Source organism: Lontra canadensis, unplaced genomic scaffold (genome assembly GCF_010015895.1).
Source record: "Lontra canadensis isolate GAN:19392208 unplaced genomic scaffold, GSC_riverotter_1.0 scaffold48, whole genome shotgun sequence".
NCBI classification, from domain to species: Eukaryota; Metazoa; Chordata; class Mammalia; order Carnivora; family Mustelidae; genus Lontra; species Lontra canadensis.
The window spans coordinates 5,961,105-6,249,462 of NW_022631042.1; the positions used below are offsets into that span (position 1 = coordinate 5,961,105).

At 37.5% G+C, this 288,358-nt stretch overlaps 1 protein-coding gene and 1 long non-coding RNA gene across 4 annotated transcripts; one reads left to right on the top strand and one right to left on the bottom strand.

Annotated features, from left to right (window-relative positions):
- The first annotated feature begins 40,600 nt into the window (after nucleotides 1–40,600).
- LOC116876877 lies at nucleotides 40,601–56,154 on the top strand. Its single transcript, XR_004384475.1, has 3 exons — nucleotides 40,601–40,730; nucleotides 53,413–53,485; nucleotides 55,835–56,154. It is a non-coding gene; the product is annotated as an uncharacterized LOC116876877 (long non-coding RNA).
- Nucleotides 56,155–78,754: 22,600 nt separating this feature from the next.
- On the bottom strand, nucleotides 78,755–160,805 carry GNAI1 (G protein subunit alpha i1). Of its 3 annotated transcripts, XM_032873258.1 has the most exons (9): nucleotides 160,703–160,805; nucleotides 160,027–160,195; nucleotides 108,001–108,043; nucleotides 107,749–107,890; nucleotides 97,767–97,924; nucleotides 94,110–94,238; nucleotides 88,257–88,386; nucleotides 87,002–87,155; nucleotides 78,755–80,842 (listed from the first exon to the last, which is right to left on the bottom strand). In XM_032873258.1, the coding sequence occupies exons 2-9, from the start codon at nucleotides 160,142–160,144 to the stop codon at nucleotides 80,652–80,654; spliced, it is 1,065 nt and encodes a 354-aa protein (XP_032729149.1). In that variant the 5' UTR covers nucleotides 160,145–160,195; nucleotides 160,703–160,805; the 3' UTR covers nucleotides 78,755–80,651. The 3 variants fall into 3 exon arrangements, with proteins under 3 accessions (XP_032729149.1, XP_032729150.1, XP_032729151.1); XM_032873259.1 differs by lacking the exons at nucleotides 160,027–160,195; nucleotides 160,703–160,805 and adding an exon at nucleotides 159,455–159,568; XM_032873260.1 differs by lacking the exons at nucleotides 160,027–160,195; nucleotides 160,703–160,805 and adding an exon at nucleotides 159,212–159,230.
- Nucleotides 160,806–288,358: the final 127,553 nt, after the last annotated feature.

Genomic DNA, 288,358 nt, shown 5'->3' on the forward strand with positions numbered 1-288,358 from the left:
TAGATTATACATTACATATAAGTAATATACTTATATACTTATATATTATATATTTGCATTTTATATATTTATATATTATATAATTTATATATAACATATATGATATAATATTATATACTTATATATTTATATAAAAATATTTTATATATGTATTTATGTAATATATAATATACATTAAATATATATACGACTATATATATGGGTTCCATTTCTGCCACATACTCCCTAATACTTAATCAAACTTTAAAATTTAAAAAAGCTGATAGATGATAGTGATAACTCTTGGTTTTAATATGCATTTCCCCAGTGGTTAAGGACAGTGAGCATATTTTCATGTATTTATTTACTTTCTTTGGTGAAGTATCTTTTCAAATCTTTTGCCTATTTTAATTATTTATCCTACGATTGAGTTTTGAGGGCTCTCTATATATTCTGGATACAAATTATTTATCAAATATATTATTCTTAATAGTGTACATTTAAACAAATATTCACCTGCCTCAAGTGGGAAAAGAAAAAGAATATTTGGGGTATTTTATATTTATTTAGAGTAATACAAAACACAGGAAAAGAGCGATAAAATAAAAACTGTTGATTAGAAATAATATATAAACATGAATATATAAGTATTTATGTTTATACGTACATATGTGTGTGTATAAACAAATCAGAAGAAAAGTCATTGACCGAGTAAGCTCTGTCTACCATCTGAATAACCTATGAGGCAAAAAGTGAACAGATACAGCAGTAAACACTGCCGCACACCCTCGCCTTGATCTGGCCTTTCTCTCCTCTTTTTTCTACCACCCGTCATGGATAGTTGGCTGTAGTTCACATCATTAGCTATTAATGACTTGGTTAAAATTTCCTGTTGCTCAATACACACGTCCTTCTAAAGATCCATTTTAAGCTGCTATTAAAAACCATGCAGGAAAAAGCTTGACTATTTATGGACCAACCTTGAACATATTTTCTGGCAGGCATCAGTGGCCAGAAAGAGTTGCATCCGCCCTGGTTCCACAGCTTCGATGTTTAATCTCACTAACCAGTCTAGACGATAACTCCCCACCACGCCATTGATAAGCGCCCCTGGGTGAAGGCGAATCTAATCATTTAACAGGAAAACAGGAAGAAAGAACTGAGATAGTAGTCTGTTTCCTCTTTAAGCAACAAAACAATATTTAAGAGATATAAATAATATGGTTGCCACGTGGCGATGTATTAATTCAAATCGTTTTACAATCATTTCTTTCTTACAAAATAATAAAGGCAAAAGCTTTTATTAGAAAAGAAATTCAAATTGGCATCATGCTGGACACCACCAAATGAGGTCTGTAAAATTACATGTCTGTGTAAGAGAATTTAAAATTCCATAAATTTATCTGAGTCAAATGTGGACAAAGAGATCTAATTAGTCCAGGGTTCCAGTTATTAAGATAGAGGGATTTCATATGTGAATTCTATGATTTTATGGCTCTGCTATATGTTCCATTTTGTGTCTTTTTTTTTTAAGATTTTATTTATTCATTTGAGAGAGAGAGAGACAGCATGAGCAGGGGAGAGAGGCAGAGGCAGAGGGAGAAGCAGACTCCCGCTGAGCAGGAAGCCTGGTGTGAACTCCATCCCAGGACCCTGGGATCATGACCTGAGCTGGAGGCAGATTAACCATCTGAGCCACCCAGGTGCCCCCTCCTTTTGCATCTTTATGGAAAACAGTGGGCATCCATCAAATAAACAAATAAAAGAGGCATAGAGAATTTCAGAGCGCTGTTCATTCCTTGAGTGTAACTGTTACTACTTTGTTTGGTGTCTATAGTCCTACCAGCCATGCTTTTTTGGTAGTTCTCTCTCTCGTTCTCTCTCTCTTTTTTTTTTTTTTTTGACTTTGTAAACCGACGAAAATTTTATTTGACTTCTGAAGTATCTCTATTTCCTTTTTACTAAAATCTTGATATCAAAACCTTTTACAGTATCACTCAATATTATCTGACCCAGTAGATAAGTAAATCAAATGCACAAATGCATGCTTCCAAAATGTAAAACAGATGCACACTTCTAAAAAAAAATTCATAAAAAACTTGAAATTGCATTATTGGGTGTGCTCAGTGATAGTAATACATCATGACTACAGTATCACGTTCAGTCACTTCCTTAAAAATTTACCCTTCAGAGAAGGATGGTATTTCATTTTAGAGAAGCACATTTAACCTGTCATTTGTTTTTGTTGCTTGAATTAAAAAATTGTGTCTCCATTTTGACATCAGGAGTATCAAATATAAAAGCTGGAAATAGACTTCAGAATTGGTTAATCTAGCTGTTGAATCATGAAAGCTAAAATATGGAGTTCAAATAAGCAATTAAGACCTATGGAAGCTAAAGAATATTGTTCCACATCACAAAATCATATTCCTTTGCCCAGAAAAACTAAAGTGAATATGAATCCATTTTGAAAGATAGTATATTAAACTTTAGGCCCAACCTCTGGCCCTCTGCTTTCTAAGTGAGAGCTTTATATAATAAATAGTTTTGATTAATGAATAATTAAGCCTTTCTGTAATGTGATACAAAAACAACTGATCTCATGGCAAAAGTTAATTTTACAGGAATCGATGTGTTCTTGAAAGAGGTCAGTGTCCTTCCCCTTTTCAATAAAGCACCCTATGTTATGTAGCAATTACTTCTTTGAAGTTAAAAACTGGGAGGCGGAAGTATTTGTGGTATGGATAGCTACACATTTCTAGTGTCCCCCTACAATAAAAGTTTTACAACTGTGTTTTGCTCAGGGAAGAAGAGCAAGTTTGATGTTTATAGTAACACTCTGTAAATAGTCCTCAAATATTTGTTGAAAGAATGACTCATTAAGAAACAAATTCAAGGGACAAGATGAAAATCTAAATTAGCCTTTAAGTTATTTGTACAAGGATCAAACAAGCACATAAACTAGAGATAAGTTTGGATGTACTTTGAAGGTCTGGTCTTGAGTAATATAGAGTGACTTGGAAGAGTGAAGAAATATGATCAATAATGACCTAATAAAACAGAAGAGTGTAGGAACAATTCCATGGCATCTAGGACACTAGGTTCCAAGTTGGGGGAGTTCTCCTCTTGAGTGATCAAGTCTCGGCTTCCAATCTCTTCTTTATAACCCTCATGTCTTGCTGTGTCTGCTCCAGGAAAATGTATTCATATGCTATTTTGTTTTTAAATTTCTACCTTTATTAGTCTCATGACTATACATACATAAAAATAAATATCTTACTATATTATAAGCTATCCAAAGTTCACCCTTAATTTAAGCTTTGGCTATAAGTAAGAACTATTTATTTCTGCTTGTTGGGTAAGAAAAAAACATTCATTTCTGAGTGAAATGAAGGCAATTCACTTGGTCCCCAACCCATTCTTTCATTTCTTGAGAAGCTGTTTTTCCTGTGCTTAGTGAATATGAACTTGGAGCTTCCTGGGCTCCCCCCGGGGAATTACACTGTACACTACTCATCAGTCAGATTTCCAAAGCTACTCAGACTCAGCTCCCTCCCGTTCTTGAATGTTTCAGCTCATGTGGGCGCTCATAATTTCTAGGAAAGTATGAAATTATTTTCCCCCAGATTTTTCTTTCCAGTCTCATGAATCTCCTTCTTGACCTGAGTGTCACGTATATTTGTCATTGTTATTACTAGACTGAAAGAAATGTAAATGTTTATGTACTCTATCTAAAAAATGTTTGTACAGGGACGCCTGGGTGGCTCAGTTGGTTAAGCGTCTGCCTTTGGCTCAGGTCATGATCCCAGGGTCCTGGGATTGAGCCCTCTGTTGGGCTCCCTGCTCAACTCCCTCTACCCTTCCCCCTGCTTGTGCTCTCTCTCTCTCTCTCACTCACTCTCTTCTCAAATAAATAAATAAAATCTTTTAAAAATTTAGAAAATTAAAAATGTTTATACATTATTTTGAACCTAGCTAGAGAGAGTTTACTCCAAAAGTTTCTAAGATTCAAGGGATGGCTTGGCTTAGCTTTTCTTTTTTCTTTTCTTTATCTTTCCTCTCTCCTTCTTTCTTTCTTCCTTTCTCCCTTCCTCCCTCATTTCCTTCCTTCCGTTCTTCCTTCCTTTTCTTTTCTCTTCTTTTGTTTTTTTTCTTTCCTTTCCTTTCCTCCTTCTCTTCTTTCCTTCCTCCCTCTCTTTCTTTCTTTTCCTTTCAATTAGATTGTGCCCCCCTGAATTTCAAACTCTGTAACCTAGGACAGCAGTTCTCCAACTGTACTCTAGGGACACTTGGTCTTTTGAGATATCTACAAGATCAAAATCATGCATAAGTAATAGACCCATTCAGTGATTTTATGTTAAAAAGAAATGTTTATTGATTTTTTTTTTTTAGATTGTACATTGCATCTAACCATTAAGAAACTACACTCGTTGGCTTTTATGTAAAAATAGATATATTCACAGACAAAATTCATATACAATACAACTCAAACATTTAAGAGGTATAGTTCAATGGCTTTTGGTACATTCCCAGATACATGAAACCATGTCCCCAATTTTAGAATATTTTCATGAGCACAAAAAAGAATCTCATACCTTATGGTTGTCATCTCCTTATTGTCCCATCTACCGCAGCCCTAAGCAATCACTAATGTACTTTCTGTGTTAAAGGAATTGCTCGTTGACATTTCATATAAATAGAGCAGACAACATTTGACTTTTTTTTTCCCTTTTATGATTTTTATTTTTATTTTATCATTTGATGTTTTTTAATCTGACTTTTTTCACTTAGTACAATGTTTTCAAGATTCATCCATTTGTGGCATGCAACAGGACTTCATTCTCTTTTATGGCCAAATAATATTCCATTGTATAACTATACCACATTTTGTTTATCCCTTCATACATTGATGGACAGGTGGATTATTTCTACCTTTCAGATACTATGAATAATGCTGCTATAAACATTCATATACAAACTTTTGTATGGACATATGTTTTCATTTCTCATGGGTATGTCACCAGGAGTGGAATTGCTGAACAGAGATCCTGATGTGGGGCTAGATCCCAGGACCCTGAGATCATGAATACTTTATTATACTGATTCTTCAGGAAAATGATATCTCTGTAGAGTCACAAAATCTCCTTTTTACATAGAACTTTTCAATTTTTCAATATTTGGTTACAATAAAACTAAATTTGCTTTTTGGCTACATGATATTTTGTGAACAAGTTCAATAAGATCAAGTAAATACCAATGCTACCATTTTACTATGACCTGTGATTATATAGATTCAGATGTCTTAGATTTGAATTTATGATGGCAAAATTACAACAGGAAATAATGCATATTATACCATAATTAGCCTATGACATGGGTGTTGTATCTCTCTTTGGCATAATAATGAGATTTGATGCATCTTCTCCTTTATAAATTTCTGAGAAGTCATTAGGTAGAGTACAAGTTTGAATTTTGATGGAAATAGTCTTTGGAAAGTCAAAGTCTTCTAAAGGTCTCATCATCATGCTATGTGGAAACTGGGAGTAATAAAGCATTTTGATTGGTTGAAAATTGATATCATGTTTCTAGAAAATGCACTATGATTATAAGCTCTAGGGAAAGGAAGATAAAGGCTGATGCAATAAAGTTCAGAAGGTCTCTCATGATAAAATGGAGGAAATGGGAATGAATAGCAGATCAAAGTAGCAAAAAATAAGTAAAAAGAGAGGAGGAAGGAAGAAATCTCAGACTAAAATAAATAACATGAGGTAATATATTAGGAATAAAATTACCTGTATAAATTTCACAGTAAAATGTGAAAGACATGAATTGTCCCCCTAAAATAATACATAGACTGTCATTTTGGGATATCAAACAAATATACTGAAAGCAAGTGGTATACAGAGATTGAAAATATTGGAGTAGGCCAAAAGACACCCTGTGATTTCAAACAAAAAGAAAGTGCAAGTTGTAATGTTAATGTCAGACAAGGCGAACTATTAAGATAAAAGAAAAATTAAGGATAAATTACAATACATACTAAGAAAAAGATAATTTGAGGTAACTTTTATAACCATATTTACCAAGCAACATGCCAGCTAATGATTAATTATTCAAAATTTTTCTAAGAAGTGGAAGAGCTAAAATCCATAGCAGAGATCACGGGGTACCTGGGTGACTCAGTCAGTTATGCCTCTGACTCTTGGTTTCCACTCAGGTCATGACTTCAGGGCTGTGGATTTGAGCCCCATGTGGGGGCTCTATGCTCAGCATGGAGTCTGCTGGATAGTCTCTCTCTGTCTCTTTCAGTCCCCCTCGGCTCCTTTCTCCATTTCCCCCCCCAACAAATAAATTAATAAAACCTTTAAAAAATAAAAAAAATAAAATAAAATCCACAGAGAAGGGCACAAACTTGCAGTTATAAAATAAATAATTCAGGGGATATAAGGTACAGCATGGTGATTATAGTTAATAATACTGCATTGCATATTTGAAAGTTGCTAAGAGAGTAGATCTTAAAATCCTTATCACAAAAAAAAAAAGTTTTTTGTAACCTTGTATGATGATGGATGTTAACTAGACTTATTGTGGTGATCATTTCAGAATATAGACAAATGTTATATCATTACATTGTACATTTGAAACAGATATAATGTTATATGTTAATTATATCTCAATAAATAATAATGATATTACTAATGATAAGCTGGACAGCTGGATTCAAAGCTAAGTGTAATACAACTTCTAACAAAAATATAACTGCAATTTCATTTAAATTAATTAGACCAATTAATGAATGGAAAGATTCCCAATTTAACTTGATTATAATATCCTGATAAAAATAAAAAGAATACAAGCAAAAAAATCTATTGGCTAATTTCACTATTGACTATAAATGCAAACATTCTAAATTAAATTATAGTAAATTTAGGGTAAAATATTCAGTTCACAGTAATGACAGAAAAACTATGATAATTCATTTTATCTAGGTTGCCACTGATATATCTTGATTTTGGAGATATTAAAATGTGAAAATAACAAGCATGACATCTTAGGGTCAATGAAATATAATATAAAATAGCAAGAAAATAAGGCTTGAAAAGAACACAACTGTTAAATTTAAAAACTATAAAATCTTACTGATGGCCCAGATACAACCTTGGATCTATTACATCAGAGGATACTTTTAAAATGCCCCAACAGATTCCAGCATGTAGTCAAATTGGAGAACTGTTGCCTTTCAAGGTCAAGTGAAGGGTGGGGGCGGTATAATTGGTTTCATTATTGTATATTTTTATACTTAAATGTGTCACATTAAAAAAGCATATTATACTGAATTTGAAAATGGAATTTTCTTTTTAGTTTTAATATTATATGAAAAGAGCCAGACTGGGGATATTAGTAACATTGGATCTATGATTGGACAATTTGACAGAAAAGGGAAAAACAAGAAGGCAAATAAAGAAATGAAGGTTTAGAAAGGAAAACAGGTATCTGTGCCTCAGTTCTCACACATGAGAAGGGCTTCCTTCCTCTATTCCTTTCTTAATCTGCATGTTAATGAAGAATAGGGATTACACCAACTTGTTATTTAGCAAAATTAAAAATAAAAGAATGGGGTTGCCTAGAGTTTAGGCCCTAACTCTCCATTGATTGGGATCAGATATGAATTATAAAATCCCTCTTCAAGAAGATCGGAAAAAAGAAAAATGTGCTATTCTATCCTTTAATAATTTCTAGCTTTTAGACTGTCAGCTAGATGAACAAACAATTCTTAAAAGCAAGCTTGCAATTACACTTAAGCACAGTAGAAAATAGATAGTAGTCTACATGAAATTATTTTGGGGGTACTGCAAGATCTCCCCTAAAACATTTTCTTTATATACTTCATAATGTCTGAAATATATTTCACAAAAAAACACTCTTTACTTCGTAATTAATTTGAGGTAAATATCCTTTGGAGAGATGAAATATTGCATAAAGTTCATGTAAGTTATAATAAAATAATATGAGATCCTTTGGTAATTATAAGGAAGGGGGAGAGATGAAATATTGCATAAAATTCATATAAGTTATAATAAAATAATATGAGATCCTTTGGCAATTATAAGGAAGTGGTTTCTATGATGAAGGATAGACAGCAGAGTATAATAAGACCTGAGGAGGAAATTGGTGGAAAAAAGCCTCATGATTTTGTGCAGGCCCTACAGAAAATTCTCAGGTTCTACAACATGTTGAGTGCTACCATGATGTAAGTTGAGCCTCTTTCTCTTAATTCTCGTATACTTTGAGTATTTGAAAATAATAGTAAAATTGTAAATGTCGGTCATGGATAATAATGTTCACAGGGTCTCACCGTGGACCTTTGCATGTTTTCTGATGTTCGAAAATCACCCATTTTAGCATCTTGTCATGGAACAGACTCAACCATTTTAGTAGGGAGCTGAAAAGCACACAGGATGTGGGCAATGGAAGGCAGTGGGTTCCCTATTGACAGTAATTTTGTGTCTAGATCCTCACTAGAGACAGCAGCAGGTGAGCAGGTTTATCACTGGTTTTCAGGAGGGACACTGCTGTGAAGGAACAGAATCCATGCTCTTCAACCTAGTGACAGTAATATGGAAGGGACGTGGTGGCCTGGGATAGAGGAGGGACGCTTTAAAGCTGTGTTTCTCTACCTTTTTAAAAATGATTAGTATTACCTTTTAGACATTTGATCCCTAACCACTTCCCATGAAATTTTAATACCAGAGAGATACTCTATCTTTGTTGACATACTGTCTGCCTATCTGTGATTTAGCCACAGAAAGGGCAAGTTGGTTTTCCCTCCCCAAGAACCAATTTTTGCCCCATGGAGGAAAAATATTGCTTCCAGTGAAAATGTTTGTTTTAAAGTAATATCCCTGAATGTTATTATTGCACGATGCAGCTTATATCTTCTTTACCCTAATTTGTGAAATTAGAATAGGCCATTAAAATTTGTTTTCATCCTTAAAAGAAAAAAAGACTCAACACCATATTTATGGAACCACTGTGGAGGAATCATTTAAATTAAGCAATTAAGGAGAATGACTCAATTGGAGTTTTTCTGGCGTGAAGTCAATTGCTGGGATGCTTTCACATCCTTTCCACTACTAGAACTTGAAAGAAAATGTCTCATGACTTTAGAAATAATCTACATGTAATTAGTAGGATTTGTATTGCAAATACTCCACATCCTTATCATATATCTTGTTTAGAATAAAGAATTGGAATTTCACCAAATCAGAATAAACCAGAGGCAATCCTACATCGAGGCTGGGATTGCATGGTGTTTGCATGTTTAACCAAATTTATTTAAATTTTCTCCATAGTTATATTTATTCAACCACACAACTGGAAAATAACATCAGGAAAAAGACTTTATACAACTTCTTGAATGCATTGCAAACACACACACGCACACAAGAATATTCCATCCTCTTTTTTTTTTTTAAGATTTTTTATTTGTTTATTTGACAGACAGAGATCACAAGTAGGCAGAGAGGCAGGCAGAGAGAAAGAGGGGGAAGCAGGCTCCCTGCTGAGCAGAGCCCTATGTGGGGCTTCATCCCAGGACCCTGAGATCATGACCTGAACCCTTTGGCAGAGGCTTTAACCCACTGAGCCACCCAGGCGCCCCTGTTCTGTCCTATCTTAATAGATCATTTTATTCTTCTCTGAAATAACAGGTCTTACTTTCAATACTATATAATGGCTTGTGCCCTTTACAAGGTAGAGAAATAAGTTCTTATCCACAGTTTTACTTGGAAAGGGAAAATGTAGGAAGCCTGCCTCTTCTGTCCAGTGCTGTCCATCCTGTTCATTTATAATGTGTCTCTCAGCTGCCGCAAGGTGAATATACACGGCTTTATGCCGTCATAAATGTTTTCTCTCTGGCTTTTCGAAGAGACGAGAAATAAGTTGGGTATGCAGCACCCGTACTAACGAAAAAAAAAAAAAAAAGCTCAAATTCCTTACCTGAAACTTTAAAGGGAAGAAATCTGATGTGGGAATGAATGATGTCATCAATTTTTCAAACTGCCCCCTACTGATAGAATCAAAGCAGGTACTCAACTATGTGTAGTAAGGCTAGGAATTCAGGCAAGTGTGGTTGAAATTCCACCCCCACTACTCACTAGCTGTGTGATGTTGGACATTCTACAACTTTAGTTTTTATGAATTTTGTAATCCAGGAAATTGATAAATTAATTAGTTTTATGTCTCCCTGAAAATAGACTGCAGGACTTAAAATGATGATTCTCAAAATGGACAAATGAATTGCCAGGGGACCATGTTAAATGTGGATTCTAATTTAGCGTATCTGGAATGAGGCCAGAGATTCTGCCAACATGTATGAGATACTATCTGCAAACCACGGTTTGAAAAACAAAGATCTAAGATTTTAAGGTATTCCATGTTACTCAAAGTGAGGAATAAATAAAATTGTTTTGAGCCACTAAAAGGAGATAAGTTGTAGTAAAAATATAATTTTATTATCTCTTTGTTCCACAGAGCATATTTTAAGCTCTTTCCATTTCTATCATTAACTATAAAAATAAAAAATGATGTTTTACCAATGGAGATTATAACAGATAAGTAGAGACAAGTGATATCTAACTGTGACCAGCAGACTTTTTCTTAGCTTTCAGTAACAAGCCTGACAAAAAAACCCAAAAAGCTCTACTTGAAAAAGATTACTCAAATGTCAGTTTTTAGCAACAACAACAAAACCCGGGAAAAACAGGGAGGAGCTCAATATTTAAAATCATGATTAGTTTTAGAGGGCAAGGGAAAAATGGGCAATTATTTGCAATGTGTATGATAGAAAGTTTTCTTAATATATAAAGAGTTCCTAGAAATAAAGAGGTGATTTAAAAATGTTCAACTGATTTGAACTGGTCACCCAGAGAAGAATATGTTTATGTATATATTTCAAAAATACAACCATATTAGTAATCAAAGACTTGCAAATTTAAAGGATAATGCTATTTTTCACCTGTTAAACTGTGGGACTAAATCTTTTCATTCTCATTGTTATTAAAGATACAGTGAAATGGATACTCTTACACAATACATTTTGATAATGTTTTTTGTTGTTTTGTTTTTTTATTGTTGTTGTGTTTTTTAATTAAAATTTTAAATTTGAATTCCAGTACATTTAACATATAGTGTTATATTAGTTTCAGGTGTACAATATAGTGATTCAAAACGTCCATACATCACCCTGTGCTTTCTTAATCCTCTTTACCTATTTCACTCAACACCCCCCTCCCCTCTGGTGGCCATCAGTTTGTGCTCTATAGTTAAGAGTCTGTTTCTTGGTTTGTCTCTTTCCCTCTTTCTCTTTAGTGCACACCCTCCCCCATTTGCTTGTTTATTTTTGTTGTTGTTCATTTGTTTTGTTTCTTAAATTCTACATGAGTGAAATCATATGGTCTTTTTTTCTCTGACTGACTTATTTCACTTGGCATTATACTCTCTAGCTGTAATGTTTTAAAACTATTCAGTGATCTGTATCAAGGACCTTAAAATATTCATACACTGATTCATACACTAAAATATTCATACCTCATGTTTATTGAGGAGCATACAATATTTGCTGTTCAAAAGTAGAGGCTCTCTCTCCTTCGTCCTGCCTAGAGGTAAAGAGACTACTTGCTAGTCTTGGTATTTGAGATATTCTTCTACCTTCATGCTTTATTTGACTTTACTGAAAGCAAAATAACATCCCCAAAGACTAGTCTGCTGAAGACGGTCTTAGGATCAGAAATTACTTGCTTGCCCTGTTTCACATCCTCTCAGTCCAACTTTTTGCTGTGGCCTTTGTTGCAGGAACCAGCTTCATGCAGATGTAACCTGACAATATCTCACTCCCTCTCTACTCAGTATGTCTTTATCTGGCCTGGAGCTTCCCTGTCACCACCATGTGGGACAACTCCATGAATCCACCCATTCCATCTTTCTGTTGCTTGTGTAAGCCTGGGTACATGAAGGAGTTAACCTCCCATGGGATAACCTTAGGTTAATGGCAAATGAAAGAACAAAATTTCCATCAAAGATGCTGATCTACCCACCTCTACTGTAGGAATTCCCAATCTGTGAGCCGCAGAAAAAAATTGCCCAGCCTGATATATGGCAACACCCCTAATGGAGCCCAGCCATTCACTTTATGGCATGTTGATCACTCTGTACAATCCTCATCCTGGTAGGGCAGCAACGATCTCTTGCCAGAATTGAAGTAATCTCTGGATAGGAGTTTGTCTTTCCTGCCTAAAGTGCCTCTATCAGGAATACAACTCAAAAACTTAGAAAGTGCCTAATTTACTTATGTATGATCCTTCACAACATAACCTCAGACCAAGTGACCTGCTCTGAGAGAGAAGGTATGACACAGAGGGCCTGACGTAGGATTCACCAGTCCAGCCATACAATAGGCCAGCTTGGAAGCTGCTAATCTAATAGAATTTTGGAACACCTATTAAAAAAAAAAAAAAACCCAAGCAACAGCTTGGGGCATCCCCTAGATGAGATACATGTACTGTACTAATACACCTGGTATGTAGTGCTGGGACCCCAATACTCAGACTACCTGAGTCCAAGAAACAGGGATGATAAGTAGGACAGGTTCATGGTATCATCTCCTCCAGAAATGATTTTGCAGAATTTCTACTCCCCGACCCTACAAATTTAGGTTCTGCTGGATTAGAAGACATAGTGGCAAATGGGATTGGGGAAGGGAGGCAACAAAGAGAAGGTTCTCTTTGTGAACACAGTAGGATTTCTATTAAGGCTGAAGATTTTCAAGTTATCTGATACCAGTGAAACAGCAGGCCAAGAAAGACATTACCATAGCATCAGACATGATCCTAAATACCTTAAGGAAGGGTTGCTGCCACACAATGTGGGACTACAGGAGTCTGACTAGAATGCAGGAGTTCACTGGAACAGGAGTTCTCTTGGTGTTTTCATGCCTACTGATAAATCTAGTGGGCAACTGTAATAAACCCAAACTGACAACATTAAAGCAAATGGGAGGTCCAAACCCTTGGCCCAAAGCAAGCCGTCTAGACTGAAGTTCTAGCTAGTGGCATGAAAAGTATAAAACCAGTGATAGAGAATGGAGAAAATAAATAACATTTGTACCTTTTCAATTGGTTGTAGCAGTGGAGACAGCACATTGTTCTGTTAACCTTTGCATATTAAGTCACTGTGTATATATAGCAAATTTTTGGAAAATTAACATAAATAATAATGGGTAGTTAGCCAATGTGATCATTGGTTATAGTGAATGATAGTGATTGAGTAATTAAAGAGTTACACATTTTAAAAATTAGGTAATGACAGGTAAGGAATATTTACACAGATTAATGAATAGAGAGATTCTAGAAATATACTTAAAATTATGTCAATTTACTATAAGATGAAGGCATTTCATGTAATTAGGGAAATGACAGATTTTTCAACAGATAATCACATAACTAGAGAGTATCTCTCCCTCTTGCCTTTATTATTTTTAAAATGTTAAACAGATGAAAGTTGTAAATATATCATATGAAATGGTAAAAGCACTAGAAGAAAATATGAAATAAGTTCTATGATACTAGAAAAAAAATTGACTCAACCACACAGAAATGAAACATAACTACAGAACAAAAATATCATAAATAAGATCAGGATAAAAGAAGAAATTGTAAAATAAATCGTAACATGGATGATTGTAGGAAATATTTATATGCCCAACATGGGAGCACCCAAATATATAAAACAATAGCAAACATAAAGGAAATTTATAGTAACAGAATAATTAATAATTGATAATAATAAATTGATAAACAATAAATAATAATTGATAACACAATAATAGTAGGGGATTTTAACAGCCCACTCACATTGATGGACAGATCACCTAAACAGAAAATAAACAAAAAAACAATGTCTTTGAATGACACACTGGATCAGATGGACTTAACAGATATATGCAGAATTTTCCATCTGTTTTAACAGCAGAAGACACATTCTTTTCAAGGGCACAAAGAACATTCTCCAGAAGAAATCACATATTAGGTCACAAAACAGGAGTCAACAAATAAAACAGATTGAAACCACACCATTCACCTTTCTGACCATCGCATTATGAAAGTAGAAGTCAACCACAAGAAAAAATCTGGAAGGACCACAAATACGTGGAGGTTAAACAATATGCTACTATAGAATGAACGGTTCAGCAGGGAAATCAAAGAAGAAATTTAAAAAACATGAAAACAAGTGAAAATGAAAACACAACAGTCCAAAACCTTTGCAAAATTGGTCCTAAGAGGGAAGTATATAGCAATACAAGCCTTTCTCAAGAAAAAAGAAAAATCTCAAATAAACAATGTAACTTTAAAGCTAAGGGGGCTACAGAAAGAACAACAAATGAAGCTTAAAGCCAGCAGAAGGAAGGAAATAATACAGATTAGAGCAGAAATAAGTGATATAGAAACTGAAGCAACAATACAACAGATCAATGAAACCAGGAACCGGTTCTTCCAAAAATTAATAAAATTGACAAACCTCTAGCTAGACTTATCAAAAAGGAAAGAGAAAGGACCCAAATAAATAAAATCACAAATGAGAGAGGAGAAATATAAACCAAAACCACAAAAATACAAAGGATTATATGAGAATATTATGAAAAACTGTATGTTAACAAATTAGGCAACCTAGAAGAAATGGATAAATTCCTAGAAAAATATAAACTAACAAAAGTGAAACAGAAAGAATTAGAAATCTTAAAAAGATGGATAAAAAGCAAAAATGTTGAATCAATAACCAAAAAACTGCCCCCCAAAAAAAGTCTGGGACAGATGGCTTGACTGCAAATTCTACCAAACATTTAAAGAAGAATTAATACCTATTCTTCTCAAACTATTCCAAAAAATAGAAAATAAAGGAAAACTTCCAAATTCATTCTATGAGGACAGAATTACCCTGATACCAAAACCAGATAAAGGCACCACTAAAAAAGAGAACTGCAGGCCAATATCCTGGATACATGGATGCAAAAATTCTCAATAAAATACTAACAAACTGAACCCAACAATGCATTAAAGGAATCATTTAACACAATCAAGTGGGATTTGTTCCTGGGCTGAAAGAGTGGTTCAATATTCACAAATCAATTAATGTAATACAATACATTAATTAAAAAAGGATAAGAATGATATGATCATTTTTTAAAAGATTTTTATTTATTTGACAGAGAGAGACACAGCGAGAGAGGGAACACAGGGAGAGTAAGAGAGGGAGAAGCAGGCTTCCTGTTGAGCAGGGAACCCAGTGCGGGGCTCGATCCCAGGACTCTGAGATCATGACCTGAGCTGAAGGCAGACCCTTAATGACTGAGCCATCCAGGTGCCCCTGATCATTTTAATAGATGCAGAAAAAGCATTTGACAAAGTAAAACACCCATCCATGATGAAAACCCTCAACAAAGTAGGCTTAGAGGGAACATACCTCAACATAATAAAGGCCATCTATGAAAATTCCACAGCAACATCATCCTCAATGAGGAAAGACAGCTTTTCCTCCCTGGTCGGGAATAAGACAGGGATATCCACTCTCACCACTGCTATTTAACATTTGACTGGAAGTCCTAGCCTCAGCAATGAGACAACAAAAAGGAAAAAAAAAAAAAGTGGCAAGGAAGAGCTCAAACTTTCACTATTTGCACGTGGCATGACTCTCTATATCAAAAACCCAAAAGATTCCACCAAAAACTGCCAGAACTGATACCCAAATTCAGTAATGTCACAGGATACAAAATCAACATACAGAAATCTGTTGCATCTCTCTACACCAATAATGAAACAGCAAAAAGAGAAATTAAGGATTCAATCCCATTTATAATTTCACCAAAAACATTAAGATAACTAGGAATAAACCTAGCCAAAGACATGGAAGACCTGTACTCTGAAAACTATAAAACAACAACAACAACAACAACAACAACAAAAATGACACAAAGAAATGGGAAAATATTCCAAGCTCATGGATTGGAAGAACAAATATTGTGAAGAGGTCTATACTACCCAAAGCAACCCACAGATTCAATGTAATCTGTATCAAAATACTAACAGCATTTTTCATAGAGCTAGAACAAACAACCCTAAAATTTGTATGGAACCACAAAAGACCGTGAATAGCCAAATCAGCCTTGAAAAAGAAAAGCAAAACTGGAGGCCTCACAATTCCGGACTTCAAATTACATTAAAACCTGTAGTGATCAAAATAGGATGGTACTGGTGCAAAAATAGGCACATAGAACAATTGACAGAAAAGAAAAAACCCAGAAATGAATTCACAGCTATCTGGTCAACTAATTTTCAACAAAACAAGAAAGAATATGCAATGGGAAAAAGTCTCTTCAAAAAAAAAGTGGGCAAGGCAAATTGGATAAAAACATCCAAAAGAATGAAACTGGACTACTTTCTTAAGTGAAACACAGAACTACATCAAAATGGATTAAAGACCTAAATATGAGGCCAGAGTCCATTAAAGATCCTAGAGAACACAGTAACCTCTTGGACGTCAGCAGTAGCAACTTCCTTCTAGATAGGTCTCCTGAGGCAAGAGAAACAAAAGCAAAAATAAACTTCAGGGACTACCTCAAAATAAAAACTTCTTCATAGAGAAGGAAGCAATCAACAAAACTAAAAGGCAACCTACAGAATGGGAGAAGGTATTTGCAAGTGACATATTGGATAAAAGGTTAGTATCTAAAGGATTTATAAAACTCAACACCTCAAACATGAATAAAATAATTTAAAAATGGGCAGAAAACATGAATAGACATTTTTTTTCCCAAAAAAGGATAGAGAGATAGCCAGCAGACACATGAAAATATGTTCAACAATACTTATCATCAGGGAAGTGCAAATCAAAACTACAATGAGATATTACCTCATACCTGTCAGAATGAGTAAAATCAAAAATAAGAAACAACAGGTGTTGGCAAGGATGTGGAAGAAAAGGAACATTAAGTGCACTGTTGGTAGGAATGCAAACTGGTGTAGCTACTCTGGAAGATAGTGTGGCGGTTTCTCAAAAATTTAAAAATAGAACTACCCTATGACCCAACAATGGCATTACTAGGTATTTACACAAAGAATACAAAAATACTAATTCAAAGGGATACATGCATCCCAATATTTATAGCAGCATTATCTACAATAGCCAAATTTTGGAAACAGCCCAAGTGTTCATTGACTATTGAATGGACAAAGAAGTGGTGTATTATATACATATAATGGAATATTATACAGCCAGCAAAAAGAATGAACTCGCTCCATTTGCAATGAGGTGGATGGACCTAGAGAATATTATGTTAAGTAAATAAGTCAGTCAGAGAAAGAGAAATATTCATATGTGGAATTTAAGGAACAAAACAAACAAGCAAAGGGGAAAAAAGGAGAGGAAGGCAAACTAAGAAACAGACTTTTAGCTTTAGAAAATAAACTGACTCTCACTAGAGGAGGGTGTGTGGGGGGATGGGTAAAATAGGTGATGGGGATCACGGAGTGCATTTGCTGTGATGAACACTGGGTGTTGTATGGAAATGCTAAATCACTATATTGTATATCTGAAACTATATTGCACCATATATTAATTAACTAGAATTTAAATACAAACTTAAAAAGGAGTAATTAACTTTAGAAGAGAATTAATAGAAAAAAATCAATGACCCAATTAAAGTAAGGATTTTAGCTAACCACTCACTAAAGAGGAAAATATAAATATCTTAAATATGAAAAGACTTTTATCCTTATTAATAAATTATAGTGGATCTATACCATGGTAGCTCCATACAATTAATGAAACCAATTACTAAAATATATTGTGGGGTTTTTTTTGGTAGTTTCAAATTTTAATATAAATTCCGATTAGTTAACATACATCTAACATTAGTTTCAGGAATAGAAAGTAGTGATTCATCACCTGCATACAAGACCAGTGCCTATCACAACTTGTGCCCTCCTTAATACCCATCTATTGTTATATTTTTTTAAAAAACAAGTTTAAGAACTATTTGTAATCTGTAGATAAAAATGGATATGTGTGTATAATACCTATGTATGCATATGCATATCTAGAGAGATATATAAGTTATCTACGATCACAATGCCACTAGATGGAGGGTGAAATGGATACTGAAAAGAGATGATTACTTTTCATTATAAACCATTTCATATTTTCTGGATTTTGTACCATATGCATTTATTATTTTTTAAAATAGTTATATAAGTCAATTATTTTCATCATTACTATGACTTTGTATATTTATTCACATTGTTTTTAATACTTCTTATAATTCCATCATTCATACACAATAATCTGCATAATCATTTCTCTATTGATGAAATTTTTTTTCTGATTTTTGATATTGAAGATTTCCTATGCATGGATAAATTATTTTTCTTCTATATGCATGTTCTAGCCAAGCTGGTCTGCTCACTGATATGCTCTGTATATTCCTTTTTCTAATCTTTTCCATTCCCTTGACCGCATATGCCTTCCCCAGCCTCTCCTGAATGATGTTAAGTCCAATCTGGTCTTCTATAGGCTACTTTCCTTCTCAGCCCTGATTTTTTTCTTTCATTTATTTCTTATATATGTATTGCCTCTGTACCTCTTTTGCTTCATCAGTAAAATAGTAATACCTGGGGCACCTGGGTGGCTCAGTGGGTTAAAGCCTCTGCCTTCGGTTCAAGTCGTGATCTCAGGGTTCTGGGATTGAGCCCCGCATCGGGCTCTCTGCTCGGCAGGGAGCCTTTTTCCTCTTCTCTCTCTGCCTGCTTCTCTGCCTACTTGTGATCTCTGTCTGTCAAATAAATAAATAAAATCTTTAAAAAAAATCTATAAAAGTAAGTAAATAAATAAATAAAATAGTAATCCACTATCAAACTCAAAAGAGTATGAGTATTAAATGAAATGAATGTAGGGAAACATGTTATAAGTTATTAAGCACTAAAAAAGTACATACCATTCATCTTTTGCTATGTAATACTTTGTTGTTTTATTATAATTATTTACTTTTATTAATTGTTGTATTAGTGTCAGTGTTATTTTAGTTATCATTTGGTGTACCTCCTATCTGCCTACATAATGCCTTTTTACTACATTATCAGGGCTCTAAAGAAGGACTCACTGTTCATCAATGTATCTTCCACCAGCACATGTATCTGCCATTTTACACACAGGAGATATATATATATATATTTTGGTAATTTTCACCATAATATTTGTGGTAAAATTAATGATAACAAGATTACCCAAAGATGATATATTGCCATCAACTATAAAAATTGAAAAGAAAAAGAATTGCATTGTATCTACTAAATATAGTTCAGTCAATATCTCCATATCTGTTTGTGGTGCCATTAGTTACTTCCTACTGGCTGGTGTTCAACCATGATTAGCAAATTAGTAAATTGTGTTCCTGATGCTACTTTTGTTTTTTGCATAATGATATTAACTTAGCTGACATTGGCTGTCCTGATTAGAATCAATTAGTACATGAGAATATTGTCAAGCACAGCAAAGATTTGCCTTAACTCCTTTGCTTTCTTGTCTCTAAAAAATTAGAAGAACCACTGTGTGAAGAAGACCTAGTAAGAAAATAAAATAAGATAATTCTCTTTAGTACAAGAGTAACCCCAGTCCCAATCTCTTGATCATTAGTGAATGTTCATGTATATAAGACTTCTTAAATAAGACACAAAGAGACAGATAAAATAGTTATATCTATACATTATAATTTATTAAAATATACTTATTAATACAATATGTATAGAATTTACATATATATTCTCGATAATAGGTGTTGAAATTAGTGAAAAATTTTTAGCTAAGAAAAAAAGCATAATTAGAATATTAGATTATTTGAACAGGTATGTTAATTTTGGTACCATAAGAAGCTGATCAGCAATTATATGGTCATAATTAAACTTGTTCTATATGCATTAAGGTAGAGTGTTGACGAATTAGTTGTTAAAAGCATTTTCATACATTGGGTTTCCTCCATTTAACTCTTCTTGTAGGCTCCAATCTAAAAATTTCAGTGAATTACATTCCTGGGCTCACCTTCTCTTTGACTTATGGTTAGATCTGGTTCAAAGAAAGGCACTGGAAAGAAGGAGATAGATATCTTTCATTCTGAAAATCTGTTTGATAATGCCTTTAATTTTTTTTTTAATGGTATTACTTCTGTCAGAGAGTTTTATTTCTATGGCTACATCTCCTGTCAAATTTTGACAATTCCATGGGACTTCTAATTTCAAGATGGTAGGCTGAACATGCATACCAAAATTTCTTGTTTCAACACTTGTATTATAGTTTATCAGTTTAAAACAGATTTTGAAAAAAGTTTATTAAAATATTATTTCATACATTTCTATATTAGGAGAGACAAATATATGTCTTTATATCAGTAAAGCAATGAACAAAGGCTGCTTTGCTTTATATCAGTAAAACAATGAACAAAGGCTACTCAATATATTGCTAATGACACCACCGAGAAAATGTCTATATCAAAAAACCAAGGTGTCAGCAGGTGGTCATAATTAAGAGAAAAGGATCAATGCATGACTAAAAATCATCAATCATTTGAGAAAAGAAAGCAACACATTCATGACTCAAAGAGTTTATACCTAATAACATAGATATAATATAGAAATAAAAAAGGAGTTAGAATAAGTATAGTTACAATTTACAAAGAAATAGGTAAGAGAAAACCACCCATGACACAAAAGTAAATTGTTATTAAAAAAACATACAGTTTCTGGTAAAAGAACTTAGAGATCAAACAATTGCAAATTTGTTTGAAATTAATGGAAAAGAAATTCATTTCAGTTAGGTTAAATAACAAACTGAACTTAGCTAAAGAACAACATAGCTCTTAAATATAAAAGTGTATATTTTCCTTAAGAACAATTGCTTAGTGTGTGCTAATTCAATGCTTATAGAGACTTTATAAAATATAACTATAGGAATAACAAGAGTCAACTCTGGAAAATGTCTAAGAGAAGTTCAGATGCATAAATCCAGAAGTTCAAAATTTTATTTAAATGGAATTCCAGATGAAAGTAATAGGGAAAATAAAGAAAGCCAGTATTTGAGGAAATAATAGGAAAGAATTTCTGAGAATTGTAGACGTATGATTTCACATATTGCAAAAGTCTATGTGATGCTAAGCAAAATTAAAAAAAAATAAACAATTAAGAAACAAATTAAACTTCACGCCTGAGCACATTGTACACATTGTAGGTTCAATATGTTAAGAATAAAGAGAAACTTCTAAAACCATCAGGAAGAAAAACAACAAAATAAAGTATAAAAATCAATTTTCATCTGCTATTTATTTTATCAGATTCATTAAATACAGGGCATCAATACAGCAATATTTTAAAAATACTAAGCAAAGTTCTGCTTCTTCGATTGCACACTAATTTATTTCAGATGAACCTTCTCACCAAGAAAAACTAAAAAACGAAAAAGAAAAGATAAAATTTAAAATGGAATACACACACACACACACATACCCTATTTGAAACTTTGTGGTCAAGAGTTAATCAGCAGGCTTGGGGTGTTCAAAGCTTTCATATTCCAAAGAACTGGCTCACTACTGGTTTTTGAGAGATAACCTCTAAGCCCAATATCCTGTTAGGAGTCTCTTTGGATCCATGAGGCTTTCGAGCAAACCAGATTGTTTATGCTAACAATGTGATACATGGTTAAAACTTGGGCCATACTGTATCAGTTTGACCTCTGGAGTTGTAAGAAACTGAGTAACTCCATTTAGTATTAAAACCTGACCTCCTGGGGTGCCTGGGTGGCTCCGCGGGTTAAAGCCTCTACCTTTGGATCAGGTCGTGGTCCTGGGGTCCTGGGATGGAGCCCCCGTCGGGCTCTCTGCTCTGCAGGGAGCCTGCTTCCCCCCGCCCGCCGGCCTCTCTGCCTACTTGTGATCTCTGTCAAATAAATAGATGAAATCTTTAAAAAAAAAAAAAAAAAAAAAAAAAACTGACCTCCCGTCTTATTCTAGCATTTTTGACATGCCTATATTACTGTTTTCTTTCTTTGTTTCATAACTCTTATCTTGTTCTACTTTTTCTGTTATTATTTACTGTCTGTCTACCCTGGTATAATGCAAATTACATGAAAGCCGGATTTTTGTTTGTTTCGTTCACAGATATGAACAACCAGAAGAATGCCCAGCACTTGGCAAATCCTCAATAATTATATTTTGAGTCAATAAATGCTTACTAAAGCATTCTTCATGATATCAAAATTTGCAATTAGCACCCTTAAATGAAAGAGATAAAATATGGCATGCTTATGAAACAGAATACTAAAAAGCAGTTCAAATGAGCAATACTTACATAATTTGACCTTGAGAGATCTCAAAAACCAAACATTAAGTGAAACAAAAAAAAAGGCAAGTTGAAATGTAACATGTAGTATCAGATGCCTTTTTAGCAAAACCATACATCCTAGACAAACCAAAGTCATGTTTGTTTTATGAGTGTGAACACACACATAGCCTGGTACATACATAATTTCTTTCCAATAATAAACTTTGAGATACCAAACTCGAAACAGCACAAAGAAAGGGCATTGAAGTTAAGGATCAAATGGAAACTTGAGCTGTATCTGTAAAGTTCTGGGTGTTATTTTTAAGAATTAATACATAAATAAGATAATTTCAAGGTGATAAATACTATCAAATAAACAGGATGATATGACGAATTGGACAAAGGTGAGGCAACTCTAGACTGAGTCATCAGAGCTGGTTTTCTGATGTTGTACAATGGCTTGATAAAAAGCCATTTCAAAGGCCTAGGGAAGAATATTTGAGATAGGAGAATCAATGCACATGTATTACAGAACACATAATATAATTTCAAGCGAAAACTTATTAGAAAACAGAAAGACACCTCTGACTTGTGTGTGGAAAATAGATTTGAGTGAGAAGAGACAAAAGTTGAAATGACCTCATGAGTTTCTCCTTTCTACAGCCTAGGAAATGACTGGGGCTACTAAATTCGGAGAGGGAGGGGACAAAGAGAAACGTCTGTCTGTGACAAAGTGAAAGAAGCCTGTGAGTGAATAAAAGCAGACCTGTAATCAGGCACACATTTGTGGCTCCTTCTCCAACCTCCTCTGCCCACATTTACCACTTCCTCCTCCAAATTCCTGAATACATTCTAGATATCTTCTGCTTTTGTACTCTCACAGGCCCTGGCATCTTGTTAAACACACATTAAAAACTCTGTAAAATAAATGTCTACTAAAAACGGAGACAATGAAGTGGAAGATGGAATGTGTGAAAGAGAAAGAAGAAAAGGGGAGAAGAGAAAATAAGTCTCTTCGGGCCAACACATCAGCTGTGCTACTCTCTATATAACTGTGAAGGCTTGTGACTTTTTTTTTCTCTAAGTAATGAAATAGCAATATTTAATGCAGTTAAGAGAAAATTTATGTTCTGACAGAGGCACTCATGTGAGTACTAATGTTTAGATTTGTCAAAGTAAAAGCAATTAGCTTCTTGGTATAGAAACATTAATTATGGATCCCAAGTATCCTTCTAAGCTCTCTTTCCTCTCATATGGAAGTTGTCCAAAATAAAATTGACAGATTATCCTTCCTAAATATTACTATCTTTAGGCTACTTCTCTGTACAAGGACTTAACTTTGTTCCCAAATATTTTCAGCATCAAATCCACTCTTCCTCCTGGATTTTTGATCTACTCTTTAGTCTAAACTTATGTTAACAATAATCTGAACTTACTCACCCAAATTTACTGCTACCCACGACAACATCCACTTTTGTCAGAGAGTCTGAGCTTTGCCCCTTAATCTCTTTGTGGCCTCTGGTTTGAGATAAGGCTGCTTCATCTCCCCAGAATGTCTTGGGATTTTTTTTTTCCTTCCCACCAGTTAAATCTGTTACCATTATAAAAATTTGTCTGCAGGCCCTTGGGGGTAGTGGGTAAATAAAGAGAAGGCAGAGATAGATCTGACTTCCAGAATTTCAAGAATTTAATTGATTCCATGATGACTGCCACTATCAAGAAATGGTACAATGCAGCTTGTGCTACAGCCCAACTATAGTTTAAATGCACTCTTAGAGGGCTTAGAAGATTAATTTTTTTTCCATTGCTATCAAAGGTGAGCCCTCTTCTATTGCCTTTATAGTGTTTTATCCATGATAAGCAGAGTCGGCATTAGTTACTCAAAACAGTTATCCATAGACAGGTTCTATATGCCAAGTGATCTTTAAGACACTGGGAACTTGTTGGTGATCAAGATATACCCAACCGCTGTCCTTTTAGCGCTTATATGTTAATGGTGAAAGAATTAATACATAAATAAGATAATTTCAAGGTGATAAATACTATCAAATGAACAGGATGATATGACAAATTGGACAAAGGTGAGGCAACTCTAGACGGAGTCATCAGAGCTGGTTTTCTGATGTTGCACAATGGCTTGATAAAAAGCCACAGCATTTCAAAGGCCTAGGGAAGAGTATTTGGGATAGGAGAATCAACAACAACAGAAACTTTATGGTTGAAAGGACATTAGTACTTTGGGGGTAATTAGAGAGGATGCAATGTGGTTGCAGCATAGAGAGGAAGGGAAAGAATGGCACAAGTTAATGTAGGAAAGAAGGCAGGGACAAATCATCCAGGACCTTGTGGACCAACATATGGAGTTTGGATTTTATCATAAGTAGAATGGTGGACCACTGAAGGATTTTAGCAGGGAGTTGATAGTTTTCTGTCAAGATTACCCTCTTTCCTCCATGGAGAAGGGGGAAGAAAGAAGACAGCATACCAATTCTACTATTGCTCCTACTGAGGTCTAGGTTCTGGAAAAACATGAGTTTTGGAATAAGGTGGCTTTTAGTGTCTACTAATGATCATTTAAACTTTTCTAGGTAGACCCTTGTTCTCTTGACATCTTAGCACTAAAGATATTGCCTGTGGAGTATTCCATAGCCAACGTCAGAAGAACGAATGACTACAAAACATTTGAAAATTCTATATACAAGCATATAGAGCTTAAAATATATATATTCTAAGATAACAAGAAGTTCCAATTGCTATGGGCTGGACTAGCTTATTACATAAGGAAGGGATAAGGCTGAAACAGTGCTTAATAACAAAGACATTATTAACCAGGACAATTTTGTCTTTAAGTGGAGGACACAGAATAGATTTTCCAATTCTGATTTACTCCTTTTCAACTCAACAGATTCCCTTTGTTCTTGAAGGTTAAAGTTAAGTCTCACCTCCTATATGAAGGCTTTTCTGTATTTACAAACACTATCATAGAGTATATTCTTTTTTATTGAGGTAACATTGATGTCCAACATTATATTAGTCTCAGGTATACAAGGTAATGATTAGACACTTGTGTGCGCTGAAGAATTATCACCACATGAAGTCTAGCCACTGTCTACCACCATAAAATCTACAGAAAAAAAATTTTTTTCTTGTGTGAGTACTCTTAAGATCCACTCTTCCAGCAAGTTTCAAATATGTAGTACAATAGCATTGACTTTAGTCACCATGCTTCACACCATGTCCCCATAACCTCTTCATTTCACAACTGGAAGTGTGTACCTCTTGAAATCCTTTACCCATTTTGCCTACACCATGACCCCTCAGCCTCTGGCCACCACCACTCTATTCTCCATACTCATGAGTTTTGTTTGTTTTAGATTCCAAATATAAGTGAGGCCAAATGGTATTTGTCTTTCTCTGACTTATTTCACTTACCACAATACTCTCAAGTTCCAAAGTTCCAACCGTGCTCCTGCAAATGGCAAGATTTCTTTCTCCTTTTCCTCCTCCTCCTCCTTTTTTTGGCTGAGTAGTATTCTATTGAATATATATATATATATATATATATATATATATACCACATCTTCTTTATTCATCTATCTATAGATGTTTAGATTGCTTTCATATCTCGGCTATTATAAATAATGCTACAATGAACAAAGGGGTGTGTGTATCTTTTTGAATTTATGTTTTTGTTTTCTTCTGATAAATACCCAGAAGTGAAATTGCTGGATCTTATGGTAGTTCTATTTTTAATTCTTTAAGGAATCTTCATACTGTTTTAGGTAGTGGCTGTACCAGTTTCCATTCTCACCAACAGTACAGGAGGATCTCCTTATCTTCATCTTGCAACACTTGTTATTTCTTGTCTTTTTAATGATAGCCATTCTGATGCTTGTAAGGTGATAGCTCATTGAGGTTTTGGGTTGCATCTCCCTGATGATTAGTGACACTGAGCATCTTTTCATCTGTCTGTTAGCCATCTGGATGTCTTCTTTGGAAAAATATCTAGTCTGGTCCTTTGCCTATTTTTCAGATTGTGTGTATGTTTTGCTATTCAGTTATATGAGTTCTTTATGCATTTTAGATATTAAAACCCAGTGGATATATGATTTGCAAATATATTCTCCCAGTTAGTAGGCTGGCTTTTCATTTTGTTGATAGTTTCCTTTGTTGTGCAGAAGCTTTTTAGTTTGATGAACTACTTGTTTATTTTGGCTTTTGTTGCCTTTGTTTTTGGAGTGAGATCCAAAGATATATCACCAGGACCAATGTTGAGAATCTGACTGCCTATGCTTTCTTCTAGGAGTTTTATGGTTTGGGGTCTTAATGTAAAGTTTTAAATCTATTTTGAGTTAATTTTTGTATAAAATATATACAAAACCAGACAAGGACATCATAAGAACTGTATATATAGGCCAATACCCCTGATGAACATAGGTACCAAAATCCTTAACAAATAATAACAAGCTGAATTCGACAATACATTTAGAGGATCATACAGCATGATCAAGTGGGATTTATGTTAGGGATGCAAGGATGGTTCAGCAACCATAAATCAATCAACATGATATGTTTTTGTGTAAAATCGTGGTTCGGTTTCATTTTTACACATGTGGCTCTCTTGCTTCCCAACAACATTTGTTGAAGAGACTGTCATTTTCCCATTGCATATTTTTACTTCCTTTTCCATAAATTAATTGACCATATATGCATGGCTTTACTTCTGGGCACTCTATTCTGTTTCATTAATCTATGTATACATTTATGTGTTAATACCATTAGTGTTTTGATTACTCTAGTTTTGTAATATAGTTTGAAATCAAGAAGCGTGATGTTTCCAGCTTTGTTCTTCTTCTTCAAGATCACTTTGGCCTTTGGGGGCCTTTTGTGGTTCCATACAAATTTCAGGATTGTTTATTCTAGTTCTGTGAAAAATGCCATTGGGGTTTTGATAGGGATGGTACTGAAACTATAGATCACTTTGGGTAATATGGACACTTTAACAATATCAATTCTTCCAATCTGTGAGCATGGAATATCTTCCCAATTTATTCATGTCTTCTTTAATGTCTTTTATCAATACCTTACAGTTTCCAGGGTACAGTTCTTTCACTTTCTTAAATTTGTTTCTAGCTATTTTATTCATTTTGATAAAATTGTAAATGGGACTGTTTTCCTAATTTCTCTTCCTGATAGTTTATTATCAGTTATGCTGATTCTATACCTTACAACTTTACTGAGTTCATTTATGAGGTCTAAGTTTTTTGGTGGAGACTTTAGGGTTTTCTATATGTAAAAAAATGCATCCAGAAATAATGACAGTTTTACTTCTTCCATTCCAATTTGGATGCTTTTTATTTCTTTGCCTGGTCTAGTTGTTCTTTCTAGGACTTCCAAAACTATGTTGAATAAAACTGGTGAGAGTGGGCATCCTTGTCTTGCTTGTACTCTTAAAGGAAAGCTTTCAGCTTTTTACCATTGAGTATGATGTTAGCTGTGCTCTTGCTATATATGGAGTTTATTATGTTGAGGTATGTTCCCTCTCTACCTGCTTTGTTGAGTTTTTTTTTTATTATTATAAATTAGTGTTGAATTCTGTCAAATGCTTTTTCTGAATCTATTGAGATGGTCATATGATTATTATCCTTTATTTTGTTAATGTGGTATATCATGTTGATTGATTTGTGGTTGCCGAACCATCCTTGCATCCCTAACATAAATCCCACTTGATCATGCTGTATGATCCTCTAAATGTATTGTCGAATTCAGCTTGTTAATATTTGTTAAGGATTTTTGTACTTATGTTCATCAGGGGTATTGGCCTATATATATAGTTTTTATGATGTCCTTGTCTGATTTTGTTATCAGGAAAATGCTGGCCTCCTAAATGAGTTTGGAAGTGTTTTTTCCTCTTCAATTTTTTAAAAGAGTTCAAAAAGAATATGTATTAAATCTTTAAATATTTAGAAGTATTTACCAGTGAATCCATCTGGTCCTAGAAAGTTTTTGATTCCTGATTCAATCTCCTTTCTAGAAATCAATGTATGCAGTTTTTCTATTGCTTCATGACTCAGTCTTAAAAAACTGTATATTTCTAGGAATTTATCCATTTCTTCAAAGTTGTTTGGCTTGTGGGCATATAATTGTTTATAGTAGTCTCCTATGATCCTTAATATTACTAGGCTGTAACTTTTTTACTAATCCTTAGTATTAAAGGTTACTAAGTTGTAACTTTTCTTTCATTTCTGATTTTATTTATTTAAACATTCTCTTTTTTCTTCACGAGTTTAGCTAAAGGCTTGTCAATTTTGTTTCTTTTCAAAGAACAAGTTTACTTTCATTGATATGTTCTACTGTCTTTTTAGTCTCTATTTCATTTCTTTTTGCTCTGATCTTTGTTATTTCCTTTATTCTACTAACATGGCAGTTTAGTTCTCTTTCTATTTTTTGTAGGTGTAAAGACAGATTGTTTGAGACTTTTATTTCTTGAGGTAAGCCTGTATCACTATGAATTTCTCTCTTAGAATGCTTTTGCTGCAACTCATAGATTTTGGTAGTTGTATTTCCATTTTCATTTGTCTCAAGCTATTTTTTTCACTTCTCCATTTATTTCTTCTTTAGCCCATTACTTATTTCCAGTAGCATTTTGTTTAATCTCCATGTATGTGTGATTTTTCCAATTTTCTTCTTCTTCTAATTGATTTCTAGTTACATATCATGTGGTGGGGAAAGATTCATGATGATTTTTCAATCTTCTCCAATTTACTGAGACTTATTTTGTGGCCTAACATGTGATCTATCCTGGACAATGTTCCATGTACACTTGAAAAGAATGTGTATTCTGCTGCTTTTGGATGGTATGTCCTTTACATATCTAAGTTCATTAGGTATAATGTGTTGTTTAAGGCCCATATTTCCATATTGATTTTCTGTCTGTATGATCTTTCCACTGATGTAAGTGGAAAATTAAAGTTACCTACTATTATTGTATTATTGTCAGTTTCTCCTCTTATGTCTGTTAATAGCTGTTTTACATATTTACTTAGGTACTCCTGTGTTAACTGCATATTTACAAAAGTTATATTCTTTTGTTGGATTGACCACTTTATCATGATTTAATGCCCTACATTATCTTTTCTTAGTCTTTTGTTTTAAAGTCTATTTTGACTGAAAGAAGTATGACTACTCATTTTCTTTTCATTCCCATTTGCATTGACTATCTTCTTCCTTCCCGTCATTTTCAGTCTTTATAATTCCTTACATTTGAATTGAGTCTCTTACAGGCAGCATATAGATGGGTCTTGTTTTTCTTAATCCTTTCAGCTATGCTATGTCTTTTGATTGGTGCATTTAGTCCATTTATATTTAAAGTAATTATTACTAGGTAAGTACTTATTGCCATTTTGCTAATTGTTTCTGGCTGTTTTGTAGTTCTTCTCTGATCCTTTTTTTTTTTTCTCTTGCTTCTTCCCTTGTGGTTTGATGATTTTCTTCAAGTTTAGGTTTTTAGGTTCCCTTTGTTACTATATTTTGTGTATCTATTAGATGTTTTTCTTTGTTTTCACCATAAACCTCACATACATACAACAGTCTATTTTAAGTGGATAGCAACTTAAGTTTTAACACATTCTAAAACTACATCTTTACTCCCCTCCTCAAACTTTGTTTTTGATGTCACATTTTACATCTTTTTATTTTGTGTATTTCTTAAATTATAATTAGTTATTTTTGCTATTTTTGTCTTTTAACCTTCATACTAGCCTCATATATGATTAACCCACTACTCTTACCATATATTTACCTTTACCAGTATGATTTATATGTTAATATGTTTCTTCGTTACTAATTAATGTCCTTTCTTCTTAGCTTAAAAAGGTCCCTTTAACATTTCTTGTAAAGCCAGTTTAGTGGTGAAGAACTTCAGCTTTGCCTTGTCTGGGAAATTCTTTACCTCTCCTTCCATTTTGAGTGATGACTTTGTCAGGTAGAGTATTCTTGGTTGGAAATTTTTTCATTTCAGCACTTTGATTACATTGTGCTACTCTTTTTCTGGGCTGCAAATTTTCTGCTGAAAAATCTGCTTGCAGTCTTATAGGGGTTCTGTTACATAGCTCATGTTGTTCTTCTCTTGATGCTTTTAAGATATTCTATCTTTAACTTTGATACAATAATCAAAATGTGTCTTGGCGTAGATATCTTTTTGTTTATCTATCTTAGTTGGAATTTTCTGAGATCCTGGATCTGGATATCTGTCTCCTTTCCCAGGTTAGGGAAGTTTTCAATCATTTTTGCTAATAAGCTTTCTCCTCTCCTCTTCTCCCTGATTTCCTATAGCACAAATGTTATTATACTTGATGTTGTCCCATATATCCCTTAAACTATCTTTATTTTTTAAATTATTTTTTGTACTTTTTTGCTGCTCTGTCTAGGTGAGTTCCATTTTCCCACATTCTAGATCACTGATCATTTTTTCTGCTTCATCTAGTCTGCTTTTACACCCTGCTAGTGCATTTTTCATTTCAGTTATTGTATATGAATACAATACTCTGTGACTTCTATTTGGAACTTTCTTATATTTTCTGTCTCTTTCTGTCTCTTCCCACTGTGTTCATTCTTCTCCCAAGTTCAGTGAGTATATTTGCGATTAGTACTTTGAACTCTTTATCAGAAAAATTACTTATCTCCATTTCATTAAAGTTATTTTTGTTTTTTGATATTCTTCTTTTTTTTCTTTTGTTTGGAAAATATTCCTCTGTTTCTTCATTTTTCTTGGCTTTCTGTGTTTGTTTCTATGTATCAGGCAAAATAGTTACCTCTCCCAGCTTTAAAGGAGTGGACTTGCATAGGAGATAAACCTTGTTTTTCAACCTTGTCCTGGCTTTTGTTTTTCTCTTGAAATTTTGTGATTGTCTAAGCAGCCTGATTTATTCTCAATAGGTCCCATTTAATGAGGGTGTGCAAGATTTACCAGAGTTCCAAAGAAGAAATCTCAGTCAGCACCTAGTTTCAGGATGATCAGAAGCCAGAAACTTAGACAGCAACTTTTAAAGTATCTAAGTATATTCAGTCCTGTGGGTCTGCAATAAAACTTTGCAGGCCTCCATACCAGGAGACCTGGAGGATCTCCTGGGCAACAGTGGCAAAAATCAAGGCTTCTATAAGAGGAGACTATAAGCTCCTTTCTGGGAGGTATTGATGAGCTGTGGTCAGGCTGAGTCAGAGGGCAAAGTTGGAGTCCCCTGGCATTCATTTCCTGAGAACACTTCCATAGCCTCCAGATGTATGGCAAACCTGAAGTCTGCCCTGAGGCTGAAGCACCATGACTGGAAAATAGGCCTTTTTCACAGAAAGATCAAGGTGTGCTTCAGTCTGCCCTCTGTATGGTTTCTGGGAGTGGTTTCATGCCAAGAACTGTCTCTCTGATTGTTCTAGAGAGAGACCCAGCAACACATGTCATTCAACTTAGATAGTGTTAAAAAATAACAGCAGCAATAATAGTTTACAGTTTTATGTGTTTGGCACTGTTTTAACCTGTGTGTGTGTGTGTGTGTGTGTGTGTGTGTGTATGTGTGTGTGTGTGTGTAGAGAGAGAGAGAAAAAGAGACACTCACTTAATACTCAAAGACATCCTATAAAATTGATATTATTACCTACACTCTTGGATGAGAAGGCTGAGGCACAGAGAAGTTAAATAATCTGTCAAAGATTCCATAGATATTTCACAGGTATTTTGCATAAATGCTGTAAGAACAAACAATTCTTCAATGAAAGTTCCAATATCCACAAATATTTGGGAACTGACCTTGGTATCTTGATAGTATTGTGACATAAATATACATTTTTGTGCTTGTGAAGCTCAATAAAATAAATTTTATTTAAATAAAAGGAGTTTGTGTCATTCTCATTTCCCCTTCCAAATACTATGACTCTAAGATGTTTGCCTTCCTTTACGTAGATAGCAAAAATAGCCAACTGGAATGCCATGTAATTGCTGGTATTTTAATTGGCTAGGAAAGAGGAGCATAAAATAGTATTATAGTCATAGCCAGCCTAGATTTAAGGTTAGTGACTAAGTTTGTGATTATGAGGCTCTTTTGTAATGCATGCTGCTTCCTCAGAATGCTTTACCAGGCAACAATAGTCCTACATCTTCTCTTATTTAACCTAAAATTCCGACTATTAATATCACTTTAATGTCATATTATTTTCAATAAAATTTGTTCTGATAAAAGACATATAAATCATTCTGCTCATGGTGTTGCATCATGAAGAACTGATCAAGTTTAACCATGAAATTACAATACCGGGGTGCCTGGATGGCTCAGACCGTTAAGTCTCTGACTCCTGATTTTGGCTCAGATCATGATCTCATTGTTCATGAGATCAAGCCTTGCCCCAGGCTCTGCGCTCAACATGGGAGTCTGCTGGAAATTCTCCCTCTCCTTCTGCCCTACCCCCATTCATGCTCTCTCTCTCTTTTTCCTCTCTGAAATAAATAAATAAATCTTTTTTAAAACAGTTACAACACCAATGATTTTGTGCCAAATTAGATACCATTGCTCACTAGATTATGACATACACTTAGCAAAGTTTTAAAAGAGTTCAACATACAAAATTTGATTTGCGAGTTTTATTTGCTTCTTGACATTAGAAGAAGGCTGCTACTATTGGATTAATTCTAAGGAATATTCAGTTTCAGTGAGAGATCTTTTGAGTTCCAAGGTGGATGTAATATATCTAGAATGGGGTAAAAAGGGAGTCCAGTTATGTCTCTCTTTACTGAAAACCCATCTGCAATGATTGCTTTGCATTTTTACAAGTTTCTACTCACAGAAGCATGGAGAATCTGGCCCCAAGATCATGAGATTCAACAAGCCAGGACGAAAGGGTAACAGAAAAAAAGATGAAGTGAGCTGGGCAGTTTCATGAGGGTATACAAGCAAGAGTTATTAGCCTTAGCTGGGCACCAAAACGAAGACCTCTGGCCCTGATTCAGTGTACAGAGGTCAATGTGAGAGCATATGGTTGGATTCTGGAAGGAAAAAAAAAAAGTCACACTCGCATGGAATATGTTAGAAAAGCCAAATAAATGATTGCCACTGTTTTGTAACTATAAATAAGGCATTTATTATATGCTAGATTCTTTGTTAAGGAATCTCATTCTCCTGAGCTATCTTTCAATGTGGAAGAATTTCATTTGGAATAGTTCTCCTCATCTCTTTCTACCCATTAAACAAGAATGACTCATATGACTAGTGAGTTTGTAAAGAGGAAATAATCATGCTTAGCTCAAAATACATGGGGTCTCTGTCTTTTAGATGTGCCTATTTTTGGAGAGATCTGCTCTCTGGTTTCTTCTCAAACATGTGGTAAGTGGTCTGCCCCTATGAAGAAGTGCTAAGGTCGTACGACCCAGTTGATGACTAAAAATGTGAATTTATTTCCTGAGTGAAATTGTACAAAGTCTGTAGTGGCCACACATTGAGGTCACTCAATTGAGGTCACTCCACACATTGAGGTCATTCAATTCAGCCTTCATCAATAATAACATTAGTGTTAATTTTCCATTTGTCCTTTGTGTCTTACTTCTCAGAGGTTGGTTTTATATTTGAGAAATAAAAGGGATGTGACTTATTGGCTTCCTAAAACTCCAATCCATATATCAATTCCTTAAATCTTATAATATTATTAGTATCAGTTTTAATTGCTACTATAACAAATTACCACAAATGCAACACCTTTAAACAACTCGAATTTATTTATTTATTTTTAAAGATTTTATTTATTTGTCAGAGAGAGAAAGCACAAGCAGGGGAAGTGGCAGGCAGAGGGAGAAGCAGGCTCCTCACTGAGCAAGGAGCCAGATGAGGGACTCGATCCCAGGGCCCTGGGATCGTGACCTGAGCTGAAGGCAGACTTAACCATCTGACCCACTCAAGCATCTCTAAACAACACAAATTTACTTTCTCTTAGTTTCTGTAGGTCAGATGCATAGCATGGTGTGGCTGAATTTTGCTCAGTGCCTCAGCAGGCAGAAATCAAAGTATTGGCTGGGACTATTTTGCAAATATAACTGATGACTTACCTTGTGGCCACCGCCATCTTCAAGTCAGCATGTCAAACTCTTCTCGTGCTTTGAATCTCTGACTTGCTCTTCTGCCTTTCTCCTTTGCTTTTAAGGCTTCATACAAGTACATTAGACCAATCTGGGTAATTCAGGATAATCTCCCGATCTTAAACTTAACATATTAGTAAACTTAATTACACCTACAAAGTTTCTTTTGCTGTGTAAAATAACATTCATAGGGAGCAAAAATCATGAGGGCCAAGTGTCTGCTTACCAAAGTTAGATAATAACATTTCCTTTTGTGAAGTGAGGAAGATGAGATTTAGGAAAGATAAAGAAATTGCCATAAGTCACAGATAATAAATGACAAAACTAGAATGAGAAGCCAAGTATGTACGAGTTCAGGTTCAGTACTTCCTGTGACCATGAAATTCCTCCATTTTTACCCATAATTCACCTTAGACAAATGGTGCAATTTATTTCTAATGAAACACAGCTTGGGGCAGGGGGGAGGGGCATTTTCCTTTATACCAGAATAGAGAAAGAAATGCTCATTGTACTTCAAAACCCCTCTTCCCTTCATCTTGGTTTTTCCAGTTATACTCCTGTCTCATGAATGTTCCCTCTTCCTAACAAATGAGAAATGGTTGGAGAGAAAATAATTGAAGATAAATTTTTTTAAAAAGAAGAAGGAGAAGAAGAAGAAAAGAAAGTATAAGAAGAAGAGGTACGACCAGAGAAAGAAACAGAGAGAGAGAAGGGAAAAGAAAGTCACAAAAAAGAAAAAGAACAGGCAGAAATGACACTAAAGTACTCAGAATAGGGACACCTGGGTGGCTTGGTCAGTTAAGCTGCTGCCTTCAGCTCCCATCATGATCCTAGGGTCTGGGGATCAAGTCCCACATCCAGATCCTTGCTCAGCGAGGAGCTTGCTTCTCCCTCTGCCTGCCACTCCCCCTGCATGTGCGCTTTCTCTCCCTCTGACAAATAAATTAATTAATTAAATTTTTAAAAAGTGCTCAGAATTAAATATGCTCTCTGTAATCTAGGAAAATGGTTTATATACTGAGAAATTAAAGGAAATGTTTACCCACTATTCTTTTTACATTCTTAAGAAAAGCCTGCACATTGCTGACTAAGCCCCAAACAAACATATAATCTAGCATTGAACAGCTCAAAAGCGTCTTTAACTGCTTTAGTGTGGAAACAGTTTGAGGCCAGAATTCCAGCATTAGGTCAGTTCTTTCCATTTTGCTTCTCATTCTCTTCCTACCTAATGACTGTCTCCAATGCCAGACCCTCTCCCCCTCTCTCCTACAGGTATTTTGGTTATAGCTTTGTTCTGGCCTTCTTCCTCCCCTTCTAACCCCCTACAACTTACTTTTCTTTCTTTCTTTCTTTCTTTTTTTAAAGAATTTATTTATTTGACAGAGAGTGAGAGAAGGAGAGAGAGCACAAGTGGGGGGAGCAGCAGAGGGAGAGGGGGAAGCAGGCTCCCTGCTGAGCAGGGAGCGCGATGCAGGACTCGATCCCAGGACCCTGAGGTCATGACCGAGCCGAAGGCAGAGGCTTAACCCACTGAGCCACCCAGGTGCCCCTACAATTTACTTTTCTTATTACATCTTTTCTATTTTGTCTCCTGAAACTCCTATTTCACTGGAAATGTACCCTCAATCTTTTTTGTTTTGTTTTGTTCTTAAGCAGAATGTTCTCTTTGCAAGCAGATCTCCCAAAAGGTCAGTTCCTCTGAGCACTCACTATGTGGAAGACACTGTTCTAGGACTGGGGAAACAAAAATATAAAATGACATGGTCATTGTCTACATGAATTTTACAGCCTGGCTATTAGGTAGATAAGCAGATAGGTTAATATGGTGTGGCTATCTCTGACTGCTTGTGATCTGTCAAATAGATAAATAAATATCTTGAAAAAAAAATATGGTGTGGCTAAAGTCAGTAAAAGATGACACCATGATGTTCTTGCCTCCCATTCTTCAGATCATCTACCTTCCAACAAAATCTCTTCAAGTTGCGTGCTTTGCCAATATGTTATATCTGCCTTCAATTCTACCCAGATATATAATCTTAAGTGTCCCCAGTCAACTCATTTCTCTTTCCCCTTCAGGAGATTTTCCAAATTTTTACCTACTTCACGAATATTATCACTCCACTACCATTTACCTCATTCTCTGAGACTCTTAAACTTCCTATTCCCCATGTAAAAATAACTTTAACTTGTACATCTTCTTCTAGTTTCCTCCTGTCATAGTGGAGGAAGTGTATCTTAACTCCCTCTTCCCTCATTCAAGGCTAATTCATCCTCCTGTTCTTTAGATTTTGTAGCTTTATGCTCCTCAGAAACTGTGATTCATCAGCAATAGCTGCTTTCCTCTTTGTACCACATTCAAACACTGACAACTCCCACCCAGCATGATCAAAAAGCTTGCCCTTGGTTCCCTATTATTCCTTAGTAATTAGAGTACTTTTCTATCCTATATTTTACCATACACCTTTTTAAAGAAGTACTATTCACTATTATCATCTCTACCTCAGCTCCCATTTGATCTAAAACCCAAGGCAAGGTAGCTAATGCTTCACTGGAAAGCTGCAACTGATGTAACTTTACCCCTAGACACAAACACATAGAAAAAAAGTAACATTTCTTATTTTCTTTTAATCAGATTAAATACAATTTTAAGTCTCCATCCAGCCAGGATGTTGAGAAACCTAATCTTTGGTTCCAAAGAACCCTCTACTACCCAGGAGTGTCTGAAAACAAAGGCTTTACTCATGTCAACACCTGCTGACTACCAGTCACTGGCCTCACCTCCCACCACTTCCCTGCTTGCCTTTTGCTCCTGTCTTAGCAATGTCTTTTCTAATGTTCTTTACTGCATCCAAACCCTCACCAATCCTGTCTTCTATCCAGAGAGTGCCCTTTTCTTTCTTCTCAGATGCTCTCCTTGGATTTCTCCTGTTTATTCTTCAGAACTGAACACAAATTTTCATGCCTTCCTTCCCTGAACACTCCCTAAATCCTCAGAATGATTTAGATGTCCTCACAGCATCACCATTACCTTCTTTACAAACTTTGTATAATTATTTCTAGACTATACAGATTGTATCTTAGGCTCCCAGGAATTCATAATCCTGGGAAGAACGTAAAGAAAAAAATAGGCGATTATAATACTGTATGTGAACTTTAGCAGAAGTAGTTATAGAACATAGAGAAAATTTTTAAATAGCTAACATTTATTCAGTCTTCTATATCTCACATATTACAAATATTTTACACATGTCATCTTATTTAATTGTCACCACAATATGGTGAAGAAGAATACCTATATTTGTTTTACAGGAGAGGAAGCTGAACATAAAGATATCTGTAGTTTGGCGGAGGATTCACAGGCAGTACAAAGTGAAGCCCTTGGCCTAAGAAAGACTGATGATTCAGTCTCTCAGGACATATTCTGTTAACCAACACACTATATTATATCACTTATGGTTGATAGCATTTCCTCAACAGTGAGTATTAACTAAGACTTCAGAGCTAAGAAATAATTGTCTAGTTACAGACTGTAGTAAATAAAGAGCTTGATGAGTGATGAGAAATGAAGTTTCAAAAGTAAGGATTGGTCAGATAATAAAGAACTGGGAAACTTTATAAGAATCTTGGGAGTCAGACAGGAGCAGACTCACAATTTATTGGTAAGAGTAGGAAAATTTCAAACAGGTTGAATTCTCAGCTCTGAAAGCTCTTCCATACCATGGTGGGCTAAGAGGAAAAGAGGAGATGCTGCTGATAGACTTGAACTCCCAGAGTCCCTTGAAACTGCTAAGCCAGAAGACATGGTTCATTGCCTGTTACTAAAAGATTGTGGCTGTCCCTTTGCTTGAAGATTATGCTGAGGACTCCAATGAGGCAGGTGTCTCGCTATTCAGTGCTTTCCCTCTTTAGCCTTACTCTTATTTCCCCTATAGGCTACCACACAAAGGGCCAAATCCAAGCACAGCTTAGTGATAGACGCTGGCCCTTCTAAGGAAAGAGAACCAGACACGAAGGGAGCTTCAGAATGGGAACAATATGTGCTGGCAAAAGGCCCATCTTCTCCAAAATAAACTTATTGCATCTTACGTCTCTCACAACATATTAAAAAAACACAACATTTGGTAGAACTTCTAGAACTCTGTAACTGTAAATATTGCTGGAATCCATTTATCAGGTGACATGGAAAACTGCCATCTTTGAATGAAGACAAGAACAGAAAAGAGCTTTGCAAGGAAGAACAAGGTCAGGGTATAATGCAAATGATCTTTGACTTGGCCATACAATCCGAGACACTATAGTCCTCATGTTATCTGTAGTGAAAATGGACATCGCGTGGATCTTATAAGGGCAATAGGAGTGAGCATCTGACCCTAGAGCATCAAGTGACTAAGTGGCCAGTTTCTCTCATGAATTCTAATCATGGAATCGTAAGTAGGGGAAGGCCCAGCAGAAACCCATGGTAAGACAGAAGTAGTACATCTGGAATTGAGCCTGAACAGAGCAAGAAAGCACAAATAAAGAGGATGAACGCAAGGATCCCATACCGAGTCATTTGCTGCTATTGTCTGGTACTTCTTGCTCAGATCACTCTTACTGCCTCATCAAAAGTTCTTTATGGCTTCTCTCCAGGAGAAAAAAGGGAGCAGGATTAATGACTGAGTCAGCTGGTATGGCAGGGGCAAGGCAAAAATGTTTCTTTCTGTACTGCAAGTAACAGGGCTGGCCTAAGAAGAAATTGGTGAGAAGAAATTTTTGATAGGCAGACCTCCCGTTAGTGGGCCTGGTCAGCCATTTTGCAGGAAAGAGACATTGTCTGAGAGAAATGTCACACCCTTGAGGTTGAGCGGTTTCTTCCCTTACTTTTTTTTCCCCCTTCTTTTTTTTAGAGAAAAGGCAGGGTGGGACAGCGGGAGAGGGAGAGGGAAAGAGAGACCCTTAAGCAACCTTAAGCAGGCTCTACGCCCAGTGTGGAGCCAGACACTGACATATCTCAGAACCCTGAGGTCATGAGCCAAAATGAAGTGTGATGCATTTCACTGACTGAGCCACCTAGGCACTCCAGTTGCGTGGTTCCCTTAAATGGTGCACCCTAAGTCCTCACTTGCCTTATCTAGTTCCAGTCCTGCACAAGAACAAGGGATTTGCTGGTCCTATCACATTACTACATGACTCAGAATCAATCAGCCTGATGGACATGGATTGGCCTCTTCCAGGCGTAGCTGAGGTGCCAGCTTGGGGAAGATACTCTGGGAGAAAGGCATCACCTTCCTGCCTGTCAGATGGAGCCTAAATCAGGAACTGTTTGTGGAGCTGTGTCCACAGAAGTAGAATTTGGGGCTTGGAAATGAAAGAGTTAAGTGGGAGTGGCTCTGATTGCCGTCATTCACAGTGACCCTCTTGGAAGGAGTAGAGCAGCTGCAGCCTGGGAGCAGCCCAGCAACCGGGGTGTCAATTCATGGTGGTGAGTCAGCCAACCCAGCAAACTGCCTCAGCGGGCAGAGGTGTCAGCCGAGGGAAGGGGCACCTAAGATGGGTGGTGGAGTAGGAGAAGATGAACGCCTGTTGTAGTTTTGAGATCAGGTGGAACCATAGGGGTTGTAGCTCATTCTACTAATACTTCTCACCTAATTTCCCCCAGGAAACCGGAGTAACCAAAATCCAGGTCAAGCTTTTCCCTGATGGGGAGAAATCACTTAAGAAGCCAGTGGTTGTAAACCCCTCACCAAGTAGATGTAGTGGATAATGTAGTGGATACCATCTTGCTCCACCCAGTCCCTTCTGGAAGGCCAAATACTCCATTCTTTGATCAGGAATCACCACCTGCCATGGGCAGTTACCCTGAGTGGCAGGGCACTGTCATGCACAAGGCAGCCCAGGCCAGTGACTGTCTGTGGTGGGATCAAAAGGCCTGCTCCCCATGTTTCAACTGGAAGAATTCTAGCCCCGCCCCCAACAGGATCACCTGAGCACTCAGTAGGACCTACACCGTGGGTCACCTTCTCCATCTGTTTAATTTTACCTTCTTCACCTTCTTCCTGCTGTACCTCCTAAGAGCACATCCTGAAAATCCTTTTGCCCAGAGTTCTCTGGTTGCAGAACCTATTCCAGAGACCCACTGTAAGACACGGTGTGCCGTGTAAGAAAAGTGGAGGGGAAGCAAAGACAGGAACAACGGAGGGTTCTTTCAAGAAGCCAAGAAACATGGTGGTAGCTGGAAGAAGCAGGTTGGGTTTAGAGTTTTTCTTTTGTTTAGTTGGTTGGTAGTTTAAGATAGGAAAGACTTAAGTATGCTTAATTGTTGATGGAAAAGAGAGGAAGAGGTGGAACATACAGAAAAAGGTGAGGAAAAGGGATGGAATTAAGTGCTGGGGTAGAAGAAAGGATGGAATCAGAGGTTTACGTGGAAAGCTAAGCTTTATTTTAGTGTACAGTAGGACTTGTAAATCTCACTCAATGTTTTGCAAATGGTTAGTCACTCATTTCAACACTATTCTTTTCCCACTTACATAAATTGCTGTTTTTATCACAAACTAAATCCTTATATGTTCATGAGTCTGTCTTTACAGTTCTCTGCATAACCTCTTTATTTGCCATCCAATATTAAATTAATAAAATCACTCAAGTTTTATATAATATTTTCATGACTGGTAAGAAAATCTTTCCTCTTCGTTGCCCTCTTCTTTTTAAATTTCAAGATTTATTTCACATATACCATGTGCTTTCCTTTACTTTTGGGGTGGATTTCCAAGATGTTTTATCTTTCTGTTGTTATCCAGAAATTTGCCATTATATATTCAAATATTTGTTGAGATGCGGAGGGCTGTAGATTTTATTGTACTGATCTTGTATTGATCCTTTTACAGAATTTTTATGAGTTTTTGCATTTTTTAAATTTTCTTTTTAAAGGATTTTACTTATTAGAGAGAGACCACAGGAGAATGAGAGCACAAACCAGGGTGGGGGGCAGGGAGGGAGAAGCAGGCTCCCCACTGAGCAGGAAGCCTGATGTGCCGCTCAGTCTCAGGACCCTGGGATCAGGACCTCAGCCGAAGACAGACTTAACTGACGGAGCCACCCAGGCTCCCCACATTTTTTAAATTTTCTTTAGGGTTTTTCAGTTCTTCTCTTTTCAGTAATTTAGAGCATATTTATTCTTGTTAACCTTATTAGCTGGAACCTACTATACTGTCCTCCAGGGTGGAGATTTGAGCATGGGAAGATTTGGGGGAGTGCTTGTGCACAACCACCCATAGGAACAGGGAGAAGAAAACACGTCTGCATGCATGGGGAAAGTGTGTTGTTACACAGTAACAGTCAAGTCCTTAGCCACCCACGGGTTGCTCTAAAGCTCACCGGATCCTTCAGAATTGTGGCAGGGGATCCAGATGATCCGTCACCAGATGCTGGTTGTCCCTAAAGGGGGAATGGCCTTAATTAAGTCAGGGGATTACCATCACATGGTGCCATTCTCCGAGCTGTGTTGGTTCGTGGGTTCCTCAGGAGCTCCCAGGTATGATGTGAAATGGCCCCTGTCCTCAGAGGGCAGGGAGACCGTGAAGGGGCAGGCCATCCAGGTTGGTAGGTGGCAGTTTTCAGAAGCAGAGGGAACTTACATAGGAGGCTTGTCTTGTGGAGGCAGTAAAGCAAATCGATCCTCATGTCTGCTGGCCAGGTCTTTAAAGTTTATATAGAGGCCTTAACTGGAATCAGTCACAGGTCCCACACAGGTGTTCTCAACACCACATCACTGCCCAAGGCTTTGTCCTTGGAGAAGTCTCTGGAAGCAGGAAAGGCAAGCAGAATCCATGTTCCAAAGACAGGGGTGGGGGTGCGCAGCCTGGGATCTCCCACGTCCAGCTCACGGGTCAGCTGGCGGTCACGTCTTCTTGGTGACCTTCCCCCAGCATGCTGTGGACCAGGCAGCACTCCTGGCAGTCTTCCCAATGATGACAAAGTGCTACACTCCTTACATGAAAGACGAGGCCACCTTTGCATGTGTGCGTTCTTCCACTTCTAGGCTCCCATTTCAGGGGCACAGCAGAGAATTTTGGTTTGGCCTATTAGAGAAAATTATGTAGCTTTTAATTCCAGAATTGCAAGTTTTGTGTTCTTTTCTGTAATCAGATTCTATATTATTTTAGTATTAATTCTGTGTTCCAATGGGTTATAGATTCATAACTGGTCTTTTACACAGCGACTTCTGATTAATGAATTTCTATATGTACTGAGGAGTGCATGAGTTATATATTTCTTTTGTATTTGCTTGATGGAGAATGTCTTCCTGATACCTTACATTAATGTCACATTTTTGTGAAATAAATTATTTTCCTTATAACTCAGCATATATTACTTCATTGGTTTCCTGTATGAAATGCTGAGAAGATAATCTAAAACCAGGGAAGTCAAGAAATGTGCAAGTAATCGGCTTTCCTAAATCCAGCATTTTGATATTTAAATGATAAATCTTTTATGTTTATAAAACAAAAGGCTCGGGGTGCCTAGGTGGCTCAGTGGGTTAAAGCCTCTGCCTTCGGCTCAGGTCATGATCTCAGGGTCTTGGGATCGAGCCCCACGTTGGGCTCTCTGCTCAGTGGGGAGCCTGCTTTCTCCCTCTCTCTCTCTGCCTGCCTCTCTGCCTCCTTGTGATCTGTCAAATAAATAAGTAAATAAATAAAATTTAAAATAAATAAATAAATAAAAGGCTCATAATCCTTGAGTGGAACTAAAGCCTATAAACTCTAAGTCCTCCTTTCTCCTTTGCCTGTCTCACCTGGTCTACTAGTTTAATGTCTATCAGACATGCCCACTTATCCGTTTAATGTGTTTATTTTTTCAATTTACTAGATGTGACCCTAAGCATATATATAATGCTGCTTTTGCTTTGTTCATTCAATAATCTATCATAGGGAGCGCCTGCGTGGCTCAGTCATTAAGCGTCTGTCTTCAGCTCAGGTCATGATCCCAGCGTCCAGGGACTGAGCCCATTATGGGCCTCCATGCTCAGAGAGGAGCCTGCTTTTCCCTCTGCCTGCTGCTCCCCCTGCTTGTGTTCCCTCTCTCACTATCTCGTTCATTCCTTCCAAAGTACACTTTTTCCCGTAAAGAGGTCTTAAGGTTTAACATAAGTTAAAGTATGCTTAATTTACTCTGTTTATTATCTTTGTGATTTCTTCTATCTAAGCATTTCTAAATGTGTCCGTGGGACCTAAAATGTCTTTAGATATGGCAGCAACGTGGAGTGTTTCATTTACTGAGAGCAAAGAATATTACTTTTCAACTCTGCAAAATAGAATTACTATAAACACAAGGATTCAAGAGAAAATTGAAGAAAACATAGCGCTTGAAAGTCTGGCTCTGTGCTAATGTGATTATCTGATGATCTCAGGCTCCCTGAATCGGTGACAGTTTCAGCGTCCCTGTTTCGTGTCATTTTATGAAACCAGATCTTTTATGCCAGGAGTATTCTGTTTTGATGCCTGATTTTAAAATGGTGCCTGTACAGAGGCAGATTTGGTGGAAGACAGACAAGCTAACTACACCTTAATGACTGGCTTCTTTCTGTTCACCAAAATCTTATTTCTTTTTTTTTTTTTAATTTCTTTTCAGCATAACAGAATTCATTGTTTATGCACCACACCCAGCCCTCCATGCAATACGTGCCCTCCATAATACCCACCACTCTTATTTCTAATGCAAGGCTTACTGCCTTGGTGGCTGCTTTCTCTATAGGTACCCCTTTAACGTTCATTTATTTCTTTGTCCCTAAAGCTCCTTTCTTATTTTCATTTTTATTATTGCGTCTTAGTGCCTTCACTTGCCTAGGGACTGTGAGATCCCCTTCTGTATACTTAGAACACCTTTCAGTCTTCCTTTCCCTCGCTTAAAGTATGCCTTACTCTGGGCAAAATTCTGTTCTCCCAACACAGATTTGTGGCCTTCCTTGTGATCCCTTTGCCTTTGTTTCCAAAGCCTACTCCCCCTATTAATAGCTCACTTTCACAGAAAAGGATAGTTTCCAAAGTCCAAGTGGGATTCTGCATTTGGGTACGTGCCAACAGAGCAAAGATTTCTTTCATTGATCATATTACTTTCAGGTTTTGTTAAGTAAGCCTCTTGACTGTGTGCATGTTATTAGTCACATTGGACAGTCTGGTCTGATCACCTCAACCTTGAAATTTCTCTCTTTTAGGGTCTTATTTTCTTGTTTTTCCAAGAACCTCAGATCCTCCTAATCCCTTTATATTTGGAGTATAGGCAGGGATAAACGGACTTTTATAGTTTGGAACAAATGACTATGAAAACTTTCCTGCACATCTATGCAAGCTTTTGGGTTAGCAGTTGAGCACAATTTCTTCTCTTAGAGCTTCCGTTAATGGCTTCCCTGTCCTCCCCATTCCCCCCCGCCCCGCCATCCCCGTGGCTGCACCCACTGGTTGTAACAGCTGGAAGCCTGGGAACTTCGTTGTCTAGAAGTTCTTTAGGTTCCACGAACCAGAAACACTTGCTTGAACCTTGGAGGCAAGAAAAGCAGCAGAGGCCACATTACTGCTCCTCCGGCAACCGTGGGCATATGTCCGGGCTTCGTCAGGGATCCTACCAGGGCCTCTGGGCATTTTCTTGTCTCACCTCGCACAGCATGGCCCCGCCCCGGGGGTTTCACAGCATCCTCAGCATCACCTGGGGACTTGCAGCAATGCCAGTTCTTGGACCATGCTCCAGCCCTACGCGTTCAGAAGCTGTGGAGGTAAATGTCTCACCGCGTCCCCCGAGCTGATTTTATATACCTGTTGACTGAGAAAAGAGGCAGAACTGAAAGAAAACAAAAGCACTTATTTAGGGTCTTAGAACTCTAATTTAGGGAGCAAAGCTTGGGGAGCAATGCAAATTATGTCCCACTAAGGGAACAAAAGTCCGTGAGTTTTTCTTAAAAGATTTTGTTTATTTGAGAGAGAAAGAGAGACCACGCGGGCGATGTGTCGGGGAGAGAGAGAAGCAAACTCTCCGCTGAGTAGGGACCCCCGCCCCCCAATGCGGGGTCTTGATCTCAGGACCGTGGAATCACAACCTGAGCCAAAGGCAGATGCTTAACCCCCTGAGACACTCAAAGCACCCTAAAAGTCAGTGGTTTTTAAAAACAAAAAAGGAATGCTTATGTCCCTGGTTTACAGAGCATACGGAGTCCTTGAAGTATTTGCACTTTGGCCCAGGTCAGAAGTTCATTATTTACCCTGTGATGACAGGCTTAAGGTCCACCTCCTTAATAGCCTCCCAGCTGATTTTTTAAAACCCCTTACCATGGACAACTCTATTTTACCTCACCTTTCATAGATCAACGTTGAGAAGTGTTGAAGTAGTGATCCCAGGGTCCTGGGGTGGAGCCCATGTTGGGTTCCTTGCTCAGTGGGGAGCCAGCTTCTCCCTCTCCCCCCTTCCCCCTCTTTCTCTCTCTCTCTCATGAATAAATTTTAAAAAATTTTTAAAAAGTGGGGGTTGATTATAAGAATTACCAGGAGTGATTATGAAAACTACAGATTCCTGGGGACTACCACATACATCCCCATAAGTAAGACTCTTCAAAAGAGGGCCTGTGAATGTGTACGTTTCCAGGTATCCCCAGGTGATTGATGGTCAGGTGCGAGAAGTTGATCATTATTGCTCTGTGGTCTTCCTGGTGTCTTGTATAAACAGCATTCCCTCTTTCCATATAGTTGTAAAGGAAAGGGGAAGCCATTAAGTTTTGATGAAAAAGCTGTCACTTGGTTGGGAAAATGTGCTCATTCAGCATAAAACCCCTTTCTGAAACGTTCCATTCTACAGTTCTCTGCGTTTCTCAATACCAACCGAGACTGACCTGCGTCAGCGCAGTGATCTCACCATCCCTGCTGAAACTGCAGACACCTGGGCTCCATTCAGACCTAGTGAATTGTCTCTCTGGGCCTGGGGTGTGTGTAACAAACCCAGCAGCACACAAATGTTTGAGAGCCACCGAGCAGTTTTTCCATTGTTGACACAGACACCACACCAGAGTGTATCACCAGCCGCGCTCTGTATGCTACAAGGGCACATATGACAGAGGGACGTCTACGGATTCCCGGTGTTAGCTCTGGGCTTCCGTTTCCTCATAGGTTAGTGAGGGTGTGGAAAGAGATCGTCTCTAACTTCTCTAAAGTGGATATGATTAGGTTGTGTCTTATCAACCTATAAACAGCCACTTCAAAGAACCATAAATAATATGATAGGGTTTTCCATAGGTCTCCTGCTTGATAATGTCATTTACTACATTAGCTAGAGGAAAATATTTAAATTTTATTGCCCTTGTTGGCATGGAACAAAGGAGAAAGAAAAGAATGCTCTGAATACTTGTTCATATTTTGATCCATTTCTTACAAATTTGTTTTTCTTTTTTTCCTTAAAATACTTAAAATAATGATCAAATTCTTGGACAGTCTTACAAAATGACTGAATTAGATTATACTTCTAAATGAAAATATTGCTTACTTGAACATCAAAAAATAGGTAATATCCAAAGTATTCAATTTTTTTCTTGTATAGTTTTAATAGTGAATATTTTATTATAAAAATATAACCTATATTGGGGCCCCTGGGTGGCTCTGTCAGTTAAGCATTCAGCTCTTGATTTCAGCTCAGTCATGATCTTAGGGTCAAGGGATTGAGCCTCCTATAGGGCTCTGCTCTCAGCGGGGAGTCTGTGCCCCTGCCCCACATGCTTGGGCACACTCATGCATGTGAACTCACTCTCTCCCGAATACATAAACTTAAAATGTAGATACATAAAATCTATACTAATATTCAATAGTGATTGACTAATATTCTTAGTGATTGACAGGACTAAATATTTAACCATGCGGGCTTTTGATTGTTTTGAGTTAAAACATGTCATTTTAGCCTGTGCATAAGTAATGATGAATGATCTACATGCTTATGATGAAACTAAGCCTGTGTTGAGAACCTGTCTAGCTCCTATCTTCCACTGGTGTTTAGCAAATGTTTCTTTAGTAGTGAGTAGTTACCCCACAAATTACTTCTGACACAAATGATTACTGAAAACATATTTTGCATGATTTGAAAAAAGTGAAAGTCTATCTGTGGGCTTACAGAGGCTTTGGTTTTCTTTGCCTATGATTTTACTGTATGTTAAACTAATTTCCCATTGCCCTGAAATGCAGAAATGGCTCCAGATAAATTGAGAGTTCTTGAGAGCACGGGAGTGACAACTGTGAGATTGCAGAAACCACATTCTTGCTTTTGGAATGGAATTTTGGCATGTGCAGGAACCATCTTATTAAAGGAAGGTTTATCAGGAAAAATTTGGGTGAAGGTAAAATCGAGAAACCATCCAAACTTAATTAAAAGTTCTACTGTTGTTTAGGGATGCTGGTGTGACTCAGTTAAGCATCTGACTCTTGATTTTGGGTCAGGTCATGATCTCAAGGTGGTGGGATTGAGCCCTGAGTAGGGCTTCATGCTCAGAAGGGAGTCTGCTTGAGATTCTCTCTCTTTCTGCCCCTTCACTGCTTACACACATTAACACACACACACACACACACACACACTCTCTCTCTCTCTCTCTCTCAACAAATAAAATCTTTAAAAAATTCTCGTTTGTTTGATGACTTAATCAGAAATGAAAAATAAGCATAGGGGAAGGGGAAAAAAAAGAGAGGGAGGTAAATTATAAGAGACTCTTAGCTATAGAGAACAAACTGAGGGTTGCTAGAGGGAAGGTGGGTGGAGGGATGCACTAAATGGGTGGTGGGTACTAGGGAGGGCACTTGTGATGAGCACTGGGTGTTAAATGTAAGTGAGGAATCACTAAATTCTCCCGAAACCAATATCACACTGTATGTTAACTAACTAGAATTTGAATTAAAATTTGAAGGAAAAAAAAATGGTGTTGCCTTGGTGGCTTTTCTTGTCAGTTGTTAAGATGTTCCCCAAAGCTAATTTAGGAGTCACCTTATTTCTGGAATATTCCAGTCTAAGTAGTGGTAAAGTGCTAAGAGTTAATGACAATGAAAGGGCAAAGCCGTGGCCAACAGTCATGGTCCAATAAAGCCAAGTCTATTCTCCTTCAGGGCTCAGTTCAGGATCCATCTGTTTAGCCAGATTTTTTCCTAATTGAGAAGAAGGCAGTTCCTTAATTTCAAAATTGCATCATTTCATTTTATTTTGATGGCTTTACTTTTATATGTATAGTTCCTGTGACATTTAATATTGGTATATTTTTAGAAATAAAAGTCTATAATGATTTAGCCTTTGAGCAGATTTTATTGTTAAAAATAATAGTGATGCAAGGAATTACATAGTTTATACAAAACATGCCAAACTTATTTTAAAACTTATATTTTTGGGGCACCTGTGTGAATCAGTGGGTTAAGCCTCTGCCTTTGGCTCAGGTCATGATCTCAGGGTCCTGGGATAGAGCCCCACATCAGGCTCTCTGCTCAGCAGGGAGCCTGCTTCCTTCCCCCCTCTCTCTGTCTGCCTCTCTGCCTACTTGAGATCTCTGTCAAATAAATAAATAAAATCTTAAAAAAAAAAACTTGTATTTTTATAAATTACTCTATGGAAATTCTTTGCTGTGTGTAAGACTTTATTCTGAAACAAAAGATTCCACATACATAAATTAATAAAAGAACAAAACAAAACTTAGTTCCTCCAGGGGAAAAAAAAATCCTTTAAAAAAAAAATCTCATTCCCATAATGATTGCCTAAGACTAGTGGTTCTCAAAGTCTGGTCTCTGGACAAGCATAATTTTTGTACTTGTTAGAAATGCAGATTCTCAGGTGCCACCCACACCTACCGAATCAGAAACTCAGAGTAGAGCATATCCGTCTGAGTTTTGACAATCTCCCCCATAAAATTCTGATGCCCATTACAGTTTAAGAACTAGCTTAGACTATAGAATGTAAATTAAGAAAGGTCTGAATTTCTGGGTAGACTCATTGGTTCTCCCTGAATCTCAGTCCTGCCTACTGATCCCACTCGAGACTGTTTTCAAGACCCCAGTCCAGAGCAATCGAATCAGAATCTCAGCTTCAGCATTTTAAAAAGTTCTTTGGTGGTTCTAATGAGCAGCAGGACTGAGAGACGCTGTGATGAGTTACGCGTACTTGTTCCATAAGTCAAGCATAGGCTGTATCTGCAGCAGAGACTAATGTGTGGTTAATCCTGCTGCCCTTTTCTGTTGACCCTACTTCCTAGCTTTTCCTCCTGATCCCATTAGCTGAACCTACAGAGATCTGAAGAGAGCATGGATTGGCTGCCGGAGTAGCTTACATGAGTTGCTCCTATTTGGGGAACTTTTATGTTTGACTTAAAAATTAGCCAGCTGTCCTAGCTTTTTGTCTTAACCCTTTCAGTTTTCCACAGTATAATCAACATTATCTTTCTAAAACAAATCTGATCATGTCTAAACCCTTTCTCACATTGATTTTTATTTTAATTCCAGTATAGTTAACATACAGTGTGACATTAGTTTCAGGTGTACAATATAGTGATTCAACAATTCTGTACATTACTCAGTGCTCAGTGTGATAAGTGTACTCTAATCCTCTTCACCTATTTCCTCCAGACCCCTACCCCTTCCTTCTGGTAACCATCGGTTTGTTCTCTGCAATTAAGAGTCTGTTTCTTGGTTTATCTCTCTCTCTCCCCCGCCCCTCCTCCCTTTCCACCCCTCCCCCCTCCCCCCCTTTTTCCCCTATCTCTCCCCCTCTTCCCCTTTGTCTTATTTCTTAAATTCCACATATAAGTAAAAGAATATGGTATTTGTCTTTCTCTGACTTATTTGGTTGGCATTATACTCTCCTACTCTATCCATGTTCTTGTAAACGGTAAGATTTAATTCTTTTTATGGCTGAATAATATTCCACTGCACATATAAAACACCTCTTTATCCATCCATCAGTGGACACTTGGGCTGTTTCCATAACTTTGCTGCACCAGTCTGCATTCCCACAAATAGAGCAAAAGGGTTCTTCTCCACATCATCACCAACACTTGTGTCTTATGTTTTTGATTTCAGCCTTTCTGACAGTTGTGAGGTGATAGGTCATTGTAGTTTTGATTTGCGTTTCCCTGACGGTGAGTGATATTGAGCATCTTTTCATGTGTATTCTGGCTGTCTGGATGTCTTCTTTGAAGAAATGTCTGGCCACGTCTTCTGCCCTTTTTTAATTGGATTATTTTTTGAGTGTTGAGCTTTATAAATTCTTCCTATGACCCAGCAATTGCACTACTGGGTATTTACCCTAAAGATAAATTCTTTATATATTTTAGATACTAGCCCTTTATCAGGTATATCATCTGAAAATATTTCATCCAATTTTTTACGTTGTCTTTTAGTTTTGTTGATTGTTTACTTCACTGTACAGAAGCTTTTTATTTTGATGTGATCCCAGTACTTTATTTTTGCTTTTATTTCTTTGGTCTCAGGAGACCAATCTAGAAAAATGTTGCTAGCCCTGATGTTAGAGAAACTTCTGACTGTGTTCTCTGTAAGGATGTTTATGGTTTCATATCTCACATATATAGGTCTTTAATCCATTCTGAGTTTATATTTTTGTGTATTATCTAAGAAAGTGGTCCAGTTTCATTCTTTTGCATGTGGATGTCCAGTTTTCCTAACATCATTTGTTGAAGAGACGGTCTTTTTCCCATTGTATATTCTTTTTTCCTTTGTCAAAGCTTAATTGGCCATAAAATTTTGGGTTTATTTTTGGGTTTTCTATTCTGTTCTATTGACCTATGTGTCTATTTTTATGCCAGTGCCATGTTGCTTTGATTACTACAGCTTTGTAATATAACTTGAAGTCTGGAATTGTGATACCTCCAGTTTTGTCTTTCTTTTTAAAGATTGCTTTGGCTATTCTAGGTCCTTTGTAGTCACATACTAATTTTAGAATTGTTCTAAGCCTGTGAAAAATGTTTTCAGTATTTTGGTGGGGATTTCATTAAATGTGTAGACTGCTTTGAGTAGTATAGACATTTTAACAATGTTTCTTCTTCCATTCCATGAGTAGATCATGTCCAAACTCTTAAAAATGGCTTGCTAGGCTGTGCCTAAGTTCTTGCTTCCTCTATCCACCATTCTCTTCCCCAAATTCCTCCTGTGCTGCAGACATACTAAATGTTTAATCTGTTAGTTTGAACCCAGCATGTTTTCTCTTTCCTCCTATCAGCAGATCACATGCTATTCGAGAGAATACTTGGAACAATGCTCTCTGACAGGTGGTCTCCTCACCATCACCCATTCATCCAAGTCTTTGATATGATGTCTTTCAAGAAAACTTAACTAGGGGCTCCTGGGTGGCTCAATGGGTTAAAGCCTCTGCCTTAGGCTCAGGTCATGATCCCAGGGTCCTCGGATCGAGCCCTGTATCAGGCTCTCTGCTAGGCGGGGAGCCTGCTTCCCCCTTTCTCTCTGCTTGCCTCTCTGCCTACTTGTGATCTCTGTCTGACTTGTGATATCTGTGAAATAAATAAATAAAATCTTTAAAAAAAATTAAAAAAAAAAAAAACTTAACTGATCATTGAAGCTTGGGATAACACTCTGAGGTTCCTTAGAATCTGCTTTATAGTACTTTGGTATATAGGTTGCTTACTTATCTCAAATTCCCAGTGGACTGGAAAATTTAAAAAGGTATTTTTCATATATTTATCATTAAATTTTTATTCCTACATCTAGCACAGAGCCTACACAAATCACACAGTGTTTTCAATAAACTTTTATTAAGTAAATGAAAAAATGATTTTAAAGCAACTTAGAGAGAGCCAACATAACCAAATAGCAAATTAAAAATAGACAAGAAATGCACCAAAGAAAAAAGCAAAAAGGTAATATAGAGTCCGAGTGAAAGCTGTGCATTAATTGCAGTGATGGACCTAGGATCCAGATGGATGAGCTCCCAGGTAAATGGCCTTGTTCCTATACCAGCCTGACACTTTAACCCTTTTCTCTCCACCTTCCATGAAAATACTATCTTTTGGCAAAACACTTCAGAGATGCCATTGTCTCTTAAAGGAAGTCCATATCTCTCCATTTGTCAGTATTTCCCATACTTTGTTCCTCAAGCACTAGATCTGTAAAATTTTAATAAATCTGTCCTATAAAACTGTTCCATGGTCAAATAAGTTTGGGAGGTACTAGATTAAATTAAGCTGTTTTCTTTAGTGCAGGCACATTCAGAATGTTTATTATGCTTAAGTACTTTGTAAATCTCAAAAAAAATTTTTTGAGAGACAGCTTGCAGAATTAATTGTTGATATACTGAAACAATTTGAGAAACACTGGCTTAAAAGTATGAGTAAATTTTTCAGTCCAAAAAGTTCAGAGAAAAAAAGAGAGGGAGGTGTTGCAGAGAGATTGCCTCCATCCCTTTAGAAACTAATTGATCAATTATTTTTTGAACTATGTGAACTTTGTGAGCTCAAAGCAAAAATCTATATATAAAAATAGGGACTATATATATATTTTTTCCAAGGCTATTAAAAAGTATGCATTAAGTGTATGCAGCATACAATATGATAAGTATAGGATATTGATCTTTCTATAACTACACACTCTTGTGGAACATACAATTCACTTTGGGCAAAGATGTTCTGCCTTGCAAGGACTATAAATATATAACCGTTCAGGGAAAAAGCTAGCAATATGTCAGCTAAAATGGATAAGGAAAATAAAGATTTAGGAGAGACCTTCATTGGCCCTAAGGGAGAATAGTATGAGACCTTTTTGGAGTCTTGGAACTTGGGGTTAAGTTTACATTGAATACAGTGGAATGAGGCACCATTCATTTCCAAAGTTAGATTTTGGGTGTCAATGAGTAGCTTTAGTAGGTATCTTTACTTTGTGTGCATATTTATACTTAGGAACTTCTTAGGAGAAAAGGTGCAGACACTTTGACTGGGATCTCAAGGAATGAAACCCTAATTGACTGACCAGAGTGGAACCAGGTGAGTGAATCTTGATTATTCTCAGGCCTGAGTTCCTCAGAAAGAAACTCCTCTCAGTAAGGGAGGCTGAGCCAGAGACCAACACTTGAGTGTGCCAAGATCTCATTTATCAGAAGAAAGTTATCTTTTCAGGCACATTGTCCTCTTAATTTTTTAACTTTTCTAAGCAGTCATTCTGCCACTGAGGGAAAATTTAAGAGACCGACAATTTGAGAGGTTCATGTCATAAACATTTCAAGTTTCTTTTATACATGGAGACATGGAAGTGTTCAGTGTAGGATCCCTAACTTGGCTTATCTTAGAGGGGCCTAGTGGACTCTGTGTGTGTGTGTATCCGCACATGCATGCACACGTGTTCACACTTCATCACTATTTCCACTGAGGAAATATTCCTCTTTCTTTCATGGTGATTCTGAGGGGGCCTGTCAATCACACAATCCCACCCTCTCCTAGCCACGGGGTTTGGCCTAGCTCCTCAGGATAACCTATCCAGTCAATGAGTGTGATAATCTAACAGGTAGACATGCACATCTTAGTCCTTCATGAGATTAGCTAGATATTGGGAATGAGAGAGGCTCTCTTTCTTTTAGTTCATGAACTATGGAGATAAGGAGCTGAGGCTGACCATATTCCTCTTTCCTGTCCCATAGAAAAGCTTCCATAACAATGAAGTTGTCATGTATAAGGAAGCAGAGCCCAGAAATAGGGAAACTGAGTCAGACAACTTTGTTGGAGACCCTAGATCTAAATGCTCTCAAAGTCTACCTCATGCTTTCACTTCTCAGGTGCATGAATCAATATTTACTTATTTATTCACTTACTTAAGCTAGCTTGAATTTCCTTTTGGTTTCTTTTAGAGAGAGGCTTTTACTAATAGACCTTTTCACAAGGAGGAGGCAGGAAGTGGCAGAAGTTTTTATCAGGACATTGGGGAGCATGGCACTGGGGATTTAGGAAGAGGTGTCTGATGTTCATGTGAGCCACAGACTTGAACTCCTAGGGCTTCCAACAAAGTTGGCTGTGATGGGTTATGTCCTGTTGTACCAGGGAAGAACTGCCATTGGTCACTGGCACTGTCACATGGGCCATGCTCAACTAAGGGCAGAAAGGGGTTTAAAAATGGAGTTTGACCTCTAGGACACTTACTTGAGGTATCGCTCCCTTGGAATCTGAAGGGTGAGTCCAAGGACAAATATTTCATAATTTACCAAAAGCAAATGTTGGAAATTTCTAGAAAGACAGAAGTCCATACGAATATTGTAATTTCCGTAAACAAAATTGGTTTAAGTTACAGTTTTAAGTAGAACCTCAGACGATTTATATAGAGAAAGAAGTGAGGAGAGGTTATTCTAAAGAGAAGGAAAACAATAAAATCTTGACATTCATTCGACTGTGAGAACCACAGACTGATAAGACAAGATGACAATTTTGGAGGGGGTCATGAGAAATAAGGCTGGTTCACTATAAGAAGGCTGGATTATGGTGCAGCTTCTCAGAAGTTTAAATCAGACTTAGTATAAAATAGGGGAGAAGGGTTTTTATATCACCAAATGGTATGAATTTAGCCTCACCTGTTTCATTTGTTTGCAATATAAATATAATCACACTTATTTTCTAGTTAGTTGTTTGAGTTTTCAAGTTTCCTTCTATAGCATAAGTTCCTCTCTTTCCCTTTTTGACATGTCCTGCCATACCCCCACCCCAACCCCACAACGAATTGTTGAGGAGCCAAAGGGCTTACTCAATACAAAGGAAATCAGTTCTGCTTCCACGTCTCACACAGGGAGAGAGATCTGTAAGGTCAGACTGGCCCATGTCCACCACTGGTTTGGTCACGGGCATCTCCCACTGTCAGATGCTTCTTGTCACTTCCTTCATAAGTGCCCTTGCAGGTCCACATACCTGCCCAGGATGGAGTGGTGACCAGTTTTCAGCTTCAGTGATCTAGATCATTGAAATATTTATTTTCACAGACACTTTCCAAAAACTGGTCCCCATATACCACAGTCGCTGGGTCTGAATTCCCACTGTCTCACAAGAAAGCTGGAGTACAGGGATGTCCTTTGAGGGTAAACTCAAAATTCCACACACTCTGCCTCCCAGCAGCTGATCACAGAGTACACTTTTCTGCCCTGCTGCAAATTGGTTACAGGTTGAATGATGCCAAGTGCTCTTGGTGATGTGAATAAACGGCAAGTTTTATAAAATGCTGGTAGGCGTACAAATTGCTACACCCACCTCAAAAAACAATTTCACATTTAGCAGAGTTCAAGATGTGACTGTGCTTATCCTAGATAATTCTGCTTGGAGATGTGACTATGCTTGTACTCCCTAATTCTCCTTCCTAAGGATCAGCTCTAGACAAGCATGCTCATGGCAGTATTGATGAAAGACGGGGAAATGACCAAACTGTTTAGCAAAGAAGAGTACGTAAATTGATACTGTCCTACAGTGGATTAAAAATCAGTGAAAATGAACAAGAGCTACACATGTCAACATTCATAAACCTCAAACAAGTTTGAGCAACAACACAAAAGCAAGTCCTAAAAGAATATGTGCAATCTGATGCCATATATCACATACCATTTCAAAAATATGAAAAACTGAGCAATATATAAAGATGAGGTACATGTGTGCTAATTCAATAAAGTAACGCAAAGATTAGTAAATACCAACTTCAGGATCCAGGTTAGCTCTGGAGAGGATGGAGAGCGCCATGGTCAGAGTTAGCTATATGGGGGGTTCCAAAGATAATAACTTTATATAACCCAGGCGACGCAAGTATCTGTTTTATTCTTCTTTAAACCATAGTCTATGCTCAATGTTTGGTGCATACCTATCTACATACAAACATTCATAATTTTAAAAAAACAAAAAACTCAAAGGATCATTTAAGTGGGCTCTGTAGCTCCAGAAGTACAAGACCAGTCAGAAAATCTTCTTGGCTCCCTCTTGACTCCCTGTCTTGCAAAACTCTTATGGCAGTGAAGGATCATCTGCATAAGAACCCCAGGGGCTTTCTGGGAGTGGAAAAGACCAAAATACCAATTCCTCCCTAGCTGTTCTCTGCAAACAACCACAAATACTTGTGATCAGATCATGAGACTCTGGGAGAGTCTCCTCACACAAAAGTCTTCCTATGGACGATGACCACTCACATCTCCCAGCACTTCAACCTCCAGGTCTCTCTCCTCCAGGGGACCATGGCTCTAGCGTGTAGCCTCCCGAGTAGCCATGTACTCTGCATTTGCTCAACATTTGTTCCCTTCCTGCTCTTCTCTCTTTCTTCACCTCCTTCCTCATTCCTTTTTTAAATTAAAACCTTCACTCTCTATTTGCCAAATTCTTAAAGCACATAGTAATAGAGAAGAAATGGGGTGAGAAAAGGACAAAAGAATAATAAATTATTCCCCCAAAACTGGTCTAAATATACTCATTGTGTCCTTGTAGGTGTTTGAGAGCAACAGAGCCTTCCTTATTAGATAAGTATAGCAAATGTAAAGTTGTGTCTTACATCAGGACTTATCAGTGTCTTTAAAACTCTAAGGGGAGGATCTGGTATGCTATTCATTTCCAAATTTGACCAAAAACATCCCTTCTTTTCTACCTGTCTTTCTTGAATAATAATATGTCCTGTGGAGAAATTATGGGAAATACTGAGTTGGAATTATGACCAATACTGTTCTCAAAGTAAAAGGAAAAGAAGTTAAATATTTTCTACATGAAATATTAGTAATAAAATATTTTAATTGAATTCTCCTACTTTCTACAGTGTATTCTTTGTTGCTAGGTGGATAGCAAATTCTCTATGGTAAATATTGCAGTTTAGTGAATATTTTCTCAACATAATCACCTTTAAAAAAAACTTACATCAAGCTTTCTCCCCCAGTACTGAATGAGTGTCTATTCTATATTAGGTACTATCTTAGTGCTGGAAACACATTTGTGAAAAACAGACCTAACTACTGTCCTCATGGAGCTTATATGTAAGAAAAATAAATGGTTAGAAAGTAATCCCATCTCTTAAACACACTTAACAGTAAAATAAGGAATACAATTTGAAGGCAAATTTAATGTGATTTTTTTAGTCCCCAATATATTTTTTAAATTATTATGACTCTACTCAAGTAACTATTAAAAGTAAAAATTATTGCATAGAGAAGAAAAAAATCATCCCGTCATAAAAAATTGACTTAGAACTTTTTATTTACTTGGTCCCTGCTCAAATATTTCCCTTCTGTTAATAGGAGCACATTGCATCATAGGACAATAACACCTTCATCCATCCAGGCTTTTAATTATTGTCTTTGCCTTTTATTACCTAAAGTTCTAGCAAATGTACTCAAATCCACTGTGAAGGCAAATTACTGATGCCACTGAGAATATGAGAATTAACACAACTGATGAAAATAATGATGGAAAAATACTATAATCAAATCTGATATAGAAAAGATCTGGCAGAATAAGAAATGTTAAAAAAGAAAAATAATTATAAGAATGATAAAATGAATTATTCAGGGGTGAAATATTAAGAGAGATGCTTGAGAAAAGGGTAAGCCCTCTAGTATCCTTCAGAATACCTCTTTGAGATCATCCTGTAAAAGCCAACTATGAAGGTAGTCAGACTCTTTTTTTTCTATTTTTAACTTTTTTAAATTTTTAATTTTTTTTCAGTGTTCCAAGATTCATTGTTTATGCTCCACACCCAGTTCTCCACGCAATCCATGCCCTCCTTAATACCCACCACCAGTCTCACCCAACCCCCCAGCCGCCCCCCCTCCAAAACCCTCAGTGTGTTTCTCAGAGTCCACAGTCCCTCATGGTTTGTCTCCCCCTCCAATTTCTCCCAACTCCCTTCTGTCTTCTTTACTTATTTGGAAAAGTACTATGCCAAAAGTATATATTGTTTTACCCTTTGTTCAACAAATTAGAGCACAGTTGAAAAGCAATCTAAATTTTGTTAAATATAAGCTATGTTTTCTTTTTTTTTTTTTTTTTCAGAATCTTAAATTTCATCTGTCAGGAACACATCCAGTCAACTTAATCATTATTTATTACTCATTTTTCTTCCTGTTTTAAAAGGATTCACTTCAAAAGCCTTTTCCACTATTATTCTCATATGATGATTTCCTACACTGGTATTCTTCTAGTTTAAACATAAGTCTAAAAGTCACACTGAAGTTTAGAGCTCTATTTTCTCAGTAAATGAGTTCCTAATTCTAGTTTTGGAAATTGTGGTTAGATGACTTAGCCATGTGCCTGAGGTTGCTAAAATACTGAACCTTTCATTTTTAATAGGATGATATTTGGCTCCAAGTACTATGCTCTTGCCACCAAAGCAATGAAAACAATAAGTCTCTGCGGTAGGCAGAATAATGGCTCCCCAAAGATGTCTATGGTCTAATCCCTGGAATCAGTGGATACGTTACACAGTGTACAGAACTTTGCAGATGAGATCATGTCAAAGATCTTCACATAGGAGAGAGTATCCTAGTTTACCCAGGTGGGCCCGATGTAGTCATAAGGGTCCTTAGGGTGGCAGGAGGGTCAAAATATTTAGATAGAGGCCAAGATCAGAGAGGAGAGGTTGGGCTGCAGGGAGCAGGGGCCTGTGAGGCAAGAAACACAGGTACTTTCCAAAAGCTTGAAAGGTAAGCAAATAGATTGTCCCCTAAAGCCTCCAAGTGACATGCAGTCCCACGGACCGATGTTAGACTTCTGACTCCAAAACTGTAGAGCAGTTTGTATTGCTTAAACCCACTAAAATTTGGTGGTAATTTTCTGCAGCAAAAGGAAACCAGTACAGTCTTGTTTAGAAATTTTTTTTTTTTTCCTGTTTTCTGTTCTGCTGAAAATGCAAGGAAAACTTAGCTTTCCCCTATCCAGGTCCCTTTTAGGAGACACTTGGCAAGAAACAGAGAAATGGCTTTCATTTTCTAACTGTACTTTTTTTTTTTTTTTTAAGATTTTATTTATTTGACAGAGAACACAAGTAGGCAGAGAGGCAAGCAGAGAGAGAGAGAGAGAGAGAGGGAAGCAGGCTCCCTGCTGAGCAGAGAGCCCCATGGGGGGCTCGATCCCAGAAACCCTGGCATCACGACGGGAGCTGAAGGCAGAGGCCCTAACCCACTGAGCCACTCAGGCGCCCCTTTCTAACTGTTCGTAATGGATCAGTTCAAAAGTCTTTCCTCCATGAGGCCTTAAGTCCATCCCCTGGCCTCTCATGCCAGGATGCTTTTATTTCAAGTGACCATAGGTCCATTCTGAAGGTGCAATGGGTGAAATTAATGACTATGCTGGGAAAAGAGGGATAAACTAGAACTGTCCTGGGACAGGTGGTCACCCAGCTTATATTCCCACCACAGTTCTCACGGCAGTTTGCTTTTGAATTAGTTAAGCACTTGTCTATCCCACCACTACTGCACCCCCGCCCCCCAGTCCTTTTGTCAGAGATAAGGGAAGTTTTCCTCTTTCTCTGTTCTCCGTGATGTATTTATCAGCATCATAACCCTCGGTATCCTGATCATTATAATAGCTACAACTCCCAGCATACTCACTACGTGTTAGACACACTGTGTACATCACATGTGGTAAGTCAGCCCTGGCAACAGCTAGGCAGGATGGCACTGATGTTATCCTCAGTTTATAGAACTATTATCGAGGCAGGGAGAAGCTAGGTAATATGCTCAAGGTCACACAGTGGGAAATGGCAGAACCAGGAGGCAGCTGTAGACGGCTGGCTTCTTTATCACTCTTGACTCCCCAAGTAGGACTTTTCACCAACACAGTATATGTAGTCATTTGAAAAGTGAAGGACACAGAATTTGGCACAATTACACCCCTAATTCTAATTGTTAATAGAGAAAAGGGTTTCGGCAACAAAGAATTTCAATGTAATAATTTGTGTTCTATCTAAACCTCTATGGCATGGGGCTGCTGGGTGGCTCAGTCGGTTTAGTGTCTGCCTTCAGCTCAGGTCATGATCCTGGAGTCCCAGGATCAAGCCCCACGTAAGGCTCCCTGCTCAGCAGGGAGTCTGCTTCTCCCTCTGTCCCTCACCCTGCTCATGCATTCTCTCTCTCTCTCAGTCTCTCTCTCAAATAAATAAATAAAATCTTAAAAAAAAAAAACCTCTATGGCAAATTAAAATAGCTATCCACACAGATATTGCCCCTGATGTTTTAAGAAGTCAATTGAAATTATTAGAATTAACTTGGGGAAATAGGAGTCACTAGAAGGAACATAGGAATTTTTTATTTTCCAGTTAAGATACATAAGTGACATACAGCACTGTAAAAGCATATAGCATAATGATTCATAATGATTCAATTTACCTATATTGTGAAATGATTAACAACTTAAAATAAGTTTAGTTAATATCCATCATTTCATATTTACCATATTTTTTAAATTAAAACTTTTTTTCTTTGCCATGACAATTCCTAGGATCTGCTCTTTTAACAGCTATCAAATATACAGTAGTGTTGACTATAGTCATTATGTTGCACATTAAATTCCCTGCAATTATGTATCTTATTTTTTCTTTAAAGATTTTATTTATTTATTTGACAGATCACAAGGAGGCAGACAGAGAGGGGAGATCATGAACTGAGATCATGACCTGAGCTAAAGGCAAAAGCTTAATCCACTGAGCCACCCAGGCACCCCTGTAATTATGTATCCTTATAATTAATTGGAAGTTTCTACCTCTTGACCATGTACATCTAATTCCCCTTCCCTTCCCTGCTCATCTCTAGTAACAAGTTTGATCTCTTTTTCAAATGTTTTTCTTTTTTAAGATTCTACATGTAAGCAAAATCACATGGTATTTGCCTTTCTCTTTTTTTTTCCCCCTCTAACTTATTTCACTAATCATAACCTCAAGGTTATGTCACAAATGGCAGGATTTCTTTCTTTTTTATGGTTGAATAATACACCATTGCGGGGGGGCGGGGGTGTGTGTGCGTGCACACATGTGTATGTGCACTTGCCAACCGCATTGTCTTTATCCATCCACCCATCAGTGGATGCTTAGATTGATTCCATGTCTTGAGTATTGTAAATAATACTGCTATGAACATGGGGCTCCAGACATTTCTTTCACATAGTGTTTTCATTTTCTTCAGATATATTTCCAGAAGTAGACTTTCTGGACCATATGGTAGTTCAATACTTAATTGTTGAGAAAACTCCATATTGTTTTTCATAGTGTTTGTTAAATTTGCAGTCCCACCAGCAGTGCACCAACGTTACCTTTTTGTCACATCTTTGCCAGCATTTTTCTTCTTGAAGATAGCCATTCTAACTTCTGTAAGAAGATATCTTGTCATGGTTTTAATTTGTTTTTCCCTCATAATTAGTAATGTTGAGCACCTTGTCATGTACCTGTTGATCATTTACATATCTTTGAAAAAATGTCTATTCAGGTCCTTTGCCCATTTATTAATTGGATTATTGGGGGAGGTTAATGAGTTGTATGAATTCTTGATATATTTTGGGTCTCATCTGTCAGTTACATGGTTTGCAAATATGTTTTCTCATTAGGTAGGCTGTATTTTCATTTTGTTGATGGATATTTTTGCTTTGCAAAAACTTTTTAGTTTGTTATAGTCCCACTCGTTAATTTTTTTTTTTTTATTTTGTTGCTTGTGCCATATTAAAATCTTTGCCAACTGATGTCAAGGAGCTTACTGTATGTTTTCTTCTGAAAGTTTTATGGTTCTAGATCTCATATTCAAGTCTTCAATCCATTTTGAGTTAATTTTTGTGAGTCATATAAGATAGTCGAGTTATTCTTTTACATATGAATATCTAGTTTATTGACAAGACTATATTTTTTATGGAGTATTCTTGGCTCTCTTGTCCTATATTAGTAGTCTTTATATGCATGTGTTTATTTCCAGGCTCCATTCTGTTCCTCAGATATAAGTGTCTGTTTTTATGCAAGTACATGACATTTTGATTACTGTAGTTTTATATTATAACTTGAAATCAGGAAGTGTGACACCTCCTGTTTTGTTCTTTGTCAGGATTGTTTTGGCTCTTTGGGGTCTTTGGAGTTCCAGAAAAAAATTTAGGGTTATTTTTTTCCACTTCTGTAAAAAATGTCACTGTAATCTTGAGGGGGATTGCATTAAATCATAGATGGATTTGGGTAACATGGACATTTTAACAGAATTAATACTGTTTGATCTATGAACACAGGATTCCTTTCCATTTATTTGTGTCTTCTTTGATTTCTTTCATCAATGTCCTATAGTTTTCATGTAGCAAACTTTTATGTTTGTGGTTAAATTTATTCCTAAGTATTTTATAGCTCTTGATGCTAGTATAAATGGGATTATTTTCTTCACTTATTTTTCAAATAGTGTGTTAGTATATAAAAATGCTACTACTTTTTGTATGTTAAATTTGTATCCTGCAACTTGGAATTTGTGGATTAAATCTAACAGTTTTTTGGTGCAGTCTTTTAGGATTTTTTATATATAAAATCATGTCATCTACAAATACAGTTTTACTTCTTCTTTTCCAGTTCCTTTCCTTGCCTAGTTTCTCTGGATAGGATTTCCAGTACTATGTTGGATGGGAATGGAGAGTGGGGATTCTTGTCTTATTCCTAATCTTAGAGAAAATATTCTAGCCTTTCACCATTAAGTATAACATTAGCTGTGGGCTTATAAATATAGCTTTTATTATGTTGAAACACATTTATTTTATACCTAATTTGTTAAAAGTTTTTATCATGAATTGATGTTAAATTTTATCAGATGCCTTTTCTGCATCTGAAATAATCATATGATTCTTTTCTTTTATTCTATTAATGATGCATCCCATTGATTGATGTGTCTATGTTGAACAATCCTTGTATCCCAGGGATAAATCCTATTAGATCATGATGAATAATTCTTTAAATGTGCTACTGAATTGGGTCTGCTAGTATTTTATTGATAATTTTTGCATCTGTATTCCTTGGGGATAGTGGACTGTAGTTTGTTTTTTCTTCCTAGTGATGTCATTTTCTGGCTTTAGTATCAGGATCCCTCACTCTAAGTCTGTGTGTCTTTCAGGCTAAAGTGGTCTCTCATAGGCAGCATATAACTGGATCTTGTTTTTTATCCATTCAAACATTCTGTGTCTTTTGACTAGAGAATTTAATCCATTTATATTTAAAGTAAATGTTGATGGTTAAGGACTTCCTATTGCCATTTTATTAATAGTTTTCTGATGGATTCCCTGGGGAATTCTACCAAACTTTCAAAGAAGAAATAACACCTATTCTCCGAATCTGTTTCAAAAAATTGAAGAAGGAAAACTTCCAGACTCTTTCTATGAAGCCAGCATTACCCTGATCCCCAAGCCAGGCAAATACCCTACCAAAAAGGAGAATTTCACACCAATATCACTGATTAATATGGATGCTAAGATTCTCAACAAGATCCTAGCAAACAGGGTCCAACATCACATTAAAAAGATTATCCACCATGACCAGGTGGGATTCATTCCTGGGCTACAAGGATGGTTCAACATTCGCAAATCAATCAATGTGATAGAACAAATTAATAAGAGAAGAGAGAAGAACCACATGGTCCTCTCAATTGATGCAGAAAAACCATTTGACAAAATCCAGCATCCATTCTTGATTAAAAAGCTTCAAAGTATAGGGATGGAGGGAACATTCCTGAACTTCATAAAATCTATGAAAGACCCACAGCAAATATCATCCTCAATGGAAAAAGCTTGCAGCCTTCCCGTTGAGATCAGGAACACGACAAGGATGCCCACTCTCACCACTCTTGTTCAACATAGTATTAGAAGTCCTAGGAACAGCAATCAGACAACAAAGAGAAATAAAAGGTATCCAAATGGCAATGAAGAAGTCAAACTCTCTCTCTTCACAGATGACATGATTCTTTATATGGAAAACCCAAAAGACTCCACTCCCAAACTACTAGAACTCATACAAGAATTCAGCAACGTGGCAGGATACAAAGTCAATGTACAGAAATCAGTGGCTTTCTTATACACTAACAATGAGAATACAGAAAGGGAAATTAGAGAATCGACTCCATTTACTATAGCACCAAGAACCATTAGATACCTGGGAATAAACCTAACCAAAGAGGTAAAGGATCTGTACTCGAGGAACTACAGAACACTCATGAAAGAAATTGAAGGAGACACAAAAAGATGGAAGACCATTCCATGCTCTTGGATTGGAAGAATAAACATTGTTAAAATGTCTATACAGCCTAGAGCAATCTATACTTTTAATCCCATTCCGATCAAAATTCCACCGGTATTTTTCAAAGAGCTGGAGCAAATAATCCAAAAATTTGTATGGAATCAGAAGAGACCCCGAATTGCTAAGGAAATGTTGAAGAACAAAAATAAAACTGGGGGCATCATGTTACCTGATTTCAAGTTTTACTACAAAGCTGTGATCACCAAGACAGCATGGTACTGTCATAAAAACAGACACATAGACCAGTGGAACAGAGTAGAGAGCCCAGATATGGACCCTCAACTCTATGGTCAAATAATCTTCGACAAAGCAGGAAAAAATATACAGTGGAAAAAGTTTCTTCAATAAATGGTGCTGGGAAAACTGGACAGCTATATGTAGAAGAATGAAACTCGACCATTCTCTTACACCGTACACAAAGATAAACTCAAAATGGATAAAAGACCTCAACGTGAGACAGGAATCCATCAGAATCCTAGAGGAGTTTTCTGGCTTTTCTAGATCTGTCGTAGATTTGTTGTTTCTTATTTCTTGTTCTGCTGGCTTTTTTGTGTGTTTTCATGTCTCTTGGGTATCAGTATGTTTTAATTAATTTTTCATGTTCTTTTGTGTAATTGTTACAGGTTTTTGCCTTGTGGTTATCATGAGGTTTATATAACATATCTTATAATACTTTCGGGGCACCTGGGTGACTCAGTCGTTAAGCATCTGCCTTTGGCTCAGGTCATGATCCCAGAGTCCTGAGATCGAGCCTCGCATCAGGCTCCCTGCTCAGTGGGAAGCCTGCTTTTCCCACTCCCCGTGCTTCTGTTCCCTCTCTCGGTGTCTTTCTCTATCAAATAAATAAGTAAAATCTTTAAAAAAAATTATAATACTTTATTTTAAACTGATAATTTAGATAGCATTCCTAAACTTTATATTTTAAAATTTCTTCCCCCTTACCTTTTAAGTTATTGACATTACTGTATTCATGTTTTTATGTTGTGAATCCAGTAACAGATTATTGTAGTTATTACTATTCTTACATTTGTTTTCCAACTTTGAAACTGGAGTTATAATAGTGAATTATGCACCACCATTACCGTAATGTACAATGTAATATGACTATATACTTAATACCAGTGAATTTATGCTACCTTCTTATATTTTTATGATGTTAATCAGTATCCTTTTATTTCTACTCAAAGAATTCCCTTTAGCACTTCTATAAGGCAGATTTACTGGTAATGAACTCCCTCAGCTTTTGTTTGTTCAGGAAAGTTTATCTTTCCTTCATTTCTGAAGAACATCTTTGCCAGCTATAGAGTTCTTAGTTGACAGGAGGGTTTTTTTCCCCCTTTAAATTTTTAAAAATATCATCTCATTCTCTCCTGACCTAATAGTTTCTGTTGAGAAATCCATCAATACTCTTATGGAGATTCCCTTATATGTGACTTGTCTCTTTCTTGCAGCTTTCAAAATCTTTTCTTTGTCTTTTGACAATTCAGTTATACTGTGTCTTGGTGTAGCCCTATTAAGATTCAACCTACTGGGGGTTCTTTGGGCCTCCTGAATCTGGATGTCCATTTCTCTTCCCAGGTTCAAGTAGTTTTCAGCCATTATTGCTTTAAATATACTTTTTGTCTCTTTCTTATGCTTTTTCCTTCCAGAATTCCCATAATGCAGATATTGTTTCTTTTGGATTGTGTCCTATAAGTCCTGTAAGCTTTCTTTACTCTGTTTCATTCTGTTTTCTTTTTGACCATCTAACTGGAAAATTTCAAATGTTCTGTCTTTGAGGTCACCAATTCTTTCTTCTTCATGGTCAAGTCTCCTTTTGAAGTTCTCTTCAGTCCTTCAGTTAAGTCATTACTTTTTAGCTCCAGGATTTCTGTTTGGCTCCTTTCTTTTTCTTTGATGGTTTCTATTTTGTTTTGAACTTCTCATTTTGTTCATCCATTGTTTTCCTAATTTCATTTCGTTGTCTTTGTGTTTTTATACTTCACTAAACTTCTTTAAGATCATTTTGAATTCCTTGTCTGATTGTTCATAGATTTCCATTACTTTAGGGTTAGTTATTGAAGCTTTATTACTTGCTTTGGCATTTTCATGTTTATGTGCTTTTCCATGATCCTTGATTCCTTATGTTTGTATCAGTTCATTTGAGTAAGCCATCTCCTCATCCAGACTTTACAGATTCACTATGGCAGAGACCATTCTTCACCAGTCAGCTCAGTTTAAGCTTCTGGATGTGTCCACTTATAAAGCCCTTGGGGAGGTGGAGCTTGTTATCAGTGTCTATTTATAAGTGAGGACATTGACTGTGCTCTGACGTGGGGGAGGCAGGGTTACTGCTGGCTGAGAAGAGTTGGATAAAACTCCTGGCTTTGTTCCCTGCCCAAGCAAGGCTGTAGGACAGTCTCCACAATGGCCTGGGTTCTCTAGGTCGGGCTTAGTAGATGGTCAGGATTGGGAATTATACTGAATAATAGATGGGGATACAAATTATCTTCCCTGCCCTGGTGGGGCAGCAGAACAGGCCCCCAAGGGCCTGCATGGCTCTTTGTTTGGGAAACTGAATCAGGCAAGACTATGTGCTGAATTCCCTGGTATTGAGGCCACTGGTTTTGCTTGCAATTGGGGGAAAGTCCTGGTCTGTGCTTTCTGTCCAAGTACACATGTAAGCATGGATGTTGGGTGGACTTTGCAGCTTCTGTGTGCAATATTGACATTCAGTGGTTGAGTGGGCTGAAAGCTATATTTGGCTATGAGTGGGGCTACAAATTACTTTTCCTGACTGGGCAGAGTAGGAAAACTGGTTCCAAGGCCAGAAAGGCTCTTTGTGGTCTTGACTCAAGTTGACCTGTGCCCCAAGTTCTCTGGATGACCAGGGACACTGGATTTGCTCTGTAGGCAATCAGGTCTGCCTGCTGGACTCTGCTCAAGTATTGTTGGGCTATATAACGTTTGGGATGTTTTTGGCCAAACTTTCTGGTAAACCAGTTCCAGGAGCTACACTTAGCTGTGGGTTGGGCTATGACTCAGCTCTAGGGCCAGCAAGACCTTTATTTGAAGACCCAAATCAGGCAGACATGCATCTTGTTAGATTTCCTGGTCAGACTGCATGACTTTCTTGGCTCTGCAGATTAGCAGAGCTGCTGGCTGGGACTACAGCTCAGGCCTGGTATATATGAACTTAGTCTCTCAAGATCCAAACGTTGGTTATTGCATTCTGAGAAAGGTTATTATACATATGTGCATATGTATGCTTTTCAATTGCCCTTGACAATAACTAAACAAAAGGCATTTTTTGCCCAAAGTTCAAGAAAAATGACACTTCTTCAGAAAATAAGGAATAGGCCTATTAGATAAACTCTTTTGCCAAATTTGAGAAAATCATGTTGATCTAGAACCCTGGGCTGGGACTGCAAGCCAAGTGTGTGAAGTCCTTTGCTGCTTAGTAAACAGAGTAACTGTGATTTTGATTATGCACACACTTATGCAAAAACAAAAATGGACAAACAGTAGCAACCACAAAAAATAGGCCTAAAAGATGAAGTTAGTCTGAGAGATTAGATCTCAGGATTGATACTGCTGTTTCTTTGTGGAAAAGTACTTCTTCCAATGTGAACCACAGTGTATTTAAGTAAAAGTAAGTTCACTCTACTGATTTAGTGACATAAAGCGTAGAAACACATGGAATTACCAGAATGAAGTTAAAACTTGTATTCGTGTGTGCATGATGATTTGATTAAAAAATTTATTCTTTTAAATGTTATATTGTTTGATATAAAAATAGGGAGATAAATTTACTTGACTCTTAACGCCTTTATTGGATATATAAAGATTTAATCAAACTACAATTAAGTTAATATAAAAATAGCGTTTTTTTTCTTCCTAATTGTTAGAGCAACTTAAATAAGGTTTAATCATTTGGGCTCTTCCAAAACTTAAAAAATATACCTAGACATAGTTCTAAAATGCCTAGTGTCTTGATGATTTCAGCTAATGACAAATGAACTTATTCACATATTCTGATACAGTTAACTTTTATTTGGTGCATATTGTGCCACATAGAAAATTGTGGTATTTCTCAGGGGGTGACTTATACATGTATATTCTAAAGAGGAGTGTAGCTAAAATATGCACATATGTATAATAACCTTTCTCAGATTGATGCTATTGAACTAATGAGCTCAAATCCTGAGAGAAGTTTGAGAATCTAAAGTTTCAATTGTATAGATAAACAGATGTGATTTTATTAAAACTTTGAGAACAGATGCTATCTTATTGCTGACTTTTGTCTTTATCAAAGAATAAAATATGCATCAAAGGCACTGGAATATTTGATATGCTATTATGATTTAAGTCCTGCAGAATATGAAATTCCTGTCCTCCTCTGCAGCTCCAGGGCAGCATCTCTTTCTGAAAAAAGTTCAGAAGCTTTTTTAATGCATGACTGTGCTCAGCCCAGTTCTGTAGGAGGTGTGGAGGAAGAAAGGAATTTGGCTAAGGGAACTGAAACATATTAAAAAACAAAACACAATAACAACATTAAAAAAAAACAACAACAGCAACAAATCTTGTGATTTGGCTAAAGAACAGTAAAGAGATGGGTTTGTAAACCAGGGCTTAGTAATTTTCCAGTACCCTGATGGGTCTACTTCTACTCCATGTATTGGAACTAAAAATAACAACAGAGCTAATTTAAAAATTCAGTTTTAGAGTATGGATTTTTAAAGTGTGTATTGCTCTCTTTTATTACAGCTGACATATTTGAAGTGAGAATGAGCTAGTCCCCCCTCCGCCCACAGTAAAAGGCCATACTACATCAAACCCATACCATTTCAGAACTGGAATAGTCTTCACATCTAAGCTTTTTATCTATGGTATATGCTTCTCTAAAAAGTTGGGAACTTTCCCATGGAATGCAAATCAAATTGTGGAAGAAAAAAAGTGTTTTACTTTTCAAGTAGAAATATAATTCTAGATGCTTGAATATTTTATATATTCCAGTACCCTCATGAACAATGTAAGAAGAGGTAGAATTCTAAAGATACATTTCATTTAACCCATTGTATCCAAAATGTTAGTTTAACATGTGCATTCTTTTTTGTATAAGCTGTGTGTGTGTTGCTCCTGCTGCCCATCTCAGTTTGGACCAGCTATATTTCACGTGCTCTGTAATCACATATGGGTCATAGCTGCTGCGTTAGCACAGATTCAGTGTTGGGAAAACAACGGATTAACGTGCTAGGCTTCTTTTCCTGCCTTTCCACACTAGACTTTTCATTGCCATTGGTGTGATAGTGTGCACCATGCACACTTAGTAACATCTGCTTAGGCAACAGCATTGGAGATATGTTGCTCTATACCTGTGGCACTCAGGGAAAACATCTTTATGCCACTGCATTTTGAAAACAAGGTCAACAAATGATCTGAGGCCCTGAATTTTAGCTTTTTCTGCCACCTTACAAGTGGTCAACATTCTACCAGATACTTAATCTTTCTTCATTTGTCTCCTTATCTGAAAAAATGGAACTTTAATCAGTAACTTTGCAGGACTCTTCTAAGGACTAAATGAAAGCATCAGTAATGCCCTGTAAATGCCTGTTACTTCAGGCGCTGAGTAGATATTGTATGTATGCATTTTTAATATATACTTAACATGTTAGAGGAGACGTTATCTGTAGTATATTTGAAACTATGTACAGGTTTATGGTCTTGAATGAATCTTATTACACTACTAAAATTTTTCAAGGGACTCCGTTTGGAACTCTATTGTTTTAAATCTACACCTAGAAGTCTTAGGTGCAGAAGATTAAAGGTGGTGGTCTTAGAAGAAAGGATCCGTTATAGCGGCTCCAAGTTTTCCCATCTAGCTTCAGTCATTAATTATTAGACTTTAGATAAGTTTCCTTTTGAAGAACAGATGCACAGTTAAAATTAATTGGTACTCTACTGTAATAGAGAATTTTAGAATGGAATAAAATGTATGCCCAAGCCTGAACAAATATTTTATTCATTAGAATAAACTAATTAATTAATTAATTTAAACTGTCTTGCTTGAGAAATGGTCACTTCTATTGACAGGTACTTATCTTTTTTATTAAAAACAAACAAACAAAAAACCTATGCTATTCTCTAGTAGAGTGCTAAAAAGTGAGTCCAGCACAAATTAGATGAATGAATTTGCTGCCAGGATGGTTCGCATTCCACAGGCTACAGAATACGGATTCACATTTTCTTTCTCCATTCATCCATGAAGAAGCTTAGGTTTCTTCCATCAACACTTGTTATTTTTTGTCTTTTTGATAATAGCCATCATGGTTTTGATTTGCATTTCCCTGATGATTAATGATGTTGAGCACCTTTTCTCAGACCTGTTGGCCATCTATATGTCATCTTCAGGAAAATATCTATTCAGAACCTCTGCCCACTTGTTTAATTGGACTGCATTTTTGCTATTGAGCTGTAGGAGTTCTTTATTTATTTGCAAATATTTTCTCCCATTATGTAGATTGTCTTTTCGTCTTGTTGATGGTTTCCTTTGCTGTGCAGAGTTTTTTAGTTTGATGTAGCCTTACCTATCGACCTCTGCTTTTGTTGCCTTTAGTCTTGGTGTCAGATCTAAAAAGTCATTAAGGCCAAAGTCAAGTTACTTACTGCCTATGTTTTCTTCTAGGGGTTGTATGGTTTCAGTCGTATGTTCAGGTCTTTAATTCATTTTCAGTTACTTTTTGTGTATAGTATAAAATGGTGGTTCAGTTTTATCCTTTTTGCATGTAGCTATCCAGTTTTCCCAGCATCATCTATTACAGAGACTGTCCTTTCTCCATCATATATTCTTGCTTCCTTTATTGTATGTTAATTGACCATACATGTATGGGTTTATTTCTGGGCTCCCTGTTCTATTCCTCAGATCTGTTTGTCTATTTTCATGTCAATACCACACTGTTTTGATTACTGTAGCTTTGTAATGTAGTTGGAAACTAGGCAGCATGATGCCTCCAGCTTTGTTGTTCTTTCTTAAGATTGCTTTGGCTATTTGGAGTCTTTTGTGGTTTTATGCAAATTTTAGGATTGTTCATTCTATTTCTGTGAAAAATGCTTTTGGTATTTTGATAGGGATTGCACTGAATCTGTAGATGACTTTGGATAATCTTTCTATTTATTTGAGTCTTCTTCAATTTGTTTGATCAGTGTCACAGTGTTCAGTGGGCCTCTTTGCTTAAATTTATTCCTAGGTATTTTATCCTTTTTGATGCAATTGTAAATGGGATTGTTTTCTTAATTTCATTCTCATAGTTTGTTATTAATGTATAGAAATGCAGACTTTTGTATGATGATTTTGTATCCTGCAATTTTACCAAGTTTATTAGTTCAATCAGACGGCAGTTTTTAAAGTGTGAAAATATATACAGTTCTGTGGGACTACAAGTCCAAAGTCTTATTGGCCACCACAGCCAGGTGTCCTAAAGGTGTCCTCTGGGTGGCAGTGGCAAAAGTTAGGGCACCAAATGACTGGATAAGCTCCTTTCCAGGAAATACTGATGACCTGGAGTGAGGCAGAAAGAGAATACAAAGATGGCCAGTCCACTGCCCTGTCTCCCTAGAGAGCAGCTCAGTAGAGCCCTAGAAGTGTGCTATATTAGGAGCCTGTCTCTTAGGCTAAAGCTCCAGGAAAAGTAAAGAGGCACTTCCAGAAAGACTATGTTTCAGTCTGTTGGTGGCATGCCCTGAGAGTGGTAACTAGCTGAGAACGCTTTCTCCATTTTTTTTTTAACTCCCATGAAACCCATGAAAGCAAGCTCTGTTGGGCTACCAGAGACAAGGAATCAAGGGGTAACCCCAGGTGACAGTCACAGAAACTGGGACACCAGACACATGTATAAGCTCCCTTCTAGAAGACTCTGTCACTCAAGAGCACAGCAGAGGGATTGCACAGAGACGGTGCCAGCCCTTCAGGGTCACTGGAGAGGGTTACGGCTGGCCCTCAGATGTGTGTTCTATTAGCCGGACTCTCAGGCTGTGGGTATGACGAACTGGGGGGCTCTTTCACAGAGGTACTGGGGGCCTCAGTCTATGGCCTTGTGCAGTGCCCTAGGGGCAGTAGCCAGTTAAGAACACTTCCTCTGTGAAGCATGAGCATAAGCCCCCTGGCCACCAGAGCAAGGTGTTCTGGAGCTGTTCCCTGGGCAGCAGCCATAAAAGTCAGGGCACCAGATGAGGGTATAAACTCCTTTGCCGGAGACAACAGCAAGCTGGAGGGAGGGAGAGGGAGGGCACAAAGATGGCGCCTGCTGGCCTCCATCTCCAGAGAGCAATTCAGTAAGATGTATGTTGACTTAGATGCTTACCCTTAGGCTGACGCTTTAAGATAAACAAACAAGCCTCTTTCAGAAAAGTCTGGGCACTTTTCAGTCAGCTGTCTGTGCACTGGGTACTGAGGTGGATGAGTCTGTGCACTTGAGAGCCCTTTAAGAAGTGTGTTCTCCATTCACTATAGTCTGGTGGGTTTCATGGATGCAAGCCCCTGTGGCTTTCAGAGCTGGATGTTTTGGGGGCTCATCACTCAGATGCAGGTGTTAGAAGTTGTGGTGCTCAATGTCAGGTTAGTTTTTCCACAAAGAAGTATGGGGTTTTGAGATTTTTCCTTGTTGTGGGTAGACCTGCTAGGAATGGGTTTTATGGTGAGACTGTGACTTCATCTCTCCTACCCACTTGAGTATGGGGTATTTTCCCCTCATTCATTCAGTGTTTAGGAGTTGCACAGCTAGTTTTTGGGGTTTTACTGTTTTGTTCTATATTTTTGTGTTTTATTTTGAGGAAATTGTTCCATATGTAGCTATAAATTCAGTGTGTCTGTGAAAGATGAGCTCAAGGTCTTCCTATGTTGCCATCATGACCTGGAACCCAGTACTATTTAGTGTAATAAAAATTAAGGATAGAGTTGTCTGGAAATAGTTTTAATTTCACACCTATTTTTATTTCAAAAGTAAGGAAAGGATTGAAACTGTACTGAGGAGTTGCACAGAAAATAATTAAAATTCGAGAGTGCCTAACAAAATTCTAGGTAATATCTAATCTTCCAAATGGCTTACTTTAAGACTAGCTTTACAGTGAAATTGTACAAACATCTCTTGAGTTAGTAAAAATGAACTCCAAAATTGCAGATCTAATTTTAAAACGAAAATCCTGGTAAGATAGAGAATACGAATATAGCATATACAGGAATAAAATTAATTTTAAGAATCTGTTCAAAGACACTGCTGTTGGAAGAGCTTTGGCCTTGATTCTTAGGTTATCGACAGTCCTGGTCTGTCTTATTCTGATTTCTTTTAGGTGAGGTGCTAAGCAATTCAGAGGGAAACAGCACTTCTTTTTATTAAAAGTGGCATTACCACCTGCTAAAATGGTCATCAAATCAGTCTTGATCTTCTGTACATGCCTTGCTCAACACTACTGTCTCCATTTTCATCAATGAAACCATGCATTCTTAATTTAAAGAACTGTCTCTTGGCAATGGCAGTGTTTGCACTCACTGTTGGTATGGAGCTCAGGAAGACAGCCAGTAAATCAGGGAAGCTGGAACGATCTGTCCTTCAAAATAGTCCTGAGAAGATTTATTATATGGAACACCCATGTCCCAGGGCCGGCCTCTTCAGCCCTGCTGTGTGCTGCCAGCAGCTTCCTGCCTGTGCACATTTGGGTGTTTCTGTACTTGATGAAATGTGTTTCATAACTTTTAATGTAACTAAAAAATCCAAGTAAATAATAGAAATCACAACAGACACCAAAGCAAGCGGTATTGGTTAAAGGAAAAATGCCTGGGAAACAGGCCAATGGCGTTGTGAAATCTAAAACTCGTGATATAGAAGGGCATTTTAACTATTAAGATAGGATTTGGGAAAGCAACTAACAAGAAAAAAAAAACTTCCCAAACTTCCCTAAATCAACTTTAAAATAACCTAAATCTCTCGTATTTTTGGTTACATGAAAACAAGACGTGGATCCTGAAGTTGAATTAAAAAAAAGATACATTTTCAGTCCTCCTATCAATATCCATGTGAGACACTCAGAGGTTTTAACTATGAAGAAGAATCACAGTGGTTATATTGTTTCTGAGGCGTTTCATCCAAGGCTCATAGCAACAACCACTGGTCAACACTGGTTATGCTTTTAAAGGTGCCGCCAAATTAAATATTCTTTATAATCAAATAACAGGGACATTGATTGTCCCATGCCAGGTTCACTTCTAAGAGCTTCATATGCATTGTGAACTTATTATTAAATACTGACAACCATTAAGATTAGTGGTCTGATTAGTTAATCTCTATTTTTTTCAGGTGATAAAAAGGGAATAGATAAAAGATTAAATAAATTGCCCAAGGTTACCCAAGGAATAAGAAATAGAGCCAGGATTTGAAGCCAGACTGGATGCCAGAGCCTAGGCCCCCATCACCCCTCTCTACTGGCCTCTAAGAAAGCACACTGAGCAGTGAAAATAGTAACAGCTATAACATTGATGATGTTATTAATTAAATTCATTTACACAAGGCATCACGGTTGGTTCAGAAGACCATACATGAAGTAAAACATCTAAAACTGTTCATACTCTTAAGTAGCTTCAAATCTAATGGATGTTAAGATAACATAAGTAGGTTGGGTATAAGATATAACAGGTATCATATTTAAGTTTTTGTTGAGATATATTTGACATATAGTATTAGTTTCAGGTATACAATATAATTTGATATTTGTGTATATATTGTGAAATGATCACCCAATAAGTTTAGTTGACATCTATCACCTCACAGAGTTACAAAATTTTTTCTTGTGATGAGAAATTTAAAGATTTACTCTCTCAGACTTTCAAATATGCAATACCATATTAATTATCATTGTCATGCTGTACATTCTCTCTCCATGACGTATTTTGTAGCTGGAAGTTTGTACCTGTTAACTTTTTGCTCATTTTGCCCACCACCCTGTTCTGGCAACCACCAATCTCTTCTCTGTATCAGTGAGCTTCTTTGTTTCTCCCTTCCTTCCTTCCTTCCTCCCTCCCTCCCTCCCTTTTCTTCCTTCCTTTCTTCCTTCTTCCCTTTCTTCCTTTCATTTCCTCCCTTCCCCTCCCCTCTTCTCTCCTTCTTTCCTTTCTTTTAGGTTTACTTATTCATTTGAGAGGCGGGGTGAGGGGGGCAGAGAAAGGGAGAGAGAGCACAAGCAGGGGGAGGGGCGGAGGGAGAGAATCTCAAGCCGACTCCCTGCTGAGGGTGAAGCCCGCTGCAGGGCTGGATCCTACAACCCACGAGATCATGACCTGAGCTGAAACGAAGAATTGGATGCTTAACTGATTGAGCCAGTGAGGGGCCCCAGTTTCTTTTTTACCTTTTTTTTTTTTTTTAACTCAACATATAAATGAGATCATATAGTATTTGGTCTTTTACTCTGACTTATTTTACTTAGCATAGTGTTCTCAGGGTCCATCCATGTTGTTGCAAATGGCTAGATTTCATTCTTTTTATGGCTGAAAAATATTCATTATGTGTATGTATGTGGATATAGATACACACACACACATATATATATACACACACATTTTCTTAATGCACTCATCTGTTGCTAGACATTTAGATTGTTTCCGTATCTTTACTACTGTAAATAATGCTGCAATGAACATGGGGAGATATATATATATCTTTTTAATTACTGTCTTTGTTTTCTTCAGAAGTGAAATTGCTGGATGATGTTATAGCTCTATTTTTTAATTTTTTGGAGGAACTTCTATACTGTTCTCAATAGTGGCTGCACAAATTTACATTCTCTACCAGGAATGCACAAGTCTTCTCTTTTTTCCCCACATTCCCACCAACTCTTATTATTTCTTGTCTTTTTGATAATGGCCATTCTAACAGGTATGATGCAATAGCTTATTGTGATTTTTTAATTTGCATTTTTTTCTGATCATTGTTGATGCTGAGCACATTCATGAACTTGTTGGCCAACTGTAAGTTTTCTTTAGAAAAATGTCTATTTAGATCCTCTGCCCTTTTCAAAGATTGTTTGATTTTTACTATTGAGTTATAGGAGTTCTATCTTTTCAATATTAACCCCTTACCAGATAGGATTTGTGAATGTATTCTCCCATTCCCTAGGTTGCCTTTTCATTTTGTTTCCTTTGTGGCATAGTATCTTTTCAGTTTGTAGTCCTACTTGTGTATTTTTGCTTTTGTTGACTTTTAATTTTGGCCTCAGATCCCAAATGCATTGCCAAGACCAATGTTAGGGGGTAACCATATTTCTTTAGGAGTTTTCAGGTCTCATGTCTTATATCCAAGTCTTCAATCCATTCAATTTGTGTGTGTGTTTTAAGATAGTGGTCATTTCATTTCATTCTTTCACATATGGCTGTCCAGTTTTCCCAACACCATTTATTGAGGAATGTCCTTTCCTCATTGTATGTTATTAGCCCCTCTCTTGTAAACTAATTGACCATAAATGCATGGGTTTCTGAGTTCTCTAGTCTATTCCTCAGATCTGTGTCTATTTTTATGTCAATACCATACTATTTTGATTACTCTAACTTTGTAATATAGTTCGGGATCAGGCAGCATGATGCCTCCAGGTTTGCCCTATCTTGTGTATTTTTAATTTAAAAAAGTGTTGTGGTTCAGATAAACTCAGAAGGTCAAGAGTGGGGGCACACTATTTATACATTTTCTGGAAATAAGGTCACATTCTTAGGAGTTCTATAACAGACATGAAGTCAGAAACCACAGATTTGAAACTTTGATCTTGCTCAACCTCTCTGAGCCTTTTAACCTTATTTTTAAGCCTAATTAACCTCTCTGAGACTTTTCTGGTCTTATGGTTACTTTGCTATTCGGGTAAGAACATACACATTTTATTCAGGATTTTTTCAGTAAGTGATTGAATTCGGATGAGTAAGATCAAGCATATAAGTAGTCTTTTAGAAGGGTACTGAAATGAAGGGAATTTTAGAAACCAGAACAGCTTTTAGAAACTTAGGGATGAGAACCGGGACTACAACTGGTTCATTTGGGGTCACATGCCTAGTGACAGTAGACTAGGACTGGTCAGGCTTGAGTCTATGCCACGGAGGACTGGCAGCTCTACTAGAACCATGGAGTTCTCAAAAAGGCAGATTAAAGAAGATGCCAGATGAGTCTAAAAAAAGATACCACAAACAAAAGTCCTAATAAATAAAAATAACATTAGCAGATATGAGTGAACACTTCCCATGTTCTGAACATTGTTTTAAGCATATATCACACTGTATGTAGACAGATGCTTGAGGGAAGAAAACCCAGGCTATGCACAAAGTACTATTAAGATGTAGTGTAAGAGAAGAGTGGAAATGTAATGAACTGGGCTCAGATGATGGAAGAGCCCTGAATAGGAAGCTAAGTTAAATTTGATTTTACTGACAGGTCAGAGCCAATGCAGGTCAATGCACAGACGATAACACAGCTGCAGTTCTATATTGGGATAACTGGCCTGGGTTAGAGAAGGGAGAAATGGGAGGCAGGAAATTTAATAAGCCATTTCCTGTGGAAGTTAAGCAAAAACCTGCATTCAGTAGGAATGTAAAGAATGTAAAGAGTATAAAGAAAAAAATAAAATCCAGTGAGGCATTAGATAAGTAGACTTGTGAGCAAGATGGTGGCTTATTAGAGATGGAGACGAGGGCTAAAAAGTGGCTAAAAAGTTCCCCACTAAGGGACTGAATAAATGATGGTACTGAGTGGGCTACACCAGGAGGTGAGAACTAGTTTAATGGTAGAATGATGATGAAGATTGTTTGGTGCATATGGACTTGGAGCAGGCAGTACATTCTCAGAAGGGGATATCAAGCAGGCAGTCCTGCTTTCCTCTCATGAGGAAAACTTAGGGCCCGAAAATTTACTCAAGCTTCTGGAGTAGATGAAATTGCAAAAAGATAGCAAAGATACTGGAGAAATGGACTTCCTAGAGAGATACTTAAATCCTCATGCAAAACATGTGTTTAGCCAACAGGTTTGTAAAATTTTAAAAATTTAAATTTATTAGGATTTATTAGTAACACAATTACAGAGAATAAAGTTCAGGAATTCACCAATGATGGTCACCAAGATGTGCTTCTTTGTGGCTTTTTAAACAGTATTTCTCATGATTCAAATTTATTCTTAGTACAGGTGAATCTCATACATAGCTTCACGATATGGATGTTACAGGTCTTTCATCAGTAAAATTAATGAGAACATATCTTTTGTGAAAGGCACATAAAGAATCTAAACTAACACATTTAAGAAAAGTGTGATAACTTCAAATTTCTTTACAAAGAAGAAAAACGAATCCCCAAAATAGAATAGGTGAAAATGTAGTCTGTGGCTACCCCCCCCCATACATACACATACACGTCAAGAAATATACTCCAACAAAATGACAGCACATAACTCAACTTAGAAAGTATTTATCCACAGAGCTTACTGAAGGACTTCTTCAAGATGAGGACACAAAACAGAAGGAGCGTAGGGAATGCTGTTCATGTTGTTGAAATGAGGTCACAGAGACACATTGTGAAGAATCAAAAGAAAAGGCTATCAAAATTCAATATCGAGCTGACATGTAAGACTTATTTCAGGATACATACAGTCACTGACTTTATTAAATACTACTACTCATTTTCTAAGTGTAATTGCCCATTTCAGTCTCAGAAATAATAGCATAATTTAAAAAGATTAACTCAAGCAAGTGGAGGAACTCTGAATAGTCTAAGGGAAAAAAGTAATTTTAGTACAGTGTGATAATTAAATTTGAAACTAGTTATACATATGAATTTAAAGCTTGCATTATATCAGCAGCAGAATAATCAAAGGTCTTTCTTGTTATCTTCCAAGTAAGGAACTATCATGTGTTCTAGGTACAAGGGATTTCCCAAAGGAAATACACAAATGAATGTCTCAAAATTCATTATGCTGACATATTTTTTACCCACAAAATGCTCTCGATAATCCACCTAAACTTAGTTATAAATAAAAATGTAGTTATTTAAAGTGTATAAAAATTAATCGGGCATCACCTTTAAGGAAATGCATGAATACCATCCAAATATTAAAATTCAAAGTGAAAACAAACCAACTGAATAAAAATTAAGTGTTTACAGTAAGTCTAAGAGTATATCCTCAAAAATCTGAAATTTTTAGTTTTTCAAACCAAATTCAATGTAGAATCAGATCAGCATGCACTCTTAAAAGAAAAATTAAAATGCATACAATGTTTATATAACTGATCCAAAGGCAGGTATAGTCATCCTCTGAAGAACATTTCAGTAAAACACATTGAATTTAAAGAACAAATCATGTTATTAAAATAGTCTGTGCAATGTTTGTACAAATAACTTTAGAATTATAAGTATACATATAATCAAGATAAGGACTGCAATGTTTCCTATTTTTAATTACTGTACTTAAAAATTTACAGGACAGGAACATAAATAAAGCTGTTTAAAACTGGCAAACAAAGTAATAGTTTGTCATTCAGTACAAAGTACCTAATATTTCTGATGTTACCAAAGCCATCACGCTAGAATCTTAAGTTGCCACCCTTAAAGCCTAAAAGTAGTGTGGAAAACTAAAGTTATAAATACATGTATACATACATTTGCATATTTACACTTACGCAGAAATCATCAATACACTAGAGCCGAGCGTTAACACTGCCCTTAGTTTTATACTGCAGGACCACTTCTCACATTTAAGAAAGGTCCTTCTGCTCCTTTCAGTTAAAAAAAGACACAACAGAACAACTTTGGTCAGGTCCCAGATGCATTTGCCGTATACTACATTCCCGTGTTGCTGCAAGACTCTAGTTTAGAGAGATCCCCATATAAGCACTCATTTGGTTTGAAAATGCATTTTTCCCCATTAACTGCAAAACTTAGAAGAGACCACAATCTTTTAGATTATTTTTTATGATGACATCTGTTACAGCATCAAAAACAAACTGCACATTCTTAGTATCTGTGGCACATGTGAAGTGGGTGTATATCTCCTTTGTGTCCTTTCTTTTATTGAGGTCTTCAAACTGACACTGAATATATGCGGCTGCCTCTTCATATGTGTTTGAGCCTGAGATGGGAAAAGGCAAGAAAAACACAAGGCAAAAAGTTAAAATGAGTGCACGGTTAAGCAAAATGGACCTGCAAATACTGAAGTCTGTTTCACACATACAAAATATGTGGATTCTGTCCCTGTATTTTTCCTTTTGGGATGAGAGAAATGATTTCTTCTAAATGAAAAATACCCAATGTTAATTACTTTGTCATGACTGTCAGTCAGCCTTTCAAAGAAACCCTATAATCAAAAGCATGGTATTCCATGCTCCCCAGGGTCTTTGTCCCTGCCAGATTCAAGCCTCAGATCTCCCTTTCTTCTCCCTTATAAGCTCCATCCCAATACCGAGCCAACTCTCCCTGACGGTGGCACGCCATTTGCTTTCTAACTAGTGGTTGATCAAGGAATGTTGGCTGAATGCTGATGAGTACTTTTTATTCCCTTTTCTCTATACATATCAATTAGCTTTTCCCATTTTTCTTTATTCAAAAATTGTACATGGGTCTACAAGGAGGCTTATGGCCATGAGCTTAAAGACTTCTGAGTACAAGCACTGAGGAAGTAGTCCATATCTAAAGACAATCACACGCATACTCCACGAGGCAGCCATAGGGTCTCAGTGTGCCCTTGACAGAGCCACAGCCAAAGTTCATCAGAAGACCTGTAAAAGACTATTCATGGCAGAACCAACTTCAAGGTTAGGAAACAACCCCCAGGTTCATTAGCAGTAGACTGGCAAATAAGTCAGTCTATTGTGAAGCTGCACAATGAGCTTCCAGACAGTTATGAGAATTGATAAAGTACTATTGCTATGCACAGCATGAAGGAGGTCCAGAAACACATTATGGAACAAGCCAGACACAGAGAGTATATAACTGTACAATTCAACTCATGTTTGGAAAAAGATGGAAAACAATAAAAATTGATAAAAAATGATGAAAGTCATAATTACGTGTGTTTGTGTGTGTGTGTGTGTGTGTGTGTGTATGGAGGGTGGGGGTTGTGATTGCTTAAGACTGGGAGGAGCATGACGGGGTTTCTGGGGACCTGGTAATATTCAGTATCTTGATCTAAATGGTGAATATATCTGCATTTTCATTTTTTAAAATTCAGTGAGCTTCACATTTATGCTAAGTGTGCACGTGTGTATGTATTTTATATATATACATATACCTCAAAAATGTTCCTTCTGAAAAAAAAAAATTAACTCTCTTTTGCAGTAATAACAAAATTACTTGCTTGGCTTCAAGGTCCTGTTACCCAGCCTGCTTGGTAAAGCTATTCTGAGATCCTCTCTCCCACATCTGTGGCTCACGACATGCCAGGCAGGACCCTATACACCAACTCCCACCTGTGATACTAAGTGCTTTCCCTCCACTTTCCATATCTTGGCTTTTGTAAAGAATGCTGCAACAGATGTGGAGGTGCAAATATTTTCATTCTTTTTGGAAATATTCCCAGGAGTGGAATTGCCAGATCGTATTCCAATTTTTATTTTTTGTGGGACTCTCTATACTATTTACCATAGTGGCTGTACCAATTTACATTCTCACCAACAGTGCAAGAGGGTTTCCTTTTCTCTACATCCTCACCACACTTGTTTCTTTGATAATACCTGTTCTAACAGGTGAAGTGATAGCTCGCTGTGGTTTTGATTTGCATTTCCCTGATGATTAGTGATTTTAAGCCCCTCTTCATGGACCTGCTGGCCATCTGTATGTCTTCTTTGGAAAAATGTCTATTCAAAGCCTCTAGCCATATTTTAGTGTTTTACTATTGAGCTGGAGTTCTTGATAGGTTTTCACTATCCTTATCAGATACATGATTTGCAAATATCTTCTCCCATTCCATAGGTTGCCTTTTCATTTTGTTGATGGTTTCCTTTGCTGTGTAAAAGCTCTACAGTTTGATGTGGTCCTACTTGTATATTTTTTGCTTTTGTTGTCTTTAATTTTGATGTTAGATCCAAAACATCATCACCAAGACCAATGTCACAGAGCCACTGCTTATTTTCTTTCAGGAGTTTTATGGTTTGGAGTCTTAATTTTAAGTCTTTGATCCATTTTAAGTTCATTTTTGTGTATGGTATAATACAGTGGTCCAGTTTTCCCAGCACGATTTTTTTAAGAAACTGCCTTTTCCTCATTGTATGCTCTTGGCTCCTATGTTGTAAAATTTTTTTTTTTATCAAATGTGTGTGGGTTTTCTTCTAGAGTCTCTATTCTGTTCCTCAGACATATGTGTCTATTTTTATGCCAATGCCATATTGTGTTGATTACTACAGCTTTATAATATAGTTGAAAATCAGGGAACATGCTGACTGTGGCTCTGTTCTTTCTCAAGATTGCTTTGGCTATTTGGGTTCTTTTGTGAATTCTATGATTTTATGATTGTTTATACTATTTCTGTGGGAAAACAAAATGCCATTGGACTTTTGATAGGGATTGCATTGTATCCACAGATCACTCTGGGTCGTATGGGTATTTTAACAGTATTTTTCCATGAACATGGAATATCTTTCCATTTATTTAGGTCTTCTTCTACTTCTCTTACCAATGTCTTGTAGTTTTCAGTGTAGAGATATTTATTTATTCCTAGGTATTAATTTATTTATTCCTCAAATTTATTCCTAGGTATTAATGCGCTTGTAAATAGTATTTTAATTTCTTTCTGATACTTCATTACTACTGTATGGAAATGCAAAATATTTCTGTGTATATACCGTGTATCCTGCAATTTGACTGAATTCATTGATTAGTTTAATAGGTGTTTGGTAAAGTCTTTAGAGTTTTATATACATCTGTCATGTGTAAATAGTGATGGTATTCCTTCTTCCTTTCCGGTATGGATGCCTTTTATTTCTTGTCAAACTGCTCTGGGTAGCACTTCTAATACGATGTTGAATAAAAGCGGCAAGACAGGGATTCCTTGTTTTGTTCGTGATCTTAGTGGATTGCAGTTTTTCACTGTTGAAGTATGATGTTAACTGCGGGTTTATAATGTATAGCCTTTATATGCTGAGGTACTTTCCCTCTGCACCCACTTTGCTGAGCTTTTATCGTAAGTGAATGTTGAATTTTGTGAAAGGGTTTTTCTGCATTTGAGGTAAGACTTTTTAATTTTAAGGTGGTATATCATGTTGATTTGCAAATGTTAAACTACTCTTGTGTCCCTGGAATAAACCCCACTACATCATAGTGTATGATCCTTTGAACAGATTGCTGAATTCTGTTTGCTAATATTTCATTGAGGATTTCTGCATTCATGTTCATTAGGGATATTGGCCTATAATTTTCTTATGTCATCCTTGTCTGGTTTTGGTATTGGGGTTATGCTGTCCTCATAAAATGAGTCTGGAAGTGTTCCCTCCTCTTCCATTTTTTTGCAAGAGTTTTAGAAGGACTAGTATGTATTCTTCTGTAAATGGTGGTAGGATATACCAGTAAAGCCACTTGGTAATGGACTTACTTATTGGGAGGTTATGATTATGAAGTAACTGGTCTGAACAGATTTTCTATTTCTTCATGACTCAGTCCTGGTAGGTTGTATGTTTCTAGGAATTTTTATACTTTTTTCTAGATTGTCAAAATAAGTTTACATTTTAATGTAACTCAGGTTGCTAGCAGACCACCATATACTTTACAAATCAAAATTTAGTTTATTAAATCACAATAAGGTTGATATTTTGAATTCCTAAAGCAATAAACTGTGTCTTATGGATAGAAGTTAATGCAACCTGTCAATTAAAAATATGCTTTGGGAAAACAGCTTGCACTGAGTGCACAGCTCAACTTGCTGTATATATTATGGGTAGCTAGACTGCTCTGTGCCAAGAGCTACAAGATATATGAATAAACTCATGAGCACATTTCTCATCTGATTTTAATTAAGATTGGCAAGGATGTGGTGGGAGGGTGACAGAACTTTTCTCCATGCGCTAGAACCATCATGTATAAAGGCAGGGATAGGTGATAACCTGGGTCATGAATGGAGACGTGAAGCACTGAAAGGGAGATAGAAGAGATCTGAGAAAACAAATCCCATGAGTTCAGTTTGAGTTTCAGGGGCTAAAAAAGCATGTACATGTTCAACAAGCAGCTAGAAATGGAAGCCTGAGGCTCTAGAGAGAAATGAGAAATGACCTTGGAATTTAACATGTTGAGAATAGACAAGACTATGAAAGGAGAGTGCGCTCAAAGATCACAGGTTGCAGATGGAATGTGGTGAAATGCCAACATATGGGTATTTAAGCAGAAGAGGGGGAAAGCGGAGCAGGCAGTGGTAGAGAGAAACCAACCACGTAGTTTAGTAGGCCATGCAGTCTTCTTCCGTGGAAAGACAATAGTCGTGGGAATTAAACAGTGCAGCAAGCAGCAGCGGACTCAAAACTCAGGATTATCATGTAAAGTTCTCATTGCAGGCCCTAACCCTGGGCACGTGAGGAAATTATGTGACAACATGAGAAATATTCTTGGCGACTCTGAAATCCCTATTGGTATGTGGTATTTATGGATTCATGTGGGCACTCTGGTAGTATTAGCAAAGAATAGCTACTTGATAATACAAAATGACAAAAATAAACTGGAAGATGAAAGTATAGGAAAACTGAGGCACCCTGGTTCTGGCTAACCTCAAATTTGGACACGGAACTATAATTTTATTCCTAAGAAGCACTACAATGTTTCTGAACAAGGTGACCAGATACTACGACTTTCAAAAAGAAAAACGTTTAAAAGCAACTATGTGAAATAATTATGAAGTATAACCCTGGAGTACACATCAAAAAACCCTGTAATAATGAATAGCGTGATTTTATTTGTCAAAGAACTTTCCCCTTGGGTTCTAGTGCAGATTTAATTGTGGGGGTCTGGTTGTTAAGGGTCTGGGTGCAGGAGTGCCACAGATGTGGGTCTGGATGGTCACTGAGCTCTAGGGTTTTCACCTGCAGGAGAGGGATTTGAGGGCACTGCCATCGCAGAGCTGTTTTATCAGCGCCTGTGACAGGGCAGTAAATATTCATTGTACAATATACTCCCTATAAGATTGAAATTGTGTTTATAATGAAACAAGTTCTTGAGACCCTGCTCAGCAGGGAATCTGCTTCTCCCGCTGCTCCTCTCTTGGCTTGTACACATTCTCTATCTCCCCCCCTCTGTCTCCAGCAAAAGTAAGTAAGTAAATAAATAAATATATAAAATCTTAAAAAAAAAAGAAAAGTCTTAAAAGTAAGGATGGAGTGAGGGTGAATAACTTGTATTAATTAGCTAAATGATCCAAACCCTATAAACCAGTGGTAGTCAAACTCTTTTTATTTGAGGCACAGAGTTCTCATTAAAATAAAATCTTATTCAGAAACCCAAAATGTAAACCAGATTAACAACAAAGTCACTCGACTTTAATAAAAGAGATGCTGTGTGCATGTCTGGGTGGCAGAGAGAAATGTCTCCATTTCTGGGACCCACTTTTCAAATGCAGCCCAAGAGGTTCCAAGAAACACAACTAAAACCAAGTTTTAACTCAACTTCTGATTTCACAAATGGAGTACTGAGGCCCAGGTAAATTAATGGCCTTGTTCAAGATCAAAGAGCTAATCATGGGAGGCCAGGACTGTCCCTCAGGTTTCTTTTTCGAAGTGCGAACCATTTCCTGCAGCAGGGAAGTGACAGGACCATTAACAGTCTCATTACCAGTGCTAGGATTTCTTGTGAACCTTTGCCTGACTCCCCTGAAAAGTTAAGTAAATTTCACGGATTCCTTCTTCAGGTATCCCCTACAATTACCGCTTGTGTTCCTTTGTAGTAACATGCTGCACTGCTTTAGGGGTATATCCGTGTTTGAGATTAGGCTGTGTGCACAGACCTGTCTTATGGTGTGTCACACATACCTGACAAGAGATCTGGTCACTGGATAAAAAATAAATCAGTATTTTAAGTTTATGAAGACTTGGAGTAATCACAGAAAATGATCTTAACAGCTTTTCCATACAACTATGCTATTTTCAATCATCTTAGCTACACCTCAAGAAACTATCTGTCCTTGAGCATAGTTTAATAATCTCCCTTAAGGGTAAGAGTTATTAAGGCAAAGACTCAAATCTATAACTGAAATTTTGCATTAGGGGGACTTTGCCTAGAGATCCATGATTTGACAAGTTATCCACAGAGAGCAGCATACCTGCGTATTCTGGATAGCAAATAGTGAGAGGGCTCTTTTTGATTTTTTCTTCGAAGAGATCCTTCTTGTTTAGAAAAAGTATAATAGATGTATCTGTAAACCATTTGTTGTTACATATGCTGTCGAACAACTTCATGCTTTCATGCATTCGATTCTGTAACAGAGAAGAATACTATCTGTCATGAGGGCAAGGATTTTGAGAAGCACTACTTTTTAAAAAGCACTAAAATAAAACAGCTTAGTCAGCTGAAACCCCGCGTACCACAAAAATACATTCCTGCCATTTAGGGACAAGGACACTTGATTACAGGTGAGGTGAATGTTTTTTGCTCTCAGCCAGTGCTCATGGAGTGTCCACCATGGGTCACTGGGCCTGGGGACCCCTGGCTTCAGGACCCTGCAGTGTACAGCTGTGGAGTGCTAACATCTGAGGAGAGACCTCGCTGCTACAGGGGGAATCAAAGTTTCCATTAAAAGACAAGGAGAGGTTTTGTAAAGATTAATAAATTAAACTGAGCAAATGGAGACAAAATTAGCCCAATACTCTAAAGATAATGGTGTATTAGGGAAGAAAACCTCCAATCCTGTTTCCGGCTCTTCTAGTGTCTGTGGTTTCTAAAAGGGCATGGATACATTTTATAGTGCCAAACTGAGAGAAATGGATGCATGATGGGATCGTGTACCTACTGCCCTGTAATTGTATGTGCCTGATTTTAAAAACACAGAAGTGACATTGTGAGCTCTTTCCCCCACCCCCCAGTATGTACTAACATTAATTTAAAATGACAGAATTTTAAATTTCTATTTAAAAATATTTCCTCTAGATTAACGGTATGTTGGAACACATCTGAAAATTACACATCAATAGCAAAGTATAACCTGGATCAAAGATAACAGAGCTGACAGAAGTTTAAGAAAAATGAGCCTTGGACTATTATGGGAACTAACTTTACTTTCAGATACTATGTAGAGAACCACATACAGGAAATGCACAGTTAAGCATATAGGGTTGAAGTGAGATTAACTATCAGTCTTTTCATCTTTCTTCAGGTCTGTGCTTCTTGAGTGAGTGTACTTCCCTTTTATTACAGAAACAGAAGAGCTAGAGAGAGAGAGAAAAAAAAAAAAAGCCTGAACTTTCAAATAATTCATGCACTAACAAGAATTACTCAAGAATTTTTCTCAGAAAAAATTCTTGGCAACATCTCCAGCCCTTCAGATTTCACACTTAATCTTCAACAGTAGCTCTACTTGCCATTTCTTCATCTTCAGCTAGAACCAGGTCATAGTCACTCAGCGCCACACAGAAGATGATGGCGGTCACTCCTTCAAAGCAATGGATCCATTTCTTCCGCTCAGATCTCTGTCCTCCCACATCAAACATTCTGGAAGAGAAGCAATGCATTGGACATCACATTAAATGTCCAAAAGCTCTGGGGGGGGGGGTTCTATAACATCATCAAAAAAGCTCCAAATTGCAGAGAGATGTGGGATGGAAAGAAAGGAGAACATTACAGGAGGAAAATGATGTCAGAAACTGGTTTTCAAAAAGGGAAAAAAGTCTGGTTTTTAAAAACTGTTGATTAAAAACAAAGCCCAAAATACCCTCAAAAAACAACACATTCATTAACATATGAGAACACTTAGATCGGAACATTAAAGCAGAAACAGCAGAAACGAATGAGTGGACTGCACTATGAGTAAACATTGAGAAGTCACAGGAAGCAGCCGGCAATGCGGAGATAATAGGGTATATTCAATTTGACAAAGTCACAGAACATTAGAGCCAGAGGACACAGTCCCCTCTTCCCACTACAAAATGCTTCCTTTCTCTCAGAGGCAACAAGTAGGACTCTGACATGGAGAAGAAACCTTGTTCCATAAGAAAAAGCTGAGCAAGCAGGTGGTATTTACAGGGGGAAAAAGGTTGCCTAAATTAACAAGTAAAACCATGGTATAGAAACAAAAATAAGAGATGGAATGGATCAATGGGTTAAGACTACTGAACAGTCTTAAAATTTAGAGTTAAAAAAAAAAAAAAGTTATACAATATACCATAGTAGACCATTGTAGCTTAGTACAGGGTAGTAACACAAACTGCATAAATTCAATGATCTTTTCATCTTTTCCTTGTAAGAGTATATTAAGTTAAGCAAAAGTTGAAATTCACATATTGTTATGCAACCTAGAAATAACCACTTATATAATGGAAACACGATGCAAACTGGTACATTCTAAAAGGGTCCATTTATCTCGATGGTGCACTAATTAAAACAGTCCCTGTTTAATTCTCAGGCAAAAAGAATTTCCCTGCAGAGTAGTACTGGCCTATAAACCAAATCTGAGTGCATCAACTAATATTGTCAAGTGTCCTTCATTCCACTGGGTTAGCTAGTGAATTGTTCATTAAGTGTGCTCTATCACAAAATGATTCTACCACACAATGAATTAATATGGGTAGGACACAAAAAAGAGAGCTGGTAATAAAGATCAAATAAGAACAAAATAAAAGAACTTAAAATGATTACCCATTTGTTAAGCTGCCTAGAACACGAGTTGAAAAGAAGCTTACCGAAAAGACTATTTAATAACTCCTCTGATCAAATGGCACATATATCCTGATTACTCAATATAAAATAACAACCAAACCAAACCCATCCTATCCCATCCCACAATTTCCTTCTGTGGTGGTGAGTTTTATGTGTCAATTTGGCCATGAAGCTAGTCAAACACTAAGGTAAGTGCTGCTGTGAGGGCATTTTATCGCCGTAGTTAACATATCTAATTGGTGGTCTTTCAGTAAAGAAGACCTATCCCGGCTGATGAGGGCAGACTTCATCCAAACAGCTGGAAGGCCTTAAGAAGAAAAACAGGTCTCGCAGAAGGAAAAGAAATTCCACCTCAAGACTGCAGCATCAGTTCCTGTCCAAGCCTGCACCTGCCAGCCCCCATGGTCCTAGAAGTCAATTCCTTGGAAGGGACAAGCCTGATGGATACAAATTTTAGCATCCACCGTGGGGTGCTGCTGTCACAAATACCTAAAAAGGTGAAGTGACTGTAGAATTGAGTAAGAGGTAGAGGCTAGAAGAATCTTGACTTCCTCAACAGAAAAATCCCAGATTGCTCTGAAAAGATGGTCGGTTAGAAACACAGACACAGAAGGTAATAATTTTGGAGATATTCTTATCTTAGGGGATATATTTATCATCATGAACATGATGTTGGGAGATATTTGAATATTAAAGATGTTTTTGATGAGTTCTCAAAAGGAACTCAAAAGGAGAAAAGGTAATCACTTGCAAAGTCACAAAATCTTCGCTAGACTGTGCTTTAGTGCTGGGTGTTAGGGGATGAACTAGAATATTAGTTGAGGAAATTTCTAAGCAAAGTGTGCAGGGTATGGTTTTGCTTCTCTCCTTGTTGCTACAGTAAAATGTAAGAGGAATGAGAGAGAAACTGAGGAAGGAGCCATTAAGCCAAGAGGAACCAGAGAAGGCCATGTGACACAAGAACACCAAGGATTTCTGACCACAACCAGAAGCAGGAAGAAGCAAGAGAGGATTCTTCCCTAGAGCCTTCAGAGGAGGACAGTCCTGCTGACATGTTGTTTTCAAAGTTCTAGGATCCAGAACTATGAAAAAATAAATTTGTTGTTTTATGCCATCTACCTTGTGGAAATTTGTTAAAGCAAGGTGGAGGGGGGATATGTTCATTTCCTAGGGCTGCTGTATTTTTCACTATAGCAATTACCTCCTGATAATTATATTTATTTCATCTCCCCCCGCCCCCTGCTTCCCAACAATGTAGAGACAAAGACTTTGTCGTACTTCGTCAATATTTGTTGAATGAATGAATGAACGCTATCTACAGAATATTTTAAAATACCTTCAAGCAATAACAGACGAGCTTTAGGAAGATCTAGGTCTTCCAGCTATGCTGTGGAAATGTTACAGGTAAGAGAGCTTTAATTTGATGAAATCAAGTAATTTAACTACACACAAAAAATGTCTAATTTAGAAACAAAGAAACTTTCATCTAAACCAGTACTTCTCAAACGCTAGTATAAAACAGAATCACCTGAGGGATAAAGCTGATGCTGCTGATCTGGGAACCATACTTTTGAATCACTGGTCTAATTCCTTAGCCAAGGAGCAAAAATGACTAAAATCTGATGTTACCAATGATTGTGCCTAAGGCATTATTTCTTTTTCACAGATACATCAGAATTATCTTTAAATTATGAACTATTTTTTTAATTAACCAAAAATAGAAGAAAATTATAATACATTCTGCTTTACATGAAGAGATCAGACTTTTTTCTAGCATCAAATAGTGGAATGAATTTGAGTTTTCTTAGGTTTTTTTTTTAGGGGGAGAGGGAAAAGGTGCAGGGGATACTGAAGATTCTGAAATGTTCTTTCTTCAGACTGTGACCTAACAATTCTAGGACCCAGACTGACTGGTACAAAGCTAGCTGACCATACAGGCCCATCAGCCTTATAACATACTCCAAAACCCATTTCACATTTATAGTACTATAAAAAAGGAAGACACATTTGTCTTTTAATTTTATAATAGAAGGGATACTCCAATTTTGTATTTGGCAAAATTCTTAGAGTAAAACTGTTGATTTCTTAAAGCAAAATAATCCATGTAGACACTTTCTACAAATGCCTAGTCACAAAAGTGATAATACAGATTCTTAAATTATAATGCTTGATTGCCTCATTTTGAATTTAATTCCAATCATACCAAAACTTAGTGAAACTGAAATTTTACATCAGCTGTTAAAACAATGAATTACAATACTAAGACACACTCAAGAGTTCCCAGTAGACTTATTCTAAGTATATTTCTGCCCTCATTCTTCTGAGGCTCATTTAACGTACAAAAAGCAAAGTTAGAACCATATGTTAGCAATGATAGTAATTTAACAGAATTCAAATCCAAAATAAGATAAAGTTTGTCTCAAGTTCCTGACAAACCTATGTTCAAGGCAGCAAGTGAAAACAGTACCTAAACACGTCCTTTGAAATTCTACCTCACCCAAGGAGACTAGAGATGAATGGACTTCTGGGGAGTGGCATGCTGAGAGCCGGCTTTACTGAATCCCAGCCCTTCTATAATGACGAAATGACAACTCTGAGAAACTGAGGCTGGAAGTGAAGTGTATGGTCTGGCAGGTGAAAGTTTAAGGTGAATCGAACCAAGACTGAAAGTGAATTTTGTACAGACTGCCTAAAGTGCTGAATGACTAATTGCACATTTCCCCACCGACAGAGCTCTTCATTTCCCATTGAGGCAATAACCTCATTTGTGTTTACACCTATGACAACGGGCAAGATGGCAATGCTCTGTGCCAAGAACCTTAACCAAATGGCCACTTTACCTACGAGGGTAAACTGACTCAAGAATTTGCACTTGTTAACCCCTAACTCCATGCATTTTCTCCTCAGACTACATTTGTTAGAGCGCAGTCATTACTTGAACATAACAATCAACATTTGCTTTTTTAAAATAAGGCATTTAAAATAAAGCAAAAAGGAAAAATATATGTACATATCAATCAAAGTAAAAAAAAAAAAAAAAAAAACCAAGAAAACTCTGAAGCCTCATTTTGACAGTGAGTTTCCTTAAAATTATTTTGTAACTTTAAGATAAATATGACAATAGTTTCCAGATGTATGCCATCTAAATACCAGACTATTTAAATATTAATGTTTTACTATTCCCAGCTTTGGTCATTTAATACCCTAGAAACAGTAAACAGATTAAAAGACAGTAAATGATTTTGGTAAGAGCTATTGCTAGCAGCCAAAAAATGTCCAGTGACAGCTTAAAAACTGGTGAAAACAGGTAAGAATTTAAAGCAGATGAAAAACTTGACCATGTATTAAGTACAAAATTACATGGTCAGATAAAGTAGTTATAATCTATAATTCTGTTTTTTTAAAAAGTAGTGCAATGTTTAGGGGTTTTTTGGAGGGAAGCTGCCATGGAAAATTAAAATTCAATTTCAGCTTTCTGGAAAATTCAATTACATGAACCACTGAATGTGGGATAAATTAGTGACAAATGAAAGTAACAAATGTACCTAAGATACTTATGGAAGGGGGGCGCCTGGGGGGCTCAGTCTTGATTTCAGATCAGGTTATTATTTCAGGGTTGTGAGATCAAGCCCTACTAATAATATTTTCTCTCTCCCTCTCCCACCCCATCATTCGCACCCATGCTCACGTGTGTGTGCTTGCTCTCTCTAAAGAAGTAAATACTCACGGAAGGAATTTTAAGTACAGTTGCATATATATAATTGTACTTCCACATCTTGTAACAGTGAGCTTCTTTATGAGTATTTTTAATCTTCGACTAGAAATCTTTTAATGCTTTCAGAAGTTCTGCTTTATTATAACTGTTTCAAAGCATTAAACTAAAGCAAATTCCAACAGATTTTTTTATACTTTAAAAAAAGAGGAACATAGGTCTGTAAATTAGTGTTTCACTGAACTTCCCTGAGTCTAGTTCATTATGAAATGAGTGTATTGGACAAAACGAGCTCCAAGATCCCTTGCATTTCAAAAAGTTACAATTCAGTGCTTCTCTGCTCAAACCTCAGTAATTTAATATTTGGTACACACTCCAAATTAAATGACATTTTTCATCATGAAAAAGTGCAAACGTTTGCATGAATAAAAATTTTCATGAAAAATTTTAAGGTACCCTTGATTTTTAGTATTTCCATAAATAAGCAGATAATCAATAAAATTCTTTTTTTAACCTAAGAATATATAGCAATACTTTCTCCAAATATACAATATCAGAACAATTATTTTCCATTTAGAAATAAAAGCCCAAAACTATTTTTATTTAAATTACTCTGAAAAATATAGACAAGAGATCTGCATGGCCATTTTTTCTTACATATATAAGTATTACTCCTAAGAATGTTTCTTGTCCCCTTTCACTCAAAATATTTTGTCCAATCACCTAAGAAGAGTGTTTTGTAATTTCTAGCTCCGTTTTTAAAAACTTTTAATTCTACCACATTTCTTTACTAAACAAAGTGTTTGATACCTACATTTGTTAAATGATATGCTTTGAAGCTACTCACTTAAAATGAAGATCTTTGAAAGTAAAATGGGTTTCAACAATTCCTGTCGTTTTCACTCTGGTTCTGAGAACATCCTGCTGAGTTGGGATATAATTTGGTTGTGCTATTCTGTCCAAGTCATTCAAATAGCTGAGGAAATAAACAAAACAATATGCTAATAGTTAATACAGCCATTAAAGATCATCTACACCAAGGAGTAAAACATTTTGATTCATGCAGGATTCTAAATTATTGGACATTTTTACGTTTCTGTGTAATGATATAATACAACCAATTTAAGTTTATATGTTATGCAATTCCCATTGAAATGAAAATTTTTATACTTCTCCAGCCATAAAGCTCTTTTAACATTTTCTAGGTATTGTGTACTTTGCTTTCCCAGGACATGAATTAGTAATTGCCCTTGTTGGAAACAGAATAATAACTTCTTAAAAACCAGATACAACCAACTGCACACTAGGAGTTTGTTTCTCTTTATCACACTTTAAGGTAGCACTGTGTTTATTTTCCAGACATCTGTCTTGCTGAGGATTTAGAAAGTTTTAAGTTTTTGAGAAAGTAATGAGTAAACCTCTAGCCAAAGGCTACATTCAATACTGTTCCTTTTTAACCAGCTTTAAGTAACACACAGGAAAACACTGCACATGCTCTTTTACTCTGCATCTTCCTGGCTCCCTGAATCAATATTCACATTTTACTTCCCACTGATCTTAGTTACCCACCCATTCAATACTCTCTGCCAACAGTGCCAAATATGTTGGGCTACTAAAATGTCGTGGTGTCATTTTATATGGTAAACAATGTTATTAACAAAGTCCAGGTATGGAGAGATTAATATGAACCTGAGTGGTTAAAGAAGCACTCATAGACGGTGAGGGTTGTAAAAAGAAATCTGAACGATGGGATGGGAAAAACAATGCCATCCCACATCAGGGGAAGTAGTCAAATAGTATGGAGGCAGGAACAGTCACCTTGTTTTGCAGAAAGTAAGGCCCCTAGGAGGCTGTGCATAAACTCAAAGGAGAGGTCTGGAATTGATCCTAAGGTCAGCTGAGTGTGGAGGGCATCCCTACTGGGTTTTTTGATACCAGAGTGGAGTGGTCAAAGACAAGTTAGAAATATATCTATGTCTATCACAGTGAGGCACCAATGACTACAACTTTAATTGCTATTATCCTCTGAAACTCGTCCTTAGCCATTTAGAACAGGTCTTGCAAACAAAAGGAGCTTAATAAATATTTCATTCATAGAGATGGAGCTGAAAAGCTATCCAAACACTGAATTAGGAATCAAAGGTATTTTAGAAAGTTAAGTCTAAGTATGTGATACTGATACTAGGATTCGTAGGAGATAGCTTGAGTTATACATATTGTATTTATTGAACTGAGAAATAATACTATCTTATTGTTGCACTGGTGATAATCCCCCAGTACTTTAGTGGGTGTTTTTAATAACACATATATAATGTTATACATTATCGTAAGAAAATCTAATTTAATAAACAACTAAACAGGTCATGGCAAGATTTTACTAATTGTCCCTCTGAAGCAGTGTGTTACTCTTCTTTAAAATGTGCTTTGATTACTCAGATGCATTTCTTTGCTTAAAACTGCTACAGTTCTAATGGTCTCTCAAAACAATGCACGTTATATTTCAACAAGATAAATAAGAAAGACAGTCATCGTGAAAAACTCCCAATTGTTTTAAATGATCATAAATTTAAAGCAAATAGGTGGCTAGAGAGTCCTAAATTGCAACTTGGCAGCATCCCCCCATCTCTAGTCAAAACACTCAGAAATCAAAATGCACTGTGACCACTATGGAAAAGAATATTTCCATGACTTCCTTCATTCTCGAAAAATGGCTCCATTATTGCTGTCTTAAGGTCAGAACTACTACTGATGAAATACTGGGGAGCCCAAATGACTTATTTATCTCCGTGTACACCCACACATGTGAGCACAGGAAACAAGTCTTGGTCATTAGCCTGCAGTGGTCCAGGAAGTCCCACCACATGGGGAAACTGACATCAGTCGATTATTCCTGAGAAGCACCCCTTATTTACTGAAAAAGCTCCCCTTGCTGGGCTCAGCTCAAGCAATCTTCTCAACAGCGATTCCCATTTAGATCTTTCTGCAGGTGCTGGTGGTGCCAAAGCCAATAATGTGGTCTAAGGGTTGTGTTCTTGCTGTAAATAATTTTCTTCTAATTTCTCTTCTAGCCTCTGTACAGTGTATTCATTCATTCATCATTAAACAAGGGCACAGCGAATGACAACTACGTGCCAGGCAAAAGAGAAAGAACAGAGGGTGAGAACAGACCTGACTGAATTTAGTGTCGTGTCAGAGAAAGAAAACAATCCTTTCAATACAAATACAAATCACGTTACCTCAAAATGTACAAATGCGAGTGCTCTAAAAGAAATATTTTGTATTATTAGTATATAAGACAGGAAGACAAAGACATAGTCTGTGAGTCATGGGACATACAGCCTAGGAAACGATGATACCAGTTGGAGAGGGGAGCTACGTGCTGGGTAACACGTTACATCCACATGTATAAAATACCCATGAAATAATGTATGTGGTTTACACGTTGTAAAGCACTAAACGTACAGATTAGGAAACAGCAAAATAAAAATTGGTATGGGTTACACACGTATTACTCAGTCCTTCGCACGGAATCACTCACGGAACACGTACCGAGCACTCTGCTGTGTACCCAGTGAACTGCAGCCGCGTGATCACCAGCGAGAACCGCCCCCATCTGTCTGTCGTTCACTGTGCTCAAGTGCGTGCATTTACCAGACCGCATTGCTAACCACCATCTTGCATCTTACCCTCAACGTTCCTGAACGCCAATGGCTCGGTCAAGGAAAGGAGTAACATGCAAAATAAAATGAGTGCACAGCACACGTTTTAAAACTAGTTAATGCTACTCCTATCCGACATTTTTGAGTATGTATGCCACATTATGGGAACAAATACATGATTTTTTTTTTTTTTTGTTTAACTGTAGCTAGCACCAAGCAGAAAGCTCCCTGACCAGGTTTTATCACAACTTGATTTATGAGCTTTCTGTAGCCACCACCTAGAAAATCAGGGCAGATATTTCTTACAAAATGCTATACTTAGCTATCTGTAAACAAGGTCTGATACAACAGGGCACATACAACTGACAACTTTCAAGCTTAGAGTACTTTACTCCGTGAGAAACCATCTTGGGGTCACCACACACGCCTTCAAAAGGCGTACATCTCATGCAAGGTGCCTGTCACCGGACAAACAACTCTTCTCAGGCACTATTAGCATAATGAAAAGACTAGCCCTTCCCTTGGGCTAGTCCCAGGCAAACTAGAGATACACCCAAATTCACAGTGAACTTTGCGAAGTTCCAATTTCTTGGAAACACTCCGCAAATAGTCCATTCTGCATGTTTCAATGAGAGTTACATAAGCATGAGTCTCTTGGACACGAAGTAGCAGCAATGCTATCTACAAACACAAAAAACATAAAAGTCTTCAAATACCATCATCCTGAATATCCTGAGTTTTACAAGAACGTGTCAGCCAGTTCTGCAGTAACACTGACTGGGAGGTATATTTGACTTGCAAGTAATTACTCGTGATAGTTTAGTTCTGAAGTTATGATTACTTACTATGCTGCAGAATCATTAAGCTGGTACTCTCGGGATCTGTTGAAACAGGCTTGTACACCACTATCTTTCCACAATCTCTTTATGACTCCAGCAAGTTCCGCAGTCATGAAACCTTCTTCGGCAGCTCCAGCAAGCACAAAGAGTTGGCGGGCATCGTCCTGAACATTCAAAGACCATTTTTTTTTTTTTTAAAGTAGAAAGGGCAGACGGTATAGATGAAAAGTACAAAGGAAGGCATTACAGATTTACAAAAAGACACAATGCTGAAATTTCCTTCGTTTCTCATTGGGGTCATGACTTTTGTTTCTCTGAAGCACCACTTAAAAAACATTGGCTTAACTAAAAGTGCATAATCTTAAATCATGTGTCTATGTTTTGTAATATTAGTAATAGCTGTCAAGGCACTAGGAAACTGGAAGAGTGACCTACACCTACAGTTCATGAGGGGACACGTTAGCCAACTATCCACTGTCACTCAGTTTGTTGTGCACTGACAGTGATCAGTTTTGGACACAGAAGAATAGTGTATGCCTTACCCCTCCCACCCAAAATGTTTCTAAGAGGCACACTAATACCATTAGAGATTATTTTAAAATAGAATCTCATTAAATGTTGGCTTTCCAATAGTTTCTATAGAAGCAAAAGAAACTCAGAGGGGAAAAACCAACGTGGAGTAAGAAAGAGTTTCACAGAATGATCTGAAATTTTCTAGAGACCCTGAAGTGTGTGTACATTAAAATCAGTGGGCCAGGAGGTTTGTTAATGCAGGCAAAGGAAACAAAATAAACACAGCTATGAAGCAGAAATGCTCACGATGCATGTTGAAGACAGCATGCAAAATATTTTAAATGAAGGACTGCTGCATATCAAGTTAATTAAATTTTCCTTAAGTTTTGAGACTACAAATACTTAAATCATTCTGATCCATAAGTAATCAAGCACATTAGGTTAGGGCTGTCCAAAGGAAATATAACATGAGACACTGGTGCAATTCTAAATTTTCTACTAACCATTTTTTTTAAGAAGGTAAAATGTAACAAGATACTTCAACCTATACATAAATGTTTCAAAATGTAATCAAGATAAAATTGAGATAATTCATATTTTTATTCATATTTCATCTTCAAAATCTGGCATTTCTTTTATACAGATAGCACATTCCAATTCTGCTTAAGTACATTTTCTATTTATTTATTTATTTATTTAGAGATACATTTTCAATACTCTATAAAACTACATTGCTGGATCACACAACTTCAGTTTTCAGGTAAAAACACAGTTAATCCAAAAATAGGGGAGATGTGAAGCTGCTAACTTCACAGAGGTTCCCTGTACCCTAAGACTTAGAGCTTTATGTTAATTGGGTGGACAATCCCTAATTTTTCTCAAGGGGCGTTTTCCCAAAGTACTATGGTAAATGTTTATGAAGTGATGACACACATAATGACAAAGTACACAGTAGAGAAATTTTTGGTGACACAGGAGAGCAAAGAGTACTAGCTGATAGTATGAATTCATTCTGCTGCCAATTTGTGAAACTTTTTTTTTCCAGATAGAACCCATAGTGAAAAATAATTAAGTAACTCAGCATGGGAACGTATTATTCAAGCATATGTTTCCCTTTTTAGTAAATCACAAGAGAAATGCATGCAAGCAAGTAATACATGTACAACAGCCTTAATAAAAAAAACCAACATAATATAGTTTCAAGTCACTTTTAGCACCACTTACCTAACCACAGTAAACAATTATTCACTTTTTCAAATAACTACCTTATATGAGAAATTTCTAAATTTGGTTATTAACTAAATAACCTCAAATATAATTTTCTCTATCCATTTCAGAAAAGTACTTTTCACTTAGTAATTTTAATCAGCTTGCCTTATGATATAATTATTCAATTTCAATACAATTTCTCGATAGAAAACACTAATGCCCTCTAGTATGGGCCATAAGATCACATTCTCTTCAATCCTTCTAGGAAGAAGCCTGAAGAAAAGACCTGAGAAACGTTGGAAGTATATTTATATACTATCTCTGTTGCATTCAAAAATTTATCTTCTTCACAAAATGTGAAATAGTCTCTCTTCCTTGAAAAACTACTTAGAATATTCACTTCCATGTCATTAGGAGGACATTATCAGATGTCTGTGGATGAGCTTTACGGTAATATATTTAAGCAGCAAGTTACCCTAGTAATTATTCTAGCTAAATTTGTGTTTGGTATAAAAAGACCCCGGGGCACAGAGAAGTTGGGCAACTTCTTTAAAAAGTGTCATAGGTGGGGCACCTGGGTGGCTCAGTGGGTTAAAGCCTCTGTCTTCGGCTCAGGTCATGATCGCAGGGTCCTGGGATCAAGCCCCACATGGGGCTCTCTGCTCAGCGGGGAGCCTGCTCCCTCCTCTCTCTCTGCCTGCCTCTCTGCCTACTTGTGATCTCTGTCTGTCAAATAAATAAATAAATAAAATCTTAAAAAAAAATTTAAGTTTCACAGGTAATTGGTCACCCAATCACACCTACCAGCAAGCAACTAGTAAGCAGCCACAGCCCAAGGCAAGATAACTGTTAACATTGTACAATGTAGCAATGATCCCACCTGGCCATGGAATTAGGTCTTTTCAAAATTTATGTAAAATAATGTTACTTAAGAACATTTAGAAAGCAAAAGATGAGGGTACCAAAACAGCCTGATAGAGGATAGAAAAAAGATTCTGATTACTAAAGAAAAGACAAGCTTAATCAGAAGGGATACAGGTTAATAAAGCAATATAGGTAGATGGGTAGTCTTTTGTGTTGTTGAAAGAAATGTTGTTTGCCAGGCAATTTCTGAGTAGCAAGGAAAAATCCCTGGGTGTGCCACGTTAATATGTTTTCAAGCTACTAAGAATGAAAAGAAAATCAGATGGTGGAGAGAATGTACGCTCCAGGTCACATAACTGTGTGCTCTGGGAACTCAGAAAGGAGTTATGAAATGCCTGTGTGTCAGGAGACACGTCATAGGGTCTCTTTTCCCACTGATGGTCAGGGAACACTTGGCATGCTGTATTCAGTGACAGCACATTTTATTCGAAGCTGACACCCACTTTATGAGAATTAGGAAGAGTCCTTCTGGGCTGGAGAAGGGAAGACGGAGGGACTGTGACAGCTGTCTTCTGACATATTAAGTAAGGATCATTAAAGATAAGAGACTTCATTAGTACGCATAAAGCTTCTATGAATTCTTAAGGCATCAAAGGATATCAGATTTCAATTTTTTAAGAGCACTTTTTAACAAAGCCATCCAAAGAAAACGGGGGATGGGGTGAGGGGGAGTGAGAGACTGAAATTTTTAAGCAAAGACTAGATAATTATTTATGGTAATACAGCAGAGAGAATTTATGAATGAGATTAGGAGTTTAAACAGAAGACATCAGAAAGCCCTTTTATAATACAGACTAAATAATACGATAAAGGAGTCTTAAAAATAGTGACAATTCTAAATTTCTGGCCACAAGGATGATATATTGATGTCCTAATTAATACATGTATAGGAATCTTTTGTTCCAGTGACTTAGCTCTATTTTTTAATTAATAACATTAGTTAACAATACTGAATACCACATATGAGAACTACTCATATATTTAATCTACCACATGTCTATAGGATATAATCACCCCCCAAATTTAACACAATTATACCACTTTTATCAAAGTTAGTATACCTTTAAGGAAAATCTGAGAATAGTGGAGTCCCCATACCACCCCCATGGCTCATGGTGCCAATACCAGACATTTCAAGAACTGTACTGGGGCCACCTGGGTGGCTCAATCGGTTAAGTGGCCAAAGCTTGGTTTCAGCTTAGGTCATGATCTCAGGGTGGTAAGATCAAGACCCCCATGGGTCTCCACACTCAGCAGGGAGTCTACTTGAGATTCTCTCTCTCCCTCTCCTTCTGCCCCTCCCCCGACTCTCAATGGCACACACTCTCGCTCTCCCTCTCAAATAAAGATCTTAAAAAAAAAAAGAAAAGCTTTAAGAAATACACAAATGTAAAACATCCCCCCCCCCGCTTGAAACACAACTGTAATCAAAGTTAAAATGACTGAAGCAAGGAAATAGGAAGTCATTTTTCTTTTTTCCCATAGCACTACTTAACAGGGTGGGGGGAGCCTAAAAATAAAATAATCTCAGTTAATTTTAACTAAATTGCAGAGAGCAAAATTTTACTAAATTGTAGTGAGCATGAGCTTCTTTATATCAAGAAAGGAGATTACAATAAATGTTAGACAAACAGAACTTTTATACATATATTTATGAAACTTATAAATATGTCTACTTTTTATTTTCAAGTTAATAAAATAAAAAATGTTTTAGTGTTTCTTGGATGGACAATAGAACCTGCTGTCAAAAGAGATATAAAAACATGTGCTACCTAATATATGAATTGAGGGAAACAGAAAAATACAGTGCTGGAGAGGCACATATTGTATTTCCAATAAAGGTTAATTCTACTTTGCCCCATACATAAATCAATATTCCTTAGAATGAAAAATACTATAATCCTGTAACAACCTCTTAGTTCTCAAACATAAGCCAGAATAAAAAACCAACTCAAAAATTTATCTGGAAAAATAACAAGTAGAAATAAACTAGGATAAGTATATAGGACACTCTGGTATTAAAGCAGATCAATAGGGAGGAAAAATAACCCCAAATCTGAACTTATTATATGATATAGGTGGCAAGGTAAATTAGTAGGAAAGGATATGATTATAAAAAAAACAAAACAAAAACAAACAAAAAAACTCTACTAATTAAATAGCCATCTGAAGACAAAAAAAGAAATAATGTAGCTCTCAACCCTATTCATAAAACAACATTTTGGAGTGATTAAAGGATAAATACAAGAATAATGTTAAAACTGACTCCCTAAAAACATTTAAAATGAATATTTAGTAAATCTTTGAGATTTTCTAGATTTAAACACAAGAACAAATTAAACAGAACAAGATTTAAAAACCAAACACCATTAAGATTAAAGGCAGTAAACAAAACGTGAGAGAAAATTTCTATTAGTGGACAAAGGATTAACACATTATGTACACACAAACAACACATAAACATGTAACACATAAACAACACATACACAGATCATCAAAACTCGAAGACTCCAAGAATTAAATTGAGTAAGGCATAAAATAGGTCACTGACACAAAGATAGAAAAATACAATTAATAAAGAGACAGAAAACTGTGCAATTTACTAAAAATTGAAAATGCAAATTAAATTGAGATAGGATTTACTAATAAATTAGCCAGTATTTTTTGACAATAAGAATTCTAAATGTTGGTTACTCAGGGGGCTAAGAAAAGGCACTCTAGTAAATGGGACAGGACAGTAAATTTTTACAACTTTTCTCAAAGGCAATCTGGCAATGCAGGCAGAGAGACAGAAACTAACTAATGAAATAAACCACAAAATTAGAGAAACAGAAAAGCGGCCATTATGTGGGAGCATGCTGAAGCCTGGGGGAAAAGGGTGCTCAAAATTTCAGTCAATTCAAGCAAGGTTTTCTGCTCCTTATATCTTAAATATTAAGATATTTTATTTCAAGTAAGTACTTGAATTATTTCAAGTAAGTACTTCTTAAACTATATGTGACAAAGGACCAGTCCTGTGTTTTATTTCCGAACTATTTCAGAACTATTAGCATTAGAAAAATAAAATTTATGCCACATAAAATATAAACCCATTTTCTTAAACTATCAAAGTTAGCATATAAATTACTCTGCCAATTACTATGAACCGAAGTGCTTACCCTTAACTTCAGAATTCATCTCGTGTGCATGCTTGTGGACACGGATCCATGAACCACACTTAGAGTAGCGCTGTTTTAAATGGTGCAGCACCCAAGAAATGCTAACAGGCCCCTCCCTGATGCCTCCCTAACTTCACATTATTAGAAACAATAATTTATCATCCACAGACACTCATTCTGAGAGTTTTGAAAGGATAATCAGCATGAAATCTGATCACTCTATGCCATCCTAGAAAACAATTTTGTTTCCTCTGATTTTAAGTAACTAACGTGTAATCTGCTTTGCAAATCTGAAAACTTCCAAATATGAAGTATTCCACAGCAAATTAGTCACCATCTCTGAAAATTTTACATCTTTTTAGTTAATTCTCATCAAATTAACCTACACACTAAAGTGTAATCCGAATCAAGATACCAACAGACTTTTTTGTTTTGTTTTGTTATATCAGGGAAGTGGGGCATTAAGTTGATACTCGAGTTCACCTGGAAGAGAAATGCATAATCGCCTTCACACTTTGGTAAAAGAACAATGGGATAAGTGCTCTTACCTGCCAAATACCAATTAACCATGTGAGACAATAGGAACTAAAATAAACTGATTCTGACAAGAATGACAGTTGCATAATAATTACAAATGGCAACAACAGTAGCAACAAACATTTAAAGAACATCTATTATGACAAAGGCATGTGGTAAATGCTTGATGTTTATTATGTCCTTATTTCTCACAACCCTCCCAGGTGAATGTTGTTATTTCTATATTGTTATTTTTTTAAAGATTTTTAATTTATTATTAGAGAGCGAGAGAGATTACAAGCAGGGGGAGGGGGTAGAAGAAGAAGCACACACCCTGCTAAGCAGGGAGCCCGATGCGGGACTCAATCCCAGGAACCCCGGCATCATGACCTGAGCCAAAGGCAGATGCTTAACCAACTGAGACACCTAGGTGCCCATTTCCATATTATTATATGAAAGAAACTTATAAAGGCAAAGTAATCAATAAGTGACCAATCTGGAAAAAAAAATACATCAATAGGGGAAAAATGGGAGTTCAGAAACATATCCAATTTGATGCTAAAGCAGCATTTTCAACTCACTGAGGAATGGAATATTTAATAAATGGCTGTAAGGCAAGGGATGATCAGATTATAAAATATACTTAGGTCCCACCTACCAAGAGACACAAATAACATTTCCAGATGGGTGAAGTGATAAATCTAAAGAATAAAACAATAAACATTCTAGAAAAGTAAGAGTAGTTTAGCAAATAACTATAACTTGAACAAAATCTATGCTACAGAGAAGCCAGAATTGATTGCAAAAAAAATTAAGTTTTAAAACAGCGTAACTACTATTTCAAAAAACTAAAAATAATTTATTAAATATACAATTTTAAAATATAAATTAAATACATAAATATATTAAAGAGAATGAATGTAAAAAGAACAAGTAATTTAACAGAATTGAGTGAAAAATACTAAGAGGAATTCACAGAAGAAACAGAGAAAGACAAAGATTTCCCATCTCACCAACAATCAGGAAAATAAAAACTAAAAAAGAAAAAAAGGAAGACAATATTTTTCAGGCACGAGATATTAAAAATTAGAGTGCAGATAATATCTAAGTTGGCGAGACTCTGGTAAACACTGATGCACAGTTGTCAGAAAAAATTATTCATGTCGCTTTCTTTCTGAAAGGACATCTGTGGTTCCCATCAAAATTAAATACACGGTTATCCTCCAGTTCAGGGATAACAGTTCCAAGAATTGGTACTTTAGAAACAGAAATATATTCAGCCTTTCACTATACTGTTTCTTATTTATGGGATGCTTTTTCTTTGTTTTTGTCTGGGAAAGTCTTACACGTTTCAATATCCAGCTTCATGTCCCTTCCTCAAGTCTAGGCCATGTTTAGTGCATCTCTGTTATTTCTTAGCACAATTCCAAAAGCCTCCAAGTATTTTAAGGCTTAATCAGATGCAAGGTAACACAAGCAGACATGGGGCAGGGCGCCTGGGTGGCTCAGTTTGTTAAGCAACTGCCTTCAGCTCAGGTCATGATCCCAGAGTCCCGGGATCAAGTCCTGCCTCAGGCTCCCAGCTCCACATCGAGTCTTCTCCCTCCGAAATTCTCCCCTCTCATGCTCTCTCTCACTCTCTCTCTCTCTCTCAAATAAATAAATAAAATCTTTAAAAAATGAAAATGAAAATGAAAAAAAGAAGACATGGGGCAGGCCATCAAGAGCAATGTGAGAGCACGAAGACATCGGTGTGAAGGAGTTAGTAACAACGGCTAAAGCAAACAGAAGGAAGAGTCTGAAGGTAAGAGGCAAACAGTTACTAGGCTACAGCCAGAGAGTCTAAGAGGGACTCAAACTGCCACTAAGTGAAACAAAGAGAACAGAAGTCCCACATGTAGATTTCAAAGCATCAGAAAACCAGCAACAAATAAATATTTTTTTTGACGTCTGTGGCGACAGAGCAGTTATTCCCAGTCAATTCGGTCCTTCAGTCCTTGAGAGAAAAACAGGAAATAAAGAGACTCCACAAAATACTGCTTGCACTGGCCCTACAATTGCCTCAGAAAATGGGAGGCTACAAAACCGAACTAATAATCACATATAACATCTAAATGTAGAATGCCATCTATGTGTTGGGATGGACGATTTAAATCACCATAACTGGAACTGGCGTGAAGTACAATCTATATCCATTTCTTCTTCAAGGTGGTAGTCCACTGTAAGATTAAGAGCTCAAAAAGCATTTGCTGAATGAATCAATGATAAATGAATCAATCAAAGATAAAAAAAGAAAAGATTCTATGAATAGTAGATTAGGCAGAAATGTCTGAATATGATCAAATCTTCTTCCAGAAAAGATTATAAGGTAATGAATTATTATTCAAAATAATCTTGAAATCTGCCTGAACATTTTAATTCATTATACTAAGTTTTTAAATTTTTGTTTAAAAGATAAAGCTTAGTAAATTAATATGGATCAATAACTGACAAAGAAATGTTAGAGTAACTTATATAAAAAAAAGGGTTATTTTAAATTTCCCCAATATATCTTTTCTCATAATGCTTTTATTTTTTTCCTATTAAGAACAAATTGAGTCTCAAAGTTAAAAAAAAATTTTTTTTCTACCAGACACTATGAAGACAAAAAGGAAAAGTTACAGTCTCAATACAGAAACTCCTCATACTACTAGCAGGGAGACAGCAAGCACGCACACACATGCACACATACACATATATACTGAATACATAAAATACAAGGGACTATAAAAAACAGTAGTAGTAATAGTAATAACACACCTACTCTGTACCCCCAAAAAATCAAAATTTAAGCTAGAATTTCAGTTAAAGGTTTGTGGAAGGGTTAAGTTTTATCAGTTATTAAAAATAAATCAGTGAAGAAAAAAACCACACACAAATAGTAAAACTTTAAATAAACAGATTAAGCAAACAACTGGGTGGGGTGAAATGAAGAAAAAAGTGTCGGAAGGCCTAGACGAGGGAAGCTGCGATCAAATGCAAAATGAGTTACTGGAGCAAATGAGGAAGTGCCAGCCCAGTGCCCCGTTCCCACTAACCATACGGCAATCTTTCTGTCATGTCGGGTTCCAGTGTTTTTACTGATCAAATAAAGGGGTGGGACTAGCTTTTCTCCTAAGGTCCCCATCCCTTTAGCTCCAAAATCCTGATCCACATTTTCTAACAGCCAATATTTTCCTATTCAAAAGACAGGCAAGATTTTATACTGTTTTCATTATAGGAGATTAGACTGCTTTTTAAGCTGGGCATAAATACAAATAATTAGATCATTTCAGCATTTCAGATTATGAAAACAAATTCTGAAGAGTCAGCATTAAACTCAGCAGTAACTACCAGGAATCACTATGGAGATACAGGAGTACCCAGTATCACACGTTACATAGAAAATACTGTCCAAATCATCTGATGGATAAGGAAACAATTCTAGGTATAAAGAGATTACACAATGCTATATATCCTTGGGTTATCACTTCTAAAGCTTCTGACTCACTTCACTCACTAGTATCCTTTTGACTCCTTTTATAAAATGGTCTTGACACAGTAAATAAATCTGTGTTACGTAGTTTGGTATTATCATGTAAGTTATTCTTGCTACTCATCAGGCCTGTTATAATGAATTTAAAACTCACCGCCCGAGCTGAGTCACCGAAGTCGATCTTCAACCTCCCCATGGCCCTGATGATGGCAATGATCGACTGGATGGTGTTGCTGTAGACCACTGCTTTGTACTGCTTACATTCCTCCTCCGAATAACCAGCTTCGTGGATAATTCTAATGGGACAAAAGGAAAAAAAAAAAAAAGGCAAAACAACACTTACTTCGTTTGATGGAAGGGTACAGTTAAACATAAAAAACAAATTTAATGTTTTCAATCTACTTACTTCATTTGCTTCACAATTGTACTTTTCCCAGATTCACCAGCACCTAAAAAAAAGTAAAATAACTTCATCACTTACACATATCCAACCCCCTCAACACAGCACATTAATGAGTGTGTACACGCACATGCACACACACACACACATCTTCTCTGTCTTACAGCTAAATTTTATTGTATATCAAAACACTCTTTTTTTAAAAGGATTTATTTATTCTTTTGAGAGAGAAAGGGAAAGGGAGAGAGAGAGAGAAAGAGAGTGAGTGTGTGTGTCTGTGTGTAGGGAGGGGCAGAAGGACAATCCCCGCTGAGTGAAGAGCCTAATACGGGGCTCGATCCCACAACCCATGAGATCATGATCTGAGCCAAAACCAAGAGCCAGATGCCCAACCGACTAAGCCACCCAGGAGTCCCTATATCAAAACAATCTTTAACATATAACATATAGAAAAACTGTCAAAAAGGGTCCCATCAGTTTATTACTTCACAATACTTCAACTTAACTGAAAAAAAAAAATGCTTTTATTGTTGCGTGCATTCTCTAAACCATTAAAAAATTCAATCTTCTATAACTTAAAGTACTATAAATTAGTTTTATTCAAAATTTTGCTCTGTCTTGAAAGATGTTCTGTTTGGTCAGTTATCCTAATTTTAACCTTTGCTTCTTCCTAAGAATGAAGTGGAGGGCAGTGGTGCCAAGAAGCCATATAACGAATAATTGAAAAATATTATGCTGCAACAGCTGTGTCTCATGCAATATATGTCCAGCCAGCATCATTAAACCTCTAACAAACAGCCAACATAACTGGCTAGCATGGGGGATGCAACGGGATGTAGGACAGAAATGTCTCCCCCACATTCTTCTAGCCTCCCTATCACGCAAGTCATAAACCATTTTCAAAACACTCCTTCCCTTTCTACATATGCAAGGTCTCTTCACAGTCTGGGTCCCTAGAATTATGCCATCATAACATCAAAATATTACCAATCAAATGGCCCTTTGTAAAGGGAGAGCCCTCCTATCCTTCACATTTAACAGTAACTGGTCTTCACGTATCACATTATATCAATTACTTGTCAGGCTCCTTCTGAGAGCCAGATGCAGAGAACATCTGAGCACAGGACACAAAACAAAGAAAATATGACAAGTCCATCACTTGCCTTTGTGTTGTCTTTGGCCAGGGCTACTTATCACAGAGGTATTTATCACGGTTTCAGAGACACAGCCAGGATATGTATTATCGGGCCCCATATCCCCATTTTCCCGGGGCCCTTCCTTCAGTGCTGTGTGATCCAGCAGGACCAAATACCTTATAGTTCCAAGAACACCTACTGTGATCACACCACAAACCTTCAAACATTCTGTTTCCCCTGCCAAAATTTAATTTGCTCTGCTGCTTCTTGCCACCCTGCTTATCCTCCATCAACCATGAACTTACCCCTTCATCAACCACCTTTTCCTGACCCACTCCCCCAGGATCCCTGCCACCCCTCACTCTGCACATGTTTCTTGAATTCTGCAATATTTCTTGAATTCTTGAATTCTCAGCAGCTAACTTGTGCTAGACACAAAATCAACCAGAAATGTATCTAAATTTATTTAAGCTACTTGTGCCTGTTACAATCAGAGAGCAAACTTCTGGGCTTTGTTCCCTTCACCCCATCCCCTCTAGCTACACACACACACACACACACACACACACACACACAATCCCAAATCATCAGAGGTATGTGAGAACAGATCATAGTTAAATGGCCTATTTGAAAATCTGGGGCGGGTAAAGCTGCTTAAATTTTACTTGTGATTTGATATTCAAGAAATTTTCCCAAGATACCAACACATTAAGTAGAAAAGCAGGAGCTGAATAAACAATGAGGGCATTCTGCATTTACAGACAGCCTTTGAATGTTTCAGGGCAACTGCCAATAAAAACAATTCCAAGATAAACAACGCATTATTTATTAATCAACAACAGTGTACTTGGCTCTGTGAAAAGCACCACTGTAGCCATTGTGGCTCACACATTTATTTCTCTCATGCAAGAGAGATCCACCCAACTAACATGCCCTAGGTAGTCTGCAGCAGGGGCTATCTTGAGGAAGGCCCTCTTGGTTTCTACGGAAATGCAAACTGAGTCAACAGAAATCATGCTGTGATGATGAGACCTTCTAGATCCCTGTAACCATACACAGAAGTGGGGATTCCACTGGTATAGTGAGCCCTGATGAAAAGCCACCCAAGGATCTTCCTTTCAGTGAAACAGGTCAACAACTGAAAGGCCCAGAAAGGCTCACATGATATAAGCCAGTTAGGTCCGAGAGCCAAATGGGGTAAAATCAGAAATAGTGAAAAAAAGAAAAAAAAAAAAAACAAAAACAAAAACAGAAAAACAACTACCAGTTTATGTATATACAGATAAGAATTTTAATAAGAAAAAAAAATTTCCTGACTTTATCTTTAGGTTCTAGTACACTTCACATCTCTTAAAATAATTGATAGCAGGGACACTTAGCTTCCTTTGCAATGACCATCTTAAGTCAATGGCTTGTGATGCAAAATATCCTCAAATCTCTTTAACATTAAAGATTGAGAATGGGAGTATTATTAATTGGATTTTTACCTAATTTATTTGCTAGTCACAAGGTGCTCTTTGAGGAACAGATATCCTAGAGGCAGAAATGCTGAAGAGTTTCAAAGCTTAGCAATTTCATGTAATTAGTTTTCAATTCTCACTTCCATGCAGAGACTCCTAATAGGAAAATCAGAAATGCTACATGATCAAGGTTCCAATATACTAAATACTGGTATTCTTTCCACATAGCATACAGGAAAGAGTTAAAGGTCATTCTCAAAAATCTCAGTATAATCATGTTTGAGACACTGACAGGAAGCAATATTATTTGGAAAAAAAAAAAGAAGAAGAAATCTCAGACCTAGTGGACAGTCAGGGGAAAGGAAAAAAGTGAATTTTACTAGTAATACTCAATTATACAGCTAGTGTTTTCCCTTTAAATCCAGAAGTGGCATTAAAAAGGGTTGGAAGCACCCTTCTCTCAAGGAGAAACAAGGAATATAGAACATGTACGAAAAGAGCAAAGTGTGTGGCCACTGTGGTCACAACACCAGGCTGGTCAAGGTGACTAAATCATCTACAAAGTAACTGTCAACAAGCTGGTCACCATCAAATGAGAGAGACTTCAGAGTACTAGGAAGGGAGATTTTACTCCCAAAGGGCAAGAATGTGTACAATATAGTCATGGTAGACTAGTAAGCTAATGTGCTATATAAAGTCACTATAAAGTCAAAGGTGGGATCACCAAAAAGGCCCCTTGGCCTCTCTCTTTTTAAAAATTTATTTATTTCAGAGAGAGAGAGAGAGCAAGCATAAGCAGGAGGGGCAGAGAATGAGGGAGACTCTCCAGCAGACTCTGTGCTCAGCGTGCAGCCCAACACAGGGCTTGATTTCATGACCATGAGATTATGACCTCAACTGAAACCAAGAGTGGGACACCCAACTGACTGCACCATCCAGGCACCACCCCTTCAGATCTCTCTCTCCTTCAGATCTCTAAGGAGGAAGTGGCTAATAGAAAACTGCTTCTCTGAGGGCAAAGAGTAAGCTCAGCAGGAGTATGAAGCAGAGTTCAGCCTCTGATGGTAACGCACAGATGGTGGAAAGTCAGAGAGCATCACCATGGTAACACCAAGAGGAAAATCCTGGCGGTTGAAGGTCAACAAAGAGATTCGGGAAAGGGAAACACATCAAGTAAGGACAAGTAGGGGAAAGGAACCAAAACACAAACAGTATCTAAGTAAAGGAAACTTCATTAGATAGATTTTAATTCTAGACTAGAATTATATAATTTGCCATTTAAAAAATAATAATCAAATAGTGTCTGCCCCTGATTTTGTTAAGGAGCAGTATAGGAAATCTAAACTTTTAACTGAAAACAGTTTAAAAACAAAGTACCTCTGACCTCAGAAAACAAATACCCCGCCCCCACAAGAAGGTTCTTCATCCAATTCTCCTGGCTTCAAGATTTAAGCTGTCCAATATCAGAGGCTATTCAGCTATTAAGATGGCAATTTCATTATCTTATTCTGAATTCCTGGGCTACCAACTCTACTTTTAAGGAATCCTAAATGTTACGTGGAATTTAACAACTTCAAATTTTTACAGTGAATAAAGCTACAGTATAATTTAATTCAAACTGGAATAAAACCAAATTACATGTAAAGTCACTTTTGTTTATCACACTGCAGCCACACAATCAACAAGATTAAGGTCCTTATATTTACGACAGAAGCAATAAAGAAGGTGTGAGGGCAAATATAAATTAAAAATTTGAGGCTTAATTAAACCTTTTGAAAGTAAGGGGAAAGATAACCCTCCCCTCCTTGTCCCTAGAACATTTACTTGAGAAAAATTGTAATTGTAAATACTTTTCCTCTCTTTCAAATGTGTGTGTGCACATATTTTAGAAAACAAATAGGCTTTTTTTTTTTTTTTTTTTTTTTTGGTCAGCTTTATAACCCAAAACATCCTTCTCAAGAGATTAGGAGCCATTTCTTTGAAATGTGAACATCAAAGAAGAGAGCACCCCTATCTCCCAGTTTCTGTAGAAGGGTAGGGGTCTAACTTGGATGGGTGCCTTGCTCCAAGATGCAAAACTACCTCCTGTCATAAAGATAAGAGATATGTTTCTCCTCCAGATAAGGCCAATTAGCTAACACCAATGATCTACCCAATGAACTGTGTGCATAAGGTGTCAAGCCTCTTAAGCACTAGTTAGGTCTAACTCGAAAATAGGTATGTAGTACACGTTGTATCCATTTGGCTGTATAAGGGGAGGAGATTCCTTTCTGTCTTTGCAAGATCTTAGTGCACTGCCTCTAATATACACCACACTCTGGTTCAATGCTTATTCAAAAACAAGTGTTTTTTTGTTTTTTGTTTTTTTCCTCTGATATGTTTACAAGGAGGATTTCTAGGTTGGGAGAAGATTTTGTTTCCAATTTTATTCCTCGACAGGGGTCATAGCCTAAAAATCCTTTTTATTTACCTATAAAAAGCCTCTGAACTTATTTAAGTAAATATATACATATTTATGGGACATATCTGGTATTCTAGGATATAACGATAACTGGATAATGACTATAAACACCAAAATTTAGACTCTCCAAATGGCCAACTTTCTCATTGTTAATTCTCAATAAAACTAATTCCTAAGGCTTTCATGCTTGAAATAGGTTCCATACTATGACACTGAGCACGAATGGCTCAATCATAGGACCCTGGGCTGGGATCATGACCTGAGCCGAAGGTAGGTCTGAGCCACCCAGGAACCTCAAGAAGGGTCACATTTTTTTCTTGATTAGTGATCAGAGTAACTGTAGTCAGTTAATTGTTGACTACCTATAAAAAACATAAACTAACTGTATCTTCCTCCTCCCTTCAAATGTGAGATAAGTAATGTTGTCTTACATTTCTGCAAACAGCTTATTAAAAGGAAGCTGGCTTCTCTATTCTAATATATACTTCTGCATTTAATATGGTGCAATTACTTATTACTTTGGTTGAAGTATATAAAGAAAATCTGTTTTCACATAATTGTGTAGTTAGAAAAGGAAAGAGCAATTTCATAGCATGTATAGATGACTGTGGATAGTCGTCTTCGATTCTTTATCAAAATTTGAAAAGGGTAGCTTAAAGACTGGTTAATAATGCATTTCTATGAACTGTTCATACTTCTGAGAGTTTAAAGTTCATACGTCTCCCTTGTACTTGGATGGGTATTTTACCCATGTCTGACTTGGAAATTAGTTCGCTGAGCTCTGCAGAACTCAATATTGATGTATTTTCAATACAAAATGGTAATGACATAGTAAGAAGAATATATATTACCTACAGTATATGTATTTATTTAATTACCTTTTTAATATTACCTGTAATTTCATCAGAAAAGAGTCTAGGTCTTGGGAAGATATCAGGCTCTCAGTGCCAGGGATACATTTTTTTAATTTCAAAAAAATTTTTTTGCTCAAAATCTCTAATTTTATTATTGGCAACTAACACTGTTAGCTGTTTTCTTTGAAGTGACAAACTAACTCTGCCAAATCCCAAAGTAGGACTAACCATAATTCCTTTCAAGTCTAAGTGGTATTCCAAGAAAAGAGCAACTAGTTCAAATCACAACTCAAGCAACCACACAACTGTTTTTCCTCAAGCAACATGCTTTGGAACATGGCAAAGTCCTTTGGGCACACCTCCTGTTTGGTTACACCGTGTATTACACGTACATTACCTAATGGTCATGATTTCATAAAAATACTGATTTTTACAACTTCAGCATTTTTTATCACAAGTGCATAGTAGTGAAGACTACAAAGACTCCTGGTACAATTTAGGTCCACTGACTTGACTTGGTAGTTTAACCGATTAGTATTTTGGCACTATCATAACAAAGGACAACACAATTACAAAGGCAAGCAACATCTTAGTATTATTATGGAAATGGTCTCAGAGACCCCAGGGTCCATGGATCACTCCTAGAATCGCTGATTTAATGTCTCTCACAGGTACTGAACTATAAGCTATGAAGAAAGAAAGCCCTGTTTTGCTTTTAAGATTTTATTTATTTATTTTGAGACAGTGAGCCTGAGCAGTGAGGGGACAGCGGAGGGAGGGGAAGATGTGGAGGGAGCGGCAGAGGAAGGGGCAGAGGGAGAGGGAGAAACTGACTCCCGCTGAGCAGGGAGCCCCTCCCAACCCAGGCTCCCCAGACAAAGTCAGATGCTTAACCAACTGAGCCATCCAGGCACCCCCAGTGATTTTTTTTTACCACAATATCCCCAAAGCTTTCTCCTATACTTAGCACATGGCAGGAATACAATAAACACATTTTCTGGCAGGCAGGAAGGAAATACACCATGAAGAAAGTATGAAAAAACGTAACAATATGTCCATGAACTACGGAAAGGGAGAATTCTGGACTGGAAAGAAAAAAGAAAAAGTGTGGTGGGAGCTTGTGATTGCCCATTAAAACAGGTTCTCTTCTATTGTAATAGGAGTACTGGCTGAGAACATGACAGCTAAAGACTGTATTTTCCATCCTTACTTGCTGCTAGGTGTAACATCACCACATCTCCCATCAGAGCATATGATGTGTATAAAAGGAAAATGCAGCCTTGGCATCTCTCTCCTGATCCTTTGTATGAGCCAGAAATTAGATATGCCTGTGGTCTTGTTCTAACTATATGGATTAAGACAATGCCCAGGGGCATAAGACAATGCTAGGGTAACAAGAAGGAAGAAACCTGGGTCCCTGAATGCCTATACAAGGAGAGCACCTCAACACTACCTAACCTCAGATTTGTCACCTGGAAGGAATAAGCATCCATCGTCATTAGGCCATGGTCAGATTAGGTTTCTTTGGTACAGAGCTTGACTTTATACTGACATAAATTTTTTAAAATTTGTTTAGGTTTAAATATATAAGCAAATATATAAACATATATATATAAACCAAACAAAGAAGTCCCCAAACCTACAAACATTTTTTTTTTTAATCACCATAAATGAAGTGGAAAGGCAAAGTACAGAATAGGGAAAAATATCAGTGATTAAAGAGTATCAAAACATAGATTTAATGCATAATGAATTAAAATTGACAAAAAAAGAATTTATAGAGGAAAACCAAACATACCTTTTTAAGCTATATGTAAATATATATTCATGCAAAAAATATATTTATTAGCACTACGCTCTAACCAACTGAGCTAACCGGCCAGCTAGTGTAAAAAGAACATTTAAAGAGGTATAGCATTAAATATTTGTATCTTAAGCAATTTTATACTTCAAATATTTCTGTAATTTCCGAATTTTTATGTTGTATATAACACTGACTTAAAATTGTGCAATTTATTTAGAAAAACTTGGTCATATCTCTCTCATGATCAACTCTGAATAAAATTATCTTTTTGAATCTCATTTGCTTCAAACCCACATTCCCTTATCATCATTCATGCATATAAATCTCACAATCTGATCACAGCAAATTATTTTTACTAACAAAACTTTCATGACCATCCCTATCTTCCCCTACTTTATCCTAACTAGAGCCCCTTACCAACATGGAGACTAAAAATGACCACACCATGTTTAGGGAGGGGAGTATCTGAGGCTGAGCCTTCCCGACCAAGGTACTTCCAATTTTCAGGGAGTGTGGGAACTAAGACGACAGACACTGGGTCTACCACATGGCCCATATGGCAGGCGGGATAACCACAACCCTAGAGAGACTTAGGTGACAGATTATCAGGCCACACTTTGAGGCAGCTCAAGCAGGAAGGCTCTCTGCAAGCCATGATCAATAGCACAAGACACTTCAACTGTGATGCCAGGACCACCTAGGTAAGAGCCACTGTGTTCAAGACCAGAAGAGGCAGAGCATAGCACATCTAAGACTCTGGCCCTGCTACAATGAGTTGGAGTAAGTCACTCTGCCCTTCTTCCCACTCACACACTGACCCCCCATACCAATTAGGGATAACAGCCAGGAGTGGAGGATGGCAAACGATAAAACATTTTCAACTGAAAACTACATAAATGGGTTGTTTACTCAACCATAAAAAAGAAAGAAATTTTGCCATTTGCAACATAGATGGACCTAGAGGATGTTATGCTAAGTGAAATAAGTCAGAGAGTGAAACGCTAATACAATATGATTTCACTTATATGAGAAATCAGAAAAACAAAAATAAAAACAAATAAAAACCAACCAACCAACCAACCAAACAAACAAAAACCAAATAGACTCACGAATACAGAGAACAAACTGGTGGTTGCAGGGTAGGGGGGAAGGCATGGGTGAAATAGGTAAAGGGCATTAAGAAATACAAACTTCCAGTTATAAAATGAGTAAGTCATGGAAATGAACAATACAGCATAAGGAATATAGTCAACAATACTGTAACAACACTGTATGATGACCACACTTATTGTGGTGACAGTCCAGTAATGTATAGAATTGTCAAATCTAGGTTGTACATCTGAAACTAAAGTAACATTATATGTTAATAATAATTCAATTAAAAAATAAATGGGCTGTTTAAAAAATCCGACTGGACTAAGGCTTAAGCAATGTTGAACATTTTGTAATTTTCTCTACTAATCAGTAGGTAGGAGTTCAGCAGGAGGTGAGTTGATTTTAGGCTAAATTAAAACAAAAATGGTGTACATTAACTCCTGTAACCCTCACTATTAGTATGTAAGTAATGGTTTCTAATCTAATATTTAGAAGGAGACATGGATATTTTACTTTCTCTGGTATCCACCCCAAATTTTACCTACTATCCACAGCCTGCTCTGAAGAATTATCAAAGGGACTTGGATGACCATGTGTTACACACCTGATGTGAACTAAGGTCATTCTCTCACCACTTTAAACACTTCCCTCAAGTAATCGGATACATATACTACCATTCTATTTTTCTATTTTCACCAACTCAGATTAAACCATTTCTATGTGACACCATGCTTTTGGTGGAATGGAATAGAACAGAAAAACCTAGAAATAAACCCATAATTATATGGTCAATTAACTTTTCACAAAGGACAAAGGACCACATAATGGGAAAAAGACATTCCCTTCATCAAATGGTATTGAGAAACTGGACAGGTAAATGCCAAAGAATGAAACTAGACAACTTCTTTCACCAAACACAAAAATAAACTCAATATGGTTTGAAGACCTAAGTGTGAGATCTGAAAACATAAAAATCCTTGAAGAGAGCACAAGCAGTATTCTCTGACCACAGACTGTAGCAAACATTTTTCTACATAGGTCTCCCGAGGCAAGGGAAATAAAAGCAAAAATAACCTACTGGGACTACATTAAAATAAGAAGTTTCTGCACAGTGAAGAAAACCATCAACACAACTAAAAAGCAACCTACTGAATGGGAGATGATATCTGCAAATGACATATCCAATAGAGGGTTAGTATCCAAAAAATACAAAGAATTGATACAACTCAATATCCAAAAAACACGTAATCCAATTTAAAAAGGGCAGAAGATGTGGACAGACATTTCTCCCAAGGAGACCTACAGATGGCCAACAGACACATGAAAAGATGCTCAACATCACTCATCATCAGGGAAATGCAAATCAACACTACAATGAGATATCATCTCACACCTGTCAGAATGGATAAAATCAAAAACACAAGAAACAACAAGTGCTGGTGAGGATGTGAAGAACAAAGAAGCTTCGTGCCTTACTGGTGGGAATGTAAACCCGTGCAACCACTGTGGAAGAGTGTGCAGCACACCCCCCCAAAAAAGTTTTAAAAATAAAACTACCTTATGATCCATTAATCACACTACTAGGTATTTACACTCCCCCCCCCAAAAAAAAACCTAATTCAAAGCCTCTGTGCTTCTTGCAGCATTATTTACAATAGTTAAACTATGGACACAGCCTAAGCGTCCATCAACAGATGAATGCAGAAGAGGTGGTATGTTGGAATTGAATGGAATATTACTCAGCTATAGAAAAGAATAAAATCTTGCTATTTGCAACATCATGGATAGACCTAGAGAGTATAATGCTAAGCAAAATAAGTCAGAGAAAGACAAATAATTTGACGTCACTTATCTCTGGGACTGAACTGAAACAGCCACATAAACACACACACACACACACACACACCCTCCAAGAAATAAATCTTAAACCACAGAGAACAAACTGATGATTACAATATGGAGGTGGGTGCTTGGGGTTTAGAGTTTTCCAAAATATTTTGGTTCAGGCAAAGGGAGTGATCTAAATAAGAGAAAGAATGGCACCTCTCTTTCACATAGCAGTCCAAGCGTAAGCAGTTCAGAGGTCACAGTCAGCGTGATAATGTTAGGAGTCCAAGTGCCTTTTCGCCTTACTACTCTGCCATCTTCACAACTTCACAGGCTTCCAACTCAGTGTAGTTGTCTGTCTGTGATCCCACCTGTACACAAACCTTGCAGGCAGTGGGAGGGAGAACAAGCAAGGGAAGTAGAGGAAATACTCTTTCCTTTTAAGTGTGTTAACTCAAAAAATGTAACCATCATTTCCACTCACATCCCCAGGAGCAGAACCTAGCCTCCTGGCCTCACTTGGTTCCTTGCTGTGTGGCTATATTCTAGAAAATAAATACTGAGGGACAGTGGATACTGGGGATAACTAGAAGTCTGGGCTGTATGCTTTAAGTCTATTCTTTTCTTCCCTTTGTGATCTGTTTATCTTTTAAGAAATTTTTTAAAATTAAATATTATGCCAATCAACATACGCAAAATAAAACATTTCAGGGTTTTTGTTGTTGTTGTTGTTTTGCTTTTCTTCTAAAAACTGAATTGGATGCCTTGGAAAGACCCAATAAAGCAAGCTCTAATCAAGGCTACTGAATCAAGTAAGCCATGAGTTACTGTTAAATGGAAGGGAAAATATTTTTAAATCTAGTAGGATTCGTCATTCAGATTCCTTTGCAGGTATCTTTAAATTCTGACTTAAAAGAAATAGAAACCGGAAATAAGAGGTCTATTTTGTATGTGTAAAAAGACAATTCTGAACTGTAATGAGTGAGGCATACTAAAAAAAAAGGCCATAATCTTTCAGTTTTTCACTACTAAGTATGATGTTAACTGTGGATTTTTCATTCAATCCTACATCAAAAGATTGCTAAATAAAAGTACACTACTTATTTTTAAAAGAAAATATTCAAGGTATGTTTGCATTTTTTTAGGATTTTCCCTTAGGTAGTTTTTAGGGTTTTTTTTTTTAAAGATTTTATTTGCCCGAGAGCGCACGAGAGAGTACACGTGAAAGAGAGTATGCCGATGTGGGGTAGAGGGAGAGGAGGGAGAAGCAGATTCCCCTATAAGGAGGGAGCTTACTTGAGGGGGAAGGAGGGGCAGTGCTGGATCCCGGGGTCAGATGCTTAACTGACTGAGCCACCCAGGCATCCCAAGGCAGTCAGTTTTTGACAATACAAGTCCCGTCAGTACAGAGGACACTTCCTCCTGCATATCAACATATTCAAAACTTAATTACCCAATCTCCCAATTTTTATACTCTTTCCAAAACTGCTTTTCTCAAATATTTAAATTTGTATCAACTCTTCAATGCAAATTTCTTGGCACAGCATCCCAAAGATCCTTGGATTTGAACCCAAGGCCTTGTAGTCTCACCTCTTTCCCATGCCTGCAACTATTTTCCAGCTGTGTCAATGTTCAAAAGAGTCTATCTAATCCATACAACCAGAATTCTAGCAACTTGGTGTCAACAACTATGTTAGGCAATCAAGTCAAAGTTAAGACAAGGGTTCTGATTCTAGGAAGGTGTAAAGGAAATGAACAATCACGGTGTTTTTTCTTTCATACGTGAAGTACCCCTTATATGGCAGGCTCAGTGCTGGACATAGAGGACAGAGTGAGTGGAAATAAGAGTTGTGGTCCCTGGTCTCATGAGCGGGGAGAAACAGGCTGCAGGAAACACTACAGACTGTGTGGTAAGGAACGGCTACTCAGAGGAAATGATTAATACATGCAGTTGACTTAAAATATCAATACCTGCTACAAATGTAGCTTAACAAAGTAATGTATCCAGTAATTCCCTGGAAGAACTAAATTAATAAAAAGAAAATGACAGTAAAAAGTTACAGAAAAGTTAATACAAATAAAACATGTACAAGCACGTGTGATTCCAAAATATAAGAACTATACCCTACATTTTTCCACTGCTCCACTAATATCTGAAATACTTTTTTAAACCACTGTTCTAGAAAGGATTTCGATAAATGGGAGTATGTCTAGAGAGGTATACAGGTCTATGAACTGCTTCATCCAGACAAAGGCTGAAGAAGTTAACAGAAGAAAAACATCAGGGAAAACAGACTGTCTGATAAATAGCTGAAGAGCTCTCATGTGGAAACAGAAGTTACTGTGCGACACTCAAGAAGGCTGAATTAAGATCAATAACTGAAATTACACAGAAGCAAATTTGCCCAGTAAAAGTAATGATCTATTAATAATCTGATGCCAGATCTATTAAACAACATCATCTGTCAATGGGATTGTTATTCTCCCCAGTTCTCTACTGTAGAAGGTATATATATATATATATATATATATATATATATATATAATATATAACATATTATATAGTTTTGTTCGATGTCACTTTACATCACATACAAATTAAAAAGAAATGGGGCAACTCCACATTTCCCATAGTTAACAATACTGTATTGTCCACTTAATTATTTTGTTAAGAGAACTGATCTCATGTTAGGTATTCCTATCACAATAAAAAGACAACAGGGGGAGGGAGAGAGGAAATGGACCACAACAGAACTCTGGATTACACTGCTGGAAATGATTAAAATTATTTGTACCATCCTGACGCATGCAGTTGTGTTAACATGTAGATTTCATATAAACAACAATAATAAATTGTTTTTATTCTGGCTCTCTGGCTGTACCCAGTTTCTGTACAGGGTCAAAGTTCCATGGAGATCAATAAAAGACAAGGCCTCACTGCTTTTTCTCATCAGCTGTCTCCACTGAATGAGGACGAGTCTAACAATGATAAATGACCGAGCAGCTTTAACTAAATCCCTGCACTCCTTCATGCACACGGACACACAGAGATCTCAAGTTTATAAAAAAGAAAATAGGCAAAAGTCCCTGAATAAATATCAAAAAAAATAATGTTTTACAAGGAAATAGGGAATTAGTTTTTATTCAAAAATGAGGATAAATAAAGCACCAAATCACCGGCTAGAACATGATAAAATAGCTTCACAAGCATTGGCACACTAATCAGAAGGTCTAAAAAAGCAAAAAAGGCTTCACACCATGAGATACTCAGAAATTTAATCTGTTGAAGTATAAGAGAAAGAATATTTGAACCTAACTTGAGAATACTTTAGGTTCTAGTTGAACAAGTTGCTCTAGCACTATAGAACCATAATCAGTAAACTTCTTAAATGTCTAGATTTTCTTTTTTCAAGCTGTTTTTACTAAAGCCATATTACACTTGGTATATGAGGCACTCATATCAAAGACATATCTGATAAAGGACTAGTAGCCAAAATCTATAAAGAACTTATCAAACTCAGCACCCCCAAAAATAATGCTTTGAAGAAATGGACAGAAGACACAAACAGACATTTCTCCAAAGAAGACATCCAGATGGCCAAAAGACACATGAAAAGTTGCTCAACATCACACTCATCAGGGAAATACAAATCAAAACCACAGTGAGATACCACCTCACACCTTACACTGTTGGTGGGAATGCAAACTGGTGGACTCTGGAAAACTGTATGAAGGTTCCTCAGAAAGTTAAAAATAGAACCACCCGGTGACCCAGCAATTACACCGGTAGGTAATTATCCAAAATGTATAAAAATACTGGGGCGCCTGGGTGTCTCAGTGGGTTAAGTAAGCCACTGCCTTCGGCTTAGGTCATGATCTCAGGGTCCTGGGATCAATCCCCGCATCGGGCTCTCTGCTCAGCGGGGAGCCTGCTTCTCCCCCTCTCTGCCTACTTGTGATCTCTGTCAAATGAATAAATAAAATCTTAAAAAAATTAAAAAAAAAAGTATAAAAATACTGATGTGAAGGGGCACATGCACCACAATGTTTAAAGCAGCATTACCAACAACAGCCAAAGAATGGAAAGAACCCAAATGCCCACTGGCTAATGAATGGATATAGAATATGTGGTGGGCATGTGTATATACATACACAATGGACTAGTAGTCAGTCATCAAACAGAATGGAATCTTGCCATTTGCAATGGTGTAGATGAAACTAGAGTATATTATGCCAAGTGAAATAAGTCAGAGAAAGAAATACCATGCGATTTCACTCATGTGGAATTTAAGAAACAAAACAGATGAACAAAGAGGATGGGAAGGAAAAATAATAAGATAAACACAGAGGGGGAAACCTTAAGAGACTCTTGATTACAGAGAACAAACTGAAGGTTGCTGGAGGGGAGGTGGGCAGGAAGATGGGTTACACTGGTGACAGACATTAAAGAGGGAACTTGTTGTAATGAGCACTGGGTGTTCTCTGTAAGTGATGAATCACTAAATTCTATTCCTGAAACTAATACTACACTATATGATAGCTAACTTGAATTTAAATAAAATCTTGGAAGAAAAAAAAAAGATGCAATGTGTATCTCTGAATTAATGAGATATGATGTGTTCCCTTGTTTCATCCTCACCAATGGATCTAAATACTAGGTCAGGGCTTCTACTAGGGATTTATTATACTTTAAGTTTGAAGAGTTAATAAACATGAAAAGATACTCAGCATCAATAGTCATCTGGGAAATGCATATCCAAACTACAATAAGATGCTACTTCTCACCCACCAAAGTAGCTAAATCAGAGAGAGTAACAAGTATTGGGGAGGGCATAGAGAAACTGGAACCCTCATACACTAGTGGCGGGGATGTACAGTGGGGCAGCCACTTCGGAAAATACTCTGACAGTTCTTCAAAATGTTAGAGAGTTATCATTTGATCCAACATTTCCACTCCTAAATACATACTCAAGAGAAATGAAACATAAGCCCAGGTAAAAATCTGTACTTGAATGTTCATGGTAGCATTATTCCTTAATAGCCTAAAGACAGAAACAACCTAAATATCCATCAACTGATGAGCAGATAAACAGAATGTGGCACATCCATATATGCAAACAATAGATATTACTCCGCCATAAAAAGACGTACTGATAGATGCTACAACATGAATGAACCGTATAAACACTATTCTGAGTCAAAGGGGTCAAACGCAGGCCACATATTATATGATTCCATTTATATGAAATGTTTGGAAATGTCAAACTTAGAGACAAAAGGAGATTAATGGTTGCTTAGGATTGAGGTGGGGTTTAGGGGAAATGGAGGTTACTAATAGAGGATATGGGATTTCTTCTGGGTAACAAGGTTCTAAAATTGGTGATGGTAATGCCTATACTACGCTGTGAATATACTAAAAATCACTGACTCATACAACACTTTAAATGAGCAAACCATGTGGTTCATATCTCAGTGAAGATGTTTTTAAAAGTTAAAGAAGTTTGGTGAAAATAATAATAGATAATTTAAGAATATTTTAAAAACCTGATTACAGATATTCTATTTACTTCCTTCCCAGGAAATCATCCCAAAACTTTCAATAACACTTTGTTCCTTGCTCAGTAAAACCAAATCTTTTCTAAATGGAACATTCATACCACCCCCCCACCACCACTTCCATTGTGTAGCATTTCTGACAGCACAATTTTCTGAAAGATTCGTGATTTTATCTAAAGTAGAAATCCAAAGATTTTATATCTAAGCATACAGGTGGTGTCTGGTATGAGAAAATGATGTATTTCTACTACTTCAGTATGATTCTAGTACTAGCAAAATATTCCCTCAGGAGGAAATTTTAGCCTGTAGGTCTTTAGACTGCTCATTTCAAACACAGTCATTCTAAAGCTTTATTAAAGAGAGGAAGGAGCCTCTTTTGTGAAACAAGTGGCTAGAAAAAGTCACCCTAAGTGCCAAGTGTAGGACACTGAATCTTCCTAAAATCATCATCTCTCAATTCATAATTCTTGTTCCCTATTTCTTCCTTGTTCCCTATTTTAAATCCAAAAGATATATATAATATACTTTAACAAATTCTGACAATAATGAAAATAAAAATAAAAGGGGAAAGCAGCACAGAAAAAGGGTGATGAAAAAAATTATTATTTAAAATAGATGAGATGATGGGGTACCTGGGTGGCTCAGTCAGTTAAGCATCTGCCTTCAGCTCAGGTCAAGATCCCAGGGTCCTGGGATCAAGTCCCACCCGGGCTACCTGCTCAGTGGGGAGCCTGCTTCTTCCTCTCTCTCTCTTTGCCCCGCCTTTGCATGTGTCAAATAAATAAAATCTTTTTTTTAAAAAATAAAACAGATAAGATGAAACCAATAAACAGAATAAAGAAATAAAAAACAAAGCACAGGAAGAAATTACAAGCTCTGTAAACATAAAAAAAGAGTCTATCATTCAAAAAAAGGGATAAAATATTTTTAATCAAACCAGTAGGGTAACTTTTAAGACATGGTGTGGAAGTCTGAATATGCTTATATACTATTACTGAGAATTGTTACAGCCTTTCAGAAGGCAACAGACAATATATTTTTTAAAACCTTTAAATACTTTTAAATTTTCTAAATCCAAACACTATGATCCTTTCTAGATATCTGTCCTTAATACATGTATGCATTTTAACAATACAAAAAGAATATAGTTAACCTAAATGTCCAGGAAGAAGGGGTTTATTAAACAAGTTACGATAGAACCATATGAATATATCTTTTTTTTCTCTTTTTTAAAGATTTTATTTATTTATTTGACAGAGAGAGATCACAAGTGGGCAGAGAGGGAAGGGGAATCAAACTCCGCATCTAGCAGAGAGCCCGATGCGGGGCTCAATCCCAGGACCCTAAGATCATGTCCTGAGCCGAAGGCAGAGGCTTAACCCACTGAGCCACCCAGGCACCCCTGGATATATTTTTATATAAGCATTAAAAATGTGACAATTCTACATGAATCAACATAGAAAAAAGTATAGGATACCTAATGTGAAAAAAATGCAGGCTACAAAAGTGTGTGAACAGCTCAAATATATATATGAATATGTACATATCTAATCAATCAGTATCTGAAAGGATATACAGTAAATTGTTATCCTTTGAAGCTAAGATTATGTTTTTTATTTTCTGACTTCTTTTTGCAAATTAATTTTATAATAATCACATATCTTGTAATAAAAATAATCTTACAATGGAAAACGTTATTGAAATGAGGTCTGTGAGTATCTGGTGGCAGTAACAAAAGGTAAGAGATAAAAAATAGAATAGTTGAAGAGAATGTTGAAAAAGAGACAAAGCTAAAATAATTTAATAAACACACAAAAATGTGTACATCTTTAAGAATAAAAATGACCTCGTAACAAATTAGAAAAATAAGCAGAATATTTTAAAAATTAAGTAGAAAAAAGTAACATGTGAAAAGGAGATTAAAACATTGAAATGGTAACATCACTAAGACTATAACAATTCTGAAAGTTGAAAGTTAAAAACCTAGTAAGTTAGATATCCACATGCAAAAAAACAAAGTTGGACCATAATTTTATACCATATGCTAAGGCCACCTCAAAACATTTCAAAAGCCTAAATGCAAGGGATAAAACTATAAAACTCTTAGAAGAAAACATGGGAAAATCTTCACAACTTTGTATTTGGCAATGGTTTCTTTGATTTGACATCAAAATGACAAGCAATGAAAGAAAAGAACAGTTAAATAGGATTTCACAAAAATTAAAAACTTGTGCATCAAAAATACTAAAAGGAAAATGAAAAGACAGCCCACAAAATGGAGAAAATGTTTTCAAGTTATATACCTAACAAGGGATTAAATATGCAGAATACTTATATATTATATATATATTATACAACTATATAATATATATAATATATTTTAATATGTAGAATATTTATGTATTTTACATATATATATATATATATATATCCTACAACTCAATAAAAAAGACAAAGAATCCAACTAAAAAAATGGACAAAGAACCTGATCAGACATTTATCCAAAGAAGATTCACTTCTTATAAGTGTAATAACTTATAACTTATAACTGGCCAATAAGTTCGGCATCCTAATTATTAGGAAAGGCAAATCAAAACCACACTAAGATATATCTCACACTCATAAGGATGGCTACTGTTGTAAAAATGGAAAAGAGCAAATGTAGAGAAGGACTTGGAGAAAGCAGAACCCTTGTGCTCTGTTGGTGGGAATGTGAAACAGAACAGCCACTATGGAAGACAATCTGGCAGTTTAAAATAAGAAAAACAGAATTTTTTATTCTAAAAAATAAAATTACTATGTGATGTGATCTAGCAAATTCCACTTCTGGGTACATAACCACAAGAACTAAAAACAGTCTTAAAGAGATACCTATACCTGTACCACCCACATTCACAGCAGCATTAATCACCACACCCAAGAGGTGGAAAGAATTAAAATGTCCATCAATAAACAAATGGATAAACAAAATATGGTAAATACATGCAATGCAATATTAGCCCTAAAAGGGAAGGAAATTCTGATACATGCAATATGGGTGAACTCCAAAGACATGCTAAGTGAAGTGAACCAGACACAAAAGGACAATTACTGAATGATTCTTGGATACAAAACAGTCAAATTCATACAGACAGAAGGTAGAATGGTAGTTGCCAAGGGCTGGGGGGAGGGGGAAATGGGGGGAGTTATTGTTTAATAGGTAATAGACCTTCAGTTTGGGCTGATGTAAAAGTTCCAAAGATGCACAGTGATGGTGCTTGAACAGCAGTGTGACTGTTCTTTTTTAAGGGGGAGAGGGGAAGGGACTGAGAGAGGGAAAGAGAGAATCTTAAACAGGCTCCATGCCGATCCTGACAGCAGGCTAGATCCATCTCACCACCCTGAGGATCATGACCTGAGCCAAAATCAAGTCAGGAGGCTTAGCCAACTGAGCCACCCAGGCACCCCAACCGTGTGACTATTCTTAGTGGCACTGAACTATTGCTTAAAAATGATTAGAATGGTGAATTTTATGTTATCTACATTTTTATTATAATAGAAAAAAATTTCAAGTGTATCTAGGGTTCTGCGTGTGAGCCTTTTACGCATGGGGGCTTGTTTCTAATAAATTTCACAGTAATCTTAAAATCTAGTAAATTAGTGAAAAGGGGTTAAGTAGATAATTAGAGATTTCTAGAGCACTGTCCCTATGCATAGACTTATGTTAAGCTTTTTGACCTAAGGTAGCTCCTAGGGCTCTAAGTTGCTACATGGTGTCCCACTGGAGTCAGCACAGGGCGGTGATTCTCAAAAAGGACAGTACCTCCCCACAGGCAGCGTAATGGAAATTTATGAGAGCATTTTTGGTTTTAAGAGTGGCTGGGTGCAATATACAGAACAATCCTATCAATGAAACATTGCCCTCTATGCAGCACAATTTTCAAATGACCCTCTGGACATCTCTGTCAGTAAAACAAACAAACAAAAACACAGGGTTATAATCTGAGTCTAGAACTCACTTTGCATATAAACAAAGATGATAAAGATAAATTTCTGCATGCCTTAAATATACACCAAATTTTTCCACGAATGCAACTACTTATCCTCATCACTTAGAAATTTCACTAGAGTTGAGCATCATTTCTGACAATGATATTCTCAGAGGCAGACCTAATGCAGTTTGAGTGTACAGCAAACTACGCATGATTCTACATGTGGAAAAAGTATTTGAGTTTTATAATGACTTATAGTTGTAGCTGAGCATCCACACTGAAAAACATATTATAGATTACTTTTTTAACTTCTCTAATACATTAGTTACATGTTATATTCAGGATATTACAGGTGACAAACTATTTGCTACAAAATGGATGTATATTGCAGATACTGTAATGTCTGTTTTCCACAGAATGTGAAGCAATGAAAGGAATACCTTTTTTCTCTTCTATCTATCCATTATGCAGGGCTCAGAATCAGGATGAGATCTAGAATGCCAAGAGGGCGTTCTTATATTCACTCTAAGGCGGGACAAAGATTAAATCCAAGATTTGCTCCAACTCCAGTAAGAGGTCTCTGAAACTATCAACAGTTCTCAAGTGATTTGGGGTTATGAAACACTACCATTCATTAATCCACTCATTCCCACTGGTTATCATTATTTTTATTAACATATAATGTATTATTTGTTTCAGAGGTACAGGTCTGTGATTCATCAGTCTTACACAATTCACAGCACTGACCATAGAACATACCAATTCCACCTACCTCATCAGTTCTCACACCCAACATAATGCTCCAGGTGACATACACCAATGGTGACAAACTTGTCATAAAATCTCTACAGAACACATCAACTTATAAACCTGAAGACTAAAAAGAGTGTCATGAAGACCCACTTGGGGGAACTATAGCAAATCACTAAAGAACCACAGGTATACATTTTTATAGAGCATTATGTGTACAAGATCCATATCCATCACTAACCAATGACATTAGGAATAATGGGGGAAATGAAACTGAATATAAATATGTATTTTTTTTTAAGATTTTGTTTGTCAGCGAGAGATTGAGAAAGAGTGCACAAGCAGGGAGAAGAGCAAGAAGAAGAGGGAGAAGCAGGCTCCCCACTAAGCAAGAAGCCTGATGTGGAACTTGACTCCAGGATCTAGGGATCATGACCTGAGCCAAAGGCGGACGCTTAAAAAACTGAACCACCCAGGTGGTCCCTGTATTATTTTTATAAATATGCATCATTATCAGAACTCCCATAGTTTGAAAGCACTAAAATTAAATTATAATAAGTACAGTTAAAGAATATTAGAATGAAAACTCAATGGGTAATCATAATGTCAGTCTAGAATACTAAATTAAATCAATATGCAAATATTCACAATGGTATTATCTGTGAGACTCTACACTGCCAACAGATTGAAAGTCAAGCAAATGCAAAATGCATTTCTACTGCTAATCCTATGATTATTGATGTTTACAAGAACTTATCAATATACTCTGCACACACACACACACAAATCTGAACAGCACTTTTTTAGAAACAATTTGGAATTTCTGTTGTTCCCAAGAGCAGGTAAAGTTGGGTATTATCCAACTTCACTTTCTGAAAGACTACATTTCTGTGGTCACTCTCGTTATCACAATTACTGGTTTCTACCTATGTTTCCTATTTAAGTATGAGAGCTCCCCCATAGGAAAGACTAATTTTCTTCCTCTTAAGTGCTCAGTGTCTTGTATAATGCTTAGTAAATGGTGGTAAGCAAACCATATCTTTTTTTGATAATGCATAAAAATGGCTACCTTTATAGTTCTTACTGTGACAAGCACTAATGCTAAGCATTTTGCATTCATTTTTATCATCAGTCTTACTAAGCACTGTGACATTCCTATGTTCTATCATAAATGGTAAAACTGAGGCTTAATAAAAATTAAATTGCCCAAGATTACCCTACTTGTAAACAGAGATCAGGAGCCAAAGATTTCATATTAATACACCTTCTCTGTCTTTAATTCTCAATGAAGTAAAATGTAATGAAAGTCAAATGAGGCAACACTGTCCTAATGGTGCAGTAACTGTTACAAGAATATTTTACATAGTTACTTCAATATTTTGATTACATCTATGGCTTATTTCACTTCTAAGTAAAAAGAAAAAAAAAAATTTAAGGATAATATTCCCAAATAGCATCTGTTCTTTTGGAATAGATAATATGACATGCTTAAAGAATAATCTAGTTTTCTGAAAGTACTATAGTATTTCTTACTCCAGTTATAGAATAATTTAGCTAAAAGAACAAACTAGTAATGACATATTCGAAGAAGAAAATAAAAATAAATGAATGGCATATCCAATTTCACAACAGACACAAAAAATACTCTTGTCAAATCTCTGAAGATAAATTGAAAAATAAAGTTGGTCACTAAACACAAGTACCTAGTGCCATTTAAATTAGTGAAATATTACGTGAGGTCTTTCTACTTTATATAAACATAGAGAGTTTTATTTTTATACTGAGAAGAGCACACTAAACTGCACAGTCACTTTTCCATTAGCAGATACATGATGGAATGTTAACAGCACTTTAAATGACAGAGAAAGAATAAAAGTGACTCTAATGCAACAGATCTCTAGATGTGAAGTGAGATTGTGAAAAGACAAAATCACTGAGCAAGAAAGAACTTGCAAAGGTCATTGAGTATCTTTGTTAGCCTCTGGGAGCACACACAATAAGACTACACCATTCCTGAGAAATGAAAAAAATCTCTCATTTCTGGACACTATGGAGAAAAAAATCCACTTCCTCCAAAAAGTCACTCCAGAGATCAACAATGTTTAGAATCATAAAATTCCTAAGAATACTCAATATAAATCCCTGAACAGTCCAGCCTAAATCCATTTCCTTTTGTTTGGTCTTTGTGAAATGTGCACAACAGTTGACCATTACAACACAGCCTTACTTATAAAGCCTTCAGCCTTCTCTTTTGGGGGGACAAATAGGTCAGCTTTATCTTCTTCTCATAAGCTTTATTTTCTAACTGTTTATAAATCCTTTTCTCTGATGCCCCTCCATTACTCTTAAAAGGCAGAATGAAGAAGCAAGTGGTACTCTAATGCTCTGAAATGTCAATCAGCTATTAAACCATCCTTCTTCCTCCTCCAATTCCTGGTACTTTTGTAAAATCCTCAAATGAAAGCTAGGAAATCATGGAGAATGTCAGAGAAGGGATCGGCAAGGAGGGGTGGGAAAACGAGGCGAGTCTGGAATCAGTTTCTGACAGTTGTGAAAACAACTCATTAAAAGGTAAATTGTGGGCGCGTAGAAAAGTCACCGGCATGAGGATGTGGCCTAGGTTCACTAAAAAAAGCCAGCCCTGTTTTGATAAGATTATTAGAGAAAAAGGCCTGAGTACACCTGAGACTAACTTAATTTCAGCAAAGCTTTAACAATATGCCCCATAATATATGTGTGCTCAATACAAGAATACAGGGCTGGACTTCTGTTCATTTAGGCTAGTGTGTATCTAGCATCTATTTAAAGAATACTGATTAATTAATTACTATCAGTGTGTTAATAACATGCTACAAAATCCATTACCTTAATCATGAGGTAGGCAATAAAAACCTCTATCTGTAAATATCTTAAAATTCAGAACTAATAATTTCACATATGTTAAAATGGACATGAGAAATAGAAGTTAGATGGAAAATGTCCCATTTCTCGAATGTGTTACTGGTTTGAGCTAAGGAATTACATTATTAATTTCAGAAGAACAGAATGAACCTGCCAATGGTGAAGAGTTTACGAAGCACAGCAGACTGATGAAGAATCTACCAGAAACAGACCACACTGTGAAGACATCCGGAGATGACACAAGGTCTGAATATGCGCCATTGTTCCAATATACCTTGTTTTACGAACGGCATGGGCCCACGCGCAGAAGGCCTACCAGGACACTAAGGTATCTGGGGGGTAGGGGCGTGGTAAGGTGATAAAGCTAATTACAGAGCTAAAATTACTTATCTTAGATAAAAAAATGAAGAATTCTAGGGTAGGGACCATTTTGTACTTGAAACATCTCAAACCCGTTCAGAGGCTCTGTAAAAGGGAACGGACACAAACACTGCCAGAGGGAAACACATACAAGGGCTACAGAGACAAGGGCACCTAGATGTGTCCCTCTCAAGTCAGCTCTGAGCCTTCCTCAAACCTGTAGTCAGCACTTGGCCACATTCCCTAATATAAGTCCAGCTTCACAAATTATTTTTTAAAGTTTAAGACAGACTTTGTGGGAAGACAAGGAATAAGACTGGTATCACACCATGCATCCCAGAAACCTAACAGTATCACCCACCCCTCCCCAACACACACATCCATTCGTCCTTCCCCTGCCTCTCTTCACTGGAAGTCACTCCAGCTCCCTTCCACTCTGTTCTCACCTGGTGTCTCCACAACCACCCACCACACTGTCACACCAAACCCTAGTATGTGGCGGAATAATGACCACTTACTTCTCTCCACCAACCTGAGGAGCCATTCAAGGTATTCATTCAACCCAAGAAGAGTTTCCAGGTGGACAGATTTCCCTAAACTACGGAACTACTGAGATGACGGTTCCAGCAGCGAAACCTCTTTTGAAAACATGAAAATGAAGGGAATTCTAATGCTTCTGCTTGTGCAACAAAGCCAACTCGGGAAGATGTAGCACAGTTCTCTTCCTGCGGTTGGTATTAACCCTGGCATGCGGGTGTGTACGCACTGTTTGAGAAGAATATGTTTCCTGATTTATCTCAGCAGGAGAAGAATATCTGTTTCTTGATCTACAAAATGAGGACACTTATACACACTTCCTCACAAGTCGCTGTAGGATTTAATAAAGAACCTTACAGCTCCAGGCCAACCACCTGGCACATTAGCACACACTCAGTGACTATTAATGAAACACACTGGTATTTCTACAGATCACTTCAGAGGCTGCCTGGCAAATGGCAAGCACCATACAAGTACCTGTTAATAAAGCAAGTGAGCACCTTTACAGTGACTTCCAATCATGCCATACACTTCCATGGTCTACTAGAAATGTAGCAGGGATAACTTCAGCTTTCTGGAAAAGAGGATGGATGAAGTAAGGGACAACAAAAATCTCTCTGGACTAAACTGCCCATCATCCTATGATTCGGTGTATTTCAGATTATGCAGCTCACACGTTATAAACAAACACGGCCCGCCCGCCTTAACAAACAGTAACATTATAGATTAACTTGTATTTTTAAATTAAATTTATTAAGAACCCAGAGATGTTATATTACAGAGCCATATAATGCATTTCTAAAAACACATGACATTTAAAGAAATTCTTTCTTGTTGACACAAACATAATTAAGGAGTGGAAAATTTCACCAGCACGCCAGTGATAAATAGTTGACATTCTTACACTCTCATTCTCTAAATCAATGTCGTCTAACAGATTTCTCTTTAATCACCAAAGCCATATTCTCAATTAACTTCTCAAATGCTTCTCAAAACAACATGCTGCTGCTGATTTAAGATCTAATTTCCTTCTCAGCTTCAAATAATCTCCAAGGACATTTATATGTGCCTTCATAATGTAGCCAGCCAGTTTCTCCAATGCTCCTAATACCTGCAACATTAAAACAATACCTAACAGGGTTGAGAGGATCAAATGAGGTAATAATGTAACAGCACTTTATAAACTGCGAAATACTATATACGAATTAGTTTCTCGAAAACCGTAACCTTCTAACACTGATAAGATGAAGAATGCCAAGAAGTGTTCTGTGCATACCAGGCTACATAGTGTCATAAAGTGTGCACCTTCTTTTTGAGAATTCACAAGGCACATCCCCATATTAAAGATTCAAAAGTGTCCTCAAGTAGAAATCTATTAACTTGAACTTGGTACTCCTTAGATGTGGGAAGCCAATTTACCTGATGTATGGGAATTCTGCGTTCTGGAGAAAAGTGGAAGATACGACATGAACTACTATGTTAGCTATCAAAGTATTTTTTTTTTTCGAAAAATAATATTACCACATGGAAAGAATATTAAAAATAAAAATGTACTTCCTGCCTTTCTTAGGAAATACTCAAATTGTTTTACCAAAATATCCTCTTTAACAGATTTTTACATTGCTCTCAAGAATATAATGTACTATAACAATTCAAGGTAATATTCTTCTTCTTAAAAGTGTTAACGGGTAAAATCACTCCAGATAACACATTGGCAAGTAACTTGAAGACTCTGATCTTCAAATGAATGTCACAGTATTCATTTTAAAATAAAAATCTCTGAAGGTCACAACCAAAAGGGGCTGGAAACTGTCTGATCAATTTCCAAACTCTGACTTCTACTGAGATTCTCCTGGACACTTAATTACTCCATGATGGGAATCCCAGAATATATCCTTATATGAAAACCACCTTCCTAAAATAAAATACAAAATTGAGCACAGATCTTAGAGAATAACAGATTTTTTAAAACAAATTAAAGTTCTTAAAATATCACCTGGTTCATTCCTGCCATTTTTCTTAATAACTAAATTGAGGTTTGGAGAACTACAGAGAAACTGGGCTCCATGAACTCCTGTGTTTTAATCTATACTCCGCTATCACACGTTCACATCATGTGCAAACAGTTCTAATGCTATCCCACATATTTTCAAAGAACACGGTCTGCAGTGAGCTAACCTAAAAGAGAGGCTACATATACTATATGCAAACATCACTTGTGGAGTAATGGTGAAATCATTTAAATAAGAAACTGTCATCTTCCCGAGAGGCTTGCCAGGAACCAAAACGCAACAGAGCTGTCTCCAAGCAGAGATCTCTGAGGCAAAGAAAGGGGAGGGCGGTCTTACTGATGGTTAATGAGTGATCCAACCAACTCAGGGAGGTCAACATTAACTAGCAGGTAATGAGCATCTCCTGTGTGCCCAGCACTTGACACATGTCTAATCCTCATTACAATCCCTATGAGACAGATGTTTTCTGCCAATTTCACAGATGAGGAGGTTGAGTTCCCCAGAAATTCAGAAATGTGCCATGATCACCCCACCAGTTAAAGAGCTGAAGTAGAGATTCAAACTGAATTCTGCCTGTTTGAAGACTGGAATATTTTAGTATAGAAAACTGAAAAACGGAGAGAATCTACCTGGATATAACCACAAATAAAGATTCTTGGCCATCCAAACAGAAAACAAAGATATTTCAAAATACCAAGAGACTGCTGAAAATGAAAATAATAAATAGAAATGTCTCAAGTGTCTGTGATGAACCACCCACTGAGCGTATTACCTGAACTTGAGCTGTGGCCATCTAGGATTCAGGTTTTTCTCTACACTACAAGACACTACTTCAAAAGAAACAGAGGAGTAAGGAGGAATCAAGTCACACACTCTTGGCTCAAAAACAAGGGAGACCAGACCCAGAGCTATGGTTCTTAGTGTCACTTGGCCAAGCCTATCTGGATTTGTGCCAGAATAGGGCACAAGAGCACTGTAATAAACAAGCAAGTAAAACCTAAAAAGAACTGTTTCATAAATGTGTCTGTGGGACTGTGAGAGCGCAAAGCACCAGCAGTGGTGGCCCAGAACAGTGCTCTCAACTTGACCCACAGAAGACTTGGTGAGGCCACAAGACAGAAACAGCACACTCAAGCCTGGGCATCAGCAGTCCCAGCATGTGTGGGGTGGGTGATGAGCAGTGTTAGGAGGTAGGCCACCTCTGACCTCAACAGCTTGAGAAGACCTCTCCACCATGAGTCTGCCAAAAGCAGAAGAAAGGGACAGAACCCATATGAAAGCCAAGAGCAAAGGTTCAAGAAGTCTCCCTGACAAATCTCAAGATGGATTAGGAAGAATGTGAAAGGGATGGATTTCTGAGGCTGGCAAGATCAGCTTGGTGCACACTGAGAAAGTAGGCTTCACCACCGGCAATGCGACTTATATTCATTTAAGGGTCACTCTCTGAAAAAGAAAAATTTAATTAAAAGTCTAGAAAAAACTGTTAAGTATCAGCAGACTGATGAAGCATATAAACCCCTCATTAACAGTTTTGGAATCAGAAAGAAATTATTTCAAAAGTTCTCCTTTAGAATAAGTGTTTTTTGTTTTTGATTTTTCGGTGATTTCAGTAGGTGCATAAAATTAACTCAAGAAGTGTAACAGTCTAGGTTCACCTGACTACAACTTGAGAGTTCCTCTTCGGGAATTTTATATGTTTTCAACTTTCAACTGAAATAAACAGCTCTTTCGGTTTTGAGTAAGGGGAAAGTGCCACAGTGTGTGGTTATTCAAATGTTTGATAACTTAAAAGAAATTTCAACTTGGTTAATTCTCATGAAGTTCTCCAGAGTTATCTTTATTTGCTTTGCCATTTATAATTTCATTTAGGAATTTGAGATGGACATACTTGGCTGTGGGAATATGAAAACTAGGTATATTTGAGTTCTTAAAACCACTGTGGATTTAAAAGACTTCTAGAAAGCCAAATTAGATACTATGCTCAGGTTATCCATTCTCATTCCCCCCTAAAATAACATAGTTGAGTTTCCACAAAAGTATTAAGAACCAGTTATTGGATAAACATATAATCCCTGAGGAGTGATATTAATTAGCAAAAAAGGGGGGGGCAGTTAATATCACTGAATGAAGGCTCACTGATTATGTACTATAAGAAGGAACCTTAGAATTTTAATGCTTCTCAGGGCCTCAAAGGTAATTTAGATAAAGAGTTTTCAATCTTCATTGAAATACAAACTTTTTGCTTCTGATGTGGACTTTCACTGAAGTCCAATTTCCTATTTTCCCCCTAGTTGGATCCATTCAAACCACAATGGTCTCCTCACTAATCCTAAATATACCTGGCATACTTCCACAGTAGGGTCTTTGCACTTGCTGCTTCTAATCCTCAGAAATTCTGTCCCAGCTATCGGTGTAATTTACTCCATCATCTCTTTTAAGGTATCTGCTCAAATGTTACCTTCTCACTGAAGCATTCCTTGAACAACTATTTAAAATTTCAATTCCCAGTCCCAATACTTATCTGCAATTCCTGCTTCATTTTTCTCCAGAGAACCTAACACCATACAGCATAATATATATTTAAGTTGTGTATCTTTTTGTCAGTCTCTTTTTTTCCACCATTTCTCAGCTTATTTTTATGCATTCTGTTTTTTTTTTAATTCAATTTATTTAAACTTAAAAAAAAAGAAGGGAAAAGGAAACAGTTCACCCATTTCTCTGTCCTCCTCATGATGACCCAAAACCATAGCCAGACACTGAATGGACTAAGCTACCCAGGCACCCCATTTTGAATTAATTTTTGTGCATAGTTTAAGATAGTGGTCCAGTTTCATTCTTTTGCATATAGGTATCCAATATTCCCAACATCATTTATCAAAGAGACTGGCCTTTCTCCACTGTATATTTTCAGCTCCCTTATCATAATCAATCATGTATGTGTGGGTTTATATCTGAGCTCTCTATTTTGTTCCATCAATTTATGTGTCTGTTTTTATACCAATACTATACTGTTTTGATGACTATTGCTTTGTAACATAGTTGGAAGTCAGAGAGCCTGATATGCCTAGCTTTTTCTTTTTCAACACTGCTTCGCTATTTGGGGTCTTTTGTGTTTCCATACATATTTTAGAATCATTTTTTCTAGTTTTGTGAAAAATGCCAGTGGAATTTTGATAGGGATGGCACTGAATCTGCAGACTGCTTTGGGTAGCATGGACATTTTAACAATCTTGATTCTGAAAATCCATGAGGAAGGAGTATCTATCTGTATTCTATCTGTGTCTTCAATTTGTTTCATTAATGTCTGATAGTTTTCAATATACAAACCTTTCACTTCCTTGGTTAAAGTTATTCCTAGCTATTTTATTCTTTCTGATGCAACTGTAAATGGCACTGTTTTATTAATTTACCTTTCTGATAGTTCATTATTAGTGTACAGAAATGCAACAGATTCTTTAAGTTGATTTTTTTGTCCTGTAACTTTACTGAATTTGCTTATTAGTTATAACAGTTACATACTGGAGTCTCTAGAATTTTCTATGTATAATATCACGTCATCTGTAAATAGTGAGTTTTACTTCTTCCTTTCCAATTCAATGCCTTTGATTTCTTTTTCTTGCCTAACTACTCTGGCTAAGACCTCCAATACTATGTTGAATAAAACTGGGAAGAGTGGGCATCCTTGTCCTATTTCTGAATTTAGAAAAAAGCTTTCAGCTTTTCACCACAGCGTGTGATGTTAGCTCCTTATATGGCCTTTATTATGTTGAGGCAGAATAAGTGCACTTATAATGTATACTTGGGGATTTATTTCACCTTACAAGGGATACCTTAAATCCCTCACTCACCACTAGACCTAAGGTACAAGAACCTTGTCTTTTCTTGTTTTCTTTCAGTTGTTACAACAGGATACATGGCATACAATAAGCACACAATATGTGCTTACAGACTACAACATATGTATTTAAGACAGGGGAAAAGTGTTTGGGAGAATTATGCAAATGCACATGGCATCCTCAACAACTAAGTCCTGCTCCAACAGTTCTTTGTTAAGAGATGACTAAGGACAAGCTCCAATAGACTTGCCTGCTCGTACGTACATCAGCTTTCTCACAGTCTACTCAGTGACTGAATTTTTTTTTCTTAAACATCTAACTACATAACTCTGTTATCATTCTTTCTGGGATGCCATTGCTACTTAAAATTTCAAAACCTCAATTATAATCACTGATCTTTAATAATAAAGATACCAGCCTACTCACTGACTTTGACACCTTAATGACTAAGAGTGCAAAGTCTTAAAAACTAGACTACATAAATTATATTTAAGGAAAGTATGCACATAGGAGTTTTGTTTAACCCTGATGAAATCATGTGATTTCAAAATAAAAACAAATACTCCTAAAAACCAAATTCTGAAATCTCTAAAACCTTTATTATAGACTTGGTGCACACACACACCCCTCAGAAATTCATATTTATACTTTATACATGTCTTACAGAAATATAGATTTGGAAATTATTTAAATTGGCAGTACCATCTAAGAAAGTTTTGTTTCCTTTTCTATGTAAGAAGAAAACAATTCAGTCATGATGAAAATATCCAAAAAGCAAAATAAGTTATGTGTTTGATTAAGAGCAAACTCTGAATGGTTTGTTCTTATTTGTGGAAGGAGACTCAAAGCATCAAATTTTCTTTTTACCAAGGAAAGTTCAATAATTCAAAAGTTTCATAATCCTACTTACTAAGTCAGTAATTTGAAAAAATCTCTGTACTTTGGTTAGAAATACAACATTTATCCATATAAAAATGAATTTTCAAAAGCAGGCTAAATGGAATAAAAAATAACTGACCTATTTATTTTTTTATAATAGGTAATAGGTATTCTTGCTGCAGTAATATTTCTCACTGAAGATGAAACTACATCTTATAAAAATAACCTACTTTTAAAAATACTGTATTTGTAGCTTTATAAGTTGTAAAACCATGTCTTTCACAATTAGACCCCACAAATAATTCTGGAACACAGCCCAGAGAGCTATTACTGAGGTCAAAGCTCTAGTTAGAATAATTGAAATTCTTCTAAGCTCTTGCAACTGAAAGAAAATACCAATTTCAAAAGATATTTTATAGTTTTCTCCCAAATGTAAAACATACTCATCATTTGCTTTATTATAAAGATAACAACCCTAAACAATCATGTAACAGTTGAACTGTGTTACTTGTCAACCATAAACCTAAATAAAGTTACTCCAGTAAAGAATATAAATTATGGTAGAAGTTTATTTATCTAAGAAGTACCCAAATAAAAAATGAAAGCCCCAGATAATTTCAGTCTGGAAATTAACAAACACAATCGAGTTCACAAAATCAGGTTTTATCACCCCATCCCTGCCACTCTATCCAGGGCAAACACCTAAGTCTTTGGAAAAGATTAAAGTTTTATTTCTAAAGTCTCTGTGCAAAGAGTTCAGGCCTACCTTACCATAACTGCCCTAAACACAAAATTTGCCATATTTTCATAGGGGCTTAAAAAAGCACACACTTAACAAAACATTTACAATCCAGAACTCAAATAAACAAAAACATTATAATCATAAAAATAACAAAATAAAGGTGTGCCTCTTTATTGCTCTCTTTAAAAAAAGATCAGTTTAGTGAGTACATAAACCTGATTTCCATAAAGCTTACGTAAACTGGCTGCATAAAATACTTCTAGGAATTACAGTACAGGAAACAGAACAGAAGTCACAAAAGATTAACAAAACTAGACAATTTCCTAAATAAAAGGAAAAAAAGTATTATTTTCAGCTCACAAATTTTTTTTTCCTCTCCTTCTTGCCCAAGGCACAAAAGACAGATCTGTTTTTCATTGTTTCTAAAGTAAAGTAGCCAGGGCACTGTTTAAGGATGGTAAGGCTATTTAATATGATCCCTCAAAATAAGACAACCAGAAGCCCTCCTTTGTATATTTATAATATTTTACCATTTTGGAACAAGCACAGTCTATCCCAGGCACCTGTGAGTTGTTTATTAATCATCTCACTCTTTTTCTTCAATTTTATCAGAGCGAAAATACCTCCAACATATTCCTGGTTCACTTGTAGAAAGGGACATACTCTTAACTTCAATTTGATAATCAGACCTATTGGTGTTCAAATATACTTCCAAAGTTATTAGAAAGATACTGTATAGGCATTAACTACAGCTTCCCATTTTTTAAGATAAACCTATTATAATAGAAACCTTAAAACAGGAATGTAAAACTGAGTATTATGTATCTATCAAAGAAAAAAAAGGATGCTAAATTAAAATGAATACTTGGATTCTTTCTGAAGAGTACATCAGACATGACAAGCCTGATTAATTTAATCGGCCCTCTTAGAATCTCTGTCATCATCAAGCTGTGGCCAGCTTGTGAATGATAGGGATATTTTTACATTGTGGCATAGTCTGAAAAAGTTAACATTTTAGTTACTTTGCTTAATAGGGAAGTCACTGACATAGAAAAAAGTATCTCTAAAATATAATAACCCAAATTTATTCTTTGGTAAGTACAGTTTTTAAGTATAATTAACTCTTTCTTCAAAGATTCAGGATATTTAACTGTACCTGTATTTTAATATATATATATATGTGTGTGTATATACATATATATATATATATTTCATTTTTCATTTGAAGTATTTCAGCCCTAAATAAAGAAGATGTAAGAGACGAGACTGATTCTATACTAATTCCAGACTATATCCTGAGGATGGTTTCTCACTATTTTAATGTACAGGTAGAAGTTATTCTCCACTTTAAAAAATCCAGTTAAAACACCTGATCACATATTATCAGTTAATACTGGTATTTTTAGTTATAGTTATTAATTCTCTCAACATAAGATATAACTAATTTATTCAACCAACATTTATTGAATGTCCACTCTTTACCAGGCTCTTTCCCCCAATGGAGGGGAAATATGCTTTAATTTCACAAACGCAAAAGCCCACTTAATATAACAAGAGGACAGAAACTTACTTTAGTTCAAAGTGTAAGGAAGTATATACCAAGAGGGTTAAGAACTTAGGATATGATGAGGGGAGAGACAAGACCTAGCCTGGCCACTTACTAATTGTATAACCTTGTACATATTACATGTCTATCTAAGCCTCAATTTCTATTTCATCCTTTGCAACATGAAATTAATATTACCTACCCCACTTCTAAAAAATTGAAGAAACAGGGTCCAAGAAAAAGAAATGAGAGGCAAGGAAAGAAGAATTAAGAACATAAATATAAAAGTAGAGACATCAACTCAATATAAACATATCAACATAAGATTCTTGTATGTGCACTTTAATAGCTGAAGGGCTGAATAGTTAACAGCTAGAACTTGAAATTCAAGTGCCTCTCCTTGTAAGTTCCAAGCCCACCCCCAGCATTTGTTCCTCCCATAACTGTTTCCTTTTGCTTTACTTTGCCACTGAACTCCCTGAGGGCAGATCCATGTTTGATGCATGTTTGGATCCACACACCTGACACAGCCCACAGCTGACAGTAGCTACTTAAAGATTTATTGAATATCTGCGTTAAGGTCCAGAGATATTATCTTTATGTATAAAATCAGACTACATGGTAGGAACACCACTGAGCTTTATAATTCATGATACTCACAGATGATTCCTCAATGAGGCATTTATTCCAATGAAGGTAGGCACATCACAGGAATGAGGGTTTTACAATAGCTCAGTTACAGAAAGTGGAGGAGAGAGTTGAGACATCTTGTGTTATTTGGTAGTACGGGAACGCCAAATGCAAAAGCAGTCTCTATCGGATTCATACCACAATCAGCACAGAACAAGTAATGTTCGTAAGAACTGTATAGTTTGTAGACTTGCAATTTTTTTTGGCTTTATGACTGCTTAGAAGTTAGAAACATGATTTTTACACCTAATTATGTGCTGCATAATTGTATAAGTGGTATCACAATATACATAAATCAGTATTAGGAACCTCTAAGAATTGTTCCCTCCTTATTAAAGATATATTATTCAATTTTGACAAATACTGTCCAAAACTCAGCTCCAAAACACACATGGACAGGACTAGAAATTGGTGAGGATGGAAAGGTATTCCTAGAAAGAACAGCATGAGCAAGGGTATCAAAAATAAGAAAGCACGGGACGTCCTCAGAGATTGCCAAGGGATAGTCACTGGAAATCTGGAAGGCAGAGTGGAAGCCAAACCACAGAAGCACTAATAAACAGGGTGAAATTCTGTAAATAACTGGAGCTACTAGAGACTTCTGAGAAATTACTGATAAGATCAAAGCTGTCATTTACGAAGATTAATTTAGAATGGAGGGCGGAAAGTGTGTAGGCAAGAAGACCAGGTAGGAGGGTATTACAGCAGACTCATTTATGTGAAAATGGGAGGAGGATGAGGATGGACAAGGGAATGGAAATGAGAGTAAACAAGGCTCGGGAAACAACCAGATGTGGGAGCACATAAAACAAAGATGCCAAAATTGCAATGAATTAGCATCTAACAAAACTTCTGTTTACTTATGAAATAGTTCAGTCATACCAAAGTATCCAGAAAATAAGAGAACAAACATCTGTGCATTCAGCATCCTGCTTAAGATGAAGACATTACAGCACTCTAGACACCTCTCCCTCACCTACTTCCCTTTCTCCCTTCCTTAAAATAACCAACACTATGATTTTGATGTTTAGCCTCGCCAGGCACTTCCTTATACTTCTGCTATATATGTTCAAACTATAAACATATGACATAGTTTTTTTTTTTTTTTAAGATTTTATTTATTTATTTGACAGAGAGAGAGATCACAAGTAGGCAGAGAGGCAGGCAGAGAGAGTGGGAAGCAGGCTCCCTGCTGAGCAGAGAGCCCAATGTGGGGCTCAATCCCAGGACCCTGAGATCATGACCTGAGCCGAAGGCAGAGGCTTAACCCACTGAGCCACCAGGTGCCCAAACATATGATATAGTTTTGAAGATTTTTTTAACTTTATACGAATGTGTCATAGAACATATCATTTTGCAAACTGCCTATCTGACTTAACATTGCCACTAAGATTTATCACACACTTACTTTCTCTGTATAATATTTCATTTGCATAATCGTACAGGTTATTTCATTTTTCAAGATATACTCTATTCATTGTTTCGCATTTATTCACACCTGATGATGAATAATTTAGGTATTTCAAATTTTGCTATTACAAGCAATATTGCAAGGAAAATTTTTCTCACTAAAACCACAATACTTTCTCTGGAGTCTGTACCTGAGAGTAGGATTACTACATTACTACAGTGGGGTAAAGATCTGTATCTTTACCCAACGTGCTTCTAGCAACTAATGTTCCCACCCAAAAGGATATTAAAGTTGTCCAGGTTAGCATTTGGTGTTGCCTGATTCTAAGAGGCATGAAATGGTATCTCATCTTAATTTGCATTTCCATCATAATAGGTGGTACACAGTATGCTTTTTGCCCCACTTTGTTCATGGTACATATGTCATCAATGTTAACATCAATGAATTAATCAATTTTGTCTTCTACAATTTGTACTTTTCCCTTGTTTTTTAAGAAAGTCTTCTCTACTGCTGATGAGAAACCTCTCGGGCTGTATAATCTGAAGGCATATATAATTAAATTAATACCAAAAAACCATTTGTCAAAATCACTCAAGGCATAGTTACTGAGCCAACAACTTAAGCAACTCTACATCTTCTTACTGAACTTGAAGTAAAACAAGCAATGTATGTCTAAAAGCAACAAAATCCAGAACCACACAACAGGGGAAATTATATGCAACAGATAAGCAAAGCATTAAAGGGCAGGTTCTGATGAACCTCAAAATGGACCAGACTCACTTCTTTAGAACAGTCCTTCCACCACCCCTTCGCAAATTAAAGTAGATTGCAGATTACAGTAACAATGTGAAGCCATTTTTACTCATCAGTTTAGTACAGATAATTACAAGAACCCTCAATGCTAATGAAGGTGATGTTCCACCTGCAGGGGTGGAAACCAGAATGTGTGGGGAAAGCAGTCTAGCTGTACACATCATCTGCCTTAAGACAGTTCAAGACTTTTAACCCAATAATTTAAGGAAATAGTCAGGAATACACGTAATGATATATGCATAAAATACAGTCATCATGGCAGAATATCTGATTATAAAACTGAAAGGCCTCAATTTTCAACATTAGTGTGATTCAATAAATTATGCAGATCTATAAGTGGATTACTGTGTAGGCACTAAACTTACATACTTACATACTTACTTAGACATACTGGAAATACTTAATGAGAGGTTGATATATGAGCCACAAAAGTACACAGTTAAATACATAGACAATATCATGTAAACTATTCAAAATGCATAGAGGAAAGAAACTTCTCAAAGGTTTATTTTCCCAAATGTTCAAGAATACATGTAATACTCAATAATTAGACGATCAGTCTTTGAAGATAATCAGATACTAGAACAAAAGGGATCAATATCTATATTTTCTTTCTATAAAACAGTAATGCTGTATATAACTAAAGATATTCAAGATACATTGAGATATTAGTAACCTCTCATGTAAAGCTTAAAACTAAACAACACAAAGCATGTAAGACAATGAACATACATGTCATTGCTGATGGAACAGTGTGATTAAAAAAGCCTCTTCTTTGTTCTTTAAGAAGTAATAAATAAACTATTTCTTTGATACTAGATGTATAAAAGTTTTGGAAGCAGCACCAAACTTTTTTGTTTAACAAAGCCTTTCTTTCCTTTCTTTCCTTGGCCAAGGACCAGGCACCATGGCACTGCCCTGCTCTCCCACCACAGCTGCCTGAACTGAAGAGGATTGTGTATTTGACCAAAAGGTGGCCCAATCTCCACCTGCCAGAGGCTGAAGACACTACAGCAGGGGACAAAAGGTGAGGTGGGCAGATCAGAGTTGTCTGACTTTGGAAAACTAAGAGTTTGACGCAGTGAGTAGTATAAACTGAGTATAAAACTTATGGAGTGAGGAAATCAGAAGGCCGGAAGGAAACCACCATGGCAAGGCCATCAGTTCCAAAGCCAAAGGCACAGTCTTGTTCCCCGTGCACCAGCTTTCAAGTTTCAGTGTTGGGTTTCCTCTGAGGTGTCTGCCTCATAATAGACTCTGTGCTGAAGCTAGCTTGAAGAGTATTTCCCCTAAGACAGAAAAAGCCTTACCTATAAACAGGGGCACTCTTCACACACTTACCACGTCAAATGCTTACCATGTCTACAGCCCAGATGCCATTTTTATAAGAGAATAACATATAAATATTAAAGATAAAATTAGAAAAACAGATAGTCAGGAAGAAAAAATTAGAAAAACAGAGTGAATATTTTATGCCCAAGAAATTTGCAGAATGTATCTTTTATGAGGTCTCTGTACTGAAGTTATCACACCACTGTTGTATTAAAAAATACAAAACTATCTTGGATCTACACCATACAATCCATTATTAGAAGAAACATATTCAGAAACACAGAATCACTAGATAGTAACAGAAATGCTCCAGCTGAACGCTCCCTTTTAAGGCATACACGTATCTAGTTTCAGAATCTTAATAACAAACTAAACCTTGAAAATGCAGCAAAGGTTAAATGACATCTCCATACTCTTACTCAAAATGTCCTATTTAAATGCACTGAATATCTTGGTTGCAAACTTATTCATATAATATTTAATGACTAAAACTACATAAATCTAAATAACTAATCTTAACTTTCAGAAACCCAGACAAACCATTATGCTAAATGATTTCTAGAATACCACACAATTCTGAAAATATTTAAGTTGAGATCTCAACTTAGTTCCCCATGTCTATGGGTTCATTCTACAAAAACTTTACAAAAGCATTTTCTACTTCTATTCAGAAAAAAATGAGTTGTTTATCTGAAAGACTCATTCTGATGTTTGAATTTTCTAACATTTCTGGTTTTGTTTTTTTTTTAAATAACACTTGCTCACTGATGAACAAAAACATACACATGCCCAAATATATTTCAAAATCTACACAAGTCTATGAATTATAAAGTTCTGCTGACTGGCTCTCCAAATATAGCTATACTAAGAGTCTGTTAAGAGTTTTCTATTCTTCAGAACTACTCTTCTTATATTGGTTACATTTTTTTTTTTTAATTTATTTGACAGAAAGAGATCACAAGTAGGCAGAGAGGCAGGCAGAGAGAGATAGGAGGAAGCAGGCTCCCTGCCAAGCAGAGAGCCCGATATGGGGCTCAATCCCAGGATCCCGGGATCAGGACCTGAGCCGAAGGCAGAGGCTTTAACCCACTGAGCCACCCAGGCGCCCCTATATTGGTTACATTTTATATCAAACTTTAAGGCATCTCAAATATAACTGCTAAAACTCCCATGGGCTATGTTGTTGGTTAAACTTTTCAAGAAATTAGTCTTAAAATTCTAAGCATGGCCATGTGCATGGTATAAATTACTTCGGAGTTCCTTATTTATTCCTTGATCTGGAAGTTTTTGAATAGCGTTTGGCAAAAAGCAATAAAATTCAACCTGATGTATAAAATGCAATCATTCAAAACAAAGTTAAAATGATCTACTCCACCAAAGACACAGTAAGACAAAAGAGAGAAAAAAACCCAGAACCCATTTTCTTAAGCTTTAAACTTTCTAGTAAACAAGCCAAAATACCCATATTGCTTTTATTCTACGTTTCCAGTATTTTAAATACTTAAAATACTTGAAGAATGTTTCCTCTCTTTTAATTAATATCAGCTTCCAGAGACGGTTCCATCTCCAGATACCTAGATAATGCAGGCCACAGAGCTGGCGCCTATAAATATTTACTGAATGAACTTACACGTTTTATAAGAACCAGGTGTCATAACTAACTTAAGAGTTAAGCCTAACCAGCAAATGAAAAGAAGTGATAGGTTATTTATGCTATATTTAATCATAAAATGTTTCATATTTTGTAGTACTTGTCAGTAAATATTAATGGAAAGGACAGTTTTCTAAGATCAGAATTGCCTTTTAAAGAAGGCAATGGAAATCGTGTTGTATGTGAGGTGAGATTAGGAGAGATGAGGTTACATAAAAATAGTATGATCAATTATTTCAAGACCAATGACTATAAACTTTCTTAGAGTTTGCAACCATCCTTTATTTACTTCTGAGAAAGGAATGTCATCATGAATATTACTAGATGAAAATGTTCATAAAAACATATTTATAAGGTCACATTCAACCTGAATTGAATAATCATATCATCAAAAGAAGAAATCCATTTTAAAAATACTTGCTAAATATACTGAAGACTCATTATGGCTAATTATAGTGTTCGATCACTCTCCAGGAAGTGCATGCTTCCATGCAAGATCATATCAAATAGTTTTTCTCAAAATATTCTACTAAAAAACCATTTCAGGTTAACACTAAGAGGTTAACTATGTAAGTGTGACAGGTGTTACATACGCATGTGTACATACGTGTGTGTATAAATGATAGCTCTTTGTGCAAAGCACTGTTTTAAATACCTTAAAGATGAGGTTATGGGAGATTTCATGAATATGGCCAAAATGGCATAAGTCTTGAAAAATGCTTATCCAATGAATAAATGGAAAAGATCCAGGAAGATCACCAGCTCTAGAACTCTGCTTCCCAAAGTATGGACTGGCCTGGGGCTCAGTGGCAAAGGCAGCCCCTGAGAGCCCATGAGAAATGCAGAATCTCAGGTTCCATCCCAGACCTAGAATGAAAATCTACATTTTAAAAGATTCCAACTTATTTCAATGCATATTAAAGTTTAAATTTAAGAAGAGCTGCCTTAGGAAAATAAGGTTAGCATACTTGGACCAGCAAGAGCGTACAATAATGACAAGTGTGAAAAGGCCTAACTTCAGAGCAGGAATGGAAAGAACAACAGAGGATGTAATGCTAGAAGTATTTTGAGAATTACTGATTTTTTTTTTCTCCTTTGCATTTACATGCATAATGAGAGAAGAGGCAGACGGGGTGCCTTAGTGTCATCAGATGAAAATGGATGGGTACAAGTGCTTTACTTTCCAAGCATTGCATGGCAGAGACCATTAGCCTGGTAACCAGAGGGTCATCCATGGCCTAGTGGCAAATGCAGGAGGCAGCTAGGGATGAGAGAGGCCAGGAGTCACCTCTATCTTGATATCCCTTTTTGAGCCACAGTTTCAGAGGTGACCAGTAATGTCAGAGAAGGTGACGAGATTGCTCAAGGCAGAAGAGCCTATGTGAGATCCAGGGAGAAGAAAGACCCTGAGGCATCTCTCCGGGGCATATCAGCACCACTGCAAAATGCATAGGACATATAATTTTCAACATGCTTGATGTGACCAGAGAAGACAGAGCACTCAAGGTAGCGACCAAAGAGCCTGGCTACCAGTCCTGGCTCTGCAGCAAAGGGCTACCCAGGAAAAACAGCGTTCAGAAGGTCCACTGCACCCATGAGACACAAAGGAGGAGCAAGACTGTAAGAGAAACTGTCCTGGCCGTGAACAAAATGAGCCATAATAGACCAATAAGCAGTGGACGCTGGCAGGCAAGGAAAAAAAAAAACTGGCTGCCAGGAACTGGGACACCATGGGAGTTAATCTAAGTCCAGAACAGTACTGGGAGAGCCAACCAGGTTCACGCACATGCACACATACGCACACGTACTCCTCATCCTAAGCAGAGACCACATGAGCAAAGGGTGGTCGGTGCCAAAAAAAAAAAAAAAAAAAAAAAAAAAAACTGCACAGGAATGGAGAGAAACCCTGAGTTCAGTGTTGCTGGCTGATAAAATGCGAGACAGGAAAATAAGCAAAATATTTACAAAACACAGTCAAATTTACAAATTTACAAAACAAAGTCAATGGAGCTTTTGACTAAATGGGTGTGAAAGCAAATAAGAAATCAAGGGATCAGTGGTGCCACCAACTAAAATAGAGCCAACAGCAAGGAGGAGGAGGAGGAGGAGGAGGAAGTGGTTTGGGTAAGTGGGTGAGAGATGGGGCCTTCCATTTTAGAATATTGTGATAACAAGGTAAGTAAAGTAAATCTGCCCTCTACCTTCACCCCGCGAGACTAAGAAAAAACTAGAGCCAACCTGGGGTGCACAAGATGCACACAATGTGCTGGTTACTATGCACTCACAATAAAAAATTACTAGAGCACACGATCTACCTACCGTGAAATACAGTCAACACCCTACAAATATGTGAACTGTTAAGAACTACATAATAAATCTTTCACAAAGAGACTATGAAGTATGGTATGATGAAAGTGACTTTTTTAAAAAGCTACAAAATGTAAGAATGGAAAAAACTATTTCCAAAAGATTAGAGTTCCTAGAAATATAAATATTACTAATAAAATTAAAAACAGTATGTTAAAAGGCAGATTAGTTTATTGCTAAATAGATAAGGTAAACTAAAAGATATATATGTAACATAAAAAGGAGATTAAAAAAAAAAAACTGCAGAAAAGTTAAGAGATAGGAAGTCAGAACGAGAAGCCTGACCTAATTATAGAAGGGACTAACCATAAGATAGTTGTTTTTTTTTTTTTTTTTAAGATTTTATTTATTTATTTGACAGAGATCACAAGTAGGAAGAGAGGCAGGCAGAGAGAGAGGAGGAAGCCGACTTCCCACTGAGCAGAGAGCCCGATGCGGGGCTGGATCCCAAGACCCTGGGATCATGACCTGAGCCGAAGGCAGAGGCTTTAACCCACTGAGCCACCCAAACACCCCAAATAGTTTCTCTTTAAAAAAATTTATTCATACAGATTACAAGAGTGCCTGTTTTATTTCTCAATATTCCTATATAATTGAAAAATAAGTTTTTTATATAAAAAGCAATTTAAAGAGTGAATGGAAAGTGAAAAAGTAAAAATGAAATGCAACCTCATTATTTTGAAAAGTTTAGATGGAAAATGAGAGACTAAAAATGATTTAAGGAGAGTATGGACATCTTGCTTGGATTTTATTATTTTTAATGCTGGGCATGACTTGAGAATGTTTATGGACCAGGATGCAGGAGTCTTTAGAGAAATATGAAGATGGCAGAGAGAACCAGGATAGATGGAAGGTTCTGGGAGGCTGAGTGGGAGCCAGTGCACCAGCTCATCAGTTCCAGACTGGCCAGACTTGCAACTGGTTACAGTCACAGCATAACACTTGCCTATAATTCTTGATCTTGTTGCTGATTACACTGACTGCTCAGTTTGTAAAAACTCAGTAGGTCAATTTTAAATTGCACTGAAATAAATTTAACTCTGGAAATTAGATTAACTTCAGAACTACCAATAAGGAGGTTTTCTTCTAAGTCCTATTATATTACATTGATCTTAGGTGCCATTTACTTACAGGTCCAATGCTTCTTAAATATCATGGAAGTCTGTGAAATAAAAGACATGTGCCCAAATAAACAAAAAAATTACAATATAGATAAGTAAATTACTAGAAAAAAATTCAGACTGTGCCTTAGAAAGGCAAAATAAAAGCAGAAGGAATTCCAGGTAATTCAAGACTAAGTCTTAAGAGACTCCTCTGAAATATTATTAAAAGAGACAAATACTATCACAGAGTAAATGTTCCACTGTTTCTATATCAATGTTACTACCACTTTCTCAGGAGATGCTACTTCTTTCTTAAAAGTATATTCATGGTAATTTTGGAATTTTATTAGGAATCTGTTTGAGTCATCAGTACAGAAAGTTTCAAAAAGGTTTTAAATTCGTGGCAACTAATCATAAATTCACCAGAGAAATGGCACATTCATTTGAGTCAACTCAAATAATGTTTCAAAGCTTACATTAACAGCCTTGTTTTATTTTCAAGAAAGATAAAAAGGAAAGTTTACAGGAAATAAATACATTTACTCTAAAAACAGGTAATAAAAGAGAGAAAAAATTACTTTTAAATCATCTGTAAAGTTTTCCAATTACTTAAAATCTACTCTCTCTAGAATTCCTAACAGCACAGATATTTACCTGGTCTTTTCCCAATGGGGATACTGTTAGCCGAACGCCAAGTCCCACAAGGAAGCCATGGGTGGATCAGAAACTAGTAATTAAGATTGGCTTTATACTTCTCTATATCTTTGCTATGTACATACCCTTGGCTAAGAAGAGCCAACAAAAAGATTTAATATCTATGACCATAAATGGATCGAACCGGAAGGAGACAGAGAGGGAGGGCTGACTCCAAAGAATCTCTGAAGTGTTTATCTTAACAGCTTATATTTACTAAGAACTGCTGCGTCATGTGTTACTCTAAGTACCCTGGATGTATTAGCTTACTTTGTCCCTCAGCCCTGTGAGGTAGGTACATTTACTATCCGGAATTTATGGAAAAGAAAATTAAAGCTTCAAGAATTAGGATAACTTGACCAAGATCTCAAGGGAAACATTTTACTGCCAGGTCAACGGCCCTTCCCTGTGTAGAGAGTCTCTGCACAGAGCAAAAAAAACCTCGGAGGGCTAAAATTCCTTCTATGTGGATACTGTAAGAAAACTACGTCAGAGATAGCAAAGTCTCTTCTAGATTGCAGGTTTCTATATAATAGAGCTTACAGCCAGGCAGGATCAAAAAATAAGCCCAAAAATGCATGGAAATGGACAGATTTATAACCACAGTTATTCTGAGAGGTAATTTCTGAGAGGTACGTGACCTCCACCCTCATCTGCGATCAATAATGAAGACACCCAGTGTTAAAGCTCACCTCCCCTAGTATCTATTATTATACCATTTCTTCCCTATTTACCATTATGAGGAACTACTTTTATGTATATATTTCCCTAAGTAAATTGTAAATTCTCTTAAGGATTTGGTAAGCCTAAGGCATAACTCAAAACCAAAAATATACAATGCACTTTGCAAATACCCCAATGACAATTCTTGCCACATAAGGATAGAAAAGACATAAAGAAAAGACTGTGGTGAGTTTCTGAGCACTCTAACTTTGGCTCCAGAAAGCCAAAGTTACAATCTCATTGTCCTGCTGTGAAAGATATGATTGTGAGAATACATCTGAGGTCACGCTGTATGACTGCAGGCCTTTTAAGAAAGCGTTCAAATAACAGGTGAAATAGCAATGCAATGCAACAATCCTATTAAAAACAAAGTGTCCACAAAGATAAAGAAAAAGAAAAAAAAAAAAGAAAAAATGTCCAGGATACGCAAATATAAAAATCACATTTCACTCTACACCTAATTTCCCAAGAGTCATAGTATGTTTCTGATCATGCAACAAGAATTAGGTATCCTAAATTAATTTTAGTTTTTAGAAGAGTGTAATAATGTAGTAGGTTTTAGTTACAATAACCAGCAAGATATGAAAGAAATAAATGAGAATACACTGGGCCAAAACTCATTAAAATTACGCAAGGCACAAGAAAAATGTATCAACTTTTTAAAAGATTATTAGTCAAAATTAATGTTCAATAATTTAACTAGTCAATCATTTAATCAGCATTTATGGAAGGACTACTCTGTGTCATTCGATGATAAACAAGTCGGACAGGATTCACGCTCTGAGGAAGCCACGAGGCGCAACAGACAATAAAAAAGTAAATGCACAAGATGATTTCAAAATGGTGTAATTAGGAAGGGAGAGGAAGGAAGACAAATTTAGACTGGATGGTCAGGAAAAACTTCACTGAAGCAGAGGCAAACAAAAATAAAAGTCTTATTCTTTAACACTATGCCTGGACTGAACTATCACAGGTTCAATAGGAAGCACCAGAAAACTGGTTATTTTGCTGTTACCATGATAGTCACGCAAATTGCAAAGGACTGAAGAAAATGAAGTCATAATCATTCTGCATGCTCTTAAGTTATACGTGAGGTATCAGTGATGCTGCCACAAAAAAAAAAAAATACTGAACATTCGGAAATGGGTTTGGAATCAGGAAAAAGGCAGAGGCTGAATTTTGAGGAACAAGGTTGTAAAAGCCTGGATTGCCCCCAACACACTATTAGAAATACAGGTGTTAACAACTATATTAAGCATCTGAACATATATTAGAGAAAACATATGAGATCTCAGGAAATATTTTCATTGCCATGAACATGCTGCTGACAGACATATGGACTTTAACTGTGCTGCTGGCGAGGACTTGGACGGGAAGGAAGAATGTGTTGTTATAAACTAGCAGAAAGAGGTTCCTTGCTACCTAGTGGCAGAAAGCTTAAGTGAATTATGTCCTGTGGTTATGTGAAAACAGAACATATAAGCTATGTGCTTGGGTATTTAGATGAGAAGATTTCCAAGCAAACTGTTGGAAGGTGCAAGCTGTTTTCTTTCTTGCTGGTTATTATAAAACAGTCAAAGAAAAAAGATGAGAGAGTCCAAAAACCTATCAGGTCACAAGAATTCTATAGGCAAGAAACTGGCTGATAAAATTACTCAAGCTGCAAACACGGCTACCTTTCATTAAAAAGGAAGGGTGGGGTCTAGAACCCTGAAAGTAGAGAGGATCAGAAGATTACTCCCAGGTCTTGAAACCTAATGTAGTTTAGACAGTGCAAGGGACCGGATGACTCTTTTTTGGTTCCACTTTCTTTCTGAACAGGAAGATCTGTAACTGATACCCTGTGCTTGTCCCACCATCATATTACAGGAGCAGATGACAGGTTCTCAAGTTTCACAGGTTCACAGGCAGAGAGGAATTTTGTCACAAGATGGATTATACCCAGAATCTCACCAAAAATGAGTTAGATTATGAGATCTGGATGAGATTTTGGACACTGTGCTGACGCCGTAATGGGTTGAGACTGTGGGAGATGTTGGGATTCGGTAAGTGCATTTTACATAAATCTTTGGCAGCCAGAGGGCAGACTGTGGGAGGCAGAGTAATAGCCCATGAGATGCCCAAAGATGCCCATGTCCCAATCCCAGGAACTTGAGAACATGTCAGCCTACATGGGAACAGAAACTATGTGGAAGGGATTAAGACAAGTCTCCTGAAGGGAGGGACTTATCCTGCATCATCCAGGTGGACCCAATGAAATCACAGGGTTCCCTGGAAGTGAAAGGACTAACACAAGAACAAGGCTACCTGAGAAAGACTCCACCAGTCACTGCTGGTTCTGAAGATGGAGAAAGGTTCCCAAGTACCAATGAGAGCAGGGAGCCTCTAGATAGAGGCTGGAAAAGGCCAAGAAAAAGATACTCCTCTGGGAACTCTAGAAGAAAATTAGCCCTGCTGACATCCTGATTCTAGCCTGGTGAACCCATTTAAACGTTGTTTAAAAGCCACTACACTTATGGAATGAACATTCACCTTAAAATGATGTTTGCCTTATTTCTGCTAAGATTTTTAATTAGTATTTAACAAATTATGACAGAAGGCAGTCTAAGCACTACAAGATTAGGTGCTGCTGACCTTAGTTCATACAGCTCAAATGCCATCTGGGATCCGAGCTTCACCAATGTCACACTGTGGGAAGTCACACATTGGGTAACTGCATATGCCAGAACATGTGACCAAGAAATATGTGACCTAGAAGTGCAACAAATACATTCAGGTCCTCCCATGGGAATTTGTGGTAGCTTGAACTTTCCAAAGCTGAGGCATGCAAAACAAGGAACAGTAAGATTGTGGCTGGATGCTCACTTTTTGTTTAAAAAATTATAGCAATCATTCCCCAGTTTAAATAACATCTCCCACTAAATCCTAGAAAACGGGCATTACATTTCCAAGCATCTTCTAAGTCCTATAATATTGGCATTAGATTTCCCATCACTGATAAATTTAACAAGACTCATGCTCTTTATTTATGGTTAAAAGAGGCCAAAAATAAAGATCACAAAATAAGATCTGTACAAAAGAAAAAAAAATTAAGGAATAACATAACAACTGCAACAAAGCAGACTTTCCTCCATTGAATATCCACTGTCATTTTTCTTTATTTTTTTTCTAATTTCTCAAATAATATAAGGACTGTGAAAAATTCTCATAAAAATCAAAAAGAATTCTTAAACAAATCTGCTTTTAGATACCATGTGTTTATTTTGGTCATCACATGCTGTTAATATTCCTTTTTGGTTTACTTTGTTTGGCTGGATAATTATTCCCATCAATACTGAAAATGCCCAAGTATATGGTTTATATTCTAGATGAAGTCCTAATTCTATATAAGGTATTAACATAATTAGGAACTAATTAAGCACATGACAAAGTAAATGGTTGTTCGGGATGCATATAAGTACAACTGACAATGATTCTGCCCCTGAAGTGCTCACACTAGTCCGAGAAACAGGCAGGGCACGTAGCTAAACCAAACTAGAAACCAGAGCACAATATGCTTCACCATATGCCAACTGTTCCTGTCTGGAGGAGGAGGGTGCCCTGAGGAGAAGAGCATAAGGATGGAGGGAAGCGAGGTCTAGAAGAAAGTTTTTTTATGCAGGCAATGGAGAAGTCAACAAAGGTTTCTGAGCAAGGAATTAGCACGATACCGAGAGTAGGCAAGAGGCAAAAGACCAGATGCTGGAAAGCCTTCTGCAATTAGGCTGCCAGTGGCATCGGAGAACTTGAACTACAAATTTTAAGGAGAAACAGAAGATACAGAAAAATCAGCCCTTTCAAAACACACTTTAATACCAACTGTAGTGACTATCAAAGTAATCCTTAACCTCAAGGTAGGTGAGTGAGAGAGAAACACAGAACCCATGTTGAAATACAGGTCCATTTACTCAAGGAAATGGGACTCCCCACATCTAAGATCTTGAGCCAATGCTAAGGAAATGGCTAAAGCAACGCAAAATCCAACGTCCTGCAATGCCAGAATTTCCCAACGAAGGAAGTCACGGGGCAAGTATAAAGGAACAAAAAGATTAATGATGTAGCTTCTCAAAGAGCTGGTTGCTGGTAGCAATGGAAAAATATTCACCAAGCAGAAGAGATCTTATCCCTCACCTCATTTTCACTCAACCTATAATATTTAAAACCAACTACAGAAAGAGAAAGGGTGTGAATTTTTGTCTGTGAGGATGAGTGGAGTGGAAAGGATAATGAGATGGAGTAAAGGAGATTCAAAACTCAGCTTTAGAGTGACATGTTATGAAGAATGCATGAAAGTTCTACTTTTGTATAATCTAACCTCTACATCTTTGAAAATTATAATTAAGAAGTGTCCATATGCATAATATAGTCTCACTGTAAAAACAGTCAAAACCTAATGATACAGCCCTTAAAAAAGGATAAACTGTAACATCCTCAAAGATATGACAATAAAAAATGTTTTCCCCTCAGGCAATTAGCCATCCAGAATGGAAAGAAAACTTTCATTATAAAAATAAGTTTTTCTGCTTAGGATGATTATTCTCATACCAATGCCTGAAAACTAAACCTGAAGACTTGAACCACTCTAACGCTGACCTAATTTCCCTTAGGACAATGATTAGACTAAGTCCTCACTTTTTTAAGTCCTAATTCACTGTTCCTAATATGGATAGTGAAATAGCTCTGATTTTTAAAAAAAATTTAAATTATAATAGACACCCAGTACCTTTTTTCCCCCTAATAATGGGTATCTCATACCTAAAACTCTCAACCCAGATGTTTAAAATATAATACATATGCACCCTCAAGAAAAAATGCAATACGATGAACTATTTATTATATTATCTTAAATATACTTCGGGAGATTTCTGGCATTTTTAAATGGAAAAAGTTCATTTGATGAAAAAAATAATAAAATAATTGAAGAGGAAGACCTGATATAAATGGAAGTGACAGTGGTTATTGATTACCCAGAAAACCATTTTGTTTTTCTAGTTGATTCAGCTGTCGTGTTTTATATGGAATGATTTCATTGAGCTACTTACACATATGCCTTTTAACATCCATAAAAGAACCAAAGGTCAAAACTTCACTGCTAAAGACAAATTAGGGGGGAAAAGTGTTTTGAAACATTCCAAGAATAACATTTATGAAATAAGCCAGCATTTCGTTTATAGGATCTAGAACGCTGGGACCCTGGGCAAAAGGGGAGTAGGAGTAAGACAGATAAAGAAGAAGAAGAGAAAGAACTGGGCCCACAACAGGGGTACAAAGGGATTTCTACAGAGAAAGAAGATGCAAGGGGAAAAAAGCTAGAAAAGACAACTGAAGGAATTCGGTTACCTAAAAAATATTAAAAATCATTTTGAAATCTTTCTAACATTAGTGGTATAGAAAAACAAAATCTCATAATTTCTTCTGAAAAGCATGACTCTGCTACACCTTCCTATAACTCTCACTGTAGCTGGTTGTAGAGGGGCAACTTTTACTTCTACATTTATACAGTCACTATACCGGTTAATCTAGGTTCTCATCAGAGATTAATTTTTACCCCCAGGGGACTTGGGGACTATCTGGAGACATTTTCAAGGATCAAAGGTTAAGAGGGCTGCTCTTGGCATCTAACAGGTAGAGGCCAAAGAACATCCTACAATGCTGAACATCCCACAACGTACAAGACAGCATGCACAACAAAGGATTACGGTGCCTAAAATGCCAATAGCGCTAAGGCTGAGAAACACTGACCTCTTCTGAATATAAGCAAAAACCAACTCCTTTGACCTTTATCCTAGGCCATCTCTCTCCAATAGACATCTAATTAAAGCATAAAACACACCAGAGGACTCAATTTTTCAACTGCTTTAAACATGGTGGACGGCTGGCTCAAACTAGAGTCACACTAAAATACACGGAAAGAATGCATCAGAGCAGGAGTGCAGAAACTGCAGGAAGAGAACTTTGCAATCTTCCTTTTATTTCATTTTTGTCTCAAGCCCATCCACATCAGAAGAGAAACATCTACATGTTTCCATATCAAGGTGTGTCTCTTCTATGTTCAAGACACTAAAAACACATTGACCCAGGCAAAAATATGTTATTTCTTATTAACATAAAAACTTAGGTAAACAGTATTAATTGAGAAAGATTTATGTTGGGGGAAAGGGTGACGAAAGTCACTCGGGTCTTTAAAATGCAAAGTTATTTCACAGTTTGCTAGCAAAATGACTCAGATCATTATTAGTTTTAGTCATGCCAACTTTGCTGCTTCTAAGCCTACTAGCAATGGAGGAAAAAACCCACCATTTTTCCTGCAGTCATTAAACCAATGAAACAGAAGCTTACTGAAAACAGGCTTGTGCAAGATTCCTTTTATTTTAACTGTTCTAAAACAAAAGCAATCGCTGAAGTGCAAATAAAGATTGTGAAATCTTTCACCTACCTAAATAACTATAGAGTGTGCATGTTGGGGGGGGGTGGCAAGCAAACAAAAGAAAACCCCAACTCACAGATCTACAAATCTTAAGCTGTGATTATTTTCCTAATGTATTCTTCAGTCAAAACCCTGGCTTACTCTTTTTTTTCGGGGGGTCTCTCAAGAAGCTGGAAAAGACCTCCCCATAGCGTTCCACCAAGAGAACAATACTAAGGACAAATAAAAGCCTGGCGTGTACCTGGCAAATCTCATTCATCAGAAACCGTGGCAGCTGGGAGAGAATTCCGTTTTCCGCGTGACCCTTTCGCACCTTTCGCATAGGTTTCTCTGCTCGGAGTATCTGCCTTGCCTACTACCGGAGCAAACGTTACCCAACTTTGATGGTTTCCATGTCTCCGCAGTAATAAAAACCAAGCATCCCGCATAGATAGCCTACTTCCTTGAGCAAGGTAAATAGAGTCGGTGATCCCTTTACACTTACTGAGTCGTCATAGGAAGTTAACAGGAAGGACACATCTCGATCCCACGGAACCTCACAAAAGGTGCACTGATTTCACAAAACGAGGCACTCTAGACAGGGGAAACCCACAACCACGATACGACACCTCGTACGAAGGGCTTTCAAGGGGGGAGGGGTGGTGTGCTGTTTTCTTTTTTTCCCCTCGCCGCGAAAGCCCCCTTCATCTTCCGAAGGCTGAGCTAACTTCAGAGAAACCGGGCTTACTCGCGACCCGCTCCTCGGTTCCTCGCCCGGTCCACACCAACGCCTGTCCGTGATGGAGGCTCCCGCCCCCCCGCGGGCGAGTTCTCACCGGCCAGGGAGAAGGCAGGCAGGGGACCAGGGACGGGAGCGCCCGCCGCGGCTCCGCACCGCACCGGCCCCGCTCTCGCCCGGAAACCATCTCCCCGCGCTACGAGACGCGCTCTCGGCCGCTCTGACACGTCCGCTCTGCGTTTCCAAACGCGAGGGGCCCGTAGCGGCCACCGCGGGGCGCCGCGCCCAGCAAGCCGCCCGACCCCAGGGCCCCCCGGGACGCGCCTGGCCGCCCTTACCGAGCAGGAGCAGCTTGACCTCGCGCGCCGCCTTCTCGCCATCCTCACGGAGGTTCCGGTCGATCATCTTACTCCGCTCCACCGCCGCCTTATCCTCGGCGCTCAGCGTACAGCCCATTGTGCCAGGAGCGAGAGCTCGCCGCCGCTCCCTCCACGTCCGACGAGCTGCCTTCAAACACAGGTGAATTCTTTCTTTCAGGGCGCGGGCGTTCCAATCCTTCCCGACGCCGGCCACGAAACACCCCCACCCACTTCCTAAACGGAGCAAGGAAAGCGCTGTCTGCAAAGGCGCGAGCTGCACCGCGCGGCTCTTCCCCGCGGCCGGGTTCCGCTCCTGCGTCCCTCAGCGCCCCCGAAGTCCCAGGTTTTCAGGCTCTGGATACGGTGGCTGCCGCCCTCCCGCCGGTGGCCGCGCCGCAGCCTCAGGAAACCCGGTGGAGCTCGGCGTCCGCGCGCCGCCGCGGCCCCGCCCCTGCCCGCCCCGCCCGCCACTCGGCGACCACTCCCCGCGCGCGCTCCCGCGCACGTGCCCTCAGACAGCGCCCCCTCGGACGGGCGCGCGCGCCCGCGCTGCCACAGACCCCCGCGCTGCGCAGTCCCCCCAAGGCTCGGCAACCCGGCGCCCGCTCTTTGGAGGCGTCCCCGGAACGCCGAACTGCCCGGCTCGCTCCCCTACCTCGCTTCCTCCGTGGGAGTGGGTTAATTTCTCCCCGCTTACTCACACCGAGGGATCTGTGCGGACCTGCCCCTTCGGGGTGCGGGTGGGAGAGCTGCCAAAGTTGGAAGCTGAAAAAAGCCAGTCCTGGGCGTTTGAGCATGCCCAGCTCCGGCAGCCGCGCAAGGGTTTTCGAAATGTAAACCCCTGTCGGCTGGCCTTCAGGGTTGTGGGAAATAAAGGGAGCTGGGAAGAGAATGGAGCCATGGCGAAAGCAGAGATGGGGACGGTGGGGAACAGAAAAGGGGAGGGGGCTAGGAGGTTAACTTCCTTCCTTCAGGTTTTTCTGTTATTTTCCCTCCTTCTATCCATTCTCACGTTTCTTTTCACAAGCAGAGAACATTTTGATAGATTTTCTCATAACTTGAGAAAATATGAGACAAATATTCAGAGTATATTTTATAACGACAAGAGCAATAAAACACACCTACACAGATAAATGTGCTCCGCACCAAAACCTACCTCCTACGGAGCATCCTGTAAGCTTCCACACCAAATTTTGAACCAATTTTTATCACCATGTTAGTAAAGCATAAGCCACTAGGCATGGTATTCCCTTTCACAGGCCTTAGTCTCCTTGCCCATAAAATGAGTTGGAGATGATCCATAGTATGGCTCCAACCTTCTATTGCCAACTGGTCTGGGGGGAATAAGCCTGCAGGATCCTCAGAGGCATTTCACCCAGAATGGAATGAATGAGCGCAGGTTTAAGCTCTCGTCTCTTCTGTCAGTTACACTATACTTTTCCCTGACATTGCAGGAAATGCTGATTGATTAGAAGACGGGGCCAGGAGCAAAAAGAAAAACATCATCTTTAATGTATTTAAAAAATTAGGAAATTGCTCTTTGGTTTCCACCTAGAAGTCTTACTTTCTACAAAGTGTTTATATAAAAAAAAAAAAAAAAAACTGATACTCTGGGCAGAATTGGGTCACTGAACCCGGGCTGGGGAGCTAGCAGAGGCTGCAGTTTTCTCTTTATTGGATATGCCCTTTCCTGTCCTCCCACAATAGTCAAACCCGCTGGGCTCAAGAGATGCAATTTCAATAACTGCCCCAACTTTTCCTATGACCTTTTGTAACATAACGACAAAAAGGTACAAGCTTTAAATTGTACTTAATCACTTGCTACCCTATTTCTTGGTGCTTTAAATGTTGACACTCATCAGAAACTCCGAAGTTAAACTTGATGGAGTGAACTTTCATCATATTGTTTATGTATTAGCCATTTTGGATTATTGGCTACGAGGCCTTTCCTATAAGCTTTGGGCCATACTCAGTGTAGGGCCAACAACGGCAGGAAAAGAGGAAGCAGCCATGACTTAATACTGGAGGAAGTGACCATAAAATTCATATATTGGAGGAGGTGCAACAAAATTATTCACATTGCATCTCTCATTTGACAAACTTGTCAAGTAGGTAAGGAGTTAAAATATAGTACATAAGTGAATAAGAACTGAAAATTAGCTTTATATGAAGCTAACCTTCTTAGAGGATGTAGAGTAATGGAGTAATCAGTAAGGTTGGGGGGGAGGCAGGTCCAAGAGAAAGTTACAAAAAAACTTAAAAAAAAAACTTTGGAAGGAAGCCATAACTGGGATTAGTGAAGGATTTCCAGAGGCATATATTGGTCAGCTGGGGCTGCCATAACAAAATAGGACAGATGGGTGACTTAAACCACAGGAATTTATTTCTCACAGTTGTGGAGGCTGTGAAGTCCAGAATCAAAGTGCCGGCCAATTTGGGTCTCCCGTGAGGACTCTCTTCCTGGCTTACAGGTGGTCTCCTCCTTGCTGTGCCCTGGCATGTAGAGCTCTAGTCTCTTTCTCTTCTTATAAGGACTAATTTCCCATCATAGAGCCCCAGACTTACAACCTCATCTAAACCTAGTTACCTCCCAAGACTTACGTCCAAATACCATCATATTGGAGTTAGGGCTTCAACATATGAATTTGGGGGAGAGGGGGAAGGGAAGACAGTCTGTAACACAGTATATTTTGTTTGAGAGGAATAACCAGCTAAAAAGGTTAATACATAAAATACATGTTGGGGAAAGCAAGTGTTTTATCATTGGAATGTAGTCTGGCTGTGAAGAATGATAGGAAGTGTGGGGCAAAGTTGGAAGAAAGCTTTAAATATTAAGGTGAAGTGTTAGACTTTATGCAATGGGTGCTAAGTGTTCCTTACATTCTCCTGAGTTGGGTAATAAGTGTTTAAAAAAAAAATTGTCTTTTACCCCACAAAACAAATGAGTTACAGTAAATGGATTGTGTCAGTGATCCAGATATGAGGTGGTGAGAGTCATTCAAATTAATAACTTACATAATTATGATGTTGCAAAGTGTGATTCAACAATCTTGTCAAGGAGGTGGAGTAGATATTATTAACTCATCTATTTTATAGAATGAAACTGAAATACAGAGGTTAAGGCAATCTACAGCAGAGTACTGTTTTCCCTTCTGGACATCATATTTTTAAACAACTATATTGAGATATAATTCACACACCATATAATTTATCCATTGAAAGTGTACAATTCAATGGCTTTTAGCATATTCACAGAGTTGTACAACCATGATGGCCATCAATTATAGATTATATTCATCACCCCAAAAAGAAAACCTCTTAAACCATAGCCTTATCCCCAATTTTTTAATTCCTGACCCCAAGTCCTAAGCAACCACTAATATATTTTCTGTCTCTGTAGATTTGTTCCTTCTGGACATTTTATATAAAAGAAACCATATAGTATGTGACCCTTGGGTCTGGCTTCTTTTCACTTCACATACAGTTTTCAAGTTTCATCCATGTTGTAGCATGGATCCGGACTTCATTTCTTTTTAGTGCTGAGTACTAATAAGCATCATATGTTGAGAGAGTTAATTATACACCCAAGACTAATATAAAACTGTATGCCAACTATACTAGAATTTAATTTTTTAAAAAGCTAGGGACATGTTAAGACCAATTGAGACACATTCAGCTGTGGGCATCGAGGTATTAAAGTATCTCGAAACTGTGTCATAACTCAACACTGTCTGACTTTAAGGTGGTACATTAAAGGTATTGAAAGAAAGCTACATCCAATAAATTTTACTTGGATGTGAGGGAAAATGGTGTACAATTCCCCTAAAAGGAATAGGTGACCTTGGAAGCTTCCTCATTCTTGACTAAGATGTAAACATCTAGACTGGATGATTGCTTTTAGGGAAAAATCTAGAAATAGATAAACTTTAAAGATACCTTCCAACCTTGAGATTCCATATCATTCAGGAGTCAGATGGGATTAGTGTCAGAACTGAGAGTTAAAATTCAGAAACTCCTTCTGGCCTCCAGCCTTGTCCCTACTTATCTTGCCATATGACAAAACCCTCAAAAGTGGGAAAGGGGAGTGCATCTAACAGGTGTTGGCTTGGTGTGTTGACAGATTAGGCACAGGGATAAGGAGAAACCAGAGAGGAAGACAGAGTCAGGACAACCTGACATACACGGACACACAAAGGGAGGGAGAAAGAAATCAGACGGGCAATGTGTACCTTTGGTTCACAAAGGTGAGAACAGACGTGGCGTGTGGATACTTTTCCATTGCCTACAGTGAGGTTTTTGCTTTCTAAGTGAGAAGGGAAGAGTTTGGTTTGGGGAGAGACTAAAAAAAAAATTAGAAAAAGAGAATATAAATATAAATATATATATAAATATATATTTTGTATATATAAATATATAAAATCTTTAAAAAAAAAAGACAACAACAACAAACAAAACAATTCATGGGCCAATACGCTCAGGCTTAATTGTGGCAGGCGAGAATTCTACCACTGAACCACCAATGCAGCTCAGGCTTAACTGTGGAAAAAAACAGTGTACTGTAGGCAGGCTTTAAGCCAATACACATATTTTATGCCCTTCTTTTTGCAGGACATTTAGGACTTGATCTTCAGCATCTGACTAATAAACTCTCCAATTTGCCTGCTGCTATAATTGGGTACATGGAAAATCTGGAGAGTTTCATGTCTTAAAGTACACATGGCATGTGTACCCCTCTTTAGCTAGAGATAGAAAAGCCCGAATCAAAACCATTTCTATTAGAGTAGTGGGATTCTAGGTGAAGGTTGAAAAAAAACCCATTGAATTATTACTGAGAGACTTTACTGGTCAAGTCGCACTCATTGGGTGTGCAAGTTACATGTGGGCAGAGATAATGTAAAAGGCATCATCTCTGCAGGGAACATACCAAGTCTCAGGCACCTGCACACTGAGGGACTATAACTTCTAGAAGCAGAGTGTGGGTATGGGCATTCACCTTCTCCCAATGGACATTGTGCCAGTGGCAATCCCCAGTTTCCTTCAAGGAGCTTCACAGACGGAGGCCATGACAGAAGGGACTGGAAAAAAAAAAGAGAAAAAACGTGAAGGATAGTTAAAAAAAAAAAGTGACTTCAACCAACAGACTGGTCTGAGAGCACATGTGAAGATGAGGCCACCTTGGTGGACTCTTGGAAATATTTGGGAAACGTTTTTAGGAGGCTTAAGTTCCTGCTAAAGCAGCAAAGGTTTGAAGTCACTGTTGATGAGGCCAGGAGAAACTGAACAACGTAACAGGACATAGTGAAGGAGGGAAAGGTTTAGGGGAAAAGCATAATAAATGATTTCCAAAACATCACAAAATATCCCCCCCGACAAGTGTAAAGAAAAAGAGCTGGCGATAGTATACGATAGAAGAAACTCTAGGCAGATAATCAGATAAACTTAGAGCAGTTCAAAGCTCTGTTTCCAACTGCGTATTTGTCTTTGAAAGTCCCTTCGCCTCTCTAAACTACAGCATCCCAATCTGTCAAAGTGAGTTTATGGAATTAGATCACCTGCAAGGTCCCAATAACTCTGAGTTACTATGAGTGTATCATTTCAACAGGAAGTGGTTGACAAAGATACAAAAGCACTTTGATGTACTGTTGTGAATGGAATCCATGCTATGTAAAATTCCACGTTAAGTAAGTGCTGTGATTGCAGAGCGTAATGTGGAAACGTTTAAGAATTTTAATCATGAAGAGTGGTAGACACATGGGATGGTAGATGGAGAGGTAGGTTTGAGATTTATTGTTTCATTTTAGCCATGAGTCTTCTCAGGCATTATGCAATAGGAGTAGGAAAGGCAGTGCTTATGGTACAAGGGAAGGAACACAGCTGCCCCACTTTTGGACCTCAGGCTCTGATTTTTTCCCCTCACTCCCGGTGATATCTTCTAGCCACCAATATTCAATGCCATCAAGTCCTTCCATCCACTGAGCATAGTCCTTTCCCCTGTCCCTCATGACCTGTCATGCACTAATTTCTCTCATTACGCAACTTATGTCCCATCTTCTGCTAGGATCGTCATACTCTTGCCACGTACCTTCAAAACACCACCATCATTGTATTCAGTGGGGAAAACCTCCAATTTGGTTAATCAAGTCTTTGCCTGAACGTGTCTGTACCTGCACAGCTGAGCTTGACTGAAAGAAACACAGTAGTCAGCAACGCCATCCTTCCATTTGCTCAGGCCAAAAATCAAACGTCAGCATTGCTTTCTCCCACTCCCCCAAACCCTATATATCCAGTGTGTCAGGAAATCTTCTTAACTCTGCTTTCAAATAAATCCAGAACGTGGCTCAGTATCAACATCCACTGATACAGTCTGGTTCAAATTGTCTATGGAATATTGCAATACCCTGTTGCGACTCCCTCTGCTTCTCCCACTGTCTCCTTCTATCATCTAGCTAGAAACTGGAGCCATCCTTTAAAACTGTAAATCAGATATCTTCACTCCTCTACTCAGAATCATCCATTCACTTTTCGTCTTAGAGAAAAATCCCATCTCAAGCCCTTATGATGACACACAAGGACTCACGTAATTTATCAAGTTCACCTCCTTCACCCCTAGTATTTCCTGCCACATTCCTTCCTGTTCTCTGTGGTTCAGCCTCACCACCTGTAGGCTCTTCCTTAAACTTGCCAAGCCCACTCCATCATGGGGCCTTCGCACTTTTGTTCTCCGTGACTGGTGTACTCTCCTGCCAGATATCTGCTTGGCTCCCTCCCTTATTTCATTCAAATCTCTGCAAATGTCACCTAATCAGGGGAATATACTCCCTAACTACCCACCTGTCCCTCTTCATTCCCTTACTATGCACTACCACTTCTTTGTAACTCTTAGCACATCGCACACATATTTTTGTGATCGTTTATTGCCTGTCTCTCTCACTTAAACATGAATTTGGAAAAGCAGAGATTTTGTCTCTTTTGTTTACTGTTTTATCTCCAACAGCTAGAATAGTAAATACCCATTGTAAATGGATAAACGGAGAAGCTAGATTTAGAGCATAAATCTAGTCTTCTAAACCAGTCATTAATTCATTCAGCAAAATTAACTGAAGGGCCATCATTAGCCAGGCAATGTTCTTAGCACTTGGAATCAGTGAGTAAGATTTATGACCTCAGGGTGTGAATGGGGGCAGAGGCTGGAGAGACATGTTAAATAAATAGGTAAGCTGATCAATTAAACCGGATACATTCAAAAGTAATTCTAAGTGCTATGAAGATAATGCAACAAAGTGTTTAGCAAGAGAGCTCACCAGTTCAGGTCTTGTGAGAAGGAGACACTAAGACAGAATGAGATGTGCAAGTGGTTCATTAGGGGAAGACAGGAGAACAGGAAGAGCGACTACAAATGGGATGCATTTCTGACACCTGCTGGGGAGAAGGAAAGAAGAAGGACTGGGTAGGTACAGCCTCAGACTAGGGTACAACACTGAGAAAATCTTGACCAGGCCAATGGGGTCCCTTCCCCCACCTCCTAGTAAATATTGCTCATTGGAAGAGTCCTGCCTTGGGCAGAAACAGCCCAGGACTTGTGCCCTCACCTTGCTCAGTCACAGACTCTGACCACTGTCCGAAGGGTAAAGTCTCAGACCTACACTGAACACTGCAATGGATCTAAAGATGGAGAAGTTGGAGTCAGTCAGTCAGCTACACTCCCCTAAAGAGTTACCTGAGGATCCACTTCCATGGTCAAAACAGGAAGTTACTCTGAGAGAAGGATTCGGTACTTGTTAGCCACCTGTTTAGAAAGAACCTTACAAGGAGGTGACACTTTTGAGCTAAGAAGTAGAAGATAAGGAAGAACCAGATTTAAGGAAGAGGATTCTGATCTCCCGCACTGACAATGTGCAAATGCAAAGTCCCTGGGGTAGAACTAAGGTTGGCCCACTCAAGGAACTCAAAGGGTGGTTTGAAGTATAAAAGTGAAGATGAAGGGGTAGGAGACAAGACAGATGAGGGCTGCAAGGTAGGCCAGGGAGCATTGGGCAGACCATTCAAAGATGGGCAGAATTTATGTTAACTTTATTCTAAATTAGAATTTATAAGCCTCAAATTTTTCATCAAAACTGAACACATAAGCAGAAGGGCTGGGATGATTAAATAACATAATGTATAACCTAATTCCTGGCACCTGTCTGCTCAGAATTACAGTACTTTAATTTTTGCTTTGTCAGATCCAAGAGTTTAAGCATTTCACTCTTTAGCAGACTGGGAAAGAGAAGAGATTAAGGTAGAGAAGACGATTGAGAGCTTTGAGAGCCAAGACAAGGGATTTGCATAAGTTCCAAAGAGGAAAGATTAGGTCATAGTCAAATCTGTGATATGGTATCCATTTGTATCTTGATGGCCAATCCTCAATTTTTAGAATATATTTTTGTGATTCCTACCTGCTTTGTCTTTTCGTGGGTCTCAGGCTTCCCACTTCTCTTTTTGAGAATAAGCCCAGGAATGGGCACTTTAACTTTGTCTTTCTCCCACATTTGTTCGACTTTACCAAAATTCCTAAAATGCTGTTCTGATAAAGAATCAAGTGAACATTGGGCCAAGCTTGAAGCAAAGGCTAGCATCTCAAGGAAAAAGCTACCTAGCTTTATTAAAGGTTATGTGTTTATTTACTACATTGGATTTAAAAAGATCTCCATTGACACCTCCCCCTCAGTTTATGCTCCCTGCTGGCTCAGTTGTTTTTTCTTTCACTCTAGCTCTCTGCTTCAGCTATGAAACTGGCACGTGTGTCTCTTGTTCTGCTCAGCCGGAAATGCAACAGAAGGATTGATCAGGACTGGGAGTCGAAGCCAGGCCAAAGAGATTCAGGGAAGCACTGAATGCCTTTTTGTCCTAATTACAGTTATTGGCAATATTATTCCAAATAAAGGCAGTAAGGAGTTTTGCAAGCATTTGTTCAATATCGCCACCTTATTAGGTTATATACGGGTTAGGGACTAAATGGGACAAAATAAGCTTCATATTAAGTTATTAAGAAAGGAGCTCTTTGTATGAGTTCAGGGTCTCTGAATGGGGAAAAAATCACACAAGGGACTTTAAGACATGAAACTCTCCAGATTTTCCATGTACCCAATTATAGCAGCAGGCACATTGGAGAGTTTATTAGTCAGATGCTGAAGATCAAGTCCTAAATGTCCTGCGAAAAGAAGGGCATAAAATATGTGTATTGGCTTAAAGCCTGCCTACGGTACATGTTTTTTTCACAAGTAAGCCTGAGCATATTGGCCCATGAATTGTTTTGTTTGTTGTTGTCTTTTTTTTTTTAAAGATTTTATATATTTATATAAATAAATATTTATATATTTATTTGACAGATCACAAGTAGGCAGAGAGGCAGGCAGAGAGAGAGAGGAGGAAACAGACTCCCCGCTGAGCAGAGAGCCCGATTCGGGGCTCCATCCCAGTGTCCTGGGATCATGACCTGAGCCAAAGACAGAGGTTTTAACAGGTGCCCTGTTGTTGTTGTCTTTAAGTAGGCTCTACTCCTAGCATGCAGCCCACTGTGGGGCTCGAACTCACTACCCTCAGATCAATACCTGAGCTGAGATCGAGAGTCAGATGCTTAACCCACTGAGCCACGCAGGTGCCCCCAACGCACCAACCCCCTCAGATTTTTAATATGTGATCACTGGGAGGTGCTGCTGGCCCTCGAGCTTCGGCCCCGGTTCAACCTCCTCCTTTTACAAAGCTCTACTTGGGATATAGGGGCTGCAAAGCTACGACACTGTGGGGCTTTGATTCAAAGTGCTCCTACTCCTTTTCGAAACAGCTCTTTGGGAACTCCTAGATGAGTAAGGTTTCTATTGCCAGGGCACTTTCAAGCATTTCTAGGTCCTAGAAAGTAAAATTTCAAATAATTTCAAAGCTTTACCCTAATCTCTAGCAATTCTCAAAGCAGAGCTAACAACCGACCTACACTGTGTTGAGCCATTAACAATTGATTTTCCACGAGAAAAAGATTATTTGGACACAGAGTCAGACTATTGAGAAAGGTAAAGTAGGGCACCGGCTTCTTTTCAGAAGTTTGGCTTCCATAAAATTGTTGAGACTTCTAACAGAAAGTGACTCACTGAAGAGCATTTTGGATAGCACAGGAAAACACTGAAAAGAAAATGTAACAGAAGTACTGTGAGTGCAGTGTGGTCAGTGTTCATGTTGATAATTTTATTTGTCCTGACTTCATGGAACTATGATATAATCCATGTGTAGGATTCACATGGATTTAACATATTCACAAGGATTGTGCATCGTTACCCCTAATTTCAGGACATTTTCATCACTCCAAGAAAGAAACCCTGTCCCCTTTAGCAGTCATTCCCAATTCCCTACTCACCCCAGCCCTTGGCATCACTCATCTGTGTTCCATCTCTATGGATTTGCCTGTTCTAGACATTTCTAGAACATGAATTTCCATTCATGTAATTCATGTAAATGGAATCATACAATGTGTATTTTGTATCTTAGCATAATGTTTTCAAGTCTCATCCATGCGGTACAGTACTTCATTTCCTTTTATTGCTCAATATTATCCCATTGTATAAATACACCGCATGGTTTAGTTTACCATTCATCAGCTGGTGCATATTTGGGTTAGTTCCACTTTGAGGCTATTGCAAAATGGGCTGATATGTACATGTATGCGCATGTATTTGTTTAAATACCTGGTTTTTCTTTGTCTTGGGCATATACCTAGGAGTAGGACTGCTAGGTCCTATGGTAACTCCATAGTGAAGTTTTTGAGAAACTGCCAAGCTGTTTTCCAAAATGGTTGCACCCTCGTATTCCTAGCAGCAGCAGATGAGGGCTGATGTGTTTAGTATGAGATCTTTAACTGTTTGGTTCTGCTGCTGAAACCAGACCAGACTTTGTGTGACGCTGCAATTTCAAAGAACACACACACACGCACACAATCAAGAACATTGAGAATTGCATGGTCCTTTGTTACTATTTGGTCATTTTCTTTCTCAGTTGTTTTTTTTTTTTTAAGAATTTATTTATTTATTTATTTATTTATTTATTAATTATTGAGAGAGAGAGAGAGAGAGAGCACGCACCCAAGCAGTCAGAGTGGTAGGCAGAAGCGGAGAGAGAAGCAGGTTCCCTGCCGAGCAAGGAGCCCAAAGTGGGACCCCATCCCAGGACTCTGGGACCATGACCTAAACCGAAGGCAGCAGCCCAACCGACTGATCCACCCAGGCATCCCTTCTTTCTCAGTTTTAAGATTCATTTTGGTCAAGCTATTTTTACTCGTAATAAAGAATTATCACAGGGCACCTGGGTGGCTAAGTGGGTTAAGCCTCTGCCTTCAGCTCAGGTCATGGTCTCAGGGTCCTGGGATCGAGCCCTACATCGGGCTCTTTGCTCAGTGAGGAGCCTGCTTTCCCACTCTGTCTGCCTCCCTCTCTGCCTCCTTGTGATCTCTCTCTGTGTGTCAAATAAATAAATAAAATGTTGTTTGTTTGTTTTTTTTTTAAGAATTATCACATATCACAGTGCTGGTCACAGAGTAGGAATTCAACAAACACCTATTAGATGAGTGGAGAAGAGGTAATCTTAGTGGTTTCATTAAAAAGCATGAAAAGCATTTCATTAAAAAGAATGTCTTCTTTTCTGGCCCATAAAGTGTGTTACCACTGTTCTGTTGTCATAACATCTGGAGGAAGGAAAGTAAATCCAGTGCAGTAACAGGAGCCCAGGAGTGAGGAGACACCTAGGCTTTAGCTCTGTTTGGAAACTAATTTGCTATAAGCCATTAAGTAAATGATTATCTTCAGTTTTCTCATCTGTCATATGGTAATGATAATCTGTTTTCATCACTTGACAAGTTGTTGGGCGGATCATAGGAAATAATACATTTATAACCCTGAGTCAGCTGCTGCCTCCCTGCCCTTGAGTGCCTCTGATTCTGCTTTTCTACATTTCCTCTGTTTCTTACTGATTTGGTCCAGACGTGCTTAATTTAATTACACACACACACACACGCGCGCGCGCGCACACACCCCTCATTCAAGTGATGTCCACAGAGCAGACATATAACCCAAATTACTCAGAAACAACTAAAAATCACATATGGGTTATTTCTCTTCTTAAAAGACTTTGGTGGGGGGTAGGTAGATAGGAATGCTCGGGGTATCCTACAACCAGCGAGATTCTTTCTTCCATGGAGCTTTGTTACCCAGCAGCTTGCTTCTACCACCCCCCCCATGTCCTCCCCTCTTAGGAGAAAAAATCTAATACCTTTCATTTTGCCAAGCAGAGGTCCCTTCTGTACTCTTTTGTCTTTGGGACTCAGATGGCACCCACAAACTCAGTATCTCAGATTCTCTTTCAATAGCTTGCCAAGGTGTTTTTCCTCTTAATAAAAACAGTTCTATCCCTCAGAGAAATTCTGTTTCTATCTGTTAATACAATAGTTCCTCCTCACCCCCCCTACCCCCCCACCGCCCCACCCCCGCCATTTCATTCACATGAAAAAAAGGGCTTTGGAAAGTTTAGGATAGCAATGGATACTTTAGGGATTTTATGTCTGACAATCCCTTTTCCTGGTAGGGAAGAGGTGTTTCTCTTTCCAATCTATTGGAAAATAAAATAGAGAGCAGTTCTCACCAGCCATTTTAACTTGTCCTTATTGTTCATCACAATACGGGACTATGGGTGGGCATATAATCCGAACATAACGATTCCCTGTGAACCTGTAGTTGGAAATGAGAGATCAAACGTCTTCAGGCGACTGGATCTATAAAACAGAGTTCTGGCTTTACGGGTAGCCACATTTTCATTCAAGGAGAAGAAGAAATCTATTTGTAGGTATTTTTCAAGAAATGCTTCAGGGAAACAGAACAAACAGAAGAGAGAAGGAGAGGTGACCGGTTCTAGTTCTTGGTGACTTTGATGTGCTCCTGGTTTCAGATATCAGGAGATGGTTTTGTATCCCTATAATCTAACCCTCTGTCTACCTTTTGTTCCCCCTTAAGCAAGTTGGACTTGATCTCTATAGTTTGCAATCATAAGATTCCTAATAAATATTTACCAAATGAGAATTTGATATTACTATTAACATTTTTCTAAGCTTCCAGGAATAATATCTCTTTTGGTTTGTAAATGTATTTATATGTTTTACCTCATTTGATTCTCATGACAACCTGTGATGTAGGCAGCATAATATCTATTGTCCCATTTTATAAATGAGGAAATTGACTTTCAGAGAAATCAACTGACATACCCTTGGTGAAATAATAACTAGCAGAGCCAAAAAGAGAGAACAGAGCTTCTGGCTACTTCTGTGACCCTCCAGGAATGATGTAAAGAGGAGTGGCTTTTGACTGAATTTCCAGTATACTGACATTAAAGGTTTAACTGTTGGAAACTTTTAACAATTCTTAAATCCCACTTATTACACATTACATTGCAGGAAATTGTAGTAAAATTCCAGTGTAGGACATAGGCTGCAACCCCCCCTTTTTAAAAGATTTTATTTATTTATTTGACAGAGAGAGACACAAGAGAGGGAACACAAGCACGGGGAAGGGAAGAGGGAGAAGCAGGCTTCCTGCTGAGCAGGCAGCCTGACTTCAGGATCATGACCAGAGCCTAAGGCAGACCCCAAAGGACTGAGCCACCCAGGCGCCCCAGGAGGCAAAACCCTTATTAATGAAACAAATGATTGAAAAAGACTCTACTGTACTGCTCTTATCCAAGGAAGTCACATGATTTTATTTACGGAGTAGGTAGCATAATGGGTTCAAATTTGAAAAGACTTTTTTCTAGCAATGTTAAATACAGTATTTATATTTTATTTGTATGTAATATCATAAAATAGTTCCTCTTACGCATCTATAATTTTCTCTGTATTAAACTTGAATCTTTTGCTGTCTAAGAACCAAGCAATGGCCTTGGAACACTGGGAATATATAATTCACACAATACAGAAACGCTAAGCACAGAGCATACTAAGAGTATAGTATACTTAGTATACACAGAGTATAGTAATTAGCATTACTAAGTATTATTTAGTATACTAAGAATACTTGGAAAATCAAGAAGGAACTACTCTGTTTATTTCTCTTAAGGTAGAGTGCATCCTAAGTTCTCTGGAGATAACATAGTTACAGACTGTTGATACCTGAAGCAGATCTCATAGGATGGAACACAGAGACCTGAACTGGGCCAAGAACAATTCCATTCCACATCCCTCCACGAAACCCTGGAACTGGCCTACATAGGTGGGGAAACATCACACTAGAGATAACACACACTTCTCGGGAGGGCAGGACCGGGGGACTAGTCCATGTAGGCTCTGTGTCTTCTGAGACTACTGAGGACATCTCAGAGACAGGCAAAACGGACAGGTTAAGGCCAGAGCTTTTTGTGCCTTATATCCATGACCTTGTGTTCTGTTTTTTAAAGAGCAGTATTTATCTAAAATTATTTTAAAGTGTTCTCAGAGTGGTGAACTCGTCATATAACATATTTTCCCAATTAGAACTATCTTACATAGATTTTTTTTAAATTAGCTGTTAACAGAAATCTTTATAATATATGCTATTTACATTATATCATGTCAATGAATATTTACATTACGTCTTAAACGAAAGGTATGAAACAGGTCAGATCTCATTTATTATCCTTAGGAACTTCTGTCTATTACAACAATATGTGCAGGAGTTGGGTAAGGTCACTTGGACCAAATATCTTTGGACAACCCTCCTGTCTCTGATTTCAGCCTCTGTTGGTGCTCCCTCTGCCACTGAAAACTCTTCTTGCCACGACTTGTGCTCCTCCTGGAATGCACTGTGACCAGTTCTGCATCCCATTCTTGCCCCTTCTTACCCAATAATCCACTATTGCTTTGGCTTTCCATTATTCTCATTGCCTTAATAATTTTCTAAAAATTTCTCCTGGTCTTATCCAATTCTTTTGATACTAATCGTAAGAGGTACTTGGCTTTTGTAAGCATCCCTCACAAATAAAAATATCCCTTAATGTGTTTCTCCTACTTGTATATAAAAGTGAAAATTTAGAAACCATCTACATGGTCAGTAAAAAAGTATGTATCTAGTATTCCATACAGTGAAATACTAAACAATCATTCAAAAAGGCTAAATATAGATCTGTATTTATTGACTGCAAACGATGTTTGTACAATAACACTAAGGAAATAATTTATAAAAGAACATTTTATAAAAAACAGATGTGAATATATATATGTAAAAGTCTTTGTATATACAGAAGTGTTATTAAATAGAAATATAATGCAAGTCACACATGCAATTTAAATTTTCTTGTAGCTACCATAAAAAAACTAAAAATAAGTAGATTACATTTTAAAATGTATTTTATATAATCTATTATATCCAGAATACACATGGAATCCATAAAAAAGTTATTACTGATTTCTTTGGCACTATTTTTTATATTGTCTTTAAAATCCAGTGCATATGGGCACCTGGATGACTCAGTCAGTGAAGCATCTGCCTTCAGCTCAGGTTATGATTTCAGGGTCCTGGGATCAAGTCCCATGTCAAGTTCCCTGCTCAGCGAGGAGGCTGCTTCTCCCTTTCCTCTATTGCTTCCCCTATTTGTGCCCTCTTTCTGTCAAGTAAATAAATAAATAAATAAATAAAATCTTTTTAAAAACTCCAGTGCATAGTTTACATTCACAGAACATCTCAAGTCAGACATTATATTTTCATTAAAGCAAAATGTACTCATACCAAACAATAAAGTGGTTTTTGGAAGAAACATTTTATACTGCTTTAGTTTTAATTTTGATTTTATTAAAAATAAATAGGCAAATTAGCAAACTAAAAATTCAGTTCCTCATGTGCAATAGCCAAGTTTTAAGTGCTCAATAACCGTATCTACATCTCTATGGGAAAAGCCTGGAAAATGTCCAACAAAATATTAATTGAGGTTTTAATCAGTTGATGGATTAGCAGGTTAATCTTATTTTTCTTATATATGTTTTATAAGATTTCTGCAATTATATATACATTTCTTTGGAACTTTAAAAAAAAGGAGGGAAGAAGGATCCTTCTAAACTTAATACGTTTGTTTTATTTTTATTCTTTCGACTGTGCCGTTATTCCAGGTCATCTTGGATTATTTTTATTTTCTGGCTTTTTCATACAATTGAGGGTGTTGGGGCACTTAGTTTGGGTTAGAGTGTGATGCTATCCAATTTCACATTCCTTGGCCTTTTTCATATAACAAATATGCTTTATAAATAATCTACTCATTTAGACATGTGTTTATTCAATAATGACCTCTCAGGCGCTATATAGGGCAGACGCTGGCCTGGGCCTAAGAAAATATAACAGTGGTCCAGAGAAATAATGTAATAATGTCCCTGTTCTCTGGGAGCTTCCATTTAAATGGACATTCACATGGATAGACAGTGAACGGGACACCAAATAGAATGTTTTTGGGTGGGGGTCAGTTGTGATCAGCAAAATAAAGAGAGAAGATAAAGAGTAGTAGACAGAGGCCACTTTAAATGGTATGGGGAAGGGAAGGAATCTTCAAAAGTGAGAACTTGAAGCTGAAGTACGATGGATGAGAATGAGGCTGGTGAGGACGGGAGCGGGGAGGAACTCAGGTCAAGCAGGGATCAGGAACATGGCTACCGGAAGAGCAGGAATGGAGGCGAGGTGGCTAAAGCCTGGAACAGAGCCCAAAGGTGATTCCAGGGACCTGTTTGCAGAAGTGAATAGGAGCTGGATGACGGAAAGGCAAACTAGGGAACAATGAGAAGAAATTAAATGGAGAGGCGATGCAATCTCATTTTATTTCTTAAAAGAACATTCTTGCCACAATTTGGAGACTGGAAGAACTGTTAACAAGGGAGAGTAATTAGAAAGCTTTTGCATTATTTTAGGAAATACAGGAAGATAACTTAGAACAGGGCAGGTGCACTTCAGAATTAGAATGGACATCTATTAGATAAATTTAAGACATATTTTAGAGTTAGATTAACAAGACCTGGTAAGCAACTGCATGTCAGGAATGATGGTGTGGAACAGAGAGGAATCAAGCATCGTTTTTAGATTTTGTTATTATTGTTGCTTCAGTAAATGGCAGAGCCCTTGCATGAGATGGGGAAGCAGGGAGAGGAATGGGTCAGCAGGGATAATGATTCAATTACCTTTTGAATATTTCAACTCAGACCTCTAAGGGAAGATAGCAGGCAGGTGATTGAACACATGTGTCTAGAATGCATGATCTAGAATTCCCCCCGGTCTGACCTGACAAATACATTTAGTATGTGGAAGCACAGAAATGCCATCTAGAGCTACGACAAAGAAAAAATAATCTAGGAAAGATATGGATAATAAAGAAGAGGAGGCAAACCAAATCTTGGGTCAGAAGTAGAAGAAAGGATGTAAATCAGAGTCTGACTTTGAGGTAATAGGGAGGCTGGAGGAAAAGCCCAAAGCTGTTAGGTCACAGAATTCAGGGGGAAGGGTTTCCAGAAGAGCATTGCCCACATGTTGAATGCTGTCAAGAGGCCGAGTAGGATAAACGCAGAGAAATTACTATTGGAATTGGCAACTCTGAGGTAATTGGTGACCTTGAAAAGAAGAGTCAGTGGAAAGGGCAGATAAGTGAAATGTGTGTAGTTTGATGGATGGACTGGAGAAATAGAGAGTTGGAGAGGATAGGCAACTAAATAGAGAATGTCTGCTAGGAGGACAAGGAAAATAGGACAGTAACTGGAGGAAATGAGGGGTTAGGGAAGAGATTTAAAAATGGAAAGAGTAGGGCGCCTGGGTGGCTCAGTGGTTTAAGACTTTGCCTTCAGCTCAGGTCATGATCCCAGGGTGCTGGGATGGAGCCCCAAATTGGACTCTCTGCTCAGCGGGGAGCCTGCTCCATCCCCCTCCCCCGCCTGCCTCTCTGCACATGTGATCTCTGTCTGTCAAATAAATAAATAAATAATCTAAAAAAAAAAAAGTTGCAATGGCAAACATCATTTAAAAAAAAAAATGGAAAGAGTAGAGAACATCTGTGTGCGGATGGAATTATTCCAATAGAGAGGAAAAATGGATGATGGGAAGATGAAACGACTAAGAAGGTAGGAAACAGGAGGCATGTCTGAAGCATGTCTGAGGCATGGAAGTCCTCGAAAAGGCAAGAGGGGATAGAATCCAGTACATACAAGAATCGACTTGAGAGTGCCTGGGTGGCTCAGTTGGTTAAGAGTCTGCCTTTGGCTCAGGTCAGGCTCCCAGGGTCCTGGGATTGAGTCCTATATCGGGTTCCCTGCTTAGAGGGGGGAGTCTGCTTCTCCCTCTGCCCCTTCCCACACTCATGTGCTCTCTCTCTCAAAAGTCAATAAAATCTTTAAAAAAAGAAATAATTTTCTAATAACTGTTAGAATCTAATTGATTCTGTTTCCACTTAGGTCATTTATTTTCTGATCCATCTTTAGTACTCTGGGAAGAACTTGATTATCTATACATACTGATATCTGGCCAGACTAAATGTCTAAATATCTGTGATAAAGAGTAATATTTAAACAGAATTCCTCAGATACAATAAATCTTAGGACTAAAATTTACTGTCCTAGGAACACCTGGGTTGCTCAGTTGGTTAAGCAGCTGCCTTCGGCTCAGGTCATGATCCCAGCGTCCTGGAATCGAGTCCCACATCGGGCTCCTTGCTCAGCGGGAGCCTGCTTTTCCATCTGCCTCTGCCTGCCACTCTGTCTGCCTGTGCTCACTCTGACAAATAAATAAATAAAATCTTTAAAAAAAAAATTTACTGTCCTATAAATTCAGGCATTATATTATTAAAAGGTCTACATCTTATTTTCCACAAGGCTTTTCCAAAATATGTACATGTGCACACCCATGATAATTTTTCAAACTATCCAAATAAATGAATAAAATAAAATATAAAGTAATTTAAAATCTTAAAGGAGAGAAATCACAAAAAATGTGGATTTTAGAAAATCTGACATTACATGAAAAACCTAATGTGTGCTAAAGCAATATCTACTGTCTTACTAAATAGATCAGATAAATAAAATTAACCAGATTAAAATTTAGGTCTTTAAAAAAAAGTTTAAAATGCCAGACTGATCTTCCTTTACAGGTTGTATCTGTGCATTTTCATCTGGGATATTATATGGGCTGTGATTTCAGTATACGCGTGTGTGTATGTTTTCATAAGGAACTAAATAAATCAACAGAGAATGCAAATATATTAATTTTTAACTTCCTTAGTGCATAGAATTCCAATAGATTTATTACTTAGTTGAATTATGCATTATGTTTACTGGGGTAAATGGAATTATACAATTATCTCACTGGACTCTTAATTGATTTGCCTAGGTCTCACAGAAAATTAGTATAGAGGAGAGTATTTTTTTTAAATTAACTTGTAACTTATCTGTCATACAAACATTATTACAGAAAACGTTATCTCTTTCCTAGTCTTGTTTTAAAACACCTAAAATAAGTACGTTCAGAGGTTTCAAATGAACAAAACTCTGTACATTTGATAGGAGAAATACCTTTGATACGGTCAGTTAGGGAAGAAGCTGTCCTTTAGTTTATATCAAAACCATGACCATCTCTGGGGTTTCAGACCACCATCAAGAACCTCAATGTCTCTTGATACTCCCATTTGAAAACTAATCTCCTGCCAAACTATATACCTTTCTTCTTTTTTTTTAAAGGCCAACAACATCTAGTAACTGATGAGTTCCATTTATCAACTAGTTCTACTAGCCAACTAGTTCTACTAATCAAAAATATAAAAACTGGAGATGTTTACTTAACTTTCTACTGACTTTTCTTCTTAAATATAATCAAGCACTATCTCTATTTCTGGCAATTACCATTTATCTACAGAGTTCAAATGACAGTGATGTCATTCCTATTATCACTGAAATATAGGTTTAACCATTTATCTTAAATCTCAGTCTGGGATAATTTTGAGAATGAAAGAGGATATCAAAATAATTACATAACTTTTTAAAATGTTTATCTCTCTACCCCCAAAATTATTTTATTATTATAATGCTGAAACTATATAATGATTTCTAGAAATAAAAATAGCATCTATCCATATTCATTAAAGAAATTTAACATTTACTTATATTGATTATGTGAATATTACAAAAATAGAATAATTATTCCTGGCACATACATTCTTCAATCAGTTTGATTAAAGATGCCATTGATGTTTTTCTTTTCTTCTTCTTTTTTTTTTTAAGATTTATTTATTTTAGAGAGAGAGTGATAGAGAGAGAGCACCAGCAGGGGGAAGGGCAGAGGGAGAAGCAGACTCCCTGCTGAGCAGGGAGCCCAGGACCCTGGGATCGACCCGAGCTGAAGGCAGACGCTTAACTGACTGAGCCACCCAGGGGCCCCATTGATGTTTTTCTTAGGAATGTATTTTTTTTTAGCATTTAAAAAAGAATATCTTAATTATTTTCAGTTTTCATGTAATTACCCTTAATGTTCTTCAGCGTTGTATTTTATGGTTACTAAATTTGAAATTGTTGACAATTTTGATTACTATTTCTCTGTAGATCATCCTCTTTTTAATTAATCTCTTTATAGATGCTAAGATTCCTGGAATTACTTAAGCAATTTTTGCTAAATGGAAGATACTGTCAATTCTTTCTTTTATTTTTGCAATTCAAATGTGCAGCTATTTAACCTAAATATTTGGACAGGTTTTATCTTTTTGTCTCCATTCAGAAAGCCTCTCTTTGATGTATATTTTATAAGAAAAAACTTGTCAGAAATAACTTACCAGACAGGTTATCTCTTTATTATTTTTTTGTTATTTCACTTTATTTAAAATTATAGCACTTTCACTCAACTTTGGTAGAAATTATACATTTATCCATGCAGACCTTTATCAAATGATTCATCCCACAAATTGACATCTTCCAAAGTGCAGGTATAGAATTCAAACCATAAATCTTGTATCCTGTTTGAGCTCTCATCATTAATTTATTCAGTCTTTTGCTTGTTTTTGTACAAATACATTGTAAGCCTTCCTGATTTTATTTTATTTTTTAAAGATTTTATTTATTTATTTGACAGACAGAGATCACAAGTAGGCAGAGGGGCAGGCAGAGAGAGAGGAGGAAGCAGGCTCCCTGCTGAGCAGAGAGTCCAATTCCGGTTAGATCCCAGGACCCTGGGATCATGACCTGAGCCAAAGGCAGAGGCTTTAACCCACTGAGCGACCCAGGTGCCCCTAGCCTTCCTGATTTTAACACTACTCTCAATAATTTTATTTTTCTAAAACCTTGAAAAGGTATCTTTTTTATCGTTCCATTTGCATTCAATATTTTCAACTTTAATTTTCAACAAAATACAAGCAAAATTTAGAGGATTTTGTTGTTGTTGTTGTTGTTGTTGTTTACTTGTTTGTAAAGAATTTCAATTCCACTGCAGGACTTTTAGGTTGTTGTACAAATTTTGTCTTCCCAAGTCACAAATATTTCTTAAAATCCTACGGAGAAGTGGCATGTGAAAACATGTACTTCAAGGTGAAGGCATGTTTACATCTATTTCACATCAGCTTTATCCCCCAGTTTGTACTTAACTCTGTGAACAAACATTAAAAGGTGTAAGTTTTGACCTCTGTATCCTCTACTTTGGCTATAGAGCATTGCATTTTTAGGGGTTCACTTAATTATGTGTGATCACAGCCAATAACAGATCTCGTTTCGAGCTCATTGCTTCTAAACAGGTTTGCAGATTGAATGACTGGCCCAAATCTTTGCATCCTTTTTTGTATGCACAGCCTTGTCATTCTGAGCAGAATCGTCTTCCCCTGGACTGACTTAGGCCAGTGGCATGTGCTTGTTCTGAGCCTCAGCTTGGCTTTAGGATGCTTACAGTTTTTCTGCTTGTGGTCCAGAGACTTTTCCATTAGCATGAGAAAAACAGGTCCTTGTCTAGCCCACTGGGCCCATGAGAAAGAGGAGAGACACGTGGAATAGAGTGTCCACTGCATGGAACCCAGATTAGCTGACCCTGAGCTGCCACGGTCTGAAGCAAAGCAGACCTATACATATAAATCTAGTCACTACCCAGGTCCCCACTCCTTTCATCCCAGCCTAAGCCACCATCGCTTCACTCTGGATCACTGCACTCATCTCTCAGCTGGTCTTCCTGCTGTCTGCAAATCACACATCCCTACAGATCAATCCTTCGTTTTCCGCCACTACATTTTGGGATAATTTACTAGGCAGCATTAACGTACCAATGGCCAACTGATACAATAGGTTTCTTAAATTAGCCAGAACATTGGTTTTTTTCACAGTGCTGACTCCACCCAAGTTTGTATTTACATAATCACTGTAAAAATAACTATCTGTATCCTCTATGTTGAACTTTTTACCTGAATTTACAACTTTTATGTAATTTGCAAATGTCAGATGTTTCCCTTTCTCTGAAATTTTCACTTTGACTCCATAAATAGAAGGGTAAAAATTCTGAAGCATTTTTGGAATTAACCTACATGAATTCTTAGCATTGCTATTGCTTTACTTTTCATATGTTCCCAAGAAAAATTGGGATTGAAAGGTAAATTAAATCAGAAGAACACTCAGTTGATCTAAATGAAAACTCATGCTTCTTGATATAAAATGTATGAGGTATGGGTACTAGTTTGTTATCTTTAGAAACACTCTTCCTAAAATAAGTATTAACTTTTGAAGCATATGTTGATATTTCTTTGAGGACTTGTGTTTTCTGGCTCTGTAGTGACTACAAGCTTTACTGTGGTGAAGGGTTTCCACTGATAAGTTTTGTGTGTGTGTTTGTGTGTGTGTGTGTGTGTGTGTGTGTGTGTGTATGTGTGAGAAGTAGAGATTTAGTACTAGTTTTCCTTAAACATATTTTTCATATTTTGAGCTCATTGCTGCGAAGAGTCTACTGCAAAATTAATAAAAGCTTTACCAACAATAAAATAAACATTTGTAATTCACAGTATTCAATAAATGATGAAACCACTGTAGCAAGAGATTTTAAAATACTCTCTTTAAAAACATAGGCAGTGATCTCCTGGTCATTGTCCTTAGTGACATATTTATGGATATGTCTCCTCAGGCAAGAGAAACAAAAGCAAAACTAACTCCTGGTACTGCTCCAAGATAAAAGGCTTTTGCACAGCAAAGGAAACCATCAACAAAATGAAATGGCAACCTAGTGAATGGAAGAAGATATTTGCAAATGGTATCTCTTGTAAGGGATTAATGAGTATATAAAGAAGTCATACAGCACAACAACAGTGAAAAGACAAAAAAAAAAAAAAATCTGATTTAAAAATGGGCAGAGGACATGAAGAGACATTTTTCCAAAGCAGACATTCAGGTGGCCAACAGAACAAAAAAAGATGCTCAACATCACTAATCATCAGGGAAATGCAAATCTAAACCATAATGAGAAATCCCCTTATACCTGTTGGAATGGCTAGAATCAAAAAGGCAAAAAATAAAAGTGTTGGTGAGGATGTGGAAAAAAGGGAACCCTCATGCACTGTTGGTGGGAATGCAAATTGGTGCGATCACCGTGGAAGAGTCTGGAGGTTTCTCAAAAATTTTTAAAAATTAAAAAAAATTTTAAAAAATATCCAATAATTCCACTACTGGGTATTTACCCGAAGAAAATAAAAACACTAACTTGAAAAGATACATGAACTTCTGTGTTTATTTGAGCATTATTTATAATAGCCAAGACATGGCAACAACCCAAGTGTCCACTGATATAAGAATGGATAAAGAAGATATGGTACATATATACAATAGAATATTACTCAGCCATTAAACGGAATGAGATCTTGCCATTTGCAACAACATGGATGGACCTAGAGGGTGTTCTGCTAAATGAAATAAGTCATACAGAGAAAGACAAATACCATATGATTTCACTTACATGTGGAATTTAAACAAAACAAAACAAACACAAATAACAACAAAAACCCAGACTCTCAAACACAGAGAACTGGTGGTTGCTGGGAGTGGAGGGGTTGAGGGGGAAACAGGCGTGGATGACATAGGTGAAGGTAATTAAGAGATCTAAACTTATAGTTATAAAATAAGTAAGTCATGGAGATGAAAGGTACAGCATAGAGAGTATAGTCAATAATATCATAATCACATTGCAGGATGACTGATGGAGATTACCCATCATGGCGAGCATTGGAAAATGTGTAAAATTGTCGAATTCATGGGTTGTAATTATGAAACTAATATACATTGCCTGTTAATTATACTTCAATTTAAAAATGAAAAAAAAATAAGCACTGTCTTTATACTATAGAAGTATTATGTATATCTACCCTTAAATTTTCCACATTTCCTGTTGACCCTGCAGACTGTTGACTGGTAGCTCCTGGGTCCTCCAAGCATCTGGCAGAAGCTGTAGCTTCTCCCACCACCATCTGAAACTGCCAAGAGTGAACTATCCCTGGCCACTCAGGTCCAACTGTCCTTGGTGTTATCAGAGAGCATCCCCCTGCAGTCTTTGAAAGGGAGGTGTTAGTTACATTGAATTTGAAAAGGCACAGGAAAAGGTAGGCAGTTATTAAAGGTTGTTTTAAAGGTATAACCACATTCTTTACAGTGCAAATACAAAGAGGAGATCTAACAAATTCTTCCTGATGATTAGTGATTAATATAAATATTAATACTAATATATTCAATAGAAACAAAAATCCTGGACAAATGCTAAGTAGGTGTAAATGTGGCCTGTTTCAGCTAACGTGGGACACACAGACACACAAGCCCTAGGCTCTTTTTTTTTTTTTTTTTCCAGTAGTAGGCTCTTAATTGAATTGGCCTCCCTCAGCCTATTCTTCCTTCCATTCTAAGACTTTCTCCAAAAGAAAGGAAAAACAAAAACAAAACAAAAAGAATCAAAAGGGTAAATTGTAATAAAATGCCCCTTGTACTGATCAGATGAAGATTTGCCTTGAACCCAGAAAAACCATGTATCTATTCTGTGGGTTTAGTATATTCTTATGGTAAAAAGCTATGTATCAGTTTTTCAGGCTTGCTGGCACTAGCCATTATAATCATCCATCTAATGTCTTTGGCTCACAATAACTATCTGATTATAATAATGCTTCCCACACATATTTGCCCCAGGAAAAGAATGTGCTGATCAGCAAACATGAGTATCCTTTCTTCTCGATAATGTAAGTCTTACTCTGAAATAACAAATTGCCTTCCTGGTTTTATAAACAGTCTAACAAAAACACTTTGAATGTATCTTCTTTTTGGATATTGCCCTATATCTTTTTCTGTTACAGTCTATTCTAGGAAGACTAACTAGTTTTTGTCTCTGATTCAACCTTGATTCATTCATTCAACAAACCTTTGTAACACATGAAGGAAGAAGGCTTCTAGCTCTACATTTAGTGAACTGTCAAAATAGGCCCAAGTTCTGTGTACTTTCCATTGTCTTACAACTTTTTTAGATTTGGAATTCTTTTCAAGTCATGCAATGAGAGTGAACAGACTATTCAATTACTTGAATACTTAAGAAATTTTACATTTAGTTCTATGACAAATTGAATGTTATTGAAATCATAATTTCATTTTATTTGTTTACTTATTTATTTACTTTTAAAGATTTTATTTATTTTGACACAGCCAGACACAGTGAGAGAGGGAACACAAGGAGTGGGAGTGGGAGAGGGAGAAGCAGGCTTCCTGCCCAGCAGAGAGCCAGATGCAGGGCTCAGTTGGGCCCTGGGATCATGACCTGAGCCTAAGGCAGCCACTTAAGGACTGAGCCCCTCAGGGGCCCCTGAAATTATTATTTTAAATGATGAAGAAATGAACCAGAAAAATTGATCACTAATAATCACTTGATATATTTTTCTATTTTCTTTTAAATTTTCCAACCTAGAGTACTGTGTACATAAAATTTCATTTCTACCCAATTCTGAACCATGGCTCTTTGTTTAAACTGACTCATTCAATCACTCAATTGTAATACACTGATGCTGAAGAAAATCCAAGATATAAAAAGTAAAGTTGAATATGATTTGAGCTATATTTCCTTGTAATTTACTTTCTTTCCACACCACCTGGGACGTTTAAACCTTCTAGTGCACTAGGTTTTTAATCCCTTCAGCATTTCTGCTCAAACTCAGTATGCATGTAAATCACCTGAGTATCTTGTTAAACTAAAATTATGATTTAGCAAGTCTGGGATGGAGTCTGAGATTGTTCAAGCTTCCAGGAGATATGGATACTGCTGATCTAATGGCCACATTTGAGTAGCAAGATCCCGAAGACAGACCAAGCTATTAATAACTTGGCAAGTGTTATAATGAGAATTCTTACAAATAAGAATATGTGCAAGTTGTGATAAATAATCTTTGTAATAGAAAACGATTTGTCTTTAGGGCCTGAAGCAGTGGGCCCAACATTGCCCTGAGATGCAAAATCATTGAAATGAGCCTGCTGTCCTACACACTGAGCATTAACCCAAATTACAACAAACCAGTAAGTTAGTCATTCTAAGTTAATATCAGGTATTTAGGTAAGGGCAATTGTGTTAATTACCATAAGTGATAAATGTATAGTTTATCTGAGTTTCTTAGCTGCAAACACAAAACTCAGTTTGCATACCTTGCTTGTGGAAATTATTTTAAATGCAGAAAACAGTCAAGAATTTGAGAGCAACAGCATTATTCATGTCCTACGTGTTTATTCTTGTCCCATTACAAAGTGTTTAACATATTTCTATGAAGGTTTTTATTTTTCCCTGCAGTATAACTATTACATACTGAAAAGAAAATTTCTATTGCGTAACATAATTTTAAAAAATTATCTGTATCTGGGGCTCCTGGGTGATTCAGTGGGTTAAAGCCTCTGCCTTCGGCTCAGGTCATGGTCCCAGGGTCCTGGGATCGAGCCCTGCATCGGGCTCTCTGCTCCGCAGGGAGCCTGCTTCCTCCCCTCTCTCTCTCTGCCTGCCTCTCTGCCTACTTGTGATCTCTCTCTCTCTGTCAAATAAATAAATAAAATCTTAAAAAAAAAAATTATCTGTATCTGGGGCGCCTGGGTGGCTCACTCAGGTAAGCATCTGCCTTCGGCTCAGGTCATGATACAGGTCCTGGGATCCAGTCCCACATTGGGTTCCCTGCTCAGCAGGGAGCCTGCTTCTCTCTCTCTCTCTCTCCCTCTGCCTCTCTCTGCTTGTACTCTTTTGTGTGCTCATTCTCTCTCTCAACTGAATAAATAAAATCTTTTTTAAAAAATCTATGTCCTCTTTTTAAAAGAAAATAACAAATCTAGTATAAAAGTACAAAATATAAAATATCATGAATGTAATGTTTTATCATCGATTGTTGATTGAAGTGTTCAGGTTTTTTCAGACCACGTACTTCTTCTTGTACCTCTCAGTGCACCTTGAAATGCCTGATATCGCCCTGTTGTACTGAGAAAGGGGGCATTTTAAAAACTCAGTTAATCTATTTTTATGGTAATCAGAACCCTCAATTTCAATCTGATTTTTTTAGTCAAAGCGGTCTCATTTACATGAGTACAATAAACGTTTTGAAGTGTGGCTAGGATCATTTCCATAATTCTATATTTCTTATCTTGCTTTAGTCTTCTTGAACCTGACATTTTGCTCTAATTTGCAAAACTGAACTCCATTCAGAAATAAAAATCCTTGGTAAGAAAAGCGAAAATCAAGAAGAAAAGCACCATATTTAATGCAGCTTTTCTCCTTCATCATTAACCCAATGGGCAGGAAGAAAAGCTCACAAAATAGTTCACCATAAGGGCAGGATTGATTAATTTGCTAGAAATAGACATCATTTTCATCCAAGTGTAGATTGGCTCCCACCAAGTACTGTGTGATTTCACTTGGAAGTGGAACCAGCTACAAGTAGCTACATGCCTGAGCTGAATGCAGAAATTGTACCTGTGCCATCACTCTCCCATTTTGTCTAGGACGCTCTAACCAACATAAAAAGAAAAAGGTTGCAAATACTAACTGCAATACTAAAATACTCTAAAAAATGTTTCTTTAAAAAAAATTTAAAAATAAATGTTTCTTTGCATCTGTGTGCTTCACAACAACCTCTACACACTTTTTCCAAACAAGAGTCCTATTCTGTGTGTGTCTTGGCATTCTAGCAAGCATTTATGTCATGTTCAATTATGAATGTGTTCATTTAATTGAGAGGATTGAATAAATCATATGCTCAGTTGATGAAAGCACTTCCTTTTTTAAAGAAACAGATTGACATAAAATACTTCAGTAAGTCATTTATCTATATTTCACTGACTTTGAAATTTGTGTCAGGAACTTCTATGTATCTATGGGAGCTACATCCTTATTTATGTGTTTTCCCCACGATAAGGCAGTCTTACCAGATGAAGTCAAATACTATTTCCACACAGCTTTTTCTTATACCCCAAAAAGCACACACTTAGGCAAGTAAACTAACAAGTGTGCCTCCTTGAGCCACATCCTGTGCACGACTTAGAGCAAGCACTTTCTAGTCTGTAAATCGAAGCTGGGTCCTCAGAGCCCACAGAGATAAAACGGCAGAACCTACCAGTCTCACGGCATCTGAAACCACAGTCTGTACCAGTCACTGGCCATTTTGTAAATGAATTGAAAATAAAAGATTGATGGGTTGTGTAAAACCCATCATTTCTGTTAATGGTCTTCTAAGCAGCTGTGTGTGTAGGACACTGGATGTCACTCAGTGTCTCTCTCCGCCGCCCCCCCCCCGCCGCACCCCTCCTTAGTCCTTTTCTCCTATTTTGACTTTGAAGTAAAATAATAAGTGTGCTTATTAAATTTAGTTTCTTTCTTTTTTTTATATATTTATTTGACAGATAGAGATCACAAGTAGGCAGAGAGGCAGGCAGAGAGAGGGGGGAGGAAGCAGGCTCCCCCCTAGCAGAGAGCCCGATGCAGGGCTTGATCCCAGGACCCCGGGACCATAACCTGAGCCGAAGGCAGAGGCTTTAACCCACTGAGCCACATAGGCGCCCCTAGTTTCTTTCTATAAAGACTCAGCACATAATTTTGCTTTCTAACTTCAACTTAATTCCCTGAAAACATCCACGTATGCCTATCAGTGTTCTTTCTAGTTTCCTGGGCCCGAGTTTATGTCCAAAATGAATGCTAATATATATTATTGTCTGGATACTACGGTCCCATCCTGCTCAGGAAAGTATCTTCACTGTTCCTCTCTCTCTCTCTTTCTGCTGCCTTTCCCGTGCCTCCCTCTCTCCCTCCCTCCCTTCTCTGTCTCATCTCTGTCTGTCCCTCTGTCCTGTATTTTCAATTTCTTCAGTTCTACCTGCTCTTTCTTTTCAACTCTTTCCTTTCAGAACATAACAGTCTCTTGTTCTAAAACTAATATCCTATAACTGACTTCGCTTTCCTTCCTTTCAAAACCAAACTTCTTGATAAAGTGAAGCACTCCCCAGTCCATTTCCTCACCTCTAATTCAGTCAAGGGCCTATTGAAATTTGGCCTCTGTTCACAGAAATCCTCAAGGCACCAAAGATGGCAGCAACTCCCTCTCACTAAACAGTTTCCAGGCAGGATTTTACTCAGAGTTTGTGGCATTTAATCAAGTTGACTCTTCCCTTCCTATATGCATTCCTTCCTTGGCTTATCTTACTTGTTTCTCCATTTCCTTCCTTCTCTCACTGATTTTGAACCAGAAATATTTAAGTAAAACTATGTGCAATGTTGAACAAATTCTCACATGTAAAAGGAAAACAAATACCAATCTGACTGTACAGAAAAAAGGCTTCAAATTGCCCAGACCCTAAAATTATGTATGAAAAGCAGTCATTATCTATACTTTAAATTAGCTAAATACATAAAACTATAATTTTGTCTTCATTTGTCAACATAGGAAAAACTACTTTGTTCTGCGCCCATATCATTGGGTGCTTGAATTGACCTGATCCCAAGAAACCACCCAGCAGGAAGGCACAACATTAACTCTCTCCAAATCGTATGACTATAGAGAACCAGAGTCAACAGTCTCCACTGTGTGAGTTTTCTGTTTCTTAAGAAGAAAGATTAAAAGGTACTCATCTGAAACCGGTTTTGAAAAGGAACTTAATCTTTCCATTTCTGCTAAATTCTATGTTCATTTTCATGGGCAAAGATGTGTTCATTTTTTGGGCTGCTGTAACAAAGTGCCCCAAACTGGGCAACTTAAAACAATAGAAATTTATTCTCTCACAATACTGTAAGCCAGAAGTTTAATGTCAAGGATTTAGCAGGGCTGTGTTCCTTCTGAAGACTCTAGGGAAGAATCCTTCCTTTTCTTATCTAGTTCCTGGAGGTTGCCAGCAATCCTTGGGGGGTCCCTGGCTTGTACACCTGTCACTGTCATCTCTGTCTCTGTCTTCACGTCCCTTCTCCCTTGTGTGTCTCTGTGTCCGAATGTCCCTTTTCAAAGGACACCAGAGATACTGGATTTAGGGCCCATCTTAATTCAGTATGACCTCACCTTAAGTTGATTATATCTGCAAAGACTCTATCTCCAAATAAGGCCACTTTCACAGGTTGTGAAAGGTGACATATTCTGGGGGAATATTTTCTGCCCAGTATAAACGGAAAACCCAAAATTTATATTTTGGAAAATAAAAAGGGAAAAGGAATTTATTAGTGCTTTTAAATGATCACATATTGGGGCGCCTGGGTGGCTCAGTGGGTTAAGCCGCTGCCTTCCGCTCAGGTCATGATCTCAGGGTCCTGGGATTGAGTCCCGCATCGGGCTCTCTGCGTAGCAGGGAACCTGCTTCCCTCTCTGTCTCTCTGCCTGCTTCTCTGCCTACTTGTGATCTCTCTCTGTCGAATAAATAAATAAAATCTTTAAAAAAAAAATAGATGATCACATATTATGTTACTTTTCTTCCTCTGCAAACCTTACTAAAACAATAGTAAAGGAATAAAGCAATCAAAAAGAGATGCCATAAAAACACCCCCCAAATCCACAGGAAGCAGAGATAATACAGGCTCTGTTCTTTTTAAATGTGATAATAATATTCTCCAATAGATAAATGATGAGGATAAAGAAAAGAAAAGATAAAAGAAAAGGAAAAATCAGAGAACAAAACTATGCTAGAAATAACATTATAAAGGTGTTGAAAGATAAATCCCAGGACCCAAAGTAAAAACCAAACAAAACAACAAAGAATTAAAGAGTTAGAAATACAGAAAAGAAAATTAGTATAAAAGTCCATGGGGGTTTATAATCCACTTAATAAGAATTATAGTCAGGGAAAACAGAAGAGAATGAAATATCAAGAAAACAATTTTTTTTAGACATGAGGGACGTAGATCCCCAAACTGAAAGTGTCCACGACAAGTAGCCAATAGAAAATATGAAAGAAGACCCCATGAAACACATGAAATGTGAAATTTCAAAATAACAGCTATAAAGTAGAAAACAAAGTTTCCAGAGGAAAAATCACAAAGATCCCCTACAAGAGATAGCCAATCAGAATTGGATTAACCTTCTCAGAACAAGAGATAACCAATTAGAATTGGATTAGCCTTCTCAGAACAAGAGATAGCCAATCAGAATTGGATTAGCCTTCTCAGAACAATAGTGAAAGACAGAAGGCTTTGGAGAAGCATCTTAAAAATTCTTAACGTAAATGACATTTGGTGAACAACTCCACACTCCATCAAGCGAATGATCAAGAATGAGAGTGAGACAGAGACATTGTTAGGAATCCCAGGACTCAAACATAGGTATGTACCTTCCGAGCACTCGCTTAAGGGAAACTCTGGGAAGATATGCTGGAACAAACGGGGCAAATTAGGAAAGAGACAGGTGTAGGATAGAGCAAGCAGCGAATCAAAACAAAAAATGGCCGAATTTTTGAGGATGACCATGAAGGAGAGTGCGAGGACAATAGGATGCCCAGGGAGCCTCAGGGCAACAAGTCCACACTGGAGGAGGAGAAGGACACTTACAGCGAGCTGTTCTTGATATATTACTGGTTTAAAGGAAGAGTCCAAGTGGCATAAATTATTATGGAATAGAGGAACATTCAGATGAATTGCAAATGGAAACAAAACTACTTTCCACAGTGGGCGGGAAATCAATGAAATCACTACACTGGGAGACAGAATTTACGTCTCACTCAGTTACCTACAACTTACAAAGAGTTGAAAAAGAAAAGTAAAAGGGCTAGAATATGATAACCCAAGGGGTATATTATAGAAGATGCATGGTTTTCCATGGAAACACAGGAAAAGATTTTTCTGCATGTTAAATGATGAATACGTTAACTTTGTGAAGTAGGTGTTCTATGTAGAGGAAGAAGCTCAAGGTTACAAACTGGTTATGTAGTTTATATTTCCATAGTCAGCAAAGGCATAATTAGGACTGTAAATTGTACATGCCTACGTATGTGTGTGTATGTGTGCTTTCATGATTCCCCCTTGATAGTCCCAGTCATGATTTTCTTTTTTTAAATTTCAAAAGATGATGATAAGTTCCTATGGGTTATGTTTTTCAAAGTTGGATTGATAACTTATTGCCTAGGACCCACTCAAAGTAAAATAATTTTGCTTTTCAGGGTTTTTACCTATGGTGGATACTGCCGTAATTTTTTCTAGTTGCTACTCAAAAGGGGAGGCAATTTCAGGACAGCCAGGGAAGGAGCTTGAACATCTGTCAGTCCGTCAAGGCCAGGAGAGGACACAAAGATCTCACCTCCTTCCCCAAAGAATTGCAGACCTCTTTGTATGTGTGTGGGTTTCCTCATGTATAATTACCGTGTTTTCCCTTTCTTCCCCCATCTGTGTAAATTCAAATCTCTTCCACTGTGGTTTTTCCTCACTAGTCTGATGCTGACATCCTACGTCTGGCCTGAATCTGGCTGTACTTTGCTTTGGGTACAGACTTGCTGTAACTAGTTTATACAAAGGAGACAAGGGCCAGAGGGACAGTGCTGGTCCCCCTCACCCTTGCCCAATTTAGTTCTGGTGGAGGTATTTATAATTATCAGGCAATCTTTACAATAGCCAGTAGGGTCCAGTGGCATCCCTGCCAACCTATACCTTTCCCTCGGAAGCCACAGAAGCTCCTCCATGTTACAGTGTGTTGGAGGGGCTGTTGGGACAACCAGGTATTTGTAGGAAGACATACTCAAACTATGACAACCATCAAGAAAAAAAAAGAAAGGGGGAGAGAGTATGTTTATTTATTTATTTATTTTTAATGTTATGTATTTATTTGAGAGAGAGAGTGTACAAGCAGGGTGAGCCATAGGCAGAGGGAGAGGGAGAAGCAGACTCCTGCTGAGCAGGGAGCCCAGTGTGGGCCTCGATCCCAGCACCCTGGGATCATGACCTGAGCCAAAGGCAGACGCTTAACTGACTGAACCATGCAGGTACCCCGAGAGTATGTTTTTAAAAGGATGTTAAAGATCCTTTGAAAGAAAAGGAAGCAAGGAGTGCCTGGGTGGCTCAGTCAGTTAATCATCTGACTGTTGATTTTGGCTCAAGTCATGATCTCAGGGTGTTGAGATCGAGCCCCTGGCAGGCTCTGCACTCAGGACAGAAGTTGGGTTGAGATTCCCTCTCTCCCTCTTCCCCTCCCACCACTTGTGTGTGTCTGCTCTTTGTAAAAGAATAAAATCTAAAGAAAGAAAGGAAAGAAAGCAAAGGAAAGGGAAGGAAGGAAGGAAGAGAGAAGCAAAGGTATATATGGTCAATCTTGTCCTCCAGTTTTCCTATTTAGTCCTTCCAGAGAGTTACTTTGTACCTATTACATGCTAACTTCATAACTGTATGAGGTGACTCAGAGGTTATCAGCATCTTGGGAAATTAGTTCCTATAAATCATCAGAATAAATAAAGTAGAAGCTTTAATGGGCGCTTTCTAAGAATTTGCCAATATTACACTGTTTGTCTGTAATATATAGTCATGGTAAAGAGAGTTGGGTAATTTCAGGATATAAAGTCCTCAAACTCCTACATTTAACCATTTACTTCTGTTCATCAAGGAAACTTCCTGGGTAGCAGGAAAATACAATAACGGAATCGACACACTGCTTCTTTTTATAGACTCAAGAAATCAATATCCTTACACTGTGACAATATTAACCTCAAATATTTAAAAATTATATTAGTTGACTAATAATGAGATGGTAGCTTTAAATAGACAACATCTTTTTCAGAAAATCTTCTAGTCACCTGCGGAGATACTCAATAGGTATCTTCGATTAGGGTGTTAGTAGGTGCTGTAGGCAGCTTCAAACGTGACCGCCGTGAGCTACACCTGCTGATATTTTGCACCATTGTGCCATCTCCTCCCCCCGAGGGTGGGCTGGGGTTTATGACACACTTTTAATGATAAAAATATGGAAGAAATAACGGTACGGCACTACTGAGACGGGGTTTTACAAAGACGTGACTTTTTTCTTGTCTCCTCACTCTCTCTCATGGTGCTCCTTCTCGGGAATCAAGCTACCAGATTGTGAGCGAAACTATGGAGAGGTCTATTGGGTGAGAAAACAAAGTCTGGTCAACAGCCAGAGAGAAACTGCCACAAACAACATGTAAATGAACTTGGACCTGGACTCTACGGCCCTGGTTGATTCCTGAGAGCCCTGTAGCCCTGTTAACAAGCTTAGCTATGACTCCTAAGATAGAACCTAAGCCAGAGTCACCTAGCTGAGCCACTTCTGGACTCGCGACCCAGAAACAGACATAATCACCAATTTTTGTTATTTTTTTAACTGCCAAATTTTGGGATTACATGTCACGCAGTAACAGATAACTGAGTACCTTGTGCTATGACACTATTACCTTGACTGTTTAAAAAATGCATCAGATGGCCGCTTATTAGACATCAAAGATAGTATCTTATTAGTCAACGTTAGCTGCTATAATTACCTATTAGGTCTGGAAAATCCTTAATCTATTTAAAGGAATACCTGATAAATATCTTGGACTTTAGATCTATTCAGAAAGCATAACAACTTATCTATTTACAACTTTGCATCAAACTTCCATAAGTATTAAAATACTATGGCATATGCCAGAGCAAAAGGGCATCAACTCTACCTGATACTAAGAAATTGTATAAAGACTTTATTTAGGCTCATATTTGGGGAACAAATAGATTCAGGCCTTAAAATGCCATATTTATAAGCAAAGGGTCTTCTTAATTTGAGTATCAATGTTGATATCTTTGAAGAGAATTTCACCCTCTTTATTTCTGAGGTGGGCCCATTTATGTTCAATTTTGAGTCACTTCCAATTGAAGAATTAAGGAGAGTTGCTTTAAAGATTTTTTTTTAAATCACATGTCATCCCATTTCTAACTTTCTGTAAGTCATCATGTAGGCAAAGAAAGTATTTGGGGAAGAAAAAAAAAGTATTTTGGAACTAAGTGATATGCCATAGCTTAAGAATGCTTATCTTATTACATATATTCAAATCACTTAGGTTTCTAGTTCATAAATACTTTATTGATCAGTGATGGTTCAGCTGTAACAGCCAAGGATTTATATTGATAATGGTAAATATTTTGATTTATCATTTCTTTCAAATATTATATTACTTTACTTTAGAGTAAGTTTAATGAATGCCAGGCAAAGAAACATACTCGTTTAGAACTATAAATGCCAACAGCCCAATTCAGTATGTGACTTAAAAAAATAAAGGAATTTAGAGATATATTCTATTCTTTGAGTTTTTCACATAAAACAGTGGCATCTAGTGGTCTATAAAGATCCTCCTCCTGTTTCTAACTTGTCTTTGCTATTAGTTTGAATCAGGTGTTATTTGCCTATTGTTGGTTCAGTTGTTAGTGACATTTACTAGGATCTCTTGCTGTAGAGATTCAGACTTTTATAATATTAAATTGAACTTTTTTAGTAGTTGTGCCTGTAACCTAATGTCCACAGTGCTGTTCTTTCTAAAAAAAAGTTACTCTACTAGAGATCTTTATATGTAGGTGGTGCTAATATTCATTAACTGCTACAAAAATAAATTACTTTTAAGACATCAAATGAAAGAGTACCTTAAAACAAAGGGCTATAAAAAGAGATTCACCTTTGGAGGCAATAAAATTCACCTTTTTATCTCAAAAGCAGAAATGAGTAATGCAAGCTCTTTGATCACCACTTGGCATTAATGGTATGGATATGCTTTCACGCACTGCCTAGTAGTAGACACCTGACCACATCATATTAATGTTTTAAACTTTCTTAAATCGTGCTCACTAGAAGATAGATATTGACACTATCCATAATTATGATGCCCGAGAATGGCATGCACCAATTTGGTTTACAAAAGGTAAACAAAATATTGTCTTTTCTATGTAAGTGCATTAATTAGTAAAAATAGAATATACTTTTCTTTCAAACTGATACTTGTTTATGTATTTATCTGCATGACCAATAGAAGATACCATGAGACTGCTTAAAAGTTTTAAATGCAAGGATTTCATTTTGGTTTGATAACATTCTGTTCCCTCATACAAACGCTACATGTAAAACTCAGATATCATTATCACTGTCCTGCCTCAACTCTAAAAACAATTTTAAATAATTCTAACTGAAAAGGAACTCAGAAGTGTGTTGGATGGCAATTATTAGCTTAAACAAAGTCATATTCACATCTACCTCCACATTTACTCTATGAAACAAGAACTCTGTAATATTCTTCTTGGTCTGGAGGCTGCCTACATGGTGTAAATTCAATATGCTCTATACCCATCATTTGCATATGCATTTATGCATAAGATGCATATTACATGCAAAAATATTTACATTGAAAAAACTAGGGGATGCAAAAATTGATCTTTTATTTAGAAAGTTCTTGACATTATGTTAGAACTATTTGAAACTTGCAGGCCTAATGGTGATTTTTAATTGAAATAATTATTACAATCTCTTTTAAAAATATCAAAATTTTCCTATCAGTATAATTCACTTATTTTATTCTTTTTTAAAGATTTTTTTCTTTTTTTCCAGAGAGAGAGAGTGAGTGTGAGCAGGTCAGGAGAGGTAGAGGGAGAAGGAGAGGGGAGAATCCCAAGCAGGCTCCATGCTCAGTGCAGAGCCCATCTAGGGGCTTGATCTCAGGACCCTGAGATCATGATCTGAGCAGAAATCAAGAGTCAGACACCTAAATGAGTGAGCCACCCAGACACTCCTGTTATCAGTATAATTTATTTATTTATTTATTTTTAAGATTTTATTTATTTATTTGACAGAGATCACAAGTAGGCAGAGAGGCAGACAGAGAGAGAGGGAAGGAAGCAGGCTGAGCAGAAAGTCTGATGAGGGGCTCAATCCCAGGACCCCAGGATCATGACCCAGGACATGATCTGAGCTGAAGGCAGAGGCTTTAACCCACTGAGCTACCCAGGCACCCCGTCAGTATAATTTAAACAGGTATTTTATACAGTTGACCCTTGAACATGGATTTGGACTGTGTGGGTCCATGTATATATGGATGTTTTACAGTACTGTAAATGTATTTTCTCCTCTTTATGACTTTCTTAACATCTCCTATTCTCTAGTTTACTTTAAGAGTATAGTATGTAATCCATGTAATACATTTATTCTTATTTATTTTATTGGTAAGGTTTTCTGTTTTGTTTTTTTTTAAGATTTTATTTATTTATTTGACAAAAAGAGAGAGATCACAAGTAGGCAGAGAGGCAGGCAGAGAGAGAGGGGGAAGCAGGCTCCCTGCTGAGCAGAGAGCCCAATACAGGGCTCGATCCCAGAACCCCAAGACCATGACCTGAGCCGAAGGCAAGGCTTAACCCACTGACCACTCAGGTGCCTTGGTAAGGTTTTCTGGTTAATAGCAGGCTATTAGCAGTTAAGCATTTGAGGAGTCAAGAGTTACACATGGGGGTGCCTGGGTGGCTCAGTCACTAAGCATCTGCCTTTGGCTCAGGTGAAGATCCCAGGGTCCTGGGATTGAGCCCCTCATCAGGCTCCTGCATGATGGGAAGCCTGTTTCTCTCTCTCCCACTCCCCCTGCTTGTGTTCCCTCCCTCGCTGTGTCTCTCTCTGTCAAATAAATAAATAAATAAAATCTTTAAAAAATAAAAAAGGAGAGAAAATTAAAGAAAAAAAGAGTTTACATGGATTTTCCATTACACGGTGGGAAAGATGCCCCCACCCCATGCTGTTCAAGGGGTAACTGTATTTGTCTTCATACTTTCCTTATAGAGAATAACTCAATTACTTATATGAAAAATAACTTGTAGATCTTTTAACATTAACGTATCCCTAGAATTTAGAATTATTCATTTAGGTAACTAACACCAGACTGTAACCAAAGTTTGATTTTAAATTACTCAGGTTGGCTGATTCATTCTTGAGTTATCTTTTAAGCAAGTAATTTATCAGTAGTAGCCAAAAATGACACTTATTGCCAAAACAAGTTTTCTAACAGTGATATTTTATTTGTAAATCTGTGTAGATCTCACAACTAATTCACATAAAAATATTTTTCTCTTTAGTTGATACTAAAATCAGGAGAAACAGAAATGAAAAAAAAAATCTTGCTGCAGGAATTCAAACTAAACCATATGAGGTAAAATATTACTTTATGATTAAATATTAAATAGTCGTAAAATTCATCTTAGTCATCAACAGTCTAAACATCAAACAGATTGAAGGGTATAATTAGAAAAAATATAGTATCAGGTAGTGTCTAATTTGAGAAAAATAATTTAGGAAATGACTCAAACTATGAGCTGTAAATATTCATAAAATACTGAGCTGATGGTCTGAATGTCTATTTTCATACCATTCCACAATTATAAGCCAATTATTAATTTTATATCCATTTTTAAATTAACAATTAAGAAATAATACTGAACTATAATTCTTTTTTTTTCTTCTAATTAATAAAGTACCTAAAATTAAAATATTGAAGCATGGGTGGTAGTCCTTGCTGAGTGGATACTTTAATTCCATTGGTATTTAGGAGACATTAACCTTCAAATCAGCCAGTGGAGGTATGTGGGGTTTATCAATCACTTCTCACATGTCTCCTCTGAGTTTCCTGACCTTGACAAGCTTTCAGACCCACCATAGCCATCAGGACAAAATGTGGGCTCTGGCTCCCTGACAGGCTGTCATAGGGACTAGGTAATAAAAAATGGAGGTGCAGTGTAAATTCTTCTCATGGGTCCAACTTTGACTAATGATTGGTAGAGATACAAATAAGATAGCAGATCATTTCCTCTCTGTTATTCCTGTGGGTGGACTGTTCCATTACATAGGCTTTCCAAACATGCCCTTTCAAGCCTCGTCCCAGAGTGGCAGCTAGCATAGCAACCCATCACCTTTTATTTTCTTCCCAACTCTCTCTGTTCACTTCCTCTTTCTCTCCCTGTTGGTGCCCTGGGATTGTACTCTCAATTAACTAACATGTTAACATACAGGTATTATCTCAGAATCTTTCCCCCCCCGCAAAGAACCTAAATCAAGATAGGGATTGATTTCAAGTTATATAAGAAAATAATATTACTACTGTAATCCATAAAAATAATATCCTTAATAGTGAAATGGAATCTTTAGCTTGGATATATAACTTTAAATTGCAAACTCCACTTTCTTCAAATATACCTCTACAGAGTTGGCATTTATTGAGCTAGTTTTGAAATTTAAATTTGAGGTGACTATCAGACACCCAAGGACAGACATGGAGAAGGCTATTGGTTAAGAGTCTGGATTTCAGAAGACAGGTCCAGGATGGAAATACAAATGTAGGAATCAGCTTATAGATGGTATATCATATGGTGAGATTGAAAGAGATTTTCTAAGGACTAAGATTGATAAAGGGAGAAGATCCCAAAAGGACAAAGCTCTAGAATACTCTCACATTTAAGTCAGGAAATGAAGAGGAAACAGTAGAGAGAGTGAGATATTGTCCAGAGAGGTTAGAGAATAACCCAAAGAGTGTAATGTTTTGGATGCCGAGAGAAAAAAGAATGTTTAAAAGGGAAGAAAGCCAGCTAATGGGCTTGGTAATATTGACAGTCAAATAAGGGAAAAAAAGGACTGAGAATATAGACTAAATATTACAATGTGAAGTATGACAGTGAACAGGAGATTTTGCAAATGAAGGGAATGAAAAGTTGATAAGAATAGTTTCAAGAGAATATACAACCACATAGACAGCTTATTCAAAGATTTTTGGTATAGGGGCCCCTGGGTGACTCAGTGGGTTAAGCCTCTGCCTTCGGCTCAGGTCATGATCTCAGGGTCCTGGGATCGAGCCCTGCATCTGGCTCTCTGCTCAGCGGGGAGCCTGCTTCCCCTTCTCTCTCTGCCTGCCTCTCTGCCTGCTTGTGATCTCTCTCTGTCAAATAAATAAAATCTTAAAAAAAAAAAAAAAAGGAAAAAGACTTTTGGTATAGAGGGAAAGAAAGAAACAGGATGTCAGCAGAAGGCCATGCTGTTACAAGAAGGTTTTTTCAAAAATAATTTTGAAAAAATAGTATTGTTGTATACTAAAAGGAATGACCCAAAAGAGAAATTAAAATGGATGATTCAAGGGAGAAAGAGCAGTGTATCTGAGGATGTGAGAGGAGGTGGCATCAAGAGGACAATTGAAACCTGCCCCACAATAACGTGATGAACATTTCACCCACACTAATGGGAACGAATACAGAGATTCAGATAGGTTCACACTTTACAGTCATAAGCCAATGCTCAATCTTTCCTGGTTGCTTTTATTTTCTTAATGAAATAAAGTCTAAGAGAGTGAGGATAAAAAAAGAATCGTAAAAAGCTTGAGAATAGAGCAGAAAGGCAGAAATAATCTCTAGGTGAGTAAGAAAATGAATGGTTTATGGATTTACAGTATGGTTATTAGCAGCATGAAGGATGATTTGGGTTATGATTATGAACTTAAAGTGAAAGAAGGAAGTATGACTATGTTTTTCTCTAGTTGTGCTCAGCTATGGATGGAATTACACATAAAGAATAGACAGATCATTGGTTTTAGGTAGGGTTATGGATTAATCATAAGAATAAAACAAATAAGAAATGTATAGAGGATTGAGGATATAAACAAAAAAGTAATTATAATGAACGAACATAAGATTTAAGTTAAGCACAGAGAAAAGACATAGGGAAGGTGGGAGAGAGAGGGTGATGCTGGTGAGAGCAAATAATTTGGGGGTTTAGGGAATGATTAGTAAGGATTTGGGGTAGTATTGAGAGAAGGACTATATAAAAACTATATAGGAGTTGTAATTATTGGTATTGACAAGGTCATAGTAGTGAGTGGCTGAGGACAATGCAAAGGATCATTGGTAAGAGGTCCAGGAACCCAAAGGTCAGGGAGTTAAAAGGATCATCTACATGGATATTAAAATCAACAAAAAAAATGTAACAGGAGTACTGCTGGAGAGCATGGCAATGATCAAAAGAGCCCGTGATCCTTATTGAAAGAATAAGGAGGGATGACCTGACCTCGAGAATTAGAGACAGATGACCGTAGCGAGGACAGATAATGGGTGACACAAACTGATGACACAAACTTGAAACCTGGGGACTTTGAGGGAAGAGAAAAGGAGAATGGATTGAAAGTGGCAAAGAGGAGCAGGGAGGATGCCTATCACTTCTCGAGGCCCAATTTGAGAAGAGAGTGGAAATGAAACTGGCCATCATTTAAGAAGATGGTATATAAGGAAAGTGTTCAGGGAAAACACAACAACAAAAAAGCCAAAACAGGTTTCCATTCAAGCCAGATGGTACAACAAGGGGTTATAGAAGAGACAGGGGCTATAGAAGAATTTGTTAATAACCTACCATGAATTTCAGTGGTCACAGTGAGAAGAGATGGGAAGAGTGGACTATGAGGTCAGAAAAGGCACCAGGCAGCATTATAGCCTAAATAATGTACGCATCTTGGATTTCTTCTGGTGTTTGGCATCAACTGGTCTAAGATTAGAGTCTAGTCTTAATATTTCGAAGGCAGAGGGTGGTGGCCAGGGATGAGCAGAAGTGGGAGGTCTTATAAGGAATAGGACACCCTCTGGGCTCCCACTTTTCTCCCGTCACAAAAAAAACCCCCACAGATTTCTGCAGGTTAGAGTCTTGCTGCTAGTGGAATTGATTTCTGTAGAAGGAAGCCTCTTGCCTGGCAGGGAAGCAGTCCTACTATGAGCACAGGGCATCCAGCATCCTTTGACTGCAAATACAGGGGAATGGTCTTCCTTCAAGCACCTAGGCACCTTCTTGACTTCCGAAGGGGGCCCAGTGAAAGAAAGAACACAGTACGCACAAGAAAACTAGGAACTTGTTTGTATCATGAGTTTAACAAGCTTTTCCTCTTCTATTCCTTCATTATTATTTTCATCTGTGAAAGTCTAGAAAGTTGAGTGGCAGCTCTCTTTTTTCCTCATCCCTGGTGACCTTTATTATGAGTGTAGGAATGTACACCACCATGAAATTACGATTTAATAAAAATTCAGAGTACCTTTTGGAATTTATTATACCAGGATTATAATTTCAATTAGTTTTGACTGAACTTTTAATAAATATGTCTGTTGGAGTCAATTTTCACTCTTGAAATAGATATTAAGTACCCATCATATACTAGTCATGCAGCCACAAACTGGGATACACTGAAGGAACTCACAGTCTAATAAGATTATAATACTTGAAAAGATAATTTCATTTCCCTGATGATATGATAGAGCTACATACAAGAGTCTGTTGGGGGTGGAGAGGTAAGATAGGTAACTCAATTTGAGATGCTTTATTTGAAACTCTATAGCAAGTGTTCTCACACTGTTTTCTGTCCTGGCTCATTTGACAGATGCAATGTGTTCTTCTTCTATGACAGTAGCTTTCTATTAGAATACTTTTCAGTTAAGTGTATGGAATGTGTCATTCTATAGGCAATGGATCAGAATGGCCAAGTGGAGACTACCTAAGGGGGCTTAAATAGTTGGAAAAGCCTTCACCTCCAGATGAGTATCCCATTCAAGAGACATTTTTCTCCCACCCTACGAGAATCTGCTTTGTAGGATAAGTAGTCTTAGTTAGAATTGGGAAAGTGCAGTTTAGGGATATGGTTTGTACAAAAAATAAGAGAAGCTGGGGGAGGGCACAGGTTGGGAGGAGGCTGTGGCAAGACATGAGATGTGAGATACAGACAACAAAACATGCATTAAATGGCATGGTTAAGAAGGTTTGGATTAATTTTTCTGAAAATGGCATGATATAAATAGGCACAAATTCTCAAAAGCTCATTCTGGTCAAAGAGTACAAAGGCTCATTCTGGTCATAGAGTAAGGATGAATTAGAGAATGTTTAGACTAGAAATTGAAAGACTAGTTGAAGATATTGCCCATCCAAACAAGCAACAATAACAGACTAATGTAAGGCAGTGCTAACAGAAATTGAGAAAAAAAGAATGGATTTGAAAACATAAAGGAAGGAAGTTGAGGGAGTGATGGCTTGGACATGTGCTCACCGAAGAGAGGCACGGCAACTTACTATTTTTTTGAAGTTCTACTCTGTATTTCATGTTAAGTACTCTTATTTGTGCTATCATTTACACAAATCTGAGAATTTAGTACTGTACCATTTTGACAGAAGAGAAAACTGAAGGTCGAAGAATATATTTTACATGCCAAAGATGATCAATTATGTTGCATGAGAACTAGAATCAAGCCGGGTCGCTTTGGTTTCAAATTACACTCTTCTCTCCATCATATGATAATTCCTCCAAAATTACAACATAACAATAAGACTATCAGATTTCTAAGTTGGCCAGTTTAGGTAAATGGTGGAACCATCAATAAAAGCATGCAGGGCGCCTGGGTGGCTCAGTGGGTTAAAGCCTCTGCCTTTGGCTCAGGTCATGATCCCAGGGTCCTGAAATCCGGCCCCACATGGGGGCTCTCTGCTCATCAGGGAGCCTGCTTCCCTTCCTCTCTCTCTCAGCCTGCCTCTCTGCCTACTTGTGATCTCTGTCTGTCAAATAAATAAATAAAATCTTAAAAAAATAATAAAATAAAATTTTATTTATAATAAATATTATTTATTATAAATAAATAAATAAAATATTATTTATTTATAATTTATTTATAATTTATTATTTATAATTTATAATTTATTTATAATTTATATATAATTAATTTATAATTTATTTATTTATTTATAAATAAATAAATAAATAAAATATTATTTATTGGGCACCTGGGTGGCTCAGTCGGTTAATTGTCCAACTCTTGATTTCAGTTCAGGTCATGATCTCAGAGTAGTGAGATCCAGCCCTGTGTTGGACTCTGCTCAGTGGGGAGTCTGCTTGAAATTCTCTCTCTCTCTCCCTCTCCCTCTCTTCTCCCCCTTTCCCAGCATGCTTTTTCTCTCTCTAAATGAAAAATCAATAAATCTTAAAAAAATGTTTAAAATAATAAAAAATAACAATAATAAACAATAATAAAATGTGTGGCTCAGTCCTTAGGCGTCTGCCTTCGGCTCATGTCATGAGCCAGTGGTCCTGGGATCAAGTCCTGTATCAGGATCCCTGCTCAGCGGGAAGCCTGCCTCTCCCTCTCCCACTCCCCCTGCTTGTGTTCCCTCTCTCACTGTCTATCTCTCTCTGTCAAATAAATAAATAAAATCTTAAAAAATAAAATAAAATAAAATAATAACAACCTGACATTGAGATGAAAGTTAGAATAACTTTCCCAGAGGGCATTTGGGTAATATGTATTGTAATGTAAATTTCCAAATGTAAATTTACTTTGATTCAGATATTTCATTTTTAGAAATTTGTCTTAAATATAAACATATGCCCATAAACATGAACAAATATTTAGCTGTGCGATTTTAGATCTTGTATGCTATATTAATAAATATATTTTATTTATATTTATATAATATTAATAAATATTAGAATATCACCATTTCAACAATGCTGATGAATTAATGGATCTAGGCATTGATCATCAATGGCTGTTACATCAGAAAAAGACAAACAGCACAATGTTAGATGCCCTCTGAGGGCAACACCATACCACCTATGAAATATTATTATTATTTTTAAATATTTTATCTATTTATTTGACAGAGAGAGAGATCACAAGTAGACATAAAGGCAGGCGGGGGTGGGGGGTAAGTAGGCTCCCCGCTGAACAGAGAGCCAGATGTGGGGGGCTCGGTCCCAGGACCCTGGGATCATGACCTGAGCTGAAGGCAGAGGCTTAACCCACTGAGCCACCCAGGTGCCCCCACTTATGAAATATTATCGCCAAAATATGAAACCTGAATTCTGGATCTAATTACCTATTTCTAGGAAATACAGTTGATAGACATATATATCCAATGATACCAGTGATGATGCAATAAAATAATCCAGGACAGGACAAATAGTATAGATCCAGTGACCTATTTTTTCTTGTTCTTTTTCTTTTTTCCAACAAATAAATTGCAAGGAAATAAAGAGAGGGATGAAGAGGAATCTACTGATAAGAGAGACTTACTGGCCACCTGCAGTGCCTAGATCTTATCTGAATGTTGATTTAAATGATTTGGAGAGGGGAAGGGAAAGAGGGAGGGAAAAGATATCAAGGATTTTTGAACACTGCTTGAATATTTGATATTGGATAATAGGAAGAATAATTTGATTTTTTTGAGGTGCGATAACAGTGTTATGGTTATGTAAAAAAAAAAAAAAAAAGGTAGAGTGGGGAATGGGTGAGGCTATCGATGAAATATGATTGACCAGAAGTTGACAATTGTTGAAGCTGAGTCATGGGTACATGGTGGTTCATTAAACCAATCTTGCTGAAAACAACTACCACAAACCTATTTAATAATGTAGTTTTGATTAAAAAATTAATGGCATACCCATGAGATTAAATAATATGCAAATATTAAAATGTCCATTATATTATATAGTCTGTAGAATGCTTAATAATATTCAGGCACTAAAATGTTCCTACAATATTAATAAATGTAAAAAAGTCACAAAGCAACATGCAGAGAATTATCCTATTCCCGTGCACAGAATGGAAATAAAAAGACCCCCCAAATACATAGTAATTATTTCTGAAAAAGAATTCTTGATTGTGAAGGGAAAGACATTGGAAGGGAACTTTAGGGACATTCTATATTTTTAGCTAAGAGATCTTTATATATTATTTTATTTATAGGTAATTTGATCAAGGACTTACTGTTTATCAGATGTTACACTGGCACTTTACAACATTATGAAGGCTCTGTGAGATAACTGTATTTATTTTTAAGAAAAGCCAAGTATAGAAATTTTGAGACACTTGTCTAAATTAACTAGCTAGAAAGAGAGCCAGGATTCAAACCTGCAGTTTGACTCAAGAACCTTCACGCTTAGCCACTGCCTCTTGCGGAAAAACGGGGAGAAGCAGGGATAGAAAGTCCTAGAGGGAGAAAACAGATGGATGGAGGGAAAGCTCTGAGTACACACAGAGAGAAGACCCCATCCAGAGCAGGTGGGGGGCGGGGGGAATCAAACAGTAGCAAATGTCTGTCAAGTAGGGGTTTCTAACTAACTAGAAAACTCTCCTCCCCCCACAAAAGGTCTAACACAGTTTTTTCAAAAGTTGAAGATTTTTCAGTTTTATTTTACAAACCATCTTTTTCCTTTTGTAAGAAATTTGTTTCTGTATACTAAATACAGAGGAAAATTACAGATTCCCTATTCCGTTCAATTGGTTCATCTGCTCGTGTATAATAGCACATTCTACTAGTTACTGTGCCTTTATTTTCCATTTTGATATTCATCCACAAAATCAATGTTGAGCCTCTACTGTGTGCTTGGCTTAATGTTTAAATGTTCATGGTGAAAAAGACCTGTAGACATTCATATCCCCAGCTTTCATAAAGTTAATCAAGCCTAGGGATTCACAAAATTTTTCCATAAATAGTAAATATTTCAAGGCTTTGCAATTAATTCTCTATTACAACTAATTCAACTCTGCCATTTTAGCTGAAATAGGACAGACAATATATGAATGAAGAATGTGGCTGTTTTTTGACACAAACTTATTTACAAAAACAGGCAGGAGACTGGATTTAGCCTGAGAGACTTTTCTAGGTTGGCAGTGGAATTCTCTGTATCTCAAATTGTTCATGGTGAAAAAAGAATTGTGGAAGTGGCAATGGAAATTTAAGAGACTCTCTGTTTTGTTGTTATGTGGCTCTAGTCCCCTGTTATTTGGGATTGAGATACAGTAACATACGTCTTTGTTTGCCTCAGACATTGCAAGTTAATGCCCATTATCCTGGTATAATAAACAGAGCTCCTCTTCTCACTCTGCAATTTTCCAGTTAGGATAGCAAAACTGTATAGTTATCCTAAGTTTAGGAGCTAGAACAATGATCTTCTTCAATAGGAAAAGGAATCAGATATCAGTTAAGGCAAAACTATGACAGGAAGATATAAAGGATGTTAAGTTCTTTACTGAAAAAGCTTCTCCAGAGAGCATATTAGGAAAGGACTGGGAAGGAGATCAGTTGAAATTCTTATCCAATGGTGTCTTAGTTCAGGATGCTGGAGCAAAACACTATAGACTGGGTGGCTTATAAGTAACAGAAATGCATGGCTCACAGTTCTGGAGGTTGGAAGTCCAAGGTCAGGGTGCCAGCATGGTTAGGTTTTGATGGGAACTCCCTTCCAGGATGTGGACTGCTGGCTTCTCACTGTTTCCTTAGGTGATGGGAAGACTGAGAGCTATCTTGGGGCACTCACCCCATTCCTGAAGTCTGCACCTTCATGACCTAATTACCTCCCAAAGGCCCCGCCTCCAAATACCATCCCCCTAGGGGTTAGATTTCAATGTATGGATTTGGGGGGAAGACACAAATTTTCAGTCCATAACAAATGGTGTCTATGAAAAAGGAAGGAAATAGTTGGGGGTATGGAATGTAAAGAAACAAGAACAGTAAAGGAATAGAGCCTGGGAGAAGCATAAAGATGCACTGTTTTTTGGTTTTTTGTTGTTTTGTTTTGTTTGGATCATTAGTACAAACAGAACATTATTGATAACCTGTATCTGCCTAAAAAAAAAAAAAAAAAAAAGTTTAGCCTATAACACTTGCCTCCTCCTTACTCTGAAACAAGGCAAGTGGTCTTCTGGCAAAAGTCCATAGGGGAAGGGAAGGAACAGTCGAATGAGTCTATTCCAGGAATATTTACCTTCCTATTTGCCAAATGTAGTTCATTTTCAAAAAAACAACTAGAATTGAGATAAATATTCAAATTTAGAATGTTTATCCATACCAGATATTTTAAAGCTACACCCTTAAAAATGTTTCCTGTTGATTTTTAAGATCAGTATTTTCTCACAACCTATTGCCTGGGCTCTCTGCCTACAACCTCAGAGCTGCCCTCAGTAAGGTTTTCCTCTATTCCCTCCAGCAGATTTGGCCCTTCTATCTCCGCACTCCCCTAGAGCACTGCTCTGTCCCACCTACACTTGGAAATCACACTTGGAAATCGATTGGCTGTGAAAAGCCTGATGCTTTAGTTGCAAGGTGAGCCCCCTTCCCAGCCAGAGGGAGGACCCTCTCGCACGCTCCTGTGGTTCTCTGTTTTTGTGAAAAGGACAAATACAGGATTTTTAAAACTGCAATTGGACAAGTCCTATCTTTTTTCACTCCGCCTTCTCCTACTTGGCACATCCCTAGTGTCCGCGGTTTGGGGGAAGCTGCAGCCACTCCTGGGATCTGGCTAAGGGGAGAGGTTGAGGATCCGGCTAGGCTGAAAGGCTTCAAAGTCACTTCTGAGATGCAGTTGCATTACTGTTGTTATTGTTAGCCTAGTGATTCCACGTGGAAATGGCTTGCTGCTGTCTCCCGTGTGGGCTCCCCAGCCTTAGGAAACACGGCAAAACGCCGATCAGAAGCTAGCTGTTATGTAGGTGTTTTTAGGTCAAGTGTTATGTACGTGGAAGAGAAAGAAGGATGGGTACATAGTCTGCCTCAGGGGCAGAAAGCCCCGTCTGTGGACACTGTCCTCCACCAGCCTGCATGCAGTGACTGAGGTACAAGGATGGGAGCGCCTGATCCAGGATCATTTTTTTTTTTAAAGATTTTATTTTATTATTTATTTGACAGACAGAGATCACAAGTAGGCAGAGAGGCAGGCAGAGAGAGAGAGAGGAGGAAGCAGGCTCCCTGCAGAGCAGAGAGCCCGATGTGAGGTTCGATCCCAGGACCCTGGAATCATGACCTGAGCCGAAGGCAGAGGCTTTAACCCACTGACCCACCCAGGCACCCCTGATCCAGGATCTTTAAAGGCCACTGACCAGCTGGGCAGAGTAACTGCCGGCCTGTCCCACCTATTCCTTGGCCCAATTTTGCTTCATCTCTTTGTCTTTCACTTCTTAATCTCTACTAAATACCATATGCCCCTATCTCTGCCTCAGCATCTGCTTCTGCATAATCCAACTGCGGCAGTCATCTTGGGAAAATCTGTGGAAGGATAACTTCCAGAAAATGGTAAAAGGACTCTGATGCAGATATAAAAGTGAACATATGTTGAAGAACTTCTTTTACTCATGATATGAGGCAGAGGCTACAAGTGATTCAAAGGAAAAGTCAAAACAGTATGAATTAATACGGAATAAAAGGATGTCAAGATGAATTGCAAATGGAGACAAAACTAGCTTTTCCAGAGGGCGGAGGAAATGAATTAAATCACTTTTGGAAAAGACAGAATGTGCAATTATCAGCTACCTACAATTTATTAAGAAAAATAAAATAAAATTGCCAGTTAGCTCAGTGACAGTGAACAGGATTGGAATCTGATAACCTAGAAGAGTATAGTATAGAAGATGCATTTTCCTCTTGAAACACATTTTTTTTCCATACATCTCTTATTTGCAAAAGTGCATTCTATCCTACCTCCCTTATATTTTCAAAAGAAATAACAGGTAAAGGTTAGTCTGCAAATTCTGTTGGGATTTCAGCACACACGTAGATTAAAAGTATTTTATAAAATTCCAAACAGTATTGGATTAAGTAATACGAAAAACTCAACAAAACCCTAAATAGCTATAAATAACTATAACTATCATTAAAAATTAAACATATTTGCTCAATACTTGCTTTTTGATTCCAACACAAGCTTTGTAAAAGAATCATAAACCCAAGCAGACTCACTTGAACAAAAGAAAAATATTATCAAATTTAGTGTGTTATAAATATACTGTATTACATAGTGACTAAGATAGAAAATATGCATTACAGATACATAATCTATAATAATATTGTCAATATGTTGCTGACCTAGAAAGGTTTAGAAATGTATAAAATTATGTCCAACTAGACATGTCTTTGGGGCCCAATTCATTTGTTCCTTGCAATTGTGTTACAAATTCACAAATGAGATCAATTTCTGGTGATTCTCTCATTTTCAAGTTCAATTTTAAATGTACAAGTTCTGCCTTAATTAAAAAATAAAGTCTTCAGAAGTTTTGCACTTTTTTTTTTTTTTTTTTTTTAAATTTGACAAAGAGATTGAGAGAACACAAACAGGGGGAACAGAGGGAGAGGGAGAAGCAGGCTCCTCATGGAGCAGGGATCCCAATGCAGGGCTTGATCCCAGGACCCTGGGATCATGACCTGAGCTGAAGGCAGATGCTTAACGACTGAGCCACCCAGGCGCCCCAGTTTGTGGACTTTAAAATTGAATTTTATTAGGTGGGAAACTGTTCACAGTGGATATTTTATTAATTTTTGTAATGGTAATGCTTAAATTTTCCAATTCAAATGTTTGAAGTGTGACAATAGATTTTAAATGATTGATGTGAGTAACTTTAAGTGTGTTTAATATTTTAAGGGTGCTATTTATTCCTCACAATCCAGTGGTGTGTATGGGTGGTTATTTGTACAATTCTTTCACATCAAATGGAAGAATAGAGTTCTTTGTATTCAAGAAGATATTTGGAAGCCTGTTCTAAAGATATAAAATTGCTCTAGGAAAACACCAGGAGAAAACAGGCTGTATTGTTCCTCCTCAAAGAGCACAAAAGGCAATCAAACAAGGGAACTAGAATATGGTAATTACTGAGAATGTTGATGGTACCCTTAAGATTAAGCCACTGAAGATAAATGCTTTTCTGGGGATGAAGTTCCTGAAAAATCTATTAAGTGGGGGTGGGGAAAGGATGGCAAATTTCTGCCTCTACCTTGCACAAAACAGTCCATTTGTGTAATCTACCAAATCATATTTCTTGATTTTGCTTATAGACAGGGACGGTGAAATTGACTACGAAGGAGATAACAAACAGATATAAGGAACAACAACAACAAAGAAACAGGTAAAATGAAGATAATAAAGTGCTATTTCCCGAAAAGCTTTGGCAGGTCAGGATTTGAAGAGGTAAAAACAGATGCATTGCCTTTTGTTTGCAAGGCAGCCTCTGACAATGAAGATAAATTAAAGACTCAGGAAGCTAATGCCCTTGGTGTTAATTCCCTTACAGTTCTCTTTCTTGCAGAAACTCCTTGGAGATCAGATGGCTAAGACCTAATCTTTATTTCATGTTTCTGTAACTTTAAAATGAATTTCTCTCTGCTGCTTCTCAGATACTGACAATAAATCCATAATGCAAATACTGAGAACGTTTGATTTTGAAAGAAACCAAAGAAACCAAGCCAAAACCTTTATTCTAGATTAATATATATTTTTGAATCAGCATCGTAATGGCTAAACAATCATATTAGAATCCACACTTGCAGTTTTAGAGTGGGGGAGAGAACCTGGGGGCACGTGGAGTACCCTCTCAGATGATGCATCTTGGTTGACTATTATTGATGAAAATATCAAGGCAGCTTTTCACTGGGTTATAAAATATTGTGATTATTTTAAATTACCCTCATTCTTTTTAGTTTTCCAACACTCCTACTTTTGACAAAACCAAGCCCTATGGTGTGAATGCCTATGTCCTTCTCAAAATTCCTATGTCGAGGGATACCTGGGTGGCTCAGTTGGTTAAGCCGCTGCCTTCGAGGCTCGGGTCATGATCCCAGGGTTCTGGGATCGAGTCCCACACGGGGCTCCTTGCTCAGCAGGGAGCCTGCTTCTCTCTCTGCCTCTGCCTGCTTGTGTACTCCCTCTCTCTCTCTCTCTGACAAATAAATAAGTAAAGAAAAAAATCTTAAAAAAAAAAAAAATTCCTATGTCGAAATCCTGACTCCCAAGGTGATGGCATGAGTTGGTACCTTTGGGAGGTGATTGGATTATGAGGGTAGAGCCTCATGAATGGAATTAGTACCCTTATAAATAGAGGCCTGGCACAACTGGGTGGCTCAGTTTTTAAGCATCTGCCTTTGGCTGGGGTCATAATCCCAGGGTCCTGGGATGGTGCCCCACACCGGGCTCCCTGCTCCCCGGGAAGCCTACTTCTCCCTCTCCCATTCCCCCTGCTTGTGTTTCCTTCCTCACTATCTCGCTCTCTGCCAAATAAATAAATAAAATCTTTAAAAAAAAAAATAGAGGCCTCAGGGAGTTTGCTGATCCCTTCCACCACATGAAGATACGGAGAAGTTAACAGTCTACAACTGAGAAGAGGGCCCTCACTAGACCTTGGGCTCGCTGGTACCCTGATCTTAGACCTCCAACTTCCAGAAACGTGAGAAATAAAAATCAGTTGTTTATAGCTACCCAGTGTCTGGTATTTTTGTTACAGCAGTACAAACGGACTAAGACACCAAAATATTTCCAGTGTGTTTTAAAATATAGAAACAGCTATGACATAATCCTACTTTCTGAAAAAGCAGACTAATAAATTTTAACAATTATTTCATGCTTATAGGAAACCCTCTTGAGAAGTCCCATTAAAAATGACATCTCCAGGGATGCCTGGGTGGCTCAGTTGGTTGGGCCGCTGCCTTCACCTCAGGTCATGATCCCAGTGTTCTGGGATCAAGTCCCACATCAGGCTCCTTGCTCAGCAGGGAGCCTGCTTCTCCCTCTGCCTCTGCCTGCCTCTCTGTCTGCCTGTGCTCGCTCGTGCTCTTTCTCTCTCTCTCTAACAAATAAATAAATAAAATCTTAAAAAAAAAAAAATGACATCTCCAGGGGGCTCAGCGGGTTAAGTGTCCAACTCTTGATTTCAGCTCAGGTCTCAGGGTTGTAAGATTGAGTCCTGCCTCGGGCTCCGGGCTGGGTTTGGAGCCTACCCAAGATTCTCTTTCTCGCCCTCTACCCTTTCCCCCCAACCCTTCCCTCTCTAAAAAACAAAAACAAAACAAAGGGAAAAAAAAATATTATCTTAAATCTCCTAGTTCATACTACCTACTAGTTGGGATTATTAACATAGCCCATGACTTGAAAGTACGTATATGAGGGATAAGAATTTTTTTAGGCTGACACATATACATATTTATCATAAACACTGGGAATTGTACTATTTCATGTAATATTATCATAAAACAACTTTATTCTTTGGATTCCTACCACCACTTTATATTTATTCATTGGAACCATGTCCTCCCTCACATGAGGTTGCAGACTTGTACTGAACTATGACTTAACTTCTGTTTGGTTTTGGTTATTGAAATCCCTATGGGCATTTTTCCATTTCAATTCCAAAATAAAGCACACTTGATTTTAAATTGTGATTTCTTCTTTTCCTCTCGCTGATTTCTTATCCTATTACTGCCACCTTTCATGTAAATAATACTGCTGCTCTCATTCAAGATTTTTTTTTTTTTTTTTTTTTTTTTTTTTTTTAGCATCTCTTCTGTCCTGGTCCCTGCAGTAGTTAAACCAGACACAAATGGAAACTTCTTTCAAGGAACTTACAGTCTGATCAGGGGAGAAAGATAATAAAGATTTAAACAGACAAGTATAAATGAATAAATGATTGCCATGCAATACAAAAATGGAAGAAATGCATGAAAAGCTTTGATTGACCTCTCGGTAGGGGTAGCCAAAATCCAACGGTGATCTCAGCAAATATTCCCATCTCAGCTTCCTGAAAGATACCATGTCACTTATTCCCCATGCTGCAATTAAACCTGAGCTCTGACATTTTCACTGAGTTTTACAGGAGTCTTGGAACAGCCTGAGTGCATCACCTAGAATAAACACCCTCCTGCATTAAGTAGTGAGTCTTAGAACCCATGGGACAAATGCTATGCTCGAGTCACTACCCACAGAAAGAGGGTTGGTTTCACCAGCATGAAAAGCTACAGGCATTTCTCAATTTTACAACATCGGCCCAGTGGATCAGAGTGCAATGCAGCCCTGGGATGGTGGACGGTAGGTTCCTCCTCTTCCTTCCCGGTAACACATCCTCATCATTGTGAACTGATCAAGGCACACACAACGATGGATATCACACATCCGAAACCCATATTACTCAGCTTTTAATAACACCGTTCTTCTAACATAGCCTACTTACTCTTAAGGAGCCCTTCTCTAAATCCAGTGCAATTCTTTATTGTAATATGTGCTCTGTTATAAGTAGAAAAGAGCCCGCCTGTGCATTTATATGAACAATCTAGACCAATCTATCTTTTGAGGAAGCCCTTGGGCGGAAACAGAAAGGTATCCCAGGAACAAATCACAATCTTCACATATAGGTCACCCTAAACCCAAATTTAAATAGAAAATATTTTCTAAACATTTAGGGATACATTTAATTTATACTTATATGTGAATTCAAACCATGTGGTCTGAAATCCGCTCACTGATAATCAGAACTTATGATTAACAACGCATAGGGAATCGCTTTTTCATATGGGCTGTCTATGGGCTATCATCAAAGGATTGTTTTTAAGAACAAAATAAATTACCTAAAGATATTTCAGTATTCACCATAAAGAGCAAGAACTGCTTATGAATTTCTCCAAACACAATTTTTCCAATCCAGATCTATCTAATTTAATCCACCTGATTAAACATATTTGACTCTATACACAACTGAGCCACTTAAGGCCTGAATTCTTTTGTTTTTATCTTTCTGTTCTAGCATCTAGTCAGTGCCTAGCTGCAATATTTTATAAAATAAAAGCCTGAGTGTAGAAATGAAGGAATTACCTGTACATTAAAGTTCAACCACTCAATAGCCTCATGGCAACAGTGAATCACTTAGCCAATCAAAGGCTCAATTTCATCACCAATACATACTCCCTATGATACTACCATTTTGACAAATTTTCATTATAAGGGAGAGCTAGTGTTATTTGTGTTGTTGTTTTAAACAAATGAAATGAATCTGATTAGGGTTAGATTTATAAGTAGTGCTCTCCAGTCAGGCAGTGGAGAATCAGGCTGGGGAAAGTGTCAAGGAATCAGGAAAATCATTTGCTCATATTAAAAGAAACTGTAGTCAGGATACCCCACAGGCATGATGGCAGGTCCTTGACTGTGACTCCATCAATTCAGGAGGAAACATTGTGGCCAAGGATATTCACACACATGCTCCTTGTTTCGGAGTCTTACCTATTTTTTATTATTGTACGGCAGTAGGTTCACCTTTTGTGTTAATAGACCAAAGACATGTTACAGAGTCTTTTGAAGATGGCCTTCCAGAAAGACTTTCACTTGTATTCAAGCCTCAGATACCAGATCAGTCACAATCTTTCTAAATTTCAGAGTGTTTTTTCAGGCCAATTTTAGTGGACATAGGACATTTCCCAGATGGTACTATATTAGTGAGAGATGATGTGTTTAAAAACACATGTTGACAACAAGAACATTTCTTTATGTCAAACATATCGGAGCTTCTTCCTCCTACTTCGTTCTAGTTTTCTCTTAGAAATGTCCTGTAAATGTCTAGGATAAAAAGGGATGACTGGGTGATGGTTAACACCAGTGTTAATGTATTCAATGCCAGTGAATTGTATGTTCAAAATGGTTGAGCTGGTAAGTTTTAGGTTATGTATATTTTACAATTTAAAGAAACAGATTGTAGAAGTATTAGATTCCTGTGTAAACATGATTGGGCAAAATAATGAAGCCCAATTTATTTTTATTGCTTAAATACTGGATTAGTTCATTAGTTCAACAGAGAGGTAGAGAAATTAAAGAAACTCTCAGCCAGGTTTGACCTGTCAAGATTAAGCAGTTGGGGATTTGTCTGTTTTTAGAGCTAATCTGGGTCCTTGGATTGCTGCATACCTGTGGCTAAGATGAGTGTATTTTAGATGAAGGATTCCTTTGAAGATCTATGAAATTTTTGGTTATTCTATTCCAAAACAACCAAAAAATATTTAAGTGCCAATATATTTGTTCATCAACAGCTATAGGGACCAGCCTGAGCTGACATTTTTGAATGCAAAGAAAAATTTTTACTTTAGTGGAAACTATGGGTTTCTAATATTCTAGAGGACACCTCTCTGGGTGATCTTTTTTTTTTCTTTTCTTTTTTCTGTTTTGTTTTTTTTTCCATTTTATTTTATTTTATTTCTTTTCAGTGTTCCAAAATTCATTGTTTAAGCACCACACTCAGTGTTCCACACAATATGTGCCCTCCATAATACCCACCACCAGGCTCACCCAACCCCCCACCCCCTTCCTTCCAAAACCTTCAGTTTGTTTCTCAGAGTCCACAGTCTCTCAGGGTTTGTCCCCTCTTCGATTTCCCCCCAAATCACTTCTCCTCTCCATCTCCCAGTGTCCTCTGTGTTACTCCTCTCTGGGTTATCTTATTCTGATGTTATGGAAACTATTTTGCAACTGTGTATAGATAACTCATAACAATGCAAAATAATTCTTGTCTACAGACATACAAATTCTTTCCCGTCTGGGTAAAGGTTCAGCTGATTCTTTCTTCCCCATTTTGTGGAAAAACCAGTTTGCATCCATCTGCACATTTATTTCAATATTCCTTATCTACAAATGTGTCTAAGCTTTGGATTCTTGTCAGACTGAGTTATAACACCTGCCAGGTTTTTTCATTGATTACAAGCTAAATAACATCCTTTAACACCTGTTCATTTTTATATCTGTATGAGAATCATGATTTTATCTTTTTTGAAAATTGGCTGTTAACAAGAACAAATGAAGAAATTTGTTTTCCTTTAAGACATAAGGGAGAGAAAACAAGGAAGTTTTTAAGTCTGTCATTTGTTCAGCCCTGTTGTATCAATTACGAAAAGATTCACATCAGAAAGTTAATTCTGTAATAAGGATTATTTTACTGATGGAAGTTTATCTATAATGACTAGTTTTCTCAAATTTATGTTGCTTCTTGAGCCCCTTTTTACTTAAAAATTTATACCATAGCTCATCTGTTACTAAAATTCCAAAAGATTATGTAAAATGAAGCATAGGTAGCATTTTATTTTTTTCAATGGAAAATTCCACAGCAAATAAGCTACCTGAAAAAAAAAAGTGTGGTGCAGATTTCAACAGCAGCTGGTTAACTAAAATTCAAACTATTTTCAATAAAGTATAATTAGTATGTTTTAATTCTAAATGAAATATGATGCTCCTTTTCTCATCTAAACATTTATGGTTGGTACCAGTGTTTGAGGGCCCATGTGTGTAGAGGAGAGCAGAGCACATGGGGAGACATTTTTTAAATCACTGAATTTCAAAAAGCATCCATTAGTTTCAACAATGTCTTTAATAAATACTTTTGGGATGGAATAAATATTTCCTCCCGGGTGCAAAAAAAAAAAAAGAAGTCAAAGTACTATTGAATATGTCAGGGAGAAAAAGTCTGCAATATGTGTTTTTGTAGAATAACTCAGAAATCAATTTACCTGAGTATCTTGGAAAATACTGAAAGGTTGGCAAAGACTTCTAAGTATGTCTAATAACAGTGTGCTTTTAATCAAGATAGCTGGAGACAATGGTCAGGGTAGTAAATATTGAAGGTAATCTATAGTGAGCTTGATCGTGAGCTGTACCATAAGGAGAGCTCTCACCAGCCTCCTTCATTCTCCCAAATTCTCCAAGATAGGTGTAATAGGGTTCTCTAGGGAGACACAACCAAAAGGATTTAGATATAAATACACATATAGACATAAATACACACACACACACAGACACACACACACATTATATGCATTTCTCTATCAGAAGATTTCTTACAAGGAATTGATTTATGGAATTACAGAGGCTCTCCAATCCTAAAACATGCAAACTGAATCCCGGGATTGCCGAAGGCTGGCAGTCTGGAGACCCTGAAGGAGTCAGTATTTCAGTTAGAGTCTGAAGCAGGAAAGAACTCAAGTACCAGGTTAGGCAAAGCAAGTTCCTTTCTACTCAAATAGGTTCTGCCATTTTATTCTATTCAGGGTCTCAACCTACTAGAGGAGAGCACCCACAAAAAGGTTGGCAACCTCTTTCACTCAGGCAACCGCTTCAAATGTTAATCTCATCCAGAAACATGCTCCTAGAGGCACTCAGGGTAATATTTAACCACATGTCTGGGCCTCCTTTGGCCCAGTCAGGCTGACACAGAAAATTAACCATCACAGGAGGTTGGCAAGGCTCAGGGCCCAAGAGAGTTTGTGTTATTGAAATTGCCTAAAAGCATAAAGTTGAACAAAAATCAAAATGGCTGTACCTGTACTTCAGCGAATCTCGATTTTAAACTAAGTAAGCTTTTTCCTTCTCTTCCACAAACCTTCCCTACCTTCCCCCCTGCCTCTTCTTAGCCTTTTGTTTAGAGAACCCATATTCACCCTGAAAACCACCTGACAAAGGGGGCCGGGGCACTTTTGTGATTCCTGTGGAAAACCGCTAGATCCCCCTAACCCTTCAGCCCTTCCCTCTAGGCGGTCTTGAAGCCCTTAGCCTGCCCGTCTCCTTTGCCCAGAAACCAACATGGCTGTTGGTCCTCCTTATCCCCAAACTGTTCTTGCGTTACGCATTTTGGCTCCTGAGCCCAGAGGTCGGTTTTCGACAACATGAGCACATCTATTTGTTCCCAAATTCTGTCTCTCTAGATAAAAGTCTAGAATATTCCCTTGCACACACAGTTTTCCCAAAGTTATCTTCTGGATATTCTAACATGTTTTGATGGTCAGGGCTTGGAGGGTAATTAGAATCAGTTATTTGCACATTTACAATCGATTTTTGAGTATAGAAAGTCACGTTTGCTTTCCTGTTAACTCCAGAGTCTCTGGGATCACTTATTGCAAAGATTCCAGAAAAGGCTGACAAATAAAGTAGCCCTTTAGCTGAAAAATGATGTGAAGAGAGTAGGAAACACACATTTCCTCATATAAGTGGAGAACTGGGACAAGGGAACATAGGATAGGTTGATAAAAACAAGGACAAAAGAAGGAGAATCAATATTTATATTACATCTCAATACTATAGATAGTCTATGAACTTTTCATAAACTGACTCATTTAATTTTCATAATAACTCTGTCTGGTAGGTTTTGTCATTCCCGGTTCATAGATAAAATAGCTTATAAGAAGCACAGTTGGAATTGCTCCCCTGGTCTGTTGGATTTCAAAAACACTATGTTCTTCCTGTTTCTTCATTGTATCTACAGATTCTTATCTCTTCTCTCTCATTCCTCTTTGTAAAAACATCAAATATGGAAATCACAGAAAAGCTGAATATTAATGTATTTCTTACCTTTTCTATGTTTCATAATCATGCAAACTATCCTTTAATTTGGAATGTTTAACATATGAATGTGTCTCATCTTGAGAACATGTATGTATGTATATATACTCGAAGGACGGTTGGTAAACTTGGTTGTGAATAGAAGCTGGCCACCAGTAGATTGACTGGTGAAATTAAGATTCTTGACTTCAAAACTGAGGAACAGAACTTGTATCCATGGTGACTCCCCAAATGTGCCAACACCTGGCAAAGCTCACTCGGAAACATCTTGTCAGCTTCTTTCAGAAATGCACATAAAAAGGAGAAACAGGATAATAAGAAATCCATTGAAAAGCAAGTCGTAATAGAAATTAAGAAAATACATTTAAACACCTCTTTGTTTCCCATGTGCAAGTCACTGAGGAAGCAGAGATGAACAAAATATGATCCTTGCCCTCAAAGAGCTGAGGAGAGAGAAGGACATATAGAAATCACAACACACATCAACAGTCACAGGGGTTGTAAATAAAAACACAAAGTGTAAAAGGTTTGTTGATGGGAAGAACTTGGCTTGGGGCTCAAATGAACGTAACATTCCTGAGGGGGGCATTTGTTGGGCAGGGCGGTGAGAAGTAATGAGATCAAGGCCCTGAGGTGGAGGAGAGTAGGTCAGGAATGTCCCACAAAGTGGTGGAAAGCAAGCCACCACTCCACCCATGGACCCGCATGTTGAAGAGTTTTAAAGTAGGCATCAATGTTTTAAAGTAGGCATCAAAATCAATTTAAAGTAGGCATCTATAGGCATCAATGACCTTGACATTGCTAATCTCAATGGATGTACTTCAATTATTAATCTGATGTCAGCAGAAATTAGGACTGCTAATCACTTCCTGCACCTAGAAAGGCTTCCTTCCTTTAGCTTCTTTGACTCCTTAGTAAATGAAAAGTCTTTTTTTTTTCCCTATAGCTACTCTCAAATTCCTATGTCCATCATGTCTCCTCTGAGCTCCAGTGTCACCACTAAGAGCTTCTCACAACAAATAAAAGCCATTATAGCTGAAACTGAAAGCAAAGTCACGTTGTTTTCCCTCCTCTCCCATTGTAAGCCTGGGATTACTCTGGTGTTCTTTTTCAAAGCAAATAACATGATCGCATCCAGCTAGTTGCTAAAATCAGAAATTCAGGAGTCATCCCTAATACCTCTCTCTCCCTAACACTACCAGGTCCAGTGCATCAAGATTCATGTTAATATTCCCTTCAATTATCCCTCATCCACATCTCTCTCTCTATCCCTCTCTCTCTCACTATTCTTTAGCCACACTGGCTTATCCTGGTGTCCAGAACATACAATCCATCTTCCTGCCTTGAGGATTTGGCATGTGTGTATATACCATTTGGTAATTTCTATCTCCTCGTCCCACCATAATAACCACCCTTGTTTTGGGACCACAGTTCAACTACAATATTTTTATTTTTCAAGATTGTACTTATTTATTTGACAGAGAGAGACGCAGTGAGAGAGGGAACACAAGCAGGGGGAGTGGGAGAGGGAAAAGCGGGCTTCCCCCTGAGCAGGGAGCCAGATGCGGGCTCAGTCCCAGGACCCTGGGATCATGACCTGAGCGAAAGGCAAATGCTTAACTACCGAGCCACGCAGGTGCCCCTCAACTACAAATTTCTTGATGACAACATATATAATCCTCCTTGTTAGATCTTTTTCTTTTGTTATATCTTACCACAAACTCTGGTGGTTTGTAACCCTTATCACAATTGTACACAATTGTAAAGATCGATTTCATGATTATTTATTAACTGAGTTCATTAATCCCCATTGGACTGTAAGTTGCCTGAGAGTGGGGAACTATCTATCTTGTGTTAATACATAATAGAATTTAAATACATATTTGATGAATAAATGGCTGAATAAGCCAACAACTGAACTAGAGGCAGGGAGGGTAGAAAGTAGGCAGTAATCTAGGTTTGTACTAACGTAGCAACAGTTGGGTTGGAACAGATGGTAAAGTTCTAGGAAATGGCACAAAAAATACAATTAATAAAAAGGATTATTTTTTGGATGTAGGGACTTAGGGAAAGGGAAAATCAAGGAAAACTCCTAAATTTCAAGGTTGTTTTAATTTATTCACTGACTCTTCAGCGTAAGAAGTGCTGAGGGCTAATGATAGACCAGGGCATACCAACAGAAAGAAGATGGGGACAGTGGCAGAGGAGAACCAAAAAAGGAAAAAAGTATGAGGGAAGAGACAGTCTGTATGATGAATAATATAAATACCTTGTTCCTTATCAAAATTCTAATTTATAGAATATAGACTTGTGGGTTTCCATTTTATTCAAAGGATTATAATACATTAATATCATTTATTTTGAGGCTCCAATTATCCCAGATGTGAGCAGTGGGAGTCATTTCATTTGGCTTCTGCGCCCTTTTGACAGTTCCCTGTTACTCTTTGAACATTTCCTTTCTTTCTGGCACAGCAATGTGTTCCAGCTTCATCTTATACTCTTTTTCTCCAGCCTTGTTGAAATCAGCCTTCTTTCTTTTTGTTTTTCTTCCTTTTTTATGTTTTTATTTTTACAAACTCTCCTGGTTCCTTTCAGTTGAGAATGATATTAGAAATCAAGATCTGGGTGCTAGGTGTACACACATACACACACACACACAGTATGTATTTGTACATATATATACATATACATTTATATCTATAACTATCTACCTACCTACCTGCCTATCTAAAACCATGAGTTAACACTGACATCTCCAAATTCAAACACCATAGGATTCCTTCTAGTCTTCTTTTTCATATCAGTACCTCTCTCCATTAACAGTGACAGACTGACTCTCATTATTCTTAGTTATTAATTTTATCAATCTCTCTGTATGAAGTCCTGGCCTGTCTTAATCTCCTGCCACTTCCACCACTGTCCCGGCACAAACATTTCCTTTTCCCTGCTGGGGTTATGACACTCTTCACCAGGCCAGTGCCTGCCTGGGAGACCTCCCAACCTCTCCTGGGCTCTGGCACGCTGAGCAGGCCACCACCCTACGCAAAAGCCCTCCTCACTCTGCCATGGTTCCCAAAGTCAGTGTCAGGGCACCTCCTAGCACAGATGCCTCCTCGCTCCACAATGGTTCTGATTTTCCACACTGCCCACTGCCCCACTGGGGCTCAAACACCCGCCTCAACTACCACATCCTACAGAGCTCAGACTCCTCTAGCATCTTTGGAGAAGAGTAGGGGAAAGACAGACTACATAATCTTTGTAAATCTACTTTTTACAATATATAATTGACATTTCCTGTATTATTAAATGCTCCTCTCCTTTGTGACTTTTATGGTATTTCATGTTATTAATGTTATCTTTTATAGGCTGTTCTTTTCCTTCCTTGGGAATTATTGACAATATTTGAGAAGGTAAATGTGATTTTATAGAGATTATGTAATCTATGCACATTACATCTGGGGTTTTCATTCCTTTAGGAAGATAAATGTACTTTGAGTAAAAATATTTTGGTGTGAGTCCTCGCTTTGCTGTGTGATCTTCAATTTCAGTATCTCAGTTTCTCCCCTTAAAATGAAGGTGTTCAATTCATTTCTGCATCAGGAACATGGTGCTAGTTGCCTCCTTTGTCTGGATCACACTGATCTTGGATGTGAAATTTATACTCTGGTCAGTCAGATCTCAGTTCTCTGAAGAACTGGCATTTGAATCAGGATTTTCCTTTACATCCTTTCTGTAGTGCATGAAAGTCTCAAATCAGCTGGGAACTTTGGTTTAGTGAGTTGGTAGTGATGAAGATTGCAAATGACATTTTATTTTAAAAAATAGCAATTCTGTAAGGAAAATGCTCTATTAGTTTAATAAACAATACAGATTAAACGTTATATGAGGACAAACAGTCGTAAGTGGTAATGATGGTTGAGATGGTGGCAAGTACCAAAAACACCTTGGGGAAATTTTTTTACCTTTTTGTCCACCTAGAAACAACTAATGCATATAGGCCTCCCACAAACCCTCCCCATAGAGATTTAGGGCCTAACCTCTCAAGTTTTCCATAAACCTCAAGTATGTTGGGTTGTAGAAATGCTGAAAACACAGTTCTTCTCTGAATCTCTGCATTTCTCTACCTCTTACCACCTGCTTATTTATATCCTCACTATTTTCCTATTTAGAGTTTTTTTTCCTCATCACCTCAACTCAGCATACCCAAGGGGACCCCAAATCTACCTCATGGCATCATCTCCGCTTTCTTTCCCACCAATAACGGCTTCATTTACTCTCATATGTTTTCAATTCAAATTTCTGTGCGGGAGAGTATGAGTGCCCCAGCTATCTGTGAGAAAATGCCACAGGACCCTGTCACACTTATCCGTGGCCTGGGAGAAGTGTCACCTTCTTTATATCAATAGAGGCTGCAGAGGGCATGGTGCTATTTAGAAAGGACAATGGTCAAGACAGGCACAAATGGATTTGTCTGCTCTGATTCCAGCAATGATTTTAGCAACAACAATAAAACCAGAAACAGAACCGCAAAGTGGAAGCACATTAATATGACAGAGAGGAGATTCATATTGTCCAATCATTTTTTTAAGTATATGGAGTCAGTTATTGGTATTGTGATGAATTTGATTCTTCATTTATGAAATATGTAAGAATTATCAAGTATAGAAAGCTGCTTGCGATCTGTAAGCCTTATTCCTTTCATGGATGAGATTATGTGATTTGAATTTCAGAATTTTGTTTTTCAAGTTTTTATTAAAATAATTCCTGGGCTAGACTTGGTTTACAATACTAATACAGATCTACTAAATTTTCCCTGAGAAAGTATCTCTCACCCATCTGCAAATAGTAATTTCTATATAAGGTTAATAAATATTATTCACCTTACTATGTTGAATATTATAAGTTATAGAAAATAGAATCCTGACATTCATATTTATGAAAGAAATAGAAGTAAAGAATATTTTGTAATTCTAACAAGTGCAGTACCGAAATATTTTTCCAAACCAGAGAGAGACAGATTGAGAGAGACAGAGAAAGGAATGGGATGGGGGCAAGAATGAATGGGGTAGGGGCGCCTAGGTGGCTCAGTGGGTTAAAGCCTCTGCCTTTGGTTCAGGTCCTGATCCCAGACTCCTGGGATAGAGCCCCACACTGGGCTCTCTGCTCTGCGGGGAGCCTGCTTCCTCCTCTCTCTCTGCCTGCCTCTCTGCCTACTTGTAATTTCCGTCTGTCAAATAAATAAATAAAATCTTAAAAAAAAAAAAAGAAGAAGAAATGGGGTAGAAGGAAGGAGAGGTTAAATACTAGAGCAAAACCACGCAAGGCTAAAGGATCTTAGAGCCCAACCAAAAGCCAGTGACCACACTGGCGATTTGGTATCTTCCATAATCTGAACCCGAATTGCATTAGGGTATGTTCAAAGCAGGACACGCACATGAATTTTGGGTAACTTCCAGTAGTCTTCTGGAAGAAAGCCTTTGTTACTTACTAGATACTGTGTTTCAGAGTCAGGCACCTGTCTCCACATCTTTAGCTGCCTAATCTAGAGGTAATTCTGTAATACTGATATACTCCCGGAGATATCTTCTAAGACATTGAGATCTATAGGAAAATACGGTAAATATACCATTAGGATATAAGTACCCCAACTGTCCATCCTGTGCAATGTGAATGGATCTCCTGATTTTTTACTAGATTTACATTGAAAGATTTTAGTTTTATGTACCAGATTGATGAAATATGCCTCATTTTATGCTTAGGAAAACTCAAGTCACATTTAAAACCCTTAAGAAATATTGTTGAACTGCATGTTGAAAAACAGCTGTTTTCCACTTAAGCTTAGTTAGCATTTTATTCTCGCTCTCGCTCCCCACCTCTCCTTGCAAACGCGAATGTCAGGATTCTGCCTATCTTCTATAACATGATATTTAACATGGCAAAGTGAATAATATTTATTCATTTTACACAAGGGGAAGAGGCCACATCAGAAAAATCCCAGGCTTGGTCTGGGAGTAAAATGAACCATGGCTGTCCCCGGCGGGGAGGGAGCTGGTGGCGCAGAGAAGGGCAGAGGACAGACTTTCACACCAAGGAGCCCAGGAGCCTGGAAAAGGAATCTCCATAATATTTGGTTTTGAAAGTGAGAGGCATCTAATCTCTGGGGTTCTTAAACCAGCAGGAATGAAAGGCTGGAGTTTAACAAATCAGCTGGCTGGGCTCTAGGAGAGCCTGAATGGCTTTAGCAAGCAGAGCCTCCACTCTTAAAGAGAAAGCGTGATAAACAGCCCGCAGAAATACAGCCTAGAGCTAGCAGTTTGAAAAGCAGCCAACGGCAGATGGGAGGGAGAGTGATTTGCTTATCTCAGAGTGTGGCCTGGAGAGACAGGGATCAAAGGGACAGGTTTTCCAGGAACCAGGGAGCTGGCAGATGTCACTTCCCTGCCCTGCCCCCTACCATTAACAACAGCCACCTGCAGGAACCAGTGCAAAGCTCATACTCCTTACTGACTTGTTTGCATCACCCCTGCCTGCCCCCAACCAGCACTTTGGCAGATCTACCTTTTCCAGTCACACTTCCTTCAGTACCGGAGCTGTAGCCCCTCCCCCAGGAGACCAGCAAAACCCGTGCTAACAGCCCATCTCTTGACCTGCACATTTTGCTAGATTCAGTTCTGGCCGCAGGAGCAGGTGTGGTTTTGCAAGCAGACTACTGCACACCTTGCTGCCAAAACAGTCAAAGAGGGCCTCTGCAGACAACTGGACTGAAGGAAAAAGAGGCCAAGATTTAATAGCGGAGCCCAGGCAACAAGTGTAGAAGACACTCCCTGAAGTGGCCAGCCCCAGGGAACAGGAGACACTGCACTGCAGGGCGCTACAGGACCTCTTCTTCATAAGGCTATTACAGTTAAGAGCAAGAGAAGTGGCTGACCTTCTTAACACATAGAAACAGACACAGGAAGTCAGAGAAAATGAGGAGACAGAGCAACATCTTTCAAATGAAAGAATAGCATCAAACCACAGCAAAAGACCAAAGCAAAATGTATGTAAGAAATATGCCTCCTAGAGAATTTAAAGTAATGATCAAAAGACACTCACTAGACTAGAGAAAAGAGTGGAGTACATCAGTGAGACTCCTAGCACGGGGATAAAAAAGAAGCAGTCAGAGATCAAGAACCGCATAAATGAAACTAAAACTACACTCGGTGGAATAAATAGCAGGCAAGATGAAGCAGAGTTGTGAACTAACAACCTGGAAGATAGTAATGGTAAGTAACCAAGCTGAGCAAAGGACAAGATGAAAATTCTTCAAATTGAGAATAGTCTTAGGGAACTCACTGACTCGAACAAGTGTAATAGCTTCTGCAGTATAAGGATCTCACAAGAAGAGAGAGATGGGGCAGGAAATTTATTTGAAGAAATAATAGCTGAAGACTTCCCCAATCTGGGGAAGAAAACAGATATCCAGATCCAGGAGGCACAGATATCCCCCAAAAACTCAACCCAAGGAGGTCCACACAAAGATACACAGTAATTAAAATGGCAAAAAGTAGCAATAAAGAAAAAATTTTAAAAACAGCAAGAGAAAGGAAGACAGCTAGATAAAAAGGAAAACCCATAAGGTTATTAGCGGGTTTTTCAGCTGAAACTTTGCAGGCCAGAAGAGTAGCATGACATATTCAAAGTGCTAAAAGGGAAAAATCTGTAGCCAGAATGTTCTATCCAGCAAGGCTATCATTCAGAATAGAAGGAGAGATAAAGAGTTTCTCAAACAAAAACTAAAGGAGGTCATGACCACTAAACCAGTCCCACAAGAAATATTAAAGGGATTAAAGGGGACTCCCTGAGTGGAAAGGAAGACTGTAAGTGAGAATATGAAAAGTAAAAACAAAAATGAAAAACCAAACAAATTAAAAAAAACCCACACACCCACAAAAGCAATAAAAATAAATACATCCGTAAAAATCATTCAAGAGACTCATAAAATAAAAGGATGTGAAATATGACACCATATACCTACAACATGGAGAGAAGGGGAGTAAAGAATGGGCTTAAACTTAAGTGACCATCAACCCAATATAGACTGCTATGTGCAGATGTTAAATACAAAGCTAATGGTAACCACAAATCAAAAACCAGTAATAGATATTCAAAGAGTAAAGACAAAGGAATCCAACTATATCACTAAAGAAAAGCCATCAAACCATGAAAGAAACCAAGAGAAGGATCAGAGAAAATCTACAGAAATAATCACAAAACAAGTAACAAAATGGCAATAAATACATATCTATCAAATTACTTTGAACGTAAATGGACTAAATGCTCTCATCAAAAGAAAAAGGATGACAGAATGGATTAAAAAAAAACAAAAAACAAAAACAAGACTGACCTATACGCTGCCTATAAGACACTCTTTTCAGACCCTCATTTCATACCAGCAGAGTGAAAGTGAGAGGTTGGAGAAACATCTCTCATGCAAATGGATGTCAAAAGAAAGCCAGGGAAGCAGTACTTATATCAGACAAATTGACTTTAAATAAAAGTCTGTAACAAGAGATAATGGAGAACACTATATAATAATAAAGGGGACAATCCAACCAGAGGATATAACAATTGTAAATATTTATGCACCTAAAATGGGAGCACCCAAATATGTAAAAGAGTTAATAACAAATATAAAAGAACTAGTCGATAATAATACAGTCATAGTAAGGGAGTTTAACATCCCATTTATATAGATAGACAGATCATCCAAACAGGAAATCAACAAGGAAATGGTGGTTTTGAATGACACATTGGACAGATGGATTTAACAGACATACTCAGAAAATCCCATCCTAAAACAGCAAAATATATATTTTTTTCAAGTGCACATGGAACATTCTCCAGAGCAGATCACATACTGGGCCACCAAACAAGTCTCAACAAATTCAAAAAAATCAAAGTCATACATGACATTTGTCTTTTCTGACCACAATACTATGAAACTAGAAATCAACCACAAGAAAAAAATCTGGAAAAGAGCACAGGTACAGGAAGGTTAAAAACGTGCTATTAGACAATGAACTGGTTAACCAAGAAATCAAAGAACAAATTAAAAATTTAATGAAAATGAAAGCACAATGATCCAAAATCTTTGGGATGCAGCAAAAGGAGCTCTAAGAGAAAAGCTTACAACAATACAGGCCTACCTCAAGAAGCAAGAAAAATCTCAAACAACCTAACTTACACCTAAAGGAATTAGAAAAAGAACAATAAACAAAACCCAAACCCATTACAAGAAAGGAAATGATAAATATTAGAGTAGAAATAAATGACACAGAAACTGAAACAGCAGAACAGAGGAACAAAATTGATAAACCTCTAGGAAGACTCATTAAAAAAAAAAAAAGACTGAGGACCTAAATAAACAAAATTATTAATGAAAGAGGGGAAGTAACAACCAACATCACAGAAATACAAACAATTATAACAGAATATTATGAAAACCTACATGCTAACAAATTATGCAACATGGAAGAAATGGATAAATTCCTAGAAGCATATAATCTACCAAAACTAAAGCAGGAAGAAATAGAGAATTCAAACAATCTAATTACCAGCAATGAAATTAAATCAGTAATCAAAAGCTCCCCAAAAAGTGAAAGTCCAGGACTAGATGGCTTCACAGGTGAATTCTACTAGACATTTAAAGATTTTGTAATTTATTTATTTGACAGAGATCACAAGTAGGCAGAGAGGCAGGCAGAGAGAGAGAGAGAGAGAGAGAGAGGGAAGCAGGCTCCCCACTGAGCAGAGAGCCCGATGCAGGGCTCGATCACAGGACCTTGGGATCATGACCTGAGCTGAAGGCAGAGGGTTTAACCCACTGAGCCACCCAGGCACCCCTCTACTACACATTTAAAGAAGAATTAATACCCATTCTTCTCAAATTATTCCAAAATATACAAGAGGAAGGAAAACTTCCATGTTCATTCTATGAGGGCAATATTATCCTCACACCAAAAACAGATACAGATACCACAAAGAAAGAGAAATACAGGCCAATATCTCTCATGAATATAGATGTAAAAACCCTCAACAAAATACTAGCAAACTAAATCCGAAATATGATAAAAAATCATACACCATGATCAAGTGGGATTTACTCTTGGGATGCAAGGGTGGTTCAATATTTGCGAACAATCAACATGATACATCACATCAGTTTGAGAAAGGATAAAAACCATATGATCATTTCAATAGATGTAGAAAAAGCATTTGATAAAATACAACATCGATTCATCATAAAAATTCTCAACAAAGTAGGTTTAGAGGGAACAGACCTCAATAAAATCCTTGTATGAAAAATTCACAGCCAACATCATACTGAGAGCTCCTCCCCTAAGGTTAGGAACATGACAAGGACATCCATTCTCACGTCTTTTATTCAGCACAGTCCTGGAAGTCCTAGCCACAGAAATTAGACAATAAAAAGAAATAAATAGCATCCAAATCGATAAGGAAAAAATAAAAGTCTCACAGATGACATGATATTATATGTAGAAAACACTAAAGACTGCCAGAACTCATAAATTGATTTGGTAAAGTCACAGGATATGAAATCAATATACAGAAATCTGTTGCATTCCTCTACACTAATAATGAAGAAGCAGAACGTAAACTTAAGAAATCAATCCCATTTACGACTGCACTAAAAACAATAAAATATCTAGGAATAAACTTAACCAAAGAGGTGAAAGACCTATACACTGAAAACCGTGAAACACTGAGGAAAGAAACTGAAGATGATATAAAGAAATGGAAAGGCAGTCCATGCTCATGGGTTGGAAAAACAAAAACTGTTGAAGTACCTTATTACTCAGAGCAATCTACAGATTCAATGTAATCTCTATCACCTGACCGAGAGCATTTTTTCATAGAACTAGTACAAATAATCCTAAAATTTGCCTGGAACCACAAAAGACCCCAAATAGCCAAAGCAATCTCAAAAACAAAACTGGAGCTATCATAATTCCAGACTTCAAGCTATATTACAGACTAGTAGTAATTAAAACATTGTGGTACTGGCATAAAAATAGACACATAGATCAACAGAACAGAATAGAAAACATAGAAATAAGGCCACAACTATATAGTCAATCTTCTGTCAAAAGAAGAATGAATATACAATGGGAAAAAGTCTCATGAGCAAAATATTGAGAAAACTGGACTGCTACATGCAAAAGAATGAACTGGACCACTTTCTTATACCATAAATAAAAATAAATTCAAAATGGGATTGAAGATCTAAGTGTGAGATCTGAAAACATAAAAATCCTTGAAGAGAGCACAGGCAGTATTCTCTGACCATAGACCATGGCAACATTTCCCTGAGGCAAGCGAAATAAAAACAAAAATAACCTACTGGGACTACATCAAAATAAAAAGTTTCTGCACAGTGAAGAAAACCATCAACAAAACTAAAAGGCAACCGGCTGAATGGGAGACGATATTTGCAAATGACACACCTGATAACGGGTTAGTATCCAAAATATGTAAAGGACTGGTACAAGTCAATATCAAAAAACAAATAATCCAATTTAAAAAGGGCAGAAGACATGGACAGACATTTCTCCAAAGAAGACATTCAGGCGGCCAACAGACACAGGAAAAGATGCTCAACATCACTCATCATCAGGGAAATGCAAATCAAAACTACAATGAGCTATCACCTCACACCTGTCAGAATGGTTAAAATCAAAAACATAAGAAATAGCAAGTGTTGGTGAGGATGTGGAAGAAAAGAAACCCTCTTGCACTGTTGGTAGGAATACAAACTGGTGCAGCCACTGTGGAAAACTGTATGGCAGTTCCTCAAAAAATTAAAAATAGAACTACCCTACAATCCAGGAATTGCACTACTGGGTATTTATCCCCAAACTAAACTAATTGAAAGGGATACATGCACCTGTATGTTTATTGCAGCATTATTTACAATGGCTGAGATATGGAAGCAGCCCACGTGTCCATGGATAGATGAGTATATAAGAAGAAGTAGCATATATATATATATATATATATAAAATATTATGTATAATATATATAATTATAATATATATATAATGGAATATTACTCAGCCACAAAAAGAGTGAAATCTTGTCATTTACAACATGGTTGGAGCTACAGAGTAGAATGCTAAGCGAATTAAGTCAGTCAGAAATTTAATACCATACGAATCAGTCTTACGTGGAATTTGAGAAACAAAACACATGAGCAAGGAAAAGTGAAACTGAGAGAGGCCAACCAAGAAACAGACTCTTATATAGACTGATATATGACCTCTGATGGTCACCAGAGGGGAGGAGGGTGGAGGAACAGGTTGGGAATTAAGGTACACACTGTCATGATGGAAAAAAAAAATAAATAAAAAGAGGGTTAATAGGCTCTGAATGAGGACCAAAGGAAGTGTTTGCCAAGAAAATTGTATGACCTTTGAGGACATTAAAACTCTCAACATCTTGAAAAAATAGAATAAAAAATGTAGAGCTAGCAGCAACAACAAAAACAACAATAAAGAATAAAGACACGAAAATAATAGGAGAAATGACCCGGACCCACAGGATGAGACAGGCAAAAAATGGGAACTACAGAAATAAAGGGCAGAGGGGACAAAGGCAGCTTCCACCCAAGACACAAAGGAAGAAGACTTCAGAGTTGCAGAAAGATTTGAGTTATTATATTTATCCGATTAGAAGAACCCAAACAGTAAGTTAACGAAAGGCCAACACTTGATATACTTGGGGAAGTTTTAGAATCTCAAAGGTGAATTTACAATCCCACAACATGCACATGGGGTGACAATGGTTATCCACAATGACACAACAAAAGTAGACATAGCCCTACAGCAATAAATACTAGAAATGAATGGAACAAAACCCTCGTGGTTTGGAGAGGATGTTATTTTGATAGAAGATATGTGTAGCTACACAGATAATCCTCTGCTCTTTATGTTTGTTTACTTTTGACTTTTGACCCATTAATGTCTGCTGTTATGTTCTTGTATTTTCAAGAATCCTTAAGTATATATGTGTGTGTCCAATACCTAGTGTTTTCATTAGCAACAATAGTGAGCTCATTTCCTTAAAACAAAATTCAGCTCTCTAAATGTAGCTTTTGGAGTTTTGGTGAGCGAACGCCTGATGCTGCTACTAGATGGCGCTCTCACTTGATGTTGGCGTTCTGCATTCTCATGGCAGAGAAAGTGTCACCATGTTTGGGAGGATAAGCCAATGTTATCAAGAGTTTTCTGTTGTTCCATTTCTATTTCCTCGTCCCAAGCAAAATAACCCCAGAGGAACTGTACCATATTCAGGAACGTGGCCACTTAGAATGGGCTTGTGGTGCTTTAGTGGGGTAAATTACACCCTCCGCGAAACATAATGCACACATATGCAGGCAAGGTAATTAATGGTGTGTGTGTGAGTGTGAGTGAGTGAGTGAGAATGAGAGAGACAGAGAGACAGAGAGACAAACATTTTACCAATTATCTAACTGAAGTGTCTATAACATGTTGAATTTGGAATGTGCATTGCAACTGTATATGTAATACTCTTAAATTATAACTCTGCACCAGTGATCTTGGCAGTTGAACACTTTGCCATTGTTGAGAAAAGGATTACAAGCTTGTGATTTATACTATTTTGAATGGATTAATTTTCTAAGCTCAGAATACCTTGATTGTAACCTTTGTAAGACCCTAAGCAGAGGACCCAGCTAAGTCATACTTGTACTCCTGATCTATAGAAACTGGGTAATAGTACGTGTGTGGTGTTTTAAATTATGAAGTTTGTGGGGCGCCTGGGTGGCTCAGTGAGTTAAGCCTCTGCCTTTGGCTCAGGTCATGATCTCAGAGTCCTGAGATTGAGTCCTACATTGGGCTCTTTGCTCAGCGGGGACCCTGCTTCCCCCCACCTTTCCGCCTGACTCTCTACCTACTTGTGATCTCTGACTCTCTGCCTACTTGTGATCTCTGTCAAATAAATAAATAAAATCTTAAAAAAAAACTATGAAGTTTGTGTTCATTTATTACTAAGCAAAAAGAATATAGTGGGCAGTTTACATTTGTTCCTGTCATACTGGAAATGCCCTTCTAGTTTCCCTATTAAGAAGAATGATGGATTAAGACCAATCTATCAAATAGAATGTATGACAAAGAAGACAAATTAAACATTTCAAAAACTGAAATGAAAAACAAAAAAGGAAAAAGGAAAAATAAAGGAAGTAAAAGAAAAAAACAAAAGGAAAAGTAAAGCTCCAGTCTATAGTGTTAAATAAAGACAGAGCTGTAGAAAAGAGCTGGACCCTTTTACCGTATTTTATCGCTTCTGTGTTGTTTTGGACACATCTCAGCTGTCTTTGAGAGCCTTTACTCATGTGGAGTCCATGGATATCTATCTTATAATTTCATTGAAACTATAGTCTGTGGATTTATTTTTCTTTTTTTGGCATGTGTTCAGGTAAAGGAGAAATATGTTGACTTATTACAGATATATGCTAACAAGACATTCTGCCATCTTTTAGATAACTCCCTTTTGTTTACCTTGAAAGGTCATGAAATGTTTTCTCCTTTAGAATTAAGCTTTAGCTATTTTTTTCTCTGAAGTTTTAAAGCTCGGAATCTACTCCATATAAAATATAATTTTCTAAAAGAATAAAAGTGCTTAAAAATGGGTTAAGGATTAATATTTTTAAAAATTTTGAGTAGTGTATGGATGGAGATTAATTACACATTTTTGCTACTTATATAAAACCTAATTAAAAATCAAAGAAATTGAAAGGTGTAGGATTATGCTCTTACATGAGGCAGTGCATTTTCTCCAAGTGAAAATGGTTAATAGGAGCTACGTTAATTAATGATCAGGACTATATTTTTTAATGTTCAAGAGAATATTTTAAAATCAGTTACAACATTAAAAGAGGCTTATTCTATATGACATCTGAAGTCCCTTTCAGCTTGAGAATTTTGTTATATAAAAAACATTTTTGGGGTGCCTGAGTGGCTCAGTGGGTTAAAGCCTCTGCCTTCGGCTCGGGTCGTGGTCTCAGGGTCCTGGGATCAAGCCCCGCGTCGGGCTCTCTACTAGGCGGGGAACCTGCTTCCCTTCCTCTCTCTCTGCCTGACTCTCTGCCTCCTTGTGGTCTCTGTCTGTCAAATAAATAAATAAAAATCTTTAAAAAATTTTTTAAAATTTATATTTACCTGATTTCAGAATAGATGGTTCAAGACAATGTTTTTAAACATCTTGTGCTGTTTTCAAGTTTACTGTGAAGATTGTTTTTCTTCAGAATATGAGCTACAGAGAGTGTCATCTAATGAGGGCAAATATATAAAATGTTACAGAATCAGAATACTGTGAACATCTTTATTTCAATTACACTAACAGTGAACTGATTTCAGGCCTTGGTTGATATTTGACATCACAAATGCGACTTTGCCACCTAGTGGTTGATTCTGATATTTCCTTAAAAAAATTTTTTTTTTAAATACCGCAAGATACTTACTATAATCATATTTAGGATGAAATGATTCAGAGAATCACTCAGTTTATATTTTTTGCATTGTACCTTGGCAAGCACATAATACCTAAAATATTTTTATTGAACATCAAACTGGGGCAATATAAAATGCTTAGTTTAAATGTTTCTTTGAAAAATTATCTCTTGCTGCTGTCCTTATTTGAAGGATTAAAATAAACAAAACTATTAAATTATTTTAAAAATAAATTTTAGAGAGTAGTAACATCCTATCTCCCATGGAGATACAAAAATAAATATGTTAGTTTTATTTAACCTAATGATGAAATCGATTATGCCTACCCACTGGTACAAAGAAAAAGTAGAAAAAAGACACATTTATCGTTAAATTATTGTGCAAATGGAGGTAAAACTAGCTCCTTCTGGAGTGGAAGAAGTCATTAGACTCTTTTCCAGACAGGATGTGCATGTCTCTAGACATGGTTATCAGCTGTCTACACTTTACAGAGCTGCAGAATATTTTCCAGAGAATCAGATCAGATGTGACCTATAAACATGTGTGTTCTCCACAGAAAAACCAAATTCTCCTTATACATTATATAAGTTCTGTCTGTTTTATAGATCTCCCCATGTAACAGACTATGGCATCTGCATTGTTTCAAATAGAGTTTCATCATTTGACACTAGAATCAGCAACTGAGCACGTATGTCAAGTCATGAACAGTTTCTATTTCTATTCCTTGGTGGACATGAAGTCTATAACCACTTGTATTGCCCCCTTAGGTGCCTCTGCTGCAGGCTGTGGGAATCACTGGGCTAATATTAGCCAAAGTTGAGAACCATGGACCCTAGGGCAGGAATTTGCAACCTTGCGATGCATTAGAATCACCTGGAGAAATTTTAACAAATGCTCATGCCTGGGGCCCACTTCCACTTAAAATCTCTGGATACAGAATCTAGACATTGATGCTAAAAACAAACAAAATCTTCCAGTTGACTTTACTGTGTATCTGGATTTGAGAAACATCCCTCTGATGGCCACAGAAGGATTTAGCTGTGGCCCCCTACAGACTCTGCCCCATGAATCTGTCTTGGATGTGGAGAAGGATACAGTGTAAACAAAGGATGATAAGTCACTGTCATGAGCAAAATCACCATTACTGTGCCATGTGGCTTGATGTTTTAGATAGTCAGTTCCTCAGAATCCATATTCCTTAAGGAACTTCTGTTTATCGTTTGCTTTCTCCTGCACCATGCCCGTAGCTAAGAAAACACTTGGGTCACACTGCCCCAAAACACACCTGGTCCTCTTCAGGAATATTTCCAGCTTGGATTCATAAATTGGCTCTTGTGTTTTTTTACATAAATCTCGTAAACTTGGTTAATATGAATGTGCTTAGAGGTGGAGTCCGAAAGGCTTTAATTCTGGGCAGTGGCGGCGGGGTGGGGGTGGGGGGGTTGACATCCCTACATGACCCTGTACATGTATATATTGTTTTTTTTTTTTACCCTAACCTTGTTGTGGTTTATGATGATTAAGAAACAAAATGTTTCCAAAGCACACAGATGGTCTTTGTGTTTTAACTAGTGACATAAATGCCAATTACTACTATTTTGGCCATTCCCTTTCTGCAAAGATTACCTTACATTGGAGGGCTTCTCCCAATTCAAATGTTTCCATACATCTCACTCTTAAAATCCTGGTTTAAGCTCTGTAGGTGGTTTTAATGTTTAGCCAGAGGGCGAAGTCCTGCTCTAGACCAGCACTTCTCCGCCTGCATCAGAAATAGTGTGTGGGGGCGCCTGAGTGGCTCAGTGGGTTAAAGCCTCTGCCTTCAGCTCAGGTCATGATCCCAGGGTCCTGGGATCAAGCCACACATCAGGCTCTCTGCTCAGTGGGGAGCCCGCTTCCCTTCCTCTCTCTCCACCTGCCTCTCTGCCTACTTGGGATCTCTGTCTGTCAAATAAATAAATAAAATCTTAAAAAAAAAAAAAAAAAAAGAAAAACTTGGGTTTTTATAAAAAAAAAAAAGAAAGAAACAGTGTGTGTGTGTTCAGGGGGTGGGGAGGTGTGGTCATTAAAATTCAGGAATTCACAAATGCAGGAATTTGTATTTTTAACTAGTTCCCAGGTAGTAATGGTAAGGCTGGTCCAGGAACACTCTGAGAACTATGATCCAAACAGTATTGGGATCAGCTTTTGAAAATGGTGTTTCACAATTAAAGTTTCACTTTTAATCTATTTAAAACAAGGCTAAATTACATTTCGAGTAGTTAGGGTGAAGTAAGCTATAACTTAGGGCCTGTGTCTTTTCGTTGTAGACTTTCTAACTGCCTGCTTCTGCTTCTTCTTCTTCTTCTTCTTCTTCTTCTTCATAGAGATTTTATTTATTTATTGACAGACAGAGGTCACAAGTAGGCAGAGAGGCAGGCAGAGAGAGGGGAAAGCAGGCTCCCTGCTGAGCAGAAAGCCCTGATGCAGGGCTCAATCCCAGGACCCTGAGATCATGACCTGAGCTGAAGGCAGAGGCTTTAACCCACTGAGCCACACAAGCACCCCTCTAACTATCTGCTTCTAAGCGTCATATCGCCCAACTGTCTTCCTTGAACTAAGGCCCACTGCTGTCCAGCTGAGACCCATAGAGACCACTGACCTTACTACTGGGCCTGCTCCAGTGTTTGACAAGGACCCTCTAATGTCAAGGAGGCTGAAATCACCACCCTGGTTGTGTCAACGCCTCCATCTTTAGAATATGTGACACAAAGCTTGATCTTCTATTGTGCCTTAGATCAATGGCTGTGTCATCTTTACCTCCCTCTTTGTAGCTCATGATCGATCACATTTGCCCAAGCTCTCCCTGCCAAAGAATCCCCCCAACCCGCGCCCCTGCTCTCTTCCCCCTGCTCCTCCCTGGGGGAGGAGAATTTGAGATTTTTTCTTTCATCTCCTCATTTGGCTGTCTTATGACTTAAACTTCTTTGCTGCAAGCCTGCCGTCAGTGTTTAGCCTTGCTGGGTGTCAGGCACATAAGCCCTTGGTCCATTATGCTTTGCCTACATTTCCCTTTTTAAAATTTTAGACAGAGAGTGAACCAGGTAGAGAAGGGAGCAAGCGAGTGAGTGAGGGAGGAGGAGGAGGGGAGAGGGAAAGGTAGAGAATCTCAAGCAGACTCCCCACCAAGCACAAGCTCAAATTGGGGCTCGATCTCACCAAATCATGACCTGAGCAGAAATAAAAAATCTGACCATCAACCAACTGAGCCATCCAGTTGCCCCCACCCAAGTTTTCCCTTACCAAGTTTCTTCAAACTTATGAGGCTGACTAAATCCACTTCTAACAATTTGTGGTAAAATACCATAATTTACAAGATTTTTGTGATTCCTTACAAAGAAAAAAAATGCATAGGTTGTATGTACTCGTGTGTATGTATTCTTTACACAAAGGGATTATATTCATTATTAATTTTCAGTGTCATTTTTCTAGCAGTAAAAGTTACTTACGTAGCTTGACAACACAAGACAGAGTACAACTTTCAAGATTGTTTTGTGCCATAGGAAACATCAACCTGGGATTACAAATTTGCAGCAGATGAGTTACAGCAGATAAATTTTAGTTCAAATTATTGCAGCCACAGTTTTTAGGAGACTTGATAAAAATAAATCATGTAAACCCTTGTTACACTACACAGATTATGGCCAAATTACACTATTGATATTTAAAATTGTTTTTCTGGTGTTAGAGTTATACTATTTTGTAGATGGCTCTTGAAAAGTTAATAGCTATTTATTAAAGAAAATATAGCTTAGTCCTGACTTGATTAACAAGCTGTTTGCCTTGAGCTAGTCATACAACCTCTCTAGGCTTTATTTTATTTGAAAAATGATCTAGGTGTTTCTTTCCATATATATATATATATATATACATATATATATATATATATATGGATTATTTCCATATATATACTGTATATATATTATATAAATATATACAGAATACACATATATTCTTAAAGTCTAGTACATACAAATATCAAAGAATATTTGTTTAAAATTATAAAATATAAAGAATGTTAGGAACACCTGGATTCTACCATCCAGTTTATGAAAAATTTTTTACTATATTCTTTAAAATTTCCATGTGTCCCTATGTGACCCCATCCTTTTCTTTTTCTGCTCAGAGAAAGCATTACCATGGACTTGGGGATTATCATTCCCTTGATTGTCTTCATAGTTTTTTCACATATGATCTATGTTATTTTAGATGCTTTGAACATTATACAGATGTTTATATCATATGTTTTCTCTTTGGTGATGGGCAATTTCTTTACTGTAACAGTATATATACAGTTTACTGATTAACCTTGAGTACCCTGTTAGACTTCCTACCACCAACAGTGTTCAGTTTCACTTCTTAGGTAAGTGAAACTAGAGCTCAATTCACTTTTATTAGCTAATATTCTCAAGGTGAAAATGATCTGCTGTTTATCTGTCTCTGATTTCCTACTTAGATTTTGGTCTTGATTATCCCTTATTTTCTTGTTAGTTCCTCATTACATTTAAAAATGTGGTCTCAGTATTTTATTCGTAGTTTTAGTAGTGCAGTAGTTTGGGCCAAAGCTTATATTAGGTACTTGCGACAAAATAAAATTAGTCATGGTTCCTGACTTCTAGAATATTTGTTCTGGACTATAAGAAGATAGTCACATAAATAAACAATGAAAATATTTACTTACTGAAAAAAATATGTATTTGCCTTCCATCTTCAGACACTAACTAGACTCAAAGCAAGCAAAAAGTAAGAATGATTAGAACATAAATTGATAGAGAATATAAAAAGAGAGGGAAAAAAATCAATAAAATCAAAAGTTGATCCTTTGAAAAAATATAACAAAACCGATGTTTAGCTAGACAGGTCAAGGGAAAAAAAGAAGACTCCAATTACTAGAAACAGGAATAATAGAGGAGGTTGACTACTTTCAAAAGTGGTCTGACAGTTCCTTAAAATGGTTAACCTTAAGATTTGTATGAGCTAGCCCTTCTACTCCTATACATTATGCTCAAGAGAAATGAAAATAAATATGCAAATACTTGTACATGAACCTTTAGATCAGCACTATTCATAAGAGCCCCCAAGTGACAACAAGCTAAATGTCCATCAATTGATTAATGGGAAAAAAATATGGTATATCCGTACAATGAAATATTCGATAATTAAAAAAACGAAGTCCTGATAAGTGCAACATGGATGAACCTTGAAAGCATTCTGCTAAGTGAAAGAAGTCTGCCACAAAACCATGTATGTTAAAACTCCATTTGTATTGGGGCACCTGGGTGGCTCAGTGGGTTAAAGCCTCTGCCTTTGGCTCAGGTCATGATCCCAGGGTCCTGGGATGGAACCCTGCATTGGGCTCTCTGCTCCACAGGGAGCCTGCTTCCCCCTCCCTCTGCCTGCCTCTCTGCCTACTTGTGATCTCTGTCAAATAAATAAATAAAATCTTAAAAAAAAAAAAACAAAACTCCATTTGTATTGAAATGCTCAGAACCTGAAAGTAGATTAGTGATTATCTTGGACTGGGTTGGGAAGTTGTGAGAAATGATGGGGTGAGTGTAAAAGGATAAAAGGTTTCTTTTTGATGTTATCAAAATATTTTAAAATTTATTGTAGGAATGGTTGAAGAACACTGTAGATACAGTAAACACCATTGAATAGTATACTTTAAAAAGGTGAATTGTATGGCATGTGAAATATATATCAATAAAGTTGCAAATGAATGGAAATCACCAAAGCTCAGTTTCAAGGGAGATATTTGTAATTATTTAGCACCCAATCACAGCAGACAAATCAACTCGATCCTAGCTATCAGATTAAATGACAAATTTTAAAGAGACATATGGGGATGCTATGTGAATCATAGATGCTTTAGGGAATAATATTGGAACTTATTTCAAAACTCCACTTTGTAGTTATTAGTCGTAGTAATTCAGATAAACTTACTTAATATCTTTGAAACCTACTTTCCTAATTTGTAAAATAAAAAATGACTTTTTGGGTAAACATTGAATAAATCAAATCATAGAAAGACCTCAGCCTGTTGGAAGGTAGCTTAACACTAATTATTAATTTCCTTGCCTTGTTTATAAAATAAAAAAAATATAAAATGATTCTAGACTCAGTTATAGTGAATATAGAGGTGGGAAAAGACATCTTGGGTGTATTTTCTAGCATACTTATACAAAAATACAGCTTGCTGGGAATTCACATTTCTTAAGTCATACTTGATCACATAGAAAATATGAACAAAGCACTTGCAAACACAAAGGGAAGACGTATCTAAATATTTACTTTCTCCTCATTGGCCATCCTTCTGTCTATGTTTTTCCTTTTGAACCTTGCTCTCAAACAGAATCAGAGAACATTAAGGGCGGTCAGCTGTTTTCCTTCCTAGCAACCACCTTCACTGGCTCTTATTTGCTATTTGAACCTATTATCTATCCTGCTGCTGCGATGTGCCTCTTTCCCTGGGAGCACTTGGGGTACTTTGCCCGGCATGTTAGGCAGCAGCGAAGCAGAGAAAACAAGGTCGCCTTAACAGCTGACTTAATGGTGTGTTAAGTGTTCATTTTGGCTGAACTGAACACAGGCTTGGATGTGGGTGTCTAGTTTTATTGAAATGCTGTCAACCAACTTGCACAGAGTACTAAATTTTGAAGAAATCTGTGCTTTGAGTGGAGTATGAGGAAAACAGCTCCTAGGGTGGTATAAGGTGATCACAGTCAATAAGGCTAGAATGTTTATTTCCTCTGCCTCCAAATATTTTTTTTTAAATGTAAGCATGTGTCAGATATTTTGCCTTGAAATTATTTTCTTCCCCTGAATTAAGAGATTTACCAAAAAAATAAGATTGCTAGAAATACTGGATATCTTATTTCACTTTACTTTGCTTTCCCACAGGAAAAAAACATCTAGTAATTGTAAATATTTACTTTCAGTTATTTTACAGCACTTACTAAAAGAATAAAGCTATATTAATTTAGTATTCATGAAATGCTTTTAAATACATGAAGTTCAAAACAAAATTTAAAATATAAGAACTGGTAAGAGGCGCATGGGTGGCTCAGTGGGTTAAGCCTCTGCCTTCAGTTCAGGTCATGATCTCAGGGTCCTGGGATCAGAGCCCCACATTAGGCTCTCTGGTTGGCAGGGAGCTTGCTTCTCCCTCTCTCTCTGAGGAGGGACAGGAAGAAATCACAAGTAGGCCTCTCTGCCTACAGGAAGAAATCACAAGTAGGCAGAGAGGCCTACTTGTGATTTCTCTCTCTGTCAAATAAATAAATAAAATCTTTTAAAAAAATAAAATATAAGAGTCTTAGTATGTGAAGTACATTTCAAACAGGTCCATTGTTTAATGAGAATAATATTTGTTGAAAGATGAGTAAGTCATAATTTTATTAGCTAAGCATCCCTATCTTTGAAAATACACGGATATATTAGTGAAATGATAACTTTAGGGCTTATTTATAATAATTGAGCAATGAGGAAAAAGCAAACATGAAAAATATGAGCTTGCTGAAGATTATTAACAATAACCCTGGTGTAGTTACATACTATGATTGATAGAAGATGATATAAGATAAAAAACAAATTTGCCACATTTTTGCTCATATCCTTACAACAAACTTCAATAATTAGAAGTCAGTGCTGTCCTATACAATTATAAAGTGAGAATTGTAAATTTAAAAAAAACATGATTTGTGGCTCAGTTGGTTACATGTCTGCCTTTGGCTCAGGTCATGATCCTGGGGTCCTGGGATCGAACCCCCACATGGGGCTTCTTGCTCAGTGGAGAGCCTGCTTCTCCCTCTCCCTGCCACTTCCCCTGCTTGTGTTCTCTGTCAAAAAAAAATTTAAAGAATCTTTTTTTTTTTTAAAGAGGTCTGTCACTATTAAAAAAAAAAAAAAAATCTCATGACAGGAATAACAGGCTACTGCCAAGGGGAATTTCTGAAGCTAAAGCTACAAGACTGATGGACATGGGCCAAGCACCACAAAGCTGTTAGAGAACAAGCCACCCAACTGGAAGACTCTTTTGCTAGGACAAGTTAATCACAGAATGGCTTAGATTGACACAAGGTCATTCATCAACATCAAGAAAATGTCCATGCACCAATTTTACACTGTAAAACACCATAAAATCTCCTACCATGTAACACATCCCTCTAGGTATTAATTTAACTTTGAGAGAGCCAAAGCTTAGCTAAAGTAATGGGATCCTCATGTTTCAAAGAACTGAGTGGTCCACCTTCTGACACACTATTTTATGTCTAATAACTGTGGCGACAGAAGCTCTAAATGACTGCAAAACTGGCCAAATCCTACAAAGACAATCTGGAATTATAAGGGCCATTATGAGGAATGATCCAATTAGACCAGATCATTCATTTAAAAAGCACACTTGAAAGCAGGGGTTCCCAAGTCAACAAACAGAATGGGATACTTACTTTAATTGGCATGCAGAAGCCTCCAACAGGCTTCAAAATTCCAGAATAGCTTCATTGAAAAACTCATCACAGAAGGCTAATAAAAAATTAAAGACACGAGAAGCACCTAAAACAAAAGACTATAAAATTGATGGGACTCTGACTACTCCTCTTTATCCTCTTTTATTTGAGTACTTAGAGTCTACTCTCCTCTAGTTTCATTGCCTTTCCACTCTGCAGAGCCCACAAGACCTTAAACCAAAGACTACCAACTCAGTGGACTTACAACTGCAATACCTCCAAGGCCAGAAGAAGCAAAAATAACAGGGCCTCCCTCATAACATCAGCCTAGGGGTCCTTTATCAAAACCCCAGCCAGAAATTGGTTTCTCATTTGTAACCCATAGTGGAAAAAAGATTGTACTGGAAAGTTTTGTCAAATCCTTTCACACACTCCCACTCAAAATGCTGCCATATCTATATTCAAAAGAGGGTCTCCATATGGGCCCCCTCCTGTGTTGGTGGGACTCTGCGAAGTCCCCAGTCATCTTCTACCACTTATTTCCATACAAAGACAAGGGGAAACTAAAATTAAAATTAACAGAAAACTTTGGCAAATTCTGGTAGATACCAGGCTATACTCTCTATTTTAAATCCTACCTGCTCAGGAACCTGCAGATTGTATCCTGGGAAAACTGGCTTCTGCCAGCAAAGGGTGAGAATTCTTCCTAGAGTCAGCTCTCCTGGATCTCATCAGTCCCTGGTCAAGAAAGGAAGTGATCATCTGTATATTGGGACCCACAGCACAAATATAAACCCACGTCGGCCTGCACTTACTGAAAACACCTGTCAAGGAAATGTAATGTACACCACTCACAATCCTCCAACTCAGCTTTAACTAGCTTACCTTACTCTACAAAATAGGACCATCTAGCCTTATAAAGAAATTCCCCACCTCCTACCCTGTTTCTGCGTTACCTCTTCTGACAGTCTATAAAACTCTGCCCTTGCCCAAAATCCCTCAGGAAGAAGTGCTTTGCTGACTGTGAGGGGTAGAGCTCTCCACTCCACAGACTGTTTCTCCTTGAATAAAGGACATTAAACTCATTACTAAATCGTTTTAGTTTTTTTCATTGGACACAAAGTAACATTTCATGTTGTTCTTTCCCAATCTACCCTCTTATAAATTTGGTTTTGGGCGTGCCCATTGGGTATTGATCCTGCCTCTCTCAGGGATAGTTATTACCTTCTTGTATCATTTGTGTCCTGAAAACTTGGTTTGGCTTCCTGAATGCCTGGGACACACAGTCCGCTGGTTCTTGCTTATGCGGGCAGCCCAACTGTTAGGGGCCAGACAACAATGTGGATGCACTTCATTTGTAGCCAGGATCCCACCAACTATTTCCAGCTCTTAGGACATTATCTTTCTTTCTTTGGGCTATCCTTGGGAATGGTCTGGATCCTGGGTTGATCCTAACTTTTGAACCCTCTTTGGGGATGCCACTGGAGTTCATGGGGTCATTCAATACTGCCAGAAATATTTACTACTTGTATCAGCTAAAACCTGAGAAAATATTTGAAAGGATTTAAAAAATCAGTATGGTTGAAGTATCCTTGACATACGATGCTGTATGAAAGGATTTTTAAAAATAGTTATATGGTTGGAAGTTGGCTAGGTTAGAAACTGACATTCAGAGTCTGATAGGAAGTTTTTCAGCCTTCTTCCCTAAGCTAAATGAAACTATATACCCATAGGGTAGGAAAAACATTCCAAAAAAATAAATAGCTCAAACCATAGAATATAAGAATCTTCTGATTTTTATCTTGGATGAAGATCTTCCTGATATACATAAGCAAAGTGAAGATACTATAGTTGGGTGAATGGGCTGATGTCTTGAAATTACTCAGATTACAGTACAATTCTTTGATAAATTGAAAATTGCCATCCTTTTCTTTAGGGGACCAGAAGTGTGGCCTCAGCAACAACTCAAAGTCTACTTATTTCCTCAAGCCCCAATTCCCCTCTATTCATTTTAGAAGGTTTGGAGGTATTGTACAAACTCTGGCCTTAGGAAGCAAAGGTTCTACTTGGAGGAACTTGCATTCTTTCTTGTGCCTCTGTGTTGTAAATGTTCTGCCTCCCTTCTCTAGGGCATGAGGGCCATCTCTTTGAAATACAAACTTCTGGGAGGTAATTCTTATCAGAAGGAAAAAAGACAAAGACTATTTGGAAACTAGGCAAACCAAAAAAATCTTAAAAGTCTTATGTAAGATTGTAAAATGTCCAGCCATCTGAGCAGATAACCTTAAATTATTCCACCTGCCAGAAACACAATTTGGATCCAACTCTTCTTTTATAAACTAATGAGTTTTGCATTATTGTTCCTATCTCATGGCTAAAATTTTTAAAATCAAAGCTGTAAGATCTCTTTGTTTATCTACTTATGTACAATATGAATGTGTAATTTTTTCTACCCAGTGGTATTTGTAAAGAGTGCTGTTCTGGTTCACATGATCTAGAAAATCTTCAATAAATAAAAGATGGTTAAAAGTGGTTGATTTAACTAATTTATTTGACAGAGGGAGACACAGTGAGAAAGCCAGTACAAGCAGGGGGAGTGGGAGGGAGAAGTAGGCTTCCCACAGAGCAGGGATCAGGATGTGGGGCTCAATCCCAGGACCCTGGGACCATGAGCTGAGCCGAAGGCAGTCACTCAAATGACTGAGTCACCCAGGTACCCCAAATAGAATGTCTTTTGAGTTATCAGCATCAAACAAAATACTTTTATCCTACTTACGTTTACAAAAATAAAATAAGCTCTTATTGTCTCTGTTACACAATTTGTCACCCAAAAAGATAATTAGCTGTTTAATGCCTCATGAAATTTTCATGAATAACCTAAACATAATTCTTCAAAAGAAGCAAGTTAAATAGATGTGAATTTGTAACTAAACTTTTCAACAATAATTATGTTTTATTTCTAAAACAATTTCTAAAACCTTTTTAGTAACTTGAAATCTTAAAGCTATACTGGATATTCACTGAACATCTAGATCATTTCCAAGTAAGATAAAATACCAAAACATTAATTACTGAACATTTATCCACTTTTGGTTTCCTTTTACAAAAGAACTAAAGGTATTTTGGGTCTATTAGTAAACATATTTTGTGCTACATCGAAAAATTTACTGCAAGAATGTTATGCCCGAGTTTTCACGTCCGAGAGACCACCAAGGAGCCAACACCAACGTAAACACACGAGGGTTTATTCAGCAAGCTTAAGCTTGGGCCCAAGTATACACAACACAGCAGAGTAGGGACTTGGACCCCGAACCAGATTACAGTCAGAGTTTTTAAAGGCAGAGTAGGGGTGGACTCGGCAGTAGATAATTGGGCCACGACTGCTGGCTCAGCAGTAGGTGAGGACAAAGGCGATGTTCAGAAGGGCTATCAGGGTAAAGAAGACTGTCAGGATATTGCAGTCCTGGTTATTATCAAGTCAAGGCCGTTTTACCCTCTAATGAGGCACTAACATGACGACAATTGGGAGTTTCCTGGTGGAATGTCCCATTTCTCCTATCAAGCGTTCTTGTTAGTGAGATCTAGGTTTAACTTTGTTTCCATTTTCTTCTGCCTCAGCCTCCTTCAGTTTTATGGTGGGAGGGCGATGTTAGAGCTAGACTCAAGGTGGGTACAGCCTTGTTTTCCTTGGCCTCCACAGGAAAGAACATACTTGTAGAAATTATGAAGTGTGGGGGCACTTGGGTGGCTCAGTGGTTTAAGCCTCTGCCTTTGGCTCAGGTCATGGTCCCTGGGTCCTGGGATCAGGCTCCCTGTTCAGCTCTCCCCCACCCCCATCTACCTCTCTGCCTGCTTGTGATCTCTGTCTGTCAAATAAATAAATAAGATCTTTTAAAAAAATGAACAAAAAACACACCCAAAACCAAAAAACAAAACAAAATGAACTATTAAAAAAAAAAAGAAATTATGAAGTGTGTTTAACAGTTTGCCAGTCCATAATTGCTTACTTCTTAGTTTCCACTGGAAATTAAGGATTCTATGAGTTAAGAATTCTAATATGTGTATTTACAGCTACTAGAAATAATAAAGGTGTAAGAAAACAATTGCATATGAAAAATAGCCAAGGAAAGTCGATTGTGTTTTTTGGATAAGGAGAGGTATAGCAGACATGACTTTTGTTGTTGTTGTTTTGTTTTTGCTTCTAATAAGGGAAAAAAGAAAAGATGTTTTGATTGCTCCAGAGTGAGAAAGAAGGAAGAAACACAAAACAAAATATGAATAGATATAAAAAGCTGTAGGTTTGTGGAAAAGGAATTGTGGAAAATGAATTGTATGTGTGGTTAAGCTGGCTAAGATTGGAATGGATTTAAGTTTTTTTTTTTAAATGAGCTTTATTTAATATGGGGTGCCTGGGTGGCTTGTCCATCAAACATCTGCCTTCAGCTCAGGTCATGATCCCAGGTGCTGGAATCGAGCCCCACATCAGGCTCCCTGCCTCAGAGAGCCTGCTTCTCCCTCTCCCTCTGCCAGCTGCTCCCCCCTCCTCCCTTGTGCTCTGTCAAATAAATAAAATCTTGAAAAAAAAATGAACTTTACTATCAAAAATATACTCTTCTTTGTTAACAGGGCAAAGACTACCGGACTGCTCTTACTAATAAATTGTGAACAAAGTTTTTCCTTTATCTTTCAAGTAATTTGCCTAGACAGCAAAGATTTTGTGTCTTGCCAAAATAATTTCCTGTGCTTCATGCTTATCTTTATTAGGTCTTTAATAACTTATGAAGGCCCAGCCTTCTCATTATTAAAAGAGTTAACTTTGTCACATTACACAAACTTCTGTATTTGCCTTTAAAATCTCCCATAGACATTTTGGTTAAATAGATAACGAAGTATTATTTCATAATTATTCGTGATCCCATTTAGCCAGATGAGCAAACCTTTTGATGTTTTGATCACTTCACCAAATTAAATTCCAAATGGATTCCTTTTGTCCTCGAAATCACTTATGTTGCCCAGAGGATCCCTGGAAAGTCTCAAAGGATTTGTGTCTTGCCTTATAAAAGAGAGATGTTACACTAATTATATTTGATATGTTAAATTACATAGGATGCATTGTGAGAGAATAAGTGATGTTCACACCTTCTTAGGTTATATTTGTCTTTGTTATGAATATAAGTGTTCCAGAAATTGTTTAACCTTTCTAAAAACCTGATTGTCTTGGTGTGTTATCAGTCATAACTCCAGTTACTGTCCTAAGATGTTTTGTCACAAGTAACCAAACTTTCTTATCATTTACATTATAACTCTCATCAGATCTTTAACAATGGTCATTTTAAAGTCTTTTGTCATTTATGGTCATTGTTTCACTCTGAGGCTTTTTGCAAAAGAGAGAGTCTGGGAAAGGACCTAGGAGGAACCCTTGACCACTGACACTGCTGTGGGATTACAAGGTGTTAAAGAAACTCGGATGCATATTTCACAGCTGAAGAAGGGTCCACTTGACATCTGATCCTGTGTAAATGCTGGAGACCTCAAAATCAGAAGGACAGGGAAGAGAAGGGGTTGACATCAAGGGAGACTGTTTCTTCCCATGATGTCAGATCAAGAGGATCAAGAATGTTTCTTTCTATTCCTTCTTCTTTTGCTGACCATCCTTTCTCCATTTTTATACTGTACTTTTCATCTCCGGGACATATTTATTTTGCAGGTGGAAGTTTATACTTCTTAATCCCCTTGATTTCACCCATCAACCTACCCACCACCCTTCTTTCTGGCAACGTTTGTTTCCTGTATTTAAGAGTCTGTCTTGTGTTTGTTTTTTAGATTCCACATATAAGTGACATCACATAGTACTTCTCTTTCTCTGACTTACATCACTGAGTATTATACCTCTAGATCCATGCAGTTGCTGCAAATGGGACAGTCTTGTTCTTTTATATGGCTGAGTCATACTCTATTGTATATATTTACCAGATTTTCTTTACCTATTCGTCTTTCAAGGGGCACTTGCATTACATCTATATTTTGGCTATTGTAAATAATCCTACAATAAACACAGGGTGCAAATATCTTTTTGAAATAGTATTTTCCTTGGTTAAATACCCAGTAGTGGAATAACTGGATCATAGGGCGATTCTGTTTTTAATTTTTTGAGCATCGTCCATACTATTTTCCGCAGTGGCTGCACTAACTCGCATTTCCACCAACAGTACATGAGGGCTGCTTTATCTCCACATCCTCACCAATGCGGGTTATTTCTTGTCTTTTCAATTCTAGCCACTCTGACATATTTAAGGTAATATCTCACTGCGGTTTTGATTTGCATTTCCCTGGTGATTAGTGATGTTGAGCATCTTTTCATGTGTCTATTGGCCATCTGGATGTCTTCTTTGGGAAAATGGCTATTAAGATCCTCTGCTCATTTTTAAGTCAGATTGGGTTTTTTTGGAGCGGAGTTGTTTAAGTTCTTTATATGTTTTGGATATTAACCTCTTAGCACATATAACATTTACAAATGTTTCCCATTCACTGGGTGGATGGTTTCCTCTGCTTTGCAAAAGATCTCTATGTTGGCAGAGTCTCAATAGCTTACTTTTGCTTTTGCCCTTGCCTTAGAAGACATATCTAGGAAAATATTGTTACAGCTGATGTCAGAGAAATTATTGCCTATGTTTTCTTCCAGGAGTTTTATGGTTTCAGGTCTCATATTTGGGTCTTCAATCCGTTTTGAATTCACTTTTGTGTATGGTGTAAGAAAGTGGTTCAGTGTTCCCAGCACCATTTGTTGAAGAGACTTTCTCTCATTGCATAGTCTTGATTCCTTTGTCATAAACTGACTCTGTAAGTGTGGACTTATTTCTGGGCTTTCTATCCTGTTCTATTGATATATGTTTATTTTTGTGCCAATACCATTCTGTTTTGATTACTATAGCTTTGTACTATATTTTGAAATCTGAGATTGTGATAGTGAAACTTTTTTCTTCTCTCTCAAGATTGCTTTGGCTATTTGGGATCTTTTATGGTTCCATACAAATTTTAATATTATTTGGTTTAGTTCTGTGAAAAAAATGCTATTAGTATATTGATAGGGACTCATTAAATCTGTAAATTGCTCTTGGGTAATATGAATATTTTTACAGTATTCTTCCAACCCTTGAGCATGGGGTATCTTGCCATTTGTTTGTGTCATCTTCAGTTTCTTTCCTAAATGTCTTATGGTTTTTCAGAGTACAAGTATTTCACCTCCTTGATTAAGTTATTCCAAGGTGATTCCTCTTAAATCTTTCACCGTGAAGAGCTTTACGACTCTCTCTCTCTTTTTAAAAAAATCTTATCTATTTATTTGACAGAGAGAGAGATAGTGAGGGTAGGAACACAAGCAGGGGGAGCGGGAGAGGAAGAAGCAGACTTCTTGATGAGCAGGGAGCCTGATGTGGGGCTTGATCCCAGGACCCTGGGATCGTGACCTGAGCCGAAGGCAGACACTTAACAGCTAAGCCACCCAGGTGCCCCTTTAGGACTCTTTTATACATCTTTTTCTTTGCCCTGGCTTGAAAAGATAAGCCATTGTACACATATCTCAGACCATTGCAAAAGAGGGTAATCCAACCTACGACTGACTTGGATTTGTTATGATGCTGGTGGGTCCCATAGTTCTTTCTACTCATCATAAACTTCTTCTTGATTTCCAATATTTCAGTTTCTCTGGAACAAGTTTGCTGAAGGAACACTTCTGGGGAAGTGGAGACACAGTTACACAAAATACATAGAGGGGAATTGTCTTAAATACCTCCCACACCTTCAGGATAATTTCTTATTGATTCTAGCTGATTTGGGTAACGGGGACCCTGGCTCAAGAGTGCTCTCCAAACCATGGGCATTGTTTTGTTAACAATTATTATTGTTTCCCTGATACACGGAGTTCTCTCAAAAGTTTTAAATCCATGTGGCAGTCATTGACCAGCTGACAGATGTCTCCCCCGACTAGAACAATAAAAGAGAACAGCAGAATGTAAGTGGCTCCAAGAATAGGAACCTGACATAATTTTTTTGAATAGTATACTGAGACCCAAGAAGTAATGGTAACAGAGTCACACTAAGGTTGATTTTTTTTTAAATCAAATTTCTTGAATAGTCAAGAGGATAATCCCAAGAGAGAACTGTTGTAGTAACTTTCTAGTCCCATGATGGATCACTCCTGACAGAGGTGCCACATTTGGTCAGCCAACCAAAGCTCAGATGACTTTATTATTCCTATAAACACTTTGCTTGATCAGAAAGATGGTAAATTCAGCAGCCAATCTCCAAATACTAAGTCAACTCTGTACTTTCTCTCCCAAACAAGGTTGACTGTGTGGCTCCAGTCAATCAAACGTTTTGTTTGTCTCTTCCTTGTTCTTTATTCTTTATCCTAGAAACGTTTCTTGCCTCCCACCCCATTTTGCAGTTCTTAGAAAGGAGAATGTCCACTCCATGAAGTGTTAAAGTTTTCTGTCTCACATAAATTGTCTTCTTCAATCATTTTTTAACAAAGGTAACTTATTAATTTATACGAGACTAAAACTAAAATACATGTAACAAGTCATTATAAACCTGTTTCAGAACCCCTCATTTTGTGCAGCAGCATTGCTTAGGGCCATTCTCCGCATTTGTGGGATGTTCACAAAGGATGTGGCTGAGTCAATGAATATTTAATTGAAGTAACTACATTGTAGCATTTCACATTAGCACACAATCTGTCAAAATTGGCACTTGCTGGTCAAACAAATATTTTCCACAAGATTTTACCAAACAATTTAAGTTAGCCTTTACCCCAGAATTCATTGGTTTTGGAGTAGTTCTTCTGATATCATTATTCTTGATGAAGTAGCTGATTACACATGACTTGGGATGTAGTCAGTCTCTTCAGAGCAATTCAATTATTAATAGCATCATGAAGCTTTTTACCACACAAGCATGATTTCTATCCAAATGAAAATTAAAAGAGAATCCTTTGTGGTACAATGCAATTGCCTTATTGTCAAAGAATGTCGAGGAATGATGTCTTCATGATTTGCAAGCATGAAAATATACAAACCCCAGATCATAACTTTTATTTAATCCCTTGACTGAATTTAAGCAAAAGTCCATGAGGCATGCAGCATGACACATTTTAACATTTATGTACAAAAATTATAAATATGCACTCATATTTAATAGAATAATATGTGAATTATGTACCATTTAAAATGTTTATAAGCATTATAGGATTATCTCCTGGGATGTCAAATCCTAGAACTTAACTGTCAGGGAATTATGGTTAAATGATTATAGGAGGGAAGCTAGAAGTTTTCTTGTATCCCAGGAAACAAGCTGAATTCCATGAATCTGTGCACATTACGCGTACATGTGCATGTGCATCGCCATTGTTTGTAACCATGTTTGGATGGCAAAAATCAAATAGAACAGTCCTGCTGCCCCTTAACAACAAAATGTGGGTGTCTGCCTGGTCCCCTCTTTGTGGGACACCACTATCAAATCTCAAGATTTGGAGACATTGTTTTCTCACCGATAATTTTCTTGAGAGTAATTTTTCCAGTACTATTGACACAACAGAGCCACTAAAAGTGGCTAGCCCAAATAACCAATACATTTTTTTTTCTTTTTCTTTTGACCTGACTTCTGTTGCCAAGTCAGGAAAATGTCAACTTTCCTTCTTTTCCTTCATCGTGCATAATTTGGGTTTTAAGAAATCTGAATCATCCTGAATAAGGTAAATTCACAAGGTAACAATAACAACCTGAAAAGAATTCACTGGACCTCATGTGTCCGATAGATTGCTTGGCTTAAAATGTAACCTACTTTGTGCTGCCACTAAAAAAAGCTCTGGATAAAAAAAATGAATTAAATTTCTTGAAATTGTCCTAAATCAAGGATAATTTATTACTATTCAGAAGTAGTATTTTATTATTTTGTTACAGTATCTAGTGAATTATTATTTAAATGTGGCCCTAGTGTTTACCTGAAATTTTCTTTGTTCAGTATTCCCTTTCCTAACATTTTAGTCAAGATCAAAATATGTGTCTTCAATAAAGCGTACTGCCTTCACAATGGAAAGGCTCTTACCTTGTGGTCTATTAGCAAGTAAAGCACAATTTTTAGCATCGGTTTTTCTAGGAGATTAACAATAAGTGAACCTTAATGATTTTCAAAATTATAACGGAAATCCTGTTATTTGTACCTAATAATTTAAAAATTACTCAATGTGGCCACTAGATAGCAGTATAAGTCTTTCGACTCAATATGAAACATAACGAATAATTTTTAAATTATATGTTTCATAATAGCTTTCACTAAATCTAGCCAAAAGGAAAAATCTGAGGCAAAAAGCCAATGTTATGGTAGAAAGTGTTTCTGAGTTGCGTTCTACCTTGGGTCGGTATTTTCCTTAGTGAAATTAAACAATTACCTAGTAAATTTTAACTATGGTTAATAACTTTGATTTATTTCATTTCACTTACTTATTAAATGCAAAAGTAGGGGAGCCTGGGTGGCTCAGTGGGTTAAAGCCTCTGCCTTCGACTCAGGTCATGATCTCAGGGTCCTGGGATCGAGCCCTGCATCGGGCTCTCCCCTCAGCAGGGAGCCTGCTTCCCCCTCTCTGACTGCCTCTCTGCCTACTTGTGATCTCTCTCTGTCAAATAAATAAATAAAATCTTTAAATGCAAAAGTAGGATGTATTTATTTCTTAGTGAGATACTCAACAATGATGTCAGAAACTAAGTTGAGATTCTTTAATATACGCTGTAATTTCAATGTCGTCATTAAACCACACCAATGAAAATACATTGCTCATTAAAAAAATGTCTGAATATGCTTGTTGTAAGTAAATCTTAAACCTGTGCATACATGAAAATAAAATACAGAGGTTTAGACTTTTGCTCCAATACAGATGAAACTCACTTAGTCCAAATTCCATAAAAATGATAAAAAACAAAAGTGACCAGCATCCACTTCATTGTTGAAAATGTAAGAGGATCTCATAAGTGTGATAGAAGCATTGAGCGTTTCAGAGATAAACTAGATGGAGCTCAGTGGAAATGTTCTTTAAAAAGCAAGCATAGACGTTCACGTGCTCTGAGAAACACCAGAGGCACCAGGGAAGCGAATAGATCATTTTCCCCCAACAATCATGGAGAAAGCTTAGTTTGGCAGCATTAATGGCAAGTATGACAAATAAGGGAATTTAGAGACCATGGAACCATGTTGGTACACAGCTTTGTGCACTCAGAGCAGCTGGCCATCGTGTTTACTTACAGATTAATGTTGGCCAAATTCTCTCTACCTTAAATAAATGAAGTACCTTACAAGATCTACTTTGGGTATCAGGGCTTGAAAGAGACCCTGGTTATATTTAAAGTATTTCTTTTTTTTCCTCTCTTTTTTAAAAGATTTTATTTATTTATTTATTTGAAAGAGAGAGAGTGAGTGAGTGAGAGAGCATGGGTTAGCAGAGAGAGAGAGAGGGAGAAACAGACCCCCCCCCCCCCCCCCCCCCCCACTGAGCAGGGAGCTTGTTGCAGAGCTCCATCTCAGGACCCTGGGATCATGATCTGAGCTGAAGGCAGACATTTAACCCACTGAGCCACTCTGGCACCCTGTTTAAAGTACTTCAAGTCCACCACAAGTATTTATGAAATCAAGTTATTTCTGTAACAGGAAGGAAAAGCCCCAGAGTTTGACACAGAGAACTTATTTTGTAGCTAGAAGAATGGTGTTCCATGTCAAGGAATGCTGTAGTTTATACTTTTGTGAGTGACAATGCTAAAGGGATTTAGGTTTCCTTAAAAGGCCAATATGATTAAGCAAAGGGAGTAAGTCCTTTATAAAATATTCTTCATTATGAGTGCTGTGTTTCAAAATGGCTTTATTTCTCGAACTGCATGATCAAATTTTTCCTTTAAAAAAATTTTTTTAAGGGGCACCTGGGTGGTTCAGTTGGTTAAGCAACTGCCTTGGATTCAGGCCATGATCCTGGAGTCTTGGGATTGAGTCCCACATTGACCTCCCAGCTCAGCAGGGAGGTGCTTCTCCCCCTGACTCTCCCTCATCTTGTGTTCTCTCTCCTGTTCTCTCTTAAATAAATAAAATCTTTAACAATAAAATAACTAGAAATTTTTAAAAAAATGTAAGACCTTGAGGTAAGAGTTTAACTGTTCATCCTTATCATGTTTAACATATGAAATAACTTTAGCTTCATTGTTTTGTGAAAAATTTAAATGCTCCAGGAGAGTACCAAAATTTTCCTATTAGCTAACATTTTTAAAGCTTACTATGTATCAAGAACTATCCTGAAAAGTTCTTCAGATCCACTTAAAAAATTAATTATTTAAAAAACCCAATGATACTGGTCATATACTATCATCTGAAGAGGCTCAGTAAAATGCTAGTTAATTCTTAGTGAGTTATAGTCCACAGATGTGAGCTTCCCAGTCCATGCTCATGCTATTTGTAGTAGACAGGATAATAACCCCCCACTATGTCCCAGTCCCCAGAACCTGTGAATATGTTACAGTACATGGCAAAGAGGAATTAAGGTTGCAGATGGAATCAAGGTTGTTAACAAGCTGACTTTGAAATAGGGAGATTATCCTGGATTATCCATTTGAGACTAATGCCATCACAAAGGTTCTTAACAGGAGAAGAGAGAGGCAGAGAAGGCAGCATGAAAAGGACTGGGTCTAGTAGGTCTAGGGTTTAGAAGACAGAACAAGGGACCACAAACCATAGAGTGTGGGTGGCCTCTAGAAACTACAAAAGGCCTTGAAACTCATTCCTTCCTAGGTCCTCTAGCAGGAGAACAGTCCTGCCCCATATCTTGCTTTTGTCAGGGAGAGACATTTTGGATTTCTTATCTACAGCTCTGCAAAGGAATAAAGTTGTGTTCTTTTAGGCTATTAAGTTTGTCACGGCAGCAATTAAAAAGTAAAACAACAGAAACCTAATATACTTTTATATTCTAATTTTTCTCTCTCATCACAGAGCAAGTTATCAAGTCTGTTAACATCCCGGAGATGCCTTCCACCATATTTGGTCTGAGAAGTTCTCCTGTTAAGCCTTTACCTCCCTAAAGTCCTGAGGCTTCCAACTGAGTCAGGGCTTCCTGAAGTAACTCAGTGAATAACAAATGTCTATAAGAAATATAAGAAACAAACTGAGGGTTTTGGAGGGGAGGGGGATGGGAGGATGGGTGAGCTTGGTGGTGGGTATTATGAAGGGCACGTATTGCATGGAGCACTGGGTGTGGTGCATAAACAATGAATTCTGGAACACTGAAAAGAAATTAAAAAAAAACCTATTTCTGGCAAAAAAAAAAAAAAGAAAGAAATATAAGAATCCTGTTCTCTAGGCATTTCTCATTGGTAAGAGCTCTTGCCCTTCCATTTATCAAGCTCAAAGCTGACCTTATGAATATATTAGCATCCATCATTCTAAAAGTCTGCCCACAATATTGTGATCACGAAGTACAGAGCACCTCGTCTGGGCTGCTGGACTATCTTCAGTCAACAGCCAAGAACAGCCCCTTGGCACCATGACACTCAGGACCATCAAAATTATCTGTACGCACATTACTAAGCCCAACTGTTGCCTATTTTTATGTGAGCATGAGATTTGGTTAAATATTGTTATTATTCCTTTTTAGAAAATTAGTTGCAAAACAAGTGATAATATGGAAGAAACATTAGACAGGGAACCAAGGGACACAAATCTGGTTCTGATTCAGTCATAAGTGGTCTGTCACCCCTGGTGGTTATTTAATCTTTTTAAGTTACAGTCTCAAGGGAAAGATAGCATGACTGGAGGAGGGCAGTCGTCCTTAAACTTCTAGCCACAAAGCTCTTTCTTCAGAAAACACAGGCAGATGAAACAGAGAAAAGTTAGCATGCTCTGGCTCTGGAAGGAAGGAATGGCTTGCCCTGAAGCCCTCTCCCTCTGCATTCCCTTCCCTCATGTCTGTTGTCTGTGTGTGGGGGGTGGGAGTTTGTCCTGGGGATGTGGGGAACACCACTTGAGAAATCACGGCATTATCAACTCTCTCCAAAATCTTCCATGGTATGGTGTTCATGATGTGCACATGGTAAAACGGAAGGATACGTAAGTTACATTCTTTATTGTATTGCCATCTAAGAGTAAGAATTGTGTTCTTTAAATATCGATTACATGAAACAACGTAGTACAAACATTTAGAAGGTTTTTCCTTCCAAACCAGGTAGAATATCCTCTAGAAAAAACTGAATTTCAAATACACCATCAGAACAAAAATCTAAATAGGAAATACAGAAATGTGAGAGGAGACTTATAAAGTCAAGCACACATAACAGGTGATTAACTTTAAAAACAAAATTATGTTCCTTTTGGTACCTTTCTGTTACTGCCGATAGCAAATACTCTTACTACTTTACCTTAACTCTCTGGTCTACCTACCTTAGTTTTTCCTGCTCCATGTGGCTAGGACTTCTTACTATAGATTCTGACCCCATATTTGAGAAAATGTAAACTCACAAACTTGTGGAAAGTTATCTTTCCCTTTAAATGGTCCAGAGATGAACAAAGAGAAATGTTTCCTCACTTATTTGTACTATACACATCATTTCTTGTTGTATTTCCTCTTACCGCAATAACAAGAACACAAGAGTAAGAGAAATCTTGGATAACTCTAAAGAAGAATGCTTTAGAAGAGCTTATAGCCACAAACTACGTAGTTTTAAAAACATTATTTTGAATAAATGAATATATCTATAGCTATATATTTTAGCTTATTATAATCCCAATGTGTATAAATTTATTATGGAATTCTAGACTTAAATGCATACACACACATGGCTTAGTTCTTTTGATATTTAGAGGTAATATATAATATTATCTAAAATTTGTATGTGACTATTTGAACAGCTCTATAAGAATTTTAACAATTATGCTCTTAGGGCCTGTTTGCTGTTAAGAACTCCAGCCTTCCATATGTGGGGTTAAACTATGACTTTATGAGTATGTTAGCTTTAAAGTCTCAACAGCATCCATAGAATATGTGCATAAGTTTGGAGTGTAATATTCACTTCCCTATAAGTTCTGCTGTGAGTAACTTTTACTCATGTTGGACAATAAACATGAAGAGGTTAAATAGCTACTTAAATATTTTGAGAACTAACTGGATTTTCAAGAGAATACTTTCCAGAAAAAATGGGGAGAACATGGAAGAATATATCAAGACCAAGAGGAACGTAATAAAAGGACATGTCGACACCAGCCCAAATCTTTCCAATTTTAAAATAAAAATTCTTCAATCTGTGATAATGCCCAATCTATGATGATAACACAATTTGAGTGGGGCTAAAATGTTTTAAAGGTCGTATTTCCTTTTCTCAGCCAAAAATACCGTGAGCAAGACCTCAAACCTTCAGAAATTGTCTAAACCACAATAAGGACCTTCATTTTCATATTCTTCATCTTTATCACCATCATCTTCTTCCTCTTCTTCCAAGTGTGTGGGGAGAGGGAGAGAGGAGGGGGACAATCTTAACCACGTTCCATGCCTAGCATGGACCCCAAGGCAGGGCTCGATCTCATGACTCTGAGATCACAGACTGAACCAAAACCAAGTGTTGGATGCTTAACCAACTGAACCATCCAGGTGCCCTCACAATAAGGACCTTTGTGATACCTTGGGCAAACACAAAAACAGATGGGTCACCTTTTAAGGCATTTAATATGTATTTGAGTATTAAATAACTTCTGTAAAAAAGCTATATATTGTGCACTCTTTATTCTGAATTGTTTGCACCATAGTAGAGATTTTAAAACAACTATCATTAAAATAACTTAGTAAGTAACTGTATATATATTTGCCTATGTATAAAGCGCTACATAAACAATGGGAGTGAGACAAACTTAGCATCCTGGAAGAACTAGCAACTTAATACCTAGTGGTTTAGTTTCATGGAGAGCATCTAGAGAGACTGCTGGAGATTAATTATGTTAGGATTCCTATATATTTCCCATTAGAATAAAAGAATCACGATTTCAGAAAAGAAAATTATACTTTATGTGATCATTTTGTTGAAACTCAATGGGAAAGAAAAATGAAATATCTTGGTCTGCTTTGTATGAGCCCCTTGCCAGTAAGAGCAATTTTAACTATTTTTTCTTGTGTACAACACATTGTCAAAATCATCCTGCTGTGAGAACAATGAAAAGATATAAATGGGGAGAGATTTTGCCATTGGTACTGTGCTTCCTGTTCATATATCTGCATTTTAAATGCCTGGCGGTGTCTTTGAGTAAAAATATAACTAAAGAAAGATACACAGGTCAGAAAAATGACCTACTTTCTTCATCTCTTTGTTTAACAGTGTATGGCAAGGCTTAAGAAAGTGAGTCTCAGTAGTTCTAAAAACTTGAAAATTGTAGCAACAGGCAAAGAAGATGCACTATAAGCTTAGTCATCCCTAGAAAACAAGCAAACAAACAAACAGCTATTTACATAAGATGCTGGGGAAGATGTTGAATGATGAAAATTTGTAAATAACTTTCTCAGAAAATAATTTAATTATATCTCCTTAAATGGAGAATGCTATTCGTAGAAAAACTAATTACTAAGTTTTTTTTTTTTTAGTTATACTATGTAGATCCAAATTTTATTCGTTTAACAAAATTTCTTAAAAGACAAATATAGGACCCTGAGTCCATAGTAACTGGTCACATGATCTTTGCCCACCAGAATTTCTTGACATAGTTCCCACATACCCAGTTGCAGTCCATAAGTGCTGAGATACATGTATTAATGGAATCCTGTAAACACTAGGAAACCCTCACAATGTTAATATTTGAGTTCAGGTTTGAAGGACCTGCCCTGGCAATTTTCCAAGCATTTATTTGAGGAGAACAGAACGTGCAGAGTGTTGAGTGACAGAGTCAGTGCAGCAGTGATGCCCAGCACAGGGCTATGCAGGGTTATGTGAGAAGAGGCTGGAGAGGTAGGAGTAGGAAGGATTATTGAGTTTTGCATTAGTTAAAGTAACACCAGCGGTAGCAATATATGCATATAGTATAGATACGCACATACCTGTAGATACACACATATACACCTTTACTCATTCACTTGTAGGCCAAAACGTTACTCCTGGTTTTGGTGGGGAGTGGCTCTGGTGGGCTTGAGCCTTTGGGTTCGCTCCCTCACTTCTAACACAGAGCTTCTCGGGGAGCCCTGGGCATCAACACACACCTGGAAGGCTGACCTAGAAGTGTCTTGCTTCTGTCTTGCTTCTGCCCACATTTTCTTGGCCAGAACTCAGTGACCTCGCCATGTCTTACTGAAAGCGAGGTTTGGCAATGTAGTCCAGCTGTCTTCCCAGGATGAGTGGAAAACGATAAACAGCTGGGTTGCCTTTGCCGCAGGCCTGACGTGCTGTGCTAGTGGAGCCTGGTGGTTTTCTCATGTCCGGAGTCTCACAGTCGGGGGAGCTCCCAACAAGGATCACTTGCACGGAGTGTGAAGGAGCTACTAGACCAGGATGAGACGCGTGATGGGGAAGCTCGTTCATGGAAAATGGTGATGAGAATAGAAAGACAGTGGCAGCATCAGAGGAAAATAGAAGTGAAATACAGAAGATATTCCTGAACCACAGCCAGCTGGATTTAGTGACTGACTACACACTGAACTGAGGTACAGAGAAGGGGAGAAAATGAGCATTTTACAGAGGGACTGTATTGATGGTAATGCTGTTAAATAAAGTCAAGAGCATGTCAGGTGAGACAGTGTCATACGAAAAAGGGGAGCACATTTTTAGAAATGGTACATTCTTAGCATTTGCAGGACATCTGAGTGGAAGCGTCCAATGGGAGAATGAAGCTACAGATTTGAATCTTGGAGAAATACATGAGGTGTGCTTCTTGCGGGGAATGGCAGTCAACCAAGACTCCAAAGCTGGGAGACCAGAAGCAAACACCCAAGGAGAGGCCTTGGAGTAAAAGAAGAGAATAGTTCTCCTACCCTTGAAAAATTAAAAATGGGAATTTCCTTGTTGGCAATAATAACATTATCTTTCTCATTCAGTTGCTATAGGGATTAAATCAGTCACGTGATGCATTTAAAAGACTAGACTCCTGTCTGACAAATGGGGAGAATGTAGTCAATGGGAGGTTTAACATGAATTCTAAGAGTGATAATCACCAGTTGACTCTGAGTGTCTGCCACCATTGAGGGGGGAGGGCTCTATTTCCCTTCACATCTACCTTTGCTTTTATGGATTCTGCTCCATCCTACAAGCAATGCTTTCCCCTATGTGCTACATAAATGTTCTGCTAGAATTTTTCTGAAGCTAAAGGAAACTGCCCCATGCACTGATTGCAAATTCTACACAATTATTCTTCATGGTGCTGTACCTACTGTCTGGGATTATAATGGCCTTTCAGAATTCTAATAATATTCTTTATCAAGTGATTGCTTTGTCCACAGTTGCCACATTAAGAAACACAATTAAAATTAAAGTCAAAATCAAAGCCAAAAATCTAGGGCAAGTGTAGAAATACTTTTTTATGGTGGGAGGAACAATATGTCTAAAAGAGCTTTCATGTTTATGTATAATGTACCGTTACCTTAAATTTGATACCTGTGGGTGTTCAGTTAATACAGAAACAACAAACATTTTATCTCCTTCCTTGAATTTTGCTATTAGAATGACAACTACTAATGCATTTCTTGTTCTATTAGGTTCTTCTCAGTTAAAAAAAAAATAGAACTGTTTTATCATAAGTGATAAGACACAAAAAGGAACTAATTCTTATGTGCTACTCAAATTCAAGTTATTATTTTATCACTTAAATGAATCACAGCTAGATTCATTTAAGACAGTGCCGGTGATTTTGCCAGTCTATTCAGAAGTCTCTGCTGGGTGTAAGGGATATGCCCTCAGGAACTTGACAGCCGGAAAGTTGAAGGGCTTCTCACTCTAACGTTATGTAAGGAGGCTGATCTGAAAGTCAGGAAAGTAACTTGGAAGCACAGTGTTACCTGTGAGCATAACAAGTGAAGAAGAAAGTTCAAGAATGACCAGCTCATTCAGAAGAGAGAGTAGGCAGAGTGCCAGTCAGATAGGCTCATTTCTTCATGAGACCAGGGACCCTGAATGAGATGGCCTCTCTCTCCATGACAGATACCACAAATTGTGGGAATCGCTACCTCTGGTATAGCTTGGTGACATTAAATATACAAATCACACTAATAATGTTTCTTGTTCTGATTAGATGATCATCAAGCCATCTTCCGATTTTAATTTGGCATCTTATGGTCTTTCTGATGCGGAAGGGAACCTTCTGGTCAGAAGATACCTATCTTCATCTTCCATCCCTGTGGCAGATATATTTTTCAATATGACTTAATAATTTAGGTAATTTAGTTATAGTTGGTTTCATGTGAGTGAGTTTGTATGACTCTCTTACAGTCATCTGTGATGACAAAAATCAAATTTCTCAGGCTGCAAATAGAAGACCAAACCAGAGATCAAGGACTATCTGGATCCTAGTAGTCTCTTGGAAGAAAGTCAACAAGGAGATATTCCCCTTTAAACACCCTATAGCCAATATCATTTAAATATGGAGGTTGAAAAATGGACTAACTTCGGTATAGAAATACTGACAATTTGCAAGCTCGGTTTTTATTTTGGTGTGATAATAGCTAACGCTTATGGAGTCCGAGGAAAATTAAACTGTTCAGCTTAAACAATGCATAGAAGTTGCAGGCTTTATGGGCCTGAACACTTTTAAAAGCTCGAGGATTTATCACTTTACCAGCCGGAACACTGTACCCAATCCTCAGTTCTCAACTGATTACCATCTCCTTCACACTAAAAAAATAATTGAAACTATAACATTTAAAACCTTATTTTAACTAGAGTGAAAATACATACATTTTAACTTCTCTTAACTACTGTCATGTCTAGCACCCATTTAAAAAATGGTCGCACAGTCTGGTAAAGACTCAGAATATTTCATAGAGTTGTTTTGATTACTCATCACTTTGTACCCTAACAAAATGCACTATATATAATTAGAAAAGATTACTTCAAGTCCACTAATTTTAGTTTTGGAAATTTATTACTGAAGTATAGTTGAGATGAATTTTCAATGAAAAGGTGACAGGAGTAAAATGAAGTTATTCTGACCAGGTGCAAAGATGGAAAAATAATCATTAAAGGTCTGGTCTCTTAGTCTGTCAGTGCTAATTATTTTCAGGAATATTGCATGTACCTCTAGGTCAATGCTACTCCAGAGTCCACTTTATGCAGCAAACACCACCCAAATATTCTAACAGGCACACACCATTATATTTTTAATTTGTAGTTTTCAGCAATTACCAGAATGGGAAAGCTAAGCCTTTGTGGTATTTTTTTTTTAAGATTTTTATTTATTTATTTGACAGAGAGAGATCACAAGTAGGCAGAGAGGCAGGCAGAGAGAGAGGAAGGGCGGGGCGGGGGGAAGCAGGCTCCCTGCTGAGCAGAGAGCCCGATGCGGGACTCGATTCCAGGACCCTGAGATCATGACCTGAGCCGAAGGCAGCGGCTTAACCCACTGAGCCACCCAGGTGCCCTTTGTGGTATTTTTTGCAGGTGGTGAGTATTAATGTTTAGTGCTTATTTTATATATATATAAAATATGTATATATGTATATATGCATATATACATGCATATAATATAATGCTTATATTATCTTTGAATGGCAGAATCACTGCATTTTTACTCTCTTATTTTAAGATCAGATATAACAAAGTTCTCTTATGTGAAGATTAAAAAACTTATTAGTGATTCACATAGGTGTTCTTCAACATATTTATTGCAAAAATGCCAGTTTCACCATCATTGCCTATTTGATTTTGAAGGATATTAACATGCAACTTCCAAGGGGGAAAAATGGATATCCATTTCATTTTTAAGATTTTTTAAATTATTATTTATTTATTTGACAGACCACAAGTATGCAGACAGGCAGGCAGAGAGAGAAAGAGAGGAGGAAGCAGACTCCCTGCTGAGCAGAGAGCCCGATGCGGGGCTCGATTCCAGTCCCTTGGATCATGACCCAAGCCAAAGGCAGAGGCTTTAACCCACTGAGCCACCCAGGTGCCCCTGGATATCCATTTCAAAAGTGGATTCAAGATAATAATGAAAACAGAGGAAACCACTGTTATTTATCTCACATTTTTCCTTGTAACAAGTAGAAATATGCCTACTGTTAAGGTTTGGTTAGTAGCTTGTTTTCTAGTAGGCATGTGCATATATATGTGTGTGTGTGTGTGTGTGTGTGTGTGTGTGTGTTTATATATGTGTGTGTACATATACACATATTTGGTATCACCTCTGAAGCAATCCACTCTTCAATGAAAAATTATGAAATTATCAGCTTTTCACTTACTGACCTTTATTCTGGTTTCAAAAATAATATATTAAGTTTCCTTTAGATAGAAACAATTTTTACCAAAAAATTAAAAACCAAGTTGCTATACTTAATATTCTTTTATTTTCAGGAATACAACTTGCATACACAAAAGCACAGTAACACTTGTAAGCGGTTTTTATATTCCCATTGCATCATTCAACTGAAACATAATACAGTGTTGTGTGTGGACCACAGATCCTTAGTACAATACCTGTGAGTAATTTTGTTTCTTCTTAAAGGATTTGGGTTCCAAATGAGCCACTGCTTGATTCCAACGATCAGCAAGCACCCATGGTGACATGTTACACTGTTCTGAATATGGGTGAACACAGTCATTTTTGTTTCCAAATAGGTGTATACAAATAATAGCAATAGCTACGCTTCATTTTTTATTCTGCAGCCACATAGGGCATTAACAGTTTTGTAGGTATGTTTGTCATTTTAGTGTAAAAGCTTTGTGAAAGAGATTTTATCCACCCCCATGGTACAGACAGAAACCAGGGTGTCTGGAGTTTAAATGGTTTTGTCCAACATCATAGTGGGAAGAAGTGAGTAAAACTCATCCTCATTTCTGTTGGATTCCAAAGCATGTGCTCTTCACCGCAACTGTATCTTACTACAGATGTTACCAACGTAACACACACTAGATACTGGTTATGTCTATGCATAAACACAGGTAGGGCCCATTGACAAAAATGTATGTATGTTTTCAAGTCATTCCCATTATTTTATAAGACTTCACCTATCAGTGATAGATGTATTTCAAATCTCAAAATTTCATCCCATTATGGCCAATATTTTCCAAGAGTTCAGAGAATTATTCTAAGATGATACATGTGATATGGGACAAAAACTTAGGTATCTGAGGCCTGAAACACAACTCAAACCTCCCAAGATAATGCAATCTCTTTTCTTATAAGCAACCATTCACGATGTAGTAAAATTATGAAAAAAAAAATGCTCACAATTTTTAAGGGTATTTCTAGAGAATGTAGACAGAGCATATTTTTAGAGGGCTATCTATTCTTAAAACATTCAAACTTTCTCTTGACCAGTCTATGTTACTCTTTTTGGAAATAAGGAAAAAAAAAAAAACAAAACCAAAAACCTATAGAGGATCACAGGGAAAGCAGAGCAACAGGTGAACAAAGCATATGGAGGAGCAAAGGAGAAATGGAAAAATGTATTCTACCCCCAAGCCCTCTGTCTTCATTAAATCTTCGAGCCTCCAACAGAATCTATCAGAGTCTAGGAGGGGGATTCTCAGCACGTTCATTGTTACCTGCTCTCTAAATTGTGACAATGATCAAAACGCCTGTGTATAGTTCTTGACAAATGGAAAAAGAATTCTGTCACAGAGCTTCTAAACGGTTATTAGAAACATGTCTGAGTTGTACTGACAGACTGGCTTAGATTCTAAGCCCTGTGGGGGAGGGATTGATACCTTTCCCGGTAAGGTTGTCAGAACTTACTGCAACACTTAATAAAAACAGCAGTACAAATAGTGTGGGGAGGGGGAGAACCCTTCGACCCCGGATTGCCAGCTCGGAAGGAAATCTAGCAACTTTTCCAGAATTTCATTACCAGTGTTGGTAGGAGTTTCAAGGGGAGGCTGCATTTCAAATATGTTATTTGTGACACACATTCTGGGATAAAAGTTCACATGAAGCAAACAGGATTATTCACAGTAGATTCTTAGTGGCTAATAAAATTAACCACTCTCTACGGTGATACTGATCAGCGGCGCTTCCAATATGCCTGAACAAACAGCACCTGACTGCCGGTGAGCTGCGCCCCAAAGATGGCTGGGGAATATCAGTGTATCAGTAAACCATACGGCAAATTAGACTCCTCTCTGGTAATTTACCCGAAGGAAGCTAGAATAATTAGAAATCACTCTCAATAACTGCACTTGCACGTAGCAGCTCAGTCACTGAAATGAAACGGTTTTCAGAAATGCGTGGTTTGCAGGTATATTCCAAATGACAGGCTACAAACTAGCTGCCTGTATTACACATCATCATGGAAAATGGGCCTACAGACTGAATTTTAAACTCCAAAGTTGTCCTCCATCTGCTTTCTCTTTTGACTTCACTTTGAAAGGTTTTGTTTTTTGGTTGAGATAAGGCCTAATTGGGAGGATGCCAGACACGGTCTGTACATTTCCGTATAAGGGATAGCCGTTGGAGGATGACAGAAACCAACAGACTTACTCACTTTATTCTCTCCCAGGGATGTGCTCTATTATATTGGAAAACTTAAAATAACTTTTAATTATTTTATCATAAGTATCATAAGTATGAAGATACTATGGCTCATGCTTCTCCATTTTTTTTTTTTTGTTTAAAGATTTTATTTATTTAATTGACAGACAGAGATCACAAGTAGGCAGAGAGGCAGGCAGAGAGAGGGGAAGCAGGCTCCCTGCTGAGGGGAGAGCCCGATGCGGGGCTTGATCCCAAGACCCTGAGATCATGACCTGAGCCAAAGGCAGAGGCTTTAACCCACTGAGCCACCCAGGCACCCTGCTTCTCTGTTTTTTTAATGTGCTTATGAATCACCTGGACATTTTGTCAAAAGGCAGATTATGATTCAGCAGGTCTAGGGCTCAACCTTTTTTGTGTTGCTGATGCTGGTCTGTGAGTCACAGCTTGAGTAATAAGGCTCAAATACACTTCACTAAGCAAATGAGTGCTCTCTCTCTCTCACACACACACAAACGACATTGGCAATGTCTTTGTCATGAGAAGCAGTAAATGTTTTTCTCCTGCCCTTTGAACTTTGTTGATAACCAAGGAGTGACTTATCCAATTCAAGACCTGAAGGTTGTAGGTCATTAACCCCAAGTGGAAGAAAAGTCTTGAAGTATTATTAATACATTTATTCCATAAAGAGATTGGCATCTCCCCTAGGTAAGGCGCAAGAAGCATACACGGTTCTTGGCAACATGAGGCTTATAGTCTAGGTGAAGAGGCAAAATAAATATACATAAATATGTATTTCTTCTGAAAGAGGTACTGAATACTACAGATGCAAGAAGATCTAACCTAGTAGGTCTTATCAGAGAAAGTGACATGTAGATAAGCCCTGAAATATACATAAGAATTGTGGTACCAGAGGCAAGGCATGGCTGGCCAACCCACATAGGGAAGTATCAGGGTCAGTCAGGAGGCAAAAAGTTGAAGGGGGTAGGGGTGGAAGTGAGGGGTGGGAGAGTATTTAGTGTGGTTTCCTCTAAAAGTGTTGGGTGAGCAGGGTAAAGAGGTATAGGACTTCCTTGCTCAAATACTCTGAGCAGACGGTGGAGTACATGGGTTGTCCCCAGTAGTCTTACCCTGAGGTGATTTGGGCAGGGGAATGAAATGTGAGAACTGATGGAGTTGGTGGTTGAGAGTATGGGCTCTGGGTTGGTGGGTTTGCATTTCAAAGATGTGCTCAGGAGTGAGCTGTTTATTATCTCTAGAATTAGCTAATCCTAGGAGGGACAGTCCCTTTGTGTACAACAAGGCCTCAGATGTCAAAATACAGAAAATTAGAAAAAAAACCAAAACATGATTAATGCAATCAATATATTCAATGGAAAGGTGGATATATATATTTGAAGATCAACATGAAGGTTAGGGTCAGACTTAAGTTCAGGAACCATAAGCAAAGGAATGTCATTCAAAGCCTGGAGGTGATTAACACTCTCTGGTTTGAGGGTACAAAATGGGGAGAAGGAGGTCACGGATGAATATAATCAATTAAATTTTGGAAAGAAAAGGAGAAATTCTCAGCTTACTGACAATGATTGGTTAGGGGAGCAGGAGAAAGTCAGGAATGTGTAGCTTCATGGAAATCAAGGAATGAAAATAAGGCTAGCTCTATCAATGGCATTAAATATAGATGAACAGACTCAAGACAGTTTGTGTATCATCATGCTGATTTTTTTTAAATTGTTTTGTTCTTCAGATAACTAAAATGACTTTTGCAATTATGTATTCTCTTCAATCCACTGCGTTTTTTTGTCTTATAGCTACAGATGCTATTGTGAGTTTTAAGCAACTGGGATATTAATCATTATAAATACTACCATTTAGAGTCTAAACTTAAGATTAATACACAATAAAAATTAGACTGAACTTTCACTGGTTCCTTTATGATGACATACTATATTCATTGTTCTGTCCTGAGCTGGGTGAGTTTTAGAAATGGAAGTGCTCCTGTATGAATTCAACAATCATTCTTTAACTAGATGGTATGGCCATAGTCCCAGAAACCATGTAGTTATAAGATTACATTGTTTACTCAGCTGATTTATAAAGGTTTAGGGCTCATAACTTATGTATGATGTTTGGTTTTATTACCATCTTTCAAGGACCACCTTCTTCAGCTGATGCCAAATCCAGTAACAGGCCACCCTTTTCTCTTTCAAGATAGTTCATTTAACCTGACACCTCTAATAGGTAGCCATTTTACATTCATATCCACTCAAGAGCTACCTTCCCAGAACTTGACACTGGGGCTTGCATGATTGAATCTCTTGCCCTCTCGATAGGTACCAGAAACTATACTATCTGAGGGCTTATGTCTTTTCTCCCTAGACATCCTCAGGTACCTCAACAGTCATCATACATATGGCATGGCTTCAGCTGTATCGCCATATTCACTAGTTTGATACACTATAGAATTTATTGGTCTTTCTACGGAAGCCAAAAACTAATCTCACTACTCTAGATGTGGTCCAACCAGTATAGGATAGGACTATTAACTTCCTGGTCTTAGGCACTATGTAAAGACTATTGCTGGCTTTTCAAACAGCCACATTATGCTGTGGATGGGTTGAACCAATACTCGTCCAAAATTCCTTAAGTTATTTTTTGCAGATGTGCTATCATGAATTTTGATATGCTCATCTTAGATTCTTATATGATTTCTATGGAAAGATACATAAAATTTCTATGGGTTCTATTAGGGTTCATTCTGTTTGATTTCAATTACCTTTCCTATCAATCCTTTCCAGATCCTCTGATTAACTTACATCATCTCATATATATGCTTTATCTCTTAACTTCCTGTCAACTCTCAATTTGAGAACCATTTTTGTCTTGTCATATGAGCCATTGATGGTTGAGTTTTTCAGTGCAGGCCAATGAAAGAGCCCTTGTACACACAAGGTTCCAAAGTGATGTTAGTGGGAATACCAATCACCTCTCTAGTTCATGTTTCCTCATTCAACCAAAGTGCAAACCAATAAGCTATATTCAGCCATTTTTGCCTTGTGCTCCCTAGACTATTGTGGAAATGAAGTAAATGCTTTGTTGAAACAAAAACTCCACATTTACTGCCTTTCTGTCACCAGTCAATAGTAACCCTATAAAAATAATGTGTCAATATTTAAAAAGAAACTTGGACACAAGAATAGTGATAAAATTGTTTATAAAATTTTAGGTAACTGGACTCTCAGTTTAATGCTTTTCCTCCTCCTCACCCCATTTTACTTTGAGGGCTTAAGAAATAATGAGGTAAAACATGGCAACATCTCAGGGACAAGTATCCAAACCCTCACTGCCTGGGTTATTAGTTACTATTAATTCTGTGTTGAAATCACCTTTCTTTTTAGTCAGAGGTAGAACTCTTGTGATTTGGGGCTTTAATTTTTTTAAACAGGAACATACGGTAGCACGGATCTTTAGAACAGGACTTAATGCACTATAAATCTGCACTGGTATTATAGCTATAAAATGTCCAGCTACGCCTACACTAATAAAGAAATCCTACTGCATGGGCTGAGAGAAGAGTATCAAAATAAACTATTTCTTCCTAATATGGGCTTTACCACCAGCTATTATACAGTGAATATTTAAACTCCCTTGTCTTGCCTCGAATGAGAAAGCTTTCCTGCATCAGCATTTCTTAAACCGCATGAATGACATGTAATGCTAATATGTGGTAAGAAACACCTTCGGCTGCACTTTACCCATCTGGGGTTCCCCAGAAACAATCGTCATATTAATGCTAGTTTATCAAAGCCTGGTAGGAGGTTTGTAACTGGATACATAAGTCATAGACTAAATACTCAAGTACCTAGAAATGCATTTCTACAGTTTTTCTCCCTTCCTTTAGATTCCCAGACCACCCTTGAAAAAAAATAGTCATCTGATCTCAGTATCTCTCAGCCCCAGCTAGAAAAGAAAATAACCAAAAAAAAAAAAAGTCATTTAATCGTGTGTACTCACTGATGTATTTTTTTTAACATAACATTCTAAAGAAAATTTAATATTGAACTACTATAGATTCACAGGAAGTTGTAAAAAAAAAAAATCTACAGGACATTCCTGTGTATCCTTTACAGAGTTTCATCGAATGAAAACTACAGTATAACAGAAGCCAGGAGACTGATACTGGTACAATCGGAAGAGCTCATCCAGATGTCAATTCCACATGCATTCGTCCTGTGTTTGTGTGTGTGGTTTTATACAATTTTAACCCATGCACAGATTTATCACCACCACCACCATCAAGATAGGGAATTGTTCCATAACTGTCAATCTCCTTTGTGCTATTTTTGATGCCACACCCTCCCCTCCCCTAACTCCTGACAACCACCTATATGTTCTCAACTCTATAATTTTATCTCAAAAATATTATATAAATGGAATCATACAGTATGCAACCTTTTTTGACTGGCTTTTTCCACAGGGCATAAATCCCTTGAGAGCCAACCAAGTTCTTGCATTTTTTCACTATGGTATTCTTTTTAATTGCTGCATAGTATTTTAAGGCGTGGGTTTGCCAGCTTTTTACTCATTCACAAGTTGAAGGACATTTAGATGGTTTCCAGTTTTGGACTACTGTGACTAAAGTTGTTATGAACATTCCTGTACTGCTTTTGGGTGAGCATAAGTTTTCATCCCTCTGGGATGAATAGCCGAGAGCCTGATTGCCAGGCGCCATATGGTTAACGGCACAGTTAGTTTCATATGAAACTGCTGAACTATTTCCAGAGGAACTGTTCCATTTTATACCCCCACCAGCAACATAGGAATGATCGAGATTCTTAACAGCCTCATTGGCATTTGGCGTCAAATGTAATTTTAAGGTCACAACTAGGTTATAAATTTTTTGTGGTAAGGTGCTGTTTTACATCACCTTAAAAAACATGTTTATATAACAGAGTAATATTTATTTAAGAGGAACTTGCTAGAACCAGGATATTGAATGGGACAAAGACATGTCTTTCCTCCAGGCAGGAGCTCCAGGTCCATGTGCATGAAGCAGCTGCCAACTCAAATATCAGAGGACAGGCAGGCGACAGAAATGAGTAAAGCTACCAGTGAGTCAGGGCACACGCGAACCTGGTGGGGACTATGGCCCACTGGAAACACAAGCCTGGCTCAAGTCACGCTGGCCCTGAGAAGCCATTCTAGCCGCTCTGGCCATGTTTCTAGACATTCTGATTTTCCTAGAAACAACCACACCACACCACCACCATCTCCTGATTTGTAAATGTAGACTCCAATTTTGAAAGACTCCAGCCTCCACAAAAAGCGTTAGGGATCAGTTCTGGCCTAAAGACAAGTTAAGTGGTGCCTGGGTGGCTCAGTCATTAAGTGTCTGCCTTTGGCTCTGGTCATGATCCCAGAGTCCTAGGATCGAGCCCTGCTTCGGGCTCCTTGCTCAGAGGGAAACCTGCTTCTGTCTCTCCCACTCTCCCTGCTTGTGTTCCCTCTCTCACTGTCTCTGTCAAATAATTAAATAAAATCTTGAAAAAAAATCAAGACAAGAATGATTATTTAAAGAAAGAAGCAGCCCACTAAAAGGAAAATAAATGTGCAGTCTGCAGACACCAGGAAAAGGTTATTTTAGATGGGAGAAATACCAAAAGCCTTTTTAGTGTAGGACTGCACTTCTCGAACTCAAATATGCTTATGAATCACCTGAATTACTAATCTGAATTAGTAGGTTGGGATGAGGACTGAAGACTGGGCTTCTCCATTTATTCCATATCCCTTGATGCTGCTGGTCCAGGAACCACTCCAAGCAGCAAGCATGTGGGTAATATCTGAGCTGAACCCTGAAGGTTGGGCAGTGTTTGTAACTGCAAAAATGAACCCAGTAAAGAACATGGTATATTCAGTCATAAAGGTAGGTAAACTGGGAATTATCTGGGGAATTGTAAAATCTTCAGTTTGTATTGTAAATAGTTACACAAAAGAAAAGTCAGAGGTCACATGTTTAATACACAAACACTAGCTTTTAGGGGTCATTGGTCCACTCTGTCCACATGTAAGTAAATTCCCCACATTTAAAAATAAATTAAAAAAAAAAGAAAAAGAAATGAATAAGCAAATGAATGAAGAATGAATTTCTATTTTAATAGAGACATGATGGTGGAAATAAAGGGAGATGAAAAAGAAAAGTGGGAAGAAACACCTGGTAGAGACCCTGGGAAGAAGAGCAGAGACCTGACAAAGAGGGGAACAAGGAGGAGGTGGGTCTAAGATTTTCAGACTACAAATCACCTTTGAAAAATTTGAAAAACTGGTGAAAAATTAAACCTATAAGGGGTAGGACATTTCTATCTCTGACAACCAATATCTGTCATCAGCATTATTTTTAGTTCTCTTTCTTCCACATTTTAGTTAAAGCAGGTCTTTAATTGTTCTTGGTTATTATATGTTTCTACTTTATGAGAACCTATGGAAATGTCACACATAATTTTCAATGAGGTCATTCCATACTATGTAATTTATTTTTACTTATTGTAGAAATCCTTCCAATAAATCCATACTCCAAGTCATTATGCTCTTGTTTTTTATAGGTTCATAACATGGGATGCTTGCAATGGCCAAGAGAACGTGGCTGTGGTCCACCAACTAGAGCAGGTTTAATTGACCAACAGCCCTAGTAACTACCTAAAATTCATCACCATGTTTTGTGCCAGACCACGTCTCCCACAAGCTGTTCCCAGCTGATGACTGAGTGTGGCCAAGATCCCTTATCTGTTCCTCTGATGGGGCTGACTTTGGCTGGAAGACGGATGGCTTTGCCAAATCCAACTTAGCTGCATGGCACTCTATGATACTTCCACCTATCTCTCCCTCTCTCCATACTGGAGTCATCCTTGCTTTGTAACCTGATGGCTCTCATGGTTTTATCTGTTACCCTTACAATTTTCCCTCCTAAATGCACTTGCCCTAATGACATCCTTGCCATCTGCATCTCTGAAGAAACAGACTAAGCAATGCCTGCACCATGAGGTAGAAAATACTCCTTGATTGGTAGACATTTAGCTTTTTTCCAAAAAATTTTAATATAAAATATCACAGTAACAATTATCTACTTGTAACTTTATGTATTGATAGTTTTTTTTTCTTCTTTTAACTAAGTTCTGGGAATGAAATTACTTAAAGGGTATGTTTATTTGCAGGTTAAATAAATGTAGTACAATTACTGTAATGAATACATTTAAACCAAAATATAACTTAGAAAAACCCTGGGTATTAATGAAATACTTTCTCATCCTGAAGTGACAATATGGTACAAGTACAGACTAAGGAAATTGAGCTAGATAATATGATCTCTATAATCTGTGTCATGTTTAACAATAAACCTCTTTAGGCTTATATAAAATATCAAATAGCTGGCATATCTATTCATAATCTAGAATGGGGGTGCCTGGGTGGCTCAGTTGGTTAAGTGTCCAACTCTTAATTTTAGCTCAGGTCATGATCTCAGGGTTGTGAGATCAAGCCCTATGTTGGGCTCTGTTTTGGATGTGGAGCCTGCTTAAGATTCTGTCTTTCTTCCTCTCTCTCCTCCCTTTCCCCCCACCACTCTCTCCCTAATTACTTAATGAATATGGATTATTGCTTACCTTTTGATTGCTAGCATTTATATGAAAGGGTAAACTAAGAAGAGATATAAAATGGAAATAATTCTAATGTTTATTTTTATTCAGGAAGATTTATAAATTATTAATATCCAAACAATGACACCTAGATGTTTGTGTAATCTGTAGCTATATTTTATTCATTTTTCCCTTTAAAAATTTCCAAGGATTAGTAAAACAGGACAGTAGTTGCAAATTTCAAATCCACTGAAATCCACTTTAAAAAATAATATATAAATTTACTGTGTTACATTTATCTCATCAATATGCATTACCTGGAATCTCATATAACAATTGATCATAAATATGAATTAAACAAATACAGTGGTTATCTAGATTAAATCATTTTATATGATGTTTATTTTTCATTCTATTTTCTTAAATTCCAGTATAGTTAATATACAGTGTTATATTAGTTTCAGGTTTTATGAAGTTTGTTTTAAACACTGCAGGGTAGCTAAATTTTTTGATCAAAAACAAATGCTGTAATGTCACCAAGGTGGTAACATAGGTTGCTCCTGACATTGCTCCCCATTACAGGAAGAACATCAAGTAACTATTGAAAAAGACCCAACTGACAGAATCCTAGAACATGGGCTGAAGCTAAAGCACCCCCTCATACCAGAGAACAAGACAGATGGCACTAGAAGGGTAAGGGAAGTGGTTCCAAAAAGGCACTATCATTCCCTCAGGACAGCACAACATGACAGGAAGAGGTCTTCCCTGAGACTTCTATTCCTTCAGTGAGAAAAAAGAACCTGGGGAGTTAGTGAGCTTCCTTGGCACTGTAGGTTGCTTTCTGGGAGCCCCTACTCTGTCTGCCTTACATCACAGGGATTTTAATGGAATCTATAGGGCTCAAACACTGGGAATCTGACTGTTAGAGAGAAGGGGCTTGCTATATGGAGCCTATGGATCTTGGCAGACAGAGTTCATACCTCTAGTGCCCAAGTAGTAATCCTAACCAAAGGTTTTGCTCATCTACAATACCAGATCAGGGGCACTCTCTGACTAGGGAACTTGGTGCGGCACACATGTGCCTACTTTGGATAATCAAGCAGAGTTCTGCCAGCCCCAGATCCTGGTTTGCCCGTGCCCAGACAAGGAGCTGAATCACAGTCCCATCTGCTGTGGAGTGTCCTCCTGCCCCATCTGACTGAAAGGCCTGGCAACAACTCTGGAAGCAGTGTGGTCCAGTAGCACTTGAGTAAAGAGTCAGGCAGACAGAACTGATCGCCATCCAAGCAAAGCCAGTGGTACCAGGCATGGAAGCTCCTCATGGGAAGCACAGGCAAGGGGGTTAATTTAGAGCCAAGGCTGAGCGTAGCTCCCAGGCTCTCCCAACTGGAGAGCCCATTGCGGAAATTAAGAGTAGCTCTGGAGCAGCCCTGCAGCCCTCTCACCCAAGCGAGGGAGCTGAAACATAGCCCGACACACTGTGGAGAGTATCTTCCCGCCCCATCTGACCAGAAGGGCTGTAACAACTCCTGGAAGCTGTGTGACCCAGTGGCACTCAAGTCAAGAGGCAGGTGGCAGAGCTGACAGTTTTCATAACAAAGCCGGTGGCCCTGTTCAGTCATGGAACTTGGGTTGTGGCTTGGCTTTAAGGCAATAAATAAAGAGCTTTATTGGCTTAAGAGGTGCTTTTTCTGCTGCTTCCAGAGAGGCAATCTAACTCATAGCCCTACTTATCACTGAATACAGCTTTCAGTCTGTCTGGGAACTGGAAACCTAACAGGAGCACACGGGATGCTGCATAAGCCTTTCAACAGCCCTCAGGCCAATGGCACTTAGGGAGTGCAGCCCCCTTGCAGAGCAAACTGGTGGTTTCAGTTGACCAGGGAATTCAGTACGCACTCTGGCTTGATTCAAGGTCCCTAAAAACGAGTTGTAAAGGCCCTGAGTCCCATCATACTGCTTCTTAGGGCAGGAAAGCTAATTCATAACCCCATCTACTGATTAATATAATACCTGGCTGTGAACATCTAGTAGGACCTGACCACACAATCCCGTCAATTATGGGGCGTATCCTACAGCCTCACTTGGGTTGGGAACAAAGATAGCAGTTCCACCCAACTATTCTCAGCCTTTGGTACTCTTCCCCATTCCTGATGAATATCCCTGATGAATACTGGCCTGTAGTTTCCTTTTCTAGTAGAGTCCTTTTCTGGTTTTGGTATCGAGATAATGGTGGCCTCATAAAATAAATTTGGAAGTATTCCCTCCTCTCTGACTTTTTAAAATTGCTCAAAATCCCATTTCCTCTGTCTCAAGAAAATTTTATTTCCTCTTTAATATCTTCTTAGATGCAAAAACTGAACAAAACTAAATTCGACAGCACATTAAATGATCACACACAATAATCAAGTGGGATTTGTTCCCAGGATGCAAAGATGGTTCAACATTTGCAATTCAACCAATGTAATACAACACACTAATAGAATAAAATGAGATAATTATATGATTGTTTCAATTTGCACAGAAAAAAAAGACTAAATTCAACATTTATTCTTATGATAAAAACTCTTAACAACTTCAGTTTAGAAGGAATGTACCCCAGCATAATAAAGACTATATACAGTAAGCCCATAGCTAACATCATACTCAATGATGAAAGGTTGAGAGCTTTTCCTCTAAGAGAAGGAAAAATACAAGTGTGTTCAGGCTCAATACTCTTAATAATACCAGAAACCCTAGCTAGAGCAATCAGGCAAGATTAAGAAATAAAAATTATCAGATTTGGAAAAGAGGAAGTAAATTTACAGGAAACTTAATTTTATACATAAAAATGTCTAAAGACACTACCAAAAAACTATTAGATCAATGAATTCAGTTAAACTTCAGTAAAATTAACATACAAACACCAGTAGCATTTTTCTAAATGCTAACAATTTTTCTGCAAAATAAAAAAAAATCCCATTTACAATAGCATTGAAAACAACAGAATACTTAGAAATAAACTAAAGAAGTAAAAAAGTCTACTCAGAAAACTACAGGACATTGATGAACAAAACTGAAGACGATGCATAGAAAGTATCCTGTGTTCATGACGTGGAAGAATTAATATTGTTAAAATGTCAATATTACTAAAATTCATCTACAGATTCAGTGCAATCCCTATCAAGATTCCAATGTCATTTTTTTATGGAAATAGAAAAAGTACTTCTAAAATTTATGCGAAACCATAAAAATACCTGAATAGCCCAAGAAATGATGAGAAGAACAAAGCTGGAGGCATCATACTTCCTGATTTCAAAGTATACCAAATGGCATAGTCATCAAAACACTGGCATAAAACAGACAAGCAGACCAATGAGGCAGAATCTAGAGCACAAAAATAAACCCAAGGATATACAGTTAGTATTTGACAAGGGAACCAAGAATAACCAATGGAGAAAAAACATGTCTTCAATAAATGGTGTTGGGAAAACTGGATAGCCATGTATAAAACAATGAAACTGGACCCATCTTAGCACTCCAAAAAATTAACTTGAAATGGGTTAAAGGTTTTAAATGTAAGACTTGAGATCATGCAACTCCCAGAAGAAAACACAGAACAAAGCTTTCTGATATGATATAGATCTTGGTTATATTTTGGGATACGATACCTAAAGCACAAGCAATTAAAAAAAAAAGTAAGACTCCATCAAACTAAAAAGCTCCTGCATAGGAAAAAAAAAAAAAAACCAACAAAGCGGTGGAAAAGACAACCTACAGAATGGGGAAAATTTTGTACACCATACATCTTGTAAGGGGTTAATATTGAAAACAAAAGACTCAATAACAAGAAAACTCAATTAACAAGAAAACAGCACAATTGAAAAAATGGGCAAAGGACCTGAAACACATTTCTCCAAAGAAGATATGAAAGACCAACAGGCACATGAGAAGATATTCAATAGCACTAGTCACTAAGGAAATGCAAACTAAAAACCACAATGAGGTATCACCTAACACCTGTTAGAATGCCCATCGTCAATAAGACAAGAGATAACAAATGTTGGTATGGATGTGGAGAAAAGGGAACTCCTGTGCACTGTTGGTGGGACTGTAAATTGCTCTAGTCACTATGGAAGATACTATAGAGGATCCTCAAAAAATTATAAATAGAACTACCATATGATCTAACAATCCACTTCTAGTAATATATCCAAAGGACATGAAACCACTAACTGGAAAGATCTGCACCTCCATGTTTATAGCAATGTTACTTACAGTAGCCAAGACATAGAAACAACCTAAGTGTTCATCAGTAGATGACTGGATAAAGAAACCACGGTATATATACAATGAAATATCATTCAATTATTAAAAATGGGGAGATTCTACCATTTGCAACATGGATGGACCTTGAAGGCATTATGGTAAGTGTAATAAGCTAGATAAAGACAAATACTATATGATCTCACTGGCATATAGCATCTAAATAAACAACAACAAAAAATAACTCCTAGAAAAAGATAGGAAAAGAGCTCAGACTACTTCTGGTTGCCAGACACAGATGGCAGATATAGGAGAAATTAGAAGAATATGATCAAAAGGGTATAAACTTCTACTTATTAGATAAATAAGTACTAGGGATATAATGTACAACATGATAAATATAGTTAACACTGCTACAGGATATGTAGCAAAATTGCTGAGAGTAAATCCTAAGAGTTTTCATCACAAGAGGAAAAAATTTTTTTCTTTTTATTATATTTGTATGGGAATGTAGATGTTAGCTGAACCTACTGTGGTAATTATTTCACAATATATATAAACTAAATGATCACACTGCACACCTTAAACTTATACATTAATGTATGTAAATTATTTCTTAATGAAACAAAAAAAATGAACACTTACATCATTGTCAATGTCATTTGTGTTTAAATGGAATCTGCATAAAGCATCTCTATTTTGTATATTTCTTAAGTAATTATTGTAGTTATGTATCAAAAAAGAATATTATGTCATTTTTCCCCACTAGGCAAGGATAGCATAATATAGAAAATTGGAATATAATTTAATAGAATTTAAAAACCACTGCAGAGCAATATTCTTTGACACTAGCATTTCTATAAGTATTTTTATATATTCTGCTAAAATATCAAAACACCATATCTATATATATAGCCAGCCACACTCTATCATGTCAAAATTAAGCATGTGATCTATAATTACTCAGAAGAAAGGAAAAAAAAAATGCTATTTTAAAACTTGCTAATCTGATGAATTAATCAAAGGCACTTTTTAGACAGATTCTTTTATATCTTCTTTTTGCTAATATGTGTAAGAACAGAAATGCACTCCACAGTCATATTAAAAACAAAATCTTTAGTGAGTTTTTTTTTTTATCCCTTTAATGAAAACTCTTTCTTTTGCAGGAAAAACAAAGAGAAAGAAAAAAACCTCACTATCTTATGTGCAACCAGGTATGAAATTAACCAGGTGCTATTTTTACTTTTCTGGTTACAATGGACATAGAAATATGAGGAAAACTTGAAGTTTTCAGTTTTGATACTAGATACCTAAAAATCCATTTAGGCAAAACTCTGTAAAGTACAGAGAAAAAAAAAACAAAAACACCACCAAAACAGTACGTCTTCATTTTACCTTGGTCTATATAGATCTTTCCATCTTAAATATTCTATTGGCAATTTAGAATAATTAAAAAATTAAAATTTAAAAGCTGTCATCTAAACAGATTAGCCTAAGTCTACGAAATATACTGAGCGTTTCAAGTTTTCCACCTCATTTTAAAGGGTAAATTACAAATATAACCAAACTCTAGTCAGAAATTGTTAGTCAAGGGACTTCCCACCCCACATAAGCCTAGTAAATTTTTAAGAAGCTTAATGTAGAATACGTACACTTAAAAAAAATGTACATAAACACACCGATACTAACCTCTGTGCCTGCTAGCTTTTCTATGGAATGGGGCCCTATACCTTGTCTCTACCCTCCTCCACTCTACTCTGTGCTCGTTGGGGTTAAAGGAATGGGCTCCATCAATGGGATCCCTTGCCCTCTGGCTTCTGGTTAGTTTGGGCCAATGGCTTTTGAGCATTTGCCATGGGTGTGATTCTCCCAAGCCATAATCTAGTGAGGAAAATAGCACAGTACCCTACAAAGGAAAGAAAAAAAAATTTAAGTTGGAACAATGTTTTGTGTTAACTGTTCACATTAATTCAGCCTCCTTCTAGTAATCATGATATTGATCTAGCTACACATTTTACTCCAACATCACTATTCTCAAATGCTTTTAGTGCTCTCCAGAATTAGACTTCTATTATTACCCGGCAAGAAACTACTGGGTAAACTTCAGTGTCCACTGTTGTTCTATAGCCAGCGAGGCATTTGTATCTCTTCACACCTTGGAAGAACTCGAGTTTTAAATTTCCTTACAAGTTCTCAAGGAGATGATCTCTCAATAGGTCCCACTGCTTCATGGGATCTCAGGGACTCCAAGGAGAAACAACACTTTAACATTAATGCCGATAGCTGTTAGGTCTTTAAGGTACATTGAGATTTCTATTTTTCCTTTTAAAGCAGGAATAGTGATTTGAGAATGAAACACAATTGGAATGATCAACTTTAATCAATATAATTAGATTAATGAATTAACAACTCCAATACTCCAATCCCAAAAGTATTCATATAAACTAATGACAGTAACACTGCCACGTATGCAGGAGCAGAAACCAAGACACAGGACAATTTATTCTGAGTCACCAGAGAGTGAGGAGAGGGGGAAAAATGCTCAGCAGAAGGCGCCACGAGTGGATTCGTAAAGGTATGAACAGGTCTGTGGTGAAATATACAGTGTATGGTGTGTGACATGCCCAAGTTCAAATGTGGAATGTAGAGTGGCAGAGGATGAGGGGACAATAAGCAGTTACATTTTTAAGGCATTATTTTTTAAAGCACTTGCTACTTTCAGTTTCTGGGCATTCTGCCAAACTCTTCTCATTTATTGCAGAGGGCTAGTCACTACAAGGAAAGTATAAAATATATCCTTGTAAGATGTATACCTTCTCAGAACATACTCCTTGAATTATGTGATCAAATAACATTCTTTTATATATTTTTTTTACTATGGTTAAAATTATTTTAGTTATGAGTTTCCTAGATAGTCCTTATTTAGTTTAAGGTTTCTTCCATCAACCTTACTGAAATTTAAAGTGTACCACATGAGGATTTTATGTGTATATATACTGCAAAAGGATTCCCCAAGTTCATTAACCCACCCACTGCCTCACATTCTACCTTTTTGTGTGTGAGAACATTGAAGTTCTACAATTAGCAAATTTCAGTTATACAATTCAGTATTATCAACTATATTCTTCATGTCATAGGTTCGAACTTCAGATTTTATTCATCTTAGAGCTGAAACTTTGTAGCCTTTTACCAACCTCTCCCCATTTCCCCCACTCCCAGGCAACCCCTTTTCTATTGTTTCTAGGAGTTCAACTTAAAAAAAAGAGAGAGAGACTCCACATGTAAGTGATAACATGCAGTATTTGGCTTTCTGCCTGGTTATTTCATATAGCATATTGCTGACCAATTTCATCCATTTCACTGATGACAGGATCTCCTTCTTTGATAGGGCTGAGTAATATTCCACTATGTACACAGACCACATTTCCTTGATCCTTGGATCTATTAATGGGCACTTAGGTTGCTCCCACACCTCCCCTACTGTGAATAATGTTGTGATGACCATGGCAGTGCGGATTAGATATTTTGTATTTAAACAAGAAAATCCAGTGGCTATTTGAGAGAGCCTTCAAAGTCACAGTAAAGTTTATTCTAAAGTAAACTTAAAATCATCAAAATAATCACTGAAAGGCAGGTACAGATTCTTATATTTCCCATTTCCTTGTTTGCCTCTGCATCTAAAAGCAACAGTTTCAATTATGGCCTGTGTTCAGCGTTCTGAAATTAGGATGCTTCTTGCTTAACCAGCAGCAAACGTCAATGGGAACATGCCCATTGCTGCAAAGATTTACTCCTTTCATCGGGCATCTGTGTAAAGGGAATTCCTTTCTCCCTCCTCTCTGTTGCAGTAATGCCTATTTCATTTTGTAAGGCTCAGTGTCAAGACATTCCCTACCAGGAAAACCGCCCTGCCCTATCAGGCTGGATTAGGGGGCCGCGTCTGTGTTTTCTCACGCCCTGAGTGCTTATAGATTGGTTGTGACCCAGGGCTGTACTTAGTATGGAGTTTAGTGATTATTTATGTGCTTATTTTCTCACTAGACTATGAACTCATTAAAGATAAAAACTTTCTATTTTTCTTCATATTCCCTGTACCTAGCATGTTGTTGGCTATTTTGTAAGTAATAAATATTCGTTTCATAAAGGCATAAATGAATTTCACTTTTTTATACCAAGACAAAGCCTTAAACAGTTGTTCAGTCGAGCCTAACTCTCCACAGAATAACGGACACTGAACTTGCTCAGAGCAATTCTAGCCTCCTCAGAACGGTTAAGCCCTTCGGAAAACCACTGGCTCTGGAAGCATTCTTCAGAAATTGTCACTCTTCAATACAACCCATTCTTGACTTCCTTTTAATTGTTGTCATTGTTTTGTTATTACTGTTTTTTTTTTATTTTTTTTAATGATTTTATTTATTTGACAGAGAGAGATCACAAGTAGGCAGAGAGGCAGGTAGAGAGAGAGAGAGGAGGAAGCAGGCTCCCTGCTGAGCAGAGAGCCCGATGCGGGTCTTGATTCCAGGACCCTGGGATCATGACCTGAGCCGAAGGCAGAGGCTTAACCCACTGAGCCACCCAGGCACCCTATTACTGTTTTTTTGTTTTTTTGTTTTAAATATGGGGATTATGGCTTAACTTAAAAGGTACCTTGGCAGCAAAGCAATCCATTGGTTAACCCTTGCTAACTTTGGTTCTGGTCGGATCTGTGAAACTGACTATGAGACTAGGGAGATTTCATAATTGATTGCTTGATTTCAGGCATTATCCCCTATTGCTTACCTAACAAAGCATAGTGGATTCATGGCTTCTTCCACCCAAAGAACATTCTGAGCAAAGGATCATAAAACATAATACTCGATGGCCTGCACTTATTTTTCATATCTTAAGTTTGGTTGGGCATAACTAAGATCACCTAGCTAACATCATTTGTCCAGCTCTGCCTTTTCTTTCCATCCTACCTTCCACCTTGTTTTGTTTTTTTAATAAAGATTTTATTTATTTATTTGACAGACAGATCACAAGTAGGCAGAGAGGGAGGCAGAGAGAGAGGAGGAAGCAGGCTCCCTGCTGAGCAGAGAGCCTGATGCAGGGATCATGACCTGAGCTGAAGGCAGAGGCTTTAACCCACTAAGCCACCCAGGTGTTCCTCCTTCCACCTTTCTATCATTGGCACTTGTTCCTGATCATGCCCTGGTCTGGTCTGGGACACAATATGGCCTTCCCAATGCTTACTCATTGTCCATCACTGAGACCCTGCTCAGATGAACTGGGTCTCATCTCTGCTAGGCTCTCTGAGCTTGTTAAGAGAATATTAGCAAGACTAATCTGATAAATGAATGTGTTCACTGGAGGAAGATTAAGAAAATACTCAAGGACTTACGCAGTTATAATTACCATTCTCCAATTCTATGGTTCTCTGCTTAGAGGGAAATGTGTTGTTTCATGGCCAGTTATCAGGGACTCATTTTGATCCTGAAGCATGCTCTACCCTTCTATTCCATATCTGTGCAAAAAACCACCCCTGGTTTGGATACGGGATTTTGCAATACATTTCAAGGTAAAGTAGGGTTTCTACTTCTCACTCATCTGTCGTGACCATATTTTCTTGCTCCCCACACACCTTGAAATTTGAATCCATAGGGGCGCCTGGGTTGCTCAGTCCTTAGGCCTCTGCCTTCAGCTCGGGTCGTGATCCCAGGATCCTGGGATGGAGCCCCACATCTGGCTTCCTGCTTAGCGGGAAACCTGCCTCTCTCTCTCCCACTCCCCCTACTTGTGTTCCCTCTCTTGAGGTGTCTCTGTCAAATAAATAAATACAATCTTAAAAAAACAAAATAGGAAAAATTTGAATCCATAAGAGAGAGAGAGAGGTAAAAGAGGCATGATGTGGTAGAAAGTTGCTACCTCTGATAACAGGAGACCCATTTGCATCCTTAACCAGTCACTTACTATCCATGTGACTCTGGTCAATTTTTTTTCTTTGAAGTATCTTAGCTTAAGTTTCATTATCTTAAATGGGAGATCATAATTACTGCTTTGCCTTTTTTGTAGGCTTGTTGTGACTGCCAGATAATTTTATGGTAAGAAATGTGTGCAAAATATTTGTTAAATTATTCATTGGCTAATTGCCAATTCTGTTACTGCATGGCCAAAAATTATTGTTCTAGTAATTTCAGCATCTTCAACTTTTATGATTTTTACCCTGCTGGTTTGGTTTGAATAATTCGAAAATATCATTTCTATACCTGGGAAGATTTTCTCAAGTTGCTGTCCTATCATAAGACACATGCTGAGAGCATCTGTACATGTCATTCAATGATGAAATGTTTTTACTACCTTCAGGAAGCACTTATTTTTCATTTGTGATTGAATAGTACCCTCTATGTAATATAATTTATCTAGAATCTCCTACATGCAAACAATTCGATTCCTTATCTCAACAGCATTTTGCATGTGCTATATTAGATCATGCATATTTGTTTTATAGGTCTTTATCTTCCAAAAGAACCAGGACCACAACTACTAGACACTGTATTTGCAGTTTTATAAATAGACCGAAAGGACTTAGCATAGTAACTTCAAAGTAATTGTTTTGAGGTTTGTTCAGGATTCACTAATGGGTAATTTCAGTAAGTGATTAAGTATGGGCTACTAAAACACTTCATAACGCGCAGGCACAAATTTCTTTCTCTCTCAGCCTTACTAATGTTGCAGAAAAGCAGGCTTCAAATTTTGCCAAAATGTCCTTAAAATCTTTAACTGGAGAATTCCGCAACAAAATAGTTTATTTCACATACATTGAACATAAAACAGTGTGAACAATATCTAATATATAAGATAATGCTGTTGTCTATTTTGGTGAAGATACCTGCTGGATCTAGAGCTTTGTGCTGTTTCCTGTTGCCCCAGAAACAATATTTTTTACTATTAAAAATGTATTGCCTGATATGTTTCTAATATGGTAAACTACATAAAGTTTTTCATCACAACATTAAAGATGGAAATATCCAATGAATTATGTTGATTTTCCAGTTTTATGCACTGGAATAATTAAGTGAGGTATACATCTTATTGATAAATAAGGGGAACACAGGCCCTATTTTTCTTTTTCAATATGCATCTAACCCAATGCGAAAAGAAGGGGCACACAGGCCCGTTGCTGACATGCACACTAATGATCAGAAGGCCCAGAGTGCAAAAAGTAGCAAGGGTTTTAGGCCTTTGTCTAGTGAAGCCTGTCTGCATGAAGAGTTCAGTGAGGTTTTTAGCATATTATTCTCATTAGACTACGCAGGAATTTCATTTCGCAAACCCAATTAATACGAATAGATGATTGGTGGCAAAATTCCTGCCCGTTACACCGAAAATTTTCATTTACTTTGCAGGGTGGAAATTATTGAAGCAGAGCTCACTGCATTTTAGGACAAATTAACTCCAGGAGAGTGAGGGAGGGAAGGAAAGTGCAGGCACATTGGAGGAGAAGGCACTTTCCCTGCAAAGGTATCACTCATGGTGCAGGCAAACCAGGTCCATTTTGAGGATGTATTTATACTGTTACTTTCACAAGAAAATTTGGAGCACTTATGAATTTTAAAATTTGAGTGTTAGTGACATTGGTTTAGTATTTTACAAACTAAATGAACTTTAAGTAGGTCGGGGTTATTGGCAAATTTAAAATAAAGTGTTTAGGGGAGCCTGGGTGGCTCATTTGGTTAAGAGGCTGACTCTTGATATTGGCTCAGGTCATGATCTCAGGGTCCTGGGATCGAGCCCCAGGTCTGTGCTCAGCAGAGAGTCTGCTTCAGGATTCTCTCCCTCTCCCTCTGCCCCTGCTTGCTGGCATACTCTCTCTCAAATCTTAAGAAAAAAAATTTTTTTTTAATTAAAATGAGATAAAGTGGTTAAAGTGAGAAAACTGTTATCTAGGATTTCCATCCAGAAATTTTTAGTTGCCAGTTTTCCTTTTGGTTTTCTGTACCATTATGGTGAATATCCTTTAATAATGAGATGCATAGAATGAGAAGCAACATCACTTTGACATAAATGCAGAAAAATGATTCGAAAAAATCAGAAATCCTCCAGAAGCTTAGAGTAGGTCCAAAAGTGGCTCTAGGATAAATAGCTTTTATGGATTTATCAAAATTTAAGGAGTATACAGTATCACTTACTGTAAGCCAAAAAACATTTTCTAAGTACCCCCCGTCCTTCCTTAATAATTGGCTACTGCAATTCTCTTCTTTAAAAATTGAACAAAAACCTTTTGCTAAAAGTAAAATAGATCTTCCTGAGAAACTAATTTTCAAGCAATGCCATGTGAACATTTATAGCATGCCATAGATTCTATGGGAAAAAGAAGCTCTTGAAGGCATTGTATTTATTAGGTATTCAGGGATCTTTAGAAGAGATAGGGATGAAAAGGTTAGCCCATCCTTACCAGACTTACCTTGAGGTCACCAATATGGCAATCCATCTAAGTGCTGACCTCACAATCCAGCATTGAAATTTTGAGTCTCTTAGTTTCATTTTTTTTGTGTGACCTTAGAAATAGTCGTTTTGGTCTATCTTGAGTGCGAAAAAATGGTGTTTCCCAATAAATATCTCCCATGCTTCCCCTCCAATCACTTCATTCCTTTCTCCTACCCATAGCTCATACAGTTCCCAAAGCAATCTTACCCCTCAATTAGATCTTGCTCCTGTAGGTTCATCATTGTCTTGAAGCTATTCCTAAAAATTTTATGGTAAGGAACATCCTAGTCAAGAAGTTAAAGCGTAGTTAAAGTCATTATAGGTGCGTCTGGGTGGCTCAGTCATTAAGCATCTGCCTTCAGCTTAGGTCACGATCCCAGGGTCTTGGGATCCAGCCCCTATCCAGCTCCCTGCTCAGCAGGAAACCTGCTTCTCCCTCTCCCACTCCACCTGCTTGGGATCCCTCTCTTACTGTCTCTCTCTCTGTCAAATAAGTAAAATCTTTTAAAAATCTGTCAAATAAATAAAATCTTTAAAAAAAAGGTCATTATAGATTTTGCGGTTAACGGAAATTCTAAAAAGTTATGTTTCGTACACACCAACACACACTCCACAAAGGGTAGCTTTTATTGATATGTTAGTGCAACTCCATTAAGTGCAATAATACACAGAAGAGATTCACAATCACTTTTAAGGCACAGAAAAGGC

What these genes read in the sequence shown, in the direction of transcription:
- GNAI1 (XM_032873258.1), bottom strand. Translation starts at nt 160,144, where the DNA reads ATGGGCTGTACGCTGAGCGCCGAGGATAAGGCGGCGGTGGAGCGGAGT. An exon ending in GGTCAAGCTGCTCCTGCTCG is followed by an intron (nt 108,044 to 160,026) that starts GTAAGGGCGGCC and finishes ACTTTTTTTTAG; the next exon opens with GTGCTGGTGAATCTGGGAAA. An exon ending in TTCAAAGATCTTCATTTTAA is followed by an intron (nt 88,387 to 94,109) that starts GTGAGTAGCTTC and finishes CTTCTCTTCCAG; the next exon opens with AATGTTTGATGTGGGAGGAC.